The 279,020-nt window shown below is 46.4% G+C and overlaps 1 protein-coding gene across 1 annotated transcript; it reads left to right on the top strand.

Moving 5' to 3' along the window:
* The first annotated feature begins 55,587 nt into the window (after positions 1-55,587).
* npm1b (nucleophosmin 1b) lies at positions 55,588-189,234 on the top strand. The gene is made up of 10 exons (XM_070866786.1): positions 55,588-55,766; positions 76,929-77,011; positions 79,566-79,685; positions 82,678-82,771; positions 88,906-89,015; positions 97,173-97,264; positions 101,888-102,026; positions 159,780-159,890; positions 164,419-164,493; positions 183,032-189,234. Exons 1-10 carry the CDS (start codon positions 55,709-55,711, stop codon positions 183,080-183,082), a joined length of 933 nt encoding a protein of 310 aa, XP_070722887.1. The 5' UTR covers positions 55,588-55,708; the 3' UTR covers positions 183,083-189,234.
* Positions 189,235-279,020: the final 89,786 nt, after the last annotated feature.

Below are 279,020 nucleotides of genomic sequence, written 5' to 3'. Positions count from 1 at the left end.
GTCCTCTCCTCCGTCCGGGGTGCAGCTCGCCTAGAAGGCCAAGTGCAGCGAACCCCGAAACCGTGATTCACTGGCAACTGTCAAAAGGGATTGGTGAGCATGGCCCTGAACCCTCAGAGCTATAACTTAGTTAGTTAGGGGAATTGGGGGAGGGAGGCTGGGATAACTTGTGTAAATGTATCTGCATTCGCCTTTTTACCCCATTTAGAGTTTAAGCTGTATTCTTTTCCCCACAGGCTGTAATTTGACATTTTATTCAATGTGTTGTACCCTTCAGTGTGTATTGGTCTGTGTGTGTTATTAAAGGTGTGCCTTTTACTTCTTTTTAAACACAATAAAGCCATAGCTGTTTCCTACCTTGAAACCAATTGTCTGTCCAAGTCTGTCACCGTCCCTTCATAATTCCAGTGTCTAGAACCAAGGGTGTGGGAGCGTTTCGGAACCACTCATATAAGGTCAGAAGGGAAAGCTGACCCCCTGCAAACCACCCCTTACACATGGCGGCCCAGATGGGACACTGGTACAAGGGACGTGATAAGAGAGAGACTGGTTTCAGGAAACGAAGCAAAATGGAAGAGGGGATTTCCTCGTATGTGTTTAAGAGGGTAAATGTGGCTAAGGAGTGGGTACTCGATCTATTGTATGCTGAGCGTCCAGAAGATGCTGCAGCTCAATAGACCGAGAGCAAGGACCATAAAAGGTCGATAGAGGCGGCCATTTTGCTAATTTGCCTTTAGCAACAGATCCGGCTTCTAGATGAGGAGAATGAGAAATTAAAGAAAGTACTGAGACAGGCAGAAGAGAGGTCCAGCGCAAGGGCCACAGTCAGGGAAAGACTGTGGACAGAGGTGGAACAGTTAAAGGAAAGTAGAGAGCTAACTAAAGAAAGGCACAAAACCCAACTGGACCTTTTACAGTGTCAGATTGTTGAAGCCAAGAATAGCCAACGGGCATTGCGGGAAGAGAATTCCTGCCTCGCCAAGCAAGTTGAAGAGTACGGGGAGAGGGTGAGAGACATTCAGGTAACCTATAAGGTAGCCAGTGCCAGGGAATTTGAGGCAGGAGACCACGGCCCCTGCCAGCAACAGATCCAAAGCTTGAACCTTTCTCTATCCCGGGCTAAAGGCATGGTGTGCCTGATAAACCCGAGTTTAGCCCAGGAACACCTGGTTGGGCAAGGAGAAACCCCTCAGTCACCGCCTGCAGCTCCCAGGAATGGCCCGGGGCAGCAGGGGTGTCAGCCAGAGTGCGGGGCAGGCAAGGATTGCAAACTACCAACACCGGCAGCCCCGAGTTTTAACTTGGCTTGGCAGCAGGGGGAAGAGGGCGAGCCAATACAAGAAGGGCCGGAACCAGGGCCAATGCACCCGGTCCGCCAGCAGAAGTTTGGCCCGCCTGATGTCAATGGGGCAGCAGGACCCCTAGAAAGCAACTTCGTAGTCCCCCACAACACCCAAAAACTGAGGGCTATGATAGGCCACCTAAGTAAACTCACCCAACAGGGGGATCCCTCGGTACACTTCCTGGAAGTGGAACACACAGGGGATATTAACGAGTGCGATGATTCGGAGCAGGCTAAGCTGTTGCTCTTCTCGCTAGACACCAAGCTGTGCCATTCCCTCTCTGCAGACAGCAGAAAGGGGCGAAACACGTACGCTACGGTTAAGGAGGAGGTTCTAGAGGCCACGGGTATGAACGACGGGAGTCCTTTCTCCCGAGTGGAGAAGACAGTGCAGCTCGATGGGGAGACTCCACAGGCTTTCGCCGACAGGTTGTGGCTGGTCTACGAAAGGGCCTGTAGTGGGGTACTTGACCGGGCCCACCTGAACCCTAACGAGCTGGCTCACTGGCTCTGCAGCCTGGTGGCAAACAGCCTACCTGGAGTAAAGGCAAAAGCCGAGGTCTGGTTCGATCCAAGAGATCCAAGAACCACCGAGGAGACAGTAGTCAGGCAGTTGACCCTGGCTTACCGGAACAGTAGAGGGACAGAGGAGCCCTCCTCTAAAGGGAGGGTCCATGAGATTAAACCCAGCCAAGGCAAGAGAGAGTGGCATCAGGAGGGTGGGAACCCTCCCCACAAAAGGGGCGAGTGTTTTGGGTGTGGGAAAAGTGGGCACTGGAGGAAGGATTGTAGAAAGAGACTAAGGGAAAGGCCACTTCAGCCCCAGCCCGTAAGGCCGGGGCAGGAACACCCGACTCATATGAGACACTCGTAGCCGCCCTACAGACACTCATAAATGGACAGGGAGCAGTAGCTATCGCAACCGGGGCAGTAGCCGGTACGGTAAAACCCTCTGCTCCAACCCACCCAGATGCATGACTAAGGCCAGCGCAGCCTGTGTACCTGTGTTCCCGAGAATACGATCCCTGGAAGAGACCGTGCATTACGATGGAGGTGGAGAAAGTGAAAGGGACCTACCTGCTAGATACTGGTGCTTCCAGCACCCTTGTATATGCAGATAACCCAGCTACCTCACCTCTATCAAACGGGGTCCCGTACAGTCTAGTGGGGTTCACAGGCAATGAGCAAACTGGTTCATTTTCCATCCCGCTCACCATTCAGTTCGGGACACTCAAAACCAAATGGAAGTGTGTCCTGATGAAATGGGAGCAGAAGGGAAAAGGGATCCTGGGGGCTGATTTTATCATTGGCCACCAGATCCTAGTGGATCTCAGGAACCACTTTCTATGGGGAGCCATCGTGACTGACAGGGAAGGTGAGGTGGCGGTGATCCCAGAAAAAGGGGCCAAGGGAACATTGTGTACCGTGAAGTCAAAGGAGGGTTACGACTTGGAATTACTGGTCAGTAACACCCCAGTGGAGTACCAGGCATATGTACGGGCACACCTTGCAGCATTTGCCACCCACAAACATGACTGTGGTAGGGTAACAGGGGTGGAAGTTAGTATAGTAGGGGACCCCATGACCCGACCACAAAAGCAATATAACTTCCCCAGGGAGGCAGAGGCAGACCTGACAACGGCGCTGGGATCACTGGTAGAGCAAGAGGTGTTAAGACCGATAGCAACCCATGTGAACTCTCCACTGTGGCCGGTGAAGAAAACGCACAACTCATGGAGGGCCACCGTGGACTATCGAGTACTAAATAAGAAATCCCTGCCTGTGCACCCACTGTAGCCGCAGCGGATCTCATAGGGAGTATTCCAGCATCCGCGACCACTTTCACGGTGCTGGACATTTCAAATGGGTTCTGGTCCATTCCTTTAAAACGGGAGGACCAGTACAAGTTCGCCTTTACCTTTATGGGCCAACAATACACGTGGAACTGTCTTCCCCAAGGCTTCCACAATAGTCCCAGCATTTTTCACCAATGTATGGCGAACTGTTTAAAGGGCTTTAGCAGACCCCAGCAGTTGGTGCAGTATGTGGATGACCTGCTTCTGTTCACCGATCAGGGGGAGGAGCATGGCCCACTGCTGGCTGAGCTGCTGGAGCTGCTAAAAGAAGAAGGGTTTAAAGTAAACCCCAAGAAGGCACAGATCGGCCAGAAGGAAGTCAAATTCCTGGGGCTGATTGTACGCGGTGGGGAAAGGGCCATAGACAAGGCTAGAAGGGAGGCAGTACAGGAGTTACCAGCCCCCAACACAGTGACAGGGGTAAGATCCTTTCTAGGGCTCACCGGGTACTGCAGAGACTTCATTGAGGATTATGCAGCCACCACAGCCCCTCTGCTCAGGCTCCGACACAAGGGGGTAGAGTCGGACTGGGATGAGGGTTGCGAGGCAGCATTTAATCAGCTCAAGAAGGTCTTGCAGACCGCGCCAGCCTTAGGAGCGATAGATGTAGGAAAGGAGTTTTTCCTGGAGGTGGCAGCCAGCGGGGACAGTTTGAGCTCAGTGCTGCTTCAAGAGCGGCACGGCCAGCTGAGACCGGTAGTTTACTCCTCCAGGATCCTCACAGATGTGGAAAAGGGGTACTCCAACTGTGAGAGACACCTCCTAGCCACACATTGGGCAGTGAAAAGATCCTTGATCTTCACGGGAGGGTCTCCTCTAACACTCCTAACCCACCACACACCTACTCAGATGCTCCTAGATGGGAGGATTAAGGACGGGACGGTGAGCAGTGCCCACATTGCTCGCTGTACCCTGCTCCTCTCCCAGATGGACCTCAGAGTAGAAGGCCCCCGCGAGCCAAGGCTCGCAGCCAACCTAATCTATCCAGGGAAAGCCCACAGGTGCTCCATAGAAGGGGTATGGGAGGTAAACATTGGCCTTCGGGCGGGGTTACACCCTACAGGCCGGGACATCTACATGGACGGGTCCAGCACGGTATCTGCTGGCGAACGATTCACTGGGTGCGGAGTCTATGACCCAAGGGTAGGTATTGCCCTGGCAATCAAGCTCCCCAGCACCATGAGTGCCCAGCATGCTGAACTGTCCGCCGTAATGTACGTGGTGACCCACCCCAAGGAATTCCCTACCCCGTACACGATTTGCTCGGACAGTATGTTCACCTGCAATTCATGTACGGAGTACCTGGCTATCTGGTCCCGTCGCGGATACACGTCCGCTGACGGGAGACCCCTAGTAATCAAGCCCCTGCTGGAGAAAATCATGACAGCAGTGGGGGAAGAGGGAAAGGTCGACATACATAAGGTGAAGGCCCATTCAAAAACCGAACCCCGTGCAGAGGGAAACCAGGCTGACAAACTGGCCAAAGAAGGTGCCCGCACGGGAAAGTTCTGGGACCCCTATGACACCGGCCGCATAGCAGCGGTCAAGAATAAGAACAGGGCAGCAGAGAGTACAGGGATAGCTTTGGCCCCGGACTTAAAAACAGTTCAGGCACAGGACCCGATCCTGAAAGCTGTCCTGAACACACTAGCTAGAGGAGAGAGAGTAGAAGGTCCGTACGGCACAGCAGCCATTACCGTTAAGGAAGACATGTTGTTTAAAGAGGGACAATGGGTCACGCCACAGCAGCACCAGAGGGAATTCCTAAAACTGGCCCATGAGGGTCCAGGAGCGGGACACCCCGGGCCTGAGACCACCTGGCAACGGGTGGAACAGGCAGGATGGTGGCCGGGACTCAGGGAGGACGTCCGCGAGTTCTGTGCGAACTGCCTGGTGTGTGCTGCGAACAACCCTGACCCCCAGAAAAGGAAGGTGTCCCTAGGACACGTCAGGAGGGTAGAGGGACCATGGCAGTTAATCCAAATTGACTACATCGGGCCCCTACCCACTGCCCAGGGAGGCTACAAATACTGCCTAGTCCTGGTGGACGTGTTCTCAAAATGGGTTGAAGCCTTCCCCTGCCGAACAGCCACCACACTAGGGACAGCTAAGATTCTAGTGAGGGAAGTGTTCTCCCAGTGGGGACTCCCACAGTATGTGGAGTCGGACCAGGGGAGCCATTTCACCGGGCAGGTAATGCAGGCAACCCTTAAGGTGCTTGGCATTGAGGGGAAATGGCACGTTGCCCACAATCCACAGTCATCCTATTGTGGAACGTTTAAACCGCACCATTAAAGCAAGGCTGTTGAAAGAAACGGGAGACTCATCCCAAAAGTGGGTGGAGATCTTACCATTGGTTCTAATGGGGATCCGAGCTAGCCAGTCAAAGAGCACCGGGTATTTCCCATACAAGCTCATGACTGGCCGGATCATGCGGACCCCCACCCATGTCCTAGCCCCGGTGCTCACAGAAGGTCAGCTCAGAGAGGTGAACCGGGACCGGTTTGTCAGGAACCTGTTTGAACACCTCAAACAGATTCACTGGCAGGCTGCTAGTAACATGGGCAGACAGCATCAGGGGAACCGATTGCTGCTAGAACCCAGCAAACACCACGAATGGGAGATAGGGGACCAGGTCATGGTGAGGAACTATGCTCGGGTCGGGGTTTTTGAAGCATTATATATGGGGCCATACAGCATTGTGGACAAGGCAAGCCCGATGGTCTATGCCATAAAGCTGCCCCGCCGTACTAAGTGGTTCCACATCAACCAGTGCAAGTTGTACAACCAGGGTCAGCCAAGCACAGAGGGCAGCCGGGAGGGGTGAACCGTCCTCAGGACAGGGACCCTCTGTTGGCCGCCCCCGACGGTGGAGGGCCCACAGGGAATGTGGCAGGCTCAGAAGCTGTGCCTATAGGGGCGGTGAATTGCAGTACTGGAGGGGCTATCCCACCCATCGTTTGGGATTCGGACGCACCCCCAATAACCCAAGCCCTGAGAAGGACCCTCTGTACACCACGGCCAAAGATACCGTAGTCACCGGCATCTGAACCTCAGCGATTCTACCCTAGGAGAAGGGCAGCCCGACAGGAAAGGCCGAAGGTCAGAAGTACAGAGGCCGCTCAGAGTAGGGACCACCAGCCAGCCGCCTCCAGCAGTGAGGGTCTCACAGGAGCAGTAGCAACGAGCTGTCCCAGAGACAAGGGTCTCCAGCTCACCAGCTGCGGGGAAACCCTAGCATCCAGGCGGCTATCAGGCCGCACAAGGCATGGGCCTGACAGGGACTAACCAGGCCACCCGGAGACGGGTGGCGGTTGTACATAGCTCTAATTTTAGTTTAAGGATATTTTAAGGTTTAGTTTTGAATTGAGGGTAATATTGCAGTCATGTTTATGTGATTATTTTGAGTTTGTCTTGTGTGTCATCCAGCCAGAGAGCAGTTCTCAAGGGCAGGATCCAGACATTACCAGGAGACCAATTGATGTTGTTTAATTTTAATCTATGTTTTTTTTCCTTCTGTAATGTGGTTGTACGTTGCCTATATGCTGGTGAATATAATGTAACTGAAATGAAATGTAACTGTGCTGAAATGCAATTGTCGTGATTGAACCCCCTCCAAGCTGGGAGGGTATAAATGTAAAAAGTTTGTACCTGTAAAGGGAAAAGTGTGCATCTATGGATATGTTGCATAAGTGTAATGCATTTTGGGTATTACTTTACCAATTTATGGGGAAGGTTATCTCTTGGGAGTCAGGAACTTTGCTCACCTCGAAGAATGATACCATAAGTGATATGGTATCACAGGGGGGAATGTAGAATTTACCAATATCTCGCAAAGATTCCAGGTACCTTTCCCCTGCAGAGGAGAAGAATCCCTTTCTGGGCTTTTAAAATTAGTTTAAAGGGGCAGACGAAGCCTACGGGGGATAAAAGGGGATGCATTCATGGAGACCCCCCCCCGCCCCAGTGTTTGGACTCATAGGAAAGGGAATTCAAAATGATTACAGAAGCTTGAGATCCCCTAAACATCTATGGGAAGGAGCATATCAATTTTAAGATTCTACAACATTTTGGCTGAAAAAAAAGAGTTACCAAATACAGGAGGTGGGGCCAAATTCGTGTATTAAAGACCCCAGACTGTCTGGGGGAACTATTCACCGTCTAAGAGATAATCGAATTACCCAATCAAGTACAATGGAAATCATGGTCAAGAAACTGGACAATTCTAAAACAATGCAAAACCAGTGATAGCACATTCTCACACCCTAATCGAGTTACTGCTGACAAAGGAGACATTGGAAAATCAGTGGACAGAACAGTTCAAACAGAGCCCAAGAGATTTGATGGGAGATAACGGAGCCTTTTTTTGGAATATATCTATCCCCCAGTTTTTACAAGGAAAGACCAGCAAGGAGCAGCACGCAGACTAGCAGAACACAGAAAGCAGGACACAGACTCGAACAGCAGACTCAAAGACAGACAGACACAAGCAGCCGGAGATGGGGAGTGAAGAAATGGAGCAGTGACGGAAACTACTAGAACTCATCAAGAACTGACCGAGCACGAGGTCCACGAAATGGAAGGTTGTCAGCAACCAAATTGACAACCCGGGCCACCACAACCAGCGAAACGACCAACCAAAACCAACTCAGCAAAAACCGAAGAATCGACATTTGTTTCCACTCTACAATCTACTTCGGAACGACCAACGGGTGCGAAATTACCAAAAGGGACTAACTAAATTATTCCTAACCAAAGAAAGTGGGTACTTAGCCCATACATCCAAAACGCAACTTACTGCATCAACGGACGCACCCCAACCGAAGACTACGCAGTCCGAAGTCCTCTCCTCCGACCGGGGTACGGCTCGCCTAGAAGGCCAAGTGCAGCGAACCCCGAAACCACGATTCACCGGCAACTGTCAAAAGGGATTGGTGAGCATAGCCCCTGAACCCCCCCAGAGCTATAACTCCGTTAGTTAGGGGAATTGGGAGGAGGGAGGCTGAGATAACTTGTGTAAATGTATCTGCATTCGCCTTTTTACCCCATTTAGAGTTTAAGCTGTATTCTTTTCCCCACAGACTGTAATTTGACATTTTATTCAATGTGTTGTATCCTTCAGTGTGTATTGGTCTGTGTGTGTTATTAAAGGTGTGCCTTTTACTTCTTTTTAAACACAATAAAGCCATACCTGCTTCCTACCTTGAAACCGATTGTCTGTCCAAGTCTGTCACCGTCCCTTCATAATTCCAGTGTCTAGAACCAAGGGTGTGGGAGCAATTTGGAACCGCTCATATAAGGTCAGAAGGGAAAGCTGACCCCCTGCAAACCACCCCTTACACTTCTCCACATGCTACTCAGGAAGGGGTGCGATTGGTTTTGGGGGGACACCCAGGAACGCGCCTTCAATAAGGCACGCAACCTTCTGTGTTCCAACAGTGTTTTGACTTTCTTTGACCCAGGTAAAAAGCTCGTTCTCACATGCGATGCGTCAGCATATGGGGTCGGGTGCGTTTTGCAACATGTCAATAGTGCGGGCAAATTACAACCCATAGCTTATGCCTTCGGGTCACTTTCGCGGGCGGAGCCCGGGTACGGAATGGTAGAGAAGGAGGCGCTCGCATGCGTGTATGGTGTCAAAAAGATGCACCAATACCTTTTCGGGGCCAAGTTTGCATTAGAAACCGACCACAAGTCCCTCTCGTCCCTCCTATTTGAGAGCAAGGCAATAAATGCCAACGCCTCGGCGCGAATTCAACAGTGGGCACTCATGTTGGCGTCCTACGACTATACCATAAGACACAGACCAGGCACAGACAACTATGCCGACGCGCTCAGCAGGCTACCCCTGGCGACCACGGAAGGATCTGACGAACAGAACTGTGAGATAGTCATGGCAATCAATGCCTTTGAGTCCACAGGTTCGCCCATGACAGCTCGCCAAATCAGAGCCTGGATGGCCAGCGACCCCACGTTATCTTTAGTAAAAAGATGTGTCCCAACTGGTGACTGGGCAGAGGCTCGTGATGCCTGCCCCGAGGAATTAAAACCCTTTCACAGGCGCGTGCATGAGCTATCACTACAAGCAGACTGCCTGATGTGGGGCAGCCGAGTAGTCATGCCTCTGCGAGGCAGAGAGGCATTTGTCCGGGAGCTCCACCGCGAGCACCCGGGGATCGTTCTCATGAAGGCCACAGCCAGATCCCACGTCTGGTGGCCTGGTATTGACCCGGACTTGGAGCTCTGCGTCCGAAGGTACACCATTTGTGGCCAACTCAGCAATGCCCCGAGGGAGGCTCCACTGAGCCCCTGGCCCTGGCCTACCAAACCGCGGTCGCGGGTGCACGTAGACTATGCGGGTCCATTCATGGGCAAAATGTTCCTCGTAGTTGTAGATGCATTTTCAAAGTGGATCGAATGCATCATTTTAAACTCGAGCACTGTGGAGAGCCTCGCAACCATGTTTGCAACGCACGGAATCCCTGACATATTGGTCAGTGACAATGGTCCATGCTTCACCAGCGCAGAATTCCAAGACTTTATAATTGACCACGGCATAAATCACGTCAAGACGGCACCGTTCAAGCCGGTCTCCAATGACCAGGCGGAGAGAGCAGTGCAAATCATGAAACAAGGCATGCTTAAAATCCAAGGTCCCACGCTGCAGGGTCGCCTGTCGCGACTGCTGCTGGCATACAGATCTCGTCTCTGCACTCACTGACTGGGATCCCCCCCACGCAACTGTTAATGAAAAGGACTTTAAAAACAAGGCTCTCATTAATCCTCCAAGACATGCACGAAATCGTTGAGGCAAAGCGCCGTCAACTGACTGAGTACCATGACAGAAATTCGAGGGGGAGATGGAATGAGATAGGGGACAAAGTGTCTGTACTAAACTATGGCAGGGGTCCCAAATGGCTTGCAGGGACAGTAACGGGCAAGGAAGGAAATAGGCTACTGGTAGTACAAATGGCAAAACCTGCCGGAGGCATATAGACCAAGTCAAAAGCAGATTTACCAAAAACACTGTGGAACCAGAGGCAGACTACAATGTGGAACTCGCACCACACCTGGTGGACAGACAGAGGGAACAACCTGAGGAAAGGGCAATCCCAACAGACAGCCCAGGTGAGTCAACAACAATCACACCAATCGAAACAGACAGCCCAGGTGAGATACCAGCAACCACACCCAAAGAGAAACTGACACCAAGGCAAACAACTGAACCACAACTCAGATGCTCCACACGAGAGCATAGACCACCTGAGAGGCTGAACCTGTAAAGACAATAAGACCTTGGAAGAGGGTGATGTCATGTATCTTACATTATTATATATAACTGTATCCTAACATGACTGTAATAAGATATGACCTGTAACCACCAGCATACCTTACCACCAGGGGTGCACTTGCAAGAGACAGGTATATAAGGACAGGTCTCAGGCAAGTGCAGCATTCCAGAGCTGTGAAATAAAGGTGCAGGTCCAGAGTGACCTTGACTTCACTACATGCCTCGTGTGAATCTGTACTGAGGGGACAGGACTTTACAACAGGCATCTTCCCCCCATCAACATGCAGTTCTGGACCTGGAATATTGGGTCCTTCATTGAAACACCTGTGAACTCGTCGCTTTTTGGCGTGGAAGCAAGTCATCCTCGATACGAGGGACCGCCTATGATGATGATGAGAGCATTGGGAACAGTGCGACATATGGAATGGGTTCCTTATAGAAGACCCTTATATCAGATAATGAGGGGGCTCAACAAGATGGATGCAGAGAGGATATTTCCACTCATAGGGGAGACTAGAACTAGGGGACATAGTCTCAGAATAAGGCGCCTCCCATTTAAAACTGATATGAGGAGAAATTTTGTCTCTCAGTGGGTTGTAAGTCTGTGGAATTCGCTGCCTCAGAGAGCTGTGGAGGCTGAGTCATCGAATATATTTAAGGTGGAGATGGACCGATTTTTGAGCGATAAGAGAGTAAAGGGTTATGTGGAGCGGGCAGGGAAGTGGAGTTGAGCTCATGGTCAGATCAGTCATGATCTTATTAAATGGTGGAGCAGGCTCAAGGGGCCAAAATGGTCTACCCCTGCTCCTATTTCTTATGTTCTTATGTTCTTATGACCCCACTGTACAACCTGAAGGATCAAAACTTCCTCGCAAACAGTGGACAACCATCAACCGCCTCAGAACCGGTCATGGTCGCTGCTGCCACCTTTCCCACTGGTGGAAGATCGAAGCATCCCCATCATGCGGAGCTCCTAATCAGACCCTGGAACACAGCATCGAGCGCTGTCCTCACAGGAAATTCACAGGCAGCCGACAAGATATTCACCCTGTTACACCAGAAGCTTTGTCCTGGAAACTCAACTTCGACATTGACAGTTGATTTGCTTTGCTGCCGCCATACAAAAAAAGAAAGAAAGAAGTGGGAGCAGGCATAAAAACTGTTTGTGAATCTCATTAAAGTTTCAGGGAACATCTAAATTAGACGGCCTCACCAAAATGCAATTGGAGCATCAGAGGTACTTCCTATTCGCTGAGCACCCACTGAAACTTTACACAGTGGGAGTAAGTCGAAAGTGATGAATTAGAATTATGTATCATGGTAGTGAATGAAAAGAGATTTTGTACAGAAATCCTATACAATGCGTTTGAATACAATGCAGTTGGAGGTAACTGGAACGAAGTTCTGCCATTGGAATTGCACACGAGGGAAGTAAATTAGAATTGTATAAAATAAGAACATAAGAAATAGGAACAGGAGTAGGCCAATTGACCCATCGAGCCTGCTCCGCCATTCAATGAGACCATGGCTGATCTTCTACCTCAGCTCCACTTTCCTGCACTATCCCCATGTCCCTTGATTCCCTTAATATTCAAAAATCTATCGATCTCTGTCTTGAATATACTCAATGACTGAGCCCCCACAGCCCTCTGGGGTAGAGAATTCCAAAGATTCACCACCCTCTGAGTGAAGACATTTCTCCTCACCTCAGTCCTGAATGACCGACCCCTTATTCTGAGGCTGTGACCCCTGGTTCTAGGCTCCCCAGCCAGAGGAAACATCCTCCCTGCATACACCCTGTCAAGCCCTGCAAGAACGTTGTATATTTTAATGAGTTCAACTCTCATTCTTCTAAACTCTAGAGAACAAAAGTGAATGGGAAGTTCTTTTGCCTATTGGAAATGTATATGGGAGTCATCGTAAGGGATTCTATATAATGGGAGTGAATGGAAAGGTGTTTAGTCAATTGGAATTCTATGCTTGGATCAGGCATATATTTATCAACATACCATGCATATTATTTGGAAATTTGTGTTCACTATGGACTAGACTGTCTACCCATCACGGAACAATCCTTCAGCCACTTGTCAAAATGGAACAAATAGTTAAGAATGCATCAAACACATCAACACAGGAGCTTTGAGGAATTTGGTGGAAATCGGATCAGTTGTGTTATTTTGATACGGGGTTGTTGAGGACATCAAAGAACGTTATGGGACGGGGAGGAAATGCAGGCGGGAGGTTTACAGCTGGAAGGGGGAAGGTCGTTGAGAAGATGCTAATGAACCATGAACTATTTGCAACTGAACAAACAAAGCAGGTAGCTAGACTTTGAGGAAAGATTTTCAAAATTCCTTGAACATTCAATCATCGCAAAGACATCTGAGGCGAGCAGAGGAGCATAACCAGAGGAGCACAGAGGCGATTATTAAAGGGGCAATTTTGCCTTACAAATGCATCGGCAAAGCAAAATAAAAGAAGTGCGTGGACCTTCTTCAAAAGAAGTTGAAGGTAGTGCATTTTGCCAGCCTGTTGATCATGTGGATGCATTGCACCAACCAAGCCTTGATGACCGATGGCAAAATGCTTGGAAGAACTGTGACATACGGAATGGATTCCTTATAGAGGATCCCACAGTATAATCTGAAGGGGCAAACTTTCCCCGCAAACTGTGGACAACCATCAACCACCTCAGTACAGGTCATGGACAATGCTGCCACCTTCTTCATAAATGGAAGATTAAAGCATCCCTATCATAAGAACATAAGAAGTAGGAGCAGGAGTAGGCCATGTGGCCCCTTGAGCCTGCTCCGCCATTCAATAAGATCTTGGCTGATCTGATCTTGACCTCAACTCCACTTCCCTGCCTGCTCCCCATAACCCTTGACTCCCTTATTCCCCAAAAATATGTCTATCTCTGATACGTCCTTACTACACAGTATAAATGCACACGAGGCCCATGCTTGAGAGAAGGTCAGTCTGTGACCTGTCCTTTATTCCATAGCACTCAAGTGATGGAAGTGGGTGGAGCTTCCCCTTTTATATCTGAAGGTCCAGGTTAGGAGTGTCTCCCACAAGTTCACCACCTAGTGGTCATTGTTCTCACAGTGTACAACTTAGGTCAGATTATACATGGGTTACAATGCTGGTTGAGTACATGACATCACCTCCCCCCTCAAAGTCTTATTGGGATCACAGGTTGAGTCTCTCTGGTGGTTTACGCTCTCTTGTAGAGCGCCTAAGTTGGGGCTCCGGTTGTTGGGCGCTGGCTTGAGTGTCTGCTGTTTGCGGTGCCTCAGGCCTGTCCGGACTGCCCACAGTGACTGGGCTCTCCTTCCTTTGGTTTCTGTGTTCGGTCACCTGTGGAGGAGTGAACTCTATATCGTGTTCTTCCTCTGCTTCTTCTATGGGGTTGCTGAACCTCCTTTTTGTTTGGTCCACATGTTTGCGGCAGATTTGTCCATTGGTAAGTTTAACTACCAGAATCCTATTTCCCTCTTTGGCAACCACAGTGCCTGCGAGCCATTTGGGCCCTGCAGCGTAGTTGAGGACAAAAACAGGGTCATTTACATCAGTACATCGCACCCTCACATTCTTGTCATGGTAGTCATATTGTGACTGGCGCCTGCTCTCGACAATTTCTTTCATGGTGGGGTATATAAGGGATAACCGAGTTTTGAGCGTCCTTTTCATTAGCAGCTCTGCGGGTGAACCCCTGTGAGCGAGTGTGGTCGGGATCTGTAGGCCAACAGGAGGCATGATAAGCGGCGTTGTAGGGAACCCCTTTGGATTCTGAGCATCCCCTGTTTGATTATCTGCACTGCTCGTTCTGCCTGGCCGTTTGAGGCCGGCTTGAACGGTGCCGTTCTGACATGGTTAATTCCATTGCCTGCCATGAAGTCCTGGAATTCAGTGCTTGAGAAGCACGGGCCATTGTCACTGACCAAGATGTCTGGTAGACCGTGGGCGGCAAACATTCCCCATAGACTTCTACCGTGGCAGAGGATGTGCTTGAATTTAAAAGGTCACACTCGATCCATTTGGAGTAGGCGTCTACTACAACCAAAAACATTTTTCCCATGAAAGGACCTGTGTAGTCCACATGGATGCATGACCAAGGCTTGGAGGCCATGGCCAGGGGCTAAGGGGGGCTTCCCTGGGCGCATTGCCCAGCTGGGCACACGTGTTGCACCTCCGAACACAAAGTTCCAGATCTGCGTCTATCCCTGGCCACCAAACGTGTGACCTGGCAATTTCCTTCATCATGACAATGCCCGGGTGCTCATTGTGGAATTCTCTGATGAATACCTCTCTGCCCATCTGGGGCATGACTACGCGGTTTCCCCACAGTAGGCAATCGGCCTGAATCGAGAGGTCACCCCTGCGACTGTGAAAAGGTTTAAATTCCTCAGGGCATGCCCTGTATGTGGCTACCCAGTCCCCATTCAGGACGCATTTCTTGACGAGAGACAATAGCGGGTCTCCATTTGTCCAGACTGTAATCTGACGGGCTGTCACGGGTGAGCCTTCGCTTCCGAAAGCTTCAACAGCCATGACCATCTCAGCACCATGCTCGGTAGCCCCCTCAGTGGTGGCTAGTGGGAGCCTGCTGAGTGCATCGGCGCAGTTTTCGGTGCCCGGTCTGTGCCGAATTGTGCAGTCATAGGCGGCTAACGTGAGTGCCCACCTCTGTATGCGGGCCGATGCGTTTGCATTTATGGCCTTGTTGTCGGCCAAAAGGGACGTTAGGGGTTTGTGATCTGTCTCCAGCTCAAATTTCCTGCCAAACAGGTATTGGTGCATTTTCTTTACCACATATGCACATGCGAGCACTTCCTTTTCTACCATCCAGTAGCGCCTTTCTGCCTGGGACAGACTTATGGAGGCGTAAGCTACCGGCTGTAACTGACCCTTGGCATTGACATGCTGCAACACACACCCGACACCATAGGACGATGCATCGCACGTTAACACAAGTTTCTTACATGGGTCATATAGCGTTAACAGATTGTTGGAACATAACAAATTGCGTACTCTATTAAAAGCCCTTTCCTGGCTGTCCCCCCAGACCCATTCGTGTCCCTTGCGTAGGAGCACGTGTAGCAGCTCTAACAGCGTGCTCAATTTGGGAAGAAAGTTACCAAAATAGTTCAGGAGCCCCAGGAATGAATGCAGCTCTGTCGTGTTACGGGGTCTGGGTGCTCTCTGGATCGCTTCCATCTTGGACGCAGTAGGGCTGATCCCGTCTGCTGCTACCCTCATCCCCAGGAATTCTACCTCTGGAGCTAGGAAGACGCACTTCGCCTTTTTCAGTCGCAGCCCTACCCGGTCCAGTCTGCATAGCATCTCCTCCAGGTTGTGGAGGTGTTCTTCAGTATCGTAATCCGTAATGAGGATGTCGTCCTGAAAAACCACCGTCCCTGGAATTGACTTGAGGAGGCTTTCCATATTTCGTTGAAAGATCGCGGCGACCGAACAAATCTCGAACGGTTGTTGTACTCAAACAACCTCTTGTGTGTCGTGATGGTGGTCAGCTTCTTCAACTCACTCGCCAGCTCCTGGGTCATGTAAGCTGAGGTCAAGTCCAATTTTGAAAAAAGTTTGCCACCGGATAGCGTTGCAAAGAGGTCCTTCACTCTCGGTAGCAGGTACTTGTCTTGGAGTGACACCCGATTGATGGTGGCCTTGTAATCGCCACATATCCTGACCAACCCATCCGCCTTGAGCACCGGCACAATCGGGCTCGCCCAGTCACTGAATTCGACTGGCGAGATGATGCCTTCCCTCAGCAGGCGGTCCAATTCGCCTTCTATCTTTTCCCGCATCATGTACGGCACTGCTCTGGCCTTGTGGTGTACTGGCCTGGCGTCCGGGTTTATGTGAATCACTACCTTGGCCCCCATGAAAGTGCCAATGCCGGGTTGAAATAATGAGTCAAATTTGTCCAGGATCTGTGAGCATGATACTTGCTCCACAGAGGAAATTGCATTGACATTGTCCCATTTCCAGTTCATGACAGCAAGCCAACTCCTCCCCAGTAGTGCGGGACCATCCCCTGGGACAATCCAGAGTGGCAACCTGTTCTCCGAATCTTTGTGGGTTACGACTACCATGGCGCTGCCTAGCACCGGAATGATCTCCTTTGTGTATGTCCATAGCTGTGCGTCAATCGGCGATAATTTTGGCCTCCTGGCCTTGGACGCCCACAACTTTTCGAACTGTTTGATACCCATCAGGGACTGGCTGGCTCCCGTGTCTAGCTCCATTGATACTGGGATGCCATTGAGGAGCACTTTCATCATTATCGGTGGCGTCCTGGTGTATGAACTGTATACGTGCTCCACATGAACTCGCTGAACTTCAGCTCCAGCGATTTCCCCCAGCGTTCATTTCTGCAATTTCTGCAGGTAATTTGCTCATCTCTGCAAACTCCGGCTGAGTGTGTGCCTCCACGCCTCCAACATGAGCTGCTGTTTGAAACAAAAGGTCCCTTGCCAGTCGATCGCCCCTGACTGCCCCTGTTATTGTCCTTGAGTGCGCCATTAACAGATGTTGATGGCCCCATTACTGGCCGCATTGTCCCTTGCAATGGCGTGAATCGCTGTTCAGCTTGCCATTGTCTCTGTCAAACTCCCCCTCTAGGTTCGACTACATGTTGGGGCATGCCTGACTGCTCTTGTCTGCCTGGAGAACTGTGTGCTGCTTTAACAATGTTGAATCTCTGTCCCAACCATTCCTTAACACAGTACCTCTCGTCTGTTCTGCTAGTGGCCATGCTCGCGTGGTTTAAATCCCAGTTTCTCATCGCCATTGATACGTCCTTACTACACAGTAGAAATGCACACGAGGCCCATGCTTGAGAGAAGGTCAGTCTGTGACCTGTCCTTTATTCCTTAGCAGTCAAGTGCTATGGAAGTGGGTAGAGCTTGCCCTTTTATTTCTGAAAGTCCAGGTTAGGAGTGTCTCCCACAAGTTCACCACCGAGTGGTCATTGTTCTCACAGTGTACAACTTAGGTCAGATTAAACATGGGTTACAATGCTGGTTGAATACATGACAATCTCCACCTTAAGTATATTCAATGATGATCAAGCGACTGTGGAGCTCCTAATCAGACACTGGAGCACATCACTGAGAGCACTGCCCTCAGAGGAAATTCACAGGCAGCCTACAAGATCGGAAGCTTTGGCCTGGATATCTAACTTAAATATTGATATTTGAGTTGCTTTGCTACCACCATACAAAAGAAGAAGATGTGGATCCGAACTTGTTCACACCTAATGTCCACACAACCGCCACATGATAGTGATCAGAAGCAGAAATGATCATGGAATCACAGAATGATACAACACAAGGAAGCCATTCGGCCCATCGTGCCTGTGCCGGCTCTTAGGAAGAATGATCCAATTATTCCCACTCCCCTTGCTCATTCCCCATAGTCCTGAAAATGTTTCCCCTTTCCAAGTATTTATCCAATTCCCTTTTGAAATTTACAATTGAATCTGCTTCCACCGCCCTTTCAGTGCATTCAAAATCATTAAAAAATTATTTTAAAAAATTCACCTCATCTCCATTCTGATTCTTTTGCCTATTATCTTAAATCTGTGTCCTCTGGTTAACGACCCTTCTGACAAATTATTACAAAGTAGTTACAGCACAGAATCAGACGATTTGGCCCAAAAGGCCTATGTCAGTATTTATGCACCATACGAGCCAACTCCCACCCTTCCTCTAATCCACTCAGCATATCCTTTCTTCCTCATGTGATTATCCAGCTTCCTCTTGAATGTTTCTATGCTATTCACCTCAACCACTCCCTATGGTAGCAAGTTCCACTTCTGAAACTACTCTCTGGGTAAAGATGTTTCTCTTGAATTACCTACTGGATTTATTAGTGACCATCTTATATTTATGGCCTCTTGTTCTGGTCTCACCCGCAAGTGGTAATCCTTTCTCCCTATTTATTCTATCAAAAACCCTTCATGATTTTAAACTCTTCTATTAAATCTTCCCTCAACCTTCTCTGCTTCAAAGTGAAAATTGTCTGATTTATTTTCTCATCCCTGAACAGGGCTCTGAGGTCAATTGCCACACCCCAACATCTGTGATCAGCGAAATCAGCCCAAACATCCAATCAGACCCAGGGGCTGTCTTTATGGCTTACTGCCACACTAGATATTGCGGGACTGGAAAGAAGGAACGAAAGAAGGAAAGGAAGAAAGAAAGAAAGAAACAGAGAAACATAGAAAATAGGTGCAGGCGTAGGCCACTCCCTCAATAGCAAGAATACAGATAGTAAAAGCTTTTACAGATATATAAAATGGAAAAGAGTGACTAAAGTAAATGTTGGTCCCTTAGAAGATGAGAAGGGGGATTTAATAATGAGAAATGTGGAAATGGCTGAGACCATAAACAATTATTTTGCTTCGGTCTTCACAGTGGAAGACACAAAAACCATGCCAAAAATTGCTGGTCACAGGAATGTGGGAAGGGAGGACCTTGAGACAATCACTATCACTAGGGGGGTAGTGTTGGACAGGCTAATGGGACTCAAGGTAGACAAGTCCCCTGGTCCTGATGAAATGCATCCCAGGGTATTAAAAGAGATGTCGGAAGTTATAGCAGATGCATTCGTTATAATCTACCAAAATTCTCTGGACTCTGGGGAGGTACCAGCGGATTGGAAAGCAGCTAATGTAATGCCCCTGTTTAAAAAAGGGGGCAGACAAAAGGCAGGTAACTATAGGCCAGTTAGTTTAACATCTGTAGTGGGGAAAATGCTTGAAACTATCATTAAGGAAGAAATAGCGGGACATCTAGATAGGAATAGTGCAATCAAGCAGACGCAACATGGATTCATGAAGGGAAATCATGTTTAACTAATTTACTGGAATTCTTGGAGGATATAACGAGCATGGTGGATGGGGGTGTATTGGTGGATGTGGTGTATTTGGATTTCCAAAAGGCATTCGATAAGGTGCCACACAAAAGGTTACTGCAGAAAATAAATGTACGCAGAGTCAGAGGAAATGTATTAGCATGGATAGAGAATTGGCTGGCTAACAGAAAGCAGAGAGTCGGGATAAATGGGTCCTTTTCAGGTTGGAAATCGATGGTTAGTGGTGTGCCACAGGGATCAGTGCTGGGACCACAACTGTTTACAATATACATAGATGACCTGGAAGAGGGGACAGAGTGTAGTGTAACAAAATTTGCAGATGACACAAAGATTAGTGGGAAAGCGGGTTGTGTAGAGGACACAGAGAGGCTGCAAAGAGATTTGGATAGGTTAAGCGAATGGGCTAAGGTTTGGCAGATGGAATACAATGTCGGAAAGTGTGAGGTCATCCACCTTCGGAAAAAAAACAGTAAAAGGGAATATTATTTGAATGGGGAGAAATTACAACATGCTGCGGTGCAGAGGGACCTGGGGGTCCTTGTGCATGAATCCCAAAAAGTTAGTTTGCAGGTGCAGCAGGTAATCAGGAAGGCGAATGGAATGTTGGCCTTCATTGCGAGAGGGATGGAGTACAAAAGCAGGGAGGTCCTTCTGCAACTATATAGGGTATTGGTGAGGCCACACCTGGAGTACTGCATGCAGTTTTGGTCACCTTACTTAAGGAAGGATATACTAGCTTTGGAGGGGGTACAGAGACGATTCACTAGGCTGATTCCAGAGATGAGGGGGTTACCTTATGATGATAGATTGAGTAGACTGGGTCTTTACTCGTTGGAGTTCAGAAGAATGAGGGGTGATCTTATAGAAACATTTAAAATAATGAAAGGGATAAACAAGATCGAGGCAGAGAGGTTGTTTCCACTGGTCGGGGAGACTAGAACTAGGGGGCACAGTCTCAAAATACCGGGTGCCAATTTAAAACTGAGTTGAGAAGGAATTTCTTCTCCCAGAGGGTTGTGAATCTGTGGAATTCTCTGCCCAAGGAAGCAGTTGAGGCTAGCTCATTGAATGTATTCAAGTCACAGATAGATAGATTTTTAACCAATAAGCGAATTAAGGGTTATGGGGAGCGGGCGGGTAAGTGGAGCTGAGTCCATGACCAGATCAGCCATGATCTTGTTGAATGGCGGAGCAGGCTCGAGGGGCTAGATGGCCTACTCCTGTTCCTAATTCTTATGTTCTTATGTTCTTATGTCCTTCCTCAGATTAGGAGAACAAAACTGAACACAATATTCAAGGTGAGGCCTCACCAAAGCCCTATACAACTGCAGTAGGACCTCCCTGCGCCTATACTCAAATCCCCTAGCTATGAATGCCAACATACCATTTGCCTTCTTCACCGCCTGTTGTACCTGCATGCCAACTTTCAATGACTGATGCACCAAGGTCTCATTGCACCTTCCCTTTTCCTAATCTACCACCATTCAGATAATATTCTGCCTTTGTGTTTTTGCCCCCAAAATGGATAACCTCACATTTATCCACATTATACTGCATCTGCCATGCATTTGCCCACTCATCTAACCTGTCCAAGTCACCCTGCAGCCTATTAGCATCCTCCTCACAGCTCACACTGCCACCCAGCTTAGTGTCATCTGCAAACTTGGAGATATTACACGCAATTCCGTCATCTAAATCATTAATGCATATTGTAAATAGCTGGGGTCCCAGCACTTTCCCTGCGGCACCCCACTTGTCACTGCCTGCCATTCTGAAAAGGACCCATTTATTTCTGCTCTTTGCTTCCTGTCTGCCAACCAGTTCTCTATCCATGTCAGTACATTGCCCCCAATACCATGTGCTTTAATTTTGCACACCAATCTCTTGTGCGGGACCTTGTCAAAAGCCTTTTGAAAGCCCAAATACACCACATCCACTGGTTCTCCCTTGTCCACTCTACTAGTTACATCCTCAAAAAATTCTAGAAGATTTGTCAAGCATGATTTCCCTTTTATAAATCCATACTGATTTGGACCGATCCTGTCACTGCTTTCCAAATGCGCTGCTATTTTATCTTTAATAATTGATTCCAACATTTTCCACACTACTGATGTCAGGCTAACCGGTCTACAATTACCCATTTTCTCTCTCCTTCCTTTCTTAAAAAGTGGTGTTACATTAGCTACCCTCCAGTCCATAGGAACTGATCCAGAGTCGATAGACTATTGGAAAATGATCACCAATGCATCCACTATTTCTAAGGCCACTTCCTTAAGTACTCTGGGATGCAGACTATCAGGCCCCGGGGAATTATTGGCCTTCAATCCCATCAATTTCCCTAACACAATTTCCCGCCTAATAAGGATATCCTTCAGTTCCTCCTTCTCACTAGACCCTCGGTCCCCTCGTACATCCGGAAGGTTATTTGTGTCTTCCTTCGTGAAGACAGAACCAAAGTATTTGTTCAATTGGTCTGCCATTTCTTTGTTCCCCATTATAAATTCACCTGAATCTGACTGCAAGGGACCTATGTTTGTCTTCACTAATCTTTTTCTCTTCACGTATCTATAGAAGCTTTTGCAGTCAGTTTTTATGTTCCCAGCAAGCTTCCTCTCACACTTTGTTTTCCCCCTCCTAATTAAACCCTTTGTTCTCCTCTGCTGGATTCTAAATTTCTCCCAGTTCTCAGGTTTCCTGCTTTTTCTGGCCAATTTATATGCCTCTTCCGTGGATTTAACACTATCCTTAATTTCCCTTGTTAGCCACAGTTGAGCCACCTTCCCCGTTTTATTTTTACTCCAGACAGGGAATGTACAAATGTTGAAGTTCATCCACGTGATCTTTAAATGTTTGCCATTGCCGATCCACCTGGATCGATGCGGCCTGTATTCACTGGAGTTTAGAAGGATGAGAGGGGATCGCATAGAACGTAGGGGAGTACGAAAACTCCTCATTTCACCCGGAAGGAAAAAAGAGCTGTGGGATCTGTCTGTGCTGCAATAAAACAGCAGGTTAGTGTCCTGGAAGGAACAGGGAACCCAGAACCAGATGTGGATTGAAACCGAGACGGCGTGGCCTTGGCAGTGATTGGACAGGGGAGGACACCGGAGGGCCAATGGTGAGACAGAATCAGCCTGAAGCAAGGGACTCCAAGCCAATGGGAGTGCCCTTGCTCGAAAACTCAGGACTGACTCATCACCGATACCGGGCTATTGTCTCTCCCATGTTTACACTATGGAGGGATATTGTGCAAGCCTTAAATAAACTAGTGAACCAAAAATAAACCGAGGGCCTACACAATGGCTACAGGAGGCCCACACCCTGCCAACCCAATGAACACCTACTCAACCCTTGATTAGGTTAACATCAGGGATGACCAGTGGAAACACCCCGCGAAATCCAACACTGCTACATTTTTCAAACATCACAAGCCCACCAATGGGAAGGATTTATTTCAGCACGCAAGTCTGGCTGAATAACTGAATATAGGAAGGGTTTCCTGCCCCGACAAATTTTTCCATTCTCGTGTTCCAGCAAGCCGTCAGCCTTTCGATACAGAGGAAGATCAGTGTCCGAAGGCACCGAAGACAGAAGAAGCAAACCACCATCCCGAGACGGCATCAGTTCAGCCTCCTTTCGCTACTGGAGACTGAATCTTTTCTTTTTCCACAAGGATCTTCCCCTGAGAGCTGGACTCAGGCAGATCCACAGCAACAACAAGACGCAACAACAACCAAGTTTCCAAGAAAATCACAACCGAAAAAGTAACTTCAAGATCCTGAAAATAGCAAAATGAGAACTCCGAAACCGTGTTTTGACCTGGAAAGACTGTAAAGGCTGTGGTGAGTATAATCTCTGGTCCACAGAACTCCCAACTCAGTTAGGTCAGGAAGGTGGGAGGTTGGGCATGGCACTGCTGTTTAACTTGTGTAAAAATTTTCGTTGTGTCTGTTTAGTGGGATTTAGGGGGATTGTTTTGTTGGTGTATTGCTGTTTGTTGAGATACACCTTGTCAAATAAATTGGAAGCTTAAAGTTCCTCTTGGAATCGCCTCGTCTCAATTCTGTTGTATTACATCTCCTGATCGTGAGTCTTGTGCCAGAACAGTGTAAGGGAAGCAAGGAGCACCTCGAAAACGCTCACCTGTGTGCCACAGGCTAGGGAAGAAAGGGCTTAGGAGTGTTTGACACTCACTGGTGCCTCACAGGCTAGTCATAAGCTGTGGGGACACACGACTCTCAAAACCCCCTTCATAAGCTGTGGACACAGTCTCTCCAGGGGTGCTCTTGCAGCACTCAGGGTACCTCACAGGCCAGGCATAAGCTGTGAGGGCAGAAGCCCAGAGCGAGACACCCAAGGCACAATACTCCCCAGAACACCTTACAAGAAACATATAAAATTATGACGGGACTGGACAGATTAGATGCAGAACGAATGTTCCCGATGTTGGGGAAGTCCAGAACCAGGGAACATAGTCTAAGGATAAGGGGTAAGCCATTTAGGACTGAGATGAGGAGAAACTTCTTCACTCAGAGAATTGTTAACCTGTGGAATTCCCTACCGCAGAGAGTTGTTGATGTCAGTTCATTGGATATATTCAAGAGGGAGGTGGATATGGCCCTTACGGCTAAAGGGATCAAGGGATATGGAGATAAAGCAGGAAAGGGGTACGGAGATGAATGATCAGCCATGATCTTATTGAATGGTGGTGCAGGTGCGAAGGGCCGAAAGGCCTAATGCTGCACCTATTTTCTATGTTTCTATGTTTAAGTATCATTCGCCAGTCTATTCTAGCCAATTCACGTCTCATACCATCAAAGTTACCTTTCCTTAAGTTCAGGACCCTAGTCTCTGAATTAACTTTGTCACTCTCCATCTTAATAAAGAATTCTACCATATTATGGTCACTCTTCCCCAAGGGGCCTCGCACAACAAGATTGCTAATTAGTCCTTTCTCATTACAGATCACCCTGTCTAGGATGACCAGCCCTCTAGTTGGTTCCTCGACATATTGGTCGAGAAAACTGTAAAGTCCTTACTCTACAGCATGAAACCACACAAGGCACATTCTGGGGACCAGGTCACTCTGTGACCTTAACTCTTTATTCACAGGACTCCAAATACGATGACCCTGCGTGGGACCTCCCTTTTTATACCTGTGAGATCAGGTAAGGACTGTCTCCCACAAGTTCACCCCTAGTGGTAAAGGTATGCAGCTCGGTTGAGAGTATACAGTAATACAGTGGTGTTACATTGTGGTTACATACATGACATCACCTCGCCCCCCCAAAGTCTTCGTGGGATCATAGCTTTAGTCGTTCAGGTGGTCTACGCTCCCTCGTGGAGCGCCGCAGTTGGGGCTCTGGTTGTTGGACATTGACGTGAGTGTCTGTCACCTGTGGTGATTCCACCCTGTCCGGGCTGACCGCAGGGACTGTGCATTCTTCTGTTGCTCTTGTTGCTCATTCACTGGCGGTATTGTGAGCTCCATTTCATGGTCTTCTTCAGGTTCCTCCGTGTCGATGCTGAACCTTTTTTTTTACTTGGTCCAGATGCTTATGGCATATCTGACCATTGTTGAGTTTTACCACGATGACCCTATTCCCCTCTTTGTCAATTACAGTGCCCTCAAGCCATTTGGGCCCCATGGTGTGATTGAGGACGAATACAGGATCAATTATTTCTATATATCTCCCTCTCGAATTACGGTCATGGTACTCGTTTTGTGACTTGCGCTTGCCCTCAACTATGTCGGTCAGGACTGGGTGAATGAGGGACAACCGAGTTTTGAGTGTCCGTTTCATTAGTAGCTCTGGGGGCGAGATCCCCGTGAGCAAGTGCGTTCGGGATCGATAGGCCAGCAGGAGACGCGATAGGCGGCATTGTAGGGAGGGTCCTTGAATCCTGAGCATACCTTGCTTAATGATTTGGACCGCACGTTCCACCTGGCCATTGGAGGCCGACTTCAACGGCGCAGTCCTGACGTGGTTGATGCCATTGCCCGACATAAACTCTCGGAATTCGTAGCTTGTGAAACATGGGCCATTATCACTAACCAGGATGTCCGGCAAGCCATGGGTTGCAAAGATCGCCCGTAGGCTTTCCACGGTGGTGGATGATGTGCATGAATTCAGAATGATGCACTCGATCCATTTCGAGTATGCATCTACCACAATAAGGAACATCTTACCCATGAATGGGCCCGCGTAGTCAACATGAATGTGTGACCATGGCCTGGTAGACCAGGGCCACTGGCTGAGCGGGGCCTTTCTGGGGACATTACCCAGCTGGGCACACGTCGTGCACCTGCGAACACAGTGTTCCAGGTCTGAATCAATTCCAGGCCACCAAACATGTGACCGGGCAATGGACTTCATCAGCACAATGCCTGGGTTCTTGCTGTGGAGTTCCCTGATGAATGCCTCCCTGCCCTTCTGGGGCATAACTACCCGGCTGCCCCATAATAGGCAGTCGGCTTGGATGGAGAGCTCATCCATTTGTCTGTGGAACGGTCTGACCTCCTCGGGGCATGTTCCGTGTGCGGGCGCCCAATCCCCAGTCAGGACACATTTCTTAATCAGAGATAGGAGGGGATCTCTGTTTGTCCAGATTTTGATCTGGCGGGCTGTGATGGGAGAGCCTGCGCTGTCAAAGACATCGACAGCCATGACCATCTCGGCGCTTTGCTCCGCTGCCCCCTCAGTGATGGCCAGTGGAAGCCTGCTGAGCACGTCAGCGCAATTTTCAGTGCCGGGCCGGTGCCGGATGGAGTAGTCATAAGCAGCCAGCGTGAGAGCCCATCGCTGTATGCGAGCTGATGCGTTGGCATTGATAGCCTTGCTTTCTGACAACAGGGATGTTAATGGCTTTGGTCCGTCTCTAATTCAAACTTCCTACCAAAGAGGTACTGATGCATTTTTTTTACACCATAGACACATGCAAGCGCTTCCTTCTCGACCATCCCATATCCCTGTTCTGCTTGAGAGTGCGACCCGGAGGCATAAGCCACAGGTTGTAGTTGACCCTCAGCATTGCCCTGCTGCAACACGCACCCAACCCCATAGGACGATGCATCACATGTCAGAATCAATTTTTTACAGGGGTCGTACAGGGTCAACAACTTGTTTGAACAAAGTAGGTTTCGTGCCCGATCGAAAGCCCGTTCCTGACAATCCCCCCGAAACCAATCGCAACCCTTACATAGGAACACGTGTAGCGGCTCCAACAACGTGCTCAAGTTCAGCAGAAAGTTCCCAAAATTGTTCAACAGTCCCAGGAATGAACGCAACTCCGATGTGTTGCAGGGCCTGGGTCTCGTCGAATCGCCTCTGTTTTGGATTCGGTGGGCCGAATCCCATCTGCAGCAACCCTGCTGCCCAGAAACTCAACCTCAGGAGCTAAGAACACACATTTAGACTTCCTGAGTCACAGGCCTACCCGGTCCAGTCGGCGTAGCACCTCCCCCAGGTTGTGGAGACATTCCTCGGTGTCTCGACCCGTGATGAGGATGTCGTCCTGGAATACGATCGTTGCAGGAATGGATTTAAGCAGGCGTTCCATGTTTCGTTGAAAAATCGCAGCTGCTGATTGAATGCCAAACGGGCACCTGTTATAAACGAACAGTCCCTTGTGCGTGGTGATGGTGGTCAGTAGTTTAGATTCGTCGGCCAGTTCCTGGGTCATATAGGCTGACGTGAGGTCCAACTTGGTGAACAGCTTGCTGCCTGCCAGCGTGGCGAAGAGGTCCTCCGCTCTCGGAAGCGAGTATTGATCTTGTAGGAACACCCGATTGATGGTGGCCTTGTAGTCGCCACAGATCCTGACAGAGCCATCCGCTTTTAGGACGGGAACAATGGTGCTCGCCCAGTCGCTGAATTCAACAGGCGAGATGATGCCTTCTCTCAACAGCCGGTCTAATTCACTCTCGATCTTTTCCCGCATCACATACAGCACCGCTCTGGCTTTGTGGTGCACTGGCCTGGCGTCCGGTGTGATGTGTATCAGTACTTTAGTGTCTTTGAAAGTCCCGACGCCAGTTTGGAATAGTGAATCGAATTGTTGTAGGACTTGTGAGCACGAACTTCACTCCAAAGATGACATTGCGTAAACATCCCATTTCCAGTTCATCTCGGCTAACCAGCTCCTCCAACAGTGCTGGACCATTGCCCGGGACAATACAGAGCAGCAGCCGATTCACTAACCCATTGTGTGTGACAGCCAACATTGCACTGCCTCGCACCGGAATGATTTCTTTAGTGTAAGTCCGTAATTGTGTCTCAGTACGTGCTAATTTGGGTCTACTGGCTTTAAGTGGCCATAGCTTCTCAAATTGCTGAACGCCCATGAGTGACTGGCTGGCCCCGTGTTCAGCTCCATGCGTACAGGGATACCATTTAATAAAACCCTTATCATCATTGGTGGCGTTTTGGTGTATGAACTGTGAATATTCGCCACATTACCCGCTGAACCTCGGCGTCCATCGATTTGCCCCAAAAGTCATCCTGCCTCAAAGAACCCTCTTCTGGTCCATCCACCTCATATATTAGTCTGGTAGCAGACTTCCTGCATATTTGAGCTAAGTGGCCACTGAGATTGCAGTTCCTGCAGACAAACTGTTGAAATCTGCAAGATCTAGCTGAGTGTTTTCCCCCACACCTCCAGCATGAGTTAAAGTTTTCATTGTTGGGAACAAAGGGACTATGGCCAGGCATTCCGCGCTGACTGTCCCGTTGACTGCTCTTAAGTACCCTATTAGTGGGTGTCAATGGCCCCATCCCGGGCCGCATTGTCCACTGTGATGGCGTGAATGTCCGTTCAGCCTGCCATTGCTTCTGTTGAAGTCCTACTCTGGGGTCTATTGCTAACTGGGGAGTGTCAGACTGCCCCTGCCTGCCTGCGGGGCTCTGAGTCGCATTGATGATGTTGACTCCCTGATCTATCGCCGCATTAGAGGCAGAATTGCGCGCGTATATTATTTTCGTCTCTTCCTCACCCGCCATGAAAGTTTGAGCCACCAACTCTGCCGCTTCCAAGGTCAAATCCTTGGTCTCAATTAATTTGTGGAACATCCCCGCATGACCGATGCCCTCGATAAAGAAGTCCCTTAGCATCTCCCCCCTATAGGCATCTGTGAACTTACAGAGGCTGGCCAAACGCCGGAGGTCCGCTATGAAGTCCGGTATGCTCTGTCCTTCATGACGTCGGTGGATGTCGAATCTGTGTCAGGCCATATGTATGCTACTCGCCGATTTGAGGTGCTCCCCGATCAATTTGCTAAGTTCTTCAAAGGTTTTGTCCGCCGGCTTTTCAAGTGCTAGTAAATCCTTCATGAGCACGTAAGTCTTTGGTCCGCAGCTGGTCAAAAGATGAGCCCTTCGCTTGTCGGCCGTTGCATCCCCCAGCCATTCTTTCGTAACGAAGCTTTGCTGAAGCCTCTCGACAAAATCGTCCCAGTCTTCCCCAACACAGCACCGTTCCTCTGTGCTACCGGTGGCCATTCTCGTGGGTCGTGAATTCCCGTTTCTCGTCACCAATGTAAAGTCCTTACTCTACAACATGAAACCACACGAGGCACATTCTGGAGACAAGGTCACTCTGTGACCTTAACTCTTTATTCACAGGATCCAAAGACAATGACCCTGTGTGGGACCTCCCTTTTTATTCCTGGGTGATCAGGTAAGGAGTGTCTCCCACAAGTTCACCCCTAATGGTCAAGATGTGCATCTAGGTTGAGAGTATACAGTAATACAGTGGTGTTACATTGTGGTTACATACATGAAAAAAACCATCCCTAATACACTCCAGGAAATCTTCCTCCACCATATTGCTACCAGTTTGGTTAGCTCAATCTATATGTAGATTAAAGTCACCCATGATAACTGCTGTACCTTTATTGCACGCATCCCTAATTTCTTGTTTGATGCTGTCCCCAACCTCACTACTACTGTTTGATGGTCTGCACACAACTCCCACTAGCGTTTTCTGTCCTTTGGTATTCCTCAGCTCCACCCATACCGATTCCACATCATCCAAGCTAATGTCCTTCCTTACTATTGCGTTAATTTCCTCTTTAACCAGCAACGCTACCCAACCTCCTTTTCATTTCTGTCTATCCTTCCTGAATGTTGAATACCCCTGGATGTTGAGTTCCCAGCCTTGGTCACCCTGGAGCCATGTCTCCGTGATGCCAATTATATCATATTCGTTAATTGCTGCCTACGCAGTTAATTCATCCACCTTATTCCGAATACTCCTCGCATTGAGGCACAGAGCTTTCAGGCTTGTCTTCTGAACACACTTTGCCCCTTTAGAATTTTGCTGTAATGTGGCCCTTTTTTATTTTTGCCTTGGGTTTCTCTGCCCTCCACTTTTACTTTTCTTCTTTCTATCTTTTGATTCTGCCCCCATTCTACTTCTCTCTGTCTCCCTGCATAGGTTCCCATCCCCCTGCCATGTTCAACCCCTCCCCGACAGCACTAGCAAACACTCCCCCTAGGACATTGGTTCTAGTCCTCCCCACATGCAGACCGTCTGGTTTGTACTGGTCCCACCTCCCCAAGAACCGGTTCCAGTGTCCCAGGAATTTGAATCCCTCCCTGCTGCACCACTCCTCAAGCCACGTATTCATCTGCGCTATCCTGCAATTCCTACTCTGACTAGCACGTGGCACTGGTAGCAATCCTGAGATTACTACCTTTGATGTCCTACTTTTTAATTTAACTCCTAGCTCTCTAAATTCATCTTGTAGGACCTCATCCCGTTTTTTACTTATATCATTGGTACCTATATGCTCCACGACAACTGGCTGTTCACTCTTCCACTCCAGAATGTCCTGCAGCCACTCGAAGACATCCTTGACCCTTGCACTAGGGAGGCAACATACCATCCTGGAGTCTCGATTGCGGCATCCAATCATCCAATCAGACCAAGGGACTGCCTTTATGGCTCACTGCCACACTAGATATTGAGGGGAAAGAAAGAAAGAAAAAAAGGCAGAAAGAAAGAAAGAAAGCAAGAAAGAAAGAAAGAGAAAGAAAGTTAGACTTGCATTTATTTAGCGCCTTTCACGACCATCGGACATCTCAAAGTGTTTTGCAGTCAATGAAGTACTTTTGGAGTGTAGTCACTGTTGCAATGTGGGAAACGCGGCAGCCAATTTGTGCACAGCAAGCTCCCACAAAAAGCAACGTGATAGTGACCAGATAATCTGTTTCTTTTCATTGTGTTGATTGAAGGATACATATTGGCCAGGCCATTGGGGATAACTCGCCTGTCTTTTAGGTCCACCTGAGAGGGCAGATATGGTAGTGGTAGGGGACAGTATAGTTAGAGGGATAGATACTGTTCTCTGCAGCCGAGAGCTGAGTCCCGAAGGCTTTGTTGCCTGCCCGGTGCCAGGGTTAAGGACATCTCTCTGGGCTGCAGAGGACCTTGGAGTGAGAGGGAAATGATCCAGTTGTCGTGGTCCACGTGGGTACCAATGACATAGGTAGGACAAACAAAGAGGTTCTGCTGAGTCAGAATGAGCAGCTAGGGGCTAAATTAAAAAGCAGAACCACAAAGGTAATATCTCTGGATTACTACCTGAGCCATGAGCAAATTTGCACAGGGTAAATAGGATCAGAGAAATGAATGTGTGGCTCAAAGATTGATGTGGGAGGAATGGGTTTCGATTCATTGGGCACTGGGACTAGTACTGGCATAGGAGGGAGCTGTTCCATCGGGACGGACTTCATTTGAACCAGGCTGAGACCAGTGTCCTGGCGAATCAAGTAACTAAGGCTGTAGATGGGGCTTTAAATGAAATAGTGGGCGGGAGGGTTCAGGTGAATGAAAATTGAAAAAGAGAAAGGAGAAGGCAAAAGTGCAGGGTAGCGATAGGAGTAATGACAACCAGATTGTGACAGGAATGGACAAAGCGTATATACATAAGACAAAATTAAAAGCTCTATTTCTGATCGCACAAAGCATTCATAATAAGATAGATGAGTTGATGCCACAAATAGAAATAAATGGGCATGATCTGATAGCCATTACAGAGACGTGGTTGTAAGGTGACCAAGGATGGGAACTGAATATTCAGGGTATCTGCCTTTTCGTAAGGATAGGCAGAAAGGAAAAGGAGGAGGGGCAGCTCTGCTAATAAGGGATGTGATCAGTGCAGTAGCGAGAAATGATATTGATTCAGAAGATCAAGATAAAGAATCAGTTTGGGTAGAGACAAGAAATAATAAGGGAAAGAAGTCACTGATGGGAGTGGTCTATAGGCCCCCTAACACTGTTGGACGGAATAAAAATCAACAAATAATGGAGGCTTGTAAGAAAGATACAGCAATAATAATGGGCGATTTTAATCTTCATATTGATTGGAAAAATCAAATTGGCAAAGGTAGCCTCAAGGAAGAGTTCATAGAGTGTATGTGGGATGGTTTCTTGGAACAATGCGTTGTTGAACCAACCAGGGAGCAGACTATTTTAGATCTGGTAATGTGTAATGAGTCTGCATTAACTAATGATCTCGTAGTGAAGGAGCCTCTTGAGAAGAGTGATCATAGCATGGTAGAATTTCAAATTCAATTTGGCAGTGAGGAAGCTAAATCTCAAACTAGTGTCCTGAAGTTAAATAAAGCTACTTACAAAGGTATGGAGGCAGAGTTGTTTAAAGTAGACTGGGAAAATATATTAAAGGATAAGACTGTAGAAAAGCAGTGGCAATCATTTAAGGAGATATTTCATAACTCTCAGCAAAGATATATTCCAGTGAGAAACAAAGGGCCCAAATTTCCGATATCCGCTAGAACGGCGCACCTCCGAGAGGCCCACCTATTTTGTAGAATGAAAAGCCTACCAAAAACTTACCTCACGATTCTCTGAGTGCAGCAGGCCTGTTCAGCAGTCAGCGCGACGCAGCACAACAGCGGGGGGGGGGGGGGCGGAGCTACGGCCCTGGGTCAAAAAGTGTGCCGGTAGCTGCGCACATGCGCAGCAGAGTCTGTGTGCATGCGCAGTAGCTCCTGGCCCCCAGATGCTGTGTGAGTGTGCTGCTGGCTGTGTGGGAGGGGCCCGAAGCACGCAGCCCCTAGCCCTGGCCGAATGGACTTCCAGTTGCAAGTAAGGCTGACTGGATATCTCCGCAAGGCAAGAAATATTGGAGGGGTTTCACAGTGGAGGAGAAAGTCAAGAGTTCAGCACCACCTCTCTCTTCCCCCAATGTCGCGTTGAGCCTAGCCTCCTGATGTGCGTCTTACCGCACCTAGCTCTGCCTGGCCAAATGAGCTCTCCACTGCAAGTAAGGTTGACTGGCTATCTCCCCAAGGCAAGAAATATTGGAGGGGTTCCACAGTGGAGGAGAAAGTCACTGGCCGAATGGGCTCCCTCATCGCGGCCAGAGTACCGATTTCCAGCCTGCAGCACGCAGCCCCTAGCCCTGGCCGGGCTCCCGGTGCTCCCGAACGGGTAGGTGAGGTAGGGACTTTTTATATTTTATTTATTGATTTATTAAATGTGTTTTTTTTATTTATTTTTTTTTTTTATTGATTTATTGATTTATTTATCATTTATTATTGATGATGGTTCTTTATTTTTAAAAGTGAAGTGTTTAATGCTTTGGAAAATCCCCTAACTTTCCTCTAACTTCCCTCCCCCACACCCTATCTCTGGCTACCTGCGCTGAATTCTAAAATGTACGCAAGATTTTTCTGAGCGTACAAAAGTAGATACTTACTCCGTTCTAATTTAGATTGGAGTAACTTTTCGGTGCCTAAACTTGCAAAACAGGCGTAAGTGGCTGGTAATTTCGCCTTTTGAAAAGAAAAACTGAACTAAAACTTTTGAAACTAAACGAACTCACTAGAACTGGAGCAAACTAAATGCCGAGAATTGCGATTTCTAACATACTCCAAACTAAACTAGTTGTTCCAAAAAAATAGGAGCAATTCCACCCAAAACTTGGCCTGTTGACTCAAAGAGAAGGATGAACCATCCCTGGCTAACTAAGGAAGTAAAGGACGGTATCAAGTTGAGAACAAAGGCACACAATGTTGCGAAGAACAGTGGTAGGCCAGAGGATTAGGAAATTTTTAGAAACCAGCAAAGGACGACTAAAAAAAATGACAAAGGCAGAGAAGATAGCATACGAGAATAAACGAGCAAGAAATATAACAACAGACAGTAAGAGTTCGACAGGTATATAAAAAGGGAAGCGAGTAGCTAAAGTAAATGTTGGTCTCTTATAAGATGTGACTGGGGAATTAATCAGGGGGAACAGGGAAATGGGGGAGACATTGAATAAATATTTTATATTGGTTTTCACGGTAGAAGACACTAAAAACATCTCAATAACTGATAATCAAGGAGCTAGTGGAGGGGGGGACTTAAAACAATCACAATCACTAGAGATAAAGTACTAGGCAAACTAATAGGACTAAAGGTGGACAAGTCCCCTGGACCTGATCGTTTGCATCCTAGGGTCTTAAAAGAAGTGGCTGCAGAGATAGAGGATGCATTGGTTGTAATCTACCAAAATTCCCTGGATTCTGCAGAGGTCCCAGCGGATTGGAAAACTGCAAATATAACGCCCCTATTTAAGAAAGGAGGGAGACAGAAAGCAGGAAACTATAGACCAGTTAGCCTAACATCTGTCATTGTGAAAATGCTGGAGTCCATCATTAAGGAAGCAGGAGTAGGACATTTAGAAAATCAAAATGCAGTCAAGTAGAGTCAGCATGGTTTTATGAAACATCATATTTGACAAATTTGCTGGAGTTCTTTGAGGATGTAATGAGCAGGATAGATAAGGGGGAACCATAGATAGGTGTATTTGCATTTCCAGAAGGCATTCGATAAGGTGCCACATAAAAGGTTACTGCACAAGATAAGAGCTCACGGGGTTGGGGGTAATATATTAGTGTGGATAGAGGATTGGCTAACTAACAGGGAACAGAGAGTCGGAATAAATGGGTCATTATTAGGTTGGCAAACAGTGACTAGTGGGTTGCCACAGGGTTCACTGCTGGGGCCTCAACTATTTAAAATCTATATTAATGATTTGGATGAAGGGACCGAGTGTAATGCAGCCAAATTTGCTCATGATACAAAGATAGGTGGGAAAGTAAGTTGTGAGGAGGCTGTAAAGATCTACTAAGGGATATAGATAGGCTAAGTGAGTGGGCAAAAATTTGGCAGATGGGGTACAATGTGGGAAAATGTGAAGTTATCCACTTTGGTAGGAAAAATAAACAAGCAAATTACTATTTAAATGGGGAGACATTACAAAATGATGCAGTACGGAGGGATCTGGGGGTTCGTGTACATGAAACAAAAAAAGTTAGTACCTGCAGCTACAGCAAGTAATCAGGAAGGCAAATGGAATGCTGGTCTTTATTGCAAGGGGGAAGTCCTTCTCCAACTGTACAGGGCATTGGTAAGACTACACCTGCATACAGTTTTGGTCTCCTTATTTAAGGAAGGATATACTTGCATTGGAGGCAGTTCAGAGAAGGTTGACGAGGTTAATTTCTGAGATGAAGGGGTTGTTATATGATGAAATATTGAGCAGGTTGGGGCTATACTCAGTTTAGAAGAATAAGACATGATCTTATTGAAACAGATAAGATTCTGAGGGGGCTTGAGAGGGTAGATGCAGAAAGGATGTTTCCCCTCGTGGGCGAATCTAGAACTAGGGGGAATAGTTTCAGAATAAGGAATTGCTCATTTAAAACGGAAATGAGGAGGAATTTCTTCTCTCAGAGGGTCGTGAATCTTTGGAATTCTCTACTCCAGAGAACTGTAGAGGCTGGGTCATTGAATATATTTAAGGTGGAGATAGACGGATTTTTGAATGATAACGGAGTCAAGAGTTATGGGGAGCAGGTGGGGAAGTGGAGCTGAGGCCAGGATCAGATCAGTCATGATCTTATTGAATGGCAGAGCAGGCTCGAGGGGCCAAATGGCCTACTCCTGCTCCTATTTCTTACAAGAACATAAGAACATAATAACCCCTTATTCCCTTATCATTTAAGAAACTGTCTATTTCTATCTTAAATTTATTCAATGTCCTAGCTTTCACAGCTCTCTGAGGCAGCGAATTCCACAAATTCACAACCCTCTGAGAGAAGAAATTTCTCCTCATCTCTGTTTTAAATGGATGGCCCCTTATTCTAAAATCATGACCCCTAGTTCTAGTCGCCCCCATCATTGGAAGCATCCTCTCTGCATCCACCTTGTCAAGCCCCCTCATAATCTTATACATTTCGATAAGATCACCTCTCATTCTTCTGAATTCCAATGAGTAGAGGCCCAACCTACTCAACCTTTCCTCATAAGTTAACCCCCCTATCCCTGGAATCAACCTGGTGAACCTTCTCTGAACTGCTTCCAAAGCAAGTATATCCTTTCGTAAATATGGAAACCAAAACTGCACTTCATCAAGGACAGTCAGCATGGATTTATTAAGGGAAGATCGTGTCTGAGTAACTAGATTGAATTTTTTGGAGGAGGTAATGAGGAGCATTGATAAGGGTAATGCATTTGATGTAGTCGACATGGATTTTAGCAAGGCTTTTGGCAAGGTCCTGCATGGCAGAGTGGTGAAAAAAGTAAAAGCCCTTGGAATCCAAGGGAAACTGACTTTTAGATTGGTTTAATTGGCAGCGAAATACTAAATAACTGTTTGGTGTTTAAGTAAATTTTAGTAAGTAAATTAATTTAAGGGTTAAGTCATGGCAGGAGAGCTCGGACCCGTGTCATGCTCCTCCTGTGCTATGTGGGAAATCAGGGACATTTCCAGTATCCCTGACTACTATGTGTGCGAGAAGTGTGTCCAGCTGCAGCTCCTGACAGACCGCATGACAGCACTGGAGCTGCGGATGGACTCATTCTGGAGCATGCGCGATGCTGAGAATGTTGTGGATAGCACATTTCGTGAGTTGGTCACACCGCAGATAAGGGTTAGGACAGATAGTGAATGGGTGACCAAGAGACAATGCAAGAGCAGGAAGGTAGTGCAGGAGTCCTCTGCGGTCATCTCCCTCCAAAACAGATATACTGTTTTGGATACTGTTCATGGCACCATGGGTGGCTCTGCTGCACTGAAGGGCGGGAAAAAGAGTGGGAGAGCTATAGTGATAGGGGACTCTATTGTAAGAGGAATAGATAGGAGTTTCTGCGGCCGCAACCGAGGCTCCAGGATGGTATGTTACCTCCTTGGTGCAAGGGTCAAGGATGTTTCGGAGCGGCTACAGAGCATTCTGGAGAGGGAGGGTGAACAGCCAGTTGTCGTGGTACAGGTAGGTACCAACGATATAGGTAAGAAGCGGGAAGAGGTCCGACAAGCTGAATTTAGGGAGCTAGGAGTTAAATTACAAAGTAGGACCTCAAAGGTAGTAATCTCTGGATTGTTACCAGTGCCACGTGCTAATCAGAGTGGAGGGAGCAGGATAGTTAAAATAAATACGTGGCTTGAGCAGTGGTGCAAGAGGGAGGGATTTAAATTCCTGGGACATTGGAGCCAGTTCTGGGGGAAGTGGGACCTGTACAAAAGGGATGGTTTGCACTTGGGCAGGACTGGAACTGATGTCCTGGGGGTAACATTTGCTAATGCAGTTCAGGAGTGTTTAAACCAATATGACAGGGGGATGGGAACCTATGCAGCGAGACAGGGCGAAGTAATATGGAGTCAGAGACAGATGGTAGAAAGGTAAAAAGCAATAGTGGAAGGCCGAGTAAACAAAGGCAAGAAACAAAAAGGGCCACACTACATCATAATTCTAAAAGGACAAAGGGTGTTAAAAAAAACAAGGCTGAAGGCTTTGTGTCTGAATGCAAGGAGTATCCATAATATGGTGGATGAATTAACTGTGCAAATAGATGTTAACAGATATGATTGGGATTACAGAGACGTGGCTCCAGGATGAAGAGGGCTGGGAACTCAACATCCAACGGTGTTCAACATTCAGGAAGGATAGAATAAAAGGAAAAGGAGATGGGGTAGCGTTGCTGGTTAAAGAGGAGATTGATGCAATTGTTAGGAAGGACATTAGCTTGGATGATGTGGAATCTATATGGGTAGAGCTGCAGAACACCAAAGGGCAAAAAATGTTAGTTGGAGTTGTGTACAGACCTCCAGTCAGTAGTAGAGATGTTGGGGAGGGCATCAAACAGGAAATTAGGGATGCATGCAATAAAGGTGCAGCAGTTATCATGGGTGACTTTAATATGCATATAGATTGGGCTAACCAAACTGGAAGCAATACGGTGGAGGAGGATTTCCTGGACTGCATAAGGGATGGTTTTATAGACCAATATGTCGAGGAACCAACTAGGGGGTAGGCCATCTTAGACTGGGTGTTGTGTAATGAGAGAGGGTTAATTAGCAATCCCGTTGTGCTCGGCCCCTTGTGGAAGAGTGACCATAATATGGTGAAATTCTGCATTAGGATGGAGAATGAAACAGTTAATTCAGAGACCATGGTCCAGAACTTAAAGAAGGGTAACTTTGAAGGTATGAGGCGTGAATTGGCTAGGATAGATTGGCGAATGATACTTAAGGGGTTGACTGTGGATGGGCAATGGCAGACATTTAGAGACCGCATGGATGAACTACAACAATAGTACATCCCTGTCTGGCGTAAAAATAAAAAAGGGAAGGTGGCTCAATCGTGGCTATCAAGGGAAATCAGGGATAGTATTAAAGCCAAAGAAGTGGTTGACAAATTGGCCAGAAATAGCAGCGAACCCGGGGACTGGGAGAAATTTAGAACTCAGCAGAGGAGGACAAAGGGTTTGATTAGGGCAGGGAAAATAGAGTACGAGAGGAAGCTTGCAGGGAACATTAAGACAGACTGCAAGAGCTTCTATAGATATGTAAAGAGAAAAAGGTTAGTAAAGACGAACGTAGGTCTCCTGCAGTCAGAATCAGGGGAAGTCATAACGGGGAACAAAGAAATGGCAGACCAATTGAACAAGTACTTTGGTTCAGTATTCACTAAGGAGGACACAAACAACCTTCCGGATATAAAAGGGATCAGAGGGTCTAGTAAGAAGGAGGAACTGAGGGAAATCCTTATTAGTCGGGAAATTGTGTTGGGGAAATTGATGGGATTGGAGGCCGATAAATCCCCAGGGCCTGATGGACTGCATCCCAGAGTACTTAAGGAGGTGGCCTTGGAAATAGCGGATGCATTGACAGTCATTTTCCAACATTCCATAGACTCTGGATCAGATCCTATGGAGTAGAGGGTAGCCAATGTAACCCCACTTTTTAAAAAAGGAGGGAGAGAGAAAACAGGGAATTATAGACCGGTCAGCCTGACATCAGTAGTGGGTAAAATGATGGAATCAATTATTAAGGATGTCAGAGCAACGCATTTGGAAAGAGGTGACATGATAGGTCCAAGTCAGCATGGATTTGTGAAAGGGAAATCATGCTTGACAAATCTTCTGGAATTTTTTGAGGATGTTTCCAGAAGAGTGAACAAAGGAGAACCAGTTGATGTGGTGTATTTGGACTTTCAAAAGGCTTTCGACAAGGTCCCACACAAGAGATTAATGTGCAAAGTTAAAGCACATGGGATTGGGGGTAGTGTGCTGATGTGGATTGAGAACTGGTTGTCAGACAGGAAGCAAAGAGTAGGAGTAAATGGGGACTTTTCAGAATGGCAGGCAGTGACTAGTGGGGTACTGCAAGGTTCTGTGCTGGGGCCCATTGTACAGGGATTTAGATGAGGGGATTAAATGTAATATCTCCAAATTTGCGGATGACACTAAGTTGGGTGGCAGTGTGAGCTGCGAGGAGGATGCTATGAAGCTGCAGAGCGACTTGGATAGGTTAGGTGAGTGGGCAAATGCATGGAGCGTTCGCGCACGCGCAGTGTGAAGGAAACATTGGCACTCAGCCATTTTTGTAGTTCTTTGTAGCTGTTTAGTTTTTGAACATTTTTTAATAAAAGCACATTGCCATCAGCACATCAGCACTGAGAAGGCTGCAGGAAGCCTCAGAAAGTTGAGGCAGCCGTTTCCCGACGCCCTCCCCCTTTTGCCGTCGGGAAATGGCTCCTCAATTTCTGAGGCTTCCTGCAGCCTTCTCACTGTCTCCTTCCCTCCCTCCCCGCCGTCTGGAACGGCTTCCCTGCGTTCGGTCGATCGGTCGGTTCCCTCCCTCCCTCCCGCCCGCCTTCGGGAACGGCTGCCTCGTTTTGTGAGGCTTGCTGCACCATTCTCCCTGGCTGAAGCACTTTCACACAGGTAGGAAGATGGTTTATTTAATCTTTTCTTTGCTTATAAATTTTTATTCAGGTTGGATTTATTTGTATAATATTTGTATAAGTATAAATAAGGATTTATTGTAGAATTTAATGACTTCCCTTCCCCCCCCCCCCACCCCCCACCTCGTTCTGGACACCTGATTTGTAACCTGCGCCTGATTTTTAATGTGTAGAACAGGTTTTTTCAGTTCCAGAAAACTCTTCACTTGCTCCATTCTAACTTAGTTTGGAGTACGTTTTCACTGTGGAAACTTTGAAATCAGGCGTCAGTGGCCGGACACGCCCCCTTTTGAAGAAAAAATTCTGTTCCAAAGTGGAACTGTTCTACCTGACTAGAACTGCAGAAAAAAAAATGTGGAGAATTGCGATTTCTAAGATAGTCCGTTCTCCACCAGTTGCTCCTAAAAATCAGGCGCAAATCATGTGGAAACTTGGGCCCCATGTTTCTATGTTTCTAATGGATCCAAAATTGTCTCAGAGGCAGGAAGCAAAGTGTAATGGTCTCATAAGTGTTTTTGCGACTGGAAGGCTGTTTCCAGTGGGATTCCGAAAGATTCAGTACTAGATCCTTACTTTATTTGGTCGATATCCATAATTTAAACTTCAATGCATGATTAAGAAGTTTGTAGATAATACAAAAATTAGCCATGTATTTGATCGAAAGGAAGATAGCTGTAGACTGCAGGAAGCTATCAATGGACGGGTCAGGTGGGCCGAAAAGTGGCAAACGGAATTCAATCTGAAGAAGTGTGAAATAATGCATTTGGGGAGGGCTAACTAGGCATAGGCATACACAATAAATGGTAGGGTACTGAGAAATGTAGAGGAACAGAGGAACCTTGGAGTGCATGTCTATAGATCCCTGAAGGTAGCAGGGCAGGAAGATAAGGTGGTTAAGAAGGCATACGGGATACTTACCTTTATTAGATGAGGCATAGAATATAAGAGCAGGAAGGTTATGCTGGAACTGTATAAAACACTAATTAGGCCACAGCTAGAGTACTGCATGCAGTTCTGGTCACATTACAGGAAAGATGTGATTGCACTCGAGAGGGTACAGAGGAGATTTATGAGGATGTTGCCAGGATTAGAGAATTTTAGCTATGAGAAAAGATTGGATAGGCTGGAGTTGTTTTCTTTGGAACAGAGAAGGCTGAGGGGAAACTTAATTGAGGTGTATAAAATTATGGGGGCCCTAGATAGAGTGGATAGGAAGGACCTATTTTCCTCAGCAGAGAGGTCAATAACCAGGAGGCATAGGTTTAAAGTAATTGGTAAAAGGATTAGAGGGGATTTGAGGAGAACCTTTTTCACCCAGAGGATGGTGGGGGTCTGGAACTCACTGCCTGAAAGGTTGGTAGAGGCAGAAACCCTCACCACATTTAAAAAGTACTTGGATGTGCACTTGAAGTGCCGTAACCTACAGGGCTACGGACCAAGAGCTGAAAAGTGGGATTAGGCTGGATAGTGGTTTATTGACCTGCGCAGACTCAATGGGCGAAATGGACTACATCTGTGCCGTAAAATTCTATGATTCTATGGAGCAAGGGCATTGAATTTTAAACACTATTCATTGGTTCAACCATGGTTACAAACCACGTGATCAAGCTTATGTCGACGAGCTGATTTCAATCCAAAGTTTTCTTGATGGAGCCAAAACTCCACAACATGTTAGATTGCCCACCCTTCACCAATGTGATCCTATGGAGCTTTGACTTTACAATGTGGTGTAGATTTTCAAAGTAGAAATGATAATCATGTATCTACAAGGGCTGACCGATCAGCACCTGTTGTCAAGTTGAAAATCTACCTCTACGTATCTAAGAGATGATATCGCTTCTTTCAGAAAGTAAAACAAAGTATTCTATCCCAAAGCAACCACACGACGCATGTGCACGCTAACATTCCCAACACTCTTCTTCTCATTCTTCTTAGGCAGCCCCCCGGAGTCGAGGATGACTTGCTTCCACACTAATATGAGTTCTCAGGTGACTGATGAGTAGAATGTGGGATCTACAGTCTCTGTCACAGGTGGGGCAGATGGTGGTTGAAGGAACAGGTAGGTGGGGTGCTTGGGTTGTCGTGCGCTCCTTCTGCTGTTTACGCTTGGCTTCAACTTGCTTCCGGCAAAGAGGCTCGAGGTGTTCGGGCGCCTTCCCGGATGTTTCTCCTCCACTATGGCGGGGTCATGGGCCAGGGATCCCCAGGTGTCAGTGGGGATGTTGCACTTTATCAAGGAGGCTTTGACGGTGTCTTTGAAGTATTTCGTCGGTCCACTTGGAGCCCACTTGCGGTGTCGGAGCTCCGAGTAGAGCGCTTGCTTTGGGAGTCTCGAGTCGGGCGGTGGAAATTGCCGTCCATCGAGGTCTGGGTGTCGGACATGCAGACTGACGATATAGAGGGTCGTGCAAGATGGTGGAGGTGGATGGTGGATGTCATCAGTGTGCATGCGGAACCTGACCTCTTGCCGTCGGATGAAACGTAGATACATAGAAACATAGGAAATAGGTGCAGGAGTAGGCCATTCGGCCCTTCGAGACTGCACCACCATTCAATAAGATCATGGCTGATCATTCACCTTAGTACCCCTTTCCTGCTTTCTCTCCATACCCCTTGATCCCTTTAGCCGTAAGGGCCACATCTAACTCCCTCTTGAATATATCCAATGAACTGGCATCAACAATTCTTTGCGGTAGGGAATTCCACAGGTTAACAACTCTCCGAGTGAAGAAGTTTCTCCTCATCTCAGTCGTAAATGGCTTACCCCTTATCCTTAGACTGTGTCCCCTGGTTCTGGAATTCCCCAACATCGGGAACATTCTTCCTGCATCTAACCTGTCCAAACCCGTCAGAATTTTATATGTTTCTATGAGATCCCCTCTCATCCTTCTAACCTCCAGTGAATACAGGTCCAGTCGATCCAGTCTCTCCTCATATGTCAGTCCTGCCATCCCGGGAAGCAGTCTGGTGAACCTTCGCTGCACTCCCTCAATAGCAACAACGTCCTTCCTCAGATTAGAGACCAAAACTGAACACAATATTCCAGGTGAGGCCTCACTAAGGCCCTGTACAACTGCAGTAAGACCTCCCTGCTCCTATACTCAAATCCCCTAGCTATGAAGGTCAACATACCATTTGCCTTCTTCACCACCTGCTGTACCTGCATGCCAACCTTCAATGACTGATGTACCATGACACCCAGGTCTCGCTGCACCTCCCCTTTTCCTAATCTGCTGCCATTCAGATAATATTCTGCCTTCGTGTTTTTGCCACCAAAGTGGATAACCTCACATTTATCCACATTATACTGCATCTGCCAAGCGTTTGCCCACTCACCTAACCTGTCCAAGTCACTCTGCAGCCTTTTAGCATCCTCCTCACAGCTCACACCGACACCCAGCTTAGTGTCATCTGCATACTTGGAGATATTACACTTAATTCTCTCATTCAAATCATTAATGTATATTGTAAATAGCTGGGGTCCCAGCACTGAGCCCTGTGGCACCCCTAATCACTGCCTGCCATTCTGAAAAGGACCCTTTTATCCCGACTCTCTGCTTCCTGTCTGCCAGCCAGTTCTCTATCCATGTCAGTACATTACCCCCAATAACATGTGCTTTGATTTTGGATACCAATCTCTTGTGTGGGACCTTGTCAAAAGCCTTTTGAAAGTCCAAATACACCACATCCACTGGTTCTCCCTTGTCCACTCTACCAGTTACATCCTCACAAAATTCTAGAAGATTTGTCAAGCATGATTTCCCTTTCATAAATCCATGCCAACTTGGACCAATCCTGTCACTGCTTTCCAAATGTGCTGCTATTTCATCTTTAATAATTGATTCCAACATTTTCCCCTCTACTGATGTCACGCTAACCAGTCTACAATTACCCATTTTCTCTCTCCCTCTTTTCTTAAAACGTGGTGTTACATTAGCTACTCTCCAGTCCATAGGAACCGTTCCAGAGTCGATAGACTGTTGGAAAATGATCACCAATGCATCCACTATTTCTAGGGCTACTTCCTTAAGTACTCTGGGATGCAGACGATCAGGCCCCGGGGATTTATCGGCCTTCAATCTCATCAATTTCTCCAACACAATTTCCCGCCGAATAAGGATTTCCTTCAGTTCCTCCTTGTCACTAGACACTCGGTCCCCTAGTATTTGTGAAAGGTTATTTGTGTCTTCCTTCGTAATTGTTTAACTGGTCCACCATTTCTTTGTTCCCCATTATAAATTCACCTGAATCTGACTGCAAGGGACCTACGTTTGTTTGCACTAAACTTTTTCCCTTCACATATCTATAGAAATTTTTGCAGTCAGTTTTTATGTTCCCAGCAAGCTTCCTCTCATACTCTATTCCCCTCCCCCCCTAATTAAACCCTTTGTCCTCCTCTGCTGTATTACAAAATTCTCCCAGTCCTCAGATTTGCTGCTTTTTCTGGCCAATTTATATGCCTCTTCCTTGGATTTAACACTATCCTTAAATTTCCCTTGTTAGCCACGCTTGAGCCACCTTCCCTGTTTTATTTTTACTCCAGACAAGGATGTACAATTGTTGAAGTTCATCCATGTAATCTTTAAATGTTTGCCATTGCCTATCCACCATCAACCCTTTAAGTATCAATCGCCAGTTTATTCTTGCCAATTAACATCTCATATCATCGAAGTTACCTTTCCTTAAGCTCAGGACCCTAGTCTCTGAATTAACTGCGTCACTCTTCATCTTAATAAAGAATTCTACCATATTATGGTCACTCTTCCCCAAGGGGCCTCGCATAACAAGATTGCTAATTAGTCCTTTCTCATTACACATCACCCAGTCTAGGATGGCCAGCCCTCTAGTTGGTTCCTTGACATATTGGTCGAGAAAACCATCCCTACTACACTCCAGGAAATCCTCCTCCACTGCATTGCTACCAATTTGGTTGGCCCAGTCAACATGTAGATTAAAGTCTCCCATGATAACTGCTGTACCTTTATTGCACGCATCCCTAATTTCTTGTTTGATGCTGTCCCCAACCTTACTACTACTGTTTGGTGGTCTGTACACAACTCCCACTAGCGATTTCTGTCCTTTGGTATTCCGTAGCTCCACCCATACCGATTCCACATCATCCAAGCTAATATCCTTCCTTACTATTGTATTAATTTCCTCTTTAACCAGCAATGCCACCCCACCTCCTTTTCCTTTCTATCTATCCTTCCTAAATGTTGAATACCCTTGGATGTTTGAGTTCCCAACCTTGGTCACCCTTGAGCCATGTCTCCTTGATGCCAATTACATCATATCCGTTAACAGCTATCTGCACAGTTAATTCATCCACCTTATTCCGAATACTCCTCGCATTGAGGCACAGAGCCTTCAGGCTTGTCTTTTTAACAAACTTTGCCCCTTTAGAATTTTGCTGTAATGTGGCCCTTTTTGCTTTGTGCCTTGGGTTTCTCTGCCCTCCACTTTTACTTTTCTTCTTTCTATCGTTTGCTTCTGCCCCCATTCTACTTCCCTCTGTCTCCCTGCATAGGTTCCCATCCCCCTGCCATATTAGTTTAACCCCTCCCCAACAGTACTAACAAACACTCCCCACTAGGACATTGGTTCCAGTCCTGCCCAGGTGCAGACCGTCCGGATGATGTTGCCGAGGGGCAGCACGTAGATGAGAATATAGGATGGCAGGCCAAGAATAGACCGGTCGCATTGAAGTAACGTTTATTCAGGGCTTTTGTAATCTCACTGGAGCCATGAGGTCTGCTCACACCGAGCAGTAGGTATGATGAGGAAACACTCAGTAGCAAGGGAGTTGGCACAGCCAAAGATGTTGTAAAGAAAAGAATGGACTTGCATTTATGCAGCGCCTTTCTCCTCCTCAAGATGTGCCAAAGTGCAAAATTGCCAACGACTTACTTCATAGCCAATGAAAGCCGTGGCTCAGTGGTAGCAGCATTGCCTCTAAGTCACAAGGATGTGGGTTTAAGTCCCATTCCAAGTCCATAGCCCAGGCTGTGACTTTACTGAGAGAGTGCTGCACTATGGGAGATGCCATCTTTCAGATAAGATTCTGTCCTCTCACGTCACTATTCAAGGAAGAGCATTGGAGTTCTCCTCGGTGTCCTGGCCAATATTTATCCTTCAACCAACACCTAAAACAGACGATCGGGTCATTATCACATTGCTGTTTGTAGGAGCTTGCTACGTGCAAATTACCACTGCGTTTCCTACATTACAACAGTGACTACACTTCTGTGAAGCACTTTGAGATGTCCTGAGGTCATGAAAGGCGCCAGACAAAAAATAATTAAAAAGACTAATGGAATGTTATCCTTTATAATTAGAGGGCTAGAATACAAAGTGCAGGAAGTTTGGATGCAGCTATACAAAGCCCTGGCTAGACCACATCTGGAGTGTAGGGGTGATGGGTGAGCGGAATTGGTGCGAGTTTTGGATCACTTCTAGTTTACGTAGGGTAGAATGTGGGAGGCCAGCCAGGAGTGTGTTGGATTAGCCAAGTCTAGAGTTAACAAAGGCATGGATGAGAGTTTCAGCAAATTCAGTGTGCCGGTACTGACAGTGCTGAGGAGTAACAGCCGGGAGCATAATGCCAGTGTGCAACGCCCCCGTTATCGACACGGAAGCAAAATTTGCTGAGCGCTGAACCCGTAGTGCCCCGTAGTGACCGCGCCAGGGAAATCTAGCGTGCAGAGCTGTCCCGGGGTGCTAACGGAAGGAATGACTACATGAGGTAAGTGTGACTGTTTTTTTTGTTTGTGATTTAATTTTAGTTGGGGTGGGTAATGTATAGGGAAATATTTTTTGTGTTTGTCGTTACAATTTTCTTTGTCAGGGAGGCCTCCCACAATGCAATACTCCCTCAGCACTGCACTGGGAGTGTCAGCCTAGATATTTTTTTTCGGGATATTCAGTTGCTCACCCGGCCAAGAGAAGTGTGGAGCGCTTCCCCTAGTGCTGCATGCCACTGTCAGGGCGCAAAAACTGATTTTTGTGGCACCTGTCGCGAAAAGTTTTACGGCGTTAAATTTAGTGACCGCCTCATTAATGCCTCAGGAACCCTCCAAACAAATTTCTAGCCCCCAGTGTTGCTGAGGCATTAGTGGTGGAAACAACACTATAAAATATAAAATAGGTTGAGGTCAAAATAGGAGGGGGTCGGGCACAAACCTGCAATGCATAAACAAAAAGACTTGGATTTATATAGCGCCTTTTACAACCAACGGACATCTCAAAGCACTTTACAGCCAATGAAGTACATTTTGGAGTGTAGTCACTGTTGTAATGTAGGAAACGCAGCAGCCAATTTGCAAACAGCAAGCTCCCACAAACAGCAATGTGATAATGATCAGATAATCTGTTTTTGTTATGTTGATTGCGTTGTGTATGGAGAAAGAGTCAGACTGAACACTGTGAGCTCAAAGTAAAGTGTGACCTTAGTCTTTTATTGCAGGTCTCCAGAGTGCCTCTCCAACCTGTTAAGCCTCCTTAAATACCTGTGCTCCCAAGGGATTAAGGGATCCCTTGGGACTCCAGGGGATGAGTCCTCTGGTGGCTGTACAGAGTAAATACTAGTCCACATATATAACAACACTCCCCCCCCCCCCCCCGCCTAAAGTCAATAGTGTAACTATTTACAATGTGAGTCAATCTGAGGTCCTTCTTGCCCTGGTTGATCGTCTCGGTGTGAAACCTGGTGTTGTTGAATCATTTGTTGGGCCCTCGCTGGGCTGCTGTGCAGCTGGCCTTGCTGGACTGCCTGGTGTGTTGGGCCCTGCTAGGCTGCTGTAGATGATAGGTTCTGCTTCGTGGTCAACCATGGTGCCGATTGCCACTGGTATGTATGTTGGGGGATCAAAAAAGGTAGGGTCCAAGGTGGGTTGCTCAGGATAGTCTGTGAATCTGATTTTGATTTGGTCCAAGTGTTTCCGGTGAATGAGTCCATTTGAAAGTCTAACCCGAAACACCCTGCCTCCCTCTTTGGCCACGACAGTGCCGGGAAGCCACTTGGGACCTTGTCCATAATTTAAAACAAATACAGGATCATTGATTTCAATCTCGAGTGACACATTTGCGCTATCATGGTATGCACTTTCTTGAAGCCGCCTGCTCTCTACCTGTTCATGTAGATCAGGGTAAACTAGCGAGAGCCTTGTCTTAAGTACTCTTTTCATGAGCAGTTCAGCAGGTGGGATCCCAGTGAGTGAGTGGGGTCTCGTGCGGTAGCTAAGCAGAACTCGGGATAGGCGAGTCTGCAGTGAGCCTTCAGTTACCCTCTTCAAGCCTTGCTTGATGGTTTGCACTGCACTCTCTGCCTAACCATTGGACGCTGGTTTAAACGGGGCAGATGTGACATGTTTGATCCTGTTACAGGTCATGAATTCTTTGAACTCAGCACTGGTAAAACATGGCCCGTTGCCGCTCACCAGGACTACGTGTGGCAAACATGGCCCACAGGCTTTCAGTAGTGGCAGCGGACGTGCTAGCCGACATTATCTCACATTCAATCCACATGGAGTATGCGTCTATAACCACAAGGAACATTTTACCTAAGAATGGACCTGCATAGTCGACGTGTACCCTAGACCACGGTTTGGAGGGCCAAGACCATAAACATAGCGGCGCCTCCCTGGGTACATTGCTTAACTGCGAGTATATATTACATCTGTGAACACAGGACTCTAAGTCTGCATCGATACCGGGCCACCACATGTGGGATCTGGCTATCGCTTTCATCGTTACGATGTCTGGGTGGGTACTGCGGAGGTCGTTGATGAAGGTGTCTCTGCCCTTCTTGGGGACCACTACTCGATTGCCCCACAGAAGGCAGTCTGCCTGTATAGACATTTCATCTTTGCGCCACTGGAACGGATTTATCTCTTTCTGCATTTCCACTGGGACACTGGACCAGCTACCGTGAAGCACACAGCTTTTGACTAGAGATAATAAGAGGTCCTGGCTTGTCCAGGTTTTGATCTGCTGGGCAGTGACGGATGATTGCTTACTCTCAAATGCTTCCATAACCATGGCTAGATCTGCGGGCTGTGCCATTTCCACCCCCGTGGTGGGCAATAGCAGCCTCCTGAGAGCATCGGCGCAGTTTTCTGTGCCTGGCCTGTATGCGTGAGCGCCCATCTCTGGTTGCGGGCCGATGCGTTGGTATTTATCCCTTTACTCTCGGAAAACAAGGATATAAGTGGCTTATGGTCAGTTTCCAATTCACATTTTAGCCCAAACAGGTATTGATGCATTTTCTTTACCCCATAGACACACAGTAATGCTTCTCAGGCTCTCTCAGCCTGAGACAGACTCCTAGATGCATAAGCAACTGGTTACAGTTTCCCGAAATCATTAGCTTGTTGCAATACACACCCGACGCCGTATGATGACGCATCACATGCTAGTACCAAACGCTTACATGGATCATACAACACAAGCAATTTGTTTGAACATTACAAAGGCATTTTCTTGGCTTTTGCCCCAAACCCATTCACTCCCTTTTCATAGTAAGACATGTAGTAGTTCTAACAGGGTGCTGAGACCCGGTAAGAAGTTACCAAAGTAGTTCAAGAGTCCCAGAAACGACCGTAGCTCTGTCACGTTCTGTGGCCTCGGTGCGTTCTCGATTGCCTCCGTCTTCGCGTTGGTGGGCCTGATGCCATCCGCTGCAATCCTCCTTCCCAAGAACTCCACTTCAGGTGCCAGGAAAATGCACTTTGAGTGTTTTAGCCTGAGCCCCACGCGGTTGATTCGACTAAGAACCTCCTCCAGGTTCTGCAGGTGCTCGACTGTGATCCGACCTGTGACCAAGATGTCGTCCTGGAAGACTACAGTGTGCGGGACTGATTTCAGTACTTTCCATGATTCTCTGGAATATTGCTGCCGCTGATTGGATTCCAAACGGGCATCTGTTATAAACAAAAAGACCCTTGTGCGTGTTGATGTAGGTGAGGGCCTTCGATGATTCCTCCAGCTCCTGCGTCATCTGGGCTGAAGTCAAATCCAGCTTTCCTCCCATCAGCGTTGCAAAGAGGTTGTCGGCCTTTGGTAGTGGGTATTGGTCCTGCAGAGACAAACGATTGATAGTTTCTTTGTAATCGTCACAGATTCTGATGATGTCATGTCCCTTGAAGACTGGAACAATAGAACTGGCTCACTCGCTGAACTCGATCGGTGAAATGATGCCCTCTCTTTGTAGCCAGTCGAGCTCAATTTTTACCCTTTCTCTCATCATATACGGTACTGCTCTTGCCTTGTGATGGATGGTTCGCGCCCCAGGAATTAGGTGGATCTACAATTTTGCTCTTTGGTATTTCCCGATGCTTGGTTTGAACAGCGAATGAAATTTGTTTAAGACCTGGGCACAAGAAGTGTCGTCAGCGGGCGATAGCGCTCAGACATCATCTCAGTTCCAGCGTATCTTTCCCAGTCACCTCCTGCCGAGCAGCGTGGGACCATCGCCCGGTACCACCCAGAGTGGCTTGTGTACCACTCCATCGTAGGAGACCTTTACGGTAGCACTGCCGATTACAGGAATCAGTTCTTTCATGCAAGCACTTAGTTTCGTGCGAACTGGAGTTAAGACTGGCCTTGAGGCCTTGTTGCACCACAACCTTTCGAAAGTCTTTTTGCCCATGATGGACAGGCTCGCGCCCGTGTCCAGCTCCACTGACACCGGGAGTCTATTTAGTTCAACAGTCAGCATTTTCGGGGGACAATTCATGGTGAATGTGTGCACCCCATGTACCTCTGCTTCCTCTATCTGAGGCTCTGGTTGATAGTAATCTTCTGTGGATCTGTCCTCCTCTGCAACATGGTGGTTTGCAGGTTTAACAGGCTTAGCAGCTCACCTGCACACTCATTGGAGGTGTCCCATTGTTCCACAGCCCTTGCAAATGTACCCTTTGAATCGGCATGAATGGAAATGATGATCACCTTTGCAGTGCCAACAAGATGTTAATGGCCTTGCATTCATCACCCTTGATGGTGGACTCTGAGACATCTGCGGAATTGTAGCTGCAGGTATGTGTGACCTGCCCTGTCCGTTGCGATTCGAAAACAACATCACTTTGTTTACATTACTTGTAGCAGCACTTGTGTGCTGAGAGATTTGCTTCATATTGTCACTGGTGGCAATGAACGCCTGGGCTATCGCTATGGCCTTACTCAAGATTTCCTGGCCAATGCCAAGTACGAAAAAGTCTCTGAGCATGTGCTCCAAATGTCCTTCAAATTCGTAATGTCCTGCAAGGCGTTTTAGCTCGGCGACATAACTCGCCACTTCCTGGCCTTCAGACCTTTTGTACGTGTAGAACCAGTACTCGCCATCAGAATGCTTTCCTTCGGGTTCAAATGCTCTCGGACCAGTGTGCACAAATCGTCGTACGATTTCTCCGTGGGTTTCGCTGGAGTGAGCAGATTCTTCATGAGGCCATACGTTGGTGCCCCACAGACGGTGAGGAGGATCGCTCTTCGTTTGGCAGCGTTCTCTTCCCCATCTAGCTCGTTGGCCACGAAGTATTGGTCAAGTCTCTCCACAATAGTTTCCCAATCATCTCCCTCCGAAAATTCCTCCAGGATGCCCACTATTCTCTGCATCTTTGGGTTCGCTATTTGTAGAGGTGTACCGATGGATGTGGTGTATTTAGATTTCCAAAAGGCATTCGATAAGGTGCCACACAAAAGGTTACTGCAGAAGATAAAGGAATGCATGGATCGAGAATTGGCTGCCGAACAGAAAGCAGAGAGTCAGGATAAATGGGTCCTTTTCGGGTTGGAATCGGTGGTTAGTGGTGTGCCACAGGAATTGGTGCTGGGACCACAACTGTTTACAATATACATAGATGACCTGGAAGAGGGGACAGAGTGTAGTGTAACAAAATTTGCAGATGACACAAAGATTAGTGGGAAAGCGGGTTGTGTAGAGGACACAAAGAGACTGCAAAGAGATTTAGATAGGTTAAGCGAATGGGCTAAGGTTTGGCAGATAGAATACAATGTCGGAAAGTGTGAGGTCATCCACCTTGGAAAAAAAAACAGTAAAAGGGAATATTATTTGAATGGGAAGAAATTACAACATGCTGCGGTGCAGAGGGACCTGGGGGTCCTTGTGCATGAATCCCAAAAAGTTAGTTTGCAGGTGCAGCAGGTAATCAGGAAGGCGAATGGAATGTTGGCCTTCATTGCGAGAGGGATGGAGTACAAAAGTAGGGAGGTCCTGCTGCAACTGTACAGGGTATTGGTGAGGCCGCACATGGAGTACTGCGTGCAGTTTTGGTCACCTTACTTAAGGAAGGATATACTGGCTTTGGAGGGGGTACAGAGACGATTCACTAGGCTGATTCCGGAGATGAGGGGGTTACCTTATGATGATAGATTGAGTTGACTGGGTCTTTACTCGTTGGAGTTCAGAAGGATGAGGGGTGATCTTATAGAAACATTTAAAATAATGAAAGGGATAGACAAGATAGAGGCGGAGAGGTTGTTTCCACTGGTCGGGGAGACTAGAACTAGGGGGCACAGCCTCAAAATACGGGGGAGCCAATTTAAAACCGAGCTGAGAAGGAAGTTCTTCTCCCAGAGGGTTTTGAATCTGTGGAATTCTCTGCCCAAGGAAGCAGTTGAGGCTAGCTCATTGAATGTATTCAAATCACAGATAGATAGATTTTTAACCAATAAGGGAATTAAGGGTTACGGGGAGCGGGCGGGTAAGTGGAGCTGAGTCCACGGCCAGATCAGCCATGATCTTGTTGAATGGCGGAGCAGGCTCGAGGGGCTAGATAGCCTACTCCTGTTCCTAATTCTTATGTTCTTATTATGTTCTTATGTATCGCGTCGCCAGTTGTTGCGTATGGAGAAAGGGTCAGACTGAACACTATGAGCTCAAAGTAAAATGTGACCTTAGTCTTTTATTGCAGGTCTCCAGGGTGCCTCTCCAACCTGTGAAGCCTCCTTAAATACCTGTGCTCCCAAGGGATCCTATAATCCAGGGGATGAGCCCTCTGGTGGCTGTACAGAGTAAATACAAGTCCTCATATATAACAGATTGAATGATAAATATTGACCAGGGAACCAGGAATAATTCCTCTGCTCTTCTTCACAACAGTGCCATGGGACCTTTTACATCCACCTGAGAGAGCAGACTGGGCCACAGTTTAACATCTCATCTGAAAGACAGCATCTCCCACAATACTATACTCCCTCAGCATTGCACTGGAGTGTCAGCCTAAATTTTTTTTTTTTGTTCTCAAATCTCTGGCATGGGATTTGAACCCCCAACCTTCTGACCCTGAGGCAAGGTGATACACACTGAGCCACAGCTGACATGCTCCAAATCCGCTTCAGTGGAGTATTGTGTCTAATCAGTCAGAGAATCGAAGGCAAATTCTGCCTCGTGTTTCAATACTATGGTGCAAAATAAACAAAGTTAGTTCCAGTGACTTTCTTGGTCCATGAAAATTAATTTTACGAACTCCTCAGAGCTGTCAACTTGTGGACGAGGCTGCCATCTAGTGAGAGATTGAAGCAGTCTTATGTGCTTATGTACAGAAATGTGTAGATCTGAAATACACGGCCTGAAATAATTCAGTGGCTGTAAAGCGCTTTGAGGAGTCCTCAGCAATGCGAAAGGCGCTTTAGAAATGCAAGTCTTTCTCCTTTTCTGCTTCAAAGAAAGTACAATGCAATCTTGATATCCACTCCAGCAAGCATCTCGTCCGAACAACAGCACCTCTGACAATGCAGCACTCCCTAGGTACTGTAGTGATATGCCAGCCAAGATGTGGGGCTTGTACATGCTTTTGGATTCAGAGATGAGAGTGCTACCACTGAGTCAAGCGGTGAGTTGGAATGGAGAGATGCGGAGGGGAGATAACTGGAGTGGGGGTGATGGGTGAAGATTCTAAATGAAAATGGCTGTTGAAGGATTTTAAAAAATGTGAGTGATTTGATTTGTGCTTTTTCAATATTAGCTTTTCAATGACTACATTTCAAAAAGTACTTCATTGGCTGTAAAGCACTTTGGGATGTCTGATGGTCATGAAAGGCGCTATATAAATGTAAATATTTTCTTTCTTTCTCTGAGATCTCTGCACTCCTCTAACTCTGGCCTCTTGCACATCCTTGATTTCAATCGCTCCACCATTGGTGAATATGCTTTCAGCTGCCTGGGCCCCAAGCTCTGGAACTGCCGTCCTGAATCTCGCTGCCTCACTCTCTTGTCCTTTAAGTCACTTCTTAAAACTTACCTTACCTGTCCTAATATCTCATTATGTTGTTCGCTATCTTACATTGCCTGGTTTTCTATATTGCAATATTATTACAATAGTGACTACACTTCGATTGTGAAGCACTTTGGGATGATCAGAGGCCGTGAAGGTGGCAGATAAAGGCATGTTACTGGTTATAAAAGTTTACCAGAAATTAATGAGCCAGCAATATTGCAATGCTCCTTTAATATAAACACAAGTTGTTATTGTTGTAATAATAGTGTTTGAAGACCAGACCTGGCACCAAACTTATGGTCCACAGAGCAGTCGTGATACCCGCCCTCCTATATGGCTCAGAGATGTGGACTATATGCAGCAGACAACTCAAGGCGCTGGAGAAGTACCACCAATGCTGCCTCCGCAAAATCCTGCAAATCCACTGGGAGGATAGATGCACCGACATCAGTGTTCTTGATCAGGCCAACATTACCAGCATCGAAGCACTGACCACGCTTGACCAGCTCCGTTGGGCAGGCCACATTGTCCGCATGCCCGACACAAGACTCCCTGAGCAAGCTCTCTACTCGGAGCTCCGACACGGCAAGCGAGACCCAGGTGGGCAGGGGAAATGTTTCAAGGACACCCTCAAAGCCTCCTTGATAAAATACAACATCCCCACTGACACCTGGGAATCCCTGGCCCAAGACCGCCCTAAGTGGAGGAAGAGCATCCGGGAGGGCGCTGAGCACCTCGAGTCCCGACACCGAGAGCATGCAGAAAACAAGCGCAGGCAGCGGAAGGAATGTGCGGCAAATCAGACTCCCCACCCACCCTTTCCTCCAACCACTGTCTGTCCCACCTGTGACAGAGACTTTAATGCCTGTATTGGACTGTACAGCCACCTGAGAACTCATTTTTAGAGTGGAAACAAGTCTTCCTCGATTTCGAGGGACTGCCTATGATGACGATGATATGATGATGAATAGTGTCAGACGTGGCTCAGTGGGTAGCACAGTCAGAAGGTTGTGGGTTCAAGTCCCATTCCAAGGCCTTGAGCACTAAAATCTAGGCTGACACTCCCAGGGCAGTGCTGAGGGAGTGCTGCACTGTCGGAGGTACCGTCTTTCAGATGAGACGTTAAACCGAGGCCCAGTCTGCTCCCTCAGGTGGATGTAAAAGATCCCATGGCACTATATCGAAGAAGAGCAGGGGAGTTATCCCCGGTGTCTTGACCAATATTTATCCCTCAATCAACATAACAAAAACAGATGATCTGGTCATCATCACATTGCTGTTTGTGGGAGCTTGCTGCGTGCAAATTGGCTGCCGCATTTCCCACATTACAACAGTGACTACGCGCTAAAAGTACTTCATTGGCTGTAAAATGCTTTGGGACGTCCTGAGGTTATGAAAGGCGCTATATAAATGAAAGTCTTTCTTTAATGCACCAGCTCGTTTTGAACCATTTGCCTTTCAGCACCATCTGTCAATCACTTCCTAGATCCACCTTCTCCTGGTTGGATTGATGGGGAATGCCGCACGGTGATTGGGTTAGTTGGCCATCAATCAGGTGGAGCAGACACCGCCTCACGCCAGCTGCGCCTTCCGCCATTGGTGGAAAGGTGAGGTCATTGCGCGCACGTCTATTGGTCATGAGCGGTGTCAATCATCGCGAACGTGATGTGTTGAGTGTTGGGGGGGGGGGGGGGGAACCCGATGTTGATTGGTGAAAAGGGCAGTCCGACTCTCGCTCTGCGATTGGCTGACAGGCAAGAGAGCGAACTGCGATTGGCTGGTGGCTGCGCGGTGGAAGAGAGCGGACGGCGTGCGTGTGTCGGCGGGTGATGGAGGAGCGAAGGCTGCCGGCTTCGGGCCTGGTCAATCCGAGCGTGTATCTGTTCGGTAAGCGGGCCGGGGAAAGGGCGAATGGCCGCAGGAACCCGTCTCCTTCACCCCAAGTCCATTCTGGACTTTTCCTTGGAACATTCTAGAACACTTACAGTGGCTCAGTGGGCAGCCCCCTCCCCTCTGGGTCAGGAGGTTGTGGGTTCAGGTCCCACTCCAGGGGCTCGAGCACAGAAATCCAGGCTGGCACTCCCAGTGCAGTGCTGAGGGAGTGCTGCACTGTCGGAGGTGGCGTCTTTCGGATGAGACGTTAAACCGAGGCCCCGTCTGCTCTCTCAGGTGGATGTAAAAGATCCCATGGCACTATTTTGAAGTAGAGGAGGGGAGTTACATCGGAAATAGGAGCAGGAGTAGGCCATGCTCCACCATTGAATAAGATCATGGCTGATCTGATCATGGACTCAGCTCCACTTCCCTGCCCACTCCCCATAACCCGTTACTCCCTTATCACTCAAAAATCTCTCTATCTCTACCTTAAATATATTCAATGACCCAGCCTCCACAGCTCTCTGGGGCAGGGAATTCCACAGATTTACAACCCTCTGAGAGAAGAAATTCCTCCTCACTTCAGTTTTAAATGGGTGGCCCCTTATTCTAAGACTATGTCCCCTAGTTTTAGTTTGAGTGGAAGCATCCTCTCTGCATCCACCTGTCGATCCCCTTCATTATCTTATCTGTTTCGATAAGATTACTGCTCATTCTTTTGAATTCCAATGAGTGGAGAACCAACCTACTCAACCTATCCTCATAAGTCAAGCCCCTCGCCTCCGGAATCAACCTCCAAAGCAAGTATATCCCTTCTTAAATATGGAGACCAATAATATGCGCAGTACTCCAGGTGTGGCCTCACCAATACCCTGTACAGTTGTAGCAGGATTTCTCTGTTTTTATACTCAATCCCCCTTGCAATAAAGGTCAACATTCCATTTGCTGCCTTGATTACTTGCTGTATCTGCATACTAACTTTTTGTGCTTCATGCAATATTTCTTCATTTTAAACTATAATTTGCTTTTCAATTTTTTTTCTGCCAAAGTGGATAACCTCACATTTTCCCATTATACTTCATCTGCCAAGTTTTTGCCTGTTCACTTAGCCTGTCTATATCCCTTTGCAGATTTTTTGTGTCCTCCTCACAATTTGCTCTCCCACCCATCTTTGTATCATCAGCAAACTTGGCTACATTACACTCAGTCCCTTCATCCAAGTCATTAATATAGATTGTAAATAGTTGAGGCCCCAGCACCGATCTCTGCGGCCCTCCACTAGTTACTGTTTGCCAACTGGAAAATTACCCATTTATCCCGACTCTTCTTTTCTGTTAGTTAGCCAATCCTCTATCCATGATATATTACCCCCAAACCTGTGAACTTTTATCTTGTGCAGTAACCTATTATGTGGCACCTTATCAAATGCCTTCTGGAAATCCAAATACACCACATCCACTGGTTCCCCCTTATCCATAAGAACATCAGAAATAGAAGAAGGCCATATGGCTCTCGAGCCTGCTCCGCTATTTAATACGATCATGGCTGATCCGATCATGTACTTGGGTCCACTTCCCTGCCTGCTCCCCATAACCCCTTATTCCCTTATCAGTTAAGAAACTGTCTCTCTCTGTCTTAAATTTATTAAATGACCCAGCTTCCACAGCTCTCTGAGGCAGCAAATTCCACAGATTTACAACCCTCAGAAGAAATTTCTCCTCATCTCAGTTTTAAATGGGCGTTTCTCTTAGTCTAAGATTATGCCCTCTAGTTCTAGTTTTTAGCAGAACAGAAAGTTTGTTATTGACAAACATTGGTGGTCATGAAAGGTGCTATATAAATGCAAGTCTTTCTGTAACAACCCAACCCCCCAACCCATAGCATGGTTATTCATTCAAGAACATTCTCCCATCGCATGAAGATCATCTATCTGTGTAATAATAACAGTCAGTTTTTGTCTATCCGGGGGTAGGGCCGGAGTCTGTGAGCATGTGGTCTGGACTGAGTGACAGTTACACCGACCAACGGAGAATCAGGGACCGCCCAGCCTCGCAACCAATCAGGTCAGGGAGTGATGGCGCGATCTTTAAAAGTTTGATTGACGCTGGGTTTGTTCCAATGAGAGGCGGCAGTGGATGAGGTGGGGCCAATGGGGGCTGGGCCTCCCCGTGCGTTGCTGCCGAGCCGAGAAGAACACGTGGCTGGAGCGGCGAGAGAGAGAGAAAAAGAAAGAAAGGGGGAGGGAGGGCATCAGCGTTGATTCTAAAGACGAAAAATGTCATAAGTCTAAACAAGTACTCATAGAAATTCATGGAAATTTACAGCACGGAAGGAGGCCATTTTGGCCCATCGTGTCCGTACCAGCTGACAAACAGCTATCCAGCCGAATCTCACTTTCCACCTCTGGAATTTACAGCACTTGAAGTGCACATCCAAGTACCCCTTAAAAGTGGTGAGGGTTTCTGCCTCTACCACCCTTTCAGGCAGTGAGTTCCAGACCCCCACCACCCTCTGGGTGAAGAAATTTCCCCTCCTATCTCCTCTAAAAATCGATGTCCCCAGGTTGTTGACCCCTCTGCCAAGGGAAATAGGTCTTTCCGATCCACTCTATCGAGGCCCCTTAGAATTTTATACACCTTAATAAGGTCACCCCTCAGCCTTCTCTGTTCCAAGGAAAACAAACCCAGCCGATTAAATTTTTCCTGATAGCTAAAATTTTTCAAATCAGCCAAGTTGGATCCCAAGCCAGTGTCCTGCTCCTAATTTTTATGTTCTTAAAGCTGTGCTAAAATCCATATACACCACATCAGATGCACTGCCCTCATCGATACTCTGTTATCTCTTCAAAAAATTCAATCAAGTTAGTCAGACATGACCTTCCCTTAACAAATCCATGCTGGCTGTCCTTGATTAATCCATGTCTTTCTAAATGAAGCTTTATCCTGTCCTTCAGAATTTTTTCCAATAATTTTCGCACCACTGAGGTAAGGCTGGCTAGCCCGTAATTACTCGGTCTATCCCTTTCTCCCTTCTTAAACAACGGTACAATTTTAGCAGTCTTCCAGTCCTCTGGCACCACACCTGTAGCCAGAGAGGATTAGAGAATGATGGTCAGAGCCTCTGCTATTTCCTCCTTTGCTTCTCAACAGCCATTTAAGAACATAAGAATTAGGAACAGGAGTCGGCCATCTAACCCCTTGAGCTTGCTCCGCCATTCAACAAGATCATGGCAGATCCGGCCGTGGACTCGGCTCCACTTACCCGCCCGCTCCCCATAACCCTTAATTCCCTTATTGGTTAAAAATCTATCTATCTGTGATTTGAATACATTCAATGAGCTAGCCTCAACTGCTTCCTTGGGCAGAGAATACCACAGATTCACAACCCTCTGGGAGAAGAAAATTCTTCTCAACTTGGTTTTAAATTGGCTCCCCCGTATTTTGAGGCTGTGCCCCCTAGTTCTAGTCTCCCCGACCAGTGGAAACAACCTCTCTGCCTCTATCTTGTCTATCCCTTTCATTATTTTAAATGTTACTATAAGATCACCCCTCATCCTTCTGAACTCCGAGTAAAGACCCAGTCTACTCAATCTATCATCATAAGATAACCCCCTCATCTCCGGAATCAGCCGAGTGAATCATCTCTGTACCCCCTCCAAAGCTAGTATATCCTTCCTTAAGTAAGGTGACCAAAACTGCACGCAGTACTCCAGGTGCAGCCTCACCAATACCCTGTACATTTGCAGCAGGACCTCCCTGCTTTTGTACTCCATCCCTCTCGCAATGAAGGCCAACATTCCATTCGCCTTCCTGATTACCTGCTGCACCTGCAAACTAACTTTTTCATGCACAAGGACCATCTTGCCGTCCGGAGGAGGCGGGGGTCCCCGATGGAGGGCACTCTACGCAGGGGTCCTCCCACTATTCATCGGGGACTTGGCCTGGAGGGTGGTGCACGGAGCAGTGCCGTGCAATAAATTTTTAAGCCGGTTCACGGACTCCCAGGCCGCCTGCAATTTCTGCGGTCTGGAGGAGTCCGTGTTCCATGTTTTTATTGAATGCACAAGGTTGCAGCCCCTGTTCCACTATTTGAAGGGGCTGCTCCTGAAATTCTGGCTGCACTTCAGTCCCACTCTCCTGATCTTTGGGCACCCTGTGCGGAGGGGAGCGGGTAGGTCCGAAGGCCTCCTCGTAGGACTGCTCCTGGGCACGGCCAAGGGTGCCATCAGCCGGTCCAGGCAGCGGGCGGTCGAGGGGGTCGTTCAACCTGACTGCCTGCCTCTCTTCCGCTCTTACATCCGGTCCAGGGTGTCCTTGGAGATGGAGCACGCGGTGTCCACCGGTACGCTCGCGGCCTTCCGCGAGAGGTGGGCACCGGAGGGACTGGAGTGCATCATCACGCCCGGCAACCAAATTTTAATTTGATTTTACGTTTTTTAAGTTTAATTTGTTTTGGTTGCCGGTGCTTTTAGTGTCCCCCTCTCCTTTTATAGGGGGCACTGGAAAAAAGGAAAAATTTGATTTTAGTGCCCAAAAAAAAAAACCACAAAAAAAAAAAAACCCAAAAAAACAAAAAAGGGCCTTGTAAATGTCTTGTGTGTGTCATCCAGGTCGGGTGGCACGGATACATGTTTTATGTTTTCGCAGGTAAACTCAAAAGAGTTTCATGCACAAGGACCCCCAGGTCCCTCTGCACCTCAGCATGTTGTAATTTCTCCCCATTCAAATAATATTCCCTTTTACTGTTTTTTTTTTTTTCCCAAGGTGGATGACCTCACACTTTCCGACATTGTATTCCATCTGCCAAACCTTTGCCCATTCGCTTAACCTATCTAAATCTTTTTGCAGCCTCTCTGTGTCCTCTACACAACCCGCTTTCCCACTAATCTTTGTGTCATCTGCAAATGTTGTTACACTACACTCTGTCCCCTCTTCCAGGTCATCTATGTATATTGTAAACAGTTGTGGTCCCAGCACCGATCCCTGTGGCACACCACTAACCACCAATTTCCAACCCGAAAAGGACCCATTTATCCTGACTCTCTGCTTTCTGTTAGCCAGCCAATTCTCGATCCATGCTAATACATTTCCTCTGACTCCGTGTACCTTTATCTTCTGCAGTAACCTTTTCTGTGGCACCTTATGAAATGCCTTTTGGAAATCTAAATACACCACATCCATCAGTACACCTGTATCCACCATGCCATTATATCCTCAAAGAATTCCAGTAAATTAGTTAAACATGATTTCCCCTTCATGAATCCATGTTGCGTCTGCTTGATTGCACTGTTCCTATCTAGATGTCCCGCTATTTCTTCCTTAATGATAGCTTCAAGCATTTTCCCCACTCCAGATGTTAAACTAACCGGCCTATAGTTACCTGCCTTTTGTCTGCCCCCTTTTTTTAAACAGAGGCGTTACATTAGCTGCTTTCCAATCCGCTGGTACCTCCCCAGAGTCCAAAGAATTTTGGTAGATTATAACGAATGCATCTGCTATAACTTCCGCCATCTCTTTTAATACCCTGGGATGCATTTCATCAGGACGAGGGGACTTGTCTACCTTCAGTCCCATTAGCCTGTCCAGCACTACCCCCCCTAGTGATAGTGATTGTCTCAAGGTCCTCCCTTCCCACATTCCCGTGACCAGCAATTTTTGGCATGGTTTTTGTGTCTTCCACTGTGAAGACCGAAGCAAAATAATTGTTTTAAGGTCTCAGCCATTTCCACATTTCCCATTGTTAAATCCCCCTTCTCATCTTCTAAGGGACCAACATTTACTTTAGTCACTCTCTTCCATTTTATGTATCGGTAAAAGCTTTTACTATCTGTTTTTTCATCTGGGCCTGGGGATTTATCCATTTTCAAAGCTGGTAAGCCCCTTAATACTTTCTATGTTTATTTCATCTAATATTTCATACTCCTCCTGATTGCAATGTCTACATCGCCCCTCTCTTTTGTGAAAACTGATGCAAAGTATTCATTCAGCACCATGCCCGTGTCTTCCACCTCCACACACGCATTACCTTTATGGTCTCTAATAGGGTCCACTCTTTCTCTAGTTATCCTCTTGCTCTTAATGTATTTGTAAAACATCTTTGGGTTTTCCTTGATTTTACTTGCCAACATTTTTTCATGCTCTCTCTTTGCTTTCCTAATGTCCTTTTTAATTGCACCCCTGTACTTTCTATACTCCTTTAGATTTTCTGCCATATTGAGCCCACGGTATTTGTCATAAGCCTCCTTTTTTTCTTTATCCTACCCTGTATGTCCTTTGACATCTAGGGGGCTCTAGATTGGTTCGTCCCACCCTTTTTTCTTTAAGGGAACATACTTGCTCTGTATACTCAGGATCTCCTCCTTGAATGCCTGCCGCTGATTTACCTTCAAGTAGCTGTTACTAGTCCGCCATGGCTAAATCACCTCTCCGTTGAGCAAAATTGGCTTTTCCCCAATTGAGAACTTTTATTCCTTGTTTATCTTTGTCCTTTTCCATAACTACCCTAAATCTAACTGAATTATGATCACTACCACCAAAATGCTCTCTCACTGCTACCCCTTCCACCTGCCCAGCTTCATTCCCTAAAACTAAGTCCAGAACCACCGACTCCCTTGTTGCGCTTGCTATATACTGGCTAAAAAAGTTCTCTTGAATGCATTTTAGAAATTCTGCACTCATTATACCTTTCACACTCATTTTATCCTAGTTAATATTTGGGTAATCCCCTACTATTACTGCCCTACATATTTGCTCTTCTAGCTCCCTCTGACTGGGGGTCTATCGTACACTCCCAGCACTGTGATCACCCCTCTTCTGTTTTTGAATTTGACCCATATGGCCTCATTTGTTGATCTTTCCAATAAATCATCCCTCTTGACAGCTGTAATTGTTTCTTTAATCAATACTGTGGTCCCCTCCTTTTTTAGCCCCCTCTCTATTCTGTCTGCAAACCTTGTTGCACTTTTGCAATAAAGAAACTAATTTGACTGCAAATGTTTTGCGGGTCTCAACCAATTTTAGAACATTCTCCTCAAATTCATTTCTATGGAAAAAAGAGATTGACCGGACTGGGGCTCCTTTCGGAACAGGAGGAGGCTATTTAGCCCCTCGAACCTGTTCCTCCATTCGCTGAGATCATGACTGACCTGTGACCTAACTCCATATACCTGCCTTTGCCCCACAACCCTTAATACCTTTGGTTAACAAAAATCGATCTGTTCCCATTTACACCTCTTCTAGATTTATCTTTTGTTTCTTTACTTATCCCATGACCATCTCCTTTTGCTTTATACTATCAGACCTTTTGTCATTTAATCGCCTGCTTCCACCCTTTAGAAACATAGAAAATAGGTGCAGGAATAGGCCATTTGGCTCTTTGAGCTTGCACCACCATTCAACAAGCTCATGGCTGATCATTCACCTCAGTACCCCTTTCCTGCTTTCTCTCCAAACCCCTTGATCCCTTTAGCCGTAAGGGCCATATCTAACTCCCTCTTGAATATATCCAATGAACTGGCATCAGCAACTCTCTGCGGTATGGAATTCCACAGGTTAACAACTCTCTGAGTGAAGAAGTTTCTCCTCATCTCGGTCCTAAATGGCCTACCCCTTATCCTAAGGCTGTGTCCCCTGGTTCTGGACTTCCTCATCATTGGGAACATTCTTCTCGCATCTAATCTGTCCAGTCCCGTCAGAATCTTGTAAATTTCTATGAGATCCCCTCTCATCCTTCCAAACTCCAATGTATAAAGGCCCAGTTGAACCAGTCTCTCCTCATATGTCAGTCCAGCCATCCCGGGAATCAGTCTGGTGAACCTTCGCTGCACTCCCTCAATAGCAAGAACGTCCTTCCTCAGATTAGGAGACCAAAACTGAACACAATATTCCAGGTGAGGCCTCACCAAGGCCTTGTACAACTGCAGTAAGACCTCCCTGCTCCTATACTCAAATCCCCTTGCTATGAAAGCCAACATACCATTTGCCGCCTTCACTGCCTGCTGTACCTGCATGCCAACTTTCAATGACTGATGAGCCATGACACCCAGGTCTCGTTGCACCTCCCTGTTTCCTAATCTGCCGCCATTCAGATAATATTCTGCCTTCATGTTTTTGCCTCCAAAGTGGATAACCTCACATTTTTAAATAAGGTATTGTTGGATAGATTTCAAATATTCTGGGATTTCACTTTTAATATAAAATTATCAACTTTTTTGGAATAGTCATCACTTTTCAGAACATTTATTACAAACTGGCCAAGTTACATATACTGTACACATACACTACTTGTTCTGATTAAGTACAAATGCCATGCATTTGCCCACTCACCTAACCTGTCCAAGTCACCCTGCAGCCTTTTAGCGTCCTCCTCACAGCTCACACTGCCACCCAGTTTAGTGTCATCTGCACACATGGAGATATTACACTCAATTCCTTCATCTAAATCATTAATGTATATTGTAAAGAGCTGGGGTCCCAGCACTCAGCCCTGCGGCACTCCACTAATCACACTGCCTGCCATTCTGAAAAGTACCCGTTTATCCCGACTCTCTGCTTCCTGTCTGCCAACCAGTTCTCTATGCACGTCAGTACATTACCCCCAATACCATGTGTTTTGATTTTGCACACCAATCTCTTGTGCGTGACCTTGTCAGTCGCCTTTTGAAAGTCCAAATACACCACATCCACTGGTTCTCCCTTGTCCACTTTACTAGTTACATCCTCAAAAAAGTCCAGAAGATTTGTCAAGCATGATTTCCCTTTCATAAATCCATGCTGACTTGGACTGATCCTGTCACTGCTTTCCAAATGTGCTGCTATTTCTTCTTTAATAATTGATTCCAACATTTTCCCCACTAATGATGTCAGGCTAACCGGTCTATAATTACCCGTTTTTTCTCTCTCCCTCCTTTTTCAAACAGTGGTGTTGCATTAGCTACCCTCCAGTCCATAGGAACTGATCCACAGTCAACAGACTGTTGGAAAATGATCACCAATGCATCCACTATTTCTATGGCCACTTCCTTAAGTACTCTGGGATGTAGACTATCAGGCCCCGGGGATTTATCAGCCTTCAATCCCATCAATTTCCCGAACACAATTTCCCACTTTATAAGGATATCCTTCAGTTCCTCCTTCTCAAGACCCTCGGTCCCCTAGTATTTCCGAAGGTTATTTGTGTTTTCCTTTGTGAAAACAGAACCAAATTATTTGTTTAACTGGTCTGCCATTTCTTTGTTCCCCATTATAAATTCACCTGAATCTTGACTGCAAGGGACCTACGTTTGTTTTCACTAATCTTTTCGTCTTCACATATCTATCGAAGCTTTTGCAGCCAGTGATTATGTTCCCGGCAAGCTTCCTCTTATACTCTCTCTTCCCCCTTCTAATTAAACCCTTTATCCTCCTCTGCTGTATTACAAAATTCTCCCAGTCCTCGGGTTTGCTGCTTTTTCTGGCCAATTTATGTGCCTCTTCCTTGGATTTAACACTATCCTTAATTTCCCTTGTTAGCCACGGTTGAGCCACCTTCCCCGTTCTATTTTTACTCCAGCCAGGGATGTACGATTGTTGAAGTTCATCCATGTGATCTTTAAATGTTTGCCATTGCCTCCACCGTCAACCCTTTAAGTATCACTCGCCAGTCTATTCTAGCCAATTCACGTCTCATACCATCAAAGTTACCTTTCCCCAAGTTCAGGCCCCTAGTCTCTGAATTAACTGTGTCACTCTCCATCTTAATAAAGAATTCTACCATATAATGGTCACTCTTCCCCAAGGGGCCTCGCACAACAAGATTGTTAATTAGTCCTTTCTCATTACACATCACCAAGTCTAGGCTGGCCAGCCCTCAAGTTGGATCCTCGACATATTGGTCTGGAAAACCATCCCTAATACACTCCAGGAAATCCTCCTCCACCGCATTGCTACCAGTTTGGTTAGCCAATCAATATGTAGATTAAAGTCGCCCTTAATAACTGCTGTACCTTTATTGCACGCATCCCTAATTTCTTGTTTGATGCTGTCCCCATCCTCATTACTACTGTTTGGTCTGTACACAATTCCCACTAGCGTTTTCTGTCTTTTGGTATTCTGTAGCTCCACCCATACAGATTCCACATCATCCAAGCTAATGTCCTTCCTTACTATTGCATTAATTTCCTCTTTAACCAGCAACGCCACCCCACCTCCTTTTCCTTTCTGTCTATCCTTCCTAAATGTTGAATACCCCTGGATGTTGAGTTCCCAGCCTTGGTCACCCTGGAGCCATGTCTCCGTGATGCCAGTTACATCATATCCGTTAACTGCTATCTGCGCAGTTAATTCGTCCATCTTATTCCGAATACTCCTCGCATTAAGGCACAGAGCCTTCAGGCTTGTCTTTGCCCCTTTAGGATTTTGCTGCAATGTGGCCCTTTTTGCTTTTTGCCTTGGGTTTCTCTGCCCTCCACTTTTACTTTTCTTCTTTCTATCTTTTGCTTCTGCCCCCATTCAACTTCCCTCTGTCTCCCTGCATAGGTTCTCATCTCTCTGCCATATTAGTTTAACCCCTCCCCAACAGCACTACCAAACACTCCCCCCTAGGACATTGGTTCCGGTCCTGCCCAGGTGCAGACCCTCTGGTTTGTACTGGTCTCACCTCCCCCAGAACCGGTTGCAATGTACCAGGAATTTGAATCCCTCCCTTCTGCACCACTCCTCAAGCCACATATTCATCTGAGCTATCCTGTGATTCCTACTCTGACTAGCACGTGGCACTGGTAGCAATCCTGAGATTACTACTTTTGAGGTCCTACTTTTTAATTTCGCTCCTAGCTGCCTGAATTCAGCTTGTAGGACCTCATCCTGTTTTTTTACCTGTATCGATGGTACCTATATGCACCACGATAACTGGCTGTTTACCCTCCCCCCTTCAAACTGCCCTGCACCCGCTCCGAGACATTCTTGACCCTTGCACCAGGGAGGCAATACTATCCTGGAGTCTCGGTTGCGGCCGCAGAAACGTCTATCTATTCCCCTTACAATTGAATCCCCTATCACTATAGCTCTCCCACTCTTTTTCCTGCCCTCCTGTGCAGCAGAGCCACCCATTGTGCCATGGACTTGGCTGCTGCTGCCCTCCCCCGATGAGTCATCCCCTTCAACAGTACCCAAAGTGGTGTATCTGTTTTGCAGGGGTTGGCCGCAGGGGACCCCTGCACTACCTTCCTTCCACTGCTCTTGCTGTTGGTCACCCATCCCCTATCACAGATCTTCCCTTTTGTTCTTTCCTACCTCCCACCTTTCTCTTCCCCTGCAGTTGCTTAAAATGTGCCACATCTCTAACTTTTTCCACTTCTGACGAAGGGTCATCGACCTGTACCATTGGGGGCGAAATTGCCCTGCGACCCGATTGGGGGTGGTAACCCTCTGGCGCAGAAGTCCCACCCCTGCCACGGAATTGCCCTCAAAGGAAGCAGAGCGTAATTTCGCGCGCTCAACTTCCTATGGGGGCGGTAACCATTTCGCTGAAGGAAGCGCTACACGGGTGCTTCACGTAGCGCTCTAATGCGCTTCCATGCCCCTCCCTTCGGTTAAACGGGAGGGCCGCCGCGCACTCTGCAAGGCCACTGATGGCCTCCGCTGGGCTAACAGCGTGCGACCGGGCCTGCAGCCCGACACCAAAGACGGACCACGCAAGGACTGCCATCGTTGAGCCAACCCGTGAGTTGGCAGACAGAAGATGGCACCCCAGGGCGCTGGCATCGTCCCCTTTAAGGAGCGTCCCAAGAGCGGATGCCCACCAGCTTCGCAACCCACGGGGCATTGTGGGGTGGTGAGGGGTCACCTCGCACAGCGATGGTTGCACTCTGGCCTGGTGGCAGCGCCTCTGCAAACTCCCAGTCAATTTTTCTGGAGGTGGTAATGCCCCCTCCCCTGGGCTCCCCCCGGAGGCAGTAACGGGGCTATAAAAGGGTCAGTTTTGCCCCTGTTAACTCTGTTCCTCTCTCCACAGATACTGCCTGACCTGCTAAGTGTTTCCAGCATTTTTCTGTTTTTATTTCCGATTTCCAGCATCCACAATATTTTGCTTTTGTAAAATTCTCAGTCTCAGATTTTAAATTAATAATTGATCTGGCATCAATTGTCGTTTGCGGAAGAGAGTTCCAAACTACTACCGCCTTGTCGAAGTGCTTTCTAACTTCACTCCTGAAAGGTCTGGCTCTAACTTTTAAGCTTTGCCCCCTCATCCTAGAATCCCCAACCAGCGGAAATAGTTTCTCTCTATCTACCCTTCCACTTAATAGCTTGAAAACTTTGATCAAACATCCTTCAACCGTCCAAATTCCAGGGGATACAACCCCAGTTTATGTAATCGCTCCTTGTAATTCAATCCTTGGATTCTTTCTCGAGAAAGGAGAAGACTGTGGGGTGACCTGATAGAGGTCTTGTGAAAGAGTTTGATGAAATAAATGTAGAGATGATGTTTCTACTTGTGGGCGAGACCAGAACTAGAGACGCTAATAATTCCAATCGGGAATTCAGCAGAGTGGAACCTGCTACCACAGGGAGCAGTTGAGGCGAATAGTGTAGATGCCTTTAAGGGGGAAGCCGGATAAGTGCATGAGGGAGAAAGAAGTAGATGGATGTGTTGATAGAGTGAGATAAATTCGTTGAGAGGAGACTCGATTGGAGCATAAACACCAGCATTAGAGCTGTTGGGCTGAGTAGCCTGTTTTGGTGCTGTAAATACTATGTATTTCTATATAACGCCATTCATTGCATGAAGCTTGTCATAAGAATATAAGAAACAGGAGCAGGAGTAGGCCATAGGGCCCCTCGAGCCTGCTCTGCCATTCAATAAGATCATGGCTGATCTGATCATGGACTCAGCTCCACTTCCCTGCCTGTTCCCCATAACCCCTTATCCCCTTATCGTTTAAGAAACTGTCTATTTCTGTCTTAAATGTATTCAATGTCCCAGCTTCCACAGCTCTCTGAGGCAGCGAATGCCACAGATTTACAACCCTCTGAGAAGAAATTTCTCCATCTCTGTTTTAGATGGGTGGCCCCTTATTCTAAGATCATGCCCCCTAGTTCTAGTCTCCCCCATCAGTGGAAACATCCTCTCTGCATCCACCTTGTCAGCCCCCTCATAATCTTAAACGTTTCGATAAGATCACCTCTCATTCTTCTGAATTCCAATGAGTAGAGGTCCAACCTACTCAACTTTTCCTCATAAGTCAACCCCTCATCTCTGGATCAACCTAGTGAGCCTTCTCTGAACTGCCTCCAAAACAAGTATACCCTTTCATAAATATGGAAATCAAAACTGCACGCAGTATTCCAGGTGTGGCCTCACCGATACCTTGTATAGCTGTAGCAAGACTTCCCTGCTTTTATACAATATCCCCTTTACAATAAAGGCCAAGAGATCACTTGCTGTACCTGCATACTATCCTTTCAAGTTCATGCACAAGTACCCCCAGGTCCCGTTGTACTGCAGCACTTTGCAATCTTTCTCCATTTAAATAATAACTTGCTCTTGGATTTTTTTTCTGCCAAAGTGCATGATCTCACACTTTCCAACATTATACTCCATCTGCCAAATTTTTGCCCACTCACTTAAGTCTGTCTGTGTCCTTTTGCAGAATTTTTGTGTCCTCCTCACGTTACTTTTCCTCCCATCTTTGTATCGTCAGCAAACTTGGCTATGTTACACTCAGTCCCTTCTTCCAAAGTAATGTGAGGAGGACACAAAAATTCTACAAAAGGACACAGACAGACTTAAGTGAGTGGGCAAAAATTTGGCAGATGGAGTATAATGTTGGAAAGTGTGAGGTCATGCACTTTGGCAGAAAAAAAATCAAAGAGCAAGTTATTATGTAAATGGAGAAAGATTGCAAAGTGCCACAGTACAGCGGAACCTGGGGGTACTTCATTTGTATAGATTGTAAATAGTTGGGGTCCCAGCACTGATCCCTGTAGCATCCCACTAGTTACTGGTTGCCAACCAAAGAATTACCCATGTATCATGACTCTCTGTTTTCTGTTAGTTAGCCAATCCTCTGTCCATGCTAATATAGTACCCCCAACCCTGCAAACTTTTATCTTGTGCAGTAACCTTTTATGTGGCACCTTGTCAAATGCCTTCTGGAAGTCCAGATACACCACATCTACTGGTTCCCCCTTATCCACCCTGTTTGTTACATCCTCAAAAGAATTCCAGCAAATTTGGTGATACTTTAGCCAGGTCAACTGGAACATCTAAGATTGCTGTCACACCCACTATGCTGAAGGCAGATGCCCACCATAAAGCAGAGCGTTGGGGTTAGATTTGCTGCTGAAGTCCCAGGTTGCCGACAGGCACTCATTTGGAGGCTTTGAGCTTCAGATGGGATACCTGCTATCAGGAAGATGGGTAGCAATGCATTAAGTTGACTTGCTGCTCTTAAAGAAGTCCAAGTACCTCGTAGCATTGTTGTTGGGCGAACCGATCTCTACCTTGCAAAGACTGATCACCAACTCTCTGACACCTCGTCCGACCTCCCCCTGGACCATGACCCCACTACTGAATGTCAAGCCATAATTTCCAGATCGTCACTGACCGCATCTCCTCTGGAAATCTTACCTTCAGAGCCATCAACCTCATAGTTCTCCAACCCCGCACAGCTCACTTCTATCTCCTTCCCAAGATCCACAAACAGGACTGCCCCCGTAGACCCATCGTCTCAGCCTGTTCTTGCCCCACAGAACTTACTTCTTCCTATCTCGACTCTATATTTTTTCTTTCCTTGTCCACGCTCTTCTCACTTACATCTGCGACTCCTCCGATGCCCTCTGTCACTTTAATAGTTTCCTGTTTCCCGGCACCAACCGTCTCCTTTACACCATGGGCAAAAAGCAGGAAACTGTAGACCAGTTAGCCTAACATCTGTGGTTGGGAAAATGTTGGAGTCCATTATTAAAGAAGCAGTAGCAGGACATTTGGAAAAGCAAAATTTGGTCAGGCAGAGTCAGCATGGATTTATGAAGGGCAAGTCATGTTTGACAAATTAGCTGAAATTCTTTGAGGATGTAACGGACAGGGTGGATACAGAGCAACCAGTGGATGTGGTTTATTTGGACTCCCAGAAGGCATTTGACACGGTGATACATAAAAGGTTACTGCACAAGATAAAAATTCAGAGTTGGGGTTAATATATTAGCATGGTTAGAGGATTGGCTAACTAACAGAAAACAGAGAGTCGGGATAAATGGTTCATTTTCAGGTTGGCAAACAGTAACCAGTAGGATGCCGCAGGGATCAGTGCTGGGACCCCAACTATTTACAGCATATATTAACGACTTGGAAGAAGGGACTGAGTGTAACGTAGCCAAGTTTGATGATGATACAAAGATGGGAGGAAAAGCAATGTGTGAGGAGGACGCACAAAATCTGCAAAAGGACATCGACAGGCTAAGTGAGTGGGCAAAAATTTGGCAAATGCAGTATAATGTTGGAAAGTGCAAAGTCATGCACTTTGGCAGAAAAAAATCAAGAGCAAGTTATTATTTAAATGGAGAAAGATTGTAAAGTGCTGCAATACAGCGGGACCTGGGGGTACTTGTGCATACAACACAAAAGTATAGTATGCAGGTACAGCAAGTGATCAGAAAGGCCAATGGAATCTTGGCCTTTATTGCAAAGGGGCTGGAGTATAAAAGCAGGGAAGTCTTGCTATAGCTATACAGGGTATTGGTGAGGCCACACCTGGAATAATGAGTGCCGTTTTGGTTTCCCTATTTACAAAAGGATATACTTGCTTTGGAGACAGTTCAGAGAAGGTTCACTAGGTTGATTCCGGAGATGAGTGGGTTGACTTATGAGGAAAGTTTGAGTAAGTTGGGCCTCTACTCATTGGAATTCAGAAGAATGAGAGGTGATCTTATCGAAAGGTATAAGATTATGAGGGGGCTTGACTAGGTGGATGCAGAGAGGATGTTTCCACTGATGGGGGGGAGACTAGAACTAGAGGGCATGGTGGTCTCATTTAAAACTGAGATGAGGAGAAATTTCTTAGAGGGTTGTAAATCTGGAATTCGCTGCCTCAGAGAGCTGTGGAAGCTAGGATATTGAATAAATTTAAGACAGACATAGACAGTTTCTTAAACGATAAAGGGATAAGGAGTTATGGGAAGTGGAGCTGAATCCATGATCAGATCAGCCATGATCGTATTAAATGGAGGAGCAGGCTCGAGGGGCCGTATGGCCTACTCCTGCTCCTATTTCTTATGTTCTTATCCCTCTATACTTCCATCCCCCACCAGGATAGCCTGAGGGCGCTCCGCTTCTTCCTTGAGCAGAGGCCTAACCAGTCCCTATCCCCTACCACCCTCTGACTGGCTGAACTTGTTCTCACTTTGAGCAACTTCCCCTTTAACTCCACTCACTTCCTCCAAATTAAAGATGTTGCTATGGGAACCTGCACTGGTCCAAGCTAAGCCTGCCTTTTCGTGGGATATGTGGAACATTCTTTGTTCCAGTCCTACTCGGGTCCCCTCCCTCACCACTTTTTCAGGTACATTGATGACTGTATCAGTGCCGTTTCCTGCTCTCGCCTTGAACTTGAAAATTTCATTCACTTTGCATCCAGTTTCCACCCTTCCCTCACCTTTACATGGTCCATCTCCGATTCTTTCCTTCCCTTCCTCAACTTCTCTGCCTCCATCTCTGGGGATAGACTTTCAACCAGTATTCACTATAAACCCACTGACTCCCACAGCTACCTGGACTACACTTCCTCCCACCCTGCATCATGTAAGGACTCCATTCCATTCTCCCAGTTTCTCCATCTCCGTCGCATCTGCTCTGACGACGCCAACTTTCACTCTGGTGCCTCTGATATGTCTTCCTTTTTCCTCAACCGAGGATTCCCATCCGCCGTGGTTAATATGGCCCTCGACCGTGTCCGTTCTATTTCCCACACCTCTGCTCTCGCCCCTTCCCCTCCCCCTCAAAACAGGATTCCCTTTGTCCTCACCTCTCAGCCCACTAGCCTCCACGTTCAACAAATCATTTTCCACCACCTCCAGCGTGATCCCACCACCAATCACCTTCCCCTCCCTTCCCAGCATTACGAAGAAACTGCTCCCTACGCGGCATCCTGGTCCATTCCTCAATCACCCCCAACACTCCCTCTCCGTCCCACGGCACCTTCCCTTGCAAGCGCAGGAGGTGCAACCCCTGTCCTTTTAACTCCTCTCTTTCCACTGTCTAGAGCCCCAAATACTCCTTCCAGGTGAAAGTGATTTACTTGTACTACTTTCAATTTAGTATACTGTATTTGCTGCTCACGATGTGGTCTCCTCTACACTGGGGAGACCAAGCGTAGATTGGGTGACCGCTTTGCGGAGCACCTCTGTTCAGTCCACAAGTGTGACCCTGAGCTTCCGGTCGCCTGTCACTTTAATTCTCCGTTCCATTCCCACTCTGACCTCGCTGCCCTCGTTCTCCTATACTGTTCCAACGAAGCTCAACGCAAGCTCGAGGAATAGCACCTCATCTTTCGTTTAGGCACTTTACAGCCTTCTAGATCCAATTTGAGTTCAACAATTTCAGAGCGTGACTGCTGCCAATCTTTGCCTCCTCCCCCCCCCCTCCCACCAGAGCCTCTTTCTTTTTATTCTCCTAGTCTCTAATGGCAGTTGGTCATTATCCTGTCATTCACACCCTATCTTAACTAATGTTTTTCTAACTTCTGGCATTCCCATTTGAATTTGGGCCATTGTCCCTTTTGTGTCTCTAATCTCTCCTGTTTTCCACCCTATCACAGACCTTCCCTTTTGTTCTTTCTTCCCCTTCCCCTTTCAGTGCTGGTTAAGAATCTGTTCTTTCCAAACACTCTCCAGTTCTGACGAAGAGTCATCGACCCGAAATGTTAACTCTGCTTCCTCTCCACAGAGGCTGCCTGACCCGCTGAGATTTCCAGCATTTTCTGTTTTTATTCCAGATTCCAGCATCCGCAGTAGTTTGATTTTGTCCTAGTACCTTATGTCTGTTGAGCCAGATCTCTCTCATGTGCTTGTCCGTTATTTAATGGCCAGCTTATGACCTATCTCCTGGACGTGGGTCGGCGGGAGGGAGAGGGTAAAGAAAGATGAGTGGGGTTGAAGTGTGTCCAAGATGGGGTGCCTGGCGATGGATATTTGAAACCAAGTTAACCCTCAAGAAGACTCGGTAATTTGATATATGAGGCCAAAAGGTCTGGAGTATTCTGGGGAACACTTGATGGTTGTCTAGCCAGGTAGAATCATTTGTAGAACCCGTTGGTAGGCCAGCAATTTGGTTCCAGATAGCACTGAAATCCAGTGCGCTAACTGGACACACAGTGGCTTAACAGTACTTTATGCTGGCAGGCGGTGTGGTTTTAACTTTAAAACTACAATCTCCTTTGTGCAAGATTTTGAGGTCCTTGAACTTTGGCAGTATCAATCTGCACCTAAGCTCTCTGGACTTGGGTAAGACCATTTAGATACCTGAAGGAGAAAGATTTGTCGTGGCAGGAGGAATGGGACTACTCTGATAGCTATTTCAAAGAGCCGGCACAGGCACGATGGGGCGAATGCCCTCCTATAGAATGGCACTGACGGGACTGGACAGGTTGGCCCCAAGTTTCCACATGATTTGCTCCTGGTTTTTAGGAGCAACTGGTGGAGAATGGAGTATCTTAGAAATCGCAATTCTCCACATTTAAGTTTTCTGCAGTTCTAGTCATGTAGAACAGTTTCACTTCTGAACAGAATTTTTTTTTCAAAAGGGGGCGTGTCCGGCCACTGACGCCTGATTTGAAAGTTTCCACAGTGAAAACGTACTCCAAACTAACTTGGAATGGAGCAAGTGAAGATTTTTGTAGGCCTGAAAAACCTTGTCTACACATTAAAAAAATCAGGCGCAGGTTACAAATTAGGCGTCCGGAACGAGGTTGGGGGGCGGGCGGCGGGGGGTGGGGGGGGGAGGGGAGGAGAAGGGAAGTCATTACATTCTACAATAAATCCTTAGTTATACTTATACAAATATTATACAAATAATTCCAACCTGAATAAAAATTTATAAGCAAAGAAAAGATTAAATAAACCATGTTCCTACCTGTGTGAAAGTGCTTCAGGCAGGGAGAAGGCTGCAGGAAGCCTCAAGTTGAGGCAGCCGTTCCCGACCGCAGAGGGGGGGGAGGCAGTGAGGGCCTGACCGACGGCAGCGGGCGGGGAGGAGGCAGCCGTTCCCGACCGCAGAGGGGGGGGAGGCAGTGAGGGCCTGACCGACGGCAGCGGGCGGGGAGGAGGCAGCCGTTCCCGACCGCAGAGGGGGGGGAGGCAGTGAGGGCCTGATCGACGGCAGCGGGGGGGAGGCAGTGAGAAGGCTGCAGGAAGCCTCAGAAGTTGAGGCAGCCGTTCCCGACGGCAGGGGGGGGGGAAGGCAGTGAGGAGGCAGCCGTTCCCGACGGCGGGGGGTGGAGGGGAAAGGAGGCAGTGAGGGCCCGACCGACGGCAGCGGGGGGGAGGCAGTGAGAAGGCTGCAGGAAGCCTCAGAAGTTGAGGCAGCCATTCCTGACGGCAGGGGGGGGGGGTGGGGGGAGGCCCCCCTGCTGTCGGTCGGGCCCGTCGGGAAACGGCTGCCTCAACTTCTGAGGCTTCCTGCAGCCTTCTCACTGCTGCAAGAAGCCTCAGTGCTGATCATGGAAGGGCAATGTGGTTTTATTAAAAAATTTTAAAAATTGAACAGCTACAAAGAACTACAAAAATGGGCGAGTGCCAATGTTTCCTTCACACTGCGCGTGCGCGAACGCTCCAACGCGCACGCGCAGGGTTGCCGGCATGAAAAAAACTCATTTAAATGGTACCCGCCCCCTCCTACTTACAAAATCGGCGCGAGTGGTAGGCTCCGCCCCCTGGGCGCCGCGCCAAGCTGACATCGAGCTGCAAAGCGCTCGAGAATAGTGCGTTTTTTTTTTCAGGCGCCGTTTTCGGCGTGAAAAACGGGCGCCCATCTCGGAGGGGCACCTGTTTTGCCGCATGTGGAAACTTGGGGCCGTTAAATGCAGGAAGAATGTTCCTGATGTTGGGGAAGTTCAGAACCAGGGGTCACAGTCGAAGGATAAGGGGTAAGCCATTTAGGACCGAGATGAGGAGAAACTTCTTCACCCAGAGAGTTGTGAACCTGTGGAATTCTCTACCGCAGAAAGTTGTTGATGCCATTTCGTTGGATATATTCAAGAGGGAGTTAGATATGGCCCTTACGGCTAAAGGGATCAAGGGGTATGGAGAGAAAGCAGGAAAAGGGTACTGAGGTGAATGATCAGCCATGATCATAATGAATGGTGGTGCGGGCTGGAAAGGCCGAAAGGCATACTGCACCTATTTTCTATGTTTCTTCTGTGCTGTATGATTCGATGATTGGAGGTGTCACTACAGGGAGATGCTGTGCACTCGATTGGGCAAAGAGAAATTCTACCCATGAATTTCTCAGTAGCTTGATTTGGAGACCTATGGTGATGTTTACATATTAAACCTTTTTAACAGAAATAATTAGCTTATAAATAGTAGCTGAAGGCTTGCCAGTGCCTGTGGAATCAGATCTCGAGTCCTCACTTGGAGGGAAAGGGGGAGGAAACTGAGAGAGAAAAAAAGAAACATCCTTTTGAATTATCGTCAAGCATACTTAGCCCTAGAGTTAACATCCTTTCATTTCTGCCGTGTCTCTGTGCGGGAGTGCCACACTGTTGGAGGTGCCGTCTTTCAGGTGAGACGTAAAACTGAGGCTCCATTCACCCCCTCGGGTGGATGTAAAAGATCCCACTGGACTATTTGAGGAAGAGCAGGGGAATTCCTCCCGGTGTCCTGGCCAACATTTTATCTCTCGACCAACATCACTGAAAGAGATTATCTGGTGGTCATTACAATGCTGTTCATGAAATTGGCCACCGTGTTTCCTTTCAAAAATACTTTTTTGGCTGTAAAGCACTTTGGGGCGTGCTGAGGTTGTGAAAGGCGCTATATAAATCCAACTCTTTCCATTTGCACAAACAGTGTATAAGTACTCGCCTCTAGAGTTAACTTATCTATTTATTGCCAAACCCGTTTGCAAAATTTTGCAATCGACAAACATTTTGCATGCATACTGGAAATTAGTTATTGAATTCACAGTTTTTATTTTGTGCAGGATGCGCGTTGGAGGGAGCGAAGAAAGAATACAAGTTCAAGGTGCAAGATGATCGGGTGGCACACCAACTGGTTCTGAGGACGGTGAGTGTCTTGAGCTGTGTGCGTACCGGAAAATGCTCTTGCCTTTTCTCTGCTGACCCTGTGCAAACTCAGTGAGGGGTGCTAGTGAATTTATTTCAAAGTTGCCGGTTTAACCATTGCCACGGAAAACCAACAAAAGTTGTGGAATGCAATCGGCTGTTCGGGATTTGGATCTAGCGCTAGACGGTCGCGCGCACCTTTGCTGGGACTTGAGCCTCAGATTCATGTCATTTTGATCCAAGGTAAAAGCTGCTGAGACTGATGTGCCGCTTGTCCTTGCTTTCTTTGCCAAGACTGCACTGCGGGCCACCAAGTTTGAGTTGCCGCACTCTTCTCTCGTCACCAGGAATATTTCACAAGAACCATTTAAACCGCTTTAATTAGAGGCTTCACGTCTATTTTTATTCTTTTTAGCACTTTTTAATCTTTTCCCACTTTAGCCAGAGGCTGTGCCATTCTTCTGGCTAGACGTTAACTGCTATTGATTCCTTTCTGACTCACCACCTCTCTATCTGAGACCTGAAATTTGCAGCGCTCACTTTGATTTTAGATATGGTTTCAAAGATGTTGTGGGATAGCATTTTAGATAAATGGAGGCACATAGATTACATACAGTGTGGTATTTTGCACTTCAAAGATAAATACCATTATAAACAAATAAAATGCTGCTCTCAGTCACCTTGTGAAGTGTGTTTGGCACTTTTTCTTTGCTTTTTTTTTCTTACTATCTCCCAAAAGCTCTCGAGATATTTTATTTGTAAAATCAAATTTTATGACACATTGCATTCAAAATAGGAAAACGTTAAAAGGCAAAAATAATTCTGAGCCAAAGGAGGAGATATTAGAATGGGTGACTTGAAAGCGAGGTAAGTTTTAAGGAGGGTCTTGAAGGAGGAGAGCTGCAGAGAGGTTTAAGGAGGGAATTTGGAGTTTACGGTCTAGGCAGCTGAAGGCGTTGCTGGCAATGGAAGGAAGTGGAGGATGCGCAAGAGCCCAGAATTGGAGGAGAGCAGATTTGTTGGAAGGTTGTAGTGCTGGAGGAGGTTAGAGATAAGGAGGGGCGAGGCCATGGAGGGATTTGAACACAGAATTTTAAATTTGAAGTGTTGATTGCTCAGGAGCGAGTATAGGTCTGCGAGCACAGGGTGACGGATGAGCAAAACTGAGTGCAGGTGAAGATACCGGCAGGTATCTTAGATGACCTCAAGTATATGGAGGGCCGATGATATTTGTAATTTTACTATTCTGGTTTTAGTTATTTCTGTTTTAGGGTCTTGCCTTGTGGTTTTTATCCCTAGCCTTGTTCACCAAAACCATAAGAAATGGGTATGGTGACTTCACCTCCTAATTCTGGTCTCAAACAGAATGAAAATGGTGGGAATTCTTTTTGTTGCCCTGTCTGCAATCATTGGCCTAGAATTTGTGGTCAGCAGTGACATAAAAGCTGTGGATGTGATCACCTCCAGACTGCCATGCAGCTTAACAATAACATTGGTGCCGAATGCTCATGTTTTAATCAGAAATGCAATTGGCCACATGTGCTAATGCGTTGAACAACACTGTTCTAGGGGCTGTCAGCTTGGGTAAAGATTAGCTTGGTTCCATTGGTAGCGCACTCGCCTTTTGGAATAAAAGGTTGTGGGTTCAAGTCCAACTTCAGAAGTTGAGCATGTGAACTAAGGTGACACTTTAATGCTGTACCAACAGTGTTACATTGTCAGAGGAGTGTGTTTTCCCAGTATCCTGGCTGACATTCCTCCCTCAGTTGAGCACAAAAATCTAGGCTGCCGTCTTTCGGACGAGACGTTAAACTGAGGCGCTGCCCACCCCCCCACCCCGTCTGCTCTCTCAGGTGGACGTAAAGGATCCCATGGCACTATTTCGAAGAAGAGCAGGGGAGTTCTCCCTGGTGTCCTGGACCATATTCATCCCTCACTCAACATTACTAAAACACATGATCTGGTCAATATCACATTGCTGTTTGTGGGAGCTTGCTGTGCGCAAATTGGCTGCTATCTTTCCCACATTACAACAGTGACTGCACTTCAAAAAGCACTTCATTGGCTGTAAAGTGCTTTGGGACTTCCGGTGATCATGAAAGGCGCTCTTATAAATCCAAGTTTTTCTTTTGACCAACACTGCTAGAAGCTGATTTAACCGGTGACTCGTTGCATTTGCTCTTCATGGGATCTTACAATTTGGCTGCCATGTTCACGTACACGATAACCAGCGACTGCACTTCACAAGCAATTCCTTGGATGTGAAGAAGCACTTTGAAATGTCCTGAGGATGTGTGAATGTACCACCTTTTACTAATGTTGTATTTAATTGATACCACTAGATGGTGTCTGGCACAGCAGGCTGGTTAGTAACTGCTGGCCTGTACACCTTCAGAAGACCTGTCTGTTTTTGATCTTGTGGCTCGAGGGGAAAAAAAAAATTCTGTCCTTGGCTCAAAGGTGAAGTTCGAAGAAAAGAAATTGGTTTGTCGACCAGGTTTGAAAAATATTTTTGAATTGTCCCTGAATGATTGCCTTTTGTTTCTTGGCGGCAGGTGTGTGTGGGGATTGAAGCGAAGGATGAGTTGCACGTCATTGAGCTGGAGGCCATGAACTCGAATGGGAAGATGATCAAAGTGCCCTTGACGTCTCTGAAGCCGTCCATTTTAACTACCGTAAGTGCCCTACTGATATATGTGCAAGCATTCGTGGTTGATACGAATGGGGTTGAACATGAAAGCAAAAGAAATAGGATCAGAAGTAGGCCAATACGGCTCCTCGAGCCTGCTTCGACATTCAATAAGATCGTGGCTGAACATCTACATCGACTCCACTTTCCTGCCCTATCCCCATATCCATTGGTTGGTGGATAGCTAGGGTGTTCGCAAAGTACGCACTTCTGGCTGGCCTCCCACGTTTTACCCTGTGTAAACTTGAGGTCATCCAAAACTCGGCTGCCCTAACTCGCACCAAGTCCCGCTCACCCATCGCCCTTGTGCTCGCTGACCTACATTGGCTCCCGGTTAAGCAATGCCTCGATTTCAAAACTTTCATCCTTGTTTTCAAATCCTACCATGGCCTCCCCGAGATGTCTGCGCTCTTCCAACTCTTCCATCTTGAGCATCCCTGATTACAATCGTTCAGCGATTGGTGGCCGTGCCTTCTGCTGCCTAGACGCCAAGCCCTGGAACTCCCTCCCTAAACCTCTCCGCTTCTCTAGCCCTCTTGTCTCCTTTAAGACGCTCCTTAAAACATACCTCTTCGACCAAGCTTTTGGTCATCTGCTCTAATTTCTCTGTGTTTTGGTGTCAAATATTTTGCCTTATAATACTACTGTGAAACACCTTGGAATGTTTTACTATGCTACATTAATACAAGTTGTTGCAAAAGGGACCTGTGTGGAAGGCAAGTTTTTGTGTCCCATAATATTTGTTCTACAGTACCTTCTTATTGGTGAAGATCAGATTGCATACTAACAATGACATTTCTGCCCAAAAACGTATTTGGTGTCGGTTACCGGTCTTTAAATTGAATGGGCTACATGCAGCTAAAGCATAATGTTAGCTTGGTTCAGTCGTATCACCCTCGCCTCTGAGTCAAAGGTCATGGATTCAAATCCCATTTGAGCCATAATAGAGTCTGGCAATTGAGTGCATTACTGAGGGAGTGCAGTGTTGGTGGCCGATCTTGTCTTTTGGACAAGACCCCGTTTGATAGAACATAAGAGCATAAGAACTAGGAGCAGGAGTAAGCCTTTTGGCCCCTAGAGCCTGCTTCGCCATTCAATAAGATCGTGGCTGATTTTATCTTGGCCTCAACTCCACGTCCCACCCGCTCTCCATAACCCTTGACTCACTTATCATTCAAAAATCTGTCTATCTCCACCTTTTAACTATATACAATGACCCAACCTCCACAGCTCTGGGGTAGAGCATTCCAAAGATTCACAACCTCTGAGGGAAGAAATTCCTCCTCATTTCAGTTTTAAATGGGCGACCCCTTATTCTGAAACTATGCCCCTAGTTCTAGATTCTTCGTCAAGGGGAAACATCCTCTCTACCCTGTCGAGCCCCCTCATCTTAAACGTTTCAATAAGATTCTCCCTCATTCTTCTAAACCCCAATGAGTATAGGCTCAACCTTTCTTCACAAGACAACCCCTTCATCTCCTCCGGAATCAACCTCGTGAACCTTCTCTAAACCTTCGCAGCATTGTACAGATGGACGCAAAAGATCCTTTGGCGAAGAATGGTAGGGAGTTCTTGCGCTGCCTTGACCAATGCTGAGCTCGCAACTAACACCGCCAAAGATGGATTAACTGGTCATTCATCCTTTGGCTGTTTGTGAGAGCTTGCTGTGCACTGGTCTGCTGCGTTTCCTACATTACAACAATGATTAAACTTCAAAAAGTACTTCATGGCTGTAAAGTGCTTTGGGATGTCCTGAGATCGCAAAAGGTGCTGCAGACATATAAGTTCTTTCTAATGTTAACTGCACGGGAGGCATAAAATAAGGGAGAGAAGGCAGGGCAAAGGAAGAACTGAGCCTAGAGGCCAAATTCAGAAAAAAACTCTACGCAATTCCACGTTGAAGGCAATTTAGCAAGCTGCACGAGACCATGGGTTATACATGACACATTACCTCACTGTACTTAACTAACCATTTTCTCGTCTCTCTCCTCCTCGCCTCCTTTTTACCCAATATATTCCAATGGTCTTAGCACCAAAGGACTGTATATGGCTGGGAAAGCCCATTCCCATCTAGCCAGTCCCAAGAATTACAGATTCTCATTTTTCTTTGATTTTCTCACTTTCCACAAACTTTGATATAATTGGAGGAGCGATGACCATCATTAGCATTGTATTCTCCTTTTGTTGGGGTGCGGTTCTCCAGAATGAAGCAGAACTCCCACCATCATCTCCCATCTCCCACCTCCCCTGCCCCCTTCCCCAACCAACCACCCCTCTCCCAAAGTGGCTCTTTGTGCGTTGTATTGACAGAGACTGTCGGTAGATATTCAGCCACATGAAGGAGCATTGCACTGGAACTTAATTCTGTCCTCCAATTCCCGTGCATGTACGCTTTCCATTGGGGGCCATTTCCTAGCTATCTGGTATGATGACTCTGGGTTCCTCCCCAGCACCACCTCCAGACACGGGCTGATTGTAGTGTTGCTGCTATCACCACAGCCGAGATCAGTTAAATTGGCACACACCATGAATCAAATTTGGGAATCTCCCTAGTACGTAACACGTGGAGGAAAATACATAGGCTTGTGACGAACATGGACTTAATGCACTATTTGTATGTTTGCTATGCCCACACTTGCCAAAAATGTTCCTAGTACGATCAATGTCCTAGGCACTGATCATTGTGGATTTATCTAGTTGAGCTGGTGGCGAGCCTGAGAGGAGCACTTAATTTGGTGCTGGTTGTGAGCAATGTTCCCTGCAAATCGCACAGGGGTCCTGTACAGCCGGCTTGCCGGATTTAAATAGAAAAATCACGCATATGCGGTACTTTGGGCTGCGCGACCTCCCCCCTCTCCCCCCCCCCCCACAATTTTTTACAGGTAACATTGTTGATGAGCTTCTTCAGTTGTATGTTGGAGAAATGAGCACCTGATTTGAAATGGAACAAAATGCTGAAGGTCTGTTCTATGTTCCAGATGTGTCTGGGAGGGTTTGAGGTGTCTCCCCCAGTCTGTTTCCGTCTGAAGACCGGTTCTGGTCCAGTTTACATCAGCGGAGAGCACATCATCGGTGAGTTTCCACAACGTATCTCCTTCAGAACCATCGTAAGCTTTTATAAATATTAAACTGTCTTTGAAAATCTTATTTTGAGTTGTAGCTCTACATAATATGTGCCGAGTGAGCTGAATATTTTTTGAAAGGTGCATGTCTGTTATATATTTGTTTGGGCTGAGCCCTTATAAAGAGTGTGAATTTTTTTTCTCAAATGAAATAAATTGCTTAGTTACGTTTCACTACACTGACCATCTCGAATGCCGTTTCAATAACTTGACGCAAGGGTCGGGTGGGCTGGCTTCCGCGCAGTGGATTAGCACACTGATCTTTTACCCCTGGGACATGCTTAAGATTCCAGGCCAGATTAATTTGGGATGAAAGTCTTCTCGTTCGACCTCCAGGCTCGAAGAAGCACTATAGGAGCTGGACCCGTCGCCCTAAGACCTCAGTGCCCAAAGAGGACTATATACTACTGAGACCCTGGCGGGAAATGGTGCCGAGTTTATTGATCCTATCGGGAATAATCTTGGTAAGTGTGTGTGTGTGTCTCTATATGTATCATATATATATATATATATATATATATATATTCACGCAAGTATTGAGTGATGTTGCTCTATGATGATATATGAAGTCTCTCTACACCAGAAGCCTATGTAATTTCCTGTCAGTGTGATTATTAAGCAATTAACAAATGCCTTATTGCCACAAATTAATGATATTGTTTAAGGACTTTATTTTCTGGTTACAGATTGGCCTGGATGTGATGCAACCACATCGCGAGGAAATGTTGACCCCAGTGCAAGCGCCATATATAGCACCGTCACTGGAGAAACTTGCACCAACCTGATCCACTTCAACACGATCACGTGAAAAGTTATGAGGATGCGCTCTGCCCAGTGGAGAAAGCTGATGTAGATCAGCATCATTTAGGATCTGAAGGACACTTGCACGGGTGGAAGGTGAACTGGCTTCAGTGAAACATTTTGAGGCATCTGTGGGATCTGGATTCTAGCTTTAGAAAATGATGGCCTTCTGTGCATCAAAGTATGGGTAAACTGCACTGCACAGTAAAGTGGTCACTTGGAGCGCAAGACCTGCCAGACTTCATAGCTAGCTTGCTATGGAGGCTTAAAATCAAACTTTGCAGGGTTTCATTCTGTGACTGTCATTGGGGTCCATGCTGGGAGATAGCTTATAGTCTGTGTTGTGTGTTGGATTGTCGTTCAGGTTTGTCTGGGTTGTAGATCAGCTGGGTTGTTCTTCAAACCATAGCAGAGAGGCTCGCAGAAACTTGGCCAGTATTATGCCACCTCTGAGCCGCGTGTCTGTTAACGAAACAGAAGTGCGAATACACCGGAATCTGAAATGTCAGCCACTCTGGAGAATGGCTGTCCCTTTTCTCTCCACTATGTCGTCATTGTTTATTACAAGGGGCATAAAAAGAACCGATTGAACAGTACCATTTCAGAAGGAGTACACTGACTTCGAGGCAGAAGTACTAAATATGTCGCGAAATATTTGTAAATAAACACAATTGCACAAAATATTCTGATGTTTTCATTATTCCGTAGAACTGATTCGAACTATTAATGGGTTTTGTGTGCACAGAAAACTAGAATTTTTGAGGCTGTTTTTATTCGGTGGATGCACGATGCATTGCATGTTGCGGCTGACCATAAGAACAGATCCATCCATGTCTACAAAATCCATTCGAACACAGCAGCATTACTGGTATAACGCACATCCCGGTGAAATTAAACTGAGCATTTCCAGCATCAGGTCCAGATCTTTGGTGGTAAATCTGCAGTTTTGGTCGGACAAAGTACGATACAATGAGGTCCGACCTTATACCTGAACTGGTCCAGGTCAGGGTTACTTTGAAGTGGTGAGGTTCTAGAGCGTGCGTGTGTGTGCAGTCACTGTCCACAAGGGAAAGACTGGTTATGCTTTTAGAGCTAGTGTACGTGGCGAGAACAGAGCTGCTTTTTGTTCATTAAGGTTTGGAGGGTGAAAGAGAGAAATCTTTTGTAGAAAAATATGTGCAGAGATTGGCTATTTTTACAAACAGAACTTATTTATGTCTTGCGCATCTCAAATGACCCAAAATACTTCATATATAATGAGTTATTTTGAAGTGTTATCACAGTTAGTGAAATTTGGCAGCCTTTATGCACACAGCAAGGTCTCATTTGCATGATTAAATCTACTTCTGGGTGTTGGCGAGAAGAATGATGGGCAAGACTTCATGTAAATTCCATGCTCCTCTGAATAGTGTCATTGGCTCTTTTGGTATATGAGTTAACAGCTCTTCGGTTAGGCAATGTCTAGATATTGGCAGCCATGCCTTTAGCTGTCTAGGCCCTAAGTTCTGGAATTTCCTCCCTAAACCCCTCTGACTCTACCCCTCTCCTTTTAATGCGTTCTTTGACCAAGCTTTTGGTTACCGATCCTAATATGTGGTTCGATGTCAAATGCTGTTTGATAACTCGCCTCTGAAGCGCCTTGGAACATTTTATGATGAAGGCGCTACATAAATGCAAGTTGTTGAAAGACAGCACTTTTGATACCCTGGCTTGTCTCCTGCAATGGGACTTGAACCCACAATCTCTGACCCAGAGGTGAAAGCTATCAACTGAGCCAAACTGGCAGAGGACAGTGAAATTTAAAAAATACAAGCAAGGGCAATGCATTCTATAAAGGTCATCATAGTTCTACAAGTATATGTTGTCTCAGCCTGAAGTGTGCATTCTCGCCTTGAGAACCAGATCGTTCAGTAGATCATGTATTTCAGGAAGAGTTTGTAGAGTGTTTTGAAGGGTATTCTCCAAGATCAGTGTACATGTTCTGCAGGAGCTTGTGAATGACAAAAGAGTTGACCATATTGATTCAGACAAATTGCTCACTTTGGTGAAGGGTTCAAACAGGAAACTCCAGTTAATGCAAAATAAAAACAAAGTTAGGAGTAAGCAGGTTAGTCAGGAGGAACTTTTTCACCCAAACGCTAATGGTGAGTGTGGAGGGAAATTGATTTGAAGTTGATTGTACAAATGTGCAGAAGAAACAATTAGAGGCTTTTTCTGTAGATGTGTAATAGAAAGATGCAATGAAAAAGTTGGGTTGATGTGTTGGAAAATATATTTTTTTAATATTAATTCACGGGATGTGGGCACCACTGGCAAGGCCAGCATTTATTACCCATCCCCTGTTGTCCTTGAGAAGATGGTGAGCTGCCTTCTTGAACTACTGCAGTCTGTGTGGTGAAGGTGCTCCCACAGTGCTGTGCGGTAGTGAGTTCCAGGATTTTGACCCAGCGACGATGAAGGAATAGCGATTTATTTCCAAGTCAGAATGGTGGATGACTATGTTCCAATGCAGCTGCTACCCTTCTTCTAGGTGGTGAAGTTCCCCAGTTTGGGAGGGGTTTGATTATCGGGCCTATGGCATTTAAAAAATATATTCTGTGAATCATCACCCTTGACTTAATGCCATGTTCCCATTCAGGTGCTTTCTGTAAGCCATGTATGCATACTTCTGAAATATTTTGGCCAGGGGCTATTGAGATGGTGAATTAAGTAGGTTTAACACTGTTCTTTCACTTCATATACACAAGTTCAGATGCAGTTAGGCTGATGGAATGATTGCATGCTCTATGCTGTCTGATAGGATTCTATGTGAGAGATGTTTTTGTGTGGAACAAAAACAAAATGCTGTGAATATACAAATCGGTCAGCATTTGCAGAGAGAAGTCGACATCAACTGTTGGGGAGCTAGTCAGGACAGGGATGATGTGCAAGCTTGTCCTAGTGCTAGGTAGGATTTTGGGAAGTGATGCTTTCAACCCTGGGCCCAGGGTGCACCAGTTTCTTGATGCATGGGTCTATGCGTAAAACTGGCCACAAATCGGTGTTCACACTGCACCTAAGACGGCAAAGGAGGTGCTTTACTCTGGGGCTGACTAAGCTGTGTAAAGCCAGTGCTACACCAGACCAGAATGAGCCTCTTATCCAGCATGTACCACAGATTTAACTTTTGTTCTCCGTATGTGAAGAAAATGGAGATGGTGAGACTCTTTCCCTTACCTTTTGATTTTATCGAGGGGGAATGAATCTTTCCCACAAGATGAGGGGTGTCCGTACTGGAGGATGAAATATCTTTCTACTTTATGCCCAGTATATCTATCGAATGCATCCAGCATGTCGAGCAGAATATGGACTAGATGCAAATTCCACGTCTCTACCTACCAATGCATTTCCATCTTGGTAGAGCTGTCCCAGTATGACATTAACATTTCTCCAGAACCGGTATCCTTGTGGTTTTATCTGGTTATGTTCTGAGCTTGTGCTCACTTGGAACTGGGTTGAAACTGCCCAAAATTATTTTAACTGGGGCTTATGCAGTTGAAAGAAAGTATTTCTTCTGATTGGCATGGGCTAGATTTGAGTCTCGGGTGAAAGTCCCACTGACCAAATCCTGTCTGCGCTAGTTCCTGTTTGTTTGGCTTTGCCGACTTGCATTGGCTCCTTGTCCACCAGATGTTGGTTTTGAAACCCTTTGCATTATTTACAAATCCATCTGTAACCTTGCTTTGCTCTACCTCTGTAATCTCCTCCAACCTACCCAATGCCACCACTCACCTGCTGCTATTCTGACTCCAGTGGCTCTGCAGAAAGCAGTAATTGCCATTTGAAGGAGAAATACTTGCAGGGCTATGGGGACAATGGCATGGCAGTGAGACTAATTGGATAGCTTTTACGACAATCCATAGTTTCATGGTCACATAGAATGGTTGAGGCTAACAGCATAGTTGCATTTAAGGCGAAGTTAGATAAGTAGCTGGAGGAGGAAAGGAATAGAAGGGTATGCTTATAGGGTGAGATGAGGAGCGAATGATACAGCACAGGAGATGGGCTGAATGGCCTCCTGTGCTGTACCATTCTATGAATGACAGACATGAATCTCCACTGCTGGCTGTAGTCAATAGGAGCTCTGTATCCAGTACCTCTCTGCTTCTGTTATCCAGTCTCTTGTGTAATGGATCCTGATGAAAAGTATTTCATACAGCCTACTCCTCCCCCTGTTTAAAGAAGCAAACTACTCCTTAATGACAGAGTTGAATATAGTAGCAGACAGATAAATCTAGAAATAATGGAGGTAATGCCAATCTTAGTTTTTAAAAGGTGGTAGATTATAGGCCGAAAGGAAGACTGAGGAAGGTGAGGAGTTCTAGACTTGAAATCCTAGGCAAAAATGAAGTAAGAGTGTTAAACATAGTATATACAGCACAGAAACAGGCCATTCAGCCCAACTAGTCCATGCTGGTATTTATGCTCCACAGACTCCTCCTCCCACCCTACTTATCTCACCCTATAAGCATACCCTTCTATTCCTTTTACTCCAGCTACTTATCTAACTTCCCCTTAAATGCAACTATGCTCTTGGCCTCAACCATTCTATGTGACCACGAAACTATGGATTGTCGTTAAAAACCCAATTGGTGCACTAATGTTTAGGGGAGAAAATTTACCGTCCTTGCACTGTCTGGACTGTGACTCCAGACTCACAGCAATGTGCTTGACTCTTAATTGCCTAGCAAACCCCTTAGTTGTACCAAACAGCTGCTGTGGGAGTACCTTCACCACACGGACTGCAGCGGTTCAAGGAAGGCGGCTCACCACCTCCTTCTCGAGGGCAATTAGGAATGGGCAATAAATGCTGGCCTTGCCAGCGCCGCCCACATCCTGTGAAAGAATAAATTTAAAAAAATGTGGCCACAAGTTCACCATTTGGATCACTCTCCGGGTAAAGCTATTTCTCTTGCATTCCCTATTTATTAGTGGCTCATATTGATGACCCCTAGTTCTGCTCTTTCCCCCCCCCCCCCCTTCCCCTCCCACAAGTGGAAACATCTTTTCTACGTCTCCCCTATTGAATTCCTTTATCATTTTGAAGATCTCCAGGTCACCTCTCGGTCTTCTCTTTTCTGGAGAAAAGATCCCCAGCCTGTTCAGTCTTTACTAATGGTTATAACGTCTCGGTTCTGCTATCATCCTTGTATCTTGGTTTCAATGTAGTGAGGATATATTTTGGATGATTATTATTCCAAAGGTCTCGACCATTTTGTAAATTTCTTTTTGAATAATTTTCAGGTGTGGCAGACTCCGAGTCCGAATCGGAAGATGACCACCAAGTGAAACCTTCGGTGAAGAAAGAACCTGTTAAATGTGAGTCGTCTCCTGCTGCACTGCATCCTGCGAAGGTACGGAGTAGGGGAGGATTTAGGAATGTGTCTGGAGCCTTACTCAGTGACGCAATGATAAATCGTTCACCTCTCACCTCTGGTTGCAAGTTCTAATCTTTTCACCGATTTATAAATCCAGTCTCAATACGTAGAGATGAGGCATAAAGATTCTCCTTATCTACCTTAACAGTGGAAAAAGCTGGTCCCGGGCTGCACGGGGACAACAATGCAGCTTATTGGGAACATTGCTCATCTCCCCTCTGGTTCATTTGCCAATGACCTTAAACCTATGTCCTCAGATTAACGACCCCGCTGCCACTGGAAACAGTTTCTCCTTATTTACTCTTACCAAACTCCTTCATGATTTTGAATGCCTATGTTAAATCTCCCCTTAACCTTGTTAAATCTCCCTTTAATCTTCTCTGCTCGAAGGAGACCAACTCCAGCTTCCCTAGTCTCTCCACATAATTGAAGTCCCTCATCCCTGGGGCACACATTACCAATCTTGCCCATTTTTTGTTAAATAAAAAAAACACAATGTTCTTTTCTATGAAGCGCAATAGCCTGGCTGGCTAGCTGTTGCAAGTTCTTCATCTTTTTTTTTAAAATCACTTAATTTTGGTATGAATATTTTCCAGTTGAGTACCAGATGTGGGTTTTTTTAGCTTGTGAATTATACATTTGACTATTGGGCTAACAGAGCATGTCCACCTGTTCTAAAGGGAAATGCATGTGTGTAAGAAGGCTGCCATCATGGATGTGATCAAACCATGAGCCCGAGATAGAGCTGACAATGTGTGAGAACAAGCCAGTATTACTTGAATGGCTTTTTGTGGAGGGCTGCAATTTTACTTTGTCTTGCTTGAGGGCCCCTCTTAATAAATGCTGAACTTCACATATCTATAGATATGTGAAGAGAAAAAAATTAGTGAAGACAAATGTAGGTCCCGTGCAGTCAGAATCAGGTGAATTTATAATGGGGAACAAAAAAATGGCAGACCAATTGAACAAATACATTGGTTCTATCTTCACTAAGAAAGACACAAATAACCTTCCGGAAATACTAGGGGACCGAGTGTCTAGCGAGAAGGAGGAACTGAAGGAAATCCTTATTAGTCAGGAAATTGTGTTCGGGAAATTGATGAGATTGAAGGCCGATAAATCCCCAGGGCCTGATCGTCTGCATCCCAGAGTACTTAAGGAAATGGCTCTTGAAATAGTGGAAGCATTGATGGTCATTTTCCAACATTCTATAGACTCTGGATGAATTCCTATGGCTTGGAGGGCAGCTAATGTAACTCCACTTTTTAAAAAAGGAGGGAGGGAGGAAGTGAAATTATAGACCGGTTGGCTTGACATCGGTAGTGGGGAAAATGTTGGAATCAATTATTAAAGACGTAATAGCAGCGCATTTGGAAAGCAGTGACTGGATCGGTCCAGGTCAGCATGGATTTATGAAAGGGAAATCATGCTTGACAAATCTTCTGGAATTTTTTGAGGATGTAACTGGTAGAGTGGACAAGGGGGAACCAGTGGATGTGGTGTATTTGGACTTTCAAAAGGCTTTTGACAAGGTCCCACACACGAGATTGTCCAACAGCTGGGCAGACCATGAATGGAGGACCAAATGTACTTGGAGCAGCAAGTCTACTGAGAGTCATGGGTAAAAGAGAGATGGTTCACCAAGTGCCCTCTTCCCCATGCTGTGGCTTTCACTATTAATAGGCTTATCGGTAAAGTGGCTTTGGGCCTGTTGACCTTAAACTATTCGCTTTTCGGTCGAGTAACGTGAGGGAGAGGTGGAAAAAGGGGTACTGCCATGAGATACTTCACCTTGCCATATATAGAGGCACTGGAGAGGGTGCAATAAAGATTTATAAGGATGACCCCAAAAATGTGAGGTATACCTCTCAGGAAAGGATGAACAAGCTGGGTCGCCTTTCTCTTGAAAAGAGACTGAGGGGTGACTTAATAGAGGTCTTTAAAGTTCTGGGAGGTTTTGATAAAGTGGATGCAGAGAGAATGTTTCCACTTGTGGGGAAGAGCATAAGTAGAGGCCATCAATATGAGACAGTCACCAAAAAATCAAATAGGGAATTCAGAAGAAACTTCTTTACCCAGAGAGTGGTGAGAATGTGAAACTCACTACCACAGGGAGTGGTTGAAGCGAATAGTATCGATATATTTAAGGGGAGGCTGGACAGCATATGAGGGAGAAGGGAATAGAGGATAGATAGATTTAGATGAGGAAAGACGGGAGGAGGCTCAAGTGGAGCATAAACTCCAGCAATGGCCTGTTTCTGTGCCATATGTCCTATATAATCCTATGAGTTTGTACTAAGAAGCCATCAAACTATAGTTCAACTGTGAAGTGCACTGCCATGTTTGGAACTGAGTCGGAAGGTTGTCTCTGGTCTGCGCTGCATTAGCATGATTTCAATCAAGGCAAGAGGTGCTATAACTGACTTAATGAGATATGGCTGTTCCTGAGCACTTCAAGTATGAAACAAAATAATGAGTGCAACGTGCTGATTGAATTTGGAGTATATCAGTGTCAGTCCAGGTCTTGTGACTACCTATGTGGGCTGAAATTTGGCAGATGGAGTATAATGTTGGAAAGTGTGAGGTCATGCACTTTGGCAGAAAAAAATCAAAGAGCAAGTTATTATTTAAATGGAGAAAAATTGCAAAGTGCCGCAGTACAGCGGGACCTGGGGGTACTTGTGCATGAAACACAAAAGGTTAGTATGCAGGTACAGCAAGTGATCAGGAAGGCCAATGGAATCTTGGCCTTTATTGCAAAAGGGACGGAGTATAAAAGCAGGGAAGTTTTGTTACAGCTATATAAGGTATTGGTGAGGCCACACCTGGAATACTGCGTACAGTTTTAGTTTCCGTATTTACGAAAGGATATACTTGCTTTGGAGGCAGTTCCAAAAGGTTCACTAGGTTGATTCTGGGGATGAGGGGGTTGACTTATGAGGAAAGGTTGAGTAGGTTGGGCCTCTACTCATTGGAATTCAGAAGAATGAGAGATGATCTTATTGAAATGTATAAGATTATGAGGGGGCTTGACAAGGTGGATGAGAGGATGTTTCCACTGATGGGGGAGACTAGAACTAGAGGGCATGATCTTAGAATGAGGGGCCGCCCATTTAAAACTGAGATGAGGAAGAATTTCTTCTCGGAGGGTTGTAAATCTGTGGAATTCGTGGCCTCAGAGAGCTGTGGAAGCTGGGTCATTGAATAAATTTAAGACAGAAATGGAAGTTTCTTAAACGATAAGGGATTATGGGGAGCAGGCAGTGAAGTGGACCTGAATCCATGATCAGATCAGCCATGATCTTATTAAATAGCAAAGCAGGCTTGAGGGGCCGTATGAGCACCTCCTGCTCCTATTATGTTCTTGTGTCTAATTTCCAACAGGAAATGCTGGATCGTAACTGTGGCAATCCAGGATAAATTTTTTTCTCCCCACTCATGAACCCAGGGACACCGGAGCAAATTGTAGCAGCTCTGCTACTGCTCCAGATCGGGGATCTACCATTGAACTAGTCTGCTCCATGTGCTTTAGCATCATGTGGTGCGTGTACCCACTGCCAACTTAGTGTTCATAAAATCATGAGGGGCTGTCAGAAATCTATTGTAAAATTAATTGGTTCTAAAGGCATCTTAAAACGCGAGGCAAATCCTCAAACAAGCTATAGATGAGGTTACATATCTTCCTTAAATTCACTGTCAATTATCTGTTGTTCTTGTGGTGTTTCACAGTTTGAGTTTTGAGCATAAAGGGCATGGCATTTTTTTTAATGCTGTCTTGCTTGTTTTAGTCAGCCAGCTGACACTGGAAAACCACCACCATGCTGATCAATTTATTAACAAACTACTGAGCTATCTACTTAAGTATAGTCTGCCTGATATGGAGTGCATACAATCTCACTGTTAGGTTCTCTGGTAAACAGTGTGCCCATTGGTGCAGATTGGCAAGAGACCTGGTTGGGGACCAACCCCCCCAAATGCTTGTAGCGAGGGGTGCTATAAAAATGCAAGTCTTTTTCTATGGCAAGGCCAATGACACTTCCCCAACTCTAATTGTACAACCTACAAGCTTTAGGGTAATAGATCCTCCTCCTCCCCTGCTCTGACATCCTCCATATAGCAGTACAGTAAGATGCTGACATCCACCTAACAGTGTGGAAGAATGTCCTATATGTCCTACCTGCAAAAATCAAGCTAAATCAACACAGATTAATTACCGCCTCTAATGTATGCACCTGTGAGTATGCTCACAGGGAACTAGTGCTCGTTGCCAAGTGGTTAATGCTGATAGACTAGAAATCCATTGGGGTTTCCCTGCGCAGGATCAAATCCTGCCAACTACGTTTCTCAGCATTTTGGGGTCGGCCATGGCTCAGTGGGTAGCACACTCGCCTCGGAGTCAGAAGGTTGTGGGTACGAGTCCCACTCAAGGGGCGGGGGGCACTTGTTTATTTGTGTCTATAAAAATAGTTGTAGAACTGTTGAGTGAAAGCTTTGGCGGCAGAGCAGTAGAGCAAAGACTCTATAAAAGCGAATGGTACTGCGTTCGAATCCTATCATTGACAATGAATGAGGTTTATCAGGGGGCACTTGTTTTAATTTTAATTGTTCACAACAAAATAATTGTAGAGCTGTTGAGTTGAGAGTAGCATAGCCAGTCACGTGATGTTCACAAGACTCAATAAAACCCCAGCCAGTTGGGTTCGGAGGATCCACGATGAGGCAGGTGGTTGTCAGCCTGGTGAATGAACTGGTAATGTGTAGTGTGATAAACCTTTTGCTAATAAACCAACTAATTCTTAATAGCAATGTATTGCTATGAATTCTTAGCCAAAGAACCGATGAAGCACATACATTACACTGCCCTATCAGTCTCCTCCCAATCACCAGTAAAGTGATGGAAGAAATCATCAATAATGTCATCAAACCGCATCTAATCACTAATAACGTGGTGTTCCTTGCTGTTCGGGTTCCGCCAGAGCCACTTGGCTTCAGATCTCATCACCGCCTTAATGCAAGCATGGACATGAGGAAAGGTGAGATTGGTTGCCTTTTATATAAAGGCAGTAGGCTGAGTATGGCACCAAGGAGCCCTAGCAAAACTCAGGTTAAAGGGAAACCCTCCAGTGGATGGAGTGATACTTTACACAAAGGATGATGGTCTTGGTTGTTGGAGACCAATCATCATAGCTCCAGGACAACACGGCAAGAGATCCTTGGGGAATTGTCATTGGCCTTGCCATCGAAAAAGAAAGACTTGCATTTTTATAGCACCTCTCACGACATACCAAAGCACTTTACAATTACTTTTTGAAGTGTTGTAATGCAGGAAACGTGGCAGACAAGCTTCCACAAACAGCAATGTGATGATGACCAGATAATCTTTTTTTTTTTAAAGTGATGCTGGTTGAGGGATAAATATTGGCCAGGACACCAGGGATAACCTGCTCTTCTATGAATAGTGCCATGCGATCTTTTACGGCCACCTGAGAGAGCAGATGGGGCCTCGGTTTAACGTCTCATCCAAAAGACGTCACCGCCAGCAGTGCAGTACTTCCTAAGTACTGCAGTGGATAGTCAGCCTAGATTTTAGTGCTCGAGGCTCTGGATGTAAATTGAACCCACAACCTTCTGACTCGGGTAAGAGTGCTATCCACTGAGCCACGACTAACGCTACGGCTACAAGAGGGCACAGATTTAAGGTGATTGGCAGAGGCGACATGAGGAAAAACATTTTTACGCAATGAGTGATTAGGGTTCGGAATGCACTGCCTTGGTGCATGCAGATTCAATTGTAGCATTCAAAAGGGAATTGGGTAAATACTTGAAGGAGAAAAAAATTGCAGGGATTATGGGGAAAGATCAGGGGACTAACTGGATTGCTCTACGAAAGAGTCGTCACAGACTCAATGGGCCAAATGGTCTACTGTGCTGTACTCTGATTTTATCATCTACAATTGCTTTATCGGTGTCCTTGCCTCCATCAAGGTCAGGAGTGGGGCAGTTCACTGATGATTTCACAGTTCCATTCACAATGCCTCCAACTTGGAAGTATAGTGAACAGTGAGAAGGATAGTGATCGACTTCACGAACATATAGACAGGCTGGTGAAATGGGCGGACACGTGGCAGATGAAATTTAACACGGAAAAGTGCGAAGTGATAGTTTTGGCAGGAAGAACGAGGAGAGGTAACATAAACTAAAGGGTACAATCCTAAAGGGGGTGCATGAACCGAGAGACCTGGGTGCACAAATTATTGAAGGTGGCAGACAAGTTGAGAAAGCGGGTTAAAAAAAAACATACGGGATCCTGGGCTTCATATATAGAGGCATAGAGTACAAAAACAAGGAAGTTATGATGAGTCTTTATAAAACACTGGTTTGGCCTCAACTGGAGTATTGTGTCCAATTTTGGGCACAGCACTTTAGGAAGGATGTGAAGGCCTTGGAGAGGGTGCAGAAAAGATTTACAAGAATGATTCCAGGGATGAGGGACTTCAGTTATGTGGATAGACTATAGAAGCTGGGTTTGTCCTCCTTAGAGCAGAGAAGGTTGAGAGGAGATTTGATAGAGCCGTTCAAAATCATGACTGGTCTAGATAGAGAGAAACTGTTTCCATTGGTGGAAGGGTCAAGAACCAGAGGATACAGATTTACGGTGATTGGCAGCAGAACCAAAGGCGACACGAGGAACAACTTTTTTATGCAGCGAGTGGTTAGGATCTGGAATGCACGGCCTGAAAGGGTGGTGGAGGCAGACTCAATCATGGCTTTCAAAAGGGAATTGGATAAGTACCTGAAGGAAAAAAAATTGCAAGGCTACAGGGAAAGGGCGGGAAATGCTCTTGCAGAGAGCCGGCATGGGCTCGACGGTCCGAATGTCGTCCTTCTGTGCTGTAACCATTCTATGATTCTATAATGAAGCAGCCCTTGCACTGTGAGCTGGACACCTGCCAGGTTTGGGCTGATACGTGGCAGGTAACATTTGCACCACAAAAGTGCCAGGTAATAACATCTCCAACCATTTAAAAAAAAAGAAAGACTTGCATTTATACAGCGCCTTTCACGTCCACCGGACGTCTCAAAGCACTTTACAGCCAATGAAGTACTTTTGGAGTGTAGTAACTGTTGTGATGTAGGAAACGCGATAGCCAATTTACGCACAGCAAGCTCTCACAAACAGCAATGTGCTAATGACCAGATAATCTGTTTTTGTTATTTTGGTTGATGGATAAATATTGGCCAGGACACCGGGGATAGCTCCCTTGCTCTTCGAAATAGTGGCAGGGGATCGTTTATGTCTCATCTGAAAGATGGCACCTCTGACAGTGCAGCGCTCCCTCAGTACTGCACTGGAATGTCAGCCTTGTGTGTGGAGTGGGACTTCAACCCACAACCTTCTGACTCAGTGGGGAGGGTGCTGCCCACTGAGCCACAGCTGACATCCCAATCACCTCCCTTAACTTTCAATGGCTATACCATGCAGGTTGTAGTGGTCCCATGTGTCTGTTACCCTTGTCCTTTTAGGTAGTAGAGGTCGGAGGTTTGAGAGGTGCTGTGGAAAAAGCCTTGGTGAGTTGCTGTCGTGCATCTTGTAGATGGTACACACTGCAGCCATGGTGTGCTGGCAGTGGAGGGAATGAACATTACTGGACTAGTACTCCAGAGGGCTGGACTAATAATTGAGAGAATGTGAGTTCTAATCATATCATGAACACCTGCCGTCCTTACCCGGTTTGGCCTATATATGACTCCAGTTCCACATCCATGTAGTTGACTCTTAACTGTCCTCTAAAGTGGATTGTGAGCCAATTAGTTGTATTGCAGCTCCTACTAATGGTTCATGGAGAAGGCCCACCCCCACCACCTTCTATGGGGAAACTAGGAATCGGCAATGAATGCTGGCCTTGCCAATGGCGCCACATTGCAAGAACTAATTAAAATAATATAGCCTTTTAAATTCCCCTGCTTCTGAAGCTGCTGCTAAACCGAACTTCCTCGATATAATGATCGATTCTTCCCAACTTTGGCCCCTTCACAAAAAATTGCGACCAGTCCAGACATCTTCCATTTAATAGCTTTTCCCACTCCTCAAACTGCTGCCAACCTTGACTGTCTTCTCGTTTACGTTTGTAGAAAAAGGTAAAGTTAGAAGAATCAATGAAAGATAAAACCGAAGATGATGATGCAGATGATGAAGAGGATGATGATGACGATGATGAAGATGAGTAAGTTGTTTTTCCCTTCCCTGTCCTTTCCTAACCAGGCAAACTGAACCGATGAGCCCTCTTTCAGAGTGGGCAGGGGTTCAAAAGCTAGTTTAAAATATACCAGGGATGTAAGAATATTGAAATGTCAAAAGGACAATTGTGCACGGTGTACTGTTCTGCGCTGTATAGTCTTGCATAGCTGTGTTGTTGCCACTAGGGGAATCTAGAACTAGGGGGCATAGTTTCAGAATAAGGGGGCGCCCATTTAAGACGGAGATGAGGAGGAATTTCTTCACTGAGGGTCGTGAATCTTTGGAATTCTCTACCCCAGAGAGCTGTGGAAGCTGGGTCATTGAATATATTCAAGGCTGAGATAGACAGATTCTTGATCCATAGGGCAGTCGAGGATAATGGGGAACAGGCAGGAAAATGGAGTTGAGACCAAGATTAGATCAGCCATATCTTATTGAATGGCGGAGCAGGCTCGAAGGGCCGCATGGTCTACTCCTACTCCTATTTCTTATGTTCACTGTATTGGTACACGCATGTGAATACACGGGCAACATTCAGCAACTTTATGGAGAAAGAGCTGAAGCTGATTGGATAGAGTTTCAGATAGTTTATTTACAGAATTAATAGATACATGGGAATCTAATTGAATGTTTTCGGGTTACGAACCTGCAAATTGTTAGGCAGGAAAAGACCTGCTGGCCCATTGAACCTGCCCCACACCTCATGATGGCTGGAGATTCATGACTAGACACTTTTCCCCCCTTCCCCTGCATCCCCCCACCTCCCCATAGTTATGTAATCTCATGGGAGAGGCAAAAAAGGCAGAGAAAAAAACCCAGGGGAAAAGTACTCTGGAAAATTCCCCTTTGACCTCCTTAGGCAATCAAAACCAGTCTAGAAGATCACGTGGACCAAGCGTTATCGAAAAAGACACTTGTCCTCTATATGACGCAATTCCTACCCCAGTCTGGAACTGGTCCAGCTCCCTCTTGAAGGCATGTAGAGAGTCAGTGCCCACTACACCAGCAGGCAACACATTCCAGAGGCTCGCTGCTCTGGGAAACGAGGGAACCGTCTAACATCCAGTCTATTCTTACTCTGACACAGTTTAAACTCCTGTTCCCTGGTCATCCCCAATATATTAAACTGGAATCATCTCTCAATAGGCATTATTATCCAGCCTTTTAATTATTTTGTAGACCTCTATCAGGTGGTCTCTAAGTCTAGCTGCTCTAAAGTAAATAAATCAAGGTCCTTGAGCCTATCTGAGTGGGCTTTAAGCTAGGAATCATTCTTGTACCTCTCCTCTGTACCTTTTCCAAGGCCACTATATCACCCACCATGTAGGGGAACCAAGACTGGGCAAGGTACTCTAGAAGCGGTCTGACCAGCGACCTGTATCGTGACAAAATGGTGTCCTTTATTTATATTTGAATACAGTAGATGCTCAGGACAAAGATACAGACTTGAATCTAATGAAAGGGTTTGGCCAATTTCATATTATACAAGATGGAAATGTGAGCAACTTACAGATGCCTTCTGAACCCCAAGCTCACAGTTCAGCCTGGAAATGGCTCCTTATGATTTTTAATATGACTTGTATGTAATTAATTCTACAAATTTTGCTCTTCCTGGTCTTGGTCCTGTGTCTGGAAACTATGGAGCAAGGAAACAGAGGGCGTGTTTTTATTTTAGATGTTGCAATTTAAAAATGCCGCATGGCTTTTGAATTGGGTACTGGTACATAAGAACATAAGAAATAGGAGCAGGAGTAGGCCATTTGTCCCCTCGAGCCTGCTCCACCATTCAGTAAGGTCATGCCTGATTTGATCTTGTCCTTAACTCCACTTTCCTGCCCTCTCCCCATAAGCCCTTGACTCCCCTATCTTTCATAAAATCTGTCTTATCTCCAACTTAAATATATATAATGACCCAGCCTCCACAGCTCTCTGGGGTAGAGATTTCCAAAGATTCACGACCCTCTGATAGAAGAAATTCCTCCTCATTTCCCTTTTAAATGGGCGACTCCTTATTCTGAGACTATGCCTCCTAGTTCTAGACTCTCCCACGAGAGGAAAATCCTCTCTGCATCTACCCTGTCAAGCCCCCTCAGAATCTTATTCGATTCAATAAGATCACATCTCAGTCTTCTGAACTTCAATGAGTATAGGCCCAACCTGCTTCAACCTTTCTTCATGTGACAATCCCTTCATCCCAGGAATCAAGCTCATGAAACGTCTCTGAACTGCCTCCGATGCAAGTTTTATCCTTCCTTAAATAAGGAGACCAAAACTGTATGCAGTACTCCAGGTGTGGTCTCACCAATATCCTGTGCAACGCCCTCCTCCATCTTCACTTTCGCCACAACTTCCATCGTTGCGGGAGACAGAGAACGCGATTAGAGAAGCGGACAGCATAGAAAGATCCCACCCCGCCATTGCCTGCCCATCCCTCCCTCTCTCCAAGCTTTCAAGAACAGAATTTGTTTTTTAAAGGGGTGAAAGAACAATAAACGTGAAGATTGGTTAGCGGACAGTTTATTGAGGATGTAACTGGCAGGGTAGATAAAAGAGGAACTAGTAGATGTAGTATATTTGGATTTCCAAAAGGGCATTTCATAAGGTGCCACATTAAAAGGTCGGGGCGAAGGAGTGGCGAGAGATTGTAGAGTGACGTGTTCGGGGCCCAGAAGAGGCGAGGGCCCAGGGGCAGCATGGGCCAGCCCACACTGCGATATAAGATATGAAATAGGAACAGGAGTAGTCCATACGGCCCCTAGAGCCTGCTCTGCCATTCAATAAGATCATGGCTGATCTGATCATGAACTCAGCTCCACTTCTCTGCCCGCTCCCCATAACCCTTTATTCCCTTATCGTTTAAGAAACTCTCTATTTCTGTCATAAATTTATTCAAAGTCCCAGCTTCCACAGCTCTCAGGTAGCGAATTCCACAGATTTACAACCCTCTGAGAAGAAATTTCTCCTCATCTCTGTTCTAAATGGGTGGCCCCTTATTCTTGGATCATGCCCTCTAGTTCTAGTCTCCCTCCTGAGTGGAAACATCCTCTCTGCATCCACCTTGTCAAGCCCCTTCATAATCTTATACATTTTGATAAGATCACCTCATTTTTCTGAATTCCAATGAGTAGAGGCCCAACCTACTCAACCTTTCCTCAAGTCAACCCCCTCATCCCTGGAATCAACCTAGTGAACCTTCTCTGAACTGCCTCCAAAGCAAGTATATCCTTTTGTATATATGGAAACCAAAACTGCATGCAGTATTCCAGGTGTGGCCTCACCAATACCCTGTATAACTGTAGCAAGACTTCCCTGCTTTTATACTCCATCCCCTTTGCAATAAAGGCCAAGATACCATTGGTCTTCCTGATCACTTGCTGTACCTGCATACTAACCTTTTGTGTTTCATGCACAAGTAGCCCCAGGTCCCGCTGTATTGCGGCACTTTACAATCTTTCTCCATTTAAATAATAATTAGCATTTTTTTTCTGCTAAAGTGCATGACCTCACACTTTCTGACATTATACTCAATCTGCCAAATTTTTGCCCACTCACTTGGTCTGTTTATGTCCTTTTGCAGATTTTTTGTGTCCTCACACATTGCTGACGTTGCAAATATGGGAGGAAAAGCAAACTTGGCTACGTTACACTCAGTCCCTTCTTCCAAGTCGTTAATGTAGATTGTATGTGTGCGCACTGGGTCCGTGCAGCAGAGCTGGTCTCTAGTCGTCTTGGATAATCCTTGCCACTGGACCAAGACCTAGCTCTGTCAAGCCCGTGTGATGGCTGGTGTGCAACGGCCACCACACGTTAAAAAAAATCCACCCACAGGTATCTTCCACCCTTCAAGATTTAGTTCGGGACCTGCAATTTAGGTCCTTCATTGAAACACCTGTGAACTTTTTGACGTGGAAGCAAGTCATCCTCGATTCGAGGGACTGCCTATGATGATGGGGTACAGTTGTAGCAGGACTTCCTTATTTTTATACTCCATCCCCTTTGCAATAAAGGCTAATTCCATTTCCAACATGTCTCAGCGATGGTGGCTAGTTATTAAGAAACGGGTAATAGTTATTGAGAATACTATTGATATCGAGTAACCTAAGTGAAGGGCACCACCCTGATAGAAGAGATGTGACAAAGCATAAAACGGCGATTATGTCACATCTGGGTTGGGTGTTGTAGGGAGATGAGTTCCACAGTTTTGATGACCTGAGAATGAGTTGGAGCGGGAGATGGTGCAATGAATCTTGATTTGAACGCAGTGAGGATGCATGTTGTTAGAGCACGGGTGCTGGGTGGTTGTATTTGCAGCTTCAGAGGAGTAAGGGAGGAAGGTTCAGAGAAACTACTTGAAATATTTTTTAAGTACACAAGCTAATGCAAGCTTTCTTTTCAACTGCAAAATACTGCAGATGCCGGAAATCTGAAATAAAGACAAAATGCTGAAATAACTCAGCAGGTCAGGCAGCATCTGTGGAGAGAGAAACAGAGTTTACGTTTCAGGTCTGACTTGAAACGTTTCTGCTTTTATTTCATTTTAAATTGTATGAGAACTCCTAATTGCTGTCTAACGTACATCATTTGCTGAATTTCACATGTTGCGTTCTAGGGAGGATGATGATGATGAGGAAGAGGATGATGATGATGATGATGAGGAAGAGGATGATGATGATGATGATGATGAGGAAGAGGATGATGATGAAGAGGATGAAGAGATTGCAAAGACTCCTGCAAAAACTTCAATAAAAGTGAGTTAAATCACCCTTTGGATGGCTTAACTAATCTAAGTAGTTAATTTCACCACTACCTTCGCTCCGTGCATTGAAGGACGAGACTGGAAGAGAAGATTGAAACTTTACTGTTCACCGTGGTAATGCAGCTGGGGTTGAGCGTGGAACCTTTAATGCGGTAGGATGCAAACCTTTCCAGTTAGTGCAATGCAAAGTCCCAAAACAAGGTTAAACTCAGTAGCAGTATTATTTCTACAGTTCTTTTTGGAAAGAGAAACAGACTCATTGAACTTTTCAAGATTATGAAGGGGATTGATAAAATCGATCCAGGCAAATTGTATTCACTGTGGTTGAAGGGCGCAGAGATCAGGAGACATGAGTTTATAAAAAAAAATTAGGACGTTAGGACTGAGAAGGAAAGTCGGAGAGAATATTTTCCAACCAAGCGCTAAGAGTTGTGGATTATGTCACCAAGTTAGGCTGTTGAAGTGCTACAGATGAGTTTGAGGTAGATTTCTAGAGAGGTAGAAGGGGCAATGATCCCTACTTTTTTTTCCTCTGCGCAGACCCTTTCAATTTGCTGCATGGCCGCCCATGCATGGTATCTCTCAGCAGCAACGCTGGCGCACTGCCTGCGCGGGGGCCTCGCGATTGGCACACATTGGTTGAGGGATAAAGTGAGATAGTCGGGTATGAAAATGCAGCAGGGTTGTGGGCCCTGATCACTTTTTCGTGTTTTATTAAATGCATTGTTGTATTATTTTCAAGCCATTTTTAATCTACACAAGCACCATATCTATCATGAATTGTGTGGCAGTTTATAATAGCTTCCCTTTCAGACCCAGTTACCATGGTATTATAATCTATTATTTCAGTCATTCTTGGCGATTCATTTGTTTTATTTCACTGTCCTGTTACAAAAGAATATGAAAGGTTGAACAGATCGTCTTCTGCCAGACATTTGCTGTGTTTGAACTTGCCCCTGCTCGGATTGTACATTGCAGATCAATTTGCTCTTGTTTGTTCTTCATTAAGGAAAGCACCTCATCTCTGATCACTGCTTATCCCCCTCTCCCCTCCAATGCCCCAGGCAAAGACACTTTAACCACACTGCACTCCTGTCCACTGTAGTATGTTGACTGTATGCAAAAATGTAAAAAGAGTCTTGCATTTATATATCTCCTTTCCCGACCTTGAGACATCCCAAAGCGCTTCACAGCCAATAAAGTACTTTTGAAGTGTAGTCACTGATGCAATGTAGGAAATGTGGCAGCCAATTTACGCACAGCAAGCTCCCACAAACATCAATGCAGACTGACTGCCACATAAACGGCAGAAGAGGATGTTTTATCAGAGGTCTTATTTTCTGCTGCCCAGACAATGACTTCCTTATCTGGCCTGCTCATCGTGCATGCACGTGGACACGCACGCGCACACACGCGTGCCAGTGGATGGTGATCAAGAGCAGAAGTGAATTCTTTGATCACCCCTCCGTCTCTAGCCCTTGGGGCACTAAAGACTCACTAATACCACAGCTGCCAAGCTCGTTTCTGAGTCAGCATTTTGCTAGTTCAAGTCCCAAACAAGCACTTGAGCAAATAACCTAGCTGATATTCCAGCGCAGTACTGCGTTATTGAAGGTGCTGACCTTCAGATTAGATGTTAAACTGAAGCTCTGTCTGCTTGTAGAACTGAATGTTAAGTTCGAAGAACAACACTGAGTTCTCCCAGTGTCCTGGCCAACATTTCTTCCTCGACCAACACCACCACTGAAACAGATTAGCTGGTCATTGATATCATTGCTATTTCTGGACCATTTTGATGACGCAACAAGGTGCCATACAAATGCAGTTCTTTTATTCTGGTTAGTGGGAATTCTGGCTGTTGCTTCTGAGAAAAATGAATTACTTGTGAGAAATAGAATAGCAGCTGGGTCAGGGGCTGGGACAAAATTTTAATTCAAGACAGGGGTTCCATGATTGACGCAAAGCCCTCCAAGGTTAAAGCAACTGTAGGGGAAAAGAAGAAAAATTTGCATTTATATAGCACTTTTCACGAAGACCGAACGTCCCAATGAGCTTTACAGCCGATGAAGTGGTTTTTGAAGTGTAGTCACTGATGTAATGTAGAAAGCGCGGCAGCCAATTTGTGCAGAGCAAGGTCCCACAAACAGCATTGAGATAATGATCAGATAATCTATTTTTTTTTGTGATGTTGGTTGAGGAATAAATATTGGCCAGGACACTGGGGATAACCCCCCCCCCCCCCCCCCCTTTGATTATGCCTCTTTGACACACTTTGGGACATTTGTCTAGGGTAAAGATGCTATATAAATACAAATTATTCCTGAAGCGTGTGTTCAGGGAAAAAAACAGAGTATGTTCCTTAGTCCATGTTCCTATTTGTGGCCTACTTTAACTTTAAGGGAACAATTGCCTGGGTATCATTGGGCTTAGTGTGACCATGATTTTCAGTGCACTGTGTTGCACCATGCAGCCACTAGGTTGTGCAGTGTGACTCTGAAATCACCAGTTGAGTCTCTGACTGGAGATTTTGGACAGCGACACCTGAGCACAAGAATTTGACCTTGGGGATTTGCTGTAAAGTTATTTCAGTGGATTTGAGTTGGGGTAAATTCAGATCTGTTTAAATTTCTTTGAATTTGCTCAGTTTGATCAATTTGAATAGCCTTGCTTTTCTCCCTCTTCTTTCTCTTCCCTCCCCTGATTGGGAAAATAATCACTTTAGACCTCGTCGTAGCAGGTGAAGTTCCCTGGACAGGCAGCTTAGGGCCGTCAGATCATGATTAGGGTAAATGATTGCAATAATCACATCCTGCAATAAATGTATACACTTATCACCTGTAGTGTATTTTGCTGCCCATATATCTAATTTGCTTAGTGGGCAGCACTCGTGCCTCTCAGTCAGAAATTTGTGGGTTCAAGCCCCTCTCCAGAAACTTGAGCACATAATCCAGGTTGACGCTACAGTGCAGTGCTGAGGGAATGCTGCACTCTCGGAGGTGCCGTCTCTCAGATGAGACGTTAAACTGAGGCCCCCGTCTGCCTTTTCAGGATGTAAAAGATCCCATGGCACTATTTCGAAGAAGAGCAGGGGATTTCTTCTAGTGTCATGGGTGAAATTTATTCTTTAACCAACTAAAACAGATTATATGGTCATTATCACATGAGAGCTTGCTGTGCGTAAATTGGTTGCCGCGTTTCCCGGTTTAGAACCGCGACCACGCTTCAAAAGTACTTCATTGGCTCTAAAGCGCATTGGGACGTCGTGAAAAGTGCTATATAAATGCAAGCCTTTTTCTTTCTTTTCATTTGGAGGTAGTCAGAATGCATGTTTGAGTTATAAACCATTGGCATTGGTGGAAGGGTCTATTACAAGGGGCCATAGTTTTAAGGTAGTTGGTGGAAGGTTTAGAAGGGATTTGAGGGGGGGTTTCTTTATGCCGAAGGTTGTGGGGATCTGAAATTTGCTGCCTGGAAGAGTGGTGGATGCAGAAACCCTCACCACTTTTAAGATATGGTTGGATGGGCACTTAAAGTGCTGTAACCTGCAGGGTTACAGACCCAGAGCTGGTAATTGGGATTAGACTGGATGACCTGTTGGACAGCGCAGATGTAATGGTAAGTACTGCAGGGAATCTAATACGACCAGGGTGATGATCTGAACTAGTTGGAGAGGAATTTTCAGATTTTTTTCTCCCAAAATTGGCCTGGGTTTTTGCCCCTCCCAGGAAATCACATGGCTCTGGTTGGGGTGGAGTGTAGAATGTTTCAATATAAGGGGTGTCGCAGTTGAGAGGCAGACTGGTTGGGCTGGGTGCTCTTTGCCTTTCCGTCATTGTTCATAGGTTTATATGTAACCTTCAAGGCTGCTGACCGAGGGCCGTGCGGCTCTTTGTCGGCCGGCGTGAACACGATGGGCTGAAATGGCCTCCTCCTGCGTTGTAAATTTCTGTGTTTCTTCTATGTTTAATATTGTTCCTTCAGAGGAGAAATGTAAGGTTTGGGCCAACAGGTTTTTGCTTCTGCTTTTCTGCATCTTACTGCAAGAACTAATTTGTGTTGTCCTTCCCTCCTCTTTCCCCACTGCCCCCCGCCCCACCTTGTGTCCACACCTTCCTATGGAGAAATGGCTGGCCTCTACTGAGTATAGTCATCCAGCAGTTGGCTTGATCTCTTCTGCAATTTCCCTGCTAGCACATCACAGGGATACAGTGGATGCACAGGCACCGTTGTTACTGTGCACGACCCAGAGAGCAGAGGACCAGACTGGTGATGTTTGTATCTCAAAAAATAAGATTCGCTGCATGCCGATTTTTCAATCCTGCCTCCAAAGAGGAGGCAGGTGTTTTAGAATGCAAGCGCCTCTTGGGAAGAGAGGTGAAAATCCCCCTTTTTTTTGTGTGGTGAGGAAGGAGTGGGGGTCGGGGGGGGAGGGAGCACATCCTGATTGCTGGATGAAGAGGAGCGGAGGAAGAAACCTGAGAGCGAGTGGGACCATGTGCAGGCTTGTCGAGAGGAGGTCCACAGTCTGTGGAAGCTCGAGGAGGAGAGGACAACTAAAATACTTGTTAAAGAGGATAAATGCAATTCAGGTACTGCTGACTTCAACTGGACAGAGCGATAGCTTCTTTGGGGGGAAAAAAAATTACAATAAATTGTTCCTGCACAGAAGTGAAAATTGAGACGTTTTTAAAATTATCATATCATAATACAGGAACTTGTATTTATATTGTGCCTTTAATGTAGGACAGCATTGCAAGGTGCTTCAAAGGAGAGCTGTAGAATCTTGCAGCACAGGTGGCTGTTTGGTTCATTGGAGCTGTGCCTGATTTATAAAACAAATTTTGACACTGAACCACATGAGATATATAGAACAGGTGACCAAAAGCTTGGTAGGTTTTAAGGAGCGTCTTAAAGGAGGAGAGGGGTACAGTGGCAGAGAGGATTCGGGAGGGAATTCCAGATTTCACGACCGCCATTGGTGGGGCGATGGAAATCGGGGATGCACAAGGGACAAGAATTAGAGGCAGGCACAGATCTCAAGAAAGTTGTGCTGCCGGAAGAGATTACAGAGATAGTGAGGGGCGAGGCAGTGGAGGGATTTGAACACGAGTGATAATTTTAAAATTGAGGTATTGCCAGACTGGGACCCAATGTAGCTCAGCGAGCATAGGTTTAATGGCTGAACAGGACTGGGTACGAGTTGGAATACGGGCTGCAGAGTTTTGAATGAGCCAAAGTTGGCTCTCGAAGCCAAAAATATAATGAATAGTCAGCTTGGCCAACTTCATTTAAATTTTTTGAAGAGGTAACAGAGAATAGACAAGGATAATGCAGTAGATGTAATTTATCTAGATTTTCAAAAGGCCTTCGATAAGGTACCACATAATAGACTAGTGCACATGGTTAGAGAATGCAGAGTCAGGACACAAGTAGCATAATGGATCGTGAGCTAGCTTCAAGACAGAAAGCAGAAAGCAGAGAGTAGGGGTAAAGGGTAGCTCTTCACAGTGCAGAAGGTGGGTAGTGGTGTTCCACAAGGATCAGTGCAGGGACCACTGATCACAATTTATATTAACGACTTAGACTTTGGAATCAAAAACACAATTTCTACATTTGCAGATGACACCAAAGTGGTGGGGTTAGCTGAAGGAGCGTGCGGCAAACCTGTCCCACCCTCCCTTACCCTCAACGACTATGTCCCACCTGTGACAGGGACTGTGGTTCTCGTACTGGACTGTTCAGCCACCTAAGGACTCATTTTAAGAGTGGAAGCAAGTCTTCCTCTATTCCGAGGGACTGTCTATGATGATAATGGGGTTTGTTAACAATGAGAAGGACTGTAACAAATTACAGGAAGACATTAATAAACTTGCAGAATGGGCATATAATTGGCAAATTTAAATTTGACACAGATAAATGTGAGGTATTACATTTTGGTAGGAAGAATAAGGAGGTCACTTACTACTTAGAGGGTATAAGTCTGGGTGGGATAGAGGGATAGGGTGTAAAGGGATCTTGGAGTAAAATCACTAAAAGTAGCAACACAAGTTAACAAGGCCATTTTTTTTTTAAAAAAGCAAACCGGGCACTAGGGTTTATTTTTAGAGGGATAGAATTGAAAGGAGTGAAGTTATGCTAAACCTGTATCGAACCTTGGTTAGACCACACGCTTGAGTACTCCGTATAATTCTGCTCACCATATTATAAAAAGGATATAGAGGCACTGGAGAGGGTGCAGAGAAGATTTACATGGATGATACCAGAAATGTGAGGGTATATCTATCCAGAAAGGATGAACAGGTTGGGTCTTTTATTTACCATAAAAAAAAGCAAAATACTGCAGATGCTGGAATCTGAAATAAAAACAGAAAATGCTGGAAATACTCAGCAGGTCAGGCAGCATCTGTGGAGAAAGAAATAGTTAATGTTTTACGTCGATGACTAAGGGCAGCTGTTGATTTTTCCATTTACGCCCTAGCTAGACCCATCTTTTGCATCTTAACTTGTCCCATTACTATCTCCTTTTGCCTTGCACCATCATCCCTTTTTGTCTCTTGATCTCTGCTGCCTTCCACCCTATCAAAGACCTTCCCTCCCTCCTTTCCCTGCTCCTACACTTGCTTAAAAACCTGTTGCGTCTCTAGCTTTTTCCAGTTCTGACGAAGGGTCATCGACCTGAAACGTTAACTCTAGTTTCTCGCCCCACAGATGCTACCTGTCCTGCTGAGTATTTCCAGCATTTTCTGTTTTTATATATATGATAAAATAATCATAAGTGCACTCTGAATCAGCCAATTTAATGGGCTATATGACCTTTTGTCTCCTCTTGGTGTTTTATGTTCTTGTGTAAGCTTTGGTTTTCACTGCTTGTTAAATGTAGTTGCAAGGGAGGACGGAGGGAAGTGAGGCATTCCACAGTTTTGAGATCCTGATGATTAATCAGTTAAGAGAAATTTATATCGCGTCTTTTTGACCTCAGGACATCTCAAAGCTCCTTACAGCCAAATAATTTTGAAGTATATGATAGAATAATTATCGGGTATGGTAGCATTGTGGTAATGTTACTGGACCAGTAATCCAGAGGCCTGGACTAATAAGAACATAAGAACATAAGAATTAAGAACGGGAGTAGGCCATCTAGCCCCTCGAGCCTGCTCCGCCATTCAACAAGATCATGGCTGATCTGGCCGTGGACTCAGCTCCACTTACCTGCCCGCTCCCCATAACCCTTAATTCCCTTATTGGTTAAAAATCTTATCTATCTCTGATTTGAATACATTCAGTGAGCTAGCCTCAACTGCTTCCTTGGGCAGAGAATTCCACAGATTCACAACCCTCAGGGAGAAGAAATTCCTTCTCAACTTGGTTTTAAATTGGCTCCCCCGTATTTTGAGGCTGTGCCCCTTAGTTCTAGTCTCCCCGACCAGTGGAAACAACCTCTCTGCCTCTATCTTGTCTGTCCCTTTCATTATTTTAAATGTTTCTATAAGATCACCCCCTCATCCTTCTGAACTCCAACGAGTAAAGACCCAGTCTACTCAATCTATCATAAGGTAACCCCCTCATCTCCGGAATCAGCCGAGTGAATCGTCTCTGTACTCCCTCCAAAGCTAGTCTATCCTTCCTTAAGTAAGGTGACCAAAACTGCACGCAGTACTCCAGGTGTGGCCTCACCAATACCCTGTACAGTTGCAGCAGGACCTCCTTGCTTTTGTACTCCATCCCTCTCGCAATGAAGGTCAACATTCCAGTCACCTTCCTGATTACCTGCTGCACCTGCAAACTAACTTTTTGGGATTCATGAACAAGGACCCCCAGGTCCCTCTGCACTGCAGCATGTTGTACTTTCTCCCCATTCAAATAATAATCCCTTTTACAGTTTTTTTTTCCCAAGGTGAATGACCTCACATTTTCCGACATTGTATTCCATCTGCCAAACCTTAGCCCATTCGCTTAACCTATCTAAATCTCTTTGCAGCCTCTCTCTGTCCTCTGCACAACCCGCTTTCCCACTGTTCTTTGTGCCATCTGTAAATTTTGTTACACTACACTCTGTCCCCTCTTCCAGGTCATCTATGTATATTGTAAACAGTTGTGGTCCCAGCACCGATCCCTGTGGCACACCACTAACCACCGATTTCCAACCCGAAAAGGACCCATTTATCCCGACTCTCTGCTTTCTGTTAGCCAGCCAATTCTCGATCCATGCTAATACATTTCCTCTGACTCCGTGTACCTTTATCTTCTGCAGTAACCTTTTGTGTGGCACCTTATCGAATGTCTTTTGGAAATCTAAATACACCACATCCATCGATACACCTCTATCCACCATGTTCGTTATATCCTCAAAGAATTCCAGTAAATTAGTTAAACATGATTTCCCCTTCATGAATCCATGTTGCGTCTGCTTGATTGCACTATTCCTATCTAGATGTCCCGCTATTTCTTAATGATAGCTTCAAGCATTTTCCCCACTATAGATGTTAAACTAACTAGCCTATAGTTACTTGCCTTTTGTCTGTCCCCTTTTTTAAACAGAGGCATTACATTAGCTGCTTTCCAATCCGCTGGTACCTCCCCAGAGTCCAGAGAATTTTGGTAGATTAAAACGAATGCATCTGCTATAACTTCCGCCATCTCTTTTAATACCCTGGGATGCATTTCATCCGGACATGGGGACTTGTCTACCTTGAGTCCCATTAGCCTATCCAGCACTACCCCCCCCTCGTGATAGTGATTATCTCAAGGTCCTCCCTTCCCACATTCCCGTGACCAGCAATTTTTGGCATGGTTTTTGTGTCTTCCACAGTGAAGACCGAAGCAAAATAATTGTTTAAGGTCTCAGCCATTTTCACATTTTCCATTATTAAATCCCCCTTCTCATCTTCTAAGGGACCAACATTTACTTTAGTCACTCTTTTCCGTTTTATATATCGGTAAAAGCTTTTACTATCTGTTTTTATGGTTTGCGCAAGTTTACTTTTGTAATCTATCTTTCCTTTCTTTATTGCTTTCTTAATCATTCTTTGCTGTCGTTTAAAATTTTCCCAATCTTCTAGTTTCCCACTAACCTTGGCCACCTTATACACATTGGTTTTTAATTTGATACTCTCCTTTATTTCCTTGGTTATCCACGGCTGGTTATCCCTTCTCTTACCGCCCTCCTTTTTCACTGGAATATATTTTTGTTGAGCACTATGAAAGAGCTCCTTAAAAGTCCTCCACTGTTCCTCAATTGTGCCACTGTTTAGTCTGTGTTTCCAGTCTACTTTAGCCAACTCTGCCCTCATCCCACTGTAGTCCCCTTTGTTTAATCATAGTACGCTCGTTTGAGACACTACTTCCTCCCCCTCAATCTGTATTACAAATTCAACCATACTGTGATGACTCATTCCGAGGGGATCTTTTACTAGGAGATCGTTTATTATTCATGTCTAATGATCTGGAGACACGAGTTCAACTCCCACGATGGCAGCTGGGGAATTTAAATTCAGTTAATTAAAAAAAATAATAATCTGGAATAAAAAGCCAGTATCGGTAATGATGACCATGAAACATGATTTTCGTAAAAACGCATCTGGTTCACTGATTTCCTTCAGGGAAGGAAATCTGCTGCCCTCACCTGGTCTGGCCTACATATGACTCCAGACCCACAGCAATGTGGTAGACTCTTAACTGCCCTCTGAAATGAGAAGTCACTCAGTTAAGGGCAATTAAGGATGGGAAATAAATGCTAGCCTTGCCAGCGACGCCCATATCCCGTGAAAGAATTAAAAAAAAATTATAAGTACTTTCATAGTACTTTTGAAGTGTAGTGTTGTAATGTTGGAAATACGGCAGCCAATTTGCATTCATCAAAGTCCCAAAACAAGGAATGAAATAAATGACCAATGCATCTGTTTTTTTAGGTGTTGGTTGAGGGATCAATACCGGCCAAGACACCAGGAGAGCTCCCCTGCTCTTCTTTGAATAGTGTCTTGGGATCTTTTATGCTCACCTGAGAAGGCAGACGTGGCCTCGGTTTAACGTCTCGGCTGAAAAGCGGCTCTTCCGATAGAGCAGAGCTCTCAGTACTGCACTGGGAGTGTCAGTATGGCGTATGTCCTCAAGTCGCTGGAGTGGGGCTTGAACCCACAACCTTGAGATGAACGCTACCCACTGAGCGAAGGCTGACACCTGAGTTAGAGTCGGAGACAGTGTGGTGAGTGAGGAAGAGTATATGGGTTGGAGCTGAGGAGCAGCAAGGCAAGGAGAGTTCAGATGAACACCGACAGTTATTGTGTCGATAAGTGAGGTGAGAAAAGCTTATTACTCATCTCTCTCTAAGCTTTGCCATTTTTCTGAAGCTTGACGGTGACCTTAGTTCTCAGGGTGAAACATAATGCCAAAAACTTCCAGGCTGATTATATAATGAATAAGCGTAACGCTTATGTTTGCAGCTTCTGTTTCCCTCTCTTATCCACCGCCCGCCCCCCCTCCGTCCAAAAGATGGAATCCCGCACACAAACAAATAAGTGGGGTTGCAGGGAGCGCTTTGATCTAAGGTTGGCTCTGCTGCAACATAGAGCACCTTTTTTTTTCTTCCTCTCTTTCTTTCTGCCACATTCGTGCGTTAATCTCTTGAGTTGAAAATGAAAAGCCCAGGTGCACAGAGAGGCCAACAAAAGCAGCAGTTGGAAGTGAATGTAGCCATGTCATCAGCTGGGGAGAGGGGAAAGAAAACATCCTTTGTTCGCTTTGGGCCTTTTTTTTTCTTGGCATGGAGAACTACTGAGGAATTACTGACTGAAAGCGAAGGAGAGATTACAAAGCTGGGCCCATATGATTAAATTCAAAACCACATATTTCAACAGGTTGGGAGCTTGTCTCAAGTTAAATGATTGAAACATACAATTTAGACTCTGCAGGACATGCTATTAGCTTTTTTTAACACACTGTAATAACCATTTCTTTGCTTAGATACCTTTTTCTCCAGACATTTTTTTAAATCAAGCTGATGTTAAATTTAAAGTTAAAATATTGTTATTTTTGAACGTGTAAGGAAAGAAAACAAGAACTAGCATATTTCTATAGCGCCTTTCACGACCTCAGGACGTGCCAAAGCGCTTTACAGCCAATGAAATACTTTTGAAGTTTTAATGTAGCAAGCACTGCAGCCAATTTGCTCACAGCAAGGTTCCACAAAAAGCAGTGTGATGTTGGCAGTATTGGCCAGGACTTCAGGGAGAACTCCCCTGCTCCTTTTTGAATAGTGACATGGGATCTTTTATATCCACCCGAGAGGGCAGACGTTTTAACATCTCATCTGAAAGACGGCACCTCTGACAGTGCAGCAATCCTTTGGTACTGCACTGCGGGTGCCTAGATTTTGTACTTAAACCTCTGGAGTGGTTTGAACACCCAACCTTCGGACTAAGGCGAGAGTGCTACCCATTGAGCGATGGCTGACAAATGAGGACAGTTCTACTGTTAGATTCAAGTGTTGTGGGTCTCATTGCAAGATTCTGAAACAAGTGTTTTAATTTTGATCCACCCCCATCGCACCTCCCCCTTCCAACAAGGGGCAAGTTAATTTTTGTACGGGCAGCTCTTTTTCATCATAGAATTACACAATCATGGAAATTTAGGCTCAAAAGGAGGCCATTGGACCCATCATATCTGCGTCAGCCGAATCCCACTTTGCAGCTCTCGGTCCATAGCCTGGGAGTTTACTGCACTTCAAGTGCATATCCAAGTACTTTCTCCCTCTACCACCCTTTTTTGAGTGGGTTGTTTGACAACAATATTGACCAACGTACTGGGAGAACCTCATATTTTCAGTACTGCCATGGAAGTTCTTAAGCTCACTGGAACCATCGGAGCAGACAAATGAGACCTTGCCGTATCAGGAGAGTGCATCTGGCACCCTCAGGATTGACTGGAATATCAGTTCAAACCCTACGACTGGGATCAAACCCAGAACCATCAGATCTAGAGGAGAGTGTGCTGCCAGGCTGACACACGTGTAGTTGGCATTGCCCTGCAATAGTGCGTTCATGTAGGAAAGGAAAAAAATAGAGAAAGAGCGGGTCTAATTGGTCAGCTCTTTCAAAGAGCCGGCACAGACACGATGGGTCAAATGGCCTCCTTCCGTGCTGAAAGATTCTAGGATTGTATGTATTCAACCCCTGGCAGGAAGGATTTGTCATATTCGACCACGGGATGTATTTGCTTCTAGTTTGAAGGGTGAAAGAGCAAATAAGTTTCAATAATTACAGCGTTTTCACTAGGGTTGTCGGTAAGATTGAGGAAACTATTCCCAATGGTTAGTGAGCCAGTAACAAAGGGAGACGTTTGGAGAAATCTTGCCTGCAGAGGGTTGTTTGAACATAACTAAAAATCATAGTGGTAGCAGAATCCTTAAGAGAAGTGAATAAATATTTGAAAATTAAAAAATGTGAAAGGGCAGGGGAATGGATGAAGCAGATAGTTCTCTCAAAGAGTTGGTACAGGCTTGATGGGCCGAATGGCCGCCTCTACTGTAAAATTCCATGATTCGAAAGCTTGTGTAATAATCCGAATATGTCCACTAGAATTGTGAAAGACATTAGTACGACATTGCAACAGTAGTACATTCCCTTACGACGAGTGATTGAGGCGGAGGAAGGATGAAGGATCGTGGCTGACATTTGATGGGTGATCATGACAGAGGTTCGGCGAATGTTTGGTGCGGAGGAGCGGCAAGAGATTGCGGCGAATGAGGGTACGGGGCCCAGAAGAGCCGAGGGCCCAGGGGCAGCATGGGCCAGCCCACACTGCGATTTGTGTGCACACTGGCTCCGTGCAGCAGTGCAGGTCACCAGTCGTCCTGGTTAACCCTTGCCACTGGATAAAAGCCTAGCTCTGTCAAGCCTGTGTAGTGGCTGATGTGCAACAGTCACCACATGTTAAAAAAAAATACACACACAGGCATCTTCCACCCCCTCAACTGGAGTTCAGGACTGGAACATCGGGTCTTTCGTTGAAACATCTGTGAACTCTGTGGAAGCAAGTCATCCTCTTTCGAGGGACCGCCTATGATGATGATTGAGTACATTCCCGAGATTACAACAGAGTACTTCACTAGCTGTAAAGCACTTTGGGATGTTCTGAGGCGTGAATGAAACTATATAAATGCAAGTCTTTATTGCAATTGTAGTTCCACCCTTCCAAATGAGGGCTTTGTCTGAAGAGAGCATTTTAAGATTGTGGTCAAGTACTGCTGGGAGCAAGTCCTCCCTAAAGTTAAGAGTAGTTTAGAAACATAGAAACATAGAAAATAGGTGTAGGAGTAGGCCATTCGGCCCTTCGAGCCTGCACCACCATTCAATAAGATCATGGCTGACCATTCCCTCAGTACCCCTTTCCTGTTTTCTCTCCATACCCCTTGATTCCCTTAGCCGTAAGGGCCATATCTAACTCCCTCTTGAATATATCCAATGAACTGGCATCAACAACTCTCTGCGGCAGGGAATTCCATAGGTTAACAGCTCTGAGTGAAGAAGTTTCTCCTCATCTCAGTCCTAAATGGCCTACCCCTTATCCTAAGACTATGTCCCCTGGTCTGGACTTCCCCAACATCGGGAACGTTCTTCCCAGATCTAACCTGTCCAGTCCCGTCAGAATCTTATACGTTTCTATGAGATCCCCTGTCATCCTTCTAAACTCCAGTGAATAAAGGCCCAGTTGATCCAGTTTCTCCTCATATGACAGTCCAGCCATCCCTGGAATCAGTCTGGTGAACCTTCGCTGCACTCCCTCAATAGCAAGGACGTCCTTCCTCAGATTAGGAGACCAAAACTGAACACAATATTCCAGGCGAGGCCTCACTAAGGCCCTGTACAACTGCAGTAAGACCTCCCTGCTCCTATACTCAAATCCCCAAGCTATGAAGGCCAACATACCATTTGCTGCCTGCTGTACCTGCATGCCCACTTTCAGTGACTGATGAACCATGACACCCAGGTCTCGTTGCACATCCCCTTTTCCTAATCTGCCACCATTCAGATAATATTCTGCCTTCGTGTTTTTGCCCCCAAAATGTATAACCTCACATTTATCCACATTATACTGCATCTGCCATGTATTTGCCCACTCGCCTAACCTGTCCAAGTCACCCTGCAGCCTATTAGCGTCCTCCTCACAGCTCATACCGCCACCCAGGTGATTAAGAGTATTAGAGAAGCATATCTCGCAGAATTGAAGTGCATCTTTCTCGTGAAATTATGTGCTTTCCTTACTCCCCAACGTGGATGCTGAGTATGCCTACTGCTTTATTAATTTGTGATTGCTTTGCTCTTTCCAACTTTCCCAACAAGCTGAACTAATGGTGTGTCAACCGTGACTCAGTTAGTAGCACCCTTTCCTCTGAAGCAGAAGGCTGTGGGTTCAAGTCTTGAGCACAAAAATCTAGGCTGACACTCCAGTGCTGAGTGAGTGCTGCACCGTTTGAGTTGCCGTATTTCGGTTGAGATGTTAAACCAAGACCCCATCTGTCCCTTCAGGTGGACATAAAAGACCCTATGGCACTATAGAGCAGGGGAGTTATCCCTGGTGTCCTGGCCAATATTTATCATTCAATCAACATCGCAAACCGATCTGATCGTCATCAGATTGCTTTAGTGGACCTTACTGTGCGCAAATTGGCTTCTGCGTTTCCTACATTACAATAGTAACTAAACTTCAAAAAGTACTTAATTGACTGTAAAGTGCTTTGGGACGTCCGGTCATGAAAGGTGCTATATAAATGAAAGTCTTTTTTAACTAGATTGATTCTGTGTGCTTTCCAGAATATGACTTCGATGAAGGGACCGAGTGTAATGTAGCCAAGTTTGCTGGTGATACAAAGATGGGTGGGAAAGCAAATTGTGAGAAGCTCACAAAAAATCTGCAAAAGGATATAGACAGGCTAAGTGAGTGGGGGAAAAATTTGGCAGATGGAGTATAATGTGGGAAAATGTGAGGTTATCCACTTTGGCAGAAATAATAGAAAAGCAAATTATAATTTAAATGGAGAAAAATTGCAAAGTGCTGCAGTACAGAGGGACCTGGGGGTTCTTGTGCATGAATCACAAAAAGTTAGTATGCATGTACAGCAAGTAATCAGGAAGGCAAATGGAATGTTGGCCTTTATTGCAAGGGGGATAGAGTATAAAAGCAGAGAAGTCCTGCTACAACTGGACAGGGTATTGGTGAGGCCACACCTGGAGTACTGCGTACAGTTTTGGTCTCCATATTTAAGGAAGGATATACTTGCATTGGAGGCTGATTCCGGAGATGAGTGGGTTGCCTTATGAGGATAGGTTGGGCTAGGGGACATAGTCTTAGAATAAGGGGCTGCCCATTTAAAACTGAAGTGAGGAGGAATTTCTTTTGAGGGTTGAAAATCTATGGAATTCTCTGCCCTGGAGAGCTTTGGAGGCTGGGTCATTGAATATATTTAAGGCGGAGATAGACAGATTTTTGAGCGATAATGGAGTAAAGGGTTATGGAAAGCGGGAAGGGAAGTGGAGCCGAGTCCATGATCAGATCAGCCATGATCTTATTTAATGGCAGAGCAGGCTCGAGGGGCCAAATGGTCTACTCCTGCTCCTAGTTCTTATGTAATATCCTCTCCCAGCAGCAGCCTAGGATATTACATTATTTTGCAAGTCTGACTCTCCCGCAAACCAATCTACTCTAACATGCACTCTATCATTCACTCCTCTAGGAAGGGTCTGTCAAAACCACAGATCAAGCAAGACTCTAGAGTTTGCATATCTCCACTATTCAGCCCTTATCTGCTGCCCTGCGCAGACAACATCAACCCTGGCAACAAACTAAAATCCTGCCCTATTTTCCATTATGTGTTAACCAAAGCTGAGTGTGTGTCTTGGAATATATACCAATCATAGTATACAGTAAATTATCGAGTCTTGGAATATCTTGTCGCTACAGCCTAAACGCTTAATTCATATAAAAAGAAAGTGAATTCCCAGATATAGATGAAGAGTTACCAGGTTACAATAGAATAGTTAGCGCTGGACAAGAACTGATCATCAGTGTCCTCGCCCAGGCTAACATCCCCAGCATTGAAGCACTAACCTCACTAGATCAGCTTTGCTAGGCAGGCCACTTAGTTCACATGCCTTCACCACCACCACCACCACACTTCCTGACACACTGCACAGGTGAAGGGTCAAGGTTCATAGTGTAAGACACCACCAGAGTAGGCGAGAAGAGAAAAATATATAAACCAGCAGAATCTGGGTGATTCCAAGCTTGGGATTTGTGGGAGAGTTTGTCTGCAGACTGCAGCAAGGAGGAAAGGCCAAGCAAGGCAAGAAATGCCATTGTCTTGCAGTCCGTCGGAGAAATAATGAGTCACGGTCGGAGAAGATATGCTGTGTCGTGATTTCAAATTTGAAGATGCGGGGAGGGCAAAAAGTGCAGAGTAGCGATCCAAGAAAGGAAAATGGAAGTACTGATTTGAAAGAGTAAAACAGAAATAAAGTACTTTGGTTTGCAACTCCCCTTTTGTGACCTCGGGTGCTTCACAATCAGTGAATTACGTTTGTAGTGTAGTCACTGCTGTGAGATAAACTTGACAGCCAATTTGCACATTGCAGGATCCCACAAACGGATATTTGGCCAGTTAATCTTTTTTGGTAATGTTGGGTAAGGGATGAATGTTGTTCGGGACGCTAGGAAACTTCCTGCTCTTTTTCGAGTAGTGCTCTGGGTTCAAGCAAATGAGGCCTCGGTTTAATGTCTCAGTGGGAAAACAGCATCTCTGACTCTAGCATTCGCTCAGTAATGTGCTGTATTTTCAGCCGAGATTATGTGCTTAAATCCTAGAGTATGGTTTGAGCCCACACTCTTCTCTGGAAATGTGCTACCAGCTGAGTCAACCTGACTGCTTAATAAAGCTTTAATAGAAAGGTTGCAACAGCGAGGGTGCACTTCGCTTGTCTCTATCTGAGCCAGTGATATCCACATGGAAACTTATAGAGCATAATACGTAAAGAAATCATTAACACAAGATTGACGTATTTATAATCACTATTGGAAGAATAGAAATAGAATGAGGAAAGGTCATTTGGCCCATCAAAATTCATCCCTCCAGTACCATAACTCTCCCATTGAAGCTCATAAGAAACAGCAGCGGGAGTAGGCCATTTGGCCCTTCAAGCCTGCTCTGCCATTGTCAGATCATGGCTGATCAGCCTCAATTCCACCTTCCCACAGAATCCTGACAACCTTTGGTTCCCTTAGTATCTGAAAATCTATCGATCTCTCTCTCTTGAATATATGCAATGATTGAGCAGCCACAGCTCTCTGGGGTAGAGAATGCCAAAGATTCAGAACTCTGAGTGAAAATATTTCTCCTCATTTCTGTCCTAAAAGGCCGACTTCTTATACTGAGACTGTGGCCCCTGGATCTCGACTCCCCAGCTTGGGGAAACAACCTCCCAGCATCTACCTTGTCAAGCCCCTGCTCCTCTTCACCAAAGGGCTGATGGATCTTGCACATGCCTAAAGAGGTAGTTGAGGCTTCAATGTGAAGTCTCCGATTATAGAATCCGGCTTTATTTTGAGCCTCCCTAAGGTTCTGTCTGCTACACCACTTGGCAAATTGTTCTAAACAGTCAACACTCTTTTGAGTTTAACAAAACCAGAAGCTGACGGCCTAGTGGCATAATGCATTACCTGGTGTAGTCTGTATTGTTAGCTGGAGCAGCAGTGCACAAGGGACGGGTTCCTTGAGCAGTATGCAACGGAACCAACCAGGGGGCAGGCTGTCTTAGATCTGGTCCTGTTTAATGAGACAGGATTAATAAACAATCTCCTAGTAAAGGATCCCCTTGGAATGAGTGATCACAGCATAGTTGAATTTCAAATTCAGATGGAGGGTGAGAAAGTTGCATCTCAAACCAGCGTACTAAGCTTAAATAAAGGAGACTACAAAGGTATGAAGGCAGAGTTGGGTAAAGTGGACTGGGAAAATAGATTAGTGTAGGATGGTTGATGAACAGTGGCGTACATTTAAGGAGATATTTCATAACTCTCAAGAAAAATATATTCCAGTGAGGAGGAAAGGGTGTCAGAGAAAAGATAGCCATCCGTGGCTAACTAAAGAAATAAAGGACGGTATCCAATTTAAAGACAAAGGCATACAAAGTGGTCAAAACTAGTGGGAGGACAGAAGATTGGGAAGCTTTTAAAAGCCAGCAAAGAATGACTTAAAAACATGATTAAGAAAGGGAAGATAGACTATGAAAGTAAACTAGCACGAAATATAAAAACAAATAGCAAGAGTTTCTACAGGTATATGAAAAGGGAAAGAGTGGCTAAAGTAAATGTTGGTCCCTTAGAGTATGAGACGGGGGAATTAGTAACAGGGAACATGGAGATGACAGAAACTGAACAAATATTTTGTATCAGTCTTTACAGTAGAGGGCATAAAAATATCCCAACAATGGATAGTCAAGGGGCTATGGGGGGGAGGAACTTAACACAATCACATTTACTAAGGAGGTGGTACTCAGTAAGTTAATGGGACTAAAGACAGATAAATCCGCTGGACCTGATGGCTTGCATCCTTGGGTCTTAAGAGAAGTAGTGGCAGGGATATTGGATGCATTGGCTGTAATTTACCAACATTCCCTGGATTCTGGGGAGATCCCAGAAGATTTGAAAACTGCAAATGTAATGGCCCTATTTAAAAAAGGAGGCAGACAAAAAGCAGGAAACTATAGACAAGTTAGCCTGACATCTGTAGTTGGGAAAATGTTGGAGTCCATTATTAAAGAAGCAGTAGCAGGACATTTGGAAAAGCCTAATTCAGTCATGTAGAGTCAGCATAGATTAATGAAGGGGAAGTCATGTTTGACAAATTGGCTGGAATTCTTTTGAGGATGTAACGCGCAGGGTGGATAAACGGGAACCAGTGGATGAGATGTATTTGGACTTCCAGAAGGCAATTGACAAGGTGCCACATTAAAGGTTACTGTACAAGATAAAAGTTCATGGGGTTGGGGGTAAAATATTTTAGCACGGATAGAGGATTGGCTAACTAACAGAAAGCAGAGAATTGGGATAAATGGTTCATTCTCGGGTTGGCAATTAGTAACTAGTGGGGTGCCGCACGGATCAGTGCTGGGACCCCAACTATTTACAATCTATATTAACGACTTGGATGAAGGGACCGAGTGTAACGTAGCTGACGATACAAAGATGGGAGGAAAAGCAATGTGTGAGGGGGACACAAAAAACCTGCAAAAGGACATGCAGGTTAAGTGAATGGCCAAAAATTTGGCGGATGGAGTTGTCCATGTCCATGAGGGTCCTGACATTCCAGGTCCCGAACTTCATGTTAGAGGAGTGGGAGATGCTTGTGCGTGAGTTCTTTTAACGTGGGGTAGTTGTTGCACACCGGCTACCACACGGGCTTAGCTGAGCAAGGTCTTGATCTAGTGGCAAGGGGTTCCAAGGCGATGAGACCAGGCACTGCTATGCTATATGGGCCTTGTTGCCTACGTCGAGATGTTGGCCGCAGGCTCGGCGCTGAATAGCACCCTTGATGGTAGGTGGTCCGAGGCTTGGTTGGGGGCAGGTATTGGGAGGGTCAGTGGCCCACTGGGGTTCAGAGTGGAAGGTCAGAGGGGGTCACAGCTGTGGTACTCACCACATGCTGGAGGAGGAGAAGAGGCCAGGTCACCAGGGGAAGGAGAGCAGAAGGAGGAAGAGAGGACAACCGCTGTCTGATGGAGTATAATGTTAGAAAGTGAGAGGTTATGCACTTTGGCAGAAAAAAATCAAAGAGCTAGTTAAATGGAGAAAAATTGCAAAGTGGTGCAGTACAGCGGGACCTGGGGGTGCTTGTGCATGAAACACAAAAGGAAAGTATGCAGGTACAGCAAGTGATCAGAAAGGCCAATGGTATCTTGGCCTTTATTGCAAAGGGAATGGAGTATAAAAGCAGGGAAGTCTTGCTACAGTTAACCAGGGTATTGGTGAGGCCACACCTGGAATACTGCATAGTTTTGGCTTCCATATTTAAGAAAGGATATACTTGCTTTGGAGGCAGTTCAGAGAAGGTTCACTAGGTTAATTTTGGAGATGAGGGGGTTGACTTATGAGAAAAGGTTGAGTAGGTTGGGCCTCTACTCATTAGAATTCTGAAGAATGGGAGGTGATCTTATCGAAACGTATCACATTATGAGGGGGTTTGACAAGGTGGATGCAGAGAGGATGTTTCCACTGATGGGGGAGACTAGAACTAGGGGGCATAATCTTAGAATAAGGGCCACCCATTTAAAACTGAAATGGGGAGGAATTTCTTCTCAGGTTTGTAAATCTGTGGAATTCGCTGCCTCAGAGCTGTGGAAGCTGACGATACAAAGATGGGATACAGAGAGACAGACTATTATCTGAATGGTGACAAATTAGGAAAAGGGGAGGTGCAACGAGACCTGGGTGTCATGGTACATCAGTCATTGAAGCTTGGCATGCAGGTACAGCAGGTGGTTAAGAAAGCAAATGGCATGTTGGCCTTCATAGCGAGGGTATTTGAGTACAGGGGCAGGAAGGTATTACTACAGTTGTACAGGGTCTTGGTGAAGCCACACCTGGAGTATTGTGTACAGTTTTGGTCTCTTAACTTGAGGAAGGATATTCTTGCTATCGAGGGAGTGCAGCGAAGGTTCACCAGACTGATTCCCGGGATGGCGGGACTGACATATCAAAAAAGACTGGATCAACTGGGCTTGTATTCACTGGAGTTCAGAAGAATGAGAGGGGATCTCATAGAAACGTTTAAAATTCTGACGGGTTTAGACAGGTTAGTTGCAGGAAGAATGTTCCCAATGTTGGGGAAGTCCAGAACCAGGGGTCACAGTGTAAGCATAAGGGGTAAGCCATTTAGGACCGAGATGAGGAGAAACTTCTTCACCCAGAGAGTGGTGAACCTGTGGAATTCTCTACCACAGAAAGTTGTTGAGGCCAATTCACTAAATATATTCAAAAAGGAGTTAGATGTAGTCCTTACTACTAGGGGGACCAAGGGGTATGGCGAGAAAGCAGGAATGGGGTACTGACGTTGCATATTCAGCCATGAACTCATTGAATGGTGGTGCAGGCTCGAAGGGCCGAATGGCTGACTCCTGCACCTATTTTCTATGTTTCTATGGGTCATTGAATACATTTAAGACAGAGATAGACAGTTTCTTAACCAATAAGGGAATAAGGGGTTCTGGGGAGCAGGCAGGGAAGTGGACCTGAGTCCATGATCGGATCAGACATGATCGTATTAAATGGCAGGGCAGGCTCGAGGGGCCAAATAGAAACATAGAAACATAGAAAATAGGAGCAGTAGTAGGCCATTCGGCCCTTCGAGCCTGCACCGCCATTCAATATGATCATGGCTGATCCTCTATCTCAACACCATATTCTCGCTTTTTCCCCATACCCCTTGATGCCTTTTGTTTCTGGAAATCTACCTATCTCCCTCTTAAATATTGGCCTCCACAGCCTTCTGTGGCAGGGAATTCCACACGTTCACCACCCTGAGTGAAAAAATTTCTCCTCCCCTCAGTTCTAAATTTCCTAACCTGTATTTTGAGACTGTGACCCCCTTGTTCTAGACTTCCCAGCCAGGGGAAACATCCTCTCCACATCCAGTCTATCCAACCCAGTCAGAATTTTATACGTTTCAATGAGATCCCCTCTCATTCTTCTAAACTCTAGTGAATACAGGCCTAGTCGACCCAATCTCTCCTCATACGACAGTCCTGCCATCCCAAGAATCCGTCTGGTAAACCTTCACTGCACTCCCTCTATGGCAAGTATATCCCTTCTTGGGTAAGGAGACCAAAATACTCCAGGTGCGGTCTCACCAAGGCTCTATAACTGTAGTAAGACATCCTTGCTCCTGTAATCAAATCCTCTTGCAATAAAGGCCAACATACCATTTGCCTTCCTAGCTGCTTGCTGCACCTGCATGATTGCTTTCAATGACTGGTGTACAGGACTACAGGGTTGTAGTAATACCCCCCTTCCTGTATGGCTCAGAGACATGGACCATATACAGTAGACACCAAGTCGCTGGAGAAATATCACCAACGATCACCGCAAGATTCTACAAATCCCCTGGGAGGGCAGGCGCACCAACATCAGTGTCCTCGTCCAGGCTAACATTCCCAGCATTGAAGCACTGACCACACTCGATCAGCTCCGCTGGGCAGGCCACATAGTTCGCATGCCAGACACGAGACTCCCAAAGCAATTGCTCTACGCGAAGATCCTTCACTGCAAACGAGCCAAAGGTGGGCAGCAGAAACGTTACAAGGACACCCTCAAAGCCTCCCTGATAAAGTGCGACATCCCCACTGACACCTGGGAGTCCCTGGCCAAACACTGCCCTAAGTGGAGAGAGTGCATCTGGGAAGGCACTGAGCACCTAGAGTCTCAATGCCGAGAGCATGCAGAAACCAAGCGCAGGCAGCAGAAAGAGCATGCGGCAAACCAGTTCCACTCACCCCTTCCCTCAATGACTATCTGTCCCACCTGTGACAGGGTCTGTGGCTCTCGTATTGGACTGTTCAGCCACCAAAGAACTCACTTCAGGAGTGGAAGCAAGTCTTCCTGGATTCTGAGGGACTGCCTATGATGATAAGGGCACCTAGGTCCCTTTGTGCATCGACACTTTCCAAGTCATCACCATTTAAATAATACTTTGTCATGTTTTTCCTACCAAAATGAATAACTTCATATTTATCCACATTATACTGCATCTGCCATGTGTTTGCCCACTCACTCGACCTATCTAAATTGCCTTGCAGCCTCTTTGCACCCTCCTCACAACACACAATCCCACCTAGTTTTGTGTCGTCGGCAAACTTGGAAATATTCCATTTGGTTCCCTCATCCAAATCATTTTTTTTTTTTATATATATATATATATATATATATATATATATATATATATATATATATAATATATATATATATTTGAGTAGCTGGGGTCCAAGCATTGATCCCTCTGGTACCCCATTAGTCACTGCCTGCCACCCCGAAAAAGATCCGTTTAATCCTACTCTGTTTCCTGTCAGTTAACCAATTTTCAATCCATGCCAATACATTACCCCCAATTCTATGTGCTTTAATTTTGCACACTAACCTCTTATGTGGGACTTTATCAAAGGCCTTCTGAAAATCCAAATACTCCTGTTCTTATGCCCCTGAATTAGAGAGGGGGAAAATCAGCCATGGCTCTCGCTCTTGAATCCTGCTGGAAGGTGTATGAGTGGATATTGAGCAACGACCGAGTAAGCCTCATGTAGCAATAACAAACTGAAGCTCTCTGGGCTCGCAGGTAATAATTGGCCAGTTCGGTGCAGTTCTGCAGCCCCAGCAAGAAGTCAAAATATTCAGTAGTGGAGGGAAGCGAAGAATATCATTGAGATCCTGCATGGTCTGACCCCTCCCTATCTCTGTAGCCTCCTAGAACCCTCTGAGATCTCTCTGCTCCTCCATTTCTGACCTCTTGGGCATCCCCGATTTCGTCTGTGCCTTTAGCTGCCTAGGCCCTGAGCTCTTGAGTTCCGTCCCTAAACCTCTCTCCCTTACCTTTCTCGCATCCTTAAGGCACTCCTTAAAACCTATCTTTTTCATCAAGCCTTTAGTCACCTGTCCTAAAATCTCCTTATGTAGCTCGGTCAAATTTTATTTCATAATATTTCTGTGAAGCGCCTTGGGATGTTTTACTGTGTTAAAGGTGTGATATAAAGGCAAGTTGTTTATTTTGGAACAGGAAGCTGAGGGGAAATTTAATTGAGATATATAAAATTAGGAGAGGTTTGGATAGAATGGATAGGAAACACTTATTTCCCTCGGCAGAGAGGTCAATAACCAGGGTGCACAGATTTAAAGTAATTTGCAGAAGGATTAGAGGGGAGTTGAGAAATTTTTCACCCAGAGGGTAGTGGGAGTCTGGAACTCGCTGCCTGAAAGGATGATAAAGGCAGAAACCCTCATCGCATTTTTAAAAAGTACTTGGTTATGCACTTGAAGTGTCGTATCCTACAAGGCTACGGACCAAGAGCTGGAAAGTGGGATTAGTCTGGATAGCTCTTTTTCAGCTGACACACATGATGGGCTGAACAGCCTCCTTCTGTGCCATAAATTTCTATGATTATATTATTCCTAACTTTGAAATTTGCACACATTTTAGACTTTAATGCATATTTCTACTCTGTGCCCAACACTTGATGATGAACTTTTTGGGATTTATAAAATTAGATATCTGATCCACCACATGTGGCTACTTTGACAAACCCATTCTATTCATTCCAGATTACAGCACAAGTAAATGAGAGAGGAGGGTTTATAAACACATTTTTATGCTTCGTGAAAGTATTTAAAAAATATCTAGTTATAAAGATAATCCCCACACAAGTAATCCACCTTTTCCAACCCTCTTCCCCCCCCCCCCCCCCCCCCCAACACAAAAAAGGTGTTTTGATCTTTTTTATTTTAATCTTCTTTCTTTTCAAATCAAATCTTTCTAAAGGAGATACCAGCAAAGGTCAAAGCTGAGCCTAAGCTTGATTCGAAACAGAATGGTACACCTGGGCAGGCAGACACACCCACTGCCAAAACACAGCGCTAGGTAAATGCAGCAGGATTCTCTGATTTTCATCCCTTTTCTCTTGCATTTTTTTTTATAATGGTTTTGTCCCTCCCCAATTGCCCGCGGCTTGTTTCACGATGCCTTCTTAAGATGGGCATGAAACAAGTGTAAGCCTCCGGTGCTTGTTTGTAACTTGGTTGCTAACCTTTGTCAGCTGTAGCTCAGTGGGTAGAACTCCTTGCCTCTTGAGTCAAAAGGATGTGAGTTCACGTCCCACTTCAGATGCTTGAGCACAAAAATCTAGGCTGATACTCCACTCCAATGCAGTGCTGAGGGGGACTGCTGCATTGTTGAAGGCCTTCTGCTTTGACCTGAAATTGTGAAAGGCACGATATAAATACAAGTCTCTCTTTCTTTTGGTATTGACTTAAATATATGCAAATTAATAGGAGCATAAATTTAAATTTTTTATATATACATACCCTCCCTCCCTACGAATGTTCCCTTTTTGAGCTGCGTGGCTGTGTACCTCTATGAAGGTCCCGGGCTGCAGATTACCAGCTTTTAACTAGAAAAACTGCACCATCCGCGGAATTTTGAATGGTCCGTGCGGCCCGTTTTTAAAAAAAAAATAGAAGGAACTTTGCTTCCTCCCCCCCCCCCCCCCCCGCCCCCCTGCCATGTAAATCTATCAAGCCCCCAAAGACAAAAATCTTGGATGTCCTGACAATAAGCAGGCTAGCTGCATTTGCTTGTTTAAAAACAGGTTTTTGGTTATAATACTGTCCTTCCAAGTCAAGGTAATCGTCTTTTTCCTTCGTGGCTTTTGAGTGGCTTAAAGAGATTTCAGAACAGTCAACACGTGGTTTAGCCTGCAGCCAGTTTCCCACAACTTCTCCACTCTCACAAAAAAAACACTTCCCAAACTGGATTAAATATCGGATGGCAGTCATACAACCCTGTCATGCATTTTGTTACTGAATGACGCATTGCACGAGCCACTGCTTTATTTTAAAGTTACGGCTGCAGAGATATCGATGCAATTTTTTTAAAAAAGTCACGTTTTATAAAGAAACATTTATACAGCGTCTTGCACAACCTCAATGTCCAAAACCACTTTACAGCCAGTGAAGTACTTTTTGAAGTGTAGTCACTGTTGTAAATGTAGGAAATGCGGCAGCCAATTTGAGTACAGCGAGCTCCCACAGCAATGTGATGACCAGATAATCTGTTTAGTGATGTTGATTGAGGGATAAATATTGGCCAGGGCACTGGGGAGTGCTCCTGCTCTTCTTTGAAATGTTGCCATAGGAGGGCAGACGGGGCCTCGATTTAACATCTCATCTGAAAGCTGGCACCTGCGACAGTGCAGCTCAATACTGCACTGGGAGTGTCGACCTAGATTTTGCGTCCAAGTCTCGAGTGAGTCCATGACTTTTCTGACTGATGTGATTGCTGCCTACTGATGGCTGATACCCTTCGATGGACCTTGCGTTCTGATTGTGAAGAATTTTCCACCAATAAGGCTACCAAGCTTTAATTAAAAAAATAAATATTTCCAAAGCTCTAGGTCCATGAAGTTCAAATGCCCCGTGTCTTCAACTGCCAAGGCCCGAACCTCTGAAATTCCCTCCCGAAACTCTCTCCGCCTCTGTACATCTCTTTCCTCCTTTAAGACGTTCCTTAAAATTTACCTCTTTGACCAAGCTTTTTAGTCTAAGCAAGTGCTGTACTCGGAACTCCTACATGGCAAACAAGCCCCAGGTGAGTAGAGGAAATGCTTGAACGACACCCTCAAAGCCTCCTTGATGAAATGTAACATTCCCATCAGCACCTGGGAGTCCCTGGCCAGAGACCGCCCTAAGTGGAGGAAGAGCATCCAGGAGGGCGCTGAGCACCTCGAGTCTCGTCGCCGAGAGCATGCAGCGGAAGGAGCATGCGGCAAACCTGTCCCACCCACCCTTTCCTTCAACCACTGTCTGTCCCACCTGTGACAGAGACTGTAATTCCTGTATTAGACTGTTCAGTCACCTGAGAACTCACTTTTAGAGTGGAAGCAAGTCTTCCTCGATTTCAAGGGATTGCCTATGATGGTGAGTCATCTGCCCTAATATCTCCTTGTGTGGCTTGGTGTCACATTTTGTTTTATAACACTCCTGCAAGGCGCCTTGGGATATTTTACTATGTTAAAGGTGCTATATAAATACAAGTTATCTGAACAGTGACTACCCTGCAAGTGCAAAGACTCACTGAAGAACCAGTTTTCTTTCGGAGATACCACATTGCTTTGCTTGCCGCGACGGGGCACTCGGCATGTAGCAGGTTAAATTCGAGACATGTTTCTGTGACCCTTATTAACCTTCTGATAAACATTACTAGGTCTCTGTGACTTGCGCAGAGTTTGATGTGTGGCTCGGGTTGTTGTGACCTGCAATCACTCACAGCTCATTCATACGCGGCTCTCATTTACAAAGATAGGGCTGATCAGCATGGTTAGGATATGCCATATAGAGTACATTCCATTCTTCAGGTTCATCCAGTCGTGGTTTTCCTTCGCCCCCACCCCACCCCAAAAAGAAAGACAGGAGCAAAAAAGCAGCTTGGCTATTGCAAGATAGGATTGAAAGGTGGGTCCTGCATGGTCTTGCCTCCTTCTTTATAGAATCATAAAAACTTTCATCATCACAGGCAGTCCCTCGGAGTTGAGGAAGACTTGCTTCCACTCTTAACATGAGTTCTTAGGTGGCTGTACAGTTCAATACATGAACCACAGGCCCTGTCACAGGTGGGGCAGATAGTTGTTGAGGGAAGAGGTGGGTGGGACTGGTTTGCCGCACGCTCTTTCCGCTGCCTGCGCTTGATTTCTGCATGCTCTCGGCGACAAGACACGAGGTGCTCGGCACCCCCCCCGGATGTGCTTCCTCCACTTAGGGCAGTCTTTGGCCAGGGACTCCCAGGTGTCAGTGGAGATGTTGCACTTTATCAGGGAGGCTTTGAGGGTGTCTTGTCACGTTTCTGCTGCCCACCTTTGGCTCGTTTGTCATGAAGGAGTTCTGAGTAGAGCGCTTGCTTTGGGAGTCTTGTGTCTGGCATGCGAACTACGTGGCCTGCCCAGCGGAGCTGATCAAGTGTGCTCAGTGCTTCGATGCTGGGAATGTTGGCCTGGTCGAGGACGCTACTGTTGGTGCATCTGTCCTCCCAGGGGATTTGTAGGATCTTACGGAGACATCGTTGGTGGTATTTCTCCAGCGACTTGAGGTGTCGACTGTACATGGTCCATGTTTCTGAGCCATACAGGAGGGTGGGTTTTACTACAGCCCTGTAGACCATGAGCTTGGTGGCAGTTTTGAGGGCCTGGTCATCGAACACACTTTTCCTTAGGCGGCCGAAGGCTGCACTGGCGCACTGGAGGCGGATTTCGTCGTCCATGCCTGCTCTTGTTGATAGGAGGCTCCCGAGATATGGGAAGTGGTCCATGTTGTCCAGAGCCTAGCTGTGGATCTTGATGACTGGGGGACAGTGCTGTGTGGTAAGGAAAGGTTGATGGAGTACCTTTTGTCTTGCAGATGTTTAGGGTAAAGCCCATACTTTCGTACGCCACAGTAAATACATCGACTATGTCCTGGAGTTCGGCCTCTGTGCGCAAACGTCGTCCGCGTACTGCAGCTTGACGACAGAGGTTGGGGTGGTCTTGGACCTGTTCTGGAGATGGCGGAGGTTGACCAGGTTCCCACTGGTTCTGTCGTTTAGTTCCACTGCAGCAGGGAGCTTGTCGACTGAGGTGGAGCATGGCGCCGATGAAGATTGTGATGAGGGTTGGGGCGATGACGCAGCCCTGTTTGACCCCGGTCCGGACATGGATTGGGTCTGTGATGGATCCGTTGGTAAAAAAACTTTACAGCACGTGGGATGCCCTTCAGCCCATCATTCCTGTGCTGGTTCTTCGAAAGAGCAGTCACGTTTAGTCCCACATCCCTGCTTTTTGACTGTACCCCTGCTTTTTGACTGTACCCCTGCAAGTTCCTCATCCTCAAGTACCTGCCCTTCTGTCTTTCTTTTACAATGACATTCCCTTCATAATAATGTGAGGAGAGATGCTTTTAAAACAATTTATGGAATCGGCTTCCAGCACCTTTTCAGGTGGAGTGTTCCCGATCCCGCCAACTTTGTTATTCAGGTCCTGTTGAAATTGTTGGCTCTGTGTGCTGAGAGAAAAAAACAAATCTATATTTCAAAATCGATCAAGGATCAATCAACTATTTGTGTGATTACCACAGCCGAGAGACCATTGTGTTTTTTTTTAAACCTCGCTGTGTGGGAAAGTGGAGAACATAAGAACATCATAACATCAGAATTAGGAACAGGAGTAGGCCATCTAGCCCCTCGAGCCTGCTCCGCCATTCAACAAGATCATGGCTGATCTGGCCGTGGACTCAGCTCCACTTACCCGCCCGCTCCCCGTAACCCTTAATTCCCTTATTGGTTAAAAATCTATCTATCTGTGATTTGAATACATTCAATGAGCTAGCCTCAACTGCTTCCTTGGGCAGAAAATTCCACAGATTCACAACCCTCTGGGAGAAGAAATTCCTTCTCAACTCGGTTTTAAATTGTGTCTCCCGTATTTTGAGGCTGTGCCCCCTAGTTCTCGTCTCCCCGACCAGTGGAACCAACCTCTCTGCCTCTATCTTGACTATCCCTTTCATTATTTTAAATGTTTCTATAAGATCACCCCTCATCCTTCTGAACTCCCAACAAGTAAAGACCCAATCTACTCAATCTATCATCATAAGGAGACTTGTGCGATACTTTAAAATATTTCCCTGAAATCTGCATTTTAATTGGGGAAAAAGAATAAATGTGCTCCTCGATTGCTTAGTGCTTGAAGGCAGTACCTGCTATGGTGCTGAGCCACACAGAACAGACTCGTGCCTGCTCTGAGCACAGTTAGTTGATCTTGGATAAGACAGTATATGAGGAGCTACCATTAGTCTCGCAGCGCCTGTGCTAGGGAAGGTGGCAATCGGCTACTATTTCCACTCCTGATTGCCGAACATGTGCAAGGACCTTCAAGCCATTAGGATTTACCATGGGTGGGGAAACTAGTTATGGGAAGAGATCTAAGGTATTACGATTATTTCCACTGGAGCAGAGAAGGCTCACCTTCAGAATATCATTGCTGGTGTTCCTCGGTGTCCTGGCAAACATTCGTTCCTCAACCAATACCAATAACTGGCAATTTATCACCTTGCTTTGTGTGGGACCTAGCTGTTGCACATATTGGCTGCTGCATTTGCCTACAGTGGCTGCACTTCAAAAAAAAAAAAGTGCTTCATCAGCTGGGTCAGCTTGGCTCAGTTGTTAACAATCATGCTTCGAAGTCAGAAGCTTGTAAGTTCAAACCACAGCCCAGCCTAGAAATGCATGATCTAGGCGGTCACTCCAATGCTACACTGAGGGAGAGCTGCATTACTGGGGGTAAATTGAACCCCTGTGGGTGTTCAATATCCCGTGACACTATTTGAGGACGAGCAGTGGGTTTTCCCAGTGCCCTGGCTAACATTCTTGCTTCCGCCACCACCAAAAACAGATTAACCGGTCATTTATCTCATTGCTGTTTGTGGTTGCTGATAAAGTGCAACATCCCCACTGGCACCTGGGAGGCCCTGGCCAAAGACCACCCTAAGTGGAGGAAGTACATCAGGGAGGGCGCTGAGCATCTCGAGTCTCAACGCTGAGAGTGCAGAAATCAAGCGCAGGCAGCGGAAAGAGCGTGCGGCAAACCAATCCCACCCTCCCTTACCCTCAACGACTATCTGTCCCACCTGTGACAGGGACTGTGGCTCTTGTATTTGACACTTCAGCCAGCTAAGGACTCATTTTAAGAGTGGAAGCAAGTCTTCCTCGATTCCGAGGGACTGCCTATGATGATGATGTTTGTGGAATCATGTTATGTGGAATATGGTTTATTGCACTGACCTACATAACAAAGTAATTCATTGTTTGTGAAGAGCTTTAAGATGTTTGAGAGGAATAGGAAGGTGGCCTACAAAGAAAATCTGTCTTTCTCCTGGGCAACAGCATAAATGGATGAACCAAGGAATCATCATAGGCAGTCTCTTGAAGCGAGGATGACTTGCTTCCATGCCAAAAAGGGATGAGTTCACAGGTATTTCAATGAAGGACCCAATATTCCAGATCCCGAACTACATCGTGAAGGGTGGAAGTTGCCTGTGCGTGGATTTTTTTTTTTAATGTGTGGTGGCCGTTGCACACCAGCCACCACACGGGCTTGACAGAGTTAGGTCTTGGTATTGACTGTGGTCCACACAGCAAGTTCTAACCCCGGAGATCAGACTGTCTGGAAGAGTGCAAGTGATTGCAGCTCTCTAAAGCTGATGGCTCACTGGGTCTGATTTATTCAGGTAGACCTATGTTATTCACCTGTTTGAGGAGAGGCCGGGGATGTAATTATACTTGGAATTTTCAGAAGACACTTTGCAAAGCTTCCTGCCTGAGGCATCTAAACAAGGTAAAGGCGCAAGGAATTAATGACAGATTAGCCAGCTGTGTTAAAAATGGGCTCGGTCACAGATATCCGACGGATGTGAGATGCGTGTTGGACTTTACACTGGGGAGCGGTGACGAGTGAAAGGTCACAGGCATCTCTTCGGGGATCCTTAGCTCTTTACTCTTGTCTCCTAAACTGTATGAAAATGAGTGCACTTGGCATATTTAATCAGATGAGTCTGACCAGTTCCACTGTGCCGAGTTAGTTGATCTCCACGACCACAGCCGAGCGACACTTCACTTGACCTTTTGTGCCCTGAACTAGGAAAGATGAAAAACAATAATCGGCCAAGGTTCTTGCTCCGGATCTCCTGTTCAGTATGTGAACACATGGAGGAAGAACACAGGTGGAGAGAAGATCCGGCTCGAGTGCGATGCCCTGCTGTTGAATGTTGTCTAGATTTGCACGTGAAGAATGGTCCCTTGAGCAAGGTACCCGAGGGCTACCTGCACTCTTACAAACCCGTCTTAAACCAGTCAGAGTCAATTCCTACCTGATGTGCTTCCTTTCCTGCCTTGGCTGAACTGAAATGCAAAAACCAATCAATAGTTTCCTCCTTTTTCATCTTGCATTCTTCACGATTATTTTATCCACTGCATCTCTAATCCCACGTGGTTGCTTACACCTCTTCTGAATCCACTGATTAGTAGTGCCTGACCTACCCAAAGTTAGGGTGGACGCACTGATTTCAGTAAAGCACGCTGATAGGCAAGTGAAAGTTTTGTACCTTGTCTACTTCAACTGTGGGGGGGGAAAAAAGGTATAGAAAAAAATGTGCCCAAGATAGTACATAGGTTTTGTCCTTCTAAACCTGTGGCTATGTGCAGGGAGGATTTGCAGCTGTATAACGCGAGGGTAAAGTAATGGTGATTGCTGGTCCATCACTGGGGATGAGAGTTAAATATTGGCACTGCACAAGACGCGCCTGTTAAATCATACTGGTACAAGTGTGATTTTCCGCTAGCAATTTGGTTACATAACCCTAACAGCACTACTAATGGTTTAAGTTGCATTTAAGATTCAGTGCATCCGGTTAAAATTATAGTAACATTTTTAAATCAGTTAAATCATTGTCGCATTGCTGTTTGCGGAAGCTTGCTGTGCGCAAATTGGCGCTTCCTACATTACAACAGTGGCTACGCTTCAAAAAGTACTACATTGGCTGTAAAGTGCTTTGGGACATCCTGAGGATGTGAAAGGTGCTGTGTAGGCTCAAGTTTTTCTTTCGTTAAGCTTCGAAAAGAGAACATGGGATGTTGGTGCAGGTGGGCTGCTGCGTATGCTTACTGCACACCAAAAGAAATGAACTGTGTGAAAGCACTTTGAGATGTTTCAACATCAGATGATGTATAAATGTAAGCACCTTTACCTTTAATTTACGTGACTGTTTTTGAACAAAGATTCCGCCTTGCATAGCAATCGGCAGCTTTTAAATAAAAGGAGTCGTTCTTTTTTCCAAAGTGCTGGGAATGGGAACCTGCTGTCCTTAGAGTAGCAGAATGTCTCACCGTACACTCGCTGTCCTGTCATTATCTAAAAGTCTACACCCGTAATCAGCAAACATCTGCTTCCGACTGCAAATCACAAGCGCTGTCTCTGTCTGCAGTTCTGTCCATGGAAGCCTGTTCTTTGCAGGTTCACCCTGTTCTGCTTCCCCCCCCTCCATGCCAAGTTCCTACTTAAAGCGTGATCCATGCCCCATTTGAAGAACACCTGAATTTATAGAAAATAGATATTTTGAAATGCCAAACCTGCAGTGTTGTGACGGTGTCTGTAGTTAACCAGAGAAACAGCTGATCATTGCTCTGCGATGCAGATGGAAGCCTTTCTGGTTTTTGTTTTTACTGCCAATGAGTATTGTCCGGAAACCATTGACCAAAACCTTCTGGTTTATTTCTCTGCCCCTTGTTGCACTTTGAAGTCATTCATTGTTGGCTGAGATGGGTTCTAAGAGAAAATAAAGATTTGCATTTATCTTCTCCTCTTAGGCAGTCCTCTAGAGTCGAGGATGACTTGCTTCCACACTAAAATGAGTTCTATGGTGACTGATGAGACCAATGTGGAATCTACAGTCTCTGTCACAGGTGGGGCAGAAGGTGGTTGGTGGGACGGGTGGGTGGGATGCTTGATTTGTCGTACGCTCCTTCCGCTGTTTGTACTTGGCTTCCGCATGTTACCGGCGAAGAGACTCTTAAGTGTTCGGTGCCTTCTCGGATGCTTCTCCACTTTGAGCAGTCTTGGGCCAGGCATTCCCAAGAGTCGGTGGGGATGTTACATTTTTTCAAGAAGGCTTTGAGAACGTCCGCGAAGCGTTTTCTCTGCCCTCCTCGGGCTCGCTTGCCGTGACATAGCTCGGAATAGAGTGCTTGTTTCAGGAGTCTAATATGCGGACAATGTGGCCCGTCCATCGGAGCTGATCAAGCGAGGTCAATGCCTCGATGTTGGCCTGAGAGAGAACGCTGACGTTGATGCACCTATCCTGCCAATAAATTTGCAGGATTTTGCGGAGACAGCGTTGGTTGTACTTCTCTAGTGCTTTGAGGTGCCTACTGTACATGTCTCTGAAGGGCCGAGGTCTAACAAAAAACTCAGGACCTGAAGAACAGATGGTGAGGGGGGAAAAGCGTAGGAGATCCTGCAACTTGCCGACAATCACGACGTGCATGGATTTTTTAGCGCAGTCAAGACCACCTACGTCTCAAGCACTTGCATTTATATAGCGCCTTTCGCAACCTCAGGATTTCCCAAAGTGCATTACAGCCAATAAAGTACTTTTGAAGTGTAGTCATTGTTGTAATGTAGGAAATGTGGAGATGTAGAAGTGTGATCAGGTGCTATATAAATGCCTCACTTCCCTGCCCGCTCCCCATAATCTTTTATTCCCTTATCGGTTAAGAAACTGTCCATCTCTGTCTTAAATTTATTCAGTGACCCAGCTTCCACAGCTCTGAGGCAGCGAATTCCACAAATTGACAACCTCCTGAGAGAAGAAATTTCTCCTCATCTCAGTTTTAAATGGGTGGCACCTTTTTCTAAGATTATGCCCTCTAGTTCTAGTCTCCCTTATCAGTACAGGAGGACTGATGTTTTTCTCATGTGTTTTATTTTCTGGAAACACTCGAGTTTCTATAAAGCTTCCTTAATCTTGGATCTAGAAGGCACTGCCAATCTAGCCCTAATTGAAATGAGTTATTTGGATTCTCTGTTATGGTTTGGTGGAGAAGTCTGTCCTTCTCACTGAGGTCTACTCGCTTCCACCATCTATTTCTACGCTTCAGACCTGCTGCAAGTTCTGCTAAAGATCTCCTCGTGAATGGTTTCTCTTGAATCTCCACACATCAATCAATCAAATCAATCAATTATAGGCAGTCGTTCGAAACGAGGATGACTTGCTTCCATGCCAAAAAAGGGATGAGTTCACAGGTGTTTCAATGAAGGATCTAATATTCCAGGTCCCGAACTACATGTTGAAGAATGGAAGATGCCTGTGCGTGGATTTTTTTTAACGTGTGGTGGCCGTTGCACACCAGCCACCACACGGGCTTGACAAAGCTAGGTCTTGGTCCAGTGGCAAGGGTTAACCAGGGCGACTGGAGACCTGCTCTGCTGCACGGACCCAGTGTACGCACACATCATAATGTGGTCTGTCCCGTGCTGTCCCTGGCCCCGAACTCTCACCACCTGGACCCCGATCATGTTCCTCTACAATCTCTCACCGCTCTTTCGCCCCAGCCTTCCCGCTCCTGCTGTGTCTGCCCACGCTCCAATTACTGACCTGGACCTTGAAGACTTCCCTCTTTGCTGCCCTCCTGCACCAGCTCTCGCTGCTCCCTGAAGTAGTATGCCTCCACGCTGCTCCCGGGGCCTCCACATATAGATTTACAAAGATGATACCAGAACTGAGATGACAGTGAACGGGTGAGACTGGGGCTTTTTTCTTTAGAAAAGGAAAGACTTAAGGGAGACCTGATGGAGGTCTTTAAAATTATGATTGGTTTTGACAGGATAAATGTGGAGAACTGTTTCCACTTGTGGGAGAATGTAAAACCAGGGGCCATTAATACAAGATAGTTGCAAATAAATCCAATCGGGAAATAAGGAGAAATGTTCTTACACTCAGTGTGGTTAGAATGTGGAAGTCGCTGCCATGGTTGAGGCAAATCGCTTGGATGTTTTCAAAAGGAAACTAAATGAGTACATGAGTGAAAAGGGAATATAGAGCTATGCTGAAAGGCTGAGATGAGGTAGATGGAATGGAAAGAGACTCCTGTGGAGTATAAACACTGGCACAGACTAGTTGGGTTGAATGGCCTTTTTCTGTGCTGTATATTCTATGTAAAGTGGCCTTTGGTTCCTTTTTGTTGTTGGTAACTATCTCTGTGCCTGTTCAGAGGTATATGGAAAAGACTGTGATGTGCTCTGGAGCACGGAATCACCTTGCTCACGAATTATACCATTGCTGTTAGGTGCCAAACACAAAGCTATTTAATCAGTGTTCCCACACACCTTTCTCTGCTCTGCCAATGGGTCTGACCGTGGGTTAGAGTGCAATTCCATAGGCGATAGCCACCTTGTAGTACCTTGCCCTCATGGCATTCTTGTGTCTCGAGAGAGTAAATGCAGAATCCACTCATGCACTTTCAAACAAAGGCTACTAGAAAGTAATCTGCGCTGGGGCTTTTATTATTCCCTCTTAACCAGGGATGCAAAGACCTGTCCAGCACCCCAACCATCGTGAATTGAGATCTTCAACTGAATATCAACTTCAATCCAGTCACTTAGTACATATTGTGGTTTCACTCCTGATTGAAGTTGATTGTGAAGTGGTGTTTAAAAAAGGAGGCAGACAAAAAGCAGGAAACTATAGACCAGTTAGCCTAACATCTGTCGTTGGGAAAATGCTGGAGGCCATCATTAAGGAAACAATAGCGGGACATTTGGAAAAGCATGATTCAATCAAGCAGAGTCAACATGGTTTTATAAAAGGGAAATCATGTTTGACAAATTTGCTGGAGTTCTTTGAGGATGTAACGAGCAGGGTGGATAAGGGGAACCCAGTGGATGTGGTGTATTTGGATTTCCAGAAAGCATTCGATAAGGGGTTACTGCACAAGATAAAAGCTCACGGGGTTGGGGGTAAAATATTAGCATGGATAGAGGATTGGCTAACTAACAGAAAACAGTGAGTTGGGATAAATGGGTCATTTTCCAGTTGGCAAATAGTGACTAGTAGGGTGCCACTGGGATCAGTGCTGGGTCCTCAACTATTTACAATCTATATTAATGACTTGGATGAAGGGATTGAGTGTAATATAGCCACATTTGCTGATAGAGATGAGTGGGAAAGCAAATTGTGAAGAGGGCACAAAAAATCTGCAAAGGGAATACAGACAGGCTAAGTGAGTGGGCAAAAATTTGGCAGATGGAGTATAATGTGGGAAAATGTGAGGTTATCCACTTGGGCAGAAATAATAGAAAAGCAAATTATAATTTAAATGGAGAAAAATTGCAAAGTGCTGCAGTACAGAGAGACCTGGGGGTACTTGTGCATGAAACACAAAAGGTGAGTATGCAGGTACAGCAAGTAATCAGGAAGGCAAATGGAATGTTGGCCTTTATTGCAAGGGGGATAGAGTATAAAAGCAGAGCAGTCCTGCTACAACTGTACAGGGTATTGGTGAGGCCACACCTGGACTACTGCGTACAGTTTTGGTCTGTATTTAAGGAAGGATATACTTGCATTGGAAGCTGTTCAGAGAAGGTTCACTAGGTTGATTCCAGAGATGAGATTGACTTATGAAGATAGGTTGAGCAGGTTGGGCCTATACACATTGGAGTTCAGAAGAATGAGAGGTGATCTTATTGAAATTTATAAGATAATGAGGGGGCTCGACAAGATGGATGCAGAGAGGATATTTCCACTCATAGGGGAAACTAAAACTAGGGGACATAGTCTTAAAATAAGGGGCCGCCCATTTAAAACTGAGATGAGGAGGAATTTCTTCTGAGGGTTGTAAATCTATGGAATTCTCTACCCCAGAGAGCTGTGGAGGCTAGGTCATTGAATATATTTAGGGCGGAGATAGACACATGTGAGCAATAAGGGAGTCAAAGGTTATGGGGAGCGGGCAGGGAAGTGGAGCTGAGTCCATGATCAGATCAGCCATGATCTTATTGAATGGCGGAGCAGGCTCGTGGGGCCAGGTGGCCTACTCCTGCTCCTATTATGTTATATTTGTGGGAGGAACAGATTCAGATGAAGACCAACTTTGGTCAGCAGGGCCTCCAGCTGGCAAGTCCAATAAATGCAGAGAAACATCTGCCCACAAGCATTCTAAGTCCACCACCTCAGTTATGTGAGATCTTGTAGGGTTTATATGAACTGCTAAGCCATCCCTCTTCCAGTAATGGTCGACAATGCTACTGTTATTATAGATGGTAACACTGGCACAGACTATTCATGTGGTATGCCCAAGGCGACCATGGACCTCAAAGCAAAATAATTTCACATTGGGATTTCAGAGCCTCATGGGTGGTAGTTGATGGTTAGCACAAGGAGTCAATTACCCAGGGCAAGTTCTTTCCTGCAGCTTCAAATTTGCATCCACAATGTGCATAAATTAGTCTTTGTCAGACTGTTCTTGCACTTCCTGCCCAAGGCCACATTTTAGGTTTTTTTTTAGGAAGATGGGGATTCCTGATGAAAGTCAGTGTATGATCTTCAGAGCGATTCTGGGAATAGTCTATCATTGAACGGTTTCAAATTGTGCAGCTCAAGTGCGGCCAGCTCCAAGCGAGGGAAGGTGATATTGAGCCTTGATGCTAGCTATAGATCCTTGTGTTGTTGGTTGCAGTTATTTTTGTGATAGTGGATGCAAAATTCCTTGAGATTCTGCAATTAACCCTTGTACATTGGTACTTGTGGTGTGCTTTGTTATCCAAGACCGTTGAGATAACCAGGAAGCTGTTGACAACTTAAAATGGTGTTTTCAAGGACAGAGGTAGAGCCAATCATGGCTGCACCCTGTCTCACATGGTGACATGCACTTCAGCATGTTCACTTTCAGAGGATGCAAACCTAAGGAGTGTGGATGCAAGAAGAGACCTCCCAACATATAGAAGCTCTGATTGCCAGCAGCTCAATAAGCTCTTCTACGTTCCAGAAACAAATTACAACAAGTCGATGAGATACATCACAATTATGAAATTCATAAACAAGGTGGATCCTAAAGCTAGGCTCTGCATTTTTGTGTAAAATAGACTTGGCATTGATATCGACAGACTCTCACGGTCCTTATCGGCTTCATGCTTAGCTGAGGTGCATAATGTTGCAACAGACATCCTCTGCAGGGATAAAGTCAAGCCTCATGAATGACTAATCAAATCTCTTTTGACAAATGAGGTGACCCAGAAATAGATTTCACAACAAAAGAATTCTGTGTCGATTGTCCAATTTAAAGGACGAAAAATAGTGCCTTAGCACATCTTTCGAATGTCACTATACGCAACCAATTAATTACTTTTTGTGATTTCGGCAAATGATGACAGCCAGGTGCGCACAGTGAGAGCCCACAAACAGTGATGAGATGAATGACCACATCATCAATGGCTGAAGGGACGATAATGAGAGGGCACAGATTTCAGGTGATTGGCAAAAGAGCCAGAGGTGACCTGAGCAAAACAAATGGTTAGAATTTGGAATGCTCTGCCTCATAAGGGTGGTGATACAGATTCAATAGTAGCCTTCAAAAAGGAATTAGATAAATACTTGAAGGAGAAAAAATTGCAGGAATATGGGGAAATGGCGGCGGAGTGTGGCTAACTGGGTTGCTGTTTGGAAGAGTCGCCGCAGACTCGATTGGCCAAGAGGCCTCCTTCTGTGCTGTACTATTCTATGATCCTGTCATCAGTTTTTTTTTTGTTGGCTGAGGGAGGGCTATTGGCCAGGTCATTGGGAGAATTGCCTTCACACACCCTCAGCACTGCACGAAAGTGTCAGCAAAGATTGTGTGTTCAAGTTGGATTCTAAACCCACAGTCTGTCATTGGGAAAATGCTGGAGTCCATCATTAAGGAAGTAGTAGCAGGACATTTAGAAAATCCTAATGCAGTCAAGCAGAGTCAGCATGGTTTTATGAAAGGGAAATCAGGTTTGTTAAATTTGCTGGAGATCTTTGAGGATATAACAAGCAGAATGGTTAAAGGAGAATCAGTTGATGTATATTTGGATTTCCAGAAAGTATTTGTAAAGGTGCCACAAAAGATTACTGCACAAGATAAAAGCTCATGAGGTTGGGGGTAATATATTAGCATGGATAGAGAATTGGCTAACTAACAGAAAAGAGAGTCGGGATAAATGTGTCATTTTCAGGTTGACAAACTCTAACTAGTGGGGTGCCGCAGGGATCAGTGCTGGGGCCTCAACTATTTACAATCTATATTAATGAATGATGAGACCGAGTGTAACGTAGCTAAATTTGCTGATACAAAGATAGGTGGGAAAGCAAGTTGTGAGGATGACACAAAGAATCTACAAAAGGATATAGATAGGCTCGTGAGTGGGAAAAAATTTGGCAGATGGAGTAAATGTGGGAAAATGTGAGGTTATCCACTTTGGTAGGAAAAATAAAACAAATTATTATTTAAATGGGAAACAATTACAAAATGGTGTAGTAGAGGATTCTGGGGGTTCTTGTGCATGAAACGCAAAAAGATAGCATGCAGGTACAGCAAGTAATCAAAGGCAAATGGAATGCTGACCTTTATTGCAAAGGGGATGGAGTATAAAAGTAGGGAAGTCCTGCTCCAACTGTACAGAGTGTTGGTAAGACCACACTCTTGAGTACTGCGTAAAGTTTTGGTCTCCTTATTTAGAAGACAGTTCAGAGAAGGTTCACGGGGTTGATTCCTGAGATGAAGGGGTTGTCATATGAAGAAAGGTTGAGCAGGTTGGGCCTATATTCCTTGGAGTTTAGAAGAATGAGAGGTGATCTTATTGAAACATATAAGATTCTGAGGGGGTTTGACTGGGTGGATGCAGAGAGGATGTTTCACCTCGTGGGGGAATCTAGAACTAGGGGGCACAGTTTCAGAATAAGAGGTCGCCCATTTAAAACTGAAATGAGGAGGAATTTTTTCTCAGAGTTGTGAATATGTGCAATTCTCAACCCCAGAGAGCTGTGGAGGCTGGGTCTTTGAATATATTTAAGGTGGAGATAGACAGATTTTTGAATGATAAGGGTGTCGAGGGTTATGGGGAGCGGGCAGGAAAGTGGAGTTGAGGCCAGAGTCAGATCAGCCATAATCTTATTGAATGGCGGAGCAAGCTTGAGGGGCCAAATAGCCTACTCCTGCTCCTTTTTCTTATGTTCTTATGTAATGCTCTGACTCGAAAGGGGATGGTCGGGTGCAGGTAGAATGAGTTGAATGATCCCAGAGTACAAAGGGGATCAGGCTTAGAAAATACGGAGGAGAAAATAGATTGAAATTACAAGGATAGGCTGAGAAAGGGATGAAGATGGGCTTGAATTTATGAGGAACATCACATTTCAAATCCTTCACACACATTGAATTTCTTCTCAGAAGAATGGCAGAAATGGCAGAAAAACTTGACACACATTTTGTAAACAGCAAGATCACGAACAGCAATGAGCTGAGTACTCAGTTGGTGTTGGCTCAGAGAGGAATGTTATCCACGACACGAGGAAAGCACTATGTTCTTGAGGCCTTTTATATTGAGAAACAACTTCCCATCACTTGTGCTGTTAAATCTGTAGGCCAACGGTAGATTTGTATACCGAGTTTAGGAAATGCTAAGTATTAGGAATTCTCAAAAATATGAGAGTCCCCTGAAATATATTCCACTAAACTCGCTTAGAAAGCCATTTTTACTGGATCATAGTTAATGTTATGATTAGTCCTGAACTTATTTTTCTCAAGTGTTCTTTCTGCCAGTTTTATTTTCCTGCTGCTATCTAGAAGGCATTGATTCTTTCCTCTTTTTAAAAATTTGCTCTTGGGATATGAGCAACACTGATAAGGCCACATTTCATGCTCATTCCTAGTTGCCCTATACTGAGAAAGACCTGCATTTATGTAGCTTTACAATCTCAAGCCATCCCAAAGCGCTTTACAACCAATGAAATACTTTTGAAGTGTAATCACTGTTGTAGTCCACCGCTGAAACCCTCATCCATGCCTTTGTTACCTCTAGACTTGACTATTCCAACGCACTCCTGGCTGGCCTCCCACGTTCTAACCTACGTAAACTTGAGGTCACCAAATCTCTGCATGCCCGTGTCCTAACTCGCACCAAGTCCCGCTCACCCATCACCCCTGTGCTCGCTGACCTACGTTGGCTCCCAGTTAAGCAGCGCCTCGATTTCAAAATTCTCATCCTTATTTTCAAATCCCTCCATGGACCGCGCCCCTCCCTATCTCTGTAATCTCCTCCAGCCCCACAACCCCGAGATATCTACACTCCTTTAGTTCTGCCCTCTTGAGCATCCCTGATTATAATTGTTCAACCATCGGTGGCCGTGCTTTCTAAGCTCTGGAATTCCCTGCCTAAACCTCTCCATCACTCTACCTATCTTTCTTCCTTTACGACGCTCCTTAAAACCTATCTCTTTGACCAAGCTTTTGGTTTCTTGTGCTAATTTCGCCTTATGTGGCTCGGTGTAAAAAAATGTTGTCTTATAATACTCCTGTAAAGTGCCTTGGAACGTTTTACTACGTTAAAGGCACTATATAAATACAAGTTGTTGTTGTAATGTAGGAAACGTGGCAGCCAATGTGCCAACAAACAGCAATGTGATAATGACCAGATTATCTGAGTTTTTTTGTGCTGTTGATTGAGGGATAAATATTGGGCAGGTCACTGGGGAGAACACACCCGCTCTACTTTGAAATAATTAAATTTTTTGAGGAGATAACCAGGAGGGATGATGTGGGTAGTGCATACGATGTATTGTATATGGACTTTAGCAAAGCTTTTGATAAGGTCCCATATGGCAGACTGGTCACAAAGGTAAAAGCCCATGAGATCAATGGCAAAGTGGCAAGTTGGATCCAAAATTGGCTTCAAGGTATGAAGCAAAGGCTAATGGTTGATGGATGTTTTTGTGACTGGAAGGATGTTTCCAGTGGGTTTCCGTACGGCTCATTACTGGGTGCCTTGCTTTTTGTGGTATACATCAAGGATCTAAATTTGAATATAGTGGGTATGATAAACAAGTTTGCAGATGACACTAAAATTGGCTGTGTGGTTGCTAATGAAGAGGAAAGTCATGGACTGCAGGACGATATCAATATACTGGTCAGGTGGGCAGAACCGTGACAAATGGAATTTAATTCGGAGAAGTGTGAGGTAATGCATTTGGGGAGGACTAATAAGGAAAGGGCATACACATTAAATGGTAGGCTACTTAGAAGTGTAGACCTTCGAGTGCTTGTCCACAGATCCCTGAAAGTAGCAGGCCAGGTGGATAAAGTGGTTAAGAAGTCATATGGAATGCTTGCCTTTATTGGCCAAGGCATAGAATACAAGAACAGGGAAGTTATATTTAAATTGTATAATACACTGGTTAGGCCACAGCTGGAATACTGCGTGCCGTTCTGGTCGCTGTATTATAGGAAGGACGTGATTGCACTGGAGAGGGTGCAGAGGAGATTTACGAGGATGCTGCCTGGAATGGAGAATCTTAGCTACGAGGACAGATTGGATAGGCTGGGTTTGTTCTCCTTAGAACAGAGGAAGCTGAGGAGAAGCCTCATTGAGGTGTATAAGATTTTGAGGGGCCTGGATATAGTGGATAGCAAGGGTTTATTTCCCTTGGAGAGGTCAGTTACGAGGAGGCATAGGTTTAAGGTTGGTGGAAGGTTTTGAGGGGAAGCTTCTACACACAGATGGTTGTGGGAGTCTGGAACTCTGACTGGAAGGATGGTAGAGGCAGAAACCCTCGCCACATTTAAAGGGTGCTTGGATGGGCACTTGAAGTGCCGTAACCTGCAGGGTTACGGACCTAGAGCTGGTAAATGGGATTAGACTGGATAACCTCTTAATGGCTGGTGCAGATACGATGGTAAGTACTGCAGGGAATCTAATACGGCCAGAGTGATGATCTGGACTAGTTTCGATCTGGAAGGGTCGGAGAGGAATGTTCCCAAATTTTTTTCCCCAATTGGGCTGGGTTTTTATCTGTTTGCCTCTCCCAGGAGATCGCATTGTTCAGAGTGGGGTGCAGTGTAAAATGTTGCGATACGTGCGGTATCGCAGTTGGCTTGGGCCAGGTGCTCTTTACCTTTCCGCCATTGTTCACAGGTCTATATGTAACCTTCAGGGCTGCGGACCGAGGGCTGTGTGGTTCTTTGTCGGCCAGTGTGGACACGATGGGCCGAAATGGCCTCCTTCAGCGTTGTAGATTTCTATGTTTCTATAATGCCATAAGATCTTTTACAGCAATCTGAGAGGCCAGATGGGGCTCGACTTAACATCTTATTTGAAAGACAGCGCCCCTGACAGTACACAGCTCCCTCAGCATTGTATTGGCGTGTCAGCCTAGATTATGTGCTCAAGTTTCTGGAATGGGACATGATCCCACAGCCTTTTGATTCTGATCATCATCATAGGCAGTCCCTCAGATTCGAGGAAGACTTGCTTCTACTCTAAAAGCGAGTTCTCAGGTGGCTGTACCATCCAATGCGGGACCTACAGTCTCTATCTACAGTGGACCAGACAGTGGTTGAAGGAAAGCGCGGAGGGGGAGCCTGGGTTGCCGCACGCTCCTTCCGCTGCCTGCACTTGGTTTCTGCTTGCTCTCGGTGACGAAACTCGAGGTGCTCAGCGCCCTCCTGGATGTTCTTCCTCCGCTTAGGGCGGTCTTGGGCCAGGGATTCCCAGGTGCCGGTGGGGATGTAACACTTTATCAAGGAGGCTTTGAGGGTGTCCTTTTGAAGCGTTTCCTTTGCCCACCTGGGGCTCGCTTGCCATGACGAAGCTCTGAGTAGAGCGCTTGCTTTGGGAGTCTCGTGTCGGTCATGCGGATGATGTGGCCCGTCCAACGGAACTGATCGAGTGTTGGGGTCAGTGCTTCGATGCTGGGGATGTTGGCCTGAGCGAGAACACTGACGCTATATCTGTCCTCCCAATGGATTTGCAAGATCTTGCGGAGGCAGCGCTGGTGATACATCTCCAGCGTTTTAACTCAGCTATCCATTGAGCCACAGCTGACGAGAGTCCATCATGTAGTATGCAACTGGCGTCACATGTAGGGTGAAACATTTGTGGTTCTCCCTAAAATACATTCGTGAACGACAGTCTGGCAGTTTTCATGAACACCTTTACGGTGCCAGCGCACAAATATAGCACATTTGGCTAGGGATCACAAAATCCAGCAAGGCAGCAGCTACCTTAAGAGATGATAATGGGAAAAATAAGTTTCATCTGACATGTCCAGGTACATGTAGAGGAGTTTCTAAGTACAGATTCTGGGGAGATGATGGGTACAGCCAATATTCCATGGGTGTCTCTGTTACAACAACTTGCTGATCCCATCGCAAACTCCTCTTCCTCGACTCAATTATGCATTCCATTTGGCACCTCTAAAGGAATCCTCATCCACCCTTCGATGAAATGCAATTGGCATCAGCAACCAAGAAAAATGAAACCAAGAATAGGCGAAATAAACACAAACCTGGAGGATTGGATCTGGCCTTGAGAACATAAGAACATAAGAAATAGGAGCTGGAGTCGGCCATTTGGCCCCTCAAGCCTGCTCCGCCATTCAATAAGATCATGGCTTATCTGATCTTGGCCTCAACTCCACTTCCCTGCCCGCTCCCCATAACTCTTGACTCTCATCATTCAAAAATCTGTCTATCTCCACCTTAAATATATCCAGTGACCCAGCCCAGGGAATATTGACCTGCCAACCCACCCAGCCAGCGATGCCATTGCTGGTCTTTATCTCCCCAACTCGGGAGGTGTGGGGGGGGGGGGGCAGTAGGTTCCTGAGGGATGAGCAGAGACGCAAACACAACCTTGCAGTAGCTGCACATGCACATGCAAACCGGACTTGCACAGTTGCCCCACTGTTGCCAAATTCACCCATGCCAATTGGGCTGATTCAACACGAACAGGTACCAACTTGATTGCAGAACCGTTTCAAACATACAACGTTCCATAGAGGCCGTCCATTCGTGCACTTTATCTTTCACTTGGACGCAATATCTGCCATCCTCTTTGCTGGCCATTGGCGAAATCCTAATTAGTTATTTATATGATTTTTTTTATTTGTAGTTAAAACAGATTAGCAGAGAAGTTGTCATGTTTTTACAACACACGCAAGTTTGTGTTCTTGTTTTAAATCCCTTGTTAAGTCACCTATTTTATTTCTCTCAGAAGAGAAATATTTCATGGCAAGCTGGGGTTATTGGCTGAACAAGAATCAACTGTATTGAATTACTACTTACATGGGCTTACATCACAGTATTTAGCCTTTTACCACATGAAATGAATTCCAGCCTTTAGCATCATGTAATTAAGTTTGGCATGATTATGCGAGACAAATTGCGGAATAATGCTTCTTTTAGTTGCCTAACCACAGTGTTCAGATGTCTCTTACCTTAATAACTATGTAGTAATCAGAGCGTGACTGCCTGGTTAGTCTTGCTACAGGGGGGGCGGAAGGTTGCCTTTCAGAGCCACTAATAGTATTTGGAGTTTCAGAAACTGTGGCCAGACGAGCACACAATCGCAGTATATAATAGACCATATTGCAATGCAAAATTTTCTGTTGCTCAAGTTTGGAGTTTGCTATTGTACCAGAGTAACAAAAACAAAAAGATAGCAAAGGTTTTTTTTTATTCCTAATTTATTTGTTCTCCTTTGCTGCACTCTCCCACCCCCCAAAAAAGATATTAGTATGGGTACTGCAGGTGGGGAAATGTTCTGTGGTTCTGCTTAATTATGCTTTGTAATCCGCTCATCCGCAGTTGAAACTCTCATCCATGCTTTTGTTACCTCTAGACTTGACTATTCCAATGCACCCCTGGCTGGCCCCTCTCGTTCTATCTTATGTAAACTTGAGGTGATGCAAAACTTGGCTGCACGTGTCCTGACTCGCACCAGGTCTCGTTCACCCATCGCCCCCGTGTTTTCTGACCAACATTGGCTCCCGTTTAAGCAACGCATCAGTTTCAAAATTCTTGTTTTCAAATCCATCAATGGCCTCGCTTCTCCCTATCTCTGTAATCTCCTCCAACCCCGAGATATCTGCACTCCCCTAATTCTGCCCTCTTGGGCATCCCTGATTTTAATCGCTCAACCATTGGTGGCCATGCCTTCATAGAAACATAGAAAATAGGTGCAGGAATAGGCTATTCGGCCCTCTGAGCCTGCACCACCATTCAACAAGATCATGGCTGATCATTCCCTCAGTATCCCTTTCCTGCTTTCTCTCCATACCCCTTAATCCCTTTAGCTGTAAGGGCCATATCTAACTCCCTTTTGAATATATCCAATGAACTGGCATCAACAACTCTCTGTGGTAGGGAATTCCACAGGTTAACAACTCTGAGTGAAGAAGTTTCTCCTCATCTCGGTCCTAAATGGCCTACCCCTTATCCTAAGACTATGTCCCCTGGTTCTGGACTTCCCCAACATCGGGAACATTCTTCCTGCATCTAACCTGTCCAGTCCAGTCAGAATCTTATACGTTTCTATGAGATCCCCTCTCATCCTTCTAAACTCAAGCGTATAAAGACCCAGTTGATCCAGTCTCTCCTCATATGTCAGTCCAGACATCCTGGAATAAGTCTGGTGAACCTTCGCTGCACTCGCTCAATAGCAAGTATGTCCTTCCTCAGATTAGGAGACCAAAACTGAACACAATATTCCAGGTGAAGTCTCACCAAGGCCCTGTACAACTGCAGTAAGACCTCACTGCTCCTATACTCAAATCCCCTAGCTATGAAGGCTAACATACCATTTGCCTTTTTCACAGCCTGCTGTACCTGCATGCCAACTTTCAATGACTGATGAACCATGACACCCAGGTCTCGTTGCACCTCCCCTTTTCCTAATCTGCCGCCATTCAGATAATCTGCCTTTGTGTTTTTGCCCCCAAAGTGGATAACCTCACATTTATTCACATTATACTGCATCTGCCATGCATTTGCCCACTCACCTAACCTGTCCAAGTCAGCCTGCAGCCTCTTAGCGTCCTCCTCACAGCTCACACCGCCACCCAGTTTAGTGTCATGTGCAAACATGGAGATATTACACTCAGTTCCTTCATCTAAATCATTGATGTATATTGTAAAGAGCTGGGCTCCCAGCACTGAGCCCTTCGGCACCCCACAAGTCACTGCCTGCCATTCTGAAAAGGACCCGTTTATCCCGACTCTGCTTCCTGTCTGCCAACCATTTCTCTATCCACGTCAGTACATTACCACCAATACCATGTACTTTGATTTTGCACACCAATCTCTTGTGGGACCTTGTCAAAAGCCTTTTGAAAGTCCAAATACACCACATTCACTGGTTCTCCCTTGTCCGCTCTGCTAGTTACATCCTCAAAAAAAAAAAAATTCCATAAGATTCGTCAAGCATGATTTCCCTTTCATAAATCCATGCTGACTTGGACCGATCCTGTCACTGCTTTCCAAATGCGCTGCTATTTCATCCTTAATGATTGATTCCAACATTTTCCCCACTACTGATGTCAGGCTAACCGGTCTGTAATTACCCATTTTCTCTTCCTCCTTTTTTAAAAAAGTGGTGTTACATTAGCTACCCTCCAGTCCATGGGAACTGATCCAGAGTCGATCGACTGTTGGAAAATGATCATCAATGCATCCACTATTTCTAGGACCACTTCCTTAAGTACTCTGGGATGCAGACTATCAGGCCCCAGGGATTTATTGGCCTTCAATCCCATCAATTTCCCTAACAATTTTCCGCCTAATAAGGATATCCTTCAGTTCCTCCTTCTCACTAGACCCTCGGTCCCCTAGTACATCCAGAAGGTTATTTGTGTCTTCCTTCGTGAAGACAGAACCAAAGTATTTGTTCAGTTATTCTGCCATTTCTTTGTACCCCATTATAAATTCACCTGAATCCGACTGCAAGGGATCTACATCTGCTTAAGCCTTAAGTTCTGGAATTCCCACCCTACACTTTCTGCCTCGCTACCTCTCCTCCTTTAAGATGCTCCTTAAAACCTACCTCTGCCCTAATTTCTCCTTATGTGGCTCCGTGTCAAACTTTTTGTCTTCTAACACTGCTGTGAAGTGCTTTGGAACGTTTTACTACATTAAATGTGGTATATAAATACAAGTTTTTGTTTTATTAATATAGTGCCTTTCGCGACCTCGGGATGTCCCAAGACGATTTACACCCAATGAAGTACTTTTTTTGAAATGTAATGTAGGAAAGGTGGCAGCCAATTTGTGCACAGCAAGGTCCCGTAAACAGCAATGTGATCATTTAGAAACATGAAAAGCCATACAAAGCTGCATTGTTTATCAAATGAACTTGGAATGATTTTCAGTGTTCAAACTGGGTAAAATAAGTAAAGGAGCCATGTGCCTTATTTTTACTCACTAAGTGAAACTCAGTGGTCGATATAAACTGAGCCATGGCTCAGTCGGTCGCACACTTTACCTCTGAGTCAGAAGGTTGTGGGTTCAAGTCCCATTAGAGACTTGAGCACAAAAATCCTGGCTGGCAATACAGTGCTGAGGGAGTGCTGCACTGTTGGAGGCGCCGTCTTTTGGATAAGACATTAAATCAAGGCCCCGTCTGCTCTCGAGTGGATTTAAAGGATCCCATGGCATTATTTTGAAGAAGAGCAGAGGAATTGTACTCTGTGTCCTGACCAATATTTATTCCTTAATCAACATCCCAAAAGCAGATTATTTGGTCATTTTCACATTGCTGTTTGTGAGAGCTTGCTGTGTGCAATTGGCTGCTGTCTTTCCTACATTACAACAGTGGCAACACTTCAAAACGTACTTCATTAGCTGTAAAACGCTGTGGGATGTCCTAAGGTTGTCAAAAGTGCTGTATATATGCAAGTCTTTCTTTCATGCCTTTACTACAATATTTAGGACATTAGTAGTATCAGTTTGTTAGTTGAGTTTTAACTGCAGCAAAATCAATTTTGGGGAAAATAGCAGCGTACATTTGAGGCAGCCAAGAGTTATATCGAGGAAACGAGACATGAGAGGGAGAGAGAGAGACGTTTTGGTTTTAGAAAGTGTGTGCTCCTTTTGCTTTGAATTTGACATAGTTAGAAAGTAATTTTTCTCCATGTGAGTTCACAAGTTTAACCCTGCTGTAAGAGCCTTCCAATGGGAACCTTAACCACATTTGAATGAGTTTGGTTGTTAGACAGCATGGTATGAATTGGCAAGACCAAGACTGGTGTTTTACGGGTTGCAATTCTGAACCTGTGACCCCTCACCCTGGCCACACGACCCGTTCACTAAACCTGAAATGACTGGATTCCTACTGTAACTCCAGCAGGAATTGGGCAGAATGGTTCGGTAAAAAGGCCAGACACATCTTGGTTCAGAATTCCCACCCTGCCTTGTAAGGAGTGGAACTTCTGCCCACCCATTTTGAGGAAGGGCAGGGACTCCCTGCGCTGTGGGAGTTCATGTTTCTCAGTGCTAAGAGTCCCAGCTTAGCCCTGAAGGCCAATACATCTCCAAGCCAGGGAATCAGCCTGGAACCTCGAAGATGAGTTTAAAAAAACATTGATGGATTGGTCCCCTTATAACAGGTGGCCGGGATGGGGTGGGGAGCAAATGACACCCCCCTCCCATGCAGGTGAGCTGCCCTCCCACTTACCCTACACATTCAAGGCAACGCCGGTGCTGGAGCATGCCAGATCCTAGCATAACTCTGGTTTGGGACCTGCAGTTTTACAAGGAAGATGCCATGGCCTTCTGCAGGTCTTCTGCCACGTGAAGGAATTCCAAAGAAACAAAGGCAGGAAACGTTGCAAAGAGCTTGAACCCTGTGGAAAGGCGAAAAAAACAATTTCTGTTGATCATATAGCGGTCCACGTCACAGTTCTTTGAAGGCTTGAAATCTACCGTTCTGGCCGCAAGCCAGCTTCCAAGGGATTTGAATGTGGTTTCTGTATCCTATAATAACATTCCCTTTGATCTGACTGATGTAAGAAGACATTGATGTGATGCATTCATTTACAACTGGAATTTGTTTTGTTGTTCATTCTCAAGGCTCTCCATTACTTTATTATTTTGTTTAAAAAAAAAGAAAGCGTCATTAATTTACTTATTCAGGTGAGTGATGACCATATTAGGGAATGGAATGCCTTTTGTCTCCTTGCAGCCAGTGACGAGAGTTTTTGTTGGGTCAGGTATAACACAGGCCGAAATGAATTGCAAACCAGCTTCTAAACTCCGAAAGTAATGTCATTTTTAAATTTAAAAAAATTACTATTGAGAAACCTGGATGAAGGGCTAAGCGCAGTGGTGCAGGGCACCATTAAGGTTGAAAAGAGCAGTAGAGAATATGTAAAGATTTGATTGGTGCTAAGCTTGAGTTTTGAAAGGCTGAAGATTGTAATAGGAAGGGAAGATTGAGGGAGGGAGATGAGCTGCAAAGATTTGAGTAGCTAAAGAAGACCGAGTTAGAGTAGAAGGAGGAACTTTGATTCTTGATTTCAACTCGATGAGGATGGAGAGGAAGAAGTATATAGATTGTCTTTGGAACTTGGGAAGAACGGCTATAGTAGGATTGATGAAACATAGTGATTGATGAAATAGAGAGAGAATGATGCCACAGAAGGTCTGTTTCTAATGCATTCCCGAGTCTACATCTCTCTGGAACTCTCCAAGCAAGATTAGCAAACCAGTGGGATACTGTGAAGACCATTTCACCCTGTGGATTGTATGCCTGTTTACGTAGAATTACATGGAATGTATAGCACAGAAACAGGCCATTTGTCCCAACTGGCCTGTGCCACACAAACCTCCTCTCTCCCTATCAACATATCCTTCTTTACAACTGTATTTGTGCTTACCAGCTTGGTGTAACTCAGGACCCTTAATGGCAGTCAGTGGGATGAGAGTCAGAAAAATTGAAGTTTTTTTAATGAAGTGCCAATATGCCCAACATAGCTCCCTCTCTTTGATAGATCGCCCTTTACCCATTTTTTCACTATATCCCTCAATCCCTTCTCTCTTCAGAATTGTATCTGAACTCTTAAACCATTTGTACTGTCTACTTCAATGGGCTTTCCTGGTAATTTATTAGACAAGTCTTGGGTGAAAAGTTCTATCTCTCTTCCTTTCTTGCTGTCAACTTTCAATGGCCTGCTATTTGAACTCATCATCACAATAAACATGTTCCTTGGATCAGCTATTTCAAAGCTTTGTCTATCCTCTTCATAATCTTGATGACTTCAATTGGGTCACCTTGAAGTCTTTTATTTTTTGAGAAAAGGCAATCCCTCAAATTCACTAGAAACGGTTGACTTTCTAATCCGTCCGAGATATTGAAGCTAGATTTAACACCTTTACTGTGGCCCTGATATAGACCAGGATTACATAGGATATACGGCCATTCGACCCACCCAGTCCATGCCGGTGTTTATGCTCCACTCGAACCTCCTCCCATCTTTCCTCACCTAAATCTATCCACATAACTACTCTCTTCTCCCTCTTATGCTTGTCTAGCCTCCCCTTAAAAGCATATATACTATTTGCTTCAACCACTCCCTGTGGTAGTGAATTCCACATTCTAGATAGACATAGAAAATAGGTGCAGGAGTAGGCCATTCGGCCCTTTGAGCCTACACTGCCATTCAATGAGTTCATGGCTGAACATGCAACTTCAGTACCCCATTCCTGCTTTCTCGCCATACCCCTTGATCTTAGAAAACATACTCTTTGGGTAAAGAATTTTCTTCTGAATTCCCGATTGGATTTCTTGATGACTATCTTATTTTGATGGCCTCCAGTTATGCTCTTCCCCACAAGTGGTAAAATTCTCTCTCTATCCACTCGATCAAAACCTTTCATAATTTTAAAGACCTCTATTAAAAAAGAAAGAATTGGATTTATATAGCACCTTTCACAGCCACTGGACATCTCAAAGCGCTTTATAGCCAATGAAGTACTTTTGGGTAGTCACTGTTGTAATGTCGGAAATGCAGCAGCAAATTTGTGCACAAGCAAGCTCCCACAAACAGCAATGTGATAATGACCATATAATCATTTTTTTTGTTATGTTGATTGATGGATAACACCTGCTCTTTTTCGAAATAGTGCTATGAGATCTTTTACATCCACCTGAGAGAGCAGGTGGGATCTCGGTTTAACGACTCGTCCGTAAGACTGCACTTCCGACAGTGCAGTGCTTCACAACTGACACTGTGTATTAGGTCACCCCTCAGCCTTTTTTCAAAAGAAGAGACCCAGCCTGTTCATCCTTTCCTGATATATGTATCCCCTCGCATTCCTGCTATCATCCTTGTAAATCTTCTCTCCACCCTCTCCAATGCCTCTATATCCTTTTTATTATATGGCGACCAGAACTGTACGCAGTACTCCAAGTGTGGTCTGACCAAGGTTCGATACAGATTTAGCATAACTTCTCTACATTTTAATTCTATGTTGAACCAAGGATCCTCCTGTCCTCAGTTGTCAATAGATAGATAGAGAGGAAGAAACGAAAGGAGGAAGGAACAAAATACTTGGATTTATATAGCGCCTTTCACGTCCTCGGGACGTCCGAAAGCACTTTGCAGACAATCAGGATTTTTTTGAAATGTAGTCACTGTTGTACTGTAGGGCAACATGGCAGCCATACGTTGGACAGCAAGGTCCCACAAACAGCAATGTGATAATGACCAGATAATCACTTTTTTAGTGATATAGATTGAGGGATAAATATTGGCCAGGACATTGCGGAGAACTCCCCTGCTCCTCTTCGTAATAGTGCCGTGGAAGCCATTATGTCTACCCAAGAGAGTAGACGGGGTTTCGGTTTAAAGTCTTATCCAAAAGATGGCACCTCCGAGAGTGCTGCACTTCCTCAGTACTGCACTAGAGTGCTATACTACATTTTTGTGCGCATGTCTCAGCATTGAGACTGAAACCCACAATCTTAGAAACATCGAAAATAGGTGCAGGAGTAGGCCATTTGGCCCTTCGAGCCTGCACCACCATTCAATAAGATCATGGCTGATCATTCCCTCAGTATCCCTTTCCTGCTTTCTCTCCATAACCCTTGATCCCCTTAGCCGTAAGAGCCATATCTAACTCCCTCTTGAATATATCCAATGAACTGGCATCAACAACTCTATGCGGCAGGGAATTCCACAGGTTAACAACTCTGAGTGAAGAAGTTTCTCCTCATCTTGGTCCTAAATGGCCTACCCCTTATCCTAAGACTATGTCCACTGGTTCTGGACTTCCCCAACATCGGGAGCATTCTTCCCGCATCTAACCTGTCCATTCCCATCAGAATCTTATACGTCTGTATGAGATCCCCTCTCATCCTTCTAAACTCCAGTGAATAAAGGCCCAGTTGATTCAGTCTCTCCTCATATGACAGTCCAGCCATTCCTGGAATCAGTCTGGTGAACCTTCGCTGCACTCCCTCAATAGCAAGAACGTCCTTCCTCAGATTAGGAGACCAAAACTGAACACAATATTCCAGGTGAGGCCTCACTAAGGCCCTGTGCAACTGCAATAAGACCTCCCTGCTCCTATACTCAAATCCCCTAGCTATGAAGGTCAACATACCATTTGCCGCCTTCACTGCCTGCTGTACCTGCATGCCAACTTTCAATGATTGATGAACCATGACACCCAGGTCTCGTTGCACGTTTCCTTTTCCTAATCTGCCATACAGATAATATTCTGCCTTCGTGTTTTTGCCCCCAAAATGGATAACCTCACATGTATCCACATTATACTGCATCTGCCATGCATTTGCCCACTCACCTAACCTGTCCAAGTCATCCTGCAGCCTCTTAGCGTCCTTCTCACAGCTCACACCGCCACCCAGTTTAGTGTCGTCTGCAAACTTAGAGATATTACACTCAATTCCTTCATCTAAATCGTTGATGTATATTGTAAAGAGCTGGGGTCCTAGCACGAAGCACTGTGGCACTCCACTAGTCACTGCCTGCCATTCTGAAAAGGACCCGTTTATCCCGACTCTCTGCTTCCTGTCTGCCAACCAGTTCTCTATCCACGTCAGTACATTACCCCCAATACCATACGCTTTGATTTTGCACACCAATCTCGTGCGTGGGACCTTGTCAAAAGCCTTTTGAAAGCCCAAATACACCACATCCACTGGTTCTCCCTTGTCTACTCTGCTAGTTACATCCTCAAAAAATTCCATAAGATTCGTCGAGCATGATTTCCCTTTCATAAATCCATGCTGACTTGGACCGATCCTGTCACTGCTTTCCAAATGCACTGCTATTTCATCCTTAATGATTGATTCCAACATTTTCCCCACTACTCATGTCAGGCTATCCGGTCTATAATTACCCATTTTATCTCTCCCTCCTTTTTTAAAAAGTGGTGTTACATTAGCTACCTCCAGTCCATAGGAACTGACCCAGAGTCGAAAGACTGTTGGAAAATTATCACAAATGCATCCACGATTTCTAGGGCCACTTCCTTAAGTACTCTGGGATGCAAACTATCAGGCCCCGGGGATTTATTGGCCTTCAATCCCATCAATTTCCCTAACACAATTTCCCGCCGAATAAGGATGTCCTTCAGTTCCTCCTTCTTACCAGACCCACTGTCCCCTAGTACATTCGGAAGGTTATTTGTGTCTTCCTTCGTGAAGACAGAACCGAAGTATTTGTTCAATTTGTCTGCCATTTTTTTGTTCCCCATTATAAATTCACCTGAATCTGACTGCAAGGGACCTACGTTTGTCTTCACTAATCTTTTTCTCTTCACATATTTATAGAAGCTTTTGCAGTCAGTTTTTATGTTCCCTGCAAGCTTCCTGTCGTACTCTATTTCCCCCCCCCCCCTTTATTAAACTCTTAATCCTCCTCTGTTGAATCTAAATTTCTCCCAGTCCTCTGGTTTGTTGCTTTTTCTAGCTAATTTATATGCCTTGGTTTTAACACTATCCTTAATTTCCCTTGTTAGCCACGGTTGAGCCATCTTCCCCGTTTTAATTTTACCCACGGTGCCATGAACTTGGCTGCTGCTGCTCTACCCTGATGAGTCATCCCCCTCAACAGTACCAAAAGCGGTGTATCTGTTTTGCAGGGGGATGACCGCAGGGGACCCCTGCACTACCTTCCTTGCACTGCTCTTCCTGTTGGTCACCCATTTACTATCTGGCTGTGTACCCTTTACCTGCGGTGAGACCAACTCGCTAAACGTGCTATTCATGTCATTCTCAGCATCGTGGATGCTCCAGAGTGAATCCACCCTTCTGATTCAGGTGAGCGTGCTACTCACTGAGCCACAGCTGACACTCAATTGGCATTGTATTTACTCACTGAGCCATTGAGGCAGTGTTTTAGCCTAATTCTTAAATAAATGTTGATGTCCTTGTGCCATTTGCTTGATTCTTCATTAGGTAACGGAGACATCTCTTCGTTATTCCTCTAACCTCTCATTGGGAACGTGAACAACTGCTTTATTCATTAACGTTATTCAGTTATGTGGAGAGACTTGAGAAGCTGAGATTGTTCTCCTTACAGCAGAGAAGGTTAACGGGAGATGTAACAGAAATGTAGAAACATAGAAATTTATAGCGCAGAAGGAGGCCATTTTAGCCCATCATGTCCACAAAAAGTCAGCAGCCCTAAATGTTACATATAAATCTATGAACAATAGCGGAAAGGCAAAGTGCATCCAGCCCAAACCAGTCCGCCTCACAGAATCTTTCAAAATTGTGAAGGGTATGGATAGTGAATAAGGAGAAACAGTTCCCACTGACAGGTGCGTCGGTAACCAGAGGACACAAGAAAAAAATCAAGGAGGGAATGAGAATTTTTTTTAATGCAATGTGTTGTAATCTGGAATACACTGCCTGAAAGGGTGATGGAAGCAGATTGAATAGTACATTTCAAAAGGGAATTGGATAAATACTTGAAAAGTATTTGCAGGGCTATGGGGAAAGAGCAGGGCAGTGGGATTAATTTGATAGCTTTTTCCAAAGAGCTGGTGCAGGAACTATGGGCCGAATGGCGTATGATTCGATGATGATCTAATGTGCTGCATGCCGCACTCTGTAGCCTGGCTTCATGCTATCAGTTTGCACGTTTACTAGAGGTTCGCTTGTGGTGTTGCTCACAGCAAGTCAGAGGGTATAAAAACAGAAAATGCTGGAAATCTCAGCAGGTCAGGCAGCATCTGTGGAGATAAAGCAGAGTTAACATTTCGAGGCCTTGGGTGCTTGGGCCGTAGGTGGACTTGACTGCGATCATGCTGTCGGCCAGCTGCTGAATCTCCTGTGCTTTCTCCACCCACCATCCATTCTTTAGGTCACGGGTTTTTTGTTGGACCTCAACCTTAAGCTGTTTACAAAGCTGCTTTGCTGTTCCTGAGTTGGGTCAGTTAGAGGCTAATTGCTGCTGTTGTGGTAAATTGTTGCAGGATTACCTCAAGGCAGCATCCTCGACCCAACCATCTTTAGCTGCTTCATCAATGAGCTTCCCTCCATCATAACGTCAGAAGCTGGGATGTTTGCTGATGATTGCACAGTGTTCAGTTCCATTGGTAACTCCTCAGATAATGAAGCTGTCCTGCCCGCATGCAACAAGACCTCGACAACATTCAGGCTTGGGCTGATAAGTGGCAAGTAACATTCGCACCACACAGGTGCCAAATCGAACCACCTCCCCATGACAATGGCAGTACTATCGCCGAATTCCCCACCATCAACATCCTGGGGGGGGTCACCATTCACCAGAAACTTAACTGGACCAGCCACACCCATACTGTGGTCACAAGAGCAGGTCAGAGGCTGGGTATTCTGCATCCAAGTGACTCATCTCTTGACTCCCCAAAGCCTTTCCACCATCAACAAGGCACAAGTCAGGAATGTGTTGGAATACTCTCCACTTGAGATACTCTCCACTCTCCAGTTGAGTGCAGCTCCAACACTCGAGAAGCTCAACACCAACCAGGACACAGCAGCCCATTTGATTGGCACCCGATCCACCACCTTAAACATTCACTCCCTTCATCGACACACTCTGGCTGCAATGTGTACCATCTACAAGATGCACTGCAACAAGTCGCCAAGGCTTCTTCGGCAGCACTTCCTAAATGTGTGACCTCTACTGTCCAGAAGGACAAGGGCAGCAGGCGCATGGGGAAAATTGCTCAGTTGTGATTTGTTGCTGTTTTATTATGGCAAGTTACCGATTTGACACTTTCAGCTGTGATGAATTTTCTAGATGTATATAAAATATGATAGTTCTGTTGTACTATGGTTCTGAGGGGAAAAGATGTGCAGTTGTTTATTTCTGTATTGTGAAGCAAACCAATGCTGATTCTCTTTTCCTTTGGCAGACTCCAGAAACAAACATAAAGCAAGAAGACAAATCCAAACTACCGAGAAGCCCCAAGACTGCACCCACTGTGGATGATATTAAAACCAAACTGAAGACCATGGTTGAAAAGGTAAGCAGTAGTTTTATTCAGAAATGTTACTGGTTTTATTTTGTTTTGAGCTCTCGCCCCCCCTTCGCTCTCGCCCCCCCTTCGCTCTCGCCCCCCCCTCGCCCCCCCTTCGCTCTCGCCCCCCCTTCGCTCTCGCCCCCCCTTCGCTCTCGCCCCCCCTTCGCTCTCGCCCCCCCTTCGCTCTCGCCCCCCCTTCGCTCTCGCCCCCCCTTCGCTCTCGCCCCCCCCTCGCTCTCGCCCCCCCTTCGCTCTCGCCCCCCCTTCGCTCTCGCCCCCCCTTCGCTCTCGCCCCCCCTTCGCTCTCGCCCCCCCTTCGCTCTCGCCCCCCCCTCGCTCTCGCTCGCTCTCGCCCCCCCTTCGCTCTCGCCCCCCCCTCGCTCTCGCTCGCTCTCGCCCCCCCTTCGCTCTCGCCCCCCCTTCGCTCTCGCCCCCCCTTCGCTCTCGCCCCCCCTTCGCTCTCGCCCCCCCTTCGCTCTCGCCCCCCCTTCGCTCTCGCCCCCCCTTCGCTCTCGCCCCCCCCTCGCTCTCGCTCGCTCTCGCCCCCCCTCGCTCTCGCTCGCTCTCGCCCCCCCTTCGCTCTCGCTCGCTCTCGCCCCCCCTTCGCTCTCGCCCCCCCTTCGCTCTCGCCCCCCCTTCGCTCTCGCCCCCCCTTCGCTCTCGCCCCCCCTTCGCTCTCGCCCCCCCTTCGCTCTCGCCCCCCCTTCGCTCTCGCCCCCCCTTCGCTCTCGCCCCCCCTTCGCTCTCGCCCCCCCTTCGCTCTCGCCCCCCCTTCGCTCTCGCCCCCCCTTCGCTCTCGCCCCCCCTTCGCTCTCGCCCCCCCTTCGCTCTCGCCCCCCCTTCGCTCTCGCCCCCCCTTCGCTCTCGCCCCCCCTTCGCTCTCGCCCCCCCTTCGCTCTCGCCCCCCCTTCGCTCTCGCCCCCCCTTCGCTCTCGCCCCCCCTTCGCTCTCGCCCTCCCTTCGCTCTCGCCCCCCCTTCGCTCTCGCCCCCCCTTCGCTCTCGCCCCCCCCTTCGCTCTCGCTCGCTCTCGCCCCCCCTTCGCTCTCGCCCCCCCTTCGCTCTCGCCCGCTCTCGCCCCCCCCTTCGCTCTCGCTCGCTCTCGCCCCCCCCCTTCGCTCTCGCTCGCTCTCGCCCCCCCCTTCGCTCTCGCTCGCTCTCGCCCCCCCCCTTCGCTCTCGCTCGCTCTCGCCCCCCCCCTTCGCTCTCGCTCGCTCTCGCCCCCCCCCTTCGCTCTCGCTCGCTCTCGCCCCCCCCCTTCGCTCTCGCTCGCTCTCGCCCCCCCCTTCGCTCTCGCTCGCTCTCGCCCCCCCCCTTCGCTCTCGCTCGCTCTCGCCCCCCCCTTCGCTCTCGCTCGCTCTCGCCCCCCCCCTTCGCTCTCGCTCGCTCTCGCCCCCCCCCTTCGCTCTCGCTCGCTCTCGCCCCCCCCTTCGCTCTCGCTCGCTCTCGCCCCCCCCCTTCGCTCTCGCTCGCTCTCGCCCCCCCCCTTCGCTCTCGCTCGCTCTCGCCCCCCCCTTCGCTCTCGCTCGCTCTCGCCCCCCCCCTTCGCTCTCGCTCGCTCTCGCCCCCCCCCTTCGCTCTCGCTCGCTCTCGCCCCCCCCCTTCGCTCTCGCTCGCTCTCGCCCCCCCCCTTCGCTCTCGCTCGCTCTCGCCCCCCCCCTTCGCTCTCGCTCGCTCTCGCCCCCCCCCTTCGCTCTCGCTCGCTCTCGCCCCCCCCCTTCGCTCTCGCTCGCTCTCGCCCCCCCCCTTCGCTCTCGCTCGCTCTCGCCCCCCCCCTTCGCTCTCGCTCGCTCTCGCCCCCCCCCTTCGCTCTCGCTCGCTCTCGCCCCCCCCCTTCGCTCTCGCTCGCTCTCGCCCCCCCCCTTCGCTCTCGCTCGCTCTCGCCCCCCCCCTTCGCTCTCGCTCGCTCTCGCCCCCCCCCTTCGCTCTCGCTCGCTCTCGCCCCCCCCTTCGCTCTCGCTCGCTCTCGCCCCCCCCCTTCGCTCTCGCTCGCTCTCGCCCCCCCCCTTCGCTCTCGCTCGCTCTCGCCCCCCCCCTTCGCTCTCGCTCGCTCTCGCCCCCCCCTTCGCTCTCGCTCGCTCTCGCCCCCCCCTTCGCTCTCGCCCCCCCTCGCTCTCGCCCCCCCTTCGCTCTCGCCCCCCCTTCGCTCTCGCCCCCCCCTTCGCTCTCGCCCCCCCTTCGCTCTCGCCCCCCCTTCGCTCTCGCCCCCCCTTCGCTCTCGCCCCCCCTTCGCTCTCGCCCCCCCTTCGCTCTCGCCCCCCCTTCGCTCTCGCCCCCCCTTCGCTCTCGCCCCCCCTTCGCTCTCGCCCCCCCTTCGCTCTCGCCCCCCCTTCGCTCTCGCCCCCCCTTCGCTCTCGCCCCCCCTTCGCTCTCGCCCCCCCTTCGCTCTCGCCCCCCCTTCGCTCTCGCCCCCCCTTCGCTCTCGCCCCCCCTTCGCTCTCGCCCCCCCTTCGCTCTCGCCCCCCCTTCGCTCTCGCCCCCCCTTCGCTCTCGCCCCCCCTTCGCTCTCGCCCCCCCTTCGCTCTCGCCCCCCCTTCGCTCTCGCCCCCCCTTCGCTCTCGCCCCCCCTTCGCTCTCGCCCCCCCTTCGCTCTCGCCCCCCCTTCGCTCTCGCCCCCCCTTCGCTCTCGCCCCCCCTTCGCTCTCGCCCCCCCTTCGCTCTCGCCCCCCCTTCGCTCTCGCCCCCCCCTTCGCTCTCGCCCCCCCCTTCGCTCTCGCCCCCCCCTTCGCTCTCGCCCCCCCCTTCGCTCTCGCCCCCCCCTTCGCTCTCGCCCCCCCCTTCGCTCTCGCCCCCCCCTTCGCTCTCGCCCCCCCCTTCGCTCTCGCCCCCCCCTTCGCTCTCGCCCCCCCCTTCGCTCTCGCCCCCCCCTTCGCTCTCGCCCCCCCCTTCGCTCTCGCCCCCCCCTTCGCTCTCGCCCCCCCCTTCGCTCTCGCCCCCCCCTTCGCTCTCGCCCCCCCCTTCGCTCTCGCCCCCCCCTTCGCTCTCGCCCCCCCCTTCGCTCTCGCCCCCCCCTTCGCTCTCGCCCCCCCCTTCGCTCTCGCCCCCCCCTTCGCTCTCGCCCCCCCCTTCGCTCTCGCCCCCCCCTTCGCTCTCGCCCCCCCCTTCGCTCTCGCCCCCCCCTTCGCTCTCGCCCCCCCCTTCGCTCTCGCCCCCCCCTTCGCTCTCGCCCCCCCCTTCGCTCTCGCCCCCCCCTTCGCTCTCGCCCCCCCCTTCGCTCTCGCCCCCCCCTTCGCTCTCGCCCCCCCTTCGCTCTCTGCCCCCCCCTTCGCTCTCGCCCCCCCCTTCGCTCTCGCCCCCCCCTTCGCTCTCGCCCCCCCCTTCGCTCTCGCCCCCCCCTTCGCTCTCGCCCCCCCCTTCGCTCTCGCCCCCCCCCTTCGCTCTCGCCCCCCCCTTCGCTCTCGCCCCCCCTTCGCTCTCGCCCCCCCCTTCGCTCTCGCCCCCCCCTTCGCTCTCGCCCCCCCCTTCGCTCTCGCCCCCCCCTTCGCTCTCGCCCCCCCCTTCGCTCTCGCCCCCCCCTTCGCTCTCGCCCCCCCCTTCGCTCTCGCCCCCCCCTTCGCTCTCGCCCCCCCCTTCGCTCTCGCCCCCCCCTTCGCTCTCGCCCCCCCCTTCGCTCTCGCCCCCCCCTTCGCTCTCGCCCCCCCCTTCGCTCTCGCCCCCCCCTTCGCTCTCGCCCCCCCCTTCGCTCTCGCCCCCCCCTTCGCTCTCGCCCCCCCCTTCGCTCTCGCCCCCCCCTTCGCTCTCGCCCCCCCCTTCGCTCTCGCCCCCCCCTTCGCTCTCGCCCCCCCCTTCGCTCTCGCCCCCCCCTTCGCTCTCGCCCCCCCCTTCGCTCTCGCCCCCCCCTTCGCTCTCGCCCCCCCCTTCGCTCTCGCCCCCCCCTTCGCTCTCGCCCCCCCCTTCGCTCTCGCCCCCCCCTTCGCTCTCGCCCCCCCCTTCGCTCTCGCCCCCCCCTTCGCTCTCGCCCCCCCCTTCGCTCTCGCCCCCCCCTTCGCTCTCGCCCCCCCCTTCGCTCTCGCCCCCCCCTTCGCTCTCGCCCCCCCCTTCGCTCTCGCCCCCCCCTTCGCTCTCGCCCCCCCCTTCGCTCTCGCCCCCCCCTTCGCTCTCGCCCCCCCCTTCGCTCTCGCCCCCCCCTTCGCTCTCGCCCCCCCCTTCGCTCGCGCCCCCCCCTTCGCTCTCGCCCCCCCCTTCGCTCTCGCCCCCCCTTCGCTCTCGCCCCCCCCTTCGCTCTCGCCCCCCCTTCGCTCTCGCCCCCCCTTCGCTCGCGCCCCCCCCTTCGCTCGCGCCCCCCCCTTCGCTCGCGCCCCCCCCTTCGCTCGCGCCCCCCCCCTTCGCTCTCGCCCCCCCCTTCGCTCTCGCCCCCCCCTTCGCTCGCGCCCCCCCCTTCGCTCTCGCTCGCTCTCGCCCTCTTTTTTCTTTGATTAAAATGGCATCTTGAGATACATATTTTTATGCAAATCTCATGCCATGCCAATAAAATATGAGAAGTAGAACCTTGTGCATTTTGTGACACTGAGCTGGAGTATTCTTACTTTCCAGGGGCAGCCCCTACCGAAGACCCAAATGAAGTTTGAAAACTTTATAAAAAGCTCATTCCGATTTCAAGAGCTAAAAGTGAGTATCTGAAATACTGAAATAAAAATCTGAACAAAGTCCCAGATCTTGACTTCGGACTGCAGTGAAATGGCTGCAGTAGGCCTAAGCATGCTTGACCGACCGAATCATAGATCATAGAAATTTACATCATGGAAGGAGACCATTTTGGCACATTGTGTCCGTGCCTGCCGACCAAGAGCTATCCAGCCTAATCCCACTTTCCAGCTCTTGGTCCGTACCCCTGTAGGCCACAGCACTCCAAGTATTTTTTTTTTATGTGGTGAGGGTTTCTGCCTCTACCATCCTTTCAGGCAGTGAGTTCCAGACCCCCACCATCCTCTGGGTGAAGAAATTTCCCTTCAAATCCCTTCAAAACCTTCTACCAATTCCTTTAAATCTATGCTCTCCTGGTTGTTGACCCCTCTGTCAAAGGAAACAGGTCCTTCTTATCCACTCTATCCAGGCCCCTCATAATTTTAGACACCTCAATAAGGCCTCCTCTGTTCCAAAGAAAACCGATCCAACATCTCCAATCTTTCCTCATAGCCAAAATTCTCCAGTCCAGGCAACATTCTTGTAAATCTCCTCTGCACCCTTTCCAGTGCAATCACATCTTTCCTGCAATGTGGAGACCAGAACTTCACACACTACACCAGCTGCGGCCTAACCAGTGTTTTATACAGTTCAAGCATAACCTCCTTGCTCTTGTATTCCATGCCTCGACTAATAAAGCCAAGTATTCCATATGCCTTCTTAACCACCTGGCCTGCTACCTTCAGGGATCTGGACCTGTACTCCAAGGTCCCTTTGTTCCTCTGCACTTTTCAGTGTCGTACCATTTAATCTGTATTCCTTTGCCTTGTTAGACCTCCTCAAATACATTACCTCGCACTTAGCCGGATTGAATTCGATTTGCCACTGTTCTGCCCACCTGACGAGTACATTGATATTTTCTTCATTATCAACCACACAGCCTATTTTCGTGTCATCTGCAAACTTCTTAATCATACACCCAACATTCAAGTCCAAGTAATTGATATATATCACAAAAAGCAAGGGACCCAGCACTGAGCCCTGCAGAACCCCACTGGATACAGCCTTCCAGTCACAAAAACACCCATCAACCATTACCCTTTGCTTCCTGCCACTGAGCCAATATTGGATCCAGCTTGTTAATTTCATGACCAGTCTGCCATGTGGGACCTTATCAAATGCTTTGCGAAAATCCATATACACTACATCATACGCACTGCCCTCATCGACCCTCCTGGTTACCTCCTCAGAATTCAATCAAGTTAGTCAGACACAACCTTCCCTTAACAAATCCATGGTGACTGTCCTTGATTAATCCATGTCTTTCCAAATGAGGATTTATCCTGTCCCTCAGGATTTTTTCCAATAATTTTCCCACCACTGAGGTTAGGCTGACTGGCCTGTATTTACTCGGTCTATCCCTTTCTCCCTTTTTAAACAAAGATGCAACATTAGCAGTCCTCTGGCAGCACACCTGTAGCCAGAGAGGACTGGAAAATGATGGTCAGAGCCTCTGTTGCTTCTCTTGACAGCCTGGGATACATTTCATCCGGGCCTGGGGATTTATCCACTTTCAAAGCTGCTAAGCCCCTTAATACTTCCTTTCTCACTAGGTTTATCTCATCTAATATTTCACACTCCTCCTCCCTCATTGCAAAGTCTGCATCGCCTCTCTCTTTTGTGAAAACAGATGCAAAGTATGTATTAAGCATCATACCCACATCTTCTGCCTCCACACACACATTTCCTTTATGGCCTCTAATAGGCCCCACTCTTTCTCTAGTTATCCTCTTGCTCTTATGTAAGTGGTTTTGCCCTTGGTGATTTTGAATCACCCCCCCCCCCCCCTTACCCTTACAACAGTTCTAGACACCGGAATTATAGTAGTGAACAGAAATACACAGTTATAGTCAGATCTTTTGGTCTCAACCGTCATAATGATTTTATTCAAGTTAAAGAGCACACCTGCACCCAGTAAAACACACCCTGGTGGCATAAAACAAACAAACACAGTACAACATTGGCCCGTCTGAACAGGCCCCTAATACGAAGTACCCACAACTAAAACACCCCTGCTTGGTTCGAATCTGTCCAACAAAATGTGCATACGCCTATGATCCTTGCAGAAAACCTCCCCACTAAACCCCTAAGGCTTGGTTGGGACACACAACACCCCTTCACACTATGCGGTGGTCTTAAAGATGTGTGGGCTGGGATAAATGCTCTCCAATTACCCCTCTGGCTTACTCGCTGCTTCTCCCGATGAGGCGTAGCTTCTGGTTCTGTACCAATCTGTGGTATTCAAGTCCAGTCCTCAAGGTCAGCTTCCCAGTCGAAGTAGCAAGGCTCTCTTTGCTCGTAGATGGTGGTTTCTTCTCTCCGTCCCAGATGGAGTGCTCAGTCCTTGTGCGTTGAACGAAGCGAGCAAACGTAGGAGAGCGAGAGATGACAACCAAAAACTGCCCCTCTCATACCTGCAAAATGCTTCTGAATTCCTCATTCCAAAAATCAGTCCTTCGCCTGAGGCAGTGCAACTGAGAGCAAAATGTTAAACCTTTTCGGACGGTGTCTTTGTCAACTGTCCTGTTCCTCGGGTCAAGGCTCCAACAAATCTGGGTGGTCGAAAAACTTCCTTTGTGTCTTGAGTACCAACCAATCTTCTTGATCTCTTACTGATTACATGACAAAGGCTTCCCCCCCCCCCCCCCCCCCATCAACCATCTTCTTGCCATTTCAGCCATTGATTCCTGCCCACCTGATGTGTATTCCTGTGGGACATGTTTGGACCTGTCCCACTTCATGCTGTCTGTCCTTCTGCAGTAACAGCCAAGTTAAAGCAATGTCCACAAGTTTATGCTTTTGCTGTCTGTTTTCGCCGAATTCTTACACTTAATATATTTATAAAACATCTTTGGGTTTTCCCCTGATTTTACTTGCCAACATGCTTTCATGCTCTCTCTCTGCTTTCCTGATATCTTTTTTAATTGCATCCCTGCACTTCTTATACTCTAGAGTTTCTGCAGTGTTGTGTTCTCGGTATCTGTCAGTAGCTTCCCTTTTTTTTTTCTTTATCTTACCCTGTATGTATGTCCCTTGACATCTAGGGGGCTCTAGATTTGTTAGCCCCACCCTTTTTTTTTAAGGGAACATACTTGCTCTGCACCCTCAGCATCTCCTCCTTGAATGCCTCCCACTGCTCTGACATTGATTTACCATCAAGAATCTATTTCCAGTCCACTTTGGCCAAATCCCAGCTCAGCTCGGCAAAATTGGCTTCACCCCAATTGAGAACTTTTTTTCCTGACCCACCTTTGTCCTTTTCCATAACTACCCTAAATCTTACTGAATTATGATTATTAGCACCAAAATGCTCCCCACTACTACCCCTTCCACCTGCCCCTCTTCATTCCCCCCAAAAAAGTCCAGAACCGCCCCCTCCCTTGTTGGGCTTGTTGCATACTGGCTAAAAAAAATGTCCTTACTACATTTTAGGAATTCTGCACCCTCTGTACCATTTACACTACTTTTTTCCCAGTTAATATTCGGGTAGTTGAAATCTCCCACTATTATAGCTCTATAGTGTCTGCACTTTGCAGCAAATTTGCTCATATATTCTTCTATTGCTCTCTAACTGTTTGGATGTCTATTGTACACTCCCAGTTCTACGCTCGCCCCTTTTTTGTTCTTCAGTTCTACCCATATGGCCTCATTTGATGACCCCCTCTAACATATCTCTTCTCTACAGACTACAGGTATGAAGGTAGAGTTGGCTAAATGGACAAAAATTAGATTAAAGTGTGGGACGGTTGATGAGCAGTGGCTGACATTTAAGGAGATATTTCCTAATTCTCAACAAAAATATATTCCAATGAGAAGGAAAGACTGTACGAGAAGGGATAACCATCCGTGGCTAGCTAAGGAAATAAGGAATGGTATCGAATTGAAAACAAGGGCATACAAAGTGGCAAGTGGCCAAGACTAGTGGGAGGCCACAGGATTAGAAAACTTTTTTAAAAACCAGCAAAGAACGACTAAAAAAAAATGAGAGGAAAGATAAATTATGAAAGCAAACTAGCACGAAATATAAAAACAGATAGTAAGAGTTTCTACAGGTACATAAAAAGGAAAAGAATGGCTAAAGTAAATGTTGGTCCCCTAGAGGGTGAGACTGGGGAATAATTAATGGGAACAAGGAAATGGCAGAGATGTTGAACAAATATTTTATATCGGTCTTCGCGGTAGAAGACACTATAAACATCCCAATAGGGGATAATCAAGGGGCTATAGGGAGGGAGGAACTTAATACAATCACTATCACTAATGAAGTAGTACTCAGTAAAATAATGGAACTAAAAGCGGACAAGTACCCTGGATCTGATGGCTTGCATCCTAGGGTCTTAAAAGAAGTGGCTGCAGAGATAGTTGGTGCATTGGTTGTAATCTACCAAAATTCCCTGGATTCTGGGGAGACCCCAGTGAATTGGAAAACCGCAAATATAACGCCCATATTTTAAAGAGGAGGCGAACAGAAAGCAGGAAACTAGACTAGTTAACCTAACATCTGTCATTGGGAAAATGTTGGAGTCCATTATTAAGGAAACAGTAACAGGCCATTTGGAGAAGCATGATTCAATCAAGCAGAGTCAGCATGGTTTTATGAAAGAGAACTCATGTTTGACAAATTTGCTGGAGTTCTTCGAGGATGTACCGAGCAGGGTGGATAAGTGGATGTGGTATATCTGGATTTCCAGAAGGCATTCGATAAGGTGGCACATAAAAGGTTACTGCACAAGATAAAAGCTCACAGGGTTGGGGGTAATATATTAACATGGATTGAGGATTGGCTAACTAACAGAAAACAGAGAGTCGGGATAAATGGGTCATTGGCAAACAGTAACTAGTGGTGTGCTACACGGATCAGTGCTGGGTCCTGAACTATTTACAACCTGTATTAATGACTTGGATGAAGGGACCGAGTGTAATGTAGCCAAGTTTGCTGATGATACAAAGATGGGTGGGAAAGCAAATTGTGAGGAGGGCACAAAAAATCTGCAAAGGGATATAGACAGGCTAAGTGAGTGGGGAAAAAAATTGGCAGATAGAATATAATGTGGGAAAATGTAAGGTTATCCACTTTGGCAGAAAAAATAGAAAAGCAAATTACAATTTAAATGGAGAAAAATTGCAAAGTGTTGCAGTACAGAGGGACCTGGGGGTCCTTGTGCACGTAACACAAAAAGTTAGTATGCAGGTACAGCAAGTAATCGGGAAGGCAAATGGAATGTTAGCCTTTATTGCAAGGGGGATAGAGTATAAAAGAAGAGAAGTCCTGATACAACTATACAGGGTATTGGTGAGGCCACACCTGGAGTACTGTGTACAGTTTTGGTCTCCCTATTTAAGGAAGAATATACTTACTTTGGTGGCTGTTCAGGGAAGGTTCACTAGGTTAATTCCGGAGCTGAGGGGATTGACTTATAAAGATAGGTTGGGCCTGTACTCATTGGAGTTCAGAAGAATGAGAGGTGATCTTATCGAAACCTATCTGATAATGAAGGGGCTCGACAAGGTGGATGCAGAGAGGATATTTCCACTCGGGAAACTAAAACTAGGGGACATAGTTTCAGAATAAATGGCCACCCATTTAAAACTGAGGAGGAATTTCTTCTCTGAGGTATGTAAATCTGTGGAATTCTCTGCCCCAGAAAGCTGTGGAGGCTGGGTCATTGAATACATTTAAGGCGGAGATAGGCAGATTTTTGAGCGATTAAGGGAATAAAGGGTCATGGGGAGCAGGCAGGGAAGTGGAGCTGAGTCCATGATCAGATCAGCCAAATGGCCTACTCCTGCTATTTCTTATGTTCTCACAGCTATAATTGTTTCTTTAATTAATACTGCGACACCCCTCTTTTTTTTACCCCCCCCCCGTCTGAAAACCCTGTAACCAGGAATGTTGACCTGCCATACGATATAGCTATTATTGAGACATTGTTGACCTGCCATTTCAGCAATGTCTCAATAATAGCTATAATATAGTACTCCCAAGTGTCTATCTGTGCTCTCAGCTCATCTGCCTTATGCCCTATACTCCTTGCCTTGAAGTATATACCATTTAATGGTGCCAAACTCCCTTGTTTTCTATTTTCCAGCCCTTGCTTCCTCTGAGGAAAAAAATCAGTCAGTGTTTATGCTCCTTATTGCTGGTAAATATGTGTGGACATGAGGACAGAATAGGACGTGATTGTGATGCCTCCTTCCCACATAGCCATTAAGAATGGCCACGTGAGTGAGGTACTAGAGGGTTGCTGGTGTCCTTTAAACTATATCCCAGTAGCAGTCAGTTCCTTAAACTGAAGCTATGGTAAATGATGAGGTGGGTAGGATACTGGCTGAGATAAAAAAAATAGGTAAAGAAGAGGTACATAAGAACATAAGAAATAGGAGCAGGAGTAGACCATACGGCCCCTCGAGCCTGCTCCGCCATCAATAAGATCATGGCTGATCCAATCATGGACTCTGATCCACTTCCCCGCCCGCTACCCATAACCCCTTATCCCTTTATCATTTAAGAAACTGTCTATTTCTGTCTTAAATTTATTCAGTGTGCCAGCTTTCACAGCTCTCTGAGGTGGCAAATTTCACAGATTTATAACCCTCAGAAGACATTTCTCCTCATTTCTGTTTTAAATGGGCGGCCCCTTATTCCAAGATCATGCCCTAGTCTCCCCCATCAGTGGAAACATCCTCGCTGCATCCAAGAGAGCCCCCTTATAATCTTATACATTTCGATAAGATCACCTCTCATTCTTCTGAATTCCAATGAGCAGAGACCCAACCTACTCAACCTTTCCTCATAAGTCAACCCCCTCATCCCTGGCATCAACCTAGTGAACCTTCTCTGAACTGCCTCCAAAGCAAGTATATCCTTTCGTAAATATGGAAACCAAAACTGCACGCAGTATTCCAGGTGTGGCCTCATCAATACCCTGTATAGCTGTAGCAAGACTTCCCTGCTTTTATACTCCATCCCCTTTGCAATAAAGGCCAAGATTCCATTGGCCTTCCTGATCACTTGCTGTACCTGCATATTATCTTTTGTGTTTCATGCACAAGTACCCCCAGGTCCCGCTGTATTGCGGCACTTTGCAATCTTTCTCCATTTAAATAATAACTTGCTCTTTGATTTTTTTCTACCTCACGCCATCTATACTCCAAATGCCAAATTTTTGCCCACTCACTTAGCCTGTCTATGTCCTTTTGCAGATTTTTTGTGTCCTCCTCACACATTGCTTTTCCTCCCATCTCTATCATCAGCAAACTTGGCTACATTACACTCAGTCCCTTCTTCCAAGTCGTTAAAATAGATTGTAAATAGTTGGGGGCCCAGCACTGATCCCTGAGGCACCCCACTAGTTACTGGTTGTGAACCAGAGAATTAACCATTTATCCCGACTCTCTGTTCTGTTAGTTAGCCAATCCTCATGTCGCCTCTGGTTCTTTTGCCAATCTCTTGAAATCTAGGCCTCTGGTTATCGATCCTTCAACTATTGGAAACAGTTTATTTACTCCAGCTAAACCCTTCATGATTATAAACACCTCTGCTCTAAGGAGAACAATCCCAGCTTCTCCAGTCTATCCACATAATTGTACTCCCTCATCCCTGGAACTGTTATAGTCATAGAAACATAGAAAATAGGTGCAGGAGCAGGCCATTCAGCCCTTCTAGCCTGCACCGCCATTCAATGAGTTCATGGCTGAACATGAAACTTCAGTACCCCCTTTCCTGCTTTCTCGCCATAACCCTTGATCCCCCGAGTAGTAAGGACTTCATCTAACTCCCTTTTGAATATATTTAGTGAATTGGCCTCAACTACTTTCTGTGGTAGAGAATTCCACAGGTTCACCACTCTCTGGGTGAAGAAGTTTCTCCTCATCTCGGTCCTAAATGGCTTACCCCTTATCCTCAGACTGACCCCTGGTTCTGGACTTCCCCAACATTGGGAACATTCTTCCTGCATCTAACCTGTCTAAACCCGTCAGAATTTTAAACGTTTCTATGAGGTCCCCTCTCATTCTTCTGAACTCCAGTGAATACAAGCCCAGTTGATCCAGTCTTTCTTGATAGGTCAGTCCCGCCATCCCGGGAATCAGTCTGGTGAATCTTCGCTGCACTCCCTCAATAGCAAGAATGTCCTTCCTCAAGTTAGGAGACCAAAACGGTACACAATACTCCAGGTGTGGCCTCACCAAGGCCCTGTACAACTGTAGCAACACCTCCCTGCCCCTGTATTCAAATCCCCTCGCTATGAAGGCCAACATGCCATTTGCTTTCTTAACCGCCTGCTGTACCTGCATGCTAACCTTCAATGACTGATGTACCATGACACCCAGGTCTCGTTGCACCTTCCCTTTTCCTAACCTGTCACCATTCAGATAATAGTCTGTCTCTCTGTTTTTACCACCAAAGTGGATGACCTCACATTTATCCACATTATACTTCATCTGCCATGCATTTGCCCACTCACCTAACCTATCCAAGTCACTCTGCAGCCTAATAGCATCCTCCTCGCAGCTCACACTGCCACCCAACTTAGTGTCATCCGCAAATTTGGAGATACTGCATTTAATCCCCTCCTCTAAATCATTAATGTACAATGTAAACAGCTGGGGCCCCAGCACAGAACCTTGCGGCACCCCACTAGTCACTGCCTGCCATTCTGAAAAGTACCCATTTACTCCTACTCTTTGCTTCCTGTCTGACAACCAGTTCTCAATCCACGTCAGCACACTACCCCCAATCCCATGTGCTTTAACTTTGCACATTAATCTCTTGTGTGGAACCTTGTCGAAAGCCTTCTGAAAGTCCAAATATACCACATCAACTGGTTCTCCTTTGTCCACTTTACTGGAAACATCCTCAAAAAATTCCAGAAGATTTGTCAAGCATGATTTCCCTTTCACAAATCCATGCTGACTTGGACTTATCATGTCACCATTTTCCAGATGCACTGCTATGACATCCTTAATAATTGATTCCATCATTTTACCCACTACTGAGGTCAGGCTGACTGGTCTATAATTCCCTGTTTTCTCTCTCCCTCCTTTTTTAAAAAGTGGGGTTACATTGGCTACCCTCCACTCCATAGGAACTGATCCAGAGTCAATGGAATGTTGAAAAATGACTGTCAATGCATCCGCTATTTCCAAGGCCACCTCCTTAAGTACTCTGGGATGCAGTCCATCAGGCCCTGGGGATTTATCGGTCTTCAATCCCATCAATTTCCCCAACACAATTTCCCGACTAATAAAGATTTCCCTCAGTTCCCCCCTCCTTACTAGACCCTCTGACCCCTTTTATATCCGGAAGGTTGTTTGTATCCTCCTTAGTGAATACCGAACCAAAGTACTTGTTCAATTGGTCTGCCATTTCTTTGTTCCCCGTTATGACTTCCCCTGATTCTGACTGCAGGGGACCTACATTTGTCTTTACTAACCTTTTTCTCTTTACATACCTAAAGAAACTTTTGCAATCCGCCTTAATGTTTCCTGCAAGCTTCTTCTCGTACTCCATTTTCCCTGCCCTAATCAAACCCTTTGTCCTCCTCTGCTGAGTTCTAAATTTCTCCCAGTCCCCAGGTTCGCTGCTATTTCTGGCCAATTTGTATGCCACTTCCTTGGCTTTAATACTATCCCTGATTTCCCTAGATAACCACGGTTGAGCCACCTTCCCTTTTTTATTTTTACGCCAGACAGGAATGTACAATTGTTGTAATTCATCCATGCGGTCTCTAAATGTCTGCCATTGCCCATCCACAGTCAACCCCCTAAGTATCATTCGCCAATCTATCCTAGCCAATTCACGCCTCATACCTTCAAAGTTAGCCTTCTTTAAGTTCTGGACCATGGTCTCTGAATTTACTGTTTCATTCTCCATCCTAATGCAGAATTCCACCATATTATGGTCACTCTTCCCCAAGGGGCCTCGCACAATGAGATTGCTAATTAATCCTCTCTCATTACACAACACCCAGTCTAAGATGGCCTCCCCCCTAGTTGGTTCCTCAACATATTGGTCTAGAAAACCATCCCTTATGCACTCCAGGAAATCCTCCTCCACCGTATTGCTTCCAGTTTGGCTAGCCCAATCTATGTGCATATTAAAATCACCCATTATAACTGCTACACCTTTATTGCATGCACCCCTAATTTCCTGTTTGATGCCCTCCCCAACATCCCTATTACTGTTTGGAGGTCTGTACACAACTCCAACTAACGTTTTTTGCCCTTTGGTGTTCTGCAGCTCTACCCATATAGATTCCACATCATCCAAGCTAATGTCTTTCCTAACTATTGCATTAATCTCCTCTTTAACCAACAATGCTACCCCACCTCCTTTTCCTTTTATTCTATCCTTCCTGAATGTTGAATACCCCTGGATGTTGAGTTCCCAGCCCTGATCATCCTGGAGCCACGTCTCCGTAATCCCAATCACATCATATTTGCACAATTAATTCATCCACCTTATTGCGGATACTCCTTGCATTAAGACACAAAGCCTTCAGGCTTGTTTTTTTAACACCCTTTTATTCTGTACCCTCTCCAAAGCCTGCACATCATTCCTAAAGTGTGGTGCCCAGAATTAGACACATTACTTCAACTGGGGCCTAACTAACGTTTTATATGGGTTTAATATGACTTCCGGACCTTTGTTCTCTATGCCTCGATTTATAAAGCCCAGGATCCCATACGCTTTATTAACTGCTTTATTAATCTGTCCTACGACCTTCAAAGATTTACACACAAGTATTGGCGGGTCGCTCTGATCTTGTATCCCCTTTTAAAAATTGTACCATTTCGGATGTAAGGTGTCTCTTCATTCTTCCTACCAAAATGCATCACCTCTCACTTCTTTGCGTTGAATTTCATTTGCCAAGTTCCACCTATTCCACCAGCCTGTCTGTCTGTCTTGAAGTCTATTACCATCTTTCTCACTGTTTACTACACTTCCAAGTTTTGTCTTGTCTGCAAATTTTGAAATTATGCCCTGTGCCCTCAAGTCCAAGTCATTAATGTCCATCAAAAACAGCAGTGGTCCTGGTGCTGAATCTTGGGGAATGCCACTGTATACCTCCCTCCAGTCCAAAAAACAGCCATTCAACACGACTCTATTGACGATCTAGGATAGCTCTCTATATTTTTGTGTGAAAATCTGATTTCTGTTAATGGCACTTGTGTTAACTATATGAATTTGCTGATCCATAGGTGAGAGTTAAACCATTGGTTATTTAGACTGAGTAAATCCAGCATTTATAGTTTTGTTATAAAAGCTTTAGTACTTGGGGTTTAATCGGTTTAGTCATGAAGTTCACGTCACTTGGCAAAACTTTAATTTGACATTGAGCTGTTGAAAAGCATTTGTCATTATTATTTATACATCCAGCTGAAGAACTGTGCCAATACATGTATGTAAGTTTGTGAAGTGAGTGTCTTCTATTTTAAGGTCATGTCAAAACTTTAACGTTCAGGAAGTAGTACTCTTTGTACAAGGTAGCCAAGCAGGTTTTACATATACCTCACCGACCTGGACCAGGCATGGCAAAGCCCAGGTCAGTGATTGGAGCATGGGCAGATGCTGCAGGAGCGGCGAGATCAGGGCGAAGGAGCAGCGAGAGACTGGGGGGGATGTGATCGGAGCCCACGGGAGGCATGAGTTTAGGGCGAGGGGCCCAGGGGCAGCACGGGTCAGCCCACATTGCGATATGTGTGCGCACTAGGTCCGTGCAGCAGAGCAGGTCTCCAGTCGTCTTGGTTAACCCTTGCCACTGGACCAAGACCTAGCTCTGTCAAGCCCATGTGGTGGCTGATGTGCAACGGCCACCACACGTTTTTAAAAAAAAAAAAATGCACGCCCAGGTATCTTCCACCCTTGAGCATGTAGTTCGGGTTCTTCATTCAAAACACCTGTGAACTCATCCTTTTTTTTGGCATGGAAGCAAGTCATCCTCATTTTGAGGGACCGCCTATGATGATGATGATGATGATCACTGACAGGTACTGACCCATCGAGTTCCCCCTGTCCCATCACTGGATACTGACCCATCGAGTTCCCCTGTCCCATCACTGGATATTGACCCATGGAGCTCCCCCTGGCCCATCACTGGATATTGACCCATAGATTTCCTCCTGTCCCATCACTGGTTACTGACCCATAGAGTTCCCCCTGTCCCATCACTGGATAGTCACCCATAGAGTTCCCCCTGTCCCATCACTGGATACTGACCCAGAGAGTTCCTCTTGTCCCATCACTGGATACTGTCCCATTATTGATAGATGCTGACCCATAGAGTTCCTACTGATCTATCAAATTGCCGCGTCGCATCACTGATTGGGTACTCATTAAGTTGAAAAGGCAGTTTGGATTGAACTAGTTTATGCAGAGGGTGATGAATGTAAGGCACAGACTGTCAAGGCATTGGGGACTGATTCAGCAAATTCGAGAGAGAGTTGGATATGTACATGGAGAAATATTTGGTCAAGGGGGTTCGTAGGGTATAATATTTCCTAATTACTGGGACCTGTCCGTTACCTTCCTGTCATCATCAATCATTCAATCATAGAAACTTACAGTACACAAGGAGGCCATTCAGCCCATTGTGTCTCTGCTGGTTCTTTGAAAGAGCTGTCGTGCCTAGCCCCACACCCCTGCTTTTTGTGACTAATCCTGCAAGTTCCTCATCCACAAGTATCTGTCCAACTACCTTTTCAAAAAAAAAAACCTTTAAGGAATCTGCTTCTACCGCCTATTCCGGTAGAGTGTTTGATTTTTTTGCTAATTATTTTAAATCTATGATCTCTGGTTATTGACCCACTTGCCAGGGGGAATAGATTTTCTCTATCTACTCTGGTACCATCCTGGTAAATGTCCTCTGTACCCTTTCTAAGACCTTTAGATCTCTCCTGAAATATGCCCAGAATTGTTCACAATACTCCAGCTGAGGCCTAACCCATATGCTTTTTTAACCACCTTATCAACTTGCCCCGCCATCTTTAAGGATTTGTGTATATGGACACCAAGGTGTGCCTGCTCATTTAAACTTGTCAAAATTGAGCCTTTTATAGTATACTGTCTTTCCATATTAGTCCTCCCAAAGTGCACCAATTTACACTTCTCTGCATTGAACACCATCTGCCATGCATCTTCCGATTTAATTATCCTGTCTTTGTCACCATGAAGATGAAGTATAATGTGGATAAATGTGAGGTTATCCACTTTGGTGGTAAAAACAGAGAGACAGACTATTATCTGAATGGTGACAGATTAGGAAAAGGGGAGGTGCAAAGAGACCTGGGTGTCATGGTACATCAGTCATTGAAGGTTGGCATGCAGGTACAGCAGGCGGTTAAGAAAGCAAATGGCATGTTGGCCTTCATAGCGAGGGGATTTGAGTACAGGGGCAGGGAGGTGTTGCTACAATTGTACAGGGCCTTGGTGAGGCCACACCTGGAGTATTGTGTAGAGTTTTGGTCTCCTAACCTGAGGAAGGACATTCTTGCTATTGAGGGAGTGCAGTGAAGGTTCACCAGACTGATTCCCGGGATGGCGGGACTGACCTATCAAGAAAGACTGGATCAACTGGGCTTGTATTCACGAGTTCAGAAGAATGAGAGGGGACCTCATAGAAACGTTTAAAATTCTGACGGGGTTAGACAGGTTAGATGCAGGAAGAATGTTCCCAATGTTGGGGAAGTCCAGAACCAGGGGTCACAGTCTAAGGATAAGGGAGAAGCCATTTAGGACCGAGATGAGGAGGAATTTCTTCACCCAGAGAGTGGTGAACCTGTGGAATTCTCTACCACAGAAAGTTGTTGAGGCCAATTCACTAAATATATTGAAAAAGGAGTTAGATGAAGTCCTTACTACTAGGGGGATCAAGGGGTATGGTGAGAAAGCAGGAATGGGGTACTGAAGTTGCATGTTCAGCCATGAACTCATTGAATGGCGGTGCAGGCTAGAAGGGCCGAATGGCCTACTCCTGCACCTATTTTCTATGTTTCTATAACTATCCTCGTCATTATCTGCTACGTTGCAAATTTCATATCATCTGCAAACTTTGTAATGCTGCTCCCTACACCCAAGCTAAGGTTGTTTATAAAAACTGAAGAGAGTAATGGACCCAAAACTGACCCTTGGGGAACACAAGTGTAAAACACCTCCCAGTCTGAAAACCTTTCATCCACCACCACCCTCTGCATCCTGTCACTGAGCCATACCCCCTAAATTTCACAGGCTTCCATTTTCTTTACAAGCTTCCTGTGTGGCACTTTTATCAACTGCCTTCCGAAAGTCCATATATACACCATCTAGTGCAGCACCTTCAACAACCTTTTCTGTTACCTCATGTTCCTGTAAAGCTCCTCTTCTCCCATTACTGACACGCACTGAGCCACAGATTTCCTTCCTGAGTTTCAGTTCTATTTTTGTTGCTTTGATTTTGTAGTACTTATTACCAAACTGAGACTGACTAAGGAGTGTGAAATAGTGTCGCTTTAGTACTTCAAAACAAAGTCCAGAAAACATCCATTTCAGGTGGTCCATACGAGTGAAGTTAACCAGGTTAAAATATCCATCAGTGCACTTGCACTTCATTAAAATGGGACCTTTATCAGAGTAATTCTCTTTTTACCACCCTGAGCCCCCCTCCACAGTATCTAGTAAGCAAATAAATTCTATTTGACACAAGAATCTAAACAGTGAACTTCCACAAATCTCAATTAGGTAGGCAAGGTGTTTCCCCAATAAAACACATTGTGTTGGGATTGCACGGAGGAGATCTGAGATGGGACCTCTATTAGTGCAGAATTTCCAGCACTCAACCATGTCCGTATTGGTGATGAAGGGAAATGCGACAGTCGGCATTGTGGTCCCCAGCTACCACAGAGGGGAGGGAAGAGAAAATCAACCTGGGTTGTTTTCCGTGCTCATTATCCAATAACCGCCTGTGGGCATTGAGTGGGAGAATGAATATGATGCCTACCAACATTCACTAGCGCAGCTTACAGATGAAGAATGGCCAAGTGGGTGAGTTACCAGAGGGCTGTCCAATTGTTTCTCAATAGAGACTAGGGTTTTTGCCTCCACTATGTTACTAAGAAATCTATAAGGAATGATTACTGTTCGTGTGAAGAGCTTCTTGTCATCAGTCCTAAATTTACCTTTTTTTACCCTTGGCCTATTTTATCGGTATAGTTTGAAACAGTGATCACTATCTAATACACCTCTACAATGTCACCACTCAGTCATATCTTTGCAAGACTGAAAAAGCTCACGTTTCTCCAGTCAGATACGGTAACATAGTAGTTATATCACTGGACGAGTAATCCAGAGGCCTGGACTAACGATCCAGATACCTGAGTTCAAATCCCACCACGGTAGCTGGTGGAATTTAAATTCAATTAAAATGTCCACAGGTCCCTGAAGGTAGCAGATAAGGTGGTTAGGAAGGCATATGGAATACTTGCCTTTATTAGCCAAGGCATAGAATACAAGAGCAGGGAGGTTATGCTTGAACTGTATAAAACACTGGTTAGGCCACAGCTACAGTACTGGACACCACATTACAGGAAAGATGTGCTTGAACTAGAGAGGATACAGATGAGATTTATGAGGATGTTACCTGGATTGGTGAATTTTAGCTATGAGGACAGATTGGATAGGCTGGGTTTGTTTTCTTTGGAACAGAGGAGGCTGAGGGGAGACCTTATTGAGGTATATAAAATTATGAGGGGCCTAGATGGAGTGGATAGGAAGGACTTATTTCCCTTAGCAGAGGGGTCAACAACCAGGGGGCATAGATTTAAAATAATTGGTTGGAGGTTTTGAGGGGAAATGTTTTCACCCAGAGAGCGGTGGGGGTATGGAACTTACTGCCTGAAAGGGTGGTAGAGGCACAAACCCTTACCACTTTTTCAAAAGTACTTGGATGCGCACTTGAAGTGCTGTAACCTACAGGGCTACGGACCAAGAGCTGGAAAATGGAATTCAGCTGGATAGCTCTTTGTCGGCCGAAATGACCTCCTTCTAAATTTCTGTGATTTCTATGAATAAATTAATTTGGAATAAAACACTAGTATCAGGTGACCATGAAACTACCAGATTGTCGTTAAAAACCCAACTCGTTCACTAATGTCCTTTAGGGAAGGAAATCTGCCATCCTTACTTGGTCTGGCCTACATATGACTCCAGACCCACAGCAATGTGGTTGACTCTTAACTGTCCTCTGAACAAGCCTAGCAAGCCACTCAGTTATATAAGGTGGCTCATCACCACCTCTTCGAGGGCAATAATTGCTGGTAACCCCCCCCCACATCCTGTGAGTGAAAACATTTTTTTTAAGGTTCCTTACTCAACTACCCTGTAGTAAGGATCATCATCCATCGTAGGCAGTTCCTCGGAGTCGAGGATGACATGCTTCCGCTCTAAAGGTGAGTTCTCAGGTCACTAAGGAGTCCAATGCGGGATTCTGTAGCAGGTGGGGTCGACAGTTGAAGGAAAAGGGTGGGTAGGGAGCCTGGGTTGACACACGCTCCTTCCGCTGTCTACTCTTGACCTGCTTGTTTTTGGCGATGGGACTTGAGGTGCTCAGCAGCCTCCTTGGTTGCTCTTCCTCCACTTTGGGCAGTCGTGGGCCAGGGATTCCCAGGAGTTGGTGGGGATGTTGCCCTTTATCAAGGAGGCTTTGAGGGTGTCCTTCAAGTGTTTCTTCTGCCCACCTGGGGCTTGCTTGCCGTGTTGAAGCTCCGCATCGAGAGCATGCTTTCGTGTCGGGCATGCGGACAATGTGGCCCACCCAACGGAGCTGATCGAGTGTGGTCAGTGCTTCAATGCTGGGGATGTTGGCCGATCGAGAACACTGACGGTGCGTCTATCCTGCCAATGGATTTGCAGGATCTTGCGGAGGCAGCGCTGGTGGTACTTCTCCAGCGTTTTGAGGTGTCTGCTGTATATAGTCCACATCTCGGAGACATATAGGAGGGCGGGTGTCACTACTGCCCTGTAGACCATAAGCTTGGTGCCGGATTTGAGGTCATGGTCATCAAAAAAAAACACTTCCTCAGGCAACCAAAGGTTGTGCTGGCGCACTGAAGGTGGTGTTGGACCTCGTCGTCAATGTCTGCTCTTGCTGACAGTAGGCTCCCGAGGTATGGAAAATGGTCCACGTTGTCCAAGGCCTCGTCGTGGATTTTGATAATTGGGAAGCAGTGCTGTGTGGCTGGGGTAAGATTATGGGAGAGGACCTTTGTCTTACGAATGTTTAGTGTAAGGTCCATGCTCTCATACACCTCGGTGAAGGCTTGGAGTTCAGCCTCTGCGCAGACGCGAGTGTCGTCTGCGTACTGTAGTTCAATGACAGAGGATGGGACGACCTTGGATCTGGCCTGGAGGCGGCGGAGTTTGAACAGATTCCCATTTGTTCTATAATTTAACTCCACTCCAGCGGGGGGGCTTGCTAAGGGTGAGATGTAGCATTGCAGCAAGGAAGATCGAAAGAGCATTGATATGATGACGCAGCCTTGCTTGACCCCGGTCCAGACGTGGATTGGGTCTGTGGTGGATCCATTGGTCAGGGTTATGGCTTGCATGTCATCGTAGAGCAGACTGAGGATGATGACAAAGTTTTGAGGGCAGCCGAAACGGAGGAGGACGCTCCATAATCCCTCACGGTTGACTGTGTCAAAGGCCTTTGTGAGGTCAAAGGCGGCCATGTACAAGGGTTGGTGCTGTTCCCTGCATTTCTCTTGCAGTTGTCTTTCAGTGAAGATCATGTCCATTGTACCCCTTAGTGGACAGAATCAGCATTGCGACTCTGGGAGGAGCTCTTCAGCCATGGGGAGAAGACAGTTGAGGAGGATTCTTGCGATGACCTTCCCTGTGGCCGACAGCAGGGCGATTACTCTGTAGTTGGCGCAGTCGGATGTCTCCCCTTTTTTTGAAGATGGTCACGATTACGGCGTCCCTGAGATCTCCAGGCATGGTCTCCTCCTTTCAGATGAGAGTAATGGGGTTATGCATTCATGTCAATAGTGCTTCTCCGCCATGCTTTAGTGCTTCGGCAGGAATTCCATCTGCTCTTGTTGCCTTGTTAGTCTTCAGTAAGGATCAGTCTAGTGGCTCTTTTCCCGCAGGATGTGAATCTCAGTGAATCCTTGCATCTCGAGCAGAATTCAAGGTGTGGCCTCCACAGAATACTGCACTTTAAACATGACTTTCCTCCATCTTGTACTCTACCGTTTAGGCTCTTATAGTTCAGCAATCTGTTTGCTTACATAATATAATTGAATAACATATTCAATTTTCTTTGGTTCCGTTGCAGTGATTGCACATGTCGATGCCTCGATCTCTGAACTCCACTCTTGGCTGTATCAACACAATTCACTCACTGTATTTAGTGTCTACGTGTCGTATTTTATGTTGGTGCTGATGTGGGGCGTGTTTCTACTTTAACATCATTATCGTTGTTTGCAGGTAATTGGAGAACTGTGGGTCTGGGGACAGACGCTGAAGCAGGCCAAATGAGGGATGCCCGAAAGCTGCCGATGAGTTGTTATGACGGATCGTTTACTGTTTCGGAGAAATCGGTGGTGTGTGTTTTTCCTAAAAGATTTTTATTTTCTTGTCAGTTACTCTGCTAAGCGTATTTTGTTTCGAGCTGACAGCCTGGAAATACCACAATGTTTCTACGTTGAGAAGTCTGTTGCCAGCCATAGTGTAGGGCCCAGTAGGTGGAAAGCCAGCGCAAACATTGCCTCGCTAGAGCCCATTAGCAACAACTTAAAATAAAAACCAAAAAAAACACTGCAAATGTACATCAGGTGCGTCAGCATGTATAAAAAGATAGATTAACATTCCAGACTTTTTAACAGAACTGAGGAAGGATCTACACCCAAACCATTAACATCTGTCTTCTCTCCCATAGATGCTGACGGACCTGTTGTGTATTTTCAGCATTTTTGTTGCAGATGTCTAACATATGCAGTTTAGTTTATTTTTAATCTCATTGATTGTCATTCAGCCCATACACGCCATACAACCAAAAAAATTCAAAGTAACACTGATTTTTCTTTTTACTTCAAATATTCAGAACTCCATAAGCCCTTCAGAAGTTTTCTCCTCCTGATAATTATAACTCCGTACACATTCGCTCGGTTGGGTAATGTCTCACCCAGTGTGGTGTAGAAAGGCATGTCCCGAGGTCTGTGTCGGCTCGGCTGATGTTTGGTGGGTTGCAACAAATGGTCCCTTGAACCTCGGGGTCAAGGGGGGGAAATCGGCCAAAATTTCTGCTCCTGGTTGGCTACCGCTGAAAACTGCGGATGAGTTTTTCAAATGGATCATTTACTGTCTGAGTAATTGGTGGAGCTTTCTTTTTCCTAAAGCGATTTATTTTCTTGTCTGGTCTTCTGTTAAGCATAATTTGTTTTGAGGTGACAGCCTGCAAACACCAATGTTTTTGCTTCAGGAAGTCTGTTGCCAGTGATGGCTAGGTGAAAAACCAGCGCATTCCTTTCTCAACATTGCCTTGGTAGAAGTTGTGAATGGCACCATTTAAATGCAAGTCCCTCTCACTCCCTTCATCCCATGCCCGTGCTGCACAATGCATGCGGGTGGCCGTTGAGTGAAGACTGGATCAGCTTGGGATTTGATGCAATGGAATAGCCTGCCAATACTCATTGACAGACTCACGTGAAGAAATGGCCGCTTGGGCAGGGCAGTGGGAGGACCAGTGCTTTCAGGAGAGTAAGGTACTGAAAATTGAAATGGAAAGGATGATCTTAATCAGTCAAGAGCACTCGTTCCTGCTGTCTGGAATATTTGTCTCCGCATTTTGGATTGCACCACTTTAAATTTCTTTCCCTCTCTCATTCTGCCACTTTTCTCCCCTCTTTCTTTCCCTCCCACTCTCTTCTCTCTGAAGACAATAATTCATGGTTGGAAGATATTGTTCCATAGGCACTGGAAGCCCTCCATTGCTTGGTCCAAGTGGCCATTCTTTATATTTGTGTCTGGATGGTGTCTGTTGGTGGCTGTTCAACGGTAGGGGGCATCATTATGGAGTCCGATCACTTTCCCCCGCCCCGTCCCCGTCCTAAGCTGAGCTTTACGTATGGGCTCATTTTTGGCCATGGGTCATTGAATGTTGGTGAGGAGCAGGAACCCACTCCCTAACCCAGGGGACAGAAGCTGATTATAAGAGCTCCTATTATCATCCAGCTCAGATCAGTTAACCCGGCACAGGCCAGGGGATTGAATCCTAGAACATCGCAGTCTATACCTGAGCAACTCCATACCAATTGAACCAGTGAAGCGTTTCTTTTGATTCAATTAGAAGTGGGTTTTTCTCAACTTTGTCTCGGAGCAAGGGAAATGTTAAGGATACTGCACCTTTAATAGTTTGGAGACGGCATGTGTGGCATCTTAATGCCCGCACAAAGGCTAGCTAAGCTTGTCTGATTACCGTGCTTTTACTTGGCAAATCCTCTTGCTTTATTGAGAATAATTACTTCAAATTAGCAAAAAGAGAAGGCAATGATCAAATTACCAGACAGCACCTTGAAAGGTTTTGATATGGAAGAACGTTACACAGTGCGGAATGTGACCAGAGAGATTGAAATGTTTCAAAGCGTAACAGTGGAAATAAATGAGAACCGAGGCAATCCAGTTTCAGACCACAAAGGGCGACCAAAGTCTATCTCTGTCCTTTCCATTTGCAGTATTATTTTTTTAGTGTATTGGGACATAACTCAAATCTGTGTATTAAACTGTTTTACCTCTCTTCAGATTCTGGCTGGCCTGTTTGTATTTCCAGCGTCTCCTTGGCTTTTTATTTTATTTCAAACGTGCAGTTTTTCCATTTTTATTTATGTGGACGCTGAGCAGTTTTCGCACCACAGAAGCTTTGTATACTGACCATTGTGCTTAAGTGAAATGCAGATGATAGCGATGAAGTAACCATAGTAATGTCAAGAGGGCATTGCAACTGCTAAGAATCCATCCTGTAATATACTTCTACTGACAAGAGACCCCCGTCCGCTCTCTGAGATGGAAGTAATAGATCCCATGGCACTATTTCGAAGAAGAGCAGGAGAGTCCTGGCCAACGTTCCCGCCAAGCCATGTGGCCACGCAACATTCTAGAGGTCCCGCACAGGCCACTCACCGGCTTTGAGGTGGAAAAAAACATGCCTGTGCGAAAATTTGAATGGGCCAATAAAAGACATGAAAAGAAAATGAGAGGGAACATTGGTCCTGACCAATATTTATTCCTCAACCAACATCACTGAAACAGGTTATCTGGTCATTTATCTCATTGCTGTCTATGGGACCTTGCTGTGCGAAATTTAGTTTCCACGTTTGCTAGCATCACCAAAGTAACTGCATTTCAAAAGTACTTCATTGGCTGAAAAGCGATTTGGGACGTCCTGAGCTAGTGAAAGGCGCTTTGGAAATGCAAATTCATTCAGCCAGCGGGATAGTGAAACTCTCTAGAATCATCAGTTGCCCGATCCTTCCGTCTGCTACCTCCACATTGCAATAATCTACTCTAAACCCATTTTTTTGCTCTTGGGTCCCCCATCTTCAAATGTCTATCTGCGGTAGCTACTTATGCTAATGAATTTCAAATTCTAATATCTCCCTGTGCATGGAAAACCTATCTTGGAACTGCTTTCTTTATGATCTGTATAATTCTATGGTGCAGTAGGTTACCGCACCGTCTTTTCACTTCTGGAACCAGCCTGACTGATGGGAGGAAAGAGTACTTTCGCAGTTTGCTGGAAAGCTTCCAAGTGAAGTCTCAGCCAAATCCCAGTGACTGCACATAGCATGCCAATAATTCGGCACAAGATTTTGGCACTTGCGAGTCAAGAGGCCACAATGATATCTGGTGATGGGATTGGTTTCATTTTTTTTCTCCTCTCTCGCTCTCGCTCTCGCTCTCTCTCTCTCTCTCTCTCTCTCTCTCTCTCTCTCTCTCTTTCCTCCCCTCCCCCCGGCATCTTGAAGGCATTGACCTCCCTGCTTCCCAGCAACAATCGCCATGACTACGATCCAGGAGCAGGAAGATGTATTTCCCCCCCCCACCCCCCCCCCCCCCCCCCCCACCCTTCCTAATATAAGATGCGGGAGACTTGTTCCCATAATGTTTAAAGCTCATCACTAGGAATGTTCCATCATTCTGTTAGATCATGGCTGAAGTGGTGAGAAGGAGGACCTCGAGGTAAATCTCCCGGCAGTTTTCCCGCATAGAAGAGATCATGCAGCATAGAAGGAAACCATTCAGCCCACCGTGCCTCTGCTGCCTCTTTGAGCCATTTGTCCCACTCCTCTGCTCTTTCCCCAGATCCCTCATAAGAGATGCCGCTCAAAGAACAGTAGCTCTATTTTTGTTCATTCAGAAAGACATTACAGTTCCTCCCCTTTCTCTCAATCACAACATCCAACTTTTTTAATTGATGCCCGGCTTTTTGTCTCCGCTGCGCTACTCTTGGTTTATTCATTGCGTTGGTCACTCTTTCTGTGAAGAACTTCCTACTACCAGTTCTAAATTTGCTTATCATCAGTTTGAATTCGTTGCCCATTATCCTCCTGTCAAGGTTCAGTGTGAAGTGTGTTTCATATCCTTTTTAAAATCACTCACAGTCTGAAGTGTCGTCATGGTTTTATTGCCACCACACTCTCTACTGAGTCAGAAAGAAAGAACTTGCATTTATATTGCGCCTTTCATAACCGCAGGACCTCCCCCAAGCGCTTTACAGCCAATGAAGTACTTTTTGAATTGTAGTCACAGTTGTAAAGTAGGAAACACATCAACCAATTTAAACACAGCAAGCTCCCACAAACAGCAATGTGATAATGACCAGATAATCTGTTTTAGAGATGTTAATTGAGGGATAAGTAATTGGCCAGGACACTGGGGGAGGGGACCTCCTCTACTCTTCTATGTCCTATCTGAGAGAGCAGACGGGGTCTCGGTTTGCAGAAGAAATAGAAACCATTTGGCCCCTCGAGCTTACTCCACAATTCAATAAGACCATGGCTGATCTGGTCTTGACTTCAAGCCCATTCCCTGCCCGCTTCCCATAACCCTTGACACCCATGTAGTTCAAAAATCTGCCTATCTTGACCTTAAATATATTCAATGACCCAGCCTCCATGGTTTAACATCTCCACGGCACCTCCAACAGTGCAACACTCCTTCAGTACTGCACTGAATTATCGGTCTAGATTTTTGTGCTCAAGCCTCTGGCGTGGGAGGAGGTCATGGGTCCAAGCCCCACTGTCGACATGAGGGGCAGGGAAAGACCACCTGTCCCATCCAAGCCAGTGCCATAATCCAGGCTGGTACATCAGTGTAGTCACTGACTCAGTGCTGCATTGTCAGGCATGCCATTTTTCAGCTGAGACATTAAACCGAGACAGGGTAGATGATACGAAAGAAAAGAGAGGTCGACTAAAGAAAAGAGAGGTCTCCCAAAGTCCTGACCAACTAACCATCAAATACTTAATTGACTGTGAAGCTCTTTGGGACATCCTGAGGCCATGAAAAGCACTTCATGCAAGTCTTTCTTTCCTAAAGGAGGGGAAGTATGCAACAATAACGGTCAGAAATCTGGTATGCTGACTTGTGATTTAAAAAACAGTTTACTAGATTGAGTTGAAAAAGCTGAAAAGAAGCGATAAAGTGCTTGATATACAAAGATCAAATCAGTTAGTTGGTGAAAAGACATTAGAAAGACAAAATTGGGTTACAGAAAGGTCCATAATAAAGGGGTGTGAAGTGAAAATGTTTGGGATCATTTTTAACCTGTTGTGCTGCCGCTATCCCCTTCGCTTTTCAGAGTTATACCCAACACTTTAATCTGCCTTTTCTCTTTAGAGGTGCGGTCGGACCTACTGTGTATCGTCTGTTTTTATTTCAGGTTTTCTTTTGAATGTCTGTTCACTAACATTTACTCGTGCCCATAATTTTAATGTCTTATGTTTGTTGGTGGTTAAAGGGGGGGATGGGGGTGGGGTTTAAAAAAAAAATATATAGGTGACCGCTGGAAGTCTGAAATCAAAACAGAAATAAAACGCAGTGGGTCAGTCAGCGTCTGAAAGGGAAGCAATAAGAAAATGGTTGGTAACGCTCATCAGGTCAGCATCGGTGGAGAGAGCAGGCAGTCTGCAGTGTATACCCTTCATCAGAATATGAAAGATTGGTTAACAGTCAAGGTAGGAACCTACCTCGGGACTCTTGTGCAGAATGTTAGGGTGCTTTCAATTGTGGAGTAGAACTGCCGTGATGTACCGTGTTTTATACTCAATGGTGTCGCTTTGCCACTCTCTCATCAATGCACTATCCATTGTCTCCTGGCAACACCATCCCACCTGTACAGATGATTTTGTATTAAATAAGTGAAGGCTCACCAGTTAACTGGAGCCACTCAACCCTCCGTCCACCAATTGTTAATTTCTAAACAAAGATTACTGTGAAGCAAATGGGAGACCCAACTACTACACACGGGGCCCAAGAGGATATGGTTCACTGATACTGCCAGGCGTCACCTCTAAATGGTTTACCCTGCTGCACTGCACCATATTTGAACGCAAGGTATCTCTGTATATGGGATAACAAGTTTTATTCTTGTGTTTGATTCTCTGAATAAAGAATTGACTGGTTGACTATAATGTGTCATTTTCTGTCTATTCAATTGAACACCTGGATGTCTCTACCACTCGTCGGGTCGAACTTGTCAAAGACATCACACCTGCAATTGTTGCACCTTGGCTGCATATCTGAGAGTCAAATATGTAATTGGCTAAAATAATCACTTTGTGTGTTATGTCAAAGAAACAAAGGCCTGCATTTATATAGCGTCTTTCTCAACCTCGGGACGCCCAAAAGCACTTTACCGCTGATGAAGTACTTTGGAAGTGCAGTCACTGTTGTAACTCGTGTATGTCCCCTATTTGAATTGCTCCTTCATTGGTGCCCATATTTTCAGCTGCCTGGGCCCGAAACTCAGAAATTCCCTCCCTAAACCTCTCAACATTTCTCTTCTCCTTTAAGACGCTTCTTAAAAACTATCTCGTTGACCAAGCATTTTGCCATCTGTCCTACTATATGCTTATAGAAACATAGAATTTTACAGTGCAGAAGGAGGCCATTTCAGCCCCTCGTGTCCACGCCGGCCGACAAAGAGCCACACGTCCCTCGGTCAGTAGCCCTGATGGTTACCTGTCTGCCATTGTTCATAGGTTTAGATGTAAAGAGCTTCCGGCCCAACTAGTCCGCCCCACACAACTGCAATACACCATGTACCGCAACATTTTACACTCTGCCCTACCAGGAGCCATGCGATCTTCTGGGAGAAGCAAAAAAACAGATAAAGAACATAACATAAGAATTAGGAGCAGGAGTAGGCCATCCAGCCCCTCTCGCCTGCTCCGCCATTCAACAAGATCATGGCTGATCTGGCAGTGGACTCAGCTCCACTTACCTGCCCGTTCCCCGTAACCCTTAATTCCCTTATTGGTTAAAAATCTATCTATCTGTGATTTGAATACATTCAATGAGCTAGCCTCAACTGCTTCCTTGGGTAGAGAATTCCACAGATTCATAACCCTCTGGGAGAAGAAATTCCTTCTCAACTCGGTTTTAAATTGGCTCCCCCATATTTTGAGGCTATGCCCCCGAGTTCTAGTCTCCCCGACCAGTGGAAACAACCTCTCTGCCTCCATCTTGTCTATCTCTTTCATTATTTTAAATGTTTCTATAAGATCACCCCTCATCCTTCTGAACTCCAACGAGTAAAGACCCAGTCTGCTCAATCTAACAAGGTAACCCCCTCATCTGCGGAATCAGCCTAGTGGATCGTCTCTGTACCCCCTCCAAAGCTAGTATATCCTTAAGTAAGGTGACCAAAACTGTACGCAGTACTCCAGGTGCGGCCTCACCAATACCCTGTACAGTTGCAGCAGGACTTCCCTGCTTTTGTACTCCATCCCTCTTGCAATGAAGGCCAACATTCCATTTGCCTTCCTGACTACCTGCTGCACCTGCGCACTAACTTTTTGGGATTCATGCACAAGGACCCCCAGGTCCCTCTGTACCGCAGCATGTTGTAATTTCTCCCCATTCAAATAATATTCCCTTTTACTGTATTTTTTTCCCAAGGTGGATGACCTCACATTTTCCGACATTGTATTCCATCTGCCAAACCTTAGCCCATTCGCTTAACCTATCCAAATCTCTTTGCAGCCTCTCTGTGTCCTCTTCACAACCCGCTTTCCCACTAATCTTTGTGTCATCTGCAAATTTTGATACACTACACTCTGTCCCCTCTTCCAGGTCATCTATGTATATTGTAAACAGTTGTGGTCCCAGCACCGATCCCTGTGGCACACCACTAACCACCAATTTCCAACCCGAAAAGGACCCATTTATCCCGACTCTCTGCTTTCTGTTAGCTAGCCAATTCTCGATCCATGCTAATACATTTCCTCTGACTCCGCGTACCTTTATCTTCTGCAGTAACCTTTTGTGTGGCACCTTATCGAATGCTTTTTGGAAATCTAAATACACCTCTGTCCACCATGCTCGTTATATCCTCAAAGAATATCCTCAAAAAACCCAGGCCAATTGGGGGAACAAAATCTGGGAAAATTCCGCTCCGACCCATCCAGGCGATCGAAACTAGGCCAACAGATTACTCTGGCTGTATTAAATTGCCTGAAGTACTTACCATTATATCTGCGCCAGCCAACAAGAGGTTATCCAGTCTAATCCCAATTACCAGCTTTAGGTCCGTAACCCTGCAGGTTACGGCACTTCAAGTGCCCATCCAAGCACCTTTTAAATGTGATGAGGGTTTCTGCCTCCACTACCTTTCCAGGCAGTGAGTTCCAGACCCCCACAACCCTCTACATGAAGAAGCTTCCCCTCAAATCCCCCCGATCCTTCCACCAACCACCTTAAACCTATGCCTCCTCGTAATTGACCCATTCACCAAGGGAAATAGGCCCTTGCTATCCACCATATCCAGGCCCCTCAAAATTTTATACATCCCAAGAGGTCTCCTCTCAGCCTTCTCCATTCCAATGAGAACAAATCCAGCCTATCCAATCTGTCCTCATGGCTAAGATTCTCTATTCCAGTCAGCATCCTTGTAAATCCCCTCTGCACCTTCTCCAGTGTAATCACGTCCTTCCTGTACTACGGCGAGCAGAACTACACACAGTATTCCAGCTGTGGCCTAACAGTGTATTATACAATTTAAGCATAATCTCCCTGCTCTTGTATTCTATGCCTCGCCAATAAGGGCAAGCATTCCGTATGCCTTCTTAACCACCTTATCCACCTGGCCTGCTACGTTCAGGCATATGTGGACAAACATTCCAAGATCCCTTTGTTCATTTGCACTTCTAAGTGACCTACCATTTAATGTGTATATCCTTTCCTTATTAGCCCTCCCTAAGTGCATTACCTCACACTTCTCTGAATTAAATTCCATTTGCCACTGTTCTGCCCACCTGACCAGTACATTGATATCTTCCTGCCAATTTTAGTGTCATCTCAAACTTCTTAGTCATACCCCCTATATTCAAATCTAGATCATTGATGTATACCACAAAAAGCAAGGGACCCAGTACTGAGCCCTGTGGAACCTCACTGGAAGCATCCTTCCAGTCACAAAAACATGAAAAATTTTTGGCAAGTAAAATCAAGGAAAACCCAAAGATGTTTTATAAATGTTTTAACAACAAGGGGATAACTAAAGAAAGGGTAGGGCCTATCCGAGACCATGAGGATAATCTGCATGTGGAGGCGGAAGATGTGGGTATGGTTCATAATGAATACTTTGCGACTGTTTTTCACAAAAGAGAGAGTCAGTGCAGACACTACTATCAAGGAGAAGTGTGAAGTATTAGATTAAATAAACATAGTGAGAAAGGAGGTATTGGGGGTTTAGCAGCTTTGAAATTGGAAAAGTACCCAGGCCCAGATGAAATGTATCCCAGGTTGTTAAGCGAAGCAAAAGAGGAAATAGCAGAGGCTTTGACCATCATTTTCCAATCCTCTCTGGCTACAGGTGCACTGCCAGAGGACTGGAGGGCTGCTAATGTTGTACCTTTGTTTAAAAAATGAGAAAAGGATGGACTGAGTAATTACTGGCCAGTCAGCCTAACTTCAGTGGTGGGAAAATTATTGGAAAAAATTCTGAAGGACAGGATAAATCTTCACTTAGAAAGACATGGATTAATAGAAACAGAAATTTACAGCGCAGAAGGAGGCCATTTCAGCCCATCGTGTCCATGCCAGCCAACAAAGAGCCGCAAGGCCCTCGGTCAGCAGCCCTGAAGGTTACATATAAACCTATGAACAATGGCGGAAAGGTAAAGAGCACCTAGTCCAACCAGTCCGCCCCGTACACTGAAAATATTCTACACTCCACCCCAACCAGAGCCATGTTCATCTTCTGGGAGAGGCAAAAACCAGACAAAAACCCAGGCCAATTTAGGGAGAAAAAATCTGGGAAAATTCCTCTCCGACCCATCCAGGCAATCGACACTACTCCAGGAGATCACACTGGCTGTATTCGATTCCCTGCAGTACTTACCATTATATCTGCGCCGACCAACAAAAGATTATCCAGTCTAATCCCAATTACCAGCTCTAGGTCCGTAACCTTCAAGTGCCCATCCAATCATCTCTTAAAAGTGGTGAGGGTTTCTGCATCCACCACTTTTCCAGGCAGTGAGTTCCAGATCCCCATAATTCTCAGCATAAAGAAGCCCCTCCCTCAAATCCCCTCTAAACCTTCCACCAACCACCTTAAAACTGGACCCCTCTACCAATAGAAATAGGCCCCTACTATCCACTATGTCCAGGCCCCTCAATATTTTGTACACCTAAATGAGGTCTCCTCTCAACCTCCTCTGTTCCAATGAGAACAAACCCAGCCTATCCAATCTGTCCTCATAATTAAGATTCTCTGCCCACCTGACCAGTAGATTGATATCCTCCTGCAGCCCATGACTTTCCTCTTCATTATCAACCACAATGTTAGTGTTGTCTGCACTCCCGAGATTCAAATCTAAATCGTTGATATATACCACAAAAAGCAAGGGACCCAGTACTGAGCCCTGCAGAACCCCACTGGAAACATCCTTCCAGTCACATAAACATCCATCAACTATTACCCTTTGCTTCCTACCTCTAAGCCAATTATGGAGCAAACTTGCCACTTTACCCTGGATCTCATGGGCTTTAACCTTCATGACCAGTTTACCATGTGGGATCTTATCAAAAGCTTTGCTAAAGTCCATATACGCTACATCATACGCACTACACTAAACAACGACATGCAGACCGTGATCCTTACTAACGGATCCATTACAGATTCAATCCACGTCCGGACTGGGGTCAAACAGGGCTGCGTCATTGCCAACCCTCTTCTCAATCTTCCTCACTGCCATGCTCCACCTCACAGTCAACAAGCTCCCCGCTGGAGTGGAACTAAACTACAGAGCAAGTGGGAAGCTTTTCCAGCTTCGCCGTCTCCAGGCCAGGTCCAAGACAACCCCAACCTCTGTCGTCGAGCTACAGTATGCGGACAACACCTGCATCTGTGCACATTATGAGGCTGATCTCCAGGACATAGTCGATGTATTTACCGAGACGTACGAAAGCATAGGCCTTATGCTAAACATCCATACGACAAAGGTCCTCCACCAGCCTGTCCTCGCCACACAGCACTGCCCCCCAGTCATCAAGATCCACGGCGCGGCCCTGGACAACGTGAAACATTTCTCATACCTCAGGAGCCTTTTATCAACAAAAGCAGACATTGAGGAGGAAATTCAACACCGCCTCCAGTGCACCAGCGCAGCCTTCGGCTGCCTGAGGAAAAGAGTGTTTGAATACCAGGCCCTCAAGGCTTCCACCAAGCTCATGGTCTACAGGGCTGTATTAATACCCGCCCTCCTGTATGGCTCAGAGACATAGACCATGTACAGTAGACCCTCAAGTCGTTGGAGAAATACCACCAACGATGCCTCTGCAAGAACCAACAAATCCCCTGGGAGGACAGACGCACCAGCAACAGTATCCTCGTCGAGGCCAACATCCCCCGCATTGAAGCACTGACTACACTTGATCAGTTCCGCTCGGTAGGCCACATTGTCCACATGCCAGACACGAGACTCCCAAAGCAAGTGCTCCATTTGGAACTCCTTTATGGCAAACGAGACAAAGGTGGACAGAGGAAACATTACAAGGACACCCTCAAAGTCTCCCTGATAAAGTGCAACATCCCCACCAAGACCTGAGAGTTCCTGGCAAAAGATCGCCTAAGTGGAGGAAGTGCATCCGGGAGGGCGCTGAGCTCCTCGAGTCTCATCGCCGATTGCATTCAGAAGACAAGCACAGGCAGCGGAAAGAACATGCGGCAAGCCTGTCTCATCCTCCCCTACCCTCAACAACTGTCTGTCCTACCTGTGGCAGGGATTGTGGCTCTCGTATTGGACTGTTCAGCCACCTAAGGACTCATTCTAAGAGTGGAAGCAAGTCTTCCTCGATTCCGAGGGACTGCCGATGATGATGATGCACTACCCTCATCGACCCTCTTGGTTACCTCCTCAAAAAATTCAATCAGGTTAGTCAAACACGATCTTCCCTTAACAAAGCTGTGCTGACTGTCCCTAATTAATCATTGCCTTTCCAAATGTAGCTTTATCCTGTCTTTCGAGATTTTTTCCCAATAATTTTCCCACCACTGATGTTAGGCTGACAGGCCTGTAGTTACTCGGCATACCTCTTTCTCCCTTCTTAAACAAGGGTACTACATTAGCAGTCCTCCAATCCTCCGGCACCATGCCCAAATCCAAAGAGGACTGCAAAATGATGGTCAAGGCTTCTACTATTTCCTCTTTTACTTCACTCAACAGCCTGGGATGCATTTCATCCGGGCCTGGGGGCTTACCTACTTTCAAAGCTGCTAAACCCCTTAATACTTCCTCTCTCACTATATTTATTTTATCCAGAATATTCCATAGCAGTATCTGCATTGCCCCTTTCCTTTGTGAAAACAGATCAAAGTATTCATTTAGAACTTTACCAACATCTTCCGCCTCCACACAAAGATTCATGGTCTCTAATAGGCCCTAACCTTTCTTTAGTTACCCTCTTACTCTTAATATATTTATAGAACATCTTAGGGTTTTCCTTAATTTTACAAGCCAAATATCTTTCGTGCTCTTAGCATTCCTAATATCCTTTTTAATTTTGCCTCTTAACTTTCTATATTCCTCTTAAGATTCTATAGTATTTAGCCGTTGGTACATGAAATAAGCGTCCCTTTTTTTCTTTATCCTCGCCTGTAAGTTCCTAGACATCCAGGGGGCTCTACATTATTATTCCCACCCTTTTTCTTTAAAGGCACATGTTTGGCCTGAGCCTTCCGGATCTCCTCCTTGAATGCCTCCCACTGTTCCGACACTGATTTACCTACAAGTAGCTGTTTCCAGTCCACTGTGGCCAAATCACTCCTTAACTAGCAAAATTAGCTTTCCCCAATTCGCGACTTTTATTCCAGGCCTATCCTTGTCCTTATCCATAACCACTTGAATCTGACTGAATTATGGTCACTGGCCCCCAAGTGCTCTCCCACTAATACCCCTTCAACCTACCCAGCTTCATTCCCCAAAACTAAATCCAAACCGCCATCTCTCGAGTTGGGCTTGCTACATACTGACTAAAAAAAGTTCTGTTGAATGCATTTCAAGAATTCTGCACCCTCTATAATCTTTACATTAAATTTGTCCCAATCAATATTTGGATAGTTAAAATCCCCTACTATTACTACCCAATGGTTTTTGGACTTCACGGCAATTTGCTAACTTATTTGCTCCTCTATCTCCCTCCCACTGTTTGGGGATCTATAATATACGCCCAGCAGTGTGATCGCCCCATTTTTATTTTTCAATTCGATGCATATGGCCTCATTTGATGATCCCTCTAACACATCCCTCCTCACCGCTGTAATAGTTTCTTTAATCAGTATCACGACGCTCCACCCACCCCCTCCCCCCCCGCCCCCATCCCGCTTTTTACCCCCTCTCTATCTTGTCTAAAAATCCTGTAACCAGGAATATTGATCTGCCAAGCCTGCCCTTTCAACCATGTTTCTGTAATGGCTATAATGTCATACTCCCAAATTTGCAGATGACATCAAGTTGGGTGGCATTGTGAGCTGTGAGGAGGATGCTAAGAGGCTGCAGGGTGACTTGGACAGGTTAGGTGAGTGGGTAAATACATGGCAGATGCGGTATAATGTAGATAAATAGGAAATTATCCACTTTGATGGTAAAAACAGGAAGGCAAATTATTATCTGAATGGTGACAGATTAGTAAAAGGGGGGAGGTGCAACAAGACCTGGGTGTATGGTATATCAGTCATTGAAAGTTGGCATACAGGTACAGCAGGCGGTGAAGAAGGCAAATGGCATGTTGGCCTTCATAGCGAGAGGATTTGAATATAGGAGCATGGAGGTCTTACTACAGTTGTACAGGGCCTTGGTGAGGCCACACCTTGAATATGTGTACAGTTTTGCTCTCCTAATCTAAGGAAGGACATTCTTGCTATTGAGGGAGTGCAGTGAAGGTTCACCAGACTGATTCCTGGGATGGCTGGACTCACATATGAAGAAAGACTGGATCGACTAGGCTTATATTTACTGGAATTTAGAAGAATGAGATGGGATCTCATCGAAACATATAAAATTCTGACGTGATTGGATAGGTTAGATGCAGGAAGAATGTTCCCGATGTTGGGAAAGTCCAGAATCAGGGGTCACAGTCTAAGAACAAGGGGTAAGCCATTTAGGACCGAGATGAAGAGAAATTTCTTCACCCAGAGAGTTGTGAGCATGTGGAATTCTCAACCACAGAAAGTTGTTGAGGCCAGTTCGTTAGATATATTAAAAAGGGAGTTAGATGTGGCCCTTACGGCTAAAGGTATCAAGGGGTATGGAGAGAAAGCAGGAATGGGGTACTGAAGTTGCATGATCAGCCATGATCATATTGAATGGTGGTGCAGGCTCGAAGGACCGAATGGCCTACTCCAGCGCCTATTTTCTATGTTTCTATGTTTCTATCTACCTGTGCTCTTAGCTCATCCGCCTTATTCGCTATACTCCTTGCATTAAAGTATATACCATTTAGCACAGGAAGACCTCCTTGATTACTATTTACTAACCCTTGTTTCTTCTGTCTTACACATTCGCTTTCTAAATTCTTGCTATCCAATTCCTACTTTACTTCCTTCCCTTTTGAATTTGTTCTCAGGTTCCCATCCCCCTGCCAAGCTAGTTTAAACTCTCCCCAATAGGACGAGCAAAACTCCCTGCGAGAATATTGGTCCGGGCGCTGTTGAGGTGCAACCCGTCGGTTTATACAGGTCCCATCTCCCCCAGAAGCAGTCCCAATGCCTCAAGAATTTAAAGCCCTCCCTCCTGCACCAACTCTCCAGCCACGTATTCATCCTCTCTATCCTTCTATTCTTGTACTCATTAGCATGTGGCACCAGTAGTAACCCGGAGATTATTACCTTTGAGGTCCTACCCTTTAGTTTTCTTCCTAGCTCCCTGAATTCTGCCTGTAGGACCTCATCCCTCTTTTTACCTATGTCGTTGGTCCCGATATGGACCACGACCTCTAACTGTTTACCCTCTCCACCCAGAATGCCCTGTGTCCGCTCTGTGATTGCACCAGGGAGACATCATACCATTCGGGAGTCATGTCTACGGCCGCAGAAATGCCTGTCTATTTCCCTAACTATAGAATCCCCTATCACTAGAGCTCTTTTATTCTTTGTTTCCCCCCTCCCCCCCCGTGCAGCTGAGCCATCTGTGGAGCCCTGGAATTGGCTCTGGCTGCACTCCCCAGAGGCACTCAGAAGTGAATATCGGTTTGAAAGCGAGATGGACTCTCAGGGGGACTCCTGCACTACCTGCCTAGCATTCTTACTTCATCTGGTGGTCACCTACTTCCCCTCTGTCTGCACACTTTTAAGCTGCGGGGTGACCACCTCCTGAAACGTGTCATCCACGTTGTTCTCAGCCTCGTGGATGCACCTTATTGACTCCAGCCGCTGCTCAAACTCCGAAACGCGGAGCTCGAGTAGTTGAAGCTGGAGACACCTCCTGCACACATGGTTGTCTAAGCTGCGCGAAGCGTCCGGGACTTCCCACATGCCGCAGGATGTACACTGCACAGGACTGAGCTGCCATGCCATCCCTCTAGTTAGACTTAGCTAGTTTAAGATCTAATAAAAAAGAAATAAAGAAAAGAGAGATATTTACCAACTCACCTCACTGACCTCTCTGGCCTCCAGAACTCACCGACCTCTGTGGCCTCCCGAACTCACTGACCTCTGTGGCCTGCCGCACTCACCGACCTCTGTGGCCTCCCGAACTCACTGACCTCTGTGGCCTCCCAAACTCTTGGACTCCTGGCCTGCCGCACTCACCGACCTCTGTGGGCCTCCCAAACTCAGAATCCTGGCCTCCCGAACTCACCGACCTCTGTAGCCTCCCAATCTGTCGCACTCCTGGACAGTCAGCACAGATTTGTTCAGGGAAGATCGTGTCTGACGAACTTGATTGAATTTTTCGAGGAGGTAACCGGGAGGGTCGATGAAGGCAAAGCATATGATGTAGTGCATTGAGATTTTAGCAAAGCTTTGGATAAGGTCCCACATGGCAGGCTGGTCACGAAAGTAAAAGCCCATGGGATACAGGGCAAAGTGGCAAGTTGAATCCAAAATTGGCTCAGAAGTAGGAAACAAAGGGTAATGGTCGATGGGTGTTTTTGTGACCGGAAGGATGTTTCCAGTGGGGTTCTGCAGGGCTCAGTACTGGGTTCCTTGCTTTACATCAATGATCTAGACTTGAATATAGGGGGTATGATTAAGAAGTTTGCAGATGATACTAAAATCGGTTGTGTGTTTGATAATGAAGTAGAAAGATGCGGACTGCAGGAAGATATCAATCAGCTGGTCAGATGGGCAGAACAGTGGCAAATGGAATTTAATCCAGAGAAGTGTGAGGTAATGCATTTGGGGAAGGCAAAGAAGGAAAGGGAATACACATTAAATGGTAGGTTACTGAGAAGTGTAGAGAAACAAAGGGAACTTAGAGTGCATGGCCACAGATACCTGAAAGTAGCAGGCCAGGTAGATAATTTGGTTAAGAAAGCATACGGAATGCTTGCCTTTAATAGCCGAGGCATAGAATACATAGAAACATACAAACATAGAAAATAGGTGCAGGAGTAGGTCATTCGACCCTTCGAGCCTGCACCACCATTCAATAAGATCATGGCTGATCATTCACCTCAGTACCCCTTTCCTGCTTTCTCTCAATACTCCTAGATCCCTTTAGCCGCAAGGGCCACATCTAACTCCCCCTTGAATATATCCAATGAACTGGCATCAACAACTCTCTGCGGTAGGGAATTCCACAACTGCTGTACCTTTATTGCACGCATCCCGAATTTCCTGTTTGATGCCATCCCCAACCTCACTACTACTGTTAACAACTCTGAGTGAAGAAGTTTCTCCTCATCTCAGTCTTAAATGGCCTACCCCTTATCCTTAGACTGTGTCCCCTGGTTATGGATTTTCCCAACATCGGGAACATTCTTCCTGCATCTAACCTGTCCAGTCCCGTCAGAATCTTATACGTTTCTATGAGATCCCCTGTCATCCTTCTAAACTCCAGTGAATAAAGGCCCAGTTGATCCAGTTTCTCCTCATATGACAGTCCAGCCATCCCTGGAATCAGTCTGGTGAACCTTCGCTGCACTCCCTCAATAGCAAGGACGTCCTTCCCCAGATTAGGAGACCAAAACTGAACACAATATTCCAGGCGAGGCCTCACTAAGGCCCTGTACAACTGCAGTAAGACCTCCCTGCTCCTATACTCAAATCCCCTAGCTATGAAGGCCAACATACCATTTGCCTTCTTCACCGCCTGCAAGAGCAGGGAGGTTTATGCTTGAACTGTATAAAACACTGGTTAGGCCACAGCTGGAGTACTGCGTGCAGTTCTGGTCACCACATTACAGGAAGGACGTGATTGCACTGGAGAGGATACAGAGGAGATTTACGAGGATGTTGCCGGGAGTGGAGAATCTAAGCTATGACGACAGATTAGATCGGCTGGGTTTGTTTTTATTGGAACAGAGGAGGCTGAGGGGAGACCACATTAAGGTGTATAAAATTCTGAGGGGCCTAGATATAGTGGATGGAAAGGGTCTATTTCCCTTTGCAGATGGGACAACAACCAGGGGACATAAATTTACAGTAATTGGTAGAAGTTTAGAGAGGATTTGAGGGGAATTTCTTCACGCAGAGGGTTGTGGGGGTCTAGAAATCACTGCCTGAAAGGACAGTCGAGGCAGAAACCCTCACCACATTTTAAAAGTACTTGGGTTACGGATCTAGAGCTGATTTGAGATTTTTGATGAGGTAACAGAGAGGGTTGATGAGGGTAATGCAGTTGATGTGTTGTACATCAACTTCCAAAAGATGGTTGATTATGTGCCACATAATAGGCTTGCCAGCAAAGTTGAAGCCTAAGGAATAAAAGGGACAGTGGCAGCAAGGATATGAAATTGGCTAAGTGACAGGAAACAGAGAGTAGTGGTGAACGATTGTTTAGTCGGACTGGAGGAAGGTACATAAAGAGGTTCCCAGGGGTTGGTACTAGGACCACTGCTTTTGTTGATAAAAATCATACGTTGAATAGCAGTATAGAGTACAAAAGCAAGGAAGTTATGATAGAACTTTACAAAACACTGGTTCAGCCTCAACTGGAGTATTGAGTCCAATTCTTGGCACTGCACTTTAGGAAGGATGTGAAGGCCTTAAAGAGCATGCAGAACAGATTTACAAGAATGGTTCCAGGGATGAGGAACCTCAGTTACATAGAAACATAGAAAATAGGTGCAGGAGTAGGCCATTCGGACCTTCAAGCCTGCACCACCATTCAACATGATCATGGCTGATCATGTACTTCAGTACCCCATTCCTGCTTTCTCTCCATACCCCATGATCCATTTAGCCGTAAGGGCCACATCAAACTCCCTTTTGAATATATCTAACGAAGTGGCCTCAACAACTTTCTGTGGTAGAGAATTCCACATGCTCACAATTCTCTGAGTGAAGAAGTTTCTCCTCATCTCCATCCTAAATGGCTTACCCCTTATCCTTAGACTGTGACCCCTGGTTCTGGACTTTCCCAACATCGGGAACATTCTTCCTGCATCTAACCTGTCCAGTCCTGTCAGAATTTTATATGTTTCTATGAGATCCCCTCTCATCCTTCTAAATTCCATTGAATATAAGCCTAGTTTGATTCAGTCTTTCTTCATAGGTCAGTCCTGTCATCCCGGGAATCAGCCTGGTGAACCTTCACTACACTCCCTCAATAGCAAGAATGTCCTTTCTCAGATTAGGAGACCAAAACTGTACGGAATATTCAAGGTGTAGCCCTGTACATCTGCAGCAATACCTCCCTGCTCCTACACTCAAATCCTCGCTATGAAGGCCAATATGCCATTTGCCTTCTTCACCGCCTGCTGTATCTGTATGCCAACTTTTAATGACCGATGTACCATGACACCAAGGTCTCGTTGCACCTCCCTTTTACTAATCTGTCACCATTAAGATAATAATCTACCTTCCTGTTTTTACTACCAAAGTGGATAACCTCACATTTATCTACATTATACCGCATCTGCCATGTATTTGCCCACTCACCTAACCTGTCCAAGACACCCTGCAGCCTCTTAGCATCCTCCTCACAGCTCACACTGCCACCCAGCTTAGTGTCATCTGCAAACTTGGAGATATTACATTCACTTCCTTCATCTAAATCATTTAACGTATATTGTAAATAGCTGGGGTCCCAGCACTGAACCTTGCCATTCTGAAAAGGACCCATTTATTCCTACTCTTTGCTTCCTGTCTGCCAGCCAGTTCTCTATCCACGTCAGTACATTACCCCCAATACCATGTGCTTTAATTTTGCACACTAATCTCTTGTGTGGGACCTTGTCAAAAGCCTTTTGAAAGTCTAAATACACCATATCCACTGGCTCCTCCTTGTCCACTCTACTAGTTACATCCTCAAAAAATTCTAGAAGATTTGTCAAGCATGATTTCCCTTTCATAAATCCATGCTGACTTGGACCGATCCTGCCACTGCTTTCCAAATGAGCTGCTATTACATCTTTAATAATTGATTCCAATATTTTCCCCACCACCGATGTCAGGCTAACTGGTCTATAATTTCCTGTTTTCTCTCTCCCTCCTTTTTTAAAAAGTGGTGTTGCATTAGCTACCCTCCAGTCCATAGGAACTGATCCAGAGTCTATAGAATGTTGGAACATGATGACCACTGCATCCACTATTTCCAGGGCCACTTCCTTAAGTACTCTGGCTTGCAGACTATCAGGCCCTGGGGATTTATCAGCCTTCAATCCCATCAATTTTCTCAATAAATTTGCTGACTAATAAGGATTTCCTTTAGTTCCTCCTTCTCGCTAGACCCTCGGTCCCCTAGTATTTCCGGAAGGTTATTTGTGGCTTCCATAGTGAAGACAGAACCAAAGTATTTGTTCAATTGGTCTGCCACTTCTTTGTTCCCTATTATAAATTCAACTGATTCTGACTATAAGGGACCCACATTTGCCTTCACTAATCTTTTTCTCTTCACGTATCTGTAGAATCTTTTGCAGTCAGTTTTTATGTTCCCTGCAAGCTTATTCTCATATTCTATTTTCCCCCTCCTAATTAAACCCTTTGTCCTCCTCTGTTGAATTCTAAATTTTTCCCAGTCTTCAGGTTTGCTGCTTTTTTTGGCTAATTTATATTCCTCTTCCTTGGGTTTACACTTTCCCTAATTTCCCTTGTAAGCCACGGTTGAGCCACCTTCCCTGTTTTATTTTTACGCCAGACAGGGATGTACAATTGTTGAAGTTCATTCATGTGATCTTTAATTGTCTGCCATTGCCTATCCACGGTCAACCCTTTAAGTATCATTCTCCAGTCTATCCTAGCCAATTTACGTCTCATACCATCGAAGTTACCTTTCTTTTAGTTCAGGACTCTAGTCTCTGAATTAACTGTGTCACTCTCCATCTTAATGAAAAATTCGACCATATTATGGTCACTCTTCCCTAAGGGGCCTCACACAACAAGATTGCTAATTAATCCTCTCTCATTACACAACACCCAGGCTAGGATGGCCAGCTCTCCAGTTGGTTCCGCGACATATTGGTCTAGAAAACCATCCCTCATACTTCCAGGAAATCCTCCTCCACCGTATTGCTAGCAGTTTGGTTAGCCCAATCTATATGTGGATTAAAGTCATCCATGATAACTGCTGTACCTTTATTGCACGCATCCCTAATTTCCTGTTTGATGCCATCCCCAACCTCACTACTACTGTTTGGTGATCTGTACACAACTCCCACTAGCGTTTTCTGCCCTTTGATGTTCTGCAGCTCTACCCATACAGATTCCACATCATCCACGCTAATGTCCTTCCTTACTATTTTGTTAATCTCTTTAACCAGCAACGCTACCCCACCTCCTTTTCCTTTCAATCTATCTTTCCTGAATATTGAATACCTTTGGATGTTGAGTTCCCAGCCTTGTTCACCCTGGAGTCATGTCTCCGTAATCCCAATTGCATCATATCCGATAACAGCTATCTGCGCAGTTAATTCATCCACATTATTACGAATGCTCCTCGTATTGAGACACAGAGCCTTCAGGCTTGTTTTTTTAACACTCTTTGTCCTTTTAGAATTATGTTGTAATGTGGCCCTTTTTGATTTTTGCTTTTGATTTTTCTGCCCTCCACTTCTACTTTTCTTCTTTATACCTTTTGCTTCTGACCCCAATTTACTTCCCTTTGCCTCCCTGCATAGGTTCCCAACCCCCTGCCCTACTAGTTTAAATTGTCCCCAACAGCACTAACACTCCCCCTAGGACATCGGTTCCGGTCCTGCCCAGGTGCAGACCATCCGGTTTGTATTGGTCCCACCTCCCCCAGAACCAGTTCCAATGTCCCAGGAATTTGAATCCCTCCCTCTTGCACCATTCCTCAAACCACATATTCATCTTAGCTATCCTGCTATTTCTACTCTGACTAGCACGTGGCACTGGTAGCAATTCTGAGATTACTATCTTTGAGGTCCTACTTTTTAATTTAACTCCTAGCTCCCTAAATTCAGCTTGTAGGACCTCATCCCGCTTTTTACCTATATTATTGGTACCTATATGCACCATGACAACTGGTTGTTCACCCTCCCCTTCATAATGCACTACAGCCGCTCCGAGACATCCTTGACCCTTGCACCAGGGAGGCAACGTACCATCCTGGAGTTTCATTTGCGGCCGCAGAAACACCTATCTATTCCCCTTACAATAGAATCCCTTACCACTATAGCTCTCCCACTCTTTTTCCTGCCCTCCTGCGCAGCAGAGCCACCCATGGTGCCATGAACTTGGCTGCTGCTGCCTTCCCCTGATGAGTCATCTCTCCCAACAGTACCCAAGGTGGTATATCTGTTTTGGAGGGAGACGACTGCAGGGGACCCCTGCACTATCTTCCTTCCACTGCTCTTCCTGATGGTCACCCATTCCCTATCTGCCTGTGTAACCTTTACCTGCTGTGTGACCAACTCACTAAACGTGCTATTCAGGACATCCTCAGCATCGCAGATGCTCCAGAGTGAATCCATGCGCAGCTCCAGTGCCGCAATACGGTCTTTCAGGAGCTGCAGCTAGATACACTTCCCGCACACATAGTAGTCAGGGACACTGGAAGCGTCCCTGATTTCCCACATAGCAAAGGAGGAGCATAACACGTGTCTTGACTCTCCTGCTATGACTTAACCCTTAAATTACTTAATTTGGCAACAGTGACAAGGTTTCTTACTAATAAGAAAAAGAAAAACGATAAAGAAAAAGAAAACTATTCACCAATCAACCGGCCAATCACTTACCCTCTTGGCTGTGACGTCACACTTCGGTTACTTTTTACTTCTTTCTTTTACTTTTGACTCTGCTGCCACCGCTTCCCTCACAGGTCCACCCGCTCCCGCTGCTGCTCCCGACTAGCTCGGTCTGGGCCTCAAGCCTCGGGCCTTATTGACGCACTCTGCTGCCGCCGTTTCCCTCACAGGTCCACCCGCTCCCGCTGCTGCTCCCGACTAGCTCGGATGGACTGGAGAGGCTGGGGTTGTTCTCCTTGGAGCAGAGCAGGTCGAGAGGAGATTTTATAGAGGTGTTCAAAATCATGAGGGATCTAGATAGAGCAGATTGGCAGAAGAGTCAAGAACCAGAGGACAGAGAATTAAGGTGATTGGCAGAAGAACCAAAGGCGACATGTGGGAAAAACTTGTGTGAATGGTTAGGATCTGGAATGCACTTCCTGAAAGGGTGGTGGAGGCAAACTCAATCATGGCTTTCAAAAGGGAATTGGATAAGGACCTGAAGCAAAAACAATTGCAGGGCCACAGGGACAGGGCGGGGGGAGTGGGACTAGCTGAAGTGCCCTTGCAGAGAGCCGGCACGGGCCGAATGGCCTCCTTTGGTGTTGTAACCATTCTATGACAGATACCAGCAGAAAGCCTGGCTGATTTTTAACTTCCCAAGGATATGGAGATCAATTGTAATGCCCCTACATCTGTCCCAACAACATGTAGCTGACTGTGGAGAGCGCGGATGGAACCTAGACATTTGACCAAGCTTTTGGTCACCTGTCCTAATATCTCCTGATGTGGCCCGGTGTCAAATCTTGTCTGATGGATAACGCTTCTGTTAAGCACCTGTGAACGTTTTATTGCATTACTGCATGGGAACGGTAGTGTAGAGGTTATGATACTGGACTAGTAATCCAGAGGCCTGGAGATATGGAGTTTAAATCCCACGTCGGCAGCTGTCAAATTTAAATTCAGTTAAATTAAATAAATCTGGAATAAAAAGGCTACTGGATTGTCAAAACCCCATCTGGTTCACTAATATCCTTTAGTAAGAGGAAATCTGCTGGCCTAGATGTCCTCTGAAATGGCCTAGCAAACCACCCCAACCTGTTGTCAAGAAGGAGGCTCAAGGGCTGGCCTTGCCAGCTGTGATATCTTCACAGAGTGTCATATCTTCACAAAGCACACACACACAGCTTCTTAAGATGGCAGGCTCTCTGTCCGGAAGCTGTGTGTGTGTGCTCTGCGAAGATATGACACCAGCGACACCCACATCCTGTGAAGAAACTTTAAAAAAAACAAAACGTGCTATTATAAATGCTTTCGGATGAGATGTTAAACTGAGGTCCTGTCTGTTCTCTCAGGTGGATGTAAAAGATCCCATGGCACTATTTCAAAGAAGAACAGACGAGTTCTCCCCGGTGTCCTGGCCAATATTTATCCCTCAATCAAGGTCACTAAATAAAGATTATCTGGTCATTATCACATGCTGATGGTGGGAGTTTGCTGTGCGCAAATTAACTGCCGCGTTTCCCACATGTCAACAGTGACTACACTTCATTGGCTGTAAAATGCTTTGGGACGTCCTGAGGTTGAGAAAGGCCCTATATAAATGCAAGCTCTTTCTAAGTAGTTATTTGTTGTATGCCCCCAGTGCAACACTGGACTGCATACTTATTGTCATGTATTCAACCAGCATTGTAACCCATGTATAATCTGACCTAAGTTGTACACCGTGAGAACACTGACCACTAGGTGGGAGACACTCCTAACCTGGACCTTCAGGTATAAAAAGTGAAGCTCCACCCACTTTCATCACTTGAGTGCTAAGGAATAAAGGACAGGTCACAGACTGACCTTCTCTCAAGCATGGGCCTCGTGTGCATTTATACTGTGTAGTAAGGACGTATCAATGGCGACAAGAAACTGGAATTTAAACCACGCGGGCATGGCCACTAGCAGAACAGACAAGAGGTACTGTGTTAAGGAATGGTTGGGACAGAGATTCAACATTGGTAAAGCAGCACACAGTTCTCCAGGCAGACAAGGGCATTCGGGCATGCCCCAACATGTAGTCGAACCCAGAGGGGGAGTTCGACAGAGACAATGGCAAGCTGAACAGCGATTCACGCCATTGCAAGAGACAATGCGGCCAGTAATGGGGCCATCAACACCTGATAATGGCGCACAGAGATTCAGAGAACAGGTGCCACTCTGGATTGTCCCTGGGGACGGTCCCGCACTATTGGGGAGGAGTTGGCTTGCTGTCATGAACTGGAAATGGGGCGATGTCAATGCAATTTCCTCTGTGGAGCGAGTATCATGCTCACAGGTCCTGGACAAATTTGACTCATTATTTCAACCCGGCATCAGCACTTTCATGGGGGCCAGTCAGGGACGATCAACTGGCAAGGGACCTTTTGTTTCAAACAACAGCTCATGTTGGAGGCATGGAGGCACACACTCAGCCGGAGTTTGCAGAGATGAGCAAAAAACTTGCAGGAGTGAACGCTGGGGGAAATCGCTGGAAGCTGAAGTTCAGCGAGTTCATGTGGAGCACGTATACAGTTCATACACCAGGACGCTACAATAATGATGAAAGTGCTCCTCAATGGCATCCCAGTATCAATGGAGCTAGACACGGGGGCCAGCCAGTCCCTGATGGGTATCAAACAGTTCGAAAAGTTGTGGGCGTCCAAGGCCAGGAGGCCAAAATTATCGCCGATTGACACACAGCTACGAACTTACACAAAGCAGATCATTCCGGTGCTAGGCAGTGCCACGGTAGTCGTGATCCACAACGATTCGGAGAACAGGTGCCACTCTGGATTGTCCCAGGGGACGATCCCGCACTATTGGGGAGGAGTTGGCTTGCTGTCATGAACTGGAAATGGGGTGATGTCAATGCAATTTCCTCTGTGGAGCGAGTATCATGCTCACAGATACTGGACAAATTTGACTCATTATTTCAACCCGGCATCGGCACTTTCATGGGGGCCAAGGTAGTGATTCACATAAACCCGGACGCCAGGCCAGTACACCACAAGGCCAGAGTGGTGCCGTACGTGATGCGGGAAAAGATAGAAGGCGAATTGGACCACCTGCTGAGGGAAGGCATCATCACGCCAGTCGAATTCAGTGACTGGGCGAGCCCGATTGTGCCGGTGCTCAAGGCGGATGGGTCGGTCAGGATATGTGGCGATTACAAGGCCACCATCAATCGGATGTCACTCCAAGACCAGTACCCGCTACCGAGAGCGGAGGACCTCTTTGCAACACTATCCGGTGGCAAACTTTTTTCAAAATTGAGCCTGACCTCAGCTTACATGACCCAGGAGCTGGCGAGTGAGTCGAAGAAGCTGACCACCATCATGACACACAAGGGGTTGTTTGAGTACAACAGATGTCCGTTCGGGATTCGCTCGGCCGCCGCGATCTTCCAACGAAATATGGAAAGCCTCTTCAAGTCGATTCCAGGGACGGTGGTTTTTCAGGACGACATCCTCATCACGGGTTACGATACTGAAAAACACTTCCACAACCTGGAGGAGGTGCTACGCAGACTGGACTGGGTAGGTCTGCGACTGAAAAAGGCGAAGTGCGTCTTCCTAGCTCCAGAGGTAGAATTCCTGGGGATGAGGGTAGCAGCAGACGGGATCAGCCCTACTGCGTCCAAGACGGAAGTGATCCAGAGAGCACCCAGACCCCGTAACACGACGGAGCTGTGTTCGTTCCTGGGGCTCCTGAACTATTTTGGTAACCTTCTGCCCAAATTGAGCACGCTGTTAGAGCCGCTACACGTGCTCCTACGCAAAGGTCGCGAATGGGTCTGGGGGGACAGCCAGGAAAGGGCTTTTAATACGCACGCAATTTGTTATGTTCCAACACTCTGTTAACATGATACGACCCATGTAAGAAACTTGTGTTAACGTGCGATGCGTCGTGTTATGGTGTCGGGTGTGTGTTGCAGCATGTCAATGTCAAGGGTCAGTTACAGCCGGTAGCTTATGCCTCCAGGAGTCTGTCCCAGGCAGAAAGGGGTTACGGGATGGTAGAAAAGAAGGCGCTCGCATGTGTATATGCGGTAAAGAAAATGCACCAGTACCTGTTTGGCAGGAAATTTGAGCTGGAGATAGATCACAAACCCCTAACGTCCCTTTTGGCCGACAACAAGGCCATAAATGCAAACGCATCGGCCCGCATACAGAGGTGGGCACTCACGTTAGCCGCCTATGACTACACAATTCAGCACAGACCGGGCACCGAAAACTGCGCCGATGCACTCAGCAGGCTCCCACTAGCTACCACTGAGGGGGCTACCGAGCATGCTGCTGAGATGGTCATGGCTGTTGAAGCTTTCGGAAGCGAAGGCTCACCCGTGACAGCCCGTCAGATTAAAGTCTGGACAAATAGAGACTCGCTATTGTCTCTAGGCAAGAAATGTGTCCTGAATGGGGACTGGGCAGCCACGTACAGGGCATGCCCTGAGGAATTTAAACCATTTCACAGGCGCAGGGATGAACTCTCGATTCAGGCCGATTGCCTACTGTGGGGAAACCGCGTAGTCATGCCCTAGATGGGCAGAGAGGTGTTCATCAGAGAACTCCACAAAGAGCACCCGGGCATTGTCATGATGAAGGCAATTGCCAGGTCACACGTTTGGTGGCCAGGGATAGATGTAGATCTGGAACTTTGTGTTCGTAGGTGCAACAAGTGTGCCCAGCTGGGCAATGCGCCCAGGGAAGCCCCCCTTAGCCCCTGGCCATGGCCCGCCAAGCCATGGTCATGCATCCATGTGGACTATGCAGGTCCTTTCATGGGAAGAATGTTTTTGGTTGTAGTAGATGCCTACTCCAAATGGATCAAGTGTGTCATTTTAAATTCAAGCACAGCCTCTGCCACGGTAGAAAGTCTACGGGCAATGTTCGCCGCCCACGGTCTACCGGACGTCTTGGTCAGCGACAATGGCCCGTGCTTCACAAGCACTGAATTCCAGGACTTCATGGCAGGCAATGGAATTAACCATGTCAGAACAGCACCGTTCAAGCCGGCCTCAAACGGCCAGGCAGAACGAGCAGTGCAGATAATCAAACAGGGGATCCTCAGAATCCAAGGGGGTTCCCTACAAACCCGCTTATCACGCCTCCTGTTGGCCAATAGATCCCGACCACACTCGCTCACAGGGGTTCCACCCGCAGAGCTGCTAATGAAAAGGACGCTCAAAACCCGGCTATCCCTTATACACCCTACCATGAAAGAAATTGTCGAGAGCAGGCGCCAGCCACAATATCACTACCATGACAGGAATGCGAGAGCGTGAGGTATTGATGTAAATGATCCTGTTTTTGTCCTCAACTACGCTGCAGGGCCCAAATGGCTCGCAGGCACTGTGATTGCCAAAGAGGGAAATAGGATTCTGGTAGTTAAACTTACCAATGGACAAATCTGCCGCAAACATGTGGATCAAACAAAAAGTAGGTTCAGCAACCCCATAGAAAAAGCAGAGGAAGAACACGATATAGAGTTCACTCCACCACAGGTGACCGAACACCGGAACCAAAGGGAGGAGAGCCCAGTCACTGTGGGCAGTCCGGACAGGCCTGAGGCACTGCAAACAGCAGACACTCAGGCCAGCGCCCAACAACCGGAGCCCCAACTCAGGCGCTCTACAAGGGAGCGTAAACCACCAGGGAGACTCAACCTGTGATCCCAATAAGACTTTGGGGGGGAAGTGATGTCATGTATTCAACCAGCATTGTAACCCATGTATAATCTAACCTAAGTTGTACACCGTGAGAACACTGACCACTAGGTGGGAGACACTCCTAACCTGGACCTTCAGGTATAAAAGGGGAAGCTCCACCCACTTTCATCACTTGAGTACTAAGGAATAAAGGACAGGTCAAAGACTGACCTCTCAAGCATGGGCCTCGTGTGCATTTATACTGTGTAGTAAAGACGTATCACTTATCATCATCATAGGCAGTCCCTCGGAATCGAGGAAGACTTGCTTCCACTCCTGAAGTGAGTTCTTTGGTGGCTGAACAGTTCAATACGAGAGCCACAGACTGTCACAGTGTGGGACAGACAGTCGCCGAGGGAAGAGATGGGTGGGGCTGGTTTGCCACACGCTCGTTCCGCTGCCTGCGCTTGACCTCTTCATGCTCTCGGCGTTGAGACTCGAGGTGCTCAACGCCCTCCCGGATGCACTTTCTCCACCTAAGGTGGTCTTTAGCCAGGGACTCCCAGGTGCCGGTGGTGATGTTGCACTTTATCAGGGACGCTTTGAGGGTGTCCTTGTAAAGTTTTCGCTGCCCACCTTTGGCTTGTTTGCCGTGAAGGAGCTCTGCATAGAATATTTGCTTTGGGAGTCTCGTGCCTGGCATGTGAACTATGGGCCTGCCCAGCGAAACTGATCGGGTGTGGTCAGTGCTTCAATGCTGGGGATGTTAGCCTGGATGAGGACACTGCGCCTGTCCTCCCAGGGGATTTGCAGGATCTTGCAGATACATCGTTGGTGATATATCTCCAGCGCATGCTTAACAAACAAACAAAAAAAAGACAGGTTTTCAATTCTATGCAAGCACTGTAAATAACACAGGTAATTTTTATTCAGGTATTTGTCTCTATTGCCCATATGCAATGCTTGATTTAAAAGCAGATTAGCAGTCTCGTTCTTAACCTTTCCAAATGCTAATCATTCTCTCTTATTATTTCTGCATATTAGTGCTGAGAGTTCCTGTAAATCTGTTAAACCAACCCATTTTAAACTGAATATTTAACATATTCGAGAGTCCATCCAGTCTTAAATAACCTGCAATAGCTTCGTAATAGTGCTAAACTCTAAACACTAAATAGATCTCAGGTGGGTTTTTAAAATCTTTTTTTGTCCTCTACACCAACTCATTAGTAAGTGTATACTCAGGTTCTAAGAAAACTGTGAGAAAATGATGAGGCTACGTTAGCACAATTACTCCATTATCATCATCATTATAGGCAGTCCCTCGAAACGAGGATGATTTGCTTCCACCCCAAAAAAAAGGGATGAGTTCACAGGTGTTTCAATGAAGGACCTAATATTCCAGGTCCTGAACTACATCCTGAAGGGTGGAAGATGCCTGTGGGTGGATTTTTTTAACATGGGGTGGCCGTTGCACACCAGCCACCACACGGGCTTGACAGAGCTAGGTCTTGGTCCAGTGGCAAGTGTCCAGGACGACTGGAGACCAGCTCTGCTGCACGGGCCTACTGCGCACACATATCGCAGTGTGGGCTGGTCCGTGCTGCCCCTGGCCCCGAACTCACGCCTCTCCTGGGCCCCGATCACATCCCTCCACAGTCTCTCACCACCCCTGCTGTACCTGCCCACGCTCCAATCACCAACCTGGACCTTGATGACACCACTTCTCGCTGCCGTCGCCCTCCTGCACCAGCTCGCACTGCTCCCTGAAGTATCATGCCTCCATGCTGCTCCCGGGCGGCCGCACCTCCGCTCCTTTTACGGCCCCAACCTGCCACTGGTGTTCTCATGCAGGTCGGGGCACACTATGCACCACTTTAAACATCATTCATCATCATAGAAACATAGAAAATAGGTGCAGGCGTAGGCCATTTGGCCTTTCGAGCCTTCAACACCATTCAATAAGATCATGGCTGATCATTCACCTCAGTACCCCTTTCCTGCTTTCTCTCCACACTGCTTGATCCCTTTAGCCGCAAGGGCCACATCTAACTCCCTCTTGAATATATCTAACAAACTGGCATCAACAACTCTGTGGTAGAGAATTCCACAGGTTAACAACTCTCTGGGTGAAGAAGTTTCACCTCATCTCAGTCCTAAATGACTTGCCCCTTATCCTTAGACTGTGACCCCTGGTTCTGGACTTCCCCAACATCGGTGACATTCTTCCTGCATCTAACCTGTCCAGTCCCGTTAGAATTTTATATGTTTCTGTCCTTCAAAATCGAGGAGACTTGCTTCCACTCTAAAAGTGAGTTCTCTGGTGGCTGTACAGTCCAAAGCACATTTAAAGCACAGGAGATTCAGCTGGCCGACAACGATGATGTGCGAGGATTCTTCACCGCAGTCAAGGCCATCTACGGCCCAAGCACCAAGGTCCCACCCCACTGCTGGCCAAGAATGGGGAAACACTCATCAAGGACACCGAGGCAGTCAGGGCCCTCTGGAAGGAGCACTTCAAAGATCTCCTTAAATGAGACTCTGCCTTTGACGCAAGTGTCCTTGACTCCATCCCGCAGCATGCTACCCGCCACCATCTCAGCAAAACCCCAGCCCTGCACAAGGTAGAAAAGGCCACCCATCAGCTCAAGAACAACAAGTCATCAGCAGCAGATGGAATCCCCACTGAGGCACTAAAGTAAAGCGGAGAGGCACTATTGGCACGAATGCATGACCTCATCTCTCTCATCTGGAAGGAGGAGTACAGGCCTGGAGATCTCAGAGATGCCGTAATTGTGACCGTCTATAAAACAGGGGACAAGTCCAACAGCGGCAACTACAGAGGAATCTTCCTGTTGTCGGCCATTGGGAAAGTCATCGCTAGAATTCTCCTCAACCATCTTCTCCCTGTGGCTGAAGAGCTCCTCCCAGAGTCACAATGCGGATTCTGTCCACTAAGGGGTACAACGGACATGATCTTCACAGCGCGACAACTGCAAGAGAAATGCAGGGATCAGCACCAACCCTTGTACATGACCTTCTTTGACCTCACAAAGGGCTTTGACACTGTTAACCGCAAGGGACTGTGGAGCGTCCTCCGTTTCGGCTGCCCCCAAAAGTTCGTCATCATCCATCGCCTGCTCCACGACAACATGCAAGCCATGATCCTGACCAACGGATCCACCACAGACCCAATCCCAGTCTGGACCGGCGTCAAGCAGGGTTCCGTCATCGCGCCAACCCTCTTTTCGATCTTCCTTGCTGCAATGCTCCACCTCACACTCAACAAGCTCCCCACTGGAGTGGAACTAAACTATAGAACCAGTGGGAACCTGTTCAACCTTTGTCGCCTCCAGGCTAGATCCAGACCATCCCATCCTCTGTCATCGACCTACAGTACGCGGATGACGCTTGCATCTGCACACATTCAGAGGCTGAACTCCAAGCCATCGTCAACATCTTCACCGACGCATACGAAGGCATGGGCTTTACACTAAACATCCGTAAGACAAGGGTCCTCCACCAACCTGATCCCGCCACACAGCACTGCCCCCGGTCATCAAAATCCACGCCGTTGCATTGGCCAACGTGGACTACTTTCCATGTCTCGGGAGCCTACTATCAGCAAGGGCAGACATCGACAATGAGGTCCAACACCGCCTCCAGTGCGCTGGCGCAGCCTTCAGTCGCCTTCGGAAGAGAGTGTTCGAAAACCAGGCCTTCAAATCTGGCATCAAGCTTATGGTCTACAGGGCTGTAGTGATACCCGCCCTCCTGTATGGCTCAGAGGCATGGACCATATACAGTAAACCCCTCAAATCACTGGAGAAATACCACCAACGATATCTCCGCAAGTTCCTGCAAATCCCCTGGGAGGATAGACGCACCGACATCAGTGTCCTCGATGAGGCCAACATCCCCAGCATCGAAGCACTGACCACACTCGACCAGCTCCGTTGGGTGGACCACATTGTCCACATGCCCAACACAAGACTCCCAAAGCAAGCGCTCTACTCGGAACTCCTACACAGCAAGCGAGCCCCAGGTGGGCAGAGGAAACATTTCAAGGACATCCTCAAAGCCTCCCTGATAAAGTGCAGCATCCCCACCAACACCTGGAAATCCCTGGCCAAAGACCGCCCTAAGTGGAGGAAGAGCTTCCGGGGGGGGCGCTGAGCACCTCGAGTCTCGTCGCCGAGAGAGTGTAGAAAACAAGCGCAGGCAGCGGAAGGAACATGCGGCAAACCAGACTCCCCACCCACCCTTTCCTCCAACCACTGTCTGTCCCACCTGTGACAGAGACTGTAATTACCGTATTGGACTGTACAGTCACCTGAGGACTCACTTTTAGAGTGGAAGCAAGTCTTCCTCGATCTCGAGGGATGTCTATGATGTACAGTCCAATGTGGGAATTACAGTCTCTGTAACAGGTGGGGCAGACAATGGTTGAAGGATACACTGCAGCAATTTTTGAAATTAAAAAAAACTCGTCGTGGCTTCTCCGGCAGCACCTCCCAAATCCACATCCTCCACCATCTAGAAGGACAAGGGCATGTAGGTGCATGGAGACACCATAGTCTCCAGAGTTTAGGTGCTTCTCTTTTTTCTTAGGCAGTCCCTCAGAGTCGAGGGTGACTTGCTTCCACATTAAAATGAGTTCGAAGGTGACTGATGAGACCAATGCGGGATCTACAGTCTCTGTCACAGGTGGGGCAGACGGTGGTTGGAGGGACGGGTGGGTGGTGTACTTGATTTGTCGTACGCTCCTTCCGCTGTTTGTACTTGGCTTCCACCTGCTCCCGGCGACGAGACTCGAGGTGTTCGGTGCCTTCCCGGATGCTTCTCCACTTTGAGCGGTCTTGGGCCAAGGATTCCCAAGAGTCAGTGGAGATGTTACATTTTTTTCAAGGAAGCTTTGAGAGTGCCCGTGAAGCATTTTCTCTGCCCTCCTGGGACTCCCTTGCTGTGACGTAGCTCGGCGAAGAGCGCTTGTTTCGGGAGTCTAGTATCGGACAAGCGGACAATGTGGCTCATCCTTTGGAGCTGATCGAGTGTGGTCAATGCCTCGATGCTGGGGATCATCATCCTAGGCAGTCCCTCGGAATCGAGGAAGACTTGCTTCCACTCTTAGCATGAGTTCTTCGGTGGCCGTACAGTCCAATACGAGAACTACAGTCTCTGTCACAGGTCGGACAGATAGTCATTGAGGGAAAGGGTGGGCGGGGAGCCTGGTTTGCCGCATACTCCTTCCGCTGCCTGCGCTTGATTTCTGCATGCTCTCGGCGACGATACTCGAACTCAGCGCCCTCCCGAATGCGCTTCCTCCATTTAGGGCGGTCTATGGCCTGGGACTCCCAGGTGTCAGTGGGGATGCCGCACTTTATCAGGGAGGCTTTGAGGGTGTCCTTGTAACGTTTCCTCTGCCCGCCAGGGTGGCTCGTTTGCCGTGGACGAGTTCCGAGTAGAGCGCTTGCTTTGGGAGTCTCGTGTCTGGCATGCGGACTATGTGGCCCGCCCAGCAGAGCTGATCAAGTGTGGTCAGTGCTTCAATGCTGGAGATGTTGGCCTGGACGAGGACGTTAATGTGCGTGCATCTGTCCTCCCATGGGATTTGCAGGATCTTGCGGAGTCATCGCTGGTGGTATTCCTCCAGTGCTTTGAGGTGTCTACTGTACATGGTCCACGTCTCTGAGCCATACAGGAGGGCGGGTATTACTACGGCCCTGTAGACCATGAGCTTGGTGACAGTTTTGAGGGACTGATCTTCAAACACTCTGTTCCTTCGGCGGCTGAAGGCTGCATTGGCGCACTGGAGGCGGTGTTGGATCTCATCATCAATGCCTGCTCTTGTTGATAGGAGGCTCCCAAGATAGGGGAAGTGGTCCACGTTGTCCAGGGCCACGCCGTGGATCTTGATGTTTGGGGGGCAGTGCTGTGCGGCGAGGACAGGCTGGTGGAAGACCTTTGTCTTACTAATGTTTAGCATAAGGCCCATGCTTTCATACGCCTCAGTAAATACGTCGACTATGTCCTGGAGTTCAGCCTCTGTGTGTGCACAAACGGAGGTGCCGTCCGCGTACTGTAGCTCGAAGGCAGAGTATTGGCCTGAGAGAGAACACTGATGTTGATGCACCTATCCAGCCAATGAATTTGCAGGATTTTGCGAAGTTTGTTGTTGGTACTTCTCCAGCGCTTTGAGCTGCCTACTGTACATAGTCCATGTCTCTGAAGCATATAGAAGGGTGGGTATCACTACTACTCTGTAGACCATAAGCTTGGTGCCGATGCCTGCACTGGCGTTGGACTTCATTTAGGGACTAGGCAACTGACGGCACAGCCGCCAGTGGTAGAGCGATGAATATCAGGCATGTGCAAGAGGCCAGGATAGAAGGAATGCAGATATCTCCGGGATTTGTAGGGCTGGAGAAGATTACAGAGGTCAGGAGGGGTGAGAAAATGGAGAGGTTTGAAAACAAGCATGAGAATTTGAAAATCGAGGCATTTCCGAACCAGGAGCCAATGTAGGTCAGTAAGAACTGGGGTGATGGGTGAACGAGACTTGGTGCAAGTTAGGATACGGGCAGCAGTAGAGATACAGTCAGTAACACAGGGTATTGACTGGGAGGGGTTACTGAGCCCATGTGAGAGATCTGGATTAACGTCAGTAGAGATACGGTCAGTAACACATGGTGTTGGCTGGGAAGGGTTACTGAGCCCAACAGTATGAGAGATCTGGATTAACGTCAGTAGAGATACGGTCAGTAACACATGGTGTTGGCTGGGAAGGGTTACTGAGTCCAATAGTGTGAGAGATCGAGATTAACGTCAGTAGAGATACGGTCAGTAACACATGGTGTTGGCTGGGAAGGGTTACTGAGCCCAACAGTATGAGAGATCTGGATTAACGTCAGTAGAGATACAGTCAGTAACACATGGTGTTGGCTGGGAAGGGTTACTGAGCCCAACAGTGTGAGAGATCGAGATTAACGTCAGTAGAGATACGGTCAGTAACACATGGTGTTGCCTGGGAGGGGTTACTGAGCCCAACAGTATGAGAGATCTGGATTAACGTCAGTAGAGATACAGTCAGTAACACACGGTGTTGGCTGGGAGGGGTTACTGAGCCCAACAGTATGAGAGATCTGGATTAACGTCAGTAGAGATACGGTCAGTAACACATGGTGTTGGCTGGGAGGGGTTACTGAGCCCAACAGTATGAGAGATCTGGATTAACGTCAGTAGAGATACAGTCAGTAACACATGGTGTTGGCTGGGAGGGGTTACTGAGCCCAACAGTGTGAGAGATCTGGATTAACGTCAGTAGAGATACAGTCAGTAACACATGGTGTTGGCTGGGAGGGGTTACTGAGCCCAACAGTGTGAGAGATCTGGATTAACGTCAGTAGAGATACGGTCAGTAACACATGGTGTTGGCTGGGAGGGGTTACTGAGCCCAACAGTATGAGAGATCTGGATTAACGTCAGCAGAGATACGGTCAGTAACACATGGTGTTGGCTGGGAGGGGTTACTGAGCCCAACAGTGTGAGAGATCTGGATTAACGTCAGTAGAGATACGGTCAGTAACACATGGTGTTGGCTGGGAGGGGTTACTGAGCCCAACAGTATGAGAGATCTGGATTAACGTCAGTAGAGATACGGTCAGTAACACATGGTGTTGGCTGGGAAAGGTTACTGAACAAGACAGTTTCCAACGGTTTCACCACTTTTTACTGAAAACATTTTTTTTTAATATCAGCCAAGATATGTTCACCAGACCTAGAAACATAGAAAATAGGTGCAGGAGTTGCCCATTCGGCCCTTCAAGCCTGCACCATCATTCAATATGATCATGGCTGATCATGCAACCTCAGTACCCCATTCCTGCTTTCTCTCCATACCCCTTGATCCCTTTAGCCTTAAGGGCCACATCTAACTCCCTTTTGAATATATCTAACGAACTGACCTCAACAACTTTCTGTGGTAGAGAATTCCACAGGTTCACAATTCTCTGAGTGAAGAAGTTTCTTCTCAACTTGGTCCTAAATAATGTTGAGGCACGAACAATGTTGGGGAATTTTGATGGGTCTGCGGTAGTATTATGCTGGTATTGTGGTTAAACTTAAGCGTCTGTCTGTCACTCAATGCCATTGACCACAAGGGGGCAGTAACAGCTCAGCCAACTTCCCCATTGTCAACTTCACTTCAATCCATGGGGATGAGCGATCCCTGTTAGGAGCTTCCAATTTTTGATTTTTACGAATGCATGTTCTCAAAGCAGGCTTGCTCGCAGATGAGAAAGTCTCAGGCATGCCCTCACGACTCAATCGTGATGAGTTGGTATCGGTAAAAAGTGGCCATGAAGCTGTCATATTGTGGAAAAGAGTGTTCGAAGACCAGGCCCTCAAACATACCACCAAGCTCATGGTCTACAGGGCTGTAGTAATACCTATCCTCCTGTATAGATCAGAGGCATGGACGATGTACAGAAGACACATCAAGTCGCTGGAATATATCACCAACAATGTCTCCACAAGATCCTGCAAATCCCCTGGGAGGACAGGCACACCAACATCAGTGTCCTCGCCCAGGCTAACATCCCCAGCGTTGAAGCATTAACCACATTTGATCAGCTCCGCTGGGCAGGCCACTTAGACCGCATGCCAGACAAGAGACTCCCTATGCGGAGCTCCTTCATGGCAAACTAGCCAAAGGTGGGCAGCGGAAACGTTATAAGGACACCCTCAAAGCCTCCCTGGTGAAGTGTGACATCACCACTGACACCTGGGTGACCCTGGCCGAAGACTGCCCTAGGTGGAGAAAGTGCATCCGGGAGGGAGTTGAGCTCTTCGAATCTCAATGCTGCGAGTGTGAAGAGGTCAGGCGCAGGCAGCGTCAAATCAGTCCCAACCACCCCCCCCCGCCCCCCCCCCCCACCTTCCCCCGACGAATATCTGTCCCACATGTGACAGGGTTTGTGGTTCTCATGTTGGACTGTTCAGCCACCAAAAAACTCACTTTAGGAGTGGAAGCAAGTCTTCCTGGATTCCGAGGGACTACCTATGATGATATTGTGGTATAAGCCCAACTGCTTTCCTAATGTCCATTATTTTCCCTACATTGCGACAGTGACTAGACTTCCAAAGTACTTCATTCCCTGCAAAGCGCTTTGGGACGTCCTGTGGGCTTTACTTTCTTTAGGGAAGGAAACCTGCTATCTTGAACCGGTGTGGGGCCTATATGTGACTCCAGTCCCACACACGCCAGCATGGTTGACACTTAGCTGCCCTCTGAAGTGGCCGAGCAAGATACTCAGTTGTATCAAGTTGATGAAGATTGCAGCAAGAAGAATACACAACAATACTAACTCCACTTGCTCGAGGCGACTATGAATGGGAAATAAATGCCAAACTTGCCGGCAACACCCAAGTCCACAGAATTAATTTTTTTAATGGACGGTCCACATTGTCCACATGCCCGATACTAGACTTCCAAAACAAGCGCTCTACTCGGAGCTCCGACGCGGCAAGCGAGCCCCAGGTGGGCAGAGGAAATGCTTCAGGGACACCCTCAAAGCCTCCTTGAAGGAATGCAACATCTCCACCGGCACCTCGGAATCCCCTGGCCCAAGACCGCTCAAAGTGGAGGAGAAGCGTCATGGAAGGCGCTCGAACACTTCGAGTCTCTTCGCCGGGAGCACGCGGAAGCCACGCGCAAACAGCGGAAGGAGCGCACGACAACCCGAGCACCCCGCCCACCCATCCCTTCAACAATCGTCTGCCCCACCTGTGACAAGAGACTGTAGGTCCCGCATTGGACTCATCAGTCACCTGAGAACTCATATTAGCGTGGAAGCAAGCCTTCCTCGACTCCGAGGGACTGCCTAAGGAGAAGAAGATTGCACCATGAACCTTTGTTTCACCGCCTCTAAAGCATGTATGTCCTTCCTCAGATAAGAAGATCAAAACTGTGCACAGTACTCAGGTGTGACCTCACCAAAGCCCTGTACAACTGTAGCAAGACTTCCTTACTCTTGTAGGCCAAGCCCCTTGCAATAAAGGCCAACATGCCATTTGCTGTACCTGTATGCTAACTCGGCCTGGTTTTTGGTCTCTCTCCGACTTTGCTCCATTGGAGGTCCTGGCCTGTCACTCTATGCATGATGGCCGTGTTCCACCATCTCATGCAGGTGGTCATTCTTTACGTGTGAACCTGGACAGCGTGTCCCCAGGTTATTCACGCCTGACAGAAGCTACCAAACTTGGCTCAGTTAGTAGCACTCACGCCTCTGAGCTGGAATGTTGTGGCTTCAAGCCCAATTCTAGGCTTTGAGCACATAACTTGAATGACAGCTCAGTGAAATACTTGAGGGAGTGCTGCAGTTTTGGAGGTGTCTGTCATCCTTCAGATGAGAAGTTAAACTGAGACCTTGTTTTCAAACAAAATGTTGCTTGTGCTTATTGGCTGCTGTGGTTCCCTACATCACTTCAAGTAAAGAAAAGTAAAGAACTCACATTTATATACCACCTACTCTGACCTCAGGATGTCCCAAAGTGCGTTGCAGCCGATAAAGTACAGGTTGAACCCCTTATCCGGAACCCTCGGGACCTGGCCTGTTCTGGATAAGGGATTTTTCCAGATGAGGGGTGAACACGTTAAATTGGATGGTACAGGTACTGAGCAAGGGGATATCGGGACTGGCTGGTTTGGGGCTGAGATTGCGGCAGAGAGATCATGGTAGGGGGGGGCGGGGGGCAGTGGATCGCGGGGTCAGGCCAATAATTGCGGGGGTCAGCAGCGAGGAAGGACTTCAATTTGTTCATGTTGGAGTTCTGCGCATGCACCAACCGGTGGCCAGGAATGGTTCTGGAAGAGGGGTGGTTCTGGATAAGGGAGTTCTGGATAAGGGAGTTTCAACCTGTACTTTTGAAATGTTGTCGGTGTGATAATGTAGGGAAATGCGGCCACCAATTTGCACACAGCAAGATCCCACAAACAGCAATGAAATAAATGGTTAGATCATCCTGACTTGGAAATATATCGGCCGTTCCTTCATCGTCGCTGGGTCAAAATCCCGGAACTCCCTCCCTAACAGCGCTGCGGAAGCACCTTCACCACACGGACTGCAGCGGTTCAAGAAGGCGGCTCACCACCACCTTCTCAAGGGCAATTAGGGATGGGCAATAAATTCCGGCCTTGCCAGTGACGCCCACATCCCAGGAACGAATAAAAATAAATGTGGCGACGGGTAGCAGTGGCACGGTGTGCCCCCCCCTTGCTAACCCCAGGATAGCGGACAAGATGCTACAAGGAGTTTCACAATAGGAGTTATAGTTAATTCTTTAGAAGACCAAGGGATCAAGATAAGATGCGGAAAGAGCTAAAGAATGGCAGATGGAAATTAATGTTAATAAGTGTGAGGTGATACATTTTTGTAAGAAAAAAACATCAGTAATTATTTCTAAAAAGACTTGCATTTACATAGCGTTTTTCATGACCACCGGAATGTCCCAAAGCACTTTACAGCCAATTAAGTAGTTTTGAAGTGTAGTCGCCGTTTTAATGTAGAAAGTGCAGCAGTCAAGTTGCGCACAGCAAGCTCCCACAAACAGCGATGTGATAATGACCAGATAATCTGTTTTTAGTGATGTTGATTACGGGATAAATATGGGCCAGGACACTGGGGATAACGCTCCTGCCCTTCTTTAATATATCTGGATTCTGGGGAGGTCCCAGCAGATTGGAAAACTGCAAATATAACGCCCCTATTTAAAAAAAGAAGGCAGACAAAAAGCAGGAAATTATAGACCAGTTAGCCTAACATCTGTGGTTGGGAAAATGTTGGAATCATTATTAAAGACGCAGTAGCAGGACATTTGGAAAAGCAAAATTCGGTCAGGATTTATGAATTTTGACAAATTTGCTGGAGTTCTTTGAGGATGTAACGAACAGGGTGGATAAAGGGGAACCAGTGGATGTGGTGTATTTGGACTTCCAAAAGGCATTTGACAAGGTGCCACATAAAAGGTTACTGCACAAGATAAAAGTTCACGGGATTGGGGGTAATATATTAGCATGGATAGAGGATTGGCTAACGAACAGAAAACAGAGAGTCGGGATAAATGGTTCATTCTCTGGTTGGCAACGAGTAACTAGTGGGGTGCCGCAGGGATCAGTGCTGGGACCCCAACTATTTACAATCTATATTAACGACTTGGAAGAAGGGATTGAATGTAACGTAGCCAAGTTTGCTGACGATACAAAGATGGGAGGAAAAGCAATGTGTGAGGAGGACACACAAAATCTGCAAAAGGACATAGACAGGCTAAATGAGTGGGCAAAAATTTGGCAGATGGAGTATAATGTTGGAAAGTGTGAGGTCATGCACTTTGGCAGAAAAAAATCAAAGAGCAATTTATTATTTAAATGGAGAAAGATTGCAAAGTGCTGCAATACAGCGGGACCTGGGGGTACTTGTGCATGAAACACAAAAGGATAGTATGCAGGTATAGCAAGTGATCAGGAAGGCCAATGGTATCTTGGCCTTTATTGCAAAGGGGATGGAGTATAAAAGCAGGGAAGTCTTGCTACAGCTATACAGGGTATTGGTGAGGCCACACCTGGAATACTGCATGCAGTTTTGGTTTCCATATTTATGAAAAGATATACTTACTTTGGAGGCAGTTCAGAGAAAGTTCACTAGGTTGATTCTGGGGATGAGGGGGTTGACTTAGGAAAGGTTGAGTAGGTTGGGCCTCTACTCATTGGAGTTCAGAAGAATGAGAGGCGATCTTATCAAAACGTATAAGATTATGAGGGGGCTTGACAAGGTGGATGCAGAGAGAATGTTTCCACTGATGGGGGAGACTAGAACTAGAGGGCATAGTCTTAGAATAAAGGGTCGCCCATTTAAAACAGAGGTGAGGAGAAATTTCTTCTCTCAGAGGGTTGTAAATCTGTGGAATTCGCTGCCACGGAGAGCTGTGGAAGCTGGGTAATTGAATAAATTTAAGACAGAAATAGACAGTTTCTTAAACGATAAGGGGAAGTGGAGCTGAGTCCATGATCAGATCAGCCATGATCTTATTGAATGGCTGGTCGGCTCGAGGGGCTGTATGGCCTACTCCTGTTCCTAATTCTTATGTTCTTATGTCACCATGGGATCTTTAGTGTTCACCTGAGAACAGATGGGGCCTCGGTTTAACGTCTCATCTGATAGGACGCACCTCTGACAGTGCACTGCTCCCTCAGTACTGCACTGAGAGTGTAAGCCTAGAATTTTGTGCATAAGTTGCATGAAAGTGGGATTGAACCTTCTGACTCAGAAGTGAGAGTGCTGAGCCATGGCTGATTATACTTTGAATGGAAGTAGGCTCAGTGCAGTGGAAGAGCAGAGGGATTTGGGAGTACAGGTTCACAGAGCATTAAAGGCAGAGCCTCAGGGTGATAAGACCATTAAAAAAAAATGGATTTCTAGCTTTTGTCCTTGACTTTATAGAATAAAGAATATAGACTAGACTAAAGTCAAGAGATAATGATGAGCCTATATAAACCACCAGATGTCTCAAAGCACTTTAAGCCAATGAAGTACTATTGGAGTGTAGTCACTGTTGTAATGTAGGACATGCGGCAGCCAATTTGCGCACAGCAAGCTCCCACAAACAGCAATGTGATAATGACCAGATAATTTTTTTTGTTATGTTGATTGAGGGATAAAGATTGGCCCCAGAACACCGGAGATAACTCCCCTGCTCTTCTTCAAATAGTGCCATAGGAATTTTTATGTCCACCTAAGAGAGCAGGCGGGGCCTCGGTTTAACTTCGTATCTGAAAGACCGCACCTCCCTCAGCACTGTACTGGGAGTGTCGGCCTAGATTTTTGAGCTCAAATCTCTGGAGTGGGACCTGAACCCACAACCTTAATAAGACCTCAGCCTGAATGCCGTGCACAACATTGGACTCCTCACGATAGAAATGATATCAAAGCTTGAGAGAGGGTACAATAGCGATTCACTCAGATACTGTGCGGATATGAGGAAATGCAGAAAAAGGAAGATTTAAGAAATCAAAGCGTTTTTGTTAGATTACGGGCCAATATGATGGCAGTGTTTAAAATGAGGAAAGGATGGGATAGGGTAAGAAAGGATGGGATGCAGAGGGTTTCCAATAGTTGAGGAGTTTGGAACCAGGGGTCACATTACATCATTACATTGTAAGAGATTTAAGAGCAAGAAAACTCCATCACACAGAGGGAGTTGTAAGGCTTTGGAAATAACGTCAGGGCTCATGGGTTGAGGCAGAAACTGTCAATGTTCAAGATTAGATAGGAGAGGGGAATAGAACAGGGATTTAAGGGATATGAGAACAGAGTAAATATCTTCAGGGCTATTTGCTCACATGGAGAGTAAACACTAACACAGAGTTGTTGGGCTGAATGGCCTGTTTGTGTGTTCTACCTTTGTATTTCTATGCATAATAACCTGGCCAAGGCAGCCAATGCAAGAGAACTACCATCATCCTACATTACAACATTGCCCCTTGGTGACATCACCCAAAAACACGCCAGGTTCCACATATACACTGACGACACCCAGCTCTAGCTCAGCACCAACTCTCTCGATCCCCCTGCTGTTTCTAAACTGTCAGACTGAAGTAGAAAACTGCGGACTGCAGGAATATATCAATGTACTGGTCAGGTGGGCGGAACGGTGGCAAATGTAATTCAGTCAAGATAAGTGTGAGGTAATGTATTTGGGGAGATCTAACAAGGCAAGAGAATATACATTAAATGGTATGACACTGAAAAGTGTAGAGGAATGAAGTGACCCTGGAGTGCATGTCCATAGATCCCTGAAGGTAGCAGGCCAGGTAGATAATGTGGTTAAGAAGGCATATGGAATACTTGCCTTTATTAGGCGAGGCATAAAATACAAGATCAGGGGGGTTATGCTTGAACTGTATAAAACACTAGTTAGGCTGCAGCTGGAATAGTGCATGCAGTTCTGGTCATCACAGTACAGGAAAGATGTGATTGCAGTGGAAAGGGTGCAGAGGAGATTTATAAGAACGTTTCCTGGACTGGAGCATTTTGGCTATGAGGAAAGATTGGAGATGCTGGGTCTGTTTTCTTTGGAACAGAGGAGGCTGAGGGGAGACATGATTGAGGTGTACAAAATTATGAGGGGCCTGGATAGAGTGGATAGCAAGGACCTATTCCCCTTAGCAGAGGGGTCAACACCCGGGGGGGGGGGCATAGATTTAAAATAATTGGGGGGGAGGTTTAGAGGAGATATGAGGGAACATTTCTTCCCCCAGAGGGTGATGGGGGTCTGGAACTCACTGCCTGAAAAGGTGGTAGAGGCAGAAACCCTCACCACATTTTAAAAATACTTGGATGTGCACTTGAAGTGCCGTAACCTACAGGGCGATCGACCTAGAGCTGGAAAGTGGGATTAGGTTGGATAGCTCTTGGTCGGCCGGTGCAGACACGATGGGCCGAAATGGCCTCCTTCCGTGCTGTAAATTTCTATGATTCTATGACTGCTTATCCAACATCCAGTACTGGATGAGCAGAAATTTCCTCCAACTAAATATCAGGAACACCACAAACTCCGTTCCCTGGCCACTGACTCCACCCATCTCCCTGGCATTGTCTGAGGCTGCACCAGACTGTTTGCAAACTTGGTGTCATATTTGACCCTGAGATGAGCTGCCAACCACATATCCACTTGATCACCAAGACTGCCTACTTCCACCTCCATAGCATTGCCAATCTCCATCCCTGCCTCAGCTCATCTACTGCGGAAATTCTCATTCATGCCTTTATTACCTCGAAACTCGACTATTCCAACGCACTCCTGGCCGGCTTCCCATCTTCCACCCTCCATAAACTTAACCTCATCCAGAACTCTGCTGCCCGTGTCCTAACTCACACCAAGTCCCGCTCACCCATGTCCTCTGTGATCGCTGACCTACATTAGCTCCTAGTTAAGCAACGCCTCAGTTTTAAAATTCTTATCCTTGTTTTCAAATCCCTCCATGACCTCGCCTCTCCCATTCTCTGTAACCTCCTCCACTCCTACAACCCGCCAAGATATCTGCGTTCCTCTAATTCTGCCCTCTTGAGCATCCCCGATTTTAATCGCTCCACCATTGGCAGCCATGCATTCAACTGCCTAGGCCCTAAGCTCTGGAATTCCCTCCCGAAACTCTACGCCCCTCTAAAACTTCAACCCTACCTCTTTGACCATGCTGTCCTAATATCTCCTTATGTGGTTTGGTGTCAAATCTTGTTTGATAATACTCCTGTGAAGCGCCTTGGAATGTTTTACGACATTAAAGGTGCTATATAAATGCAAGTTGTTGTTCAAGTAGGTGAGAATGTTGCAGATGCCCTAATTATAATCTTCCAAAATTCTTTAGATTCAGGAACCTTTCCTTTGGCTTGGCAAATTGCACATGTCACTCCGCTATTTAAGAAAGGTGAGAGAGGGAAACCAGGGAATTATAGACCAGTTAGTCTAACATCTGTTGTCGGGAAATTACTAGAGTCTATAATTAAGGATAGGGTGACTGAACACTGTGAACATTTTCAGCTGATCAGAAAGAGTCAGTATAGATTTGTAAAGGGTAGGTCATGCCTGGTGAACCTGATTGCAATTTTTGAAGAAGTGACTAAATTAGTGGACAGGGGAATGTATATGGATATTATTGATACGGACTTCCAGAATGCATTCGATAAAGTCCCTTAGAAGAGACTGTTAGCTAAAATTGAAGCACTTGGAATTGAAGGCAAATTATTGACCTGGTAGGAAATTGGCTGAGCAGCAGGAGACAGAGAGTGAGGATAATGGGCAGATACTCTAATTGGCAGGATGTGACGAGTGGTGACCCATGGGGATCTGTGTTGGTGCCTCAACAATTCACCATATTTATTAACGACTTGGATTATGGGAGAGAACATAAGAACATAAGAAATAGGAGCAGGAGTAGGCCATTTGGCCCCTCGAGCCTGCTCCACCATTCAATAAGATCATGGCTGATCTGATCATGGACTCAGCTCTACTTCCCTGCCCGCTCTCTATAACCCTTCATTCCCTTATCGTTCAAAAATCTGTCCATCTCCACCTTAAATATATTCAATGATCCAGCCTCCACAGCTCTCTGGGGTAGAGAATTCCAAAGATTCACGACCCCCTGAGAAGAAATTCCTCCTCATTTCCGATTTAAATGGGCGACTCATTATTCTGAAATTATGTCCCCTAGTTCTAGATCCCTCCACGAGGGGAAACATCCTCTCTACATCTACCCTGTCAAGCACCTTCAAAATCTTATATGTTTCAATAAATCCCCTCTCATTCTTCTAAACTCCAATGAGTATAGACCCAACCTGCTCAACCTTCATAAGACAACCCTTTCATCTCAGAAGTCAACCTCGTGAACTTCTCTGAACTGCCTCCAATGCAAATATATCCCTCCATAAATAAGGAGACCAAAGCTGTATGCAGTACTCCAGGTGTAGTCTCACCAATGTCCTGTATAGATGTAGCAGGACTTCCCTACTTTTATACTCTATCCCCCTTGCCAACATTCCATTTGCCTTCCTAATTACTTGCTGCACCTAATTACTTTTTGTGTTTCATTTACAAGGACCCCCAGATCCCTCTGTACCTCAGCATTTTGTAATCTCTACCCATTTAAATAATAATTTTCTTTTTTATTTTTCCTACCAAAGTGAATTAACCTCACATTTTCTCACATTATACGCCATCTGCCAAATGTTTGCCCACTCACTTTGCCTGACTATATCCCTTTGCAGATTATTTGCTTCCTCCTCACAATTTGCTTTCCCACCCATCTTTGTGTCATCAGTAAACTTGGCTACATTACACTCGGTCCCTTCATCCAAGTCATTAATATAGATTGTAAATAGTTGAGGCCCCAGCACTGATCCCTGCGGCACCCCACCAGTCACTGTTTGCTAACCGGAAAATGATCCATTTATCCCGACTCTCTGTTTTCTGTTAGTTAGCCAATCCTCTAGCCATACTAATAAATTAACACCAACCCCGTGAGCTTTTGTCTTATGCAGTAACCTTTTATGTGGCACCTTATCGAGTGCCTTCTGGAAATCCAAATACACCACAGCCACTGGTGTCCCCTTATCCACCCTGCTCGTTGCATCCTCAAATAACTCCAGCAAATTTGACAAACATGGTTTCCCTTTCATAAAACCATGCTTGACTGTATTAGGATTTTCTTAATGTCCTGCTACCACTTCCATAATAATGGACCGATGATACAGTTATATTTCCAAGCTTGCCCGTGACACAGACATAGACTGTGTTGTGAGCAGTGTAGATGGACACAGAATTACAAAGAGATATTAATAGATTAAGTGCATGGGCAGAACTGTGGCAAATGGATTTCAATGCAGGCATGAGTGAGGTCATCCACTTTGGACCCAAAAAGGATAGGACAGGGTACTTTCTAAATGGTGAAAAGCTAAAAACAGTGCAGGTCCAAAGATACTTGGGGGTCCAGGTACATCGATCATTAAAACGTCATGGACAGGTACAGAAAATAATCAAAAAGGCTAATGAAATGCTGGCCTTTATAGCTAGAAGACTAGAATACAAGGAGGTAGAAGTTATACTACATCTATACACAGCCCTGGGAGGACCACACCTGGAGTACTGTGTTCAGTTCTGAGCAACACACCTTAGGAAGGATATATTGGCCTTGGATGGAGTACAGCGTAGATTTACCAGAATTATACTGGACTCCAAGGGTTAAGTAATGAGGAGAGATTACACAAACTAGGGTTGTATTCCCTGGAATTTAGAAGGTTAAGCGGTGATTTGATCGAAGTTTTCAAGATATTAATATTAAGAAATAAAGATCCTCCTCATCTCCCTTTTAACTGGCCTACTCCTGTTCCTATTTCTTATGTTCTTAAATGGGTGACCCCTTATTCTGCAACTATGCCCCCAGTTCTAGATTCCCCCACAAGGGGAAACATCCTCTCTGCATCTACCCTAACAAGCCCCCTCATTATCTTACATGTTTCGATAAGATCACCTCTCATTCTTCTAAGCTCCAATGAGTATAGACCCAACCTTTCTTCATAAGACAATTCCTTCATCTCAGGAGTCAAGATCGTGAACCTTCTCTGAACTGCCTCCAATGCAAGTATATCCCTCCTTAAATACTGTACGCAGTAGTGCAGGTCCCGATCTAATTGAATGGTGGCGAATGGCCTACTCCTGTGCCTATTTGTCCTATGTTCCTATATTCCTGCGCAGTGCCGGATTGTTCTGGAATGACCAGCGCAATTGTGCACAAACGCAAAAGGGTTAAGGCCTACCTGTGTACAAGCAGCCAACTCTTGCTGTGTAGATGTGAACGTTGCCTGCAGAGTAACTAACTCAGGTTGCCTTGCGGACATCTGTTTCTTGTTAACGGGGAAGAATTTATTCCATTTTAGGAATGTGCCAATTTAGAAATTTGCTACTGTACCTGCTGAATAACAGCTGGTCGGGGGAGTGAATTCCCTGCAGAATAATGGATGGTCAGCCGCGAGATTACAGACGTGTACAATCTCGGAAGGCAGCTTTGGAGTTTTCCGAGCACGTTACAAGATCTGGAGTGGCGGAGTCGGCCATGTCTCAGACTGTCCCACTAACACCATCAGCTTCAAGTTCCCCTCCAAGCAGTACATGGCCGTTCCTTCATCATCGCTGGTCAAAATCCTGGAACTCCCTCCCTAACAGCACTGCAGGAATGCCTTCGCCACACGGGCTGCAGCGATTCAAGAAGGCAGCTCACCACCACCTTCTCAAAGATAAATTGGGATGTGCAATAGTGACACCGTTATTCCGAGAATTAGTCCCAAAACAAATCCCAACTGTTGGTAACCATCAAGTAGGGAAGGCATCTATGGATGAAGAGGGGGAGCTAAATTGAAAAAAAAAAATCAGTCATTATCCATCCAATTTTTCTCCTCTTCAGTGCGGACTGGGCACAGTTCCATGGGTTCTAGCTTCCCTTTTGGTACCTCCAGTGCCAGCTGTGGCTCAGTGGGTAACGCTCTCGCCTCTGAGTCAGAAGGTTGCGAGTTCAAGTCCCACTCCAGGGGCTTGAATACAATAGTCTAGGCTGGCACATCTGTGCGGTACTGAGGGAGCGCTGCCCTGTTGGAGATGCCGTCTTTCTGATGAGACATTAACCCAAGGCCCCGTCTGCTCTCTCAGTTGGACGTAAAAGATCCCACGACCATTATTTCGAAAACGAACAGGGAAGTTAACCCGGTGTGCTGACCAATGTTTATTCCTCAGTTAACATCACTGAAAGAAAGCAGATTATCCGGTCATTATCATATTGCTGTGTGTGAGAACGCTTGCTTTGGGAGTCTTGTGTTTGGCATATGTGGATCAATGTAGATAGAGTGTTTTATTTTTATTTAATCATTCATGGGATGTGGGCATCGCTGACAAGGCCAGCATTTATTGCGAGTCCATAATTGTCATGTGTGTACATGCTGTTTGTAGCCACCAGATGGTATCTTTGTTGGAGGCCACGAAGCAGCACAGACATGGTGCTGCTCTGGTATAAAGGGTCAGACATATTGTGAGTCAGGCACTTTGGGTCTAAATAAAGCAGAAGCAAGGTTGTACCTTCCTTAGTGAAACAGTACTCAGTGCAACCTTTATTGCATACATAACATTTGGCGACGAGAATACAAGAATCTTTGTTTGCAAAATGGGCACGATTGGATGTTTAGAGCGATTCGTGCAGGGAGAAGATTGGGCAGACTTTGTGAGCTGTTTGAACCAGTATTTCATGGCCAACAAAACAAAAACATAGAAAACATAGAAAATAGGTGCAGGAGTAAGCCTTTTGAAAGTCCAAATACACCACATCCACTGGTTCTCCCTTGTCCACTCTACTAGTTATATCCTCAAAAAATTCTAGAAGATGTGTCAAACATGATTTCCCTTTCATAAATCCATGCTGACTTGGATCGATCCTGTCACTGCTTTCCAAATACGCTGCTATTTCATCTTTAATAATTGTTCCAACATTTTCCCCACCACCGATGTCAGGCTAACCAGTCTATAATTCCCTGTTTTCTCTCTCTCTCCTTTTTTAAAAAGTGGTGTTACATTAGCTACCCTCCAGTCCATAGGAAACATAGAAACATAGAAACATAGAAAATAGGTGCAGGAGTAGGCCATTCGGCCCTTCGAGCCTACACCGCCATTCAATAAGATCATGGCTGATCATTCCCTTTGCTGCTTTCTCTCCATACCCCTTGATCCCTTTAGCCATAAGGGCCATATCTAACTCCCTCTTGAATATATCCAACGAACTGGCATCAACAACTCTCTGCGGCAGGGAATTCCACAGGTTAACAACTCTCTGAGTGAAGAAGTTTCTCCTCATCTCAGTCCTAAATGGCTTACCCCTTATCCTTAGACTGTGTCCCCTGGTTCTGGACTTCCCCAACATCGGGAACATTCTTCCCGCATCTAACCTGTCCAGTCCCGTCAGAATTTTACATGTTTCTATGAAATCCCCTCTCATCCTTCTAAACTCCAGTGAATACAGGCCCAGTCGATCCAGTCTCTCCTCATATGTCAGTCCTGCCATCCCAGGAATCAGTCTGGTGAACCTTCGCTGCACTCCCTCAATAGCAAGAATGTCTTTCCTCAGATTAGGAGACAAAAACTGAATACAATATTCCAGGTGAGGCTTCACTAAGGCCCTGTACAACTGCAGTAAGACCTCCCTGCTCCTACACTCAAACCCCCTAGCTATGAAGGCCAACATACCATTTGCCTTCTTCATCGCCTGCTGTACCTGCATGCCAACTTTCAATGACTGTTGTACCATGACACCCAGGTCTCGTTGCACCTTCCCTTTTCCTAATCTGCCATCATTCAGACAATATTCTGCCTTCGTGTTTTTGCCACCAAAGTGGATAACCTCATAACCTCACATTTATCTACATTATACTGCATCTGCCATGCATCTGCCCACTCACCTAACCTGTCCAAGTCATCCTGCAGCCTCTTAGCGTCTTCCTCACAGCTCACACCGCTACCCAGCTTAGTGTCATCTGCAAACTTGGAGATATTACACTCAATTCCTTCATCTAAATCATTAATTTATATTGTAAATAGCTGGAGGTCCCAGCACTGAGCCCTGCGCACCCCACTAGTCACTGCCTGCCATTCTGAAAAGGACCCGTTTATCCCGAGTCTCTGCTTCCTGTCTGCCAACCAGTTCTCTATCCACGTCAGTACATTACACCCAATATCATGTGCTTTAATTTTGCACACCAATCTCTTGTGTGGGACCTTGTCAAAAGCATTTTGAAAGTCCAAATACACCACATCCACTGATTCTCCCTTGTCCACTCTACCAGTTACATCCTCAAAAAATTCTAAAAGATTTGTCAAGCATGATTTCCCCTTCATAAATCCATGCTGACTTGGACCGATCCTGTCACTGCTTTCCAAATGCGCTGCTATTTCATCTTTAATAATTGATTCCAACATTTTCCACACTACTGATGTCAGGCTAACCGGTCTATAATTAACCATTTTCTCTCTCCCTCCTTTCTTAAAAAGTGGTGTTACATTAGCTACCCTCCAGTCCATCGGAACTGATTCACAGTCGATAGACTGTTGGAAAATGATCACCAATGCATACAATATTTCTAGGGCCACTTCCTTAAGTACTCTGTGATGCAGACTATCAAGCCCCGGGGATTTATCGGCCTTCAACCCCATCAATTTCCCCAACACAATTTCCCACCTAATAAGGATTTCCTTCAGTTCCTCCTTCTCACTAGACCCTCGGTCCCCTAGTATTTCCAGAAAGTTATTTGTGTCTTCCTTAGTGAAGACAGAACCAAAGTATTTGTTCAACTGGTCCGCCATTTCTTTGTCCCCATTATAAATTCACCTGAATCTGACTGCAAGGGACCTACATTTGTCTTCACTAATCATTTTTTCTTCACATATCTATAGAAGCTTTTGCAGTCAGTTTTTATGTTTCCAGTAAGCTTCCTCTCATATTCTATTTTCCCCGACCTAATTAAACCCTTTGTCCTCCTCTGCTGAATTATAAAATTCTCCCAGTCCTCAGGTTTGCTGCTTTTTCTGGCCAATTTATATGCCTCTTCCTTGGATTTAACACTATCTTTAATTTCCCTTGTTAGCCACGGTTGAGCCACCATCCCCGTTTTATTTTTACTCCAGACAGGGATGTACGATTGTTGAAGTTCATCCATGTGATCTTTAAATGTTTGCCATTGCCTATCCACCGTCAACCCTTTAAGTATCATTCGCCAGTCTATTCTAGCCAATTCACGTCTCATACAATTGAAGTTACCTTTCCTTAAGTTCAGGCCCCTAGTCTCTGAATTAACTGTGTCACTCTCCATTTTAATAAAGAATTCTACCATATTATGGTCACTCTTCCCCAAGGGGCCTCGCACAACAAGATTGCTAATTAGTCCTTTCTGATTACACATCACCCAGTCTAGGATGGCCAGCCCTCTCGTTGGTTCCTCGATATATTGTTCTAGAAAACCATCCCGAATACACTCCAGGAAATCCTCCTCCACCGCATTGCTACCAGTTTGGTTAGCCCAATCAATATATAGATTTAAGTCGCCCATGATAACTGCTATACCTTTATTGCACGCATTCCTAATTTCTTATTTGATGCTGTCCCCAACATCACTACTACTGTTTGGTGGTCTGTACACAACTCCCACTAGTGTTTTCTGTCCTTTGGTATTCTGTAGCTCCACCCATACCGATTCCACATCATCCAAGCTGATGTCCTTCCTTACTATTGCATTAATTTCCTCTTTAACCAGCAACGCCACCCCACTTCCTTTTCCTTTCTGTCTATCCTTCCTGAATGTTGAATACCCCTGGATGTTGAGTTTCCAGCCTTGGTCACCTTCCGTAATGCCAATTACATCATATCCGTTAACAGCTATCTGCGCAGTTAATTTGTCCACCTTATTACAAATACTCCTCGCATTGAGGCACAGAGCCTTCAGGCTTGACTTTTTAACACATTTGGCCCTTTGGAATTTTGCTGTGATGTGGCCCTTTTTGCTTTTTGTCTTGGGTTTCTCTGCTCTCCACTTTTGCTTTTCTTCTTTCTATCTTTTGCTTCTGCCCCCATTCTACTTCCCTCTGTCTCCCTGCATAGGTTCCCATCCCCCTGCCATATTAGTTTAATCCCTCCCCAACAGCACTAGCAAACACTCCCCCTAGACCATTGGTTCCGGTCCTGCCCAGGTGTAGACCGTCGGTTTGTACTGGTCCCACCTCCCCCAGAACCAGTTCCAATGTCCCACGAATTTGAATCCCTCCCTTCTGCACCACTCCTCAAGCCACGTATTCATCTGAGCTATCCTGCGATTCCTACTCTGACTAGCACATGGCACTGGTAGCAATCCTGAGATTACTACCTTTAAGGTCCTACTTTTTAATTTAGCTCCTAGCTCCCTAAATGCGTCTTGTGGGACCTCATCCCGTTTTTTACCGATATCGTTGGTACCTATATGCACCACGACAACTGGCTGTTCACCCCCCCCCCTTCAAAATGTCCTGCAGCTGCTCCGAGACATCCTTGACCCTTGCACCAGGGAGGCAACATACCATCCTGGAGTCTCGATTGCGGCCAGAGAAACGTCTATCTATTCCCCTTACAATAGAATGCCCTAGCACTATAGCTCTCCCATTCTTTTTCCTGTCCTCCTGTGCAGCAGAGCCACCCACGGTGCCATGAACTTGGCTGCTGCTGCTCTCCCCTGATGAGTCATCCCCCTCAACAGTACCCAAAGCGGTGTATTTGTTTTGCAGGGGGTAACCACAGGGGACCCCTGCACTACCTTCCTTCCACTGCTCTTCCTGTTGGTCACCCATCCCCTATCTGACTGTATAACCTTTACCTGCGGTGTGGCCAACTCACTAAACTAGCTATTCACGACATCCTCGGCATTGTGGATGCTCCAGAGTAAATCCACCCGCAACTCCAGTGCCGCAATGCGGTCTGTCATGTGCTGCGGCCAGATACATTTGCTGCACATGTAGTTGTCAGGGACACTGGAAGCGTCCCTGACTCCCCACATAGCTCAGGAGGAGCATGACATGTGTCCGAGCTCTCCTGCCATGACTTAACCCTTAGATTAACTTAATTTGGCAACAACAATGATAAAGGTTACCTACTGATAGGGAAAAGAAAAAGAAAAACTACTCACCAATCACTTACCCCCTTGGCTGTGATGTCACCTTTCGATTTCTTTCCGCTTCTTTGTTTACCTTCTGCCCCTGAACCAGCACCAGCTAGCCTCCTTGACGATGTAGAGTGGCGCTGGGCAGTGTTCCTCACTGTTTGCGGTTCAAAGGTCTACGATTTGATAAAGAATCTACTCATGCCTAATGATCCAACAGAGAAAACGTACGAGGAGTTGTGTACATTGCGGGAGCACCGCAAGACAGACGACGGCTTCATCACCTCGAGATACAGGTTTGATACACACGTTCGATCGGAGGGCCAGAGCGCGGCGGAATTCGTTGCCGACCGGAGACGTCTAGCGGGACTGTGCAAGTTTGGGACGGTGTTGGCAGAACATGCTGCGGGACTTCTTTGTTATCGGTATCAACCACGAGGTGATCCTGCGCCAACTTGTGGGGGTGGAGGAGTTGGATTTAAGAAGGGCTATCCAGATCGCTCGCTCATGTATGACGACGGACAGGCATTTAAAGCAAATATCGGCGAAGAACCAAACCTCGGCAAGTACTGTAAATTCGATTGCTATGGCATTCGGCAGAGCGGCACATGGCAGGACCTATCCGGCTGTGTTCGCGAAATCTGTGGCTGCCCGAAGTCCGCCAACGGGAATGTATCCGATTTCTCCGTGTTGGCGTTGTGGGGGTAATGATCAGCACCAGCAGTGCCGATTTAAGCAATATAGTTGCAAAGGCTGTCTGAGAGTGGGGCATCTCCAGCGCAAGTGTCCACAGATGAGCAAGCGAGCTGTGACACACTACGTGGAGAGGCAGAATTGCGCGGATCCGGACACGCAATCCGAGATGCCAGAGGAGGAAGTGTATGGACTGTACTATTTCATAACCAAGAGTAAACCAATTTTGATTAACAGAAAGTTTAACGAGATACCGGTATCGATGGAACTGGACACAGAGGCGAGTCAATCGATCATGAATGAGAGGGCATTTAATAAGCTGTGGGATACTAAAACTGTGAGGCCCAGGCTGAGCTCTGTTAACACCAAGCTGCGCACGTACACCAAAGAACTGATAAAGGTGATTGGCAATGCACAAATTAATGTGTCATGTAACGGTGCTGTTCACGAGTTACTGCTGTGGATTGTTCCAGGCAATGGCCCAATGCTGCTCGGCAGGAACTGGTGGAGAAAATCAGATGCGACTGTAACGACATAAAGGCATTGTCATCGAAGGAAGATACATGTGCCCAAGTATTGAGCAAGTTCCCCTCGCTGTTCGAACCGAGTATCGGCAACTTCAAGGGAGCCACGGTGCAGATCCACGTGGACTCAGATGCAAGACCCGTCAATCATAAGACTCGGGCAGTGCCGTATATGATGAGGGAGAAGGTCGAAATTGAACTCGACAGACTCCAGCGTGAAGGGATCATATCACCGGTTGAATTTAATGAATGGGCCAGCCCCATTGTTCCTCTGCTGAAAGGTGATGGCACAGTCCGAATCTGTGGATACTACAAGGCTACGATCAACAGGGTTTCGAAACAAGATCAGTACCCGTTACCGAAGGCTGATGACTTGTTTGCAACGCTAGCCGGAGGGAAGTTGTTCACAAAAATGGACTTGACGTTGGCCTATATGATGCAGGAGTTGGTCGAGACGTCGAAGAGACTTATGTGCATTAATTCGCACAAAGGATTGTTTATTTACCACAGGTGCCCGTTTGGAATTCGCTCGGCTGCAGCAATATTCCAGAGGAATATGGAAAGTCTACTGAAGTCCGTTCCCAAAACCGTCGTGTTCCAAGATGACATCATGATCACCGGTCATGACGCCAAGGAACATCTGAACAACCTGGAAACATACAAATATAGAAATTCGGTGCAGGAGCAGGCCATTCGGCCCTTCAAGCCTGCACCACCATTCAAAAAGATCATGGCTGATCATTCAACCTCAGTACCCCATTCCTACTTTCTCTCCATACCCCTTGATCCCTTTGGCCATAAGGGCCATATCTAACTCCCTTTCGAATAAATCTAACGAGCTGGCCTGAACAACTTTCTGCAGTGGAGAATTCCACAGGTTCACCACTCTCTGAGTAAAGAAGTTTCTCCTCATCTTGGTCCTAAATGGCTTACTCCTTAGTCTTAGACTGTGACCCCTGGTTCTGGACTTCCTCAGAAACGGGAACATTCTTCCTGCCTCTAACCTGTCCAATCCCGTTAGAATTTTACATGTTTCTATGAGATCCCCTCTCATTCTTCTAAACTCCAGTGAATAAAGGACCAGTTGATCCAGTCTCTCCTCATATGACAGCCCAGCCATCCCGGGAATCAGTCTGGTGAACCTTCGCTGCACTCCCTCAATAGCAAGAACGTCTTTCCTCAGATTAGGAGACCAAAACTGAACACAATATTCCAGGTGAGGCCTCACTAAGGCCCTGTACAACTGCAGTAAGACCTCCCTGCTCCGATACTTAAATCCCCTAGCTATGAAGGCCAACATACCATTTGCCTTCTTCACCGCCTGCTGTACCTGCATGCCCACTTTCAGTGACTGATGAACCATGACACCCAGGTCTCGTTGCACCTCACCTTTTCCTAATCTGTCGCCATTCAGATAATATTCTGCCTTCGAGTTTTTGCCCCCAAAATGGATAACCTCACATTTATCCACAATATACTGCATCTGCCATGCATTTGCCCACTCACCTAACCTGTCCAAGTCACCCTGCAGCCTCTTAGCGTCCTCCTCACAGCTCACACCACCACCTAGTTTAGTGCCAGCCGCAAACTTAGAGATATTACACTTAATTCCTTCATCTAAATCGTTAATATATGCTGTAAAGAGCTGAGATCCCAGCACTGAGCCCTGCGGCACTCCACTAGTCACTGCCTGCCATTCTGAAAAGGACCCGTTTATCCCGACTCCCTGCCTCCTGTCTGCCAACCAGTTTTCTATCCACGTCAGTACATTACCCCCTGATCCAGTTCAATAGAATGTTGGAAAATGATGACCAATGCATCCACTATTTCTAGGGCCACTTCCTTAAGTACTCTGGGATACAGCTTATCAGGCCCTGGGGATTTATCGGCCTTCAATCCCATCAATATCCCTAACACAATTTCCTGACTAATAAGGATTTCCTTCAGTTCCTCCTTTTCGCTAGACCCTCGAACCCCTAGTATTTCCGGAAGGTTATTTGTGTCTTCCTTAGTGAAGGCAGATCCAAAGTATTTGTTCAATTGGTCAGCCATTTCTTTGTTCCCTATTATAAATTCATCTGATTCTGACTGCAAAGGACCTACGTTTGTCTTCACCAATCTTTTTCTCTTCACATATCTATAGAAGCTTTTGCAGTAATTTTTATGTTCCCTGCAAGCTTCCTCTCATACTCTATTTTCCCCCTCCTAATTAGACCCTTTGTCCTCCTCTGATGAATTCTAAATTTCTCCCAGTCCTCAGGTTTGCTGCTTTTTCTGGCCAATTTATATGCCTCTTCCTTGGATTTAACACTATCCCTAATTTCCCTTGTTAGCCACGGTTGAACTACCTTCCCCGTTTTATTTTTACTCCAGACAGGGATGTACAATTGTTGAAGTTCATCCATGTGATCTATAAATGTCTGCCATTGCCTATCCACTGTCAACCCTTTTAGTATCATTTGCCAAATATCATTTGAAAGAGGTTGTACTGCGTTTGGATAGAGTGGGACTCAGACTTAAACGCTCGAAGTGCATCTCCATGGCATCAGAGGTTGAATTCCTCGGTAGGAAAATTGTCGTTGATGGCATCAGATCTACTGACGTGAAAACCAAATCCATCAAGAATGCACCCAAGCTGCAGAACGTGACGGAGCTGCGTTCATTCCTGGATCTACTCAACTACTTTGGTAACTTCCTACCTAAATTGTGCACCTTACTTGAACCACTGCACATGCTATTGTAAAAAGACAACAACTGGGTGTGGGGCGCATTGCAAGACAGAGTTTTTGAGAAAGCCACCAATTTGCTTTGCTCGAACAAGCTGCTGGTACATTATGACCCATGCAAACGTTTAGTTTTGGCCTGTGACGCATCATCATATGGAAATGGTTGCGTGTTACAACAAGCCAATGAGTCGGGGAAACTTCAACCTGTTGCACATGCATCCGAAAGTTTGTCTAAAGCAGAAAAAGCCTACAGTATGGTAGAAAAAGAAGCTTTGGCATGTGTGTATGCTGTTAAAAAGATGCATCAATACCTGTTTGGTCTGAGGTTCGAATTAGAGATCGATCACAAGCCGCTCATTTTGTTGTTTTTCGAGAGCAAAGGTGTCAATACCAACGCTTCATCCCGCATCCAAAGGTGGGCGCTGACATTATCTGCCTATGAATATGTCACTTGCCACAAACCTGGCACAGAGAATTGTGCCGATGCTTTGAGCCGGTTGCCGTTGCCCATACCGGAGGTGGAAACGCCACAACCGGCAGATTTAATGCTTTTGAGGTACCCCTGTCATGGCTCAACAAGTTAAGACCTGGACCAGCCAGGACCCTATATTAGCGGTGGTAAAGGGTTGCATCCGCAAAGGGGATTGGTCTGCCATACCTAAGCAAATGTGCGAGGAGGCCAAACTGTACATTCGGCGCAAGGACAAACTGTCTATTCAAGCAGATTGCATATTGTGGGGCAATCGAGCTGTAAAGCCGAAGAAAGGGAGAGAGAAGTTTGTGCATGGGTTACGCAGTACACATACTGGTATAGTGATGATGAAGGCCATCGCCAGGTCCTATGTATGCTGGCCAGGAATTAATTCTGAGCTGGAAGCATGCGTGCATCAGTGCAACACCTGCATGCAGCTCAGCAAAGCACCAGCGGAATCGCCGCTGAGTCTGTGGTCATGGCCATCCAAACCTTGATCCAGGATCCATGTAGATTTTGCAGGTCCCTTCCTGGGCAAGATGTTTTTAGTGGTGGTGGATGCTTAGTCAAAGTGGATAGAATGCATAATCATGTCATCCAGTACGTCCACAGCAACCATAGAGAATCTCAATGTCATGTTCACGATATATGGTCTGCCTGACATAGTGGTGAGCGACAATGGGTCGTGCTTCACCAGTCAGGAGTTTCAGGAGTTTGTAAAACTAAACGGCATAAAACATGTAAGGTCAGCACCGTTCAAGCCTGCATCCAACGGGCAAGCAGAACATGCAGTACAAATTATCAAACAAAGCATGAGGAGAGTAACCCAAGGGTCACTGCAGACCTGCTTGTCTTGCATACTGCTGAGTTACATAAGAACATAAGAATTAGGAACAGGAGAAGGCCATCTAGCCCCTCGAGCCTGCTCCGCCATTCAACAAGATCATGGCTGATCTGGCCGTGGACTCAGCTCCACTTACCCGCCCACTCCCCACAACCCTTAATTCCCTTATTGGTTAAAAATCTATCTATCTGTGATTTGAATACATTCAATGAGCTAGCATCAACTGCTTCCTTGGGCAGAGAATTCCACAGATTCACAACCCTCTCGGAGAAGAAATTCCTTCTCAACTCGATTTTAAATTGTCTCCCCCGTATTTTGAGGCTGTGCCCCCTAGTTCTAGTCTCCCCGACCAGTGGAAACAACCTCTCCGCCTCTATCTTGTCTATTCCTTTCATTATTTTAAATGTTTTGATAAGATCACCCCTCATCCTTCTGAACTCCAACGAGTAAAGACCCAGTCTACTCAAAATAAGGTAACCCTCTCATCTCCGGAATCAGCCGAGTGAATCGTCTCTGTACCCCCTCCAAAGCTAGTATATCCTTCCTGAAGTAAGGTGACCAAAACTGCACGCAGTACTCCAGGTGCAGCCTCACCAATACCCTGTACAGATGCAGCAGGACCTCCCTGCTTTTGTATTCCATCCCTCTCGCAATGAAGGCCAACATTCCATTCACTTTCCTGATTACCTGTTGCACCTGCAAACTAACTTTTTGGGATTCATGCACAAGGACCCCCAGGTCCCTCTGCACCGCAGCATGTTGTAATTTCTCCCCATTCAAATAATATTCCCTTTTACTGTTTTTTTTTCCAAGGTGGATGACCTCACATTTTCTGACATTGTATTCCATCTGCCAAACCTTAGCCCATTCGCTTAACCTATCCAAATGTCTTTGCAGCCTCTCTGTGTCCTCTACACAACCCGCTTTCCCACTAATCTTTGTGTCATCTGCAAATGTTGTTACACTACACTCTGTCCCCTCTTCCAGGTCATCTATGTATATTGTAAACAGTTGTGGTCCCAGCACAGATCCCTGTGGCACATCACTAACCACCGATTTCCACCCCAAAAAGGACCCATTTATCCCGACTCTCTGCTTTCTGTTAGCCAGCCAATTCTCTATCCATGCTAATACATTTCCTCTGACTCCGCGTACCTTTATCTTCTGCAGTAACCTTTTGTGTGGCACCTTATCGAATGCCTTTTGGAAATCTAAATACATCACATCCATCGGTACACCTCTATCCACCATGCTCGTTATATCCTCAAAGAATTCCAGTAAATTAGTTAAGCATGATTTTCCCTTCATGAATCCATGTTGCTTCTGCTTGATTGCACTAATCCTATCGAGATGTACCGCTATTTCTTCCTTAATGATAGCTTCAAACATTTTCCCCACTACAGATGTTAAACTAACCAGCCTATAGTTACCTGCCTTTTGTCTGCCCCCTTTTTTAAACAGAGGCGTTACATTAGCTGCTTTCCAATCCGCTGGTACCTTCCCAGAGAATTTTGGTTGATTATAACGAATGCATCTGCTATAACTTCTGCCATCTCTTTTAATACCCTGGGATGCATTTCATCAGGACCAGGGGACTTGTCTACCTTGAGTCCCATTAGCCCCCCTAGTCATAGTGATTATCTCAAGGTCCTCCCTTCCCACATTCCCGTGACCAGCAATTTTTGGCATGGTTTTTGTGTCTTCCACTGTGAAGACCGAAGCAAAATAATTGTTTAAGGTCTCAGCCATTTCCACATTTCCCATTATTAAATCCCCCTTCTCATCTTCTAAGGGACCAACATTTCCTTGAGTCACGTTTTATATAACGGTAAAAGCTTTTACTATCTGTTTTTATGTTTTGCGCAAGTTTACTTTCATAATCTATCTTTCCTTTCTTTATTGCTTTCTTAGTCATTCTTTGCTGTCGTTTAAAATTTTCCCAATCTTCTAGTTTCCCACTAACCTTGGCCACCCTTATACGCATTGGTTTTTAATTTGATACTCTCCTTTATTTCCTTGGTTATTCACGGCTGGTTATCCCTTCTCTTACCGCCCTTCTTTTTCACTGGAATATATTTTTGTTGCGCACTATGAAAGAGCTCCTTAAAAGTCCTCCACTGTTCCTCAATTGTGCCACCATTTAGTCTGTGTTCCCAGTCTACTTTAGCCAACTCTGCCCTAATCCCACTGTAATCCCCTTTGTTTAAGCATAGTACGCTCGTTTGAGACACTACTTCCTCACCCTCAATCTGTATTACAAATTCAACCATACTGTGATCACTCATTCCAAGAGGATCTTTTACTCGGAGATCGTTTATTATTCCTGACTCATTACACAGGACCAGATCTAAGATAGCTTGCTCCCTTGTAGGTTCTGTAATATACTGTCCTAAGAAACAATCCCGTATGCATTCTATAAATTCCTCCTCCAGGCTACCCCGTGCGATTTGATTTGACCAATCGATATGTAGGTTAAAATCCCCCATGATTACTGCCGTTCCTTTTTCACATGCCTCCATTATTCCATTGATTATTGTCCGCCCTACTGTGAAGTTATTATTTGGGTGCCGATAAACTATGCCCACCAGTGACTTTTTCCCCTTACTATCTCTAATCTCCACCCACAATGATTCAACATTTTGTTCATTAGAGCCAATATCGTCTCTCACAACTGCTCTGATATCATCCTTTATTAACAGAGCTACCCCACCTCCTTTCCCTTCTTGTCTATCTTTCCGAATTGTCAGATAGCCCTGTATATTTAATTCCCAGTCTTGGCCACCCTGCAACCACGTTTCTGTAATGGCCACCAAATCATACCCACTTGTAATGATTTGTGCCGTCAACTCATTTACTTTATTCGAATGCTGCGTGCGTTTAGGTAGAATATTTTAATCCTAATTTTTAAAACATGATTTTTAGTTTTGATCCCTCCTGCAGCCCCTTTATATTCATACATATTGTCCCTTCCTATCACCTTGTGGTTTACACTTACCCCAGTGCTACTCTGCTCTGTTGCCTCCTGCCTTTTGCATTCTTTCTTGGGGTCCTGTTCATCTGAGCTCCTACCCACTCTTACTAGCTCAGAGACCTCGCCTGGGTTCCGAATACTCCTCGCATTGAGGCACCGAGCTTTCAGGCTTGCCTTTTTATTACACTTTGACCCTTTAGAATTTTGCTGTACAGTGGTCCTTTTTGGTTTTTGCCTTGGGTTTCTCTGCCCTCCACTTTTACTCATCTCCTTTCTGTCTTTTGCTTCTGTCTTCATTTTATTTCCCTCTGTCTCCCTGCATTGGTTCCCATCCCCCTGCCATATTAGTTTAACTCCTCCCCAACAGCACGAGAAAACACTCCCACCTAGGACATTGGTTCCGGTTCTGCCTAGGTGCAGACCGTCCGGTTTGTACTGGTCCCACCTCCCCCAGAACCAGTTCCAATGCCCCAGGAATTTGAATCCCTCCCTGCTGCACCACTGCTCAAGCCACGTATTCATCTGAGCTATCCTGCGATTCCTACTCTGACTAGCATGTGGCACTGGTAGCAATCCCGAGATTACTACTTTTGAGGTCCTAATTTTTAATTTAGCTCCGAGCTCCTTAAATTCGTCTTGTAGGACCTCAATCCTGTTTTTTACCTATATCGTTTGTACCTATATGCACCACGACAACTGGCTGTTCACCCTCTCTTTTCAGAATGTCCTGCACCCGCTCCGAGACATCCTTGACTCTTGCACCAGGGAGGCAACATACTATCCTGGAGTCTTGGTTGCGGCCACAGAAACGCCTGTCTTATTCCCCTTACAATTGAATCCCCTATCACTATTGCTCTACCACTCTTTTTCCTGCCCTCCTGTGCAGCAGAGCCAGCCACGGTGCCATGAACCTGGCTGCTGCTGTTCTCCCCTGATGAGTCATCCCCTCAATAATACTCAAAGTGGTGTATCTGTTTTGCAGGGGGATGACTGCAAGGGACCCCTGCACTACCTTTCTTGCACTGCTCTTCCTGTTGGTCTTCCATTCCCTATCTGGCTGAGTACCCTTTACCTGCGGTAAGACCAACTCACTAAACGTGCTATTCACGTCATTCTCAGCATCGTGGATGCTCCAGAGTGAATCCACCCACAGCTCCAGTGCCGCAATGCGGTCCGTCAGGAGCTGGAGGCGGATACACTTCCCGCACACGTAGTCGTCAGGGACACCGGCGGCGTCCCTGATTTCCCACATAGTACAGGAGGAGCATAACACGAGCTCTCCTGCCATCACTTAACCCCTAGATTAACTTAATTTGGCAACAACAATGCTAAATGTTACTTACTGATATAGAAAAGAAAAAGAAAAACTACTTACCGATCACCAGCCAATCACTTACCCCCTTGGCTGTGACGTCACCTTTCGATTTCTTTTTACTTTTTTGCCTTCCGTCCCCGCTGCAGCTGCACCGGTACGCCTCTCACCGACCCCGGACTCGTGCTGCTCCGAGCTCCCGTCTCCTCGACTGACTGCTCGAACTGCTCGACTCCCGCTGGCCTTTATTGGCCTCTTGACGACCCCACACATTCACAGGGGTCTCGCCTGCTGAACTCATGTTGAAAAGAGGTCTTAAGACCAAGTTAATTCTTGTACACCCGGATTTAAGTAATCATGTTGAATACAGAAGATAGAGTCAACTAGGGTACCACGATCGCGCAACTGTGTCACGCGAGATTTCTGTTAATGATCCTGTTTATGTGTTGAACTATGGTCAGCATCCCAAATGGATCGCTGGTACGGTTATGGCCAAGGAGGGCAACAGAGTATTTGTTATTAAGCTCAAGAATGGGCAAACGTGCAGGAAACACATGGATCACACAAAGCTGAGGTACACAGACGAGGCAGAGCAGTCGGACGAAGAAACCGTCGACGACCAACCAACCTACCAGCAGCGTTCAGTGGACTCAGGGGTCATCAGTGAACCCGGAATTTCCATCACGGACTTGTTCAATAAAAATGGACTTGCAATTCCTGACCTGGCCACTGCCACCCCCAACAAGTCAGTCATCCAGCCACCAGCCACAACAGACTCCGCACATTCACCCGAGGCCGGAATCGAACTGAGACAGTCAACCCGGGAGCGTAAAGCACAGGACCATCTCAACCTGTGAAAGACTGTGATAAGATCTCAGAGGAGGGTATTGCCATGTATGTACATGCTGTTTGTAGCCACCAGATGGTGTCATTGTTGGAGGCCACTGAGCAGCACGCACATGGTGCTGCTCTGGTATAAAAGGCCAGCCACTTTGTGAGTCAGCACTTTGGGCCTAAATAAAGCAGAAGCAAGGTTGTACCTTGTTCAGTTAAACAGTACTCAGTTTGTACCTTTATTGCATACAGAACACTAATTGTCCTCGAGAAGGTGCTCGTGAGCCACCTTATACAACTGAGTAGCTTACTAAGGCATTTCAGGGGGCAGTTAAGAATCAACCACATTGCTGTGGGTCTGGAGTCACTGCCGGACCGGGTAAGGACGGCAGATTTCCTTCCCCGAAGGGCATTAGTGAACCAGATGGGTTTTTAATGACAATCCAGTAGTTTCCTGGTCACCATTACTGATACGAGCTTTATATTCCAGATTTATTTAATAAACTGAATTTAAATTCCCCCATGGTGGGATTTGAACTCGTGTCTGGTGACTGGTGAGCGGGACCTGCCGCAAGATAGGCTATGAACAGCATAAGAACATAAGAAATAGGAGCAGGAGTAGGCTATTTGGCCCCTCGGGCCTGCTCCGACATTCAATAAGATCATGGCTGATCTGATCATGGACTCAGCTCCACTTCCCTGCCCGCTCCCCATAACACCTTACTCCCTTATCGCTCAAAAATCTGTCCATCTCTGCATAGTTTTGGACGAGTTGAAGTTTAGAAACATAGAAACATAGAAACATAGAAAATAGGTGCAGGAGTAGGCCATTCGGCCCTTCTAGCCTGCACTGCCATTCAATGAGTTCACGGCTGAACATGCAACTTCAACACCCCATTCCTGCTTTCTTGCCATACCCCTTGATCCCCCAAGTAGTAAGGACTACATCTAACTCCTTTTTGAATATATTTAGTGAATTGGCCTCAACAACTTTCTGTGGTAGAGAATTCCACAGGTTCACCACTCTCTGGGTGAAGAAGTTTCTCCTCATCTCGGTCCGAAATGGCTTATCCCTTATCCTTAGACTGTGACCCCTGGTTCCGGACTTCCCCAACATTGGGAACATTCTTCCTGCATCTAACCTGTCTAAACCCGTCAGAATTTCAAACGTTTCTATGAGATCCCCTCTCATTCTTCTGAACTCCAGTGAATACAAGCCCAGTTGATCCAGTCTTTCTTGATAGGTCAGTCCCGCCATCCCGGGAATCAGTCTGGTGAACCTTCGCTGCACTCCCTCAACAGCAAGAATGTTCTTCCTCAAGTTAGGAGACCAAAACTGCACACAATACTCCAGGTGTGGCCTCACCAAGGCCCTGTACAACTGTAGCAACACCTCCCTGCCCCTGTACTCAAATCCCCTCGCTATGAAGGCCAACATGCCATTTGCTTTCTTAACCGCCTGCTGTACCTGCATGCCAACCTTTAATGACTGATGTACCATGACTCATTGCACCTCCCCTTTTCCTAATCTGTCACCATTCAGATAATAGTCTGTCTCTCTGTTTTTACCACCAAAGTGGATAACCTCACATTTATCCACATTATACTTCATCTGCCATGCATTTGCCCACTCACCTAACCTATCCAAGTCACTCTGCAGCCTCATAGCATGCTCCTCGCAGCTCACACTGCCACCCAACTTAGTGTCATCTGCAAATTTGGAGATACTGCATTTAATCCCCTCGTCTAAATCATTAATGTACAGTATAAACAGCTGGGGCCCCAGCACAGAACCTTGCGGTATCCCACTAGTCACTGCCTGCCATTCTGAAAAGTACCCATTTACTCCTACTCTTTGCTTCCTGTCTGACAACCAGTTCTCAATCCATGTCAGCACACTACCCCCAATCCCATGTGCTTTAACTTTGCACATTAATCTCTTGTGTGGAACCTTGTCGAAAGCCTTCTGAAAGTCCAAATATACCTCATCAAATGGTTCTCCCTTGTCCACTCTACTGGAAACATCCTCAAAAAATTCCAGAAGATTTGTCAAGCATGATTTCCCTTTCACAAATCCATGCTGACTTGGACCTATCATGTCACCTCTTTCCAAATGCGCTGCTATGACATCCTTAATAATTGATTCCATCATCTTACCCACTACCGATGTCAGGCTGACCGGTCTATAATTCCCTGTTTTCTCTCTCCCTCCTTTTTTAAAAAGTGGGGTTACATTGGCTACCCTCCACTCGATAGGAACTGATCCAGAGTCAATGGAATGTTGGAAAATGACTGTCAATGTAGCCACTATTTCCAAGGCCACCTCCTTAAGTACTCTGGGATGCAGTCCATCAGGCCCTGGAGATTTATCGGCCTTCAATCTCATCAATTTCCCCAACACAATTTCCCGACTAATAAGGATTTCCCTCAGTTCTTCCTCCTTACGAGACCCTCTGACCCCTTTTATATCCGGAATGTTGTTAGTGTCCTCCTTCGTGAATACCGAACCAAACTACTTGTTCAATTGGTCCGCCATTTCTTTGTTCCCCGTTATGACTTCCCCTGATTCTGACTGCAGGGGACCTACATTTGTCTTTACTAACCTTTTTCTCTTTACATATCTATAGAAACTTTTGCAATCCGTCTTAATGTTCCCTGCAAGCTTCTTCTCGTACTCCATTTTCCCTGCCCTAATCAAACCCTTTGTCCTCCTCTGCTGAGTTCTAAATTTCTCCCAGTCCCCGGGTTCGCTGCTATTTCTGGCCAATTTTCATGCCACTTCCTTAGCTTTAATACTATCCCTGATTTCCCTTGATAGCCACGGTTGAGCCACCTTCCCTTTTTTATTTTTACGCCAGACATGAATGTACAATTGTTGTAGTTCATCCATGCGGTCTCTAAATGTCTGCCATTGCCCATCCACAGTCAACCCCTTAAGTATCATTCGCCGATCTATCCTAGCCAATTCACACCTCATACCTTCAAAGTTAGCCTTCTTTAAGTTCTGGACCATGGTCTCTGAATTAACTGTTTGATTCTCCATCCTAATGCAGAATTCCACCATATTATGGTCACTCTTCCCCAAGGGGCCTCGCACAACGAGATTGCTAATTAATCCTCTCTCATTACACAACACCCAGTCTAAGATGGCCTCCCCCCTAGTTGGTTCCTCGACATATTGGTCTAGAAAACCATCCCTTATGCACTCCAGGAAATCCTCCTCCACCGTATTGCTTCCAGTTTGGTTAGCCCAATCTATGTGCATATTAAAGTCACCCATTATAACTGCTGCACCTTTATTGCATGCACCCCTAATTTCCTGTTTGATGCCCTCCCCAACATCACTACTACTGTTTGGAGGTCTGTACACAACTCCCACTAACGTTTTTTGCCCTTTGGTGTTCTGCAGCTCTACCCATATAGATTCCACATCATCCAAGCTAATGTCCTTCCTAACTATTGCATTAATCTCCTCTTTAACCAGCAATGCTACCCCACCTCCTTTTCCTTTTATTCTATCCTTCCTGAATGTTGAATATCCCTGGATGTTGAGTTCCCAGCCCTGATCATCCTGGAGCCATGTCTCTGTAATCCCAATCACATCATATTTGTTTGCATCTATTTGCACAGTTAATTCATCCACCTTATTACGGATACTCCTTGCATTAAGACACAAAGCCTTCAGGCTTGTTTTTTTAACACCCTTTGTCCATTTAGAATTTTGCTGTACAGTGGCCCTTTTTGTTCTTTGCCTTGTGTTTCTCTGCCCTCCACTTTTCCTCATCTCCTTTCTGTCTTTTGCTTTTGTCTCCTTTTTGTTTCCCTCTGTCTCCCTGCATTGGTTCCCATCCCCCTGCCATAGTACTTTAACTCCTCCCCAAAAGCACTAGCAATGCATGTTTGGCACTCCATATGCATGTTTGTTTGTTGTGCGAAGTCTGTACACTGTTGTGTAATACTGAATGTACCCTTACACTGTACATCCCTTACCTGTACACCAGAGGGTGCTGCTACTGGAGACCTAAGGGTTACCTGCAAGTAACCCAGTATAAAAGGGAACTCACAGCTTGGTGTCCTCACTTGAGGAGCTGCATATAAAGGACGACAGTCTACACAGTTTGAGTATCATACCCTGCCTTGTGGAATCATTATGAAAGGTGCCTATATACACCACAACTGGCGACGAGGAACAAAGAAGCATGCATATATAACAGGTTAAATACTTGAAAGGGCAAAATTTTGCAGGGACGTGGGGAAAGAGCAGGGGAAATGGGACTAATTGGACAGTTCTTTCATCGAGCCGGCACAGGCACTATGGGCCGAATGAACTCTTTCTGTGCTGTAAGATTCCATGATTGATATCAGAAACACATTGAATTGGCTTCTACCTGCCAGCAAATGGCCGTGAGTGCCAGGTCAGTGCTGCAGTGACTAGCAGTGATTCATGTTTTTTGCTCCATCTGTACGTGGAGGATCTAGGGCCCATTTTGTCCCTAAAGATGCATTTCCAGTGAGGCTTGGGCAATCTGTGCTATTTAAAATAAGTATAGGGTATCTCGCCAGGGATGGTGCTTCACAGCTGTTCTTGCAGGGCTGTGAGAGACTCATAACTCATAGAAGCCGCAGGCATGGGCAAGGTATGAGGCTCTTTCTCACGCTTCAGATGAATAAACAGGATTTCAGTGCACATCCACCGTGTCTTTCCTTTCCCCGAATTTCTCCCCCATCTCGGCTGAAAGCGATGACTTTCGCTGGGATGTAGTTCCGTGGCTGCTGTTGATTCTTTGGTTCCTGACGTAAATGGCCATTCTTTAAATGTGAGCGCGGGTAGTTACTGTTACTGCAACGTCCATGGAAGATAGGAACAGGAGGAGGCCATTCAGCTCCCTCCAGTCTGTTCAGCCATTCAATCATAGAATCATAGAAATTTACAGCACGGAAGGAGGCCACTTTGACCCATCGTGTCCGTGCCGGCCGACAAAGAGCTACCCAGCCTAATCCCACTTTCCAGCTCTTGGTCCATAGTCCTGCAGGTTACGGCACTTCAAGTGCATATCCAAGTACTTTTTAAATGTGGTGAGGGTTTCTGCCTCTACCACCCTTTCAGGCAGTGAGTTCCAGACCCCCACCGCCCTCTGGGTGAAAACAATTCTCCTCAACTCCCCTCTAATCCTTCCACCAATTACTTTAAATCTATGCCCCTTGGTTGTTGACCTCTCTGCTGAGAGATATAAGTCCTTCCTATCCATTCTATCTAGATCCCTTATAATTTTATACACCTCAATTAAATCTCCCCTCAGCCTCCTCTGTTCCAAGGAAAACAATCCCAGCCTATCCAATCTTTCCTCATAGCTAAAATTATCCAGTCCAGACAGCATCCTCGTAAATCTCCTCTGTACCCTCTCTAGTGCAATCACATCCTTCCTGTAATGTGATGACCGGAACTGTATGCAGTACTCCAGCTGTGGCCTAACTAGTGTTTTATACAGTTCAAGCATAACCTCCTTGCTCTTGTATTCTATGCCTTGCCTAATAAAGGCAAGTATCCCGTATGTTTTCTTAACCACCGTATCTACCTGTCCTGCTATCTTCAGGGATCTGTGGACATGCACTCCAAAGTCCCTTTGTTCCTCCACACTTCTCAGTATTCTGCCATTTATTAAGTATTCATTTGCCTGATCTGTACCTCAACTCCAGTTGTGCACCTTCGATCCATATCCCTTGATACCCTCACCTAACAGAAATCTGTCGATCTCAGTCTGTCCTCATCCAGGCTAACATCCCCAGCATTGAAGCACTGACCACACTCGATCAGCTCCGCTGGGCAGGCCACGTAGTTCGCATGCCAGACACGAGACTCCCAAAGCAAGTGCTCTACTCGGAGCTCCTTCACGGAAAACGAGCCAAAGGCAGGCAGTGCAAACGTTACAAGTTTACCCTCAAAGCCTCCCTGATAAAATGTGACATTCCCACTGACACCTGGGAGTCCCTGGTTAAAGACTGCCCTAAATGGCGGAAGTGCATCCGGGAGGGCACTGAGCACCTCGACTCTCATCGCCGAGAGCATGCAGAAATCAAGCGCAGGTAGCAGAAAGAGCATGCTGCAAACCAGTCCCACCCACCCCTTCCCTCAATAATTATCTGTCCCACCTGTGACAGAGTCTGTGTCTCTCAAATTGGACTGTTCAGCCACCAAAGAACTCACTTCAGGAGTGGAAGCAAGTCTTCCTCGATTCTGAGGGACTGCCTATTATGATGATGATGAACATTTCAGTTGACCCAGCATCCACAGCCTTATAGCAGAGAAAATTGCACATTTCTACTATCGTTTGTGTGGAACAAAAACTTCTTGCAACTTATGCCATGCTGCTGATCACTCTTATCATAAATGGCTAGGGGGAAAAATTGCTCCCTATGCCTATGCAAGGGGGATAGAGTATAAAAGCAGAGAGGTCCTGCTTAAACTGTACAGGGTATTGGTGAGGCCACACCTGGAGTACTGCGTACAGTTTTGGTCTCCGTATTTAAGGAAGGATATACTTGCATTGGAGAATGTTCAGAGAAGGTTCACTAGGTTGATTCCGGAGATGAGGGGGTTGACTTATGAGGATAGGTTGAGTAGGTTGGGCCTCTACACATTAGAATTCAGAAGAATAAGAGGTGATCTTATTGAAACTTATAAGATAATGAGGGGGCTTGACAAGGTGGATGCAGAGAGGATATTTCCACTTATAGGGGAAACTAAAACTAGGGGACATAGACTTGGAATAAGGGGTCGCTCATTTATAACTGAGATGAGGAGAAATTTATTCTCTCAGAGGGTTGTAAATCTGTGGAATTCTCTGCCCCAGAGAGCTTTGGAGGCTGGGTCATTGAATATATTTAAGTCGGAGATAGACAGATTTTTGAGCAATAAGGGAGTAAAGGGTTATGGGGAATGGGCGGGGAAGTGGAGCTGAGTCCATGATCAGATCAGCCATGATCTTATTGAATGGCGGAGCAGGCTCGAGGGACCGAAAGGCCTACTCCTGCTCCTATTTCTTATGTTCTTATGTTCTCCTGGGCCAAGGCTCCTCCTGCGCCCGATTTTCAATTAGTGACCCTTGCTGGAAAGTCAAGGTGTGTGAATGACGGTTGAGGTTGCGATGGGAATCGGGTTCCCAGGCAGCTGGCAGTTACCAAACCTGTTCAGCAAAACTCATGCATTCCTCTCCTCCACCACTCCCCCATCTTCATGGTTGATTTTTCACCCTCCTAAAGAGAAAGTCATCCTGTTTTTGGCTCATATTTGTCCTCCACCTCTAATCTACATGGTCTTTGTGAGGAATTTCCTTCCCTTGCTCCATTCTGCTCCACCACCATGATCAAGTTTGCACTCACCATGTCTCTCATTTCATCTTCTGACTTTTACTCCATCAACTATCTCCCACCTTGTTCCTTCTCCATATCAATGAATACCTCAGTTCATTATTCAACTCTTTGCCCTCTTTTGCTATTGAGTCTACTGTAGAGTTTAGGAGAATGAGAGGTGATCTCATTCAAACATACAACACTCTTGCAGGACTTGACAGGGTAGATGCTGAGAGGCTGTTTCTCCTCGCCTCGGGGTGTCTAGAACCAGGGGTCACAGTCTCAGAATAAGGGTCGGCCATTTAGGACTGAGAGGAGCAGAAACGTCTTCACCCTTCACATGTCTTAACCCTAATTTTTTTTATTCTTTCTGGGGATGTGGGCATCGCTGGCAAGGCCAGCATTTATTGTCCATCCCTAATTGCCATTGAGAAGGAGATGGTGAGCCGCCATCTTGAACCGCTGCAGTCCGTGTGGTGAAGGTGCTCCCACAGTGCTGTTAGGGAGGGAGTGCCAGGATTTTGATCCAGCGACGATGAAGGAATGGCGATATATTTCCAAGTCAGGATGGTGCAGGACTTGGAGGGGAACATGGAGGTGGTGGTGTTCCCATGCACCTGTTGTCCTTGTCCTTCTAGGTGGTAGAGATTGCGGGTTTGAGAAAACAGACCCAGCATCTCCAATCTTTCGTCATAGCCAAAATTCTCCAGTCCAGGCAACATTCTTGTAAATCTCCTCTGGACCCTTTCCCATGCAATCACATCTTTCCTGTGATGTGGTGACCAGAACTGCACGCAGCACTCCAGCTGCGGCCTAATCAATGTTTTGTATAGTTCAAGCTTAACCTCCTTGCTCTTATATTCCATGCCTCGACTTATAAAGGCAAGTATTCCATATGCCTTCTTAACCACCTTATCTACCTGGCCTGCTACCTTCAGGGGTCTGTGGACCTGCATTCCTAGGCCTCTTTGTTCTTCTACACTTTTAATGTGTACCATTTAATGTATATTCACTTGTCTTGTTAGACCTCCCCAAATGAATTACTTCCCACTTAATCTCATTGAATTCCATTTGCCACTGTTCTGCCCACCTAACCAGTACATTGATATCTTCTTGCAGTCCGCAGCTTTCTTCTTCATTATCAACCACACAGCCTATTTTAGTGTCATCTGCAATCTTCTTAATCATACCCCCTATATTCAAGTCTAGATCATTGATATATACACAAAAAGCAATGGACCCAGCACTGAGCCCTGTGGCAGGGATAGTGGATGCATTGGTTGTAATCTACCAAAATTCCCTGGATTCTGGGATAGTCGCAGCTGATTGGAAAACCGCAAATGTAACATCCCTATTTTAAAAAAGAGGCAGACAAAAAGCAGGAAACTATAGACCAGTTAGCCTAACATCTGTCGTTGGGAAAATGCTGGAGTCCATTATTAAGGAAGCAGTAGCAGGACATTTGGAAAAGCATAATTCAATTAAGCAGAGTCAGCATGGTTTTATGAAAGGGAAATCATGTTTGACAAATTTGCTGGAGTTCTTTGAGGATGTACCGAGCAGGGTGGATAAGGGGGAATCATTGGATGTGCTGTATTAGGATTTCCAGAAGGCATTCGATAAGGTGCCATAAAAGGTTACTGCATAAAATAAAGGTTCACAGGGTTGGGGCATGGATAAAGGATTGCCTAACTAACAGAAAACAGGGAGTCGGGATAAATGGATCATATTCTGGTTGGCAAACTAGTGGGGTGTCGCAAGGATCGGTGATGGGTCCTCAACTATCTACATCTATGTTAATGACTTGGATGAAGGGACTGAGTGTAATATAGCCAAGTTTGCTGATGATACAAAGATGGGTGGGAAAGTAAATTGTGACGAGGACTAAAAAATCTGCAAAGGGATATAGACAGGCTAAGTGAGTGGGCAAAAATTTGGCAGATGGAGTATAATGTGGGAAAATATGAGTTTATCCACTTTGGTAGGAAAAATAGAAAAGCAAATTATAATTTAAATGGAGAAAAATTGCAAAGTGCTGCAGTACAGAGAGACCTGGGGGTCCTTGTGCATGAAACACAAAAAGTTAGTATGCAGGTACAGCAAGTGATCAGGAAGGCAAATGGAATGTTGGCCTTTATTGCAAGGGGGATAGAGTATAAAAGTAGAGAAGTCCTGCTACAACTGTACAGGGTATTGGTGAGGCCCCTATTTATAAAAAGAGGCAGACAAAAAGCAGGAAACTATAGACCAGTTAGCCTAACATCTGTGATTGGGAAAATGTTGGAGTCCATTATTAAAGAAACAGCATCAGGACATTTGGAAAAGCAAAATTCAGTTAGGCAGAGTCAGCATGGATTTGTAAACAGGAAGTCATGTTTGAGAAATTTGCTGGAATTCTTTGAGGATGTAACGATCAGGGTGGATAAAGGGGAACCAGTGAATGTGGTGTATTTGGACTTCCAGAAGGCATTTGACAAGGTGCCACATAAAAGGTTACTGCACAAGATAAAAGTTCATCTGGTTGGGGGTAATATATTAGCATGGATAGAGGATTGGCTAACCAACAGAGAACAGAGAGTCGGGATAAATGGTTCATTCTCTGGTTGGCAAACAGTAACTAGTGGGGTGCCTCAGGGATCAGTGCTGGGATCCCAACTATTTACAATCTATATTAACGACTTATAAAAAGGGACTGAGTGTAACGTAGCCAAGTTTGTTGATGATACAAAGATGGGAGGAAAAGCAATGTGTGAGGAGGACACAAAAGATTAGCAAAAAGACATAGAGAGGGCAAAAATTTTGCAGATGGAGTATAATGTCGGGAAATGTGAGGTCATGCACTTTGGCAAAAAAAAATCAAAGAGCAAGTTATTATTTAAATGGAGAAAGATTGCAAAATGCCGCAGTACAGCGGGACCTGGGGGTACTTGTGCATGAAACACAAAAGGATAGTATGAAGGTACAGCAAGTGATCAGGAAGGCCAATGGTATCTTGGCCTTTATTGCAAAGGGGATGGAGTATAAAAGCAGGGAAGTCTTGCTATAGCTATATAATGTATTGGTAAGACCACACCTGGAATACTGTGTGCAGTTTTGGTTTATGAAAGGATATCCTCGCTTTGGAAGCAGTTCAGAGGAGGTTCACTAGGTTGATTCCGGAGATAAGGGGGTTGACTTATGAGGAAAGGTTGAGTAGGTTGGGCTTCTACTCATTGGAATTCAGAAGAATGAGAGGTGATCTTATCGAAACGTATAAGATTATGAGGGGGCTTGTTAAGGTGGATGTAGAGAGGATGTTTCCACTGATGGGGGAGACTAGAACTAGGGGGCATGATCTTAGAATAAGGGACCACCCATTTAAAACTGAGATGAGGGAAAATTTCTTCTCTCAGAGGATTGTAAATCTGTGGAATTCGTTGCCTCAGAGAGCTGTGGAAACTGGGACATTGAATAAATTTAAGACAGAAATAGAGTTTCTTAAATCATAAGGCGATAAGGGGTTATGGGGAGCAGGCGGGGAAGTGGAGCTCAGTCCATGATCAGATCAGCCATGATCGTATTGAATGGCGGAGCAGGCTCGAGGGGCCGTATGGCCTACTCCTGCTCCTATTTCTTATGTTCTTATGTAGTACTGCTTACAGTTTTGGTCTCCGTATTTAAGGAAGTATATACTTGTATTGGAGGCTGTTCAGAGAAGGTTCACTCGGTAGATTCCGAGGTAGATTCTGGAGATGAGGGATTTGACTTATTAAGATAGGTTGAATAGGTTGGGCCTATACACATTGGAGTTCAGAAGAATGAGAGGTGATCTTATCGAAACTTATGATAATGAGGGGCTTGACAAGGTGGATGCAGAGAAGATATTTCCACTCAAAGGGGAAACTAAAACTAGGGGACATAGTCTCAGAATAAGGGGCCATCCATTTAAAACTGAGATGAGGAGGAATTTCTTCTCTCAGAGGGTTGTAAATCTATGGAATTCTCTGCCCCAGAGAGCTGTGGAGGCTGGGTCATTAAATATATTTAAGGCGGAGATCGACAGATTTTTGAGCGATAAGGGAATAAAGGGTTATGGGGAGCGGGCAGGGAAGTGGAGCTGAGTCCATGATCAGATCAGCCATGATCTTATTGAATGGCGGAGCAGGCTCGAGGAGCCAGGTGACCTACTCCTGCTCCTATTTCTTATGTTCTTATATTCTTAACATCTGCTGCTGAAACCCTCATCCATGCCTTTTTTAATCTCCAGACTTGCCTATTCCAAAGCACTCCTGGCTCCAAGACACTCAGTTGTATCAAAACTCATTCATCATTTCATCATAGGCAGTCCCTCGAAATCGAGGAAGACTTGCTTCCACTCTAAAAGTGAGTTCTCAGGTGACTGAACAGTCCAATACGGGAATTACAGTCTCTGTCACAGGTGGGACAGACAGTGGTTGAAGGAAAGGGTGGGTGGGGAGTCTGGTTTGCCGCACACTCCTTCCGCTGCCTGCGCTTGATTTCTGCATGCTCTCGGTGACGAGACTCGAGGTGCTCAGCGCCTTCCCGGATGCTCTTCCTCCACTTAGGGCGGTCTTTGGCCAGGGACTCCCAGGTGTTGGTGGGGATGTTGCAGTTTATCAAGAAAGCTTTGAGGGTGTCTTTGAAACATTGACATCTAAGAATGGGGGAAATAAATGTCTGCCCTGTCAGCGATGCCCACATTCTGAGAACAAATCACAAAAATGCAATCAGCATTGATGTAGCCATCATTTGTGAATAGCAAACAGAAATATATATATTTTTAATTCAGTACTGTGACTGTTGTTCGGTAGGCAAACACAGTAGCCATTTAGCATCAGGAACATCTCAAACAGCAATGAAGTACAGTATTACTCTTTTTTGATGTTGGAATGAATGTTGGTCAGGACACAGGAAAGCTCACCAATATTGTACTATCGTATTTTCAACATCAAACAGGTAGAACAGACCATAGTTTAAAATTTCAGGGTATTGTAATAACAACCATTTGCATTTATATCATCATCATCATAGGCAGTTTGGAGTTTGGAGCGCGAGGCTGGAGCTGTGGGTAAATCAAAAAAGCGAGGCACCGCAGCAGCAGAATCAATAACGGTCTCGAGAGGGCGACAAAACCAAAGTGGGCGACAGAATTAGACGTCACCAGAATGCAAGTAGATGATTTGTGCCATCTCTTGGAGCATGGTGGAGCCTAGTGGAGGGGTCAGGACCCAGGAGCAGGAGCAGGCAAAGCAGAGAATGGAAGCGGTGAGGAGCAGACATCGGAATCTGCATTTATATAGCGCCTTTAACATAGTAAAACGTGCCATGGTGCTTCTCAGAGCGTTATAACACATTTTGACACAAAGGCATAGAAGGAGATATTAGGACAGGTGACCAGAAACTTGGTCAAAAGGGTAGGTTTGGAGGAGCGAGAGGAGGAGAGGTTTAGAGAGGTAATTCCAGAGTTTTGGGCCCAGGCAGCTGAAGGCACGGCCATTAATGGTTGAGTGATGAAAATCAGGGATGTGCAGAAGGCCAGAATTAGAGGAACGCAGACATCTTGGGATGGTTGTAGGGCTGGAGGAGATTACATGGATAGGGAGGGGCGAAGCCATGGAGGGATTTGAAAACAAGGATGAGTATTTTAAAACCGAAGCGTTGCCAGACCGAGAACCAATGTAGGTTGGCGAGCACAGGGGTGATGGGTGAATGGGACCTGGTGTGAGTTAGGGTTAGGGCAGCAGAGTTTTGGATGAGCTCAAGTTTATGGAGGGTGCAAGGTGGGAGTCTGGCCAGGAGAGCATTGGAATAGTCTGGTGGTAACTTGGTGGTTAAGGTATTGCTCAACAGTTCAGTGGGAATGGGGTCCAGGGAGCAAGAGGTTAATCTCGTGGATGAGATGAGCTTGGAGAGGACGTGTTGGGGAAACAAGAGATGGGAGTTCAGGGCTAGTCTAGGAAGGAAGAGAGGAGGCATGTTTAGCTTGATAGGTGAGGGGAAGGAGCAAGACAGCTTAATGGATGGTCACTATCTTCTGGTTAAAGGTGAGGGAGGAGAGCGCACAGGAGAAAGAAAGACTATGTTTATATAGCAAGGGCATTTAAGGAGGCGGTTTCTAAATCTCTGGCATTAAATTGACAGTGAGACAATTCTTTTAAAACAATTCGGAATAGTTTATTAAAACACACAAACATGCAGTCATCAATTATCCTACGGATCTACCTTAGTTACAACAGAGATACAATGAGGTTATAATAAAAAGCAATACACTTTACTTCCCTCTGGCTGGCTGGATGAACACACGACCTGCTGTTTTGGCTGGTCTTTGAGCGGGCATTTTGCCATGTGTCCAGGAGAGAAGGCGAGAGATCAACCTGTGGCTTGAGTTTGTTTATATCCCTTAAGCCCATTGTTCCTCCGAAAGCTTCAGGATTGGACCTTGATTCCAGGGCAGTTCATTATTGGCTTTCCTCACTCATGTGTCTGTCTGGAGGACCCAGCCATCCCTTGATTAGGTTTAATGGTTTTCCAATTAGCACACAATACACATACACCATGCTGGAGGTCTGTGAGCTTCCATTTTGAATCTTTCAAAACTGTCTTTTTGTATAGTCTGCACGTTTAACATTTAAACATACACAGAATCAATTTTATCATTAATAAACACTTTTATTCTTACAGTAGTAGAGAAAAATACCTGGGGTGAACTTTGCTCCTCAGGTTAGTCTTAGAGCAGTGGGTTACCATACCAAACTTACTCCACAAAACTCATGGACACAGTCTAAGGATAAGGGGGAAGCCATTTAGGACCGAGATGAGGAGGAATTTCTTCACCCAGAGAGTGGTGAACCTGTGGAATTCTCTACCACAGAAAGTTGTTGAGGCCAATTCACTAAATATATTCAAAAAGGAGTTAGATGAAGTCCTTACTACTAGGGGAATCAAGGGGTATGGTGAGAAAGCAGGAATGGGGTACTGAAGTTGCATGTTCAGCCATGAACTCATTGAATGGCGGTGCAGACTAGAAGGGCCGAATGGCCTACTCCTGCACCTATTTTCTATGTTTTCTATGTTTCTATGATTCCTCTTATCCACCATTTTTCCAGATACACTCAAGTTTGTAGTCCCTGGGAAATAGAGGCCGTACAAGAGGGCACGGTTGGGATGGGTGATGGTCTTGCTGGGTCGAGAGCATTGAAGGTGAGGGAATGGTTGAGCAAAGTAACAGCTGCTGATGGCAAATGGAGGTCCAATGGCTCGGCACTTGGAAATTAAGCAGGCGAAAGTGATTTGGTAGAGAATTTCTTTCCCGGGATAGATGCTGAAGAAAGTGGGGTTGATATAAAGTATCATGGATGTGGTTGGTGAGGGGTTCAAGATAGTAAGTGACTGAGGCTTCCATGGCAGAGAGGGCATAGGAGCCAGCAAGGCCAAAGGAATGGTCATGACTATAGATAGGTATGTTTCAATGGAGGGAGGAGTTTAGCAAGGCAGCAGATTTGGAGCAGACAGACGGCAAGGAGACTTCAGATGGAGATTGAAATAAGTTAGGATGAAGATTCTGACAGTGCAGAACCTGATGGAGAAAAGGGGAATGGGGGAATGATATCTTGGGGTGTGTTGGGGAGCGGGGTGCAGACAGCAGACAACAAGAGTTTTGAAGGAGCTGGGAGGAGTCAACAGGGTGAAGTATTTGAAGTTAGGTGTGGGCCCCTGGAGAGAGGTCAAGGTGTGATTTGGTGATAGGAGCCACGACATCACCACATTAGTTTGGGCAGGGGCAGGTAGTGAAAAGGATTGCCAAGCACATGGAAACCTTGGTAAGGAACAAAAGAGGTCGAAATTGCCCTGTTTTGCAATTCCTGTTAGCACCTCCAGGGGGGGGGGGGGCGCAAGCAGACTGCAAAACTGTTTTTGCCCGTTGGGGGTGGGGGAAATGAGGGCTCTACCAAATTGCGCCGGAATTAGCGGAGATGCTACCACAGTAGCGGCCCAGACTGTCGCACTATTGACATCACTGGCTAACGCCCTGCGCGGCTGCCGCGAGCAGTGTCAGCGCCAATATTGCAAACCGAGCTGACATCTGCTCACGGGGTGGGAGGGAAAGAGGAGGTCGGGAGCGCTGTGGGCCGGCATTTCTTTTCTTCCGGCCGGCTCACTGGTCGGCCCCTTCGGTCTTTCTCTGGCATGGTCCGAGCCGCCATCGTGCAGCCCGGCATTCCGTTTGTGTGCCGGGCTGCGGCCCAGTGGAGACCATCGGAGGCCCGGCAGAGTGCGCAGCGGCCCTCCCCCTCAGCCGAAAGGGAGGGACGTTGAAACGCATCAGCGCTACGCAGAGCGCTGACGAATGCGCCCGAGTAGCGTCCCCCGGGAACCCGCCCCAACAGGAAGTGGATCGCGCGAGATTGCGCTCCACTTCCTGTGAGGGGCGGTAACCGCAATTTCGCAGCTGGGGCGGGTCTTCCGCGCCGGGCGCAGGAAGTCCCTCCCCGAGTCGGTTACCGCCCCCAATCGGGGCGCTGGGGAATTTCACCCCCAAGGTGTTGTCATCCATGAGCCAAGTTATGGTGCCCAATTGAAAGAAAAAATTCTGATGGGATTTGACAGGTTAGATTCAGGAAGAATGTTCCCGATGTTGGGGAAGTCCAGAACCAGGGGTCACAGTCTGAGGATAAGAGGTAAGCCATTTAGGACCGAGATGAGGAGAAACTTCTTCACCAAGAGAGTGGTGAACCTGTGGAATTCTCTACCACAGAAAGTTGTTGAGGTCAGTTCGTTAGATATATTCAAAAGGGAGTTAGATGTGGCCCTTACGGCTAAAGGGATCAAGGGGTATGGAGAGAAAGCAGGAATGGGGTACTGAAGTTGCATGATAAGCCATGAACTCATTGAATGGTGATGGAGGCTCGATGGGCCGAATGGCCTACTCCTGCTCCTATTTTCTATGTTTCTCTATGTTTCTAAACCTCCTAGAAAATTCCCGACGAGACTGTTTCCAGTGGTTGAGGGAATCGAGAACGATGGGACATAAATACAAGATTATCAGTAAGAGAGTTAGGACAGAGAGCAGGAGTAATCACACAGGGTTGTGAGATAGAAATACTAATGGAGATTCTGTTGATGCACCTCCAATATTTTTATAACTAATAAATGAAAGTCTCCAAAGTTAATGAAACAGACCACAATTTTCTTTTAATGCTCCTGCGATTTTAATTGTTCACATCATTGTCCAGGAGATTGATCTTCAATTCCTGAAGATTCCAGGACAATCATTGAGGGTTGGGAACCTTATTAAGTACTCCTAGATGCCGGGCTTGAACCATGAACACACTGAGCCACGCTGACACGTAGCAATTTCCCGGGTTCAATAGGTAGTGTGAGCGGAATTCAACTTTACTCCTGCAAGTCAGGTGAAGAAAAACTTGCATTTATATAGCACCTTTCAAAACTTCCGGATGTCCCAAAAACACTAGTTTTGGAGTATAGTCACTGTTGTAATGTAGCAAATGCGGCAGTCAATTTGTACACAGCAAGCTCCCACAAACAGCAATGTGATAATGACTGGATACTCTATTTTAGTGGTGTTGAATGAGGGACAGGAGTACTAACATCAGTGTCTTCGCCCAGGCTAACATCCCCAGCATTGAAGCACTGACCACACTCGATCAGCTCTGTTGGGCAGGCCACATAGTTCGCATGCCAGTCACGAGACTCCCGAAGCAAATGCTCTATGCGGAACTCCTCCACGGCAAACGAGCCAAAGGTGGGCAGCGGAAATGTTACAAGGACACCCTCAAAGCCTCCCTGGTGAAGTGCGACATCACCACTGACACCTGTGAGACCCTGGCCGAAGAACGCCCGAGGTGGAGTAAGTGCATCCGGGAGCGCTTCAAAACTCAACATCGCGAGTGTGAAGAGGTCAGGCGCAGTCAGCGGAAGGAGCGTGCAGCAAATCAGTCCCACCCGCCCCTTCCCCCCCCTTCCACCGACGAATGTCTGTCCCACCTGTGACAGGGTCTGTGGCTCTCGTATTGGACTGTTCAGCCACCAAAGGATTCATTTTAGGTGTGGAAGCAAGTCTTCCTCGATTCCGAGGGACTGCCTATGATGATGATGATGATGATGTTGAATGAGGGATAAATATTGGCCAGGACATCAGGGAGAACTCCCCTGCTCTTCTTCGTAATAGTGCCGTGGGATCTTTTACATTCACCTGAGAAAGCAGATGGGGCCTCGGTTTAGCCTCTCATCTGATAGACGGAACAGTGCAGCGCTCCCTCAGGAGTGTCAACTTAGATTTTGTGCTCAAAAGTCTCAGGAATGGGACCTGAACCTCAAGCCCTCCGACTCAGAGGCGAGAGTGCTACCCACTGAGCCGAGGCTGACACCTGAGAAGGGAGAGCATTGAAGAAAAAAGAAACCATAGTGACAGGGTTTCACAATGGTCCTTTCATCTCGCACCGTCATTGCCCCAGTTTCCTGCTTTCCTCTTTCTTTAAACCATTCAGTTTGTTTTTTTTCCCCTCTGATTATTGTGTGCTGTCAAGTGTCAACCATCCACTAATGGTTATAAGATTGGGCTGTTAAAAGATAAGCCTTTTCTTATAGGATAACAACAGTTACAAAGCAGCGAGTCCTCTGAGCCACTCCAGCAGCTAGCCCCAACCTGCAACTCCCTGTGTTTAATGGCTGGGCCCAATCCATTATATCTGTCTAACACCTCCTTTATAAAAAAAACGCGCGTTGCTTTGTTCTGACAATACACAAATAACCACAGAATGAAGCCCTGTAATCACCTCGGTACCTGCCTCGGGCAAGTTGATATACCAAAGAAGTATCACAAAGTTCTTAAGCTTTCTGTCTGGTTTCTTCGTTTTTTTCCCCCGTTAATTTACAGATGTTAGTTTGTAAACCAGACACTGCGATGATAGTTGGCAGTGGGCAGCTTGCCAGAGACTTGAAAGGGCAAAGTCTATCTCAAGGTAACAGTGCAACTTTATTTTCCGCGAGGCTCCAGCGACGGCTCGACTGGCGCATGCACTGCCCTGCGCCATGCCTCACTAGTGCCGCTTTGATACAGTCCTGGGTTCAGTACCACAGAAACAGTACTGGGTTCAGTATCGCTTTGATACAGTCCTGGGTTCAGTACCACAGACACAGTACTGGGTTCAGTATCGCTTTGATACAGTCCTGGGTTCAGTACCACAGACACAGTACTGGGATCAGTATCACTTTGATACAGTACTGGGTTCACTACCATAGACACAGTACTGGGATCAGTATCACTTTGATACAGTACTGGGTTCACTACCATAGACATAGTACCGGATTCAGTATCGCTTCGATACAGTCCTGGGTTCAGTACCACAGACACAGTACTGGGTTCAGTATCGCTTTGATACAGTACTGGGCTCAGTCATCATCATAGGCAGACTCTCAGAATCGAGGAAGACTTGCTTCCACTCTTAAGGACTAAAATGAGTCCTTAGGTGGTTAAACAGTCCAATACGAGAACCACAGTCCATGTCATAGGTGGGACAGACAGTGGTTGAGGGAAAGGGTGCGTGGGGAGTCTGGTTTGCCGCACGCTCCTTCCGCTGCCTGCGCTTGATTTCTGCATGCTCTCGGCGACGAGACTCGAGGTGCTCAGCGCCCTCCCGGATGCTCTTCCTCCACTTAGGGCGATCTTTGGCCAGGGACTCCCAGGTGTCAGTGGGAATGTTGCACTTTATCAGGGAGGTTTTGAGGGTGTCCTTGTAATGTTTCCGCTGCCCACCTTTGGCTCATTTGCCGTGAAGGAGTTCCGAGTAGAGCGCTTGCTTTGGGAGTCTTATGTCTGGCCTGCCCAGTGGACCTGATCGAGTGTGGTCAGTGCTGTAATGCTGGGGATGTTGGCCTGGTCGAGGACGCTAACGTTGGTGCGTCTGTCCTCCCAGGGGATTTGTAGGATCTTGCGGAGACATCATTTATGGTATTTCTCCAGCGACTTGAGGTGTCTACTGTGCCTGTACTGTGGTTCTCGTATTGAACTGTTCAGCCATCTAAGGACTTATGTTAAGAGTAGAAGAAAGTCTTCCTCGATTCTGAGGGACTGCCTATGATTATGATGATGATACAGTGCTGGGTTCCCACATTATACTCCATCTGCCAAATTTTTGCCCACTCACTCAGCCTGTCTATATCCCTTTGCAGATTTCTTGTGTCCTCCTCACAATTTGCTCTCCCACCCATCTTTGTATGATCAGCAAATTACACTCGGTCCCTTCATCCAAGTCATTAATATAGATTGTTACTAGTTGAGGCCCCAGTACCGATCCCTGCGGCATCCCACTAGTTACTGTTTGCCAAACAGAAAATGACCTATTTGTCTGATGAGCAGTAGCAGACATTTAAGGAGATATTTCATAAATCGCAAATATATCCCAATGAGAAGGACAGACTGTAAGAGAAGGGATAACCAGGGCTAACTAAGGAAATAAGGGATGGTATCAAATTGGAAACAAGGGCATACAATATGGCCAAGACTAGTGGGAGGCCAAGAGGATTGGGAAACTTTTAAAAGCTAGCAAAGAATGATTCAAAAAATGATACAGAGAGGGAAGATAGACTATGAAAGTAAACTAGCATGGAAAATAAAAACAGATAGTAAGAGTTTCTACACGTACATAAAAAGGAAAAGAGTGACTAAAGTAAATGTTGGTCTCCTAAAGGATGAGACTGAGGAATTAATAATGGGGAACAGGGAAATGGCAGAGACTTTGAACAAATATTTTGTATCGGTCTTCATGGAAGAAGGCACTAAAAACATCCCAATAATGGATAATCAAGGGGCTATAGGGAGGGAGGAACTTAATACAATCACTATCACTAATGAAGTAGTACTCGGTAAAATAATGGGACTAAAGGCGGACAAGTCCCCTGGCCCTGATGGCTTACATCCTAGGGTCTTAAAAGAAGTGGCTGCAGAGATAGTGGATGCATTGGTTGTAATCTACCAAAATTCCCTGGATTCTGGGGCGGGCCCAGCGGATTGGAAAACCACAAATGTAACGCCCCTATTTAAAAAAGGAGGCAGACAAAAAGCAGGAATCTATAGACCAGTTAGCCTAACATCTGTCGTTGGGATATTGCTGGAATTCATTATTAAGGAAGCAGTAGCAGGACATTTGGAAAAGCATAGTTCAATTAAGCAGAGTCAGCATGGTTTTATGAAAGGGAAATCATGTTTGACAAATTTGCTGGAGTTCTTTGAGGATGTAACGAGCAGGGTGGATAAGGGGGAACCAGTGGATGTGGTGTATTTGGATTTCCAGAAGGAATTTGATAAGGTGCCACATAAAAGGTTACTGCACAAGATAAAAGTTCAAGGGGTTGCAGGTAATATATTAGCATATATTCAATACGATCATGGCTGATCTTCTACCTGAACTCCACTTTCTTGCACTATGCCCATATCCCTTGATTCCCTTAATATTCAAAATTCTATCGACCTCTGTCTTGAGTATACTCAAAACACTGAGCATCCAGAGCTGTCTGGGGTAGAGAATTCCAGAAGATTCACCACCCCCTGTGAAGATATTTCTCCTCATCTCAGTCCTAAATGGCCGACCCCTTATTCTGAGACTGTGACCCCTGGTTCTAGACTCCCCAGCCAGAGGAAACATCCTCCCTGAATCTACCCTGTGAAGCCCTGTAAGAATTTTGTATGATTCAATTAGATCACCTCTCATTCTTCTAAATTCTAGAGAATATAGGCCTAATCTACTCAATTTCTCCTCATAGGACAATCCCCCCATCCCAGGAATCAGTCTGGTGAACCTTTGTCGTACTCCCTATGTGGCCAGTATATCCTTCCTTAGGTAAGGAGACCAAAACTGTATACAATTACTCCAGGTGTGGTCTCACTAGGGCCCTATGTAATTGCAGTAAGACATCTTTACTTTTATACTTAAATCCTCTTGAAATAAAGGTCAATATATAATTTGCTTTCTTAATTGCTTGCTGTACCTGCAACTTTTCTCATTCAACCTCAAACCTTAAATGTGTGACTCTAGAGAACTGTCTTCTCTAGACTGCCTTCAGATCTTCGATGCTTCAAGATGTTACCCTAGGCTCAGTGGGTAGCACTCTTGGAGGGCTGTGAGTTCAAGCCCCACTCCATAAAACTTGAGCCAAAATCTAGGCTGGCATTGTAGTGTCGTGTTGGGGGAGTGCTGCACTGTCGGAAGTGCCGTCTTTCAGATGAGACGTTAAACAGAGTCTGCTCTCTCAGGTGGATGTAAAAAATTTCCTTAGCACTATGCGAAGTAGAGCAGGGGAGTTCTCCACTCAACTAACGTCACTAAAACAGATTATCTGGTCATTATCTCATTGCTGTTTGTGGGAGCTTGCTGTGCACAGATTGGCTGCTGCATTTTCTACATTATAACAGTGACTACATTTCATTTTAAAGTGCAGTTGGACATCCTGAGGTTGTGACAGGTGCTATATAAATGCAAGTCCTTTTTATTTCTTTGTCTGTATTCTCTGGACTGCCTTCACATCTTAAATGCCTGTCTTGTGTCGTGATAGGGCCATTAGAATTGTTCTCAGTGTCCCAAGACTAGAAAGGAGGAGGGGAAAATAATAATCTAGTGATAGGCTTCCTAATTGCTCTCCAGTGACCCCCCTGCAGCAAAGTGCCCATGAGTGGACACTGGAACGAGAAACAGATAAGACTTATTATGTCTGTAAGTACTCTAGTAATGACACCACGAGGTAAGGTAGTTTACTTGAACTGTGGTGACCTCAGTCCATTTATTGCAGCTCCTGAATGAGGTACAGCATGGTGAGCTCCCTTTTATACCTGGTTACCTGTCGTGTACAGGTGACCCCTAGGTCTCCACCAGTTGCACCCTCTGGTGGTACAGGCACAGTGTATACAGTGTGAAGGTACATCCAGTAGTCTTATGTAACTGTACATTGAGTGTACAGGGAGTATACTTATATTATACATACACAACATGACTCCCCCCCTAAGTCTTGTGCCACTGGCCTTTGCATTGTGTGCTCTGGCCCTAGACTTCAGTGCCCAAAGCCCTTGCACCTTGTCTATGCTTTGGCTTGGCTCTCTGCCTGTTGACCCCCCCAAATCCTTATTGCCACAACATTGGGAAATGGTCAGCAGTGGACGGTTGGAGGTTGCAGTGGGGGTTGAGTGGGTTCTGGGTGTGATCCATGTGTGTCCATGGCTACATACATCCATTTCCCCCCCCCCCCCCCCCGCATACGTAGACCATGTATGTGGTTCAACACATGCATGTGCATACATGTACAGAAGGAAAGAACAAAAAAAACATAGGATTAATTACATCACTGTTTGGGTTCTGCAGTAGTGGAACAAGTACATTTTACAGGTAAGGTACATACGTGGAGTTACAGTCTTGCCCCTGGGGTGTAGGTGCAGGTGGGTGAGGACGCTAGTTTCAGAGTAACCGGATTGTGTCCAGGTTGTCTGATGGTGGCTCTGCACCCCCTGCCAGCTGGGTGGGCTCAGATCGCTCAACTGGCTGAGTATTAGGGCCTTTGCCGTTGCCTAGTGATGGGCAGAGCCACAGGAGTGTGTGGCCTCCCTGTCCTCCTTTGAGGGCTGCGGTGTCTCTTTGCTGCCCTTCAGCAATAGTGGGAGCCTGGTCATCCCAGGTCCCATTGGGAGAGCTGGAGGGTGCTGGTCTCTTGCTCCCGGTACTGGCCCTGGTGGTCAGAGAGGTGGAGCCGATCAGGGGCAGGGTACCAGTAGTGGTGCCTTTGCCATCCGCTGGTCGCTGGCCCTGCAGCTGGTATGCTCCCTCTGTGTGTGGCCACACTCCCTGGGGCATCACGTTGGTCCCGGAGCCACAGACTACATAGTCGGGTAGCCCGCTGGACCTGGGTGCTTCCGATGGGAGGTTGCCCTTGGTTTTGTCAGCATGCATGTAGAACCCGGCATCGCACATCAGCTCTATTGGCCAAATACCCTGTTGATGCTCACTGTCCAGATTCACACACGAAGAATCACCACTCTGGTGAAGTACTGGGGCAGGGTGAATGGTACCAGCGGAACCGTACCCCAGCAGGAGTCAGCTTCCGCTCTCCCTAGCCCCCCAATATTCTGCTCATTCAGTTTAACACGAGGAGGGGGTGGTGCAGAGAATCGTGGGCTAACCAGCAGAGAAGTGGAACATCATGACCAGCAATGTTTGGAGCGGAGGGGAGAAAAAGGGAAAAGGCTTTGGGGTCAATGCTCTCGCCAAGGTGCGCACGCGAGTGCGGCCGTGTAGTAATCTGAATGGTCCCGCTCACTGACTTTTACACTGTAAACACTGCACAGAAATGTAAAGGAACCATGCATTGTAAGAACCAGGCCGTGCAGAACAAAGTGCAGCTTACAGGGAACATTGCTTCCAAACAGAAAAAGGAAGACTTGCATTTGTATAGCACCGTTCACAACCACTGAACGTCTCAATGTGCTTTGCAGCCAATGAAGTACTTTTAGAGTGCAGTCACTGTGATAATGTGGGAAACGCAGCAGCAAGGTCCCACACACAGCGATGTGATAATGACCAGATCATCTGTTTTTGTTTCCTTACGTTGATTGAGGGAGAAATATTGGCCAAGATATCAGGGATAACTCCGCTGCTTTTCTTCAGAATAGTGGCCATGGGATCTTTTACATCCACTTGAGAGAAAGCAGACAGGGTCTTGGTTTAACATCTCATCCGAAAGACGACACCTCCAACAGTGCAACAGTCCCTCAGCACCGCACTGTATTTATGTGCTCAAGACCATGGAGTTGGACTTGAACCCACAAACTTCTGACTCAGAGGCGAGTGTGCTACCCACTAAGCCACAGCTGACACTGAAATAAAATGAAACTCCTTAAAGAAAGACCGGTAGAAAAGGAAAGAAAAACTTGCATTTATATAGTGTCTTTTACGATCACCAGACGTCCCAAAGTGCTTTACAGCCAATGAAGTATTTTTTGAAATGTGGTCACTGTTGTAATGTACGTATAACTTCCCTTTAAGTTCACCACACCTTAGCCTCCATTCCACTGGTGTTTTTCAGAGGTTTACTAAAAGTGTCAAGGAGCACTGACTGCTCCCTGTTAACCTCTGATATGGGTGATTTCAATATCTCAAGTCAATAATTTACTACAATGCCAGCACTCACAGTCAGAACAGTGTGATACCCCATTAAGGCAACACCTCACAGCCACCTTGTGCCAGCCTTAGTATTATTGTCAAAAAGAAGTTGCATTTATATAGCACCTTTCACAGCCTCATGACCTCGCAAAGCACTTTACAGCCAATGAAGTACTTTTGAAGCACTGTTGTAATGTGGGAAACGCAGCAGCCAATTTGCGCACAGCAAGCTCCCACAAATGACAATGTGATAATGACCAGATAAACTCTTTCAGAGATGTTGTTTGAGGGATAAATATTGGCCAGGGCACCGGGGGTAAGTACCCTGCTCTTCTTTGAAATAGAGCCAGAGGATCTTTTTATGCATTGTTGTTATCCACTTGAGAGGGCAGAGGTTACCTGGGTTTAACCTCTCATCCGAAAGGCAGCTCCTCCCTCAGCACTGCACAGGGAGTGTTGGCTTGGAAATACTGCGGATGCTGGAGTTCTGAAATATAACCAAAAAATGCCTTTAAATTAGTAAAACACCTCAAGGTGCTTTATGGGAGCATTCTGAACATAAAGAGATAGTCGGACCGGTGACCAAAAGCTTGGTCAAAGAGGTCAGCTTTAATGTGCATCTTAAAGAAAGAGAGAGAGGTGTAGAGGCGGAGAAGTTCATGGAGGAAATTCCAGAACTTAGGGCTGAAGGCACGGCCGCCAATGAGTGATAACAATTGGGGATGTGCAAGAGGCAAGAATTAGAGGAGAGCTGAAATCTCAGAGGATTGTAAAAGAAAGAAAGACTTGCATTTATATAGCGCCTTTCACGACTACCGGATAGCTCAATGCGCTTTACAGCCAACGAGGTACTTTTGGAGTGCAGTCAATGTTGTAATGTGGGAAGGGCTGGAAGAGATTACAGTGATAGGAAGGGGGCAAGGCCATGGAAGGATTTGAAAATAAGGATGAGAATTTTTACACTGATGCATTGCCGGCCCGGAAGCCAAGGTAGGTCAAGGAGAGCAGGGGCGATGGATGAATGGGACTTGGTGCAAGTTAGGATACAGACAGCAGAGTTTTGGACGTCCTCAAGTTTATGGAGGGAGCTAGGTGGGAGGCCAGCCAGGAGTGTGTTTGAATAGTCAAGTCTAGAGGTAACAAATCATGTCTTTTGGACTATCATAACATCAATAGATGCAATCTGTCCATGAGAGATGCAGAATACTGAATGCTTATGCGGAAGGACAGATACAGATAACAAGTGTATTATTCAAACAATAGGTGTCAGTCATAGCTCAGTTGGAAGCACTCTGGCCTCTGAGTCAGAAGGTTGTAGATTTAAGACCCACTCTAGAGATTTGAGCGCAAAGTCTAGGCTGAAATTCCAGGGGAGTGCTGAGGGAGAGCTGCACTGTCATCTTTTGGATGAGATGTTAAACCGAGGCCCCATCTGCCCTGTCAGATGGATGTAAAATATCACATGGCACTATTTCAAAGAAGAGCAGGGGAGTTCTCCCCAGTGGCCTAGCCAATATTTATCCCTCAACCGACAACAGCACCAAAAATAATACAGGTTATCTTGTCATTATCACATTGCTGTTTGTGGGACCTTGCTGTGTGCAAATTGTTTGCCACATCTCCTACTTTACAACAAGGGGGATCAAGGGATATGGAGATCAGGCGGGAAAGTGGAGTTTAGGTCGATGGTGGAGTTGAATGGTGGAGCAGGCTCGAGGGGCGTTAGGGCCTACTCCTGCTCCTATTTCTTATGTTCTTACAGCGACGGCACTTCAAAAGTACTTCATTGGGATGTCCTGAGGTCGTGTCTTAAAGGGGCTTGACATAATCAATCCTCTGCACCTGTGCCAAACATTGGCACAGCCACATACACATTCGCAATATATAAATAGTGCACTTGAGTTCCTCCAATTTTGGAGTCTTGTGCATCCCCAATTTTCATCGGCTCACTACTGGAAGCCATGGCTTCACCTGCCTAATCCTTAAACTTTGGGAGCTGGAATTTCAGCTTTGTTCATTTCAGGGCGGTAATGGCGGTAAAGTTTGCGCCCGGGAACAGTTTATGCCTCAGTCAGCAAAATTGGGCAGCTGGGCCCTGAGTGTGGGGCGGAGCGCTAAGGGAGGCATTGCGCACCTCTCTTAGGGCCCTAGGCCGGCTGAGCAACGGAAAATCCCGAACTAAACAGCCGGCCTCGGAGCGCTCTGAGAGAGGCCGGGGGAGAAAAAAAAAACAGAAAAAAACTCACCGAAAACATTCCCAATAAGTAACTCCACAACATATAACGCAAAAAAAACAGAAAAGAAAGCAACAATCACACTTATCTGAGGTGAACGTTACATACTTCACTGCAGCCAATATAGAGCGGACCGCCCGCTTTCACAGGGGGTCCCAGCAGGATGTGCTGCGGGGCGTACGGGATTCAAAAATGGAGCCGGTATTGCAACCAGGGGCGTTGCACATCGGTTCGCCTCTTCGGGGCGGTAATGCTCCGCACCCCGCCAAAACCGGCCCCGGAAAACCCCGGCGGGGCGCTGGAAGAGCTCACCGCTGCCATTGCTGCCCCTCCAGGGCGAAAACAGAGACGGACAGGACCCAAAATTCCAGCCCTGGAATTCCCTCCAAAATTCTGTCTGCCTCTCTCTCTCTCTCCAACTCTCTCTCCTTTAAGACATTCCTTAAAATCTACCTCTTTGAGCAAGCTTTTGGACACCTGTTCTAATATCCCGTGGCATACTTGTGTGGCTCGGTGTGAATTCTTGTCTGATAACGCTCCTGTGAAGCGCCTTGGGATGTTTTGCTATGTTAAAGGCGCTATATAAATGCAGGTTGTTGTTGTTGAGGAGGTAGCTGTAGGCGGTCAGAATGTCTAGTGGGAGCAGCTGGAGAGTGAACGTGAACACCTACTGCTCAAGAACCAACGCTTCCTGTCTCAGCAGGAGCGGCTGGTGATTTCAGCCATACAGGGTGCTTAGAAAATGAGATTACTGGCTGAGCAAAATCAATCAAAAATCATTTACGTCCATTGAAATTACTGAGAAAGGTTTGGCAGAGGATAGAGGAGTCCACCAGGTAGGATCTGTGCACCCTGGATGATGGATCCCCGCACTGGGGATCTCAACTGGCCCAAATGTTCAACTTCAGCATCATCAACAACTTTCATTTATCCAGCACCTTTAATACAGAGAAAGTACTTCACAGAGCCATATTCAAACAAGTGGACATTATCACATTGCTGTTTGTGGGAGCTTGCTGTGCGCAAGTTGCCTGCTGCGTTTCCCACGTTACAACAGTGACTACACTCCAAAAGTACTTCATTGGCTGTAAAGCGCTTTGGGATGTCCAGTGGTTGTGAAAGGCGCTATAAAAATCCCAAGTCTTTCATTCTTATTCTTTAGGCGATCAATGGCAGGAGTGTGAGGGCGGGCCGGTTGGAAGGCACGAGGTCATGTGATGAAACCAGAGTTGGTGATCCTAGCTGTCAACCATTGGGCCGTTGCAAGGAACAGAGGGAAAGAAAGAACGTGTCTTTCACAACCCCAGCAAGTCCCAAAACGCGTTCCAGCCAATGCAGTGCTTTTGTAGCGTAGTCACTCTTTTAAAATCGGAAACGTGGCAGTCAGTTCGCACACATCAAGGTCCCACAAACATGATGACCAGATCATTTATTTTTAGTGAGGTTGGTTGAGGAATAAATAAAGACTTGGATTTATATAGTGCCTTTCAAGACCACCGAACGTCTCAAAGATGCTTTACAGCCAATTAAGTACTTTTGGAGTATAGTCACTATTGTAATGTGGGAAACGCGGCAGCCATTTTGCACACAGCAAGCTCCCACAAACAGCAATGTGATAATGACCAGATCATGTGTTTTTTTTGTTGTGTTGATTAATGGATAAATATTGGCCAGGACACCGGGGATAACTCCCCCTGCTCTTCTTCAAAATAGTGCCGTGGGATCTTTTACATCCACTTGAGAGAGCAGACGGGACCCCAGTTTAACATCTGATCCGAAAGATGGCACCTCTAACAGTGCAGCACTGCACTGCAGTGTCAGCCTAGATTTATGTACTGAAGTCCCTGGTAGTGGAACTTGAACCCACAACCTTCGGACTCAGAGGCGTGAGTGCTACCCACTGAGCCACATTGGCCAGGACTCCCCTGCTCTTCTTCCAAATAGTGCTGCGCTTTTACGTCCACCTGGGAGGTCAGACAGGGCCTTGGTTTAACGTCTCATCCGAAAAATGGCACCTCCGACAGTGCAGCACTCCCACAGTACTGCACTGAAGTGTCAGCTTAGATTATGTGCTCAAGATTCTGAACCCACAACATGTAGCACAGTGTCTTAGATACATAGATTAAAAAGAGAGCAAAGTTTAAAGAGAAAGGACCATAGTAGTATCATAAACCAGATCAAAAGGGTTGTAATGAGAGATGAATCAATGAGCTGTCTCACTAATTGTCCATAAGTGAGAGAATTGTGTCAGTCGATCCAACCCAGAAAATAACACAGTAGTCAGGTATTAGATGGATTTGGTGCCGGAGGAGATTGAAATTTATTGATATAAAAAGAAGTGCTTGACATGAAAGAGGAAACCAAGCATCTTAGAGGCACCTTTAATAATGAAGGAGTTGTGCGAGATCTCGGAGGGTTGTCGGGCTGGAGGAAGCTACAGTGAAGGGCAAATGCATGGAGGAATTTGTAAATGATCTGGAAGGGATGCAGATTTAATGATTTGCCACTGTACTGCATGAGGAATGGAGGTTGCGAGTTCTGGTTGAGGATAGAGAAGGCAGCTAAGGTCAAATGCCAGCTCGGTGAGAAGGGCCACTCAAGGTTAAGAGCTGGCGATTTTTGCTTTTCTCTCATAGGTCCATGAAATCATATATCATATGATTTGAGGAAGACTTGCTTCCACTCCAAAAATGAGTTCTACAGTCCAGAATTCCAGTCTCTGTCACAGGTGGGATAGACAGTGGTTGAAGGAAAGGGTGCGTGGGGAACTTGGTTTGCCGCACGCTCCTTCCGCTGCCTGCGATTGTCCTCTGCATGCTCTCGGCGACGAGACTCGAGGTGCTCAGCGCCCCACCGGGTGCTCCCGTGAAATAAACCATACCTGAAGAATTAAAAGAAAAGATTTTTATTCAACAACGCCAACTTGCATTTATATAGCGCCTCTAACATTGTAAAACATCTATTTTACTATTTTGCAGGAGCGTTATCAAGCAGAATTTGACACCGAGCCACATGAGGAGATATTGGGACAGGAGACCAAAAGCTTGCTCAAAGGGATAGATTTTAAGGAGCATCTTAAAGGAGGCGGGAGAGGCGGAGAGGTTTAGGGAGCGAATTCCAGTGCTCAGGGCCTTGGCAGCTGAACCAATGGTGGAGTGATGAAAATCGGGGAAGCCGATTCAAGAGGCCAGAATTGAAGGAGCGCAGAGATCCCGGAGGGTTGCAGGGCCGGAGGAGGTCATGGAGCGATTTGAAAACTATCTGGAAGGGATGAAGATTTTGTGATTTGCCCCTGCAATGCACAAGGAATGGAGGTTGTAAGGACTGACAGTATGAAGGCACATGACGGATGTAAGAAAAGCAAATATCTTACATTTATGCAGTACCCTCATCACGTTCTCTCAGACATCACCAAGATGCTTCACATCCAATGAAGTTACAGCCAGTGTAGTCACTGTTAGCACCACTGTCTGATCGCATCAACATCAAATGGGACAAATGACCACTTCATCTACTTATGGTGAATGAAGAGTGGAATCTTCAACACAAGAGTAGATAGAGTTGGATGATGAATGGAGGAGGAAGTCGATATGGAGAATGTTGTTGGAAAATGCGTCAGATCGGGAACTACCGCACAGGTAAAGTGATTTGAGAGGAGACTTGAGAACCTTGGAGCATTGCTTTGCAGAAAGCCTATGATGGTACATAGTTTAACATTGTGCAGGTCTATATCCTGTCAGTGGTTCTGGAGATCTTCAAGGCAATGAAAAGTGAATCACCGAAGCATTTGAAAGCAGAGTTTAAGGGGGCGGGACTTGAGGTGGATTAGAAAGGCAAAAAGATCATTGGTGGAATGACCATGTGAAAACCCATATTATCCAACATGATTTGGGCCAGGCACTCAAAGGTGGCTCAAGAGTTAGCCACAGCTTCCAGTACTTTAGAAAGAACTGATGTAAGGACAATAGTTCAGAAGGTGAGAGGGACAACTTTTCTTAGGCAGTAGGTTGAAAATCAGCAAACTTTCAAGGAAAAGGAACTTATACTGGGAATAAGAAAAACTAAAGAGATGGTATTGGACAGAAATATGTTCAGTGGCACTCCAAGTGTGGTCTAATCAAGGTTCGAGATCCAACACCGCCTCCAGTGCGCCAGCACAGCCTTCAGTCACCTGAGGGAGAGCGTGTTCGAAGATCAGGCCCTCAAATCTTGAACCAAGCTGATGGTCTACAGGGCTGTAGTGATACACGCTCTCCTGTATGGCTCAGAGACGTGGACCATATACAGTAGACACTTCAAATCGCTGGAGAAATACCACCAACAATGTCGCCACAACATCCTGAAAATCCCCTGGGAAGATAGACGCACCAACATCAGTGTTCTCACTCAGGCCAACAGCCCCAGCATCGAAGCACTGACCACACTTGACCAGTTCCGTTGGGTGGGCCACATCGTCCGCATGCCCGACACAAGACTCCAAAAGCAAGCGCTCTACTCGGAACCCCTACACGGCAAGTGAGCCCCAGGTGGGCAGAGGAAACATTTAAACAACACCCTCAAAGCCTCCCTGATAAAGTGCAACATCCCCACCGACACCTGGGAGTCCCTGGCCAAAGACCGCCCTAAGTAGAGGAAGAGCATCCGGGAGATCGCTGAGTAGCTCGAGTCTCGTCGCCGAGAGCATGCAGAAAGCAAGTGCAGGCAGCGGAAGGAGCGTGCGGCAAACCAGTCCCAACCACCCTTTCCCTCAACCACTGTCTGTCCCACCTGTGACAGAGACTGTAATTCCTGTATTGGACTGTTCAGTCACCTGAGAACTCACTTTTAGAGTGGAAGCAAGTCTTCCTCAATTTCGAGGGACTGCCCATGATGATGCTCATACCAAAATGCACCACCTCACACTTACCTATATTGAAGTTAATTTGCCATTTATACAGCTATTGCCCATACAACAACAACTTGCATTTATACAGCACCTTTTTTGTAGTAAAGTATCGTAAGGTGCTTCACAGGAGCAGTATCAAACAAAATTTGACACTGAACTACGTAAGGAAATTTGAGGAAATATGACCAAAAATTTGGCCAAAGAAGTTGGTTTTAAGGGGCGACTTAAAGGAGGAGAGAGAGGCGTAGATGTTTAGGGAGGTAATTCCAGAGCTTAGGGCCTAGGCAGCTGAAGGCACGGCCGCCAATGGTGGAGCGAAGAAAATTGAGGATGCGCAAGAGGCTAGAATTGGAGGAGCGCCGAGATTTTGGAGGGTGGTAGAGCTGGAGGAGATTACAGAGATAGGGAGGGGTGAGGCCATGGAGGGATTTTGAAAACAAGGATGAGAATTTTAAAATTGAGGCG

The sequence above is a fragment of the Pristiophorus japonicus genome, chromosome 2, assembly GCF_044704955.1.
Source record: "Pristiophorus japonicus isolate sPriJap1 chromosome 2, sPriJap1.hap1, whole genome shotgun sequence".
NCBI lineage: Eukaryota > Metazoa > Chordata > Chondrichthyes > Pristiophoridae > Pristiophorus > Pristiophorus japonicus.
Note: the sequence above shows the minus strand (reverse complement) of the source record. Positions and strands in the feature narration are given on the sequence as shown.

Excerpts from the sequence above, each read along its gene's own strand:
- npm1b (XM_070866786.1), top strand. The coding sequence starts at position 55,709 with ATGGAGGAGCGAAGGCTGCCGGCTTCGGGCCTGGTCAATCCGAGCGTG. Across the intron at positions 159,891-164,418 it reads TGAAGACCATGGTTGAAAAG|GGGCAGCCCCTACCGAAGAC; the intron begins GTAAGCAGTAGT and ends CTTACTTTCCAG. Across the intron at positions 164,494-183,031 it reads TCCGATTTCAAGAGCTAAAA|GTAATTGGAGAACTGTGGGT; the intron begins GTGAGTATCTGA and ends CGTTGTTTGCAG.